Source organism: Panthera tigris, chromosome A3 (genome assembly GCF_018350195.1).
Source record: "Panthera tigris isolate Pti1 chromosome A3, P.tigris_Pti1_mat1.1, whole genome shotgun sequence".
NCBI lineage: Eukaryota > Metazoa > Chordata > Mammalia > Carnivora > Felidae > Panthera > Panthera tigris.
Genome location: NC_056662.1, coordinates 86165645 through 86454002, shown reverse-complemented (window position 1 = coordinate 86454002; position 288358 = coordinate 86165645). Strand labels below are relative to the sequence as shown.

General features: G+C 42.2%; 5 protein-coding genes and 3 long non-coding RNA genes across 29 annotated transcripts in view; 3 read left to right on the top strand and 5 right to left on the bottom strand.

Moving 5' to 3' along the window:
* Positions 1–77481, top strand: part of LOC102971500 — a 103998-nt gene extending 26517 nt beyond the window's left edge. For 6 of the 17 annotated variants that reach the window (XR_006215798.1, XR_006215804.1, XR_006215800.1 and 3 more), the window contains 6 exons: positions 3445–3583; positions 7156–7351; positions 60477–60575; positions 70899–72324; positions 74635–74698; positions 76988–77481. This is a non-coding gene — a long non-coding RNA (uncharacterized LOC102971500). Of the gene's footprint in view, positions 1–3444; positions 3584–7155; positions 7352–8906; positions 10593–16008; positions 16120–16341; positions 16577–19651; positions 19708–22736; positions 22911–31809; positions 31848–60476; positions 60576–70898; positions 72325–74634; positions 74699–76987 lie in introns of those variants that run through there. The other 11 variants (XR_006215795.1, XR_006215796.1, XR_006215794.1 and 8 more) reach the window with 11 other exon arrangements.
* Positions 27863–54762, bottom strand: LOC122237348. Of its 2 annotated transcripts, none has more exons than XR_006215806.1 (3): positions 54336–54762; positions 47695–47803; positions 27863–28111 (listed from the first exon to the last, which is right to left on the bottom strand). It is a non-coding gene; the product is annotated as an uncharacterized LOC122237348 (long non-coding RNA). The 2 variants fall into 2 exon arrangements; XR_006215807.1 differs by having other exon boundaries at positions 47728–47803; positions 54336–54747.
* A 3286-nt stretch (positions 77482–80767) lies between the features above and the next one.
* On the top strand, positions 80768–83524 carry ASPRV1 (aspartic peptidase retroviral like 1). The gene is made up of 2 exons (XM_007083509.3): positions 80768–80794; positions 81442–83524. Exons 1-2 carry the CDS (start codon positions 80768–80770, stop codon positions 82708–82710), a joined length of 1296 nt encoding a protein of 431 aa, XP_007083571.2. The 3' UTR covers positions 82711–83524.
* Positions 83525–101344: 17820 nt separating this feature from the next.
* On the bottom strand, positions 101345–125351 carry MXD1 (MAX dimerization protein 1). 2 transcript variants are annotated; one of them, XR_006215791.1, is made up of 7 exons: positions 125022–125351; positions 124178–124277; positions 119260–119289; positions 104493–104607; positions 102730–102889; positions 102254–102496; positions 101345–101912 (listed from the first exon to the last, which is right to left on the bottom strand). XR_006215791.1 is itself a non-coding variant. In XM_042981645.1 (6 exons), the coding sequence occupies exons 1-6, from the start codon at positions 125092–125094 to the stop codon at positions 102309–102311; spliced, it is 666 nt and encodes a 221-aa protein (XP_042837579.1). In that variant the 5' UTR covers positions 125095–125350; the 3' UTR covers positions 101345–102308. The 2 variants fall into 2 exon arrangements, 1 of the variants encoding a protein (XP_042837579.1); XM_042981645.1 differs by having other exon boundaries at positions 101345–102496; positions 125022–125350.
* Positions 125352–135858: 10507 nt separating this feature from the next.
* SNRNP27 (small nuclear ribonucleoprotein U4/U6.U5 subunit 27) lies at positions 135859–146567 on the bottom strand. The gene is made up of 6 exons (XM_007083400.3): positions 145834–146567; positions 144711–144831; positions 143119–143231; positions 142241–142320; positions 137272–137336; positions 135859–136260 (listed from the first exon to the last, which is right to left on the bottom strand). Exons 1-6 carry the CDS (start codon positions 145865–145867, stop codon positions 136206–136208), a joined length of 468 nt encoding a protein of 155 aa, XP_007083462.1. The 5' UTR covers positions 145868–146567; the 3' UTR covers positions 135859–136205.
* Positions 146568–152427: 5860 nt separating this feature from the next.
* GMCL1 (germ cell-less 1, spermatogenesis associated) lies at positions 152428–189633 on the bottom strand. 2 transcript variants are annotated; one of them, XM_015538042.2, is made up of 14 exons: positions 189162–189632; positions 182387–182510; positions 180462–180558; positions 179009–179106; positions 176569–176681; positions 175855–175920; positions 173957–174041; positions 171709–171799; positions 170469–170606; positions 168060–168129; positions 164621–164696; positions 159898–160043; positions 157845–157932; positions 152428–153565 (listed from the first exon to the last, which is right to left on the bottom strand). In XM_015538042.2, the coding sequence occupies exons 1-14, from the start codon at positions 189419–189421 to the stop codon at positions 153437–153439; spliced, it is 1581 nt and encodes a 526-aa protein (XP_015393528.2). In that variant the 5' UTR covers positions 189422–189632; the 3' UTR covers positions 152428–153436. The 2 variants fall into 2 exon arrangements, with proteins under 2 accessions (XP_015393528.2, XP_042837578.1); XM_042981644.1 differs by lacking the exon at positions 170469–170606 and having other exon boundaries at positions 189162–189633.
* Positions 189634–191043: 1410 nt separating this feature from the next.
* LOC122237347 lies at positions 191044–213482 on the top strand. Of its 2 annotated transcripts, XR_006215789.1 has the most exons (5): positions 191044–191334; positions 202661–202806; positions 210710–210818; positions 211589–211755; positions 213399–213476. It is a non-coding gene; the product is annotated as an uncharacterized LOC122237347 (long non-coding RNA). The 2 variants fall into 2 exon arrangements; XR_006215790.1 differs by lacking the exon at positions 211589–211755 and having other exon boundaries at positions 213399–213482.
* On the bottom strand, positions 193620–287978 carry ANXA4 (annexin A4). Of its 2 annotated transcripts, none has more exons than XM_042981642.1 (13): positions 287933–287978; positions 229305–229359; positions 220414–220501; positions 215722–215816; positions 213459–213572; positions 212119–212209; positions 210040–210119; positions 207868–207924; positions 202580–202673; positions 198728–198823; positions 198134–198192; positions 196795–196917; positions 193620–194680 (listed from the first exon to the last, which is right to left on the bottom strand). In XM_042981642.1, exons 2-13 carry the CDS (start codon positions 229305–229307, stop codon positions 194621–194623), a joined length of 960 nt encoding a protein of 319 aa, XP_042837576.1. In that variant the 5' UTR covers positions 229308–229359; positions 287933–287978; the 3' UTR covers positions 193620–194620. The 2 variants fall into 2 exon arrangements, with proteins under 2 accessions (XP_042837576.1, XP_042837575.1); XM_042981641.1 differs by lacking the exon at positions 287933–287978 and adding an exon at positions 255482–255711.
* Positions 287979–288358: the final 380 nt, after the last annotated feature.

Below are 288358 nucleotides of genomic sequence, written 5' to 3'. Positions count from 1 at the left end.
GGCCCCATGGTGTGTAATGAGGCTTCTGTGTTGCAGGCCTGAGGAGAATCTCAGATTTCTGACCTCTTCCTAATTTCAAGCCTGGGTATTCAACTGTCAGCAGGGCCTCTTGGACCTGTATGTATCATTGGCTTCCTAAATTTAGTAGCATATGGTAGGAATGTTTGATTACAGTGATTTGTCATTTTTGGTGATAGTATATGAAAGCATTTAACACAGGGCCTTTTGCACACTGTAGGTTTCCAACAGGTGACAGAGTATGTGAGAAATATTTTGAAACTGTTAAGTCTTTCCCCAGGTCCCTTAACTCTACTCCTGTGCCTCCTACCCTCAGGCTAAATAGGAGATAGCAACATGGATTCCACCTTTGGGAACTTGCTGATTCCTTGTTGGTGGCTTTATGCTTAGGCAAGAAGTGTAATTGATTTCCGCATATCGGAGAGCATATATATCTGGACCCTGTCCACCAGATTACTCAAAATCTTACCCCAGACTGAAAATGTTACCTTGGGCAACTTTCTTGGTAGGTACCTAGGCTTGAGAATCTTAGTGGGGAAGACTGCGAATCTCTAGGATGGTCATGCGAGGTGGTGAATGTATGGGGGTCGAACATGAGTTTAACTTAGCCAGGATAGCTTATTGGGTGCAGACATGGAGGAAGGGATAAAATAGGGAGCAAAATGGGCTCAACTCTTTGTAATTTTCTGCTCGTAGGAAGGTGTACGCACTTGTGTGCCAGGGGCAGAGCTCTGGCCTGCTGTGAGAGTCAGGTTTACTCCTGGCTGCCCTGCAAGGCATTTGGGATTTAGTAGGAGATGAAATAGGAAATCTGAATCCCAGATAGCTTTGCTTCAGATCTTATAGATCTGTAGGAAGGAAGTGTGCCTCCCAGGATCTCTCAGTCCTCTGAATCACCTCCTACATGCTGAAGTAAGGAATTCCATCCAGATGTATGGGGGTGTCCCTTCATCCTTCTTAGGCTCCATCAACTTGCCTTGATCTTAAGCTTTTATCCTTTTCCCCCTGTCACTGACCTGGTTTCTGGAAAGGAGAGGGAAAAGGATGAGGAAGGAAGGGGAGAGTTAAATAACTTGTGGGGGGTAGGTGGATTTGTGGTCCTTAAATCTTTTCTGGAACGAAGTGTAGGTGTGAGGAGGAAGTGAGTGAGTGGGGAGAATAAATAAAGGCTACTGGTACCACTTGTCTGGCACTCAGCCTGGACCCCTGCTTAGTATTATCATGTTCTTTCTGTGTTGTTTCTCTTCTCCTTTTTAAAGCATAAGTGTGTATGCACATGTAATTTCATGTCAGTGGAATCATACCTTAATACTGTTTTTCTTACTTACACTGTTTTGTAATTTTCTTTAATTTTTTCTCCAGCTTTATTGAGATATAATTGACAAATGATTATTACAATATGGTTGTCGCCTGACATAGTTACCTATTTTTGTGTGTGTGTGGTAAGAGTCATTTTATAATTTTTTATAGACACTTTATCATGTAAATAAATACAGAATAAATGGCTAAATTATATTTCTATTTTTTAAATTAAGTTTATTTTTGTGAGAGAGAGAGAGAGAGAGAGAGAGGGAGGGAGGGAGGGCCTGCCAGGCAGGCCCATGTGTGGGAGGGGCATGGCAGGGGGAACAGAGGATCCAAAGTGGGCTCTGTGCTGACAGCGGAGAGCCTGATATGGGGCACGAATTCATGAATCTTGAGATGATGGCCTGAGCGAAGTTGGACGCTTAACCAACTGAGTCACCCAGGTGCCCCGCTAAATTATATTTTGTTGTATGGATGTACCATAATGCATTTTATTCTTCAGTATTGAATATGTTTATCTCATTTGTTATCAATGGGCCCTTCCCTGACCCCCTTACTTAAAATTGTAGCAAACCCCCTTTCTTTCCTTTCTCCCTTCTCTCCTTTATTTTTGTCTATAGCATTCAGCACCATTTGGTACATACTTTTCTTATTTATTATTGCCCACCACCCTCCATTAGAATGTAAGCTCCATGAAGACAGATTTTTTTTTTTCTTTTTTTATTCACTGCTCTGTAGCTGTTGCTTGAAACAGTTCCTGGTACACAATTGGTACTTGATAAATATTTGTTGAATGAATGAATTTGTTGGACTTTTGGTGTACTTGTTGGGCTTTTTTTTTTTTTTTTTTTAAGTTTATTTTATTTTGAGAGAGAGCACACATGCATGTGCGAGCAAGGAAGGGGCAGAGAGGAGAGAGAAAATCCCAACAGGTTCCATGCTGTCATGCAGAGATCTATGGCGGGCTCAATCTCACAAGTGGTGAGGTGATCTGAGCCAATATCAAGAGTCAGACACTGAGCTGACTGAGCCACCCAAGCTCCCCTTTGTTGGGCTTTTTAAAAATTGTTTTAATGTTTATTTATTTTTGAGAGAGAGAGAGAGAGAGACAGAATGTGAACAGGGGAGGGGCAGAGAGGGGGCAACACAGAATCTGAAGCAGGCTTCAGTCTCTGAGCTATTAGCACAGAGCCCAGTGTGGGGCTCAAACTCACAAACTGCCAGATCAGGACCTGAGCCAAAGTCAGACATTTAACTGACTGAGCCACTTAGGCACCCCTGATGGGCTTTTTATTTGCAGTTTTTTTAGTAATCTCTGCATCAAGCATGGGGCTTCAACTCACGACCTCAAGATCATGCGTCGCTCTCGACTGAGCCAGCCAGGAGCCTTCTTTGCAGCATTTATGTCATTATGTGCATTCTGTGATAAACACCCTGTACATAATCTTTGTACACTTGTCTACTTACCTTCTTAGGATGAATTCTAAGAAATAGAATGGCTGATTTAAAGGATATACACATTTATTAAATTTTTAAAAAATGTTTATTTATTTTTGAGAGAGAGAGAGAGCATAGGGGCAAAGAGAGAGGGAGACACAGAATCCAAAGAAGGTTTCAGGCTCTGAGCTGTTACCACAGAGCTCGACACAGGGCTTGAACCCACCAACCATGAGATCATGACCTGAGCCGAAGTTGGGCACTTAACTAACAGAGCCACCTAAGTGCCCCAAGGATATACACATTTAAAATGTTGGTTCATGGAACCAAACTGCCCTTAAGAATGTTAACTTCTAGGGGCACCTGGGTGGCTTGGTTGGTTATGTGATTGACCCTTGATTTAGGCTCAGGTCATGATCTCACAGTTTGGTTGGTGAGGTCAAGCCCCACTTCGGGCTCTACACTGACAGTGCAGAGCCTGCTTGGGATTCTCTCTCCCTGTCACTCTCTCCCTCTCCTTCTCACACTTGTGCACGTGTGTTCACTCTCTCTCTCTCTCTGTCTCTCTCAAAATAAATATTTTTTTAAAAATGTTAACTTCTTCCAACAGAACATGAGATTGTCTATTTCTCCACATTATTAGTAATACTGGGTTGTATATTTTTCATCTTCCCCATTTGACAGGTGAAAAGTGGTCTTGTCACTGTAAATATGGTGGTTGAGAATGTGACTCTGATATGATGTGATGTGATATGGTATATGATTCTGGAGCCAGCCTGCTGGGGCCTGAATTCGGACATAACCACTTACTGTGTGACCTTGGGTAAGTCATTTAACTTCTCTATCCCTCAGTTTCATCTTTGATAAGGTAGGTATAATAATAGCTCCTATTTCGTGAAGAATAAATCAGTTAATCTAAAATGTTTCAAATAGTCATGGAGATATGTCACTCAAGTATTTAAAAAAAATTTTTTTTTAACATCTATTCATTTTTGAGAGATGGAGAGAGAGCATGAGTGGGTAAGGGGCAGAGAGCGAGGGAGACACATAATCTGAAGCAGGCTCCAGGCTCCAAGCTGTCAGCACAGAGCTCAAACCCATGAACTGCGAGATCATGACCTGAGCTGAAGTCAGATGCCTAACTGACTGAGCCACCCAGGCGCCCCTCACTAAGTATGTTTTAATGTTTCTTTGTATATTAAAGATTGAATATCTTTTCAAATGTATTTTTGACGTTTATATTTTTTGAGTCATTGATCCATGTCCTTTGCACATTTTTCCAGTATTATTTTCTTAATAATTCATAAGAGCTAAAGTGTTGACCATTATATATGGTGCAGAATTGTCCCCAGTTTGTCATTTGTCTTTTGACTGTGTTTATGCAGTTTTTTGTTGTTGTTGGGAAATTCTGCATTTTTAGGTGGTCAAAATAATCTTTTCTTATAGTTTTTCCTACTGCTAGGCCAATATTTAGAAAAGGCATGCTTCCCTACCTGAAAATTATAAAAATAGTTATTCATTCTCTTTGAATACTTGGGGTGTGTGTGTGTGCGCGCGTGTGCATGTGTGTGTGTGTGTGTGTGTGTGTGTGTGTGTGTGTGTGTGTGTTTAAACTTAATCTTTAAGTATTTGATCCATCTGGAATTTATTTTGATATGAAGATAGCAGTAGATATCTGGCTCTATTTCTTTTCAGTTGTGTACTGTCCCAAACCTGTTTATTAAAAAAGAAAGAGCAGCAGCCTTTAATCTTTAATCTTCCTTCCCCTAATTTGAAAGTAAGATATCCTAGAGATAGCAAATCTCCATTTCAGAGAATGAATTTCATGTTTGGACTCAGTAGTCATTCAGTTGCTAAGCTGTGGGATGAATATGCTGTGTAAAGCAGTTTGGGATCAGAACTCACAGCTTGACTCTAAGTGATGAGACTGCTGCATTCACTAGTGTAGGCTTCTCTGCTGGCTCTTCTTTGGAGGCTCCTTCTAAATAGGTCCTACTTTGAGGACTGCTTTGAAGGGGCTATTGATAATTTGGAATGGTAAATTCTGTGTCTTTCAAAAAACAAATGAAGTAATTGTAGTGGATGTTTCCTCACTCCAGCCCAGAGTATTGGTAGTGTATTTATAGGGGGTATTGAATGGTAATGAACCCATTGTCTTCTACCTGTGCCCTCAGGTAGAGCAGCTCTTTTTGGAACTCTTGTTCCATGGGGCGCCTGGGTGGCTCAGTCAGTTAAGCGTCTGACCTCAGGTCAGGTCATGATCTCACACTCCGTGAGTTCGAGCCCCACATCGGGCTCTGTGCTGCCAGCTCAGAGCCCGGAGACTGTTTCAGATTCTGTGTCTCCCTCTCTCTGACCCTCCCCCATTCATGCTCTGTCTCTCTCTGTCTCAAAAATAAATAAAGGTTAAAAAATTAAAAAAAAAAAAAAAAAAAAGAACTCTTGTTCCATCTCGTTTCTTGCCTCTGACTCAAGATGGAGGGAGAGTGGGTCTTATATAACAGAGTGTTCACATATCCCATGGCAGCTGTCATCTGCTAAAGATGATGAAGAAGGGTAGCTAATTCTTACAGGGCATATGTTATGTGCCAGCAGCTGTTCCAAGCACTTTACATATATAAAGTTTTTATGAGATGGGTGTTCTGTACTGGGTAGAATAGTGTCTTCCCAACAATTCATGTCCACCCAGAACCTATAAATGTGATCTTATTTGGAAGTAGGATCCTTGTAGATGTAATCAAGTTAAGATGAAGTCATACTGGATTAGGATGGGCCCTAATCTAGTGACTGGTGTTCTTATATGAAGAGGGAGACACAGAGAGAGAAGATGTCCGTATGAAGATGGAAGCAGAGATTGGAGTTGTGCTGCCACGAACCAAGGGATGGCAAGGATTACTGGCAACCACCAGAAGCTGGAAGAGACAAGGAAAGATTCTCCTCTGGAGCCTTCAGAGGGAGCATGACCCTGCTGAAACCTTGATTTTGGACTTCTAGCCTCCAGAACAATGAGAGAATAAATATCTTTTGTCTGAAGTCACCCAGTTTGTAGTGTTTGTTACAGCAGCCCTGAGAAACCAAACATGCTCTTTTATTATCTTCTTTTTCGAATAAGGAAACAGGCCCAGAGAGGTTAGATACTTTGAGATCTCTGTAGGCCACTGCTCTGCTGGCTGGGCACTTACTCTGAAGCTCCTCATGTTGCTGTTGTCAGCTCTGCACCACGACCGTTACACCTTTTGGTAGTGCTGGGGCTGAGCTGAAGGAATGGCTCCTCCTCTAACACAGCAGGCCACAGCCCTTCCCCATTCTTGCCTTCTTCATACCCTAAAGCAGAAACTCCTCTCAGGAGGCTTCTGACTATAGCCTGATCATTTCCGCAGGTTGCTTCCCAGCCCCACTCCTCCAGGTGATACCAGGCTTTTATTATTTTTTAATAAAAAAAAAAAAATTTAAATGTTTATTTTGAGAGAGCATGAGCAGGGGAGGGGGCAGAGAGAGAAGGAGACAGAGGATCTGAAGCAGACTCTGTGCTGTCAGCATGGAGCCCAACACAGGGCTCAAGCTCATGAACTATGAGATCATGACTTGAGCCGAAGTTGGACACTTAACCAACTGAGCCACGCAGGTGCCCCTGGGTTTCTATTTTTCATTTCCATGCAGTGTTAGAGAAATGTGGGTGACATTTGGGGGGAGTGTCATTCAGTTTCTAACAGTTTTTATGTTTCCCATTTCTGGCCTGCTATACTTCCTAGAACTCCTGTCAGTAGACGACTCAAGTCTTGGTGTGGTTTTTTGTTTTCGTTTTTGAGCTTCAGGATATCACACACAGCTCAGATGGCACATACCACAGTTCATGGCTGTGAGCAGAGAAGGAGCAGCATCATGGCCACATTGGCTCTGAGGGCCCTGGTCATCTGTTTTTGATAAACCAAACACACCACAGTTGCTCTGTCCTTTGCCAAAGTGAGTGGGGGATAAGGATGTTCTCTGACCCAGCCCAGCTACCTAAACAGCTCCTTATTTGCCCATGGTCTCTTTTGCTGGCATCCCAGAAGGGATCTCCTTCCTCAGCATCTCATTGCTGGCTGCAGAATTTTGCCTATTTTCCAATTTGGACCTTTTGCTTTGGGTCCTGCTCTTACTCTTAACAACTCTCACTAGGCTGAGCTCCAGGAACTCAGGAACCATATTTGTTTTGTTTGCTGCTATATCCTAGGAATGAGGAAAAACCTGGTACTTACTAGCCCCTCAAGAAATGTATATTGAATGAAGAAATGAAACAATATTAAACACAAAATAAGTATAAGGAAAATCCAGCAAAATTCTGATTTTTACCATGATGACTAATTAGATCAATATAATTTGAAATATCTGTTTTTGTCTCTGCTTTTCCAGTTCTCTAAGCACATGCTATTGGATAATCCTGCCTGGATCAGTCCTTTCCTCACCTTGGACTTCACCTTCTTTTCCTCTTTATTCTATCTGCTAAAGTTGCCAGCCAGCCTCTTTCACCCCAGAGGGGGATCCGGCTCCTGAAATCCCAGCCTATGCTAGTGCCTCATGCTTCCTGGGGGCTTGCCAAGAAAGTCAAGTAAGTAGAACATGCACGTTGCTAAAGAGTACCTCAGAGAACTCCCATACTGAATTGTGATTTATAGGCAGCATAGTACATTGTGCCAAGTGATTACACTTAGGCCTTTTTTAGTTGTAATAATCTGCTTCTGTGATGCTGTATGTGGAAAGCCCAGAAGTGTCTCTGTGGTCCTCGTTTCTGGATCACTAAGAAGTCAAGACACAGTCCCACTCTGCCATCTGTATTAATCTGACTGTTGAAACCATTCAGAGAAGCAAGGTATGTTTCTGGAAGTAGAGCCCAGGCCTCCTATAGGCTATTCTAAGGCTGTAACCATGATCAAATCTATTGCTGCTTCATTTAAAAGAACTTAGAATAGTGTTGGAAACATCATAGGATTAAAGCACCACTGTAGCTTCTTGGCTAAGGAAGTGGTGTATGGTGGCCAGAGAAGATGTGGTAGCAAAGGCTCCCAAGTTCTTTTCTGGACCTGTTGATTTGAGGTGAGACATTTGACAATCGGAGATGATGTCCTTTAGCTCTCATGGTTTCTCATCTTCAGCACAGAGTGATGTGGGTGGGCCATGCTTGTAGAGAGAGAGGCTGGCATTGTGATCTAGAAAAGCTCATCATTAGGTGTCCTGCCTTTCATTTGAATTTCTAGTTCTATTTTTATTTTATTATTATTTTTTTTAGTTTTTAAAGATTTTTGTTATTTTAAGTAATCTCTGTACCCAATGTGGGGCTTGAACTCACAACCCCGAGATCAAGAGTCGCACTCTCCACCAACTGAGCCTGTCAAGCACCTCTGTAACTCTTTTTTTTTTAATGTAGAAATCCTACACGTACAGAATTAATATAGGAACCCAGCAACATCCACATTTTACTTGAATTCATTTCATCAGAATTGCTTTCCTTTTAATAGTGTGATTAGATCAGTTCTAAGGGATGGAAACTGATAAGGCTTAGGAAAAGAAGGCTAGGTTTGTGTGGGGCACACACCTTGGCCTTGGACAGCTAGAGAATAACATTAGGGCATCAGGTACATGATGAACTAGATGGGAGAGAACAAACTCTTTATCCCTGGAGAGCCAGGCATATGTTAGACGCTTTTCATATGTTTTCTTTTTTTTTTCTTCTTTTTCTTTTTCATATGTTTTCTTACCTAATTATCATAATGGAAACCAATGAAGTATCATCTTCATTTTTTCACATGGGCAAGCTGATAGTCAAAGAAGTTATGTAACTTGCCCAATGTCAGACAGCTAATAAAAGGCTGAGCTAGGATTTACTTCTCCTCAGGTCTGTCCAGTTCCAAAGCCCATGCTGTTTTCACAGAGCTTGTCTGTCTCTGACAAGATTTAAGGAAAGAGGGTAGGGAAGGCAGAGAAGATGGGAGAGATGCCATCTTTCTCTGCCTCACAGTTTTACTTGTTGAGACGTGTTTAGCCAGAGCATCTTGTTTATAGAATGCTAGGTTCTATATATAGAGATGCTGCAACAACATATGTGGGAAAGATACCAATTGGCTCTAGGGGAGGATTTTAAAAAAGTCTTTGTTCTTTACCTCTAGGTCTTCATTGCAGTGTAATCCACAAGTGTCAAAACACCACTGGTAACTCTGGTTTACTGCTTAAGAGGCATTTATCCTATTCTCCAGATAACATTTATTGATGTGACCCAAGGAGTAAGCTATGATGGGGGCAGAGGTGAGGGTGTGGTGTGCCCTTACTGTATGCACTGGAGCTGGTGGCACCTGTTATGTGACTATTACGGTGAATTATTACTGAGTAAACAAGAGGTGTCTCTCTTTTGCCTTTCTAAGGGAGACCAGATGGCAGTGGTTGCTGGCTTAGGTCCAGGGGAGCCTGGCCTCTGGGCTGGCAGAGGAGACAGCTTGAGTGTGTCAGGTGATGGAATAAGAAGAAACAAGGCTGGATTGTCAAGTGGTATAATTTCAGGGGCACCAAGAATGTGTCCTGCCCCTCTGAGACTTACTTCAGCTCTTTGCTAGTGCTTGGAATTCAGCAAGTGAAATTTATTTCCCTTAATTTAAGTCTTCGAGACCCTATTAAAAACGAAGATATGAAGAATTTAGGCATGATGTTGTCTGGAGAATAGCTGACAGGCAGAATGTAACAAGGAGTGTGATGGTCTGTGGTTTGCTGTGATGTCCTCAGACAAGACTGGCATAGATCTTAGGAAGTAGGAGGCAGCTTCCCAGAAGTGATGTAAAATGGTGGCGCAAAAGAGGCTGCTGATGACAACATGGGCAGGGCACTTCCTCAGAGGCTGCTGGTCGCAGACAACTTCTGGTCTTGATTTCCCAATATGTTGTGCTGAGATAGGGCTTTACCAGAAAGCAAAATAAGCCACATAAAAAGGAATGACAAAGCATTTGGGGTGTCCGTGCAAAGGTGCAGTTCCCCCTTGTCCACTAACTTTGGTGGAGCCAGAATAACTAATCCAGAAGCTGCCAGCATAGAGCCTTTGATTCAGATCTACAGCTTTTTTGGCTTGAATTCCTCCAAAGAGAGCTTTTCTAGTTGACTGTTCATCATCTTTCTTCTAGCACTGCTCTCAAACTGCCTTAGTAATCTAATTCTCACATCTTTTCTCCCCCAGGGAGTCTTCGACAGAAGCAACTTAAATCTTCATGCCTTTCCCAGCTCCTCACAGTTGGGTTCAGAGGATGCCCTTCACCCACTTGCTTCAACTTCTACTCTATCCATGTTCCTACCCTAAGTGTAGAGCATTTTGTTTTGGATCAGACTTTTGGCTTCATTCAGGCCTCTGGGGTCCTTCCAACACATTTCCCAGAAGGCTATTCTAGGAATGGTCTCCACCCCTCACCTCCTGAAATTTGACAGGGTCTGGACCTCTCTTCTTTGTGAAATTAGTGCAACTCTGTAGAGGTGTCTGGATATATCACACCCCTTCCTGTCTCCCCAACCACCACACCCATGCAGAAGATCTAGTGATGTAGCTAGGATCTGCTGATCACCAGGACTTTGTAGCCAGTGCCCCCAGCAGGGAGGGACTCCTGGATAGGTTTACTATACTGTGAACGACACCTATGTCCACTACTCTCTGCCTCTCTTCCATCTCACCTTTATTTTGTCTTTTCCCTAAGAAGACAAAGATCTGTCCAGTTGTCCTGCCTTGACCCCCTAGTCTTATCTTGGACTAGAACTCTGCTGTCAACCCCTCAACAGGGGCTGGGGCTTTTGCTTTCCAGCCTCTCTAAGGTCAGGTCACTTCTCTGATACTAGAGACTTTTCTTTTTTTTTTTTTTTTTTTTAATTTTTTTTTAAAAATGTTTATTTATTTTTGAGACAGAGAGAGACAGAGCATGAACGGGGGAGTGTCAGAGAGAGAGGGAGACACAGAATCTGAAGCAGGCTCCAGGCTCTGAGCAGTCAGCACAGAGCCCGACGCGGGGCTCGAACTCACGGACCGCGAGGTCGTGACCTGAGCCGAAGTCGGACGCTTAACCGACTGAGCCACCCAGGCGCCCCGAGACTTTTCTTGTATCTAGGCTTTGGTAGGTAGAGTCTTGCCCATGCACAGATCTCCCATTTGTTGACCACCCTGAACTTTGCCTACTGCTCTTTGGGCTAATTGGATGTCATGCTGGTCTGCTCAGCTGCACTTCTGGAACAAGCTTCTTAGCTTAGTCAGGCCCAGTCCTGAATTTCATGCAAGTTCTCCTACTGCCTCTGCCTCAAAAACAGCTTTTAATATGTATTTATAAAGCTTCAGGGGCGCCTGGGTGGCTCAGTCAGTTAAGCGGCCGACTTCGGCTCAGGTCATGATCTCACGGTCCGTGAGTTCGAGCCCCGCGTCGGGCTCTGTGCTGACCGCTCAGAGCCTGGAGCCTGTGTCGGATTCTGTGTCTCCCTCTCTCTCTCTGCCCCCCCCCCCCCCCCGTTCATGCTCTGTCTCTCTCTGTCTCAAAAATAAATAAACGTTAAAAAAAAAAAAAAAAGGCTTCAAAAGGGAAATAGAGAATATAACATTTTCCGAACTTATTTAACCAGAGAACCATTTTTTTGAAGGAATATTAAAATCTCACAGGATATGGTGTTTGGTGGAACACAGTTTTGGAAAGTATGAGGCTTTATACTAAAGGAATGGACATCAAATGGGAGGAATTCCAGGTGAAGGTAATGTGAACAGTCAGTGAAAAAACATTATTTGGAAGTAGTAAATCTCTCCTGGTGCTTTTCATTCAACAAATGCCCACTGAGCACCTACTATTTACCAGTCTTTCTGATGGAATCACATCATGTATTTGACTACTTAACTGTGTGTCTGCATAAAGACAGCTCTGATCTGGAGCGGAGCTCTAAGGTGGGGAAGAGTAAGGATTCTACATTCTTTCTCCTTGTTCGGAGAACAAGTTCGGATGTTCGGATCTTCTTCCTTTTTCCTTCAGATACAGGAAGTAGTGAATGGGGTGATACCATCATCAGCTTCTAAATCCAAGGAAGGAGGCTTCTCTAAGGCTTTTTTCCGCAGGTTTGAAGTCTTCAAGGATTTTTCTAGCACTCCTGAACACCCCTTCGCTCCCACTCTGGCAATATTCATCTTAGCGTCAGTCTCAAGTCTCACTGCTAGTTTAGGACTTCGACTTCACATATAAGATCAGTGCCAAGTGGGATAGAATGATTATGACATTGTAAATTTTCTGCTTTTCCTGTGAAATCCCTCTATAGCTCATAGGCATTCCAGACTGTGTTTTTTCCCCCAATCCTTATCTCCCCACTGGAGATAAACCCATGCACTGTGGGCAGGGCAGTCTTTCAGGTGGAGAGCATTTAAATCTGGCAGGTAGGTGACCAAGTGCCAGGAGCTCCAGCCTGCAGAGCTGGTAACCAAAGAGGAAGCTAGCCACTTCCTCTGTATGCTATTGTCAATCAGGACAACCAGGAAAAGACCGCTTGAAACAGAAATCTCCAACTAAGACTCCTGATTAAAAAAATTTCTTTGAGACCCTGATGTATGTGTCTTTACTGTCATGAATGAGATCTCTGACCAAACTTAACTCGGTTGGATGAGCTAATCATGAAACAAACTGTACACAAAGGCTTAGCTTTGATCCTGCCCTTAGGTATGATGTTCTTTGAACATCCAACATAGCATCTTCCACCCACAAGCCCCACTCTGGAGGCCTTGGTCCATGGCTCTTGTCCATTCTGCCACTTCCTCTGAAATACTCTGGTTTTAACTGTGAAGATCAGGGAGTGGGCTCACAGCAAGGTTGAAAGAAGGCTTGAAATGGGCCTTTAGAGGTGTTCTGTAGAGCCAGTTATTTGGTCCATCCGTAGGTATTTATAAGTATTGGCACATGACTATTTACAGACATGATAACCATAACTTCCTATAACTGCAAAGGCTTATTTTCTCCTACAGGCTTCCTACATGAAGACATTTCCTAAGAATCTATCCTTAGCCCCCTCCCCTCTCCCTTTATATACTATCCCTGGGTGATGTCACCTGTGCTTATGGTTTTAGCTACCACTGATAGTGTTAAAAACTCTTAAATCTCTCTTCTGAGTTCCTGACTCGTGATGACCAAACACAGTTGCCATCATAACCTGGTTCTTAGGTATTTTATTATCGTTTTGTTTTTTTGTTTTTGTTTTTTGAGAGAGAGAGCATGTGCAGGGGAAGGGGAGAAGGAGAGAGAGAATCTTAAGCAGGCTCCACACCCAGCATGAGCCTGACAAGGGCTCAATCTCACGACCTTTAGATCATGACCTGAGCTGAAATCAAGAGTTGGATGCATAACCAACTGAGCCACTCAGACTTCCCTTAGGTACTTTAAACTTAGCATGTCCCAAGCCAAATTATATTTTCATTATGCCATCCTCTTTCCCCATTCTCCTATTTCTTCCTATACCTATTCCTCCTTTGTTCTTGACTTAGAGCATCACCATCCATGGTCATTAGTAAGCTTACTTCTATATCACTATCTTCCACTATTTGTCCACCAGGAATTAAGGAAGCTCTGAGTATAATGGAAGATGTTTAGAATGTCCATCCTTCCCTCTGTCTTTCCCTCTCATTCTCTCCCTCCCTTTCTCTCCTTCTCTTCCTCTTTCTTTTTCTTTCTTTCTTTCTTCCTTCCTTTCTTTCTTTCTTCCTTCCTTCCTTCCTTCCTTCCTTCCTTCCTTCCTTCCTTCCTTCCTTTCTTTCTTGTTGGAGTTCTTGTCTACAAGGCATCTATAGCTGAATTCAACAGAGAAGTTAACAAATAGAAAAAAAAAACCCACAAAGGTTACACTGAGGTTCAGATTCTAAGTAAATGGACATTTTGGAAAGGAATCATCTGAGAGCTAAAACCTTAGGAGAAACTTTCATGGAAGAGGGGAGAGTTGACCAAGGACACCCTAAGTGGTGTAGGGACCAAAATACCCCTATGGGAACATGTGGAGTGAGGAAGGGATGGGGTATAATCCTTAGTTTACTACTTGTGCAAGCAGAGTAATTGGCTCCTCCCCCACTGATTTCTTCTGCAAATCAGCACTGAACCTCACTCACTTGGTTCTTTTTAAAAGCTTCTAAGGATTGAGTATCCTTATGTAACCCATTAGTTAGCAGGAGCTATCTTTTCCTTTAAAAATTTGGCTGAAAGTGCCATTCTACATCTGGAGTCTAGATGTAGGGTCTGATTCCTTTACCCAGATTCTTCAAATTCCTGGGAGCTCATGTATTGATGGTCATTTTAATTTTGAGCTCTTTCTTCCACCAAATTAGTTCAGATTATAGATGGTCTTACCGTCTCAAGCATGCTGTACCTGTTTCCATCCATATTGACCCAGATGTAGAACTCAAATATCTCCCAGCTAAAGCCTTTATGTGTGTAGCAGACTTTATATTGCAGCAAAGCAAGCAACTTGAATTCTAATATTGGCTGTCCCTGTCCCTTAAAGTCCTTTTTTGTCTACCTCTCCATTAGGGATTCACTACTATTCATATCACCCATGTATATGGTTTTGATCGCTTAAAATCTTCTCTTTTTCTGTTGCCACTAAACATTCCAGATATTTCTTACTCTATTATGCAAAATAAATGAATTCTACTGTTTCTCCCAAACTCACATCTGTATGTCCAAAGCCCACTGAATGGCTCAGCTGGGTAAAAAGTTCATCTACTTCTTTAGCCACAGAAAGTATCTGATGTGTTATTTTACATTATATCTCTCCTTTGAAAGCATTTCTTGTTTTAAACAGCATTTACTACTACTACTTTTTCTCCTCCTCCTCCTCCTCTTCCTCTTCCTTCCTTCCTTCCTTCCTTCCTTCTTCTTCTTCTTCTTCTTCTAGCTCTGTGCCCAATTTGGGGCTTGAACTCAGGACCCTGGGATTAGGAGTCACATGCTCTACTGACTGAGCCACCTAGGCACCCCAGCATTTACTTCTTATCTCAGAAATGGTTTTGTTTTGAAGGAACTGTGTAGGGCAGGTGAGAGGATGTTCCAGGCAAGGGCAACAATGTGTGTATAGGCAGCAGCCTACGTAAAACCTGTTGTGGGCGATGAAAAAAGTATTCCAACTGGAGACAAGAATTTTTCTTGGTGAGCAGAGCTCAAAGTAGATTAGGAAGTCCAGATCTAGGTTTTAGTGGGAAAGGATAGTGTTTAGGATAAATGTCTAACCATTTGGGCGGGGAAAAAAAACCCCTGTCACTTTCTAGCAAAATAAATTCTAGATAGATTAAAGGTGTTTTTTTTTTTTTTTAATGTTTATTTTTGAGAGAGAGAAAGAGTGTGAGTGGGGGGAGGGGCAGAGAGAGGGGGAAACAGAATCTGAAGCAGACTCCAGGCTCTGAGCTGTCAGCACAGACCCTGACATGGGACTCGAACTGTGAGTCCCCGAGATCATGACCTGAGCTGAAAACGGACGCTTAACCGACTGAGCCACCCAGGCACCCCAGTTAAAGGTTCTTAACAAAAACTAAAGTAACAAGTATAGCAGAAAAGAGTTATTTTATTTTATTTTTAATTTATTTTTAATGTTTCTATTTATTTTTGAGACAGAGACAGGGCGTGAGCTGGGGAGGGGCAGAGAGAGAGGGAGACACAGAATCTGAAGCAGGCTCCAGGCTCCAAGCTGTCAGCACAGAGCCCGATGCGGGGCTCGAACTCAACAGACTGTGAGATCATGCCCTGAGCTGAAGTCAGACACTCAACCAACTGAGCCACCCAGGCACCCCTTGAAAAGAGTTATTTTAGTGTGGCACCCAAGGCAGAAATGATAAAGGAAAAAGTGTGGGGTATTAGCTTAAAAAAAAAATTAAAACAAACACCATAAGCAAAATAAAAAGTAGTTGACAAACTGGTTAAAAAGAGTTTTCAACATATCTGTGTGCACAAAGCTCTTATAAATCAATAGGAAAAAAGTAAAAACAAAAAGGAAATGGACCAAAGTCGTAGGTGAATAAATGACTTGTAAAACCTTATAGAAAAAGGCTGTTTCACTTACAATATAGAAAATACAAATAGAAATGAGACCTCACTTTCCAGCTGTTAGGTTGACACATATTAAAAAGAAAAAAAAATACTTATTACTGACTACAGTTTGGAACTCATGTAGTCTCTCTGAAGTTCAGTTTGGCAGTATGTATCGAATTTGAAGTACACACTCTTAAACTAGCAATTTGACTTCTAGGTATTTATCCCCATGGCAAGTGTACAGAGATATGTTTATGAGGATATTTGTCACTACAGAATTTATAAAGCAGTCAAAATGGCCATCAGAAGATTGGCCAAATAAACTGTGGTAAGTCCATACAATGATAAATTAAGTAAATACATACATGTGCATATATATAATATATATATTTTTATGTTATATATAATATGTATTTATAATATATATAAACTATATATTATATAATATATATTTACAATAAATATGTTATATTAATATATAATGTATATATATAATATATATAAGTTGTGTATATATATATATATTTTATTATTATTTTTTTTTTCTGAGAGAGAACATGAGCAGGAGAGACGGGCAGAAGGAGAGAAACAGAATACAGAATCCCAAGCAGGCTCCACGCTCAGTACAACCCAGGGATCATCGCCTGAACCAAAATCACGAGTTGGATGCTCAACCAACTGAGCTACTGAGGCTCCCCAATATATAATTATTGACATAGAAAGGTGCCTACAGTGTATACAGGAAAAAATATGTAGCAAACGAACCTGTTTTGATTGAAATAAATACAGCTGTAGCTATGTGTATATATTTAAAAAATCATACAACACATTGTTAACAGAAATTTTCTGATTCAGAAAAAAAAAGGCACTTAAAAAATAGGGGTGCCTGGCTTTTTCAGTTGGTAGAGCGTGTGACTCTTGATCTCAGGGTTGTAAATTCAAACCCCACATTGAGTGTAGAGATTACTTAAAAAATAAAATCTTAGGGGTGCCTGGGTGGCTCAGTTGGTTGAGTGTCCAACTTCAGCTCAGGTCATGATCTCACACTCTGTGAGTTCGAGCCCCACGTCGGGCTCTGTGCTGACAGCTCAGAGCCTGGAGCCCGCTTCAGATTCTGTGTCTCCCCCTCTCTCTGCCCCTCCCCTGCTTGCACTCTTTCTCTCAAAAATAAACATTTTTAAGAAATTTAAAATAATAAAATAAAATCTTAGAAAAAGGAAACAGATTCTGACTTGAGGTGGTGGGTTGGTTGAAACCAGACAGTTAGTTATATTATATCAAAGTGTGTGTCTACCCTTTGAAGTTGGAAAATTACTCGACATGACAAAAAGGGGGTAGCTGGAAAGGAGAACCACTCTTCTAGAAGGGGGAGACAAATTTGTTTCTTGGAATTGAATTTCAAGGGCCAATAGGAAGTATTCTGTAGGCCAAGAATTCCCATTTAGAGAAAAAGGTACTTCTAAAGCAGAGATAATAAGTATGAGTGGGACTCTAGATTTGACCTTTTGAGATGTTTGGGTGAGGGTGGTATTGTGTTGGTTCTCCCTTTCTTGTTGGTAGTCTTAACAGACTCTGGAGAGGAGTGTGTGGTACTGGTGTCAACTGGAACCTGAGAGTAGAGCTTGGGAGGAGGTAGGAGTGAGCAGTAATCACCATAGTAAAACAGCAGCCACAACATTGTTTAGAGATCACTCTGCAATTTACAAAGGCCATTGTATAGTGACTTGGCTAACACAGTCTTGTATGCTATGCATTATTTTTTTTCTTCCTTTATGTGGACACTGAATCTCAGAGAGTAGAATTAGGACTCAAACCTCAGGTATTGAGGCCTCAGATTCCGTTTCTCATTCTCCACTTTCCATTTTAGAGATGAATTTTCCAAGGAGAAAAAGACTGGAGCAAAAGTGGCAGCCTAGAGCTAGGGATAGCCACAGTGAAGAGTTGGGAGGAAGAAGACAGCCAGGGAAGATACCATGCTACTCATGGTCATTGTCCTATCCTCTTGGCCCTTGTAGGTCCTGACATTCCTCTAAACCAGAGAATGTCGGGTGTTCTATTGAACTTAAGGGGAAAAAAGAAGTCCTGATCTTTTCAAATAGCTGGAGGTGTTTTGGATGTAAGGTTGGCCAATTTGGTTACAGCCAAGTTGGTGTGGTGACTTAGTAGTTTATTGAATTCTGGCTTCATTCTTTTGAAAGAAATATAGTAGAAGCATATTGACTTAGACCTATGAGGGAAGGTCTTGTCTGCTTTAATTATGTGGAAAAAAAATTTTTTTGTGAAGTCATTAAATTTGTTTACTTTTGGAGTCACATGTTAATTCACTTATGTATATATGTACTAACTAGTAGAGATCCTAAGACGACGTGCTTTAATGAGTAGAAAATCAGAATTCTCTTAAGTTACTTCAGTTTTCCAACTGATAATCATATTTATGCAATTAAATATTTTTGCTAACCCCTTCCTGATAGCACAAACACAAAAAGAAGTTATCTCCTGTCAGAAATTCTGAACCAACAGGGTCTACTTTAGAGAGGTTCTTGGGTAATTGCTAGACTGGTATCTGCTAAGAATCCTGTAAGGTGTCTTTGCAGCCCTGTGCTTGGAGCATAGTGGGCAGTCAGACAGCTCTGGCTGAATGAGTGAGTGAGCAAGTCAAGGACTGAAGGAATCTTTATCCCTGAGGCATGTTGAACTGTGTAAAACAATCTTCCGACAGCTTGATACTATAGGTTGGCTTGAGTGGTTTTGGGACTAATCTTATCACATGGATTTTGTATTGGGGAGGGAGGAAACAGAGGTACCATGGGAAGTTTCTGCTCTTGAGCTGTTGACTCCACAGGGGAGGGATGTTTCTAAAATCAGTAGGCTGATCTCTTTCTAAAAAACATGAGGCTGCTGAGAAAGTCTCTGGAGCAAGTGATGAGGCCCATAGAGGTAGGAGATTTCCTATTGGCAACCTGGATCTTACCCAAAGAGGGCAGCTACTTTATAAGTCCTCTGTAGGAGGCTCTCTACTACCTTTCTTTACTGCTTACATTCTAAATCTGGAGTCTCTCTGGCTCATCGCTGACTTTTGCTTACCCAGCCTGGCCCTGCCCTCTGGCTGTATGCCATTGGCGATTTTTAGCCTGCTGGAAATTACACCCTCTGCAAGGGTAAAGCAAACTGGGAGGTTCTGGCTCTGGCTCCATAGGGACTGGAGCCTGTCACCTGGCCCTGGCCTGTGCTTCCTGGCTACCTTTTTTACCCTTAGCACAGTCTTTTAAGCCCATAATTCTGCCTTGGTAAGGATTAAGGACTGGCTTCTACAGAGGGACTGTGTGGGCAGGAATGTCAGTGCTTTGGAAGAAGCTCCTAATACCCATCTCAGTGTCCTGCTTTAGGAGAATTATTGGTCTCATGTAGATAATCTAACAGTTATGTTGGGGGTGGTTGTGGATGTGAAGATTCTTCCGTATCACAAAATAATTTACAACTGGGTTTCTTTAAGCATTGAACTTGCTTTTCAAAGTAAAATTTGATTTTCACACTGTAAGTAATGTGCAGTTATTTACATAAAAAACTTTGTAGATTTTCTAGGCAAACTTCCTTATTTCAGGTAGGAGCAAACTTTGGGAGGTCCAGCAGGGCAAAGCTGTGTCTTTGTTGAGCTGACATTCAGATTATGTGAAAGTAATTGAAGCAGAAGGGAGTAGACATTGTGTGAAAGGAAGTCTCAGTCCCTCCAGGAGGAGCATTTCTTGGGTATTTTTTAGGTAAGGGAGAGGAAAAATGCATTCCTTCCCCCTGAATGCCCCACTCACAGCCTTTGGATTGGGTAATTCCTACCTCACTGACTTTTACCTTTGTCTTCTCAGACTGGACCCAAAGTGATAATGACCTCAGTATTTGAGACTTTGCAAGGCACATTTAAGTAAGTGAAAAATTGCAGGATGTGAGTGATTGAATGCAACTTTATTAAATTCAATGTGTTAAAAAAAAAAAAAAAGCCTTATATTAAGTTAGCAAAATGTCAATAGAGATTCTTCAGGGGGGCTGATTTAATTAGGCAATATTAGATTGATTTGATTAGATTGATTTGAATTTATTTGATTAGAATTATCTGAATAGGTACTTGTAAAGTATATTAATTTATCAAATATATATTAACGGCAGAGAGTTCTATAATAACTGAAGATGAAGTGGTAGGGTATTACAGGTACAGACAATGCTGTGGGAACTCAGAGGAGAGATTGTTTCCAGTTTTTAGATTTAGAGAATCAGGGTGCTTTTGTGAAAACAGGTTATTTTATTTTATTTTATTTTTTTCCATTCTATTCTATTCTATCCTATCCTATCCTATCCTATCCTATCCTATCCTATCCTGTTTTTAAGTAGACTCCATGCCCAACGTGGGGCTTGAACTCAATACACTGAGATCAAGAGTTGCATGCTCTATTGACTGAGTCAGCTAGGCATCCCAGGTTTCTTTGTTTTAAAGAACATTTTAAATAATCTAGCTTATACTCTAGTTGGAGGTAGTATTGATACAAAGGTAAGTCTATTCTCATTTATATTATTAAAATTTATTTTTATTCATATTATTAAAACTTTGAATTAATAGCAACATAATGTATTTTCTTTACTTCTTTGCTAATCTCTAAAGCAGTTTCCCAAAGAGCAGACCTTTGGCAAATAAGAGCAGTCCATTTTCTTTTACTAGACAGTACCTCTGCAGCTAGCAAATGGAGGCAAGGGTATGGACCCAGTCAGGGAGGCCAGTCTTACATGAAGCTTGTTTATGAAATGAGAAAAGTGAAGGGGGAATGCAAGGTCTATGGAGGGTTATTTATTTTTTGAGATCCATGCATGTCCCTGTGCTGTGGGGAAAAGAGCCAGTTGAGAGGGAGAAGTTGAAGGTAGAAAAGAGAAAAAAAAAAATTGAGCAAGGCCCCTGTGGGAAAGGGTCTACTATATCCTGAACACTGGTGGGGAGATTAAACTTGAACTAAAGAAAGGACAAAGGCTACCACTGAATTTAACTCCATCACCACCATCACCACCATTTATAACTTCTTACCTTTTGCTAGCACTCCGTTGAGCATTTTCTAGTCTCATTTAATAGGGACAAAGGATGTGATGGGGCAGAGGGATTTGTTGAGATTTGGGAGAGACAGAAAGTTGGAGTTTCCTTCTGTTTGGCTTTGTTTTCTCTGGACAGAAGAAATTAAAGTCATCTGATAGGAGCAGGTGGTATAGTGGGGACAATGACTTAGTTTTTAAAAGCTGTTGAGCCAATGACAGTGATCTGAAGACATGTAGGTGGATAGCTGAGTAGCACTGAAGGTCTAGGTAATGTTGCAGACAATGACTTCTTAGAGGAAGCAGCCTTCATGACTTAATCGTGGTTTTAGCAGTATTCAGCAGGATTAAAGCAGAGGACATTTGTATTCAACTGGGAGCTGTGTTTTGTGGGGCAAGTGGAAGACTTGGAATAATGGGGTCTAGGATATTGGTAATAAAGTGGTTGTTGTCCAGTTGGTTAGAGAACGGACTGAATTTAGGGAAGGACTGATAGGCAACTAAATGATGGGGTTGGGTGTCAAGGGGCTGGAAATCTCAATGAAGTTGAAGAATGAAGCTGTAGAAGTAAAGACAAGGAGAGGTAGAAATGTAGAAAGATATAGGAGATCATTACCAGGCAAAAGGTCTGACTTGGAGTGTAAAGGCAGACTGTGATCAAGGAGCCAAAGGTCTTGATGACCAAGAGGTCAGGAGCTGACAGCAGTGAGGAAGAGTGTGGTTGTTTGGTACAGACTTTGGCAAAGAAAGGATTTTTTTGGTAAGGTTGTAGGTGTAATGGCTTTGAAGCCACATTGAGACAGACCATCTGTTTCTCCTCTTGGTACTACTGGGTACTGAAAAATGATTTTATGGCAGAACCTTCACTGCCTGGAACCAAGTTCCTCAAGGAATGCCAGGTCCCAGATAGGGGAAGGAGGCCAGAACCATCTATTAGGCCTGCACTGTGTGCCTCAATACTGTGGAATTGTGGGAGGAGAGAGATTCTGGCCAAGTGGGACAATCTCCACAAAGTACTGGGCCTTTAGGCAGAGTTTGCAGGCTAAGAATGCTTGCAGGGAAAATCCTATTTGGCCACGAGGGGTTTTTGAACTGTTCAGGATCAGATTGAGTCAGTGCTATCTATGAGAGGCTGAAAGGAAACTAAGGGTTTCTTGCTTAAAACTCTAGGAGTCAGTAGACTCTTGAGCCTTTTTGTTCCTGTGGGGTCTGGAATTTATTTTTCCCTGCACAGTGACAGCAAACAATGCCCTAAAGCCCACACAGTTTGAAAAGAGTCTGGAAACACTCAGATTATTGTTTATGAAGATGTTTTGGGGTTTTTGATGTTTCAGGATTCTTTTGACATTGTTAGTATATGATTCCAAACATTTAAGAAAGGGCCTCCAAATAGCTGGAAACAAACCAAATCTTAGCAATTCTTTTTGCTCCTTCTTGACTTGATTCATTTACACCACCACCCTGGCCAGAAGTGAACAGCTCAGAAAATGATTGCCCAATCAGCCATTTCAGCACAGGAACCCAAACAAGATTGTGTGGCCCCCAGCAGAAGAGGCTGTGTGGCTCAGAGCTCAGGGTGCACTGTTCCCATGGCAGTACTTTCTAAATTGTTTTTAACTGGTTTTGCCACACAAAAATGAGAAACTTCTGTCTGGCAAAAAAAGTCATTATAAACAAAGTTAGAAGACAACCAACAGAGTGGGAGAAAGTTTTTGCAATATATATAATGATGGATTAATGTCTACAATCTATAAAAGGTTTCTATAAATAAGTAAGGAAAAAAAAAACCAATAGAAAATGGGTGAAGAATACAATAGGTGAGACACAGCAGGGCAAACTGTAATTTCATCTAAAAAAGCTTATCTATTTCATCTATTCCAGATGAAACTGGAATTTCATTTAAGAAATGAGCACAGAATCCTCTGGATAGGAATGTTCACTGTGTTGGTAAATATCCATTAATATGGTGCTATGTAATATTGTGTGGCTGTGAAAACTTTGAAGTAACTTTATCAGCAAAAGGAGCAGGTGCAGAGCAATATGAATACAGTGTTCCCATTTATTTTTAAAAAACATTCCTATTTGATTTGGAATGTATTTATGCTGTTTTAAATTTTATTAAAAGATTCCTTGGAATTAAAAAATATTTAAGGATGTATTTTTAAAAATTTTTTTAAATGTTTATTTATTTATTTTGAGAGAGAGCTCATGAGTGCATGGAGGGGTGGTAGGGGCAGAGACAGAGGGAGAGAAAGAATCCCAAGCAGGCTCCTCGCTGTCAGTGCAGAGCAGATCCCAATGTAGGGCTCCATCTCACGAACCATGAGATCATGACCTGAGCCAAAATCACGAGTTGGGAACTTAACTGACCGAGCCACCCAGGCACTCCAAGGCTGTATTTTGCTAATTACAACATTAACGAATGAAATGTTCACTTTTGTCTTCCTCTTATGTAAAAGATTGATCTAGTATTATAAATCTTAGCCTCTGAGAAGAATTTAGAGACTCCTCGCTACCTTTCCCTTCCCAGAAACTAAAATGAGGCTACTGGGCCATGGTGTCTGCAGTTGTACCTCTTTGTGTGAGGAACAAAGGAATTCAAAGCTCAGAATTCTTTTTTTCCCAGGATTGGCTGCATTTTAGTATTCATGGCCTTGTAGAATCTCTTTTCCTGTTGCCTCTGATGCAGTGGAAAGGGCTGGGGCCTCCTCTGCTTGAGAGGCTTTGCTTGCTCATTACCTTGGAAGAAAACAGAAAATTACCTTTTTTGGCCCAGGTAGGCAAGACTTAGAGCCAGCCGAATTTTGGGAGGAAACCTGCTCTTTGCATTTGTCCTTGCCTCTCCTTTGGGGAAGCCTCTCAGCCAGTTTTAGTCTTCGTCTCAGGCTCCTGCCAACCTAGGTGAAAGGAGACCTTGAAGTGCACACCATAGTTTTGCCTATTTCCCTGGAATTTGAGGCTCTAGAACTCTAGCTTGGAAGCATCAGGAATGCCATCAGAGGGTGGCACAAGGCCAAAAACAAAAACAAAAACCCCTCTTTGTCTTTCAAAGACAGGCAACATTTTGGGACAGAAACACTGCCTTCCATAATAACATTACCAGTGTCAGTAGACCCCAGTATGGGTGTATGAGAATTGTTTCTGACATGTAACATAGGTTTTTCTGTGAGCTGGAGAGTTTACATAGAGTGGTTTAATAGAAACCTATTTAAAACCAAAACTGACTCCAGCCAGTTCTGTTCTGAAGGTGGGCCAATTCATATTCATAGGGGAAAAAAGTCGTTCCATTCTCTTCACCAGTACAGAATGGTGGTGGTGAGAGAGTGAAGTTCAAATTTTCTTTTTGTTCCTCAGTGCTGGTCAGGAGTGGAACCTGGAGTGGATGGTTCCCAGTGGGGCTGACTCCAGGTATGGGTCATTGGATGTCAGAGGAAGGGGGATAGAGAGCTAAGTCTCTGAATAATATAAGGGGAATTTAGTTTCCTGAGGGAAGGGAAGATCCCCCCCCGCCCCCTAAATATAGGCAATGTTTGGAGAGGGTAAAGGAGCCAAGAAGCATGATAACAATAAACTCCTCTGTCTCTTCATAAATTTAGGAAAGTCTGATGAACACACAGTGTTTTAAATCTGTCTGTGTATGCATATTTTTTTCTTTTCGATAAAGCGTGGAAGAAGGGAGCTGAGTCCCACCTCTGGGGGGACAGCTCAGAGCAGAAGAAAGAGATCAGCCTCAGGAAGTGTGATGTGAGTGAGATAAAAAATCCACCAGGAGCTGGAGTCATAGCCAAAAAGGACTCCTGCAACAGGAGCTGGAATCATAGCCAAAAGCATTAGCTGCTGGGAATTCACAGAAATTGTGGGAGGGTCACTGGATGGGGGGGATCCAGGCTGATTTTAAAACATGCCTGGGGATGCTGGTGGCTTAGTTGGTTAAGCATCTGACTCTTGATTTCGGCTCAGGTCACAATCTCACGGTTCATGAGATTAAGACCCACGTTGGGCTCTGTGGTGATGGTGTGGAGCCTGCTTGGGATTCTCTCTCTCCCTTTTTCTGCCCCTCCCACGCTTGTGTGCTCTCTCTCTCAAAATAAGTAAATATTAAAAAAAAAATAAAACATGCTCACAAAGTGGTTGCAGCTGACATCTGATTGCTGCTGTAGTACTTGCTGTACAACTCATAGAATGTTTAGTCTTGATCCTCCCCCAAGATCCTTCTTATGGAGATCTATTTGTTAGATAGTTCAGGAACTACCCTGATATTCCTCTTTCTGCTCAATGGAAGCCATTTTCATTTCAGACTCCAAAAGGGGAGGAGAACTTCCCAACAAAGGGCTTGTTATTCCCTTTCTTCCTCATAATTTACATAGACCCTGTGATGCTGGTCAAAGGGCTAGAGAGCTGCAGCTTCACTGGCCACAGCGGCACTGAGTAGGGCACTTCATTTGGGAGTTGAAGGGAGGCAGAAAAGTCTTCCACAAAGTATTGGGACTTAAAGACTGCTCTGAGTAAGTATGTAAGTATCTATTAAGACTCCAATAAGTGCCCTAGACCAAGAAGCCAAGTTCTCTGAACAGCTGGAGTAGGACCATGGCAAATCCAGCCACTGTCACACTAAATGAGGACTCATGTTCATGTCTTAGGGAGGAAGACCCAGTTGATGGAAGAACTTACAGTATAGTTTTAAAATCCACTCTTATTCCAAACTTTGAGGACAATAGTGCTTAGTGGACTTTGACTGCTCAGCATGATTTCTCTCTTCTTAGGTTAGAACATACTGATTTTCCTTTGGGGGACCATGTCCTTTTCCATTCTCAGACTGGGTTTTGGTGGAGTCGAGTCCATCCCTTGGTTCCAGAGGGAGGACACATGACTATGCCAATCAGAGAACAGCAGGTGGTATGGGCATGATCTCAAATTCAGGCCAGTTACGATTCTGGACTTTTGTTGGAACCATTAAGTGAATTCTCTCTCTCTTTTTTTTTTTTCCAACTGGGTTGCCAAGCCTGTAGAATGTGAATAACTCTGAGGTTCCTAAGTGGTCATCTTGCCACCCCAAGGGGAATGCTGAAGCCAACACAGATGAGAGCTGAGTTACGAGATGGAGTTGGAGCCTGAATGGCTTCTTTTGAGTACCAGGATCTAACCGTACTCTATGTTAGTCTCACTCTGGACATTTCATTTATATGGATCCAGGCTCTCCTTTTTTATTTTTGAAAGTGTGATTTAGATTTTTGTCACCTGCAGCCAGTAGAGTCTTAATTCATATTATGAATTGTATATAGCTGTCATTACAAAGTATGATTTGGCCTTTCTCATCAGACCCTTTTAAAGTGCTAACTTATGGGGCGCCTGGTTGGCTCAGTCGGTTAAGCATCCGACTTCAGCTCAGGTCACGATCTCATGGTTCGTGGGTTCGAGCCCCACATCGGGCTCTGTGCTGACAGCTTGGAGCCTGGACCCTGCTTCTGGTTCTGTCTCTTCCCTCTCTCTCTCTGCCCCTCCCCTGCTCATGCCGTCTCTCTCTGTCTCTCACAAATAAATAAATGTAAAAAAAATTTTTTTAAAAAAAGTGCTAACTTGTAAGTTTGTTGTAGGAATCAAATGAGACCATACATATGAAGAAGAACTTAGCATTAGATCACTTAGCAAAGTGATCATGAGATTGAGCTCCACATTGGGCTCCACACTGAACATGGAGCCTGCTTGGGATTCTCTCTCTCCCTCTCTCTCTGCCCCTCCCCCACTTGTGCGCATGTGCACGCTCTCTCAAAATAATAAACGTTTTGAAAAAGAAATAAATAACTTAGCATTATCTTTTGTACATAGGGGGAAAAAAACCAGTAAATACTGACTACAGGAAGCAAGGAAGGAGGGAGTGGAGGGGGAAGGGAAGGAAGATCAGGTGCTGAATTAAAAGGACCCTGAGGTCCCTAAGGTAATCTTTTAAGAACCCTCAAGCCCTATCAGGCCCCCCTGTTCTAAATGCCCCTAGTACTCTATACTTTACCCTCATAAGCCTTTATCATGGTTTGTAATGATATGTTTATGTAATATTTTGATTAATGCCTATCTCTCTCACTGAACTGGCAGGTTTTTGTTTTTTTTTTTTTTTTAAGTTTATTTTTAGAGAGAGAGAGAAAGAGCACATGTGCGTCCGGGGGTGGGGGGGGGTGGTGTGCAGAGAAAGAAGGAGAGAGAGAATCCCAAGCTGGCTTCATGTCCGTGCAGAGCCCGACACAGGGCTCAAACTCATGACCCTGAGATCATGACCTGAGCTGAAATCAAGGGTCAGACTCTTAACCAACTGAGCCATGCAGGTGCCCCTGAATTGGCAGTTCTATGAGGGCAGTGATTTTGCTCACTGTTATGTCCACAGCAACTAGTTCAAGTGTGTGGCATTCAGCAAACGTTTTTTGAAGGAATTGTCACTTGTAAGTACCTAAATTGGACTGACCTTGATTATTGGGGTTGGGATTGTGGCAGAATTGCCAAAATCAGGGAAAGCTATCCGTGTCCCCTTTGTATCTTTTGCAATAGCCATACCCCTAACACACATAGACAATTTTATTTTTTTTTTAAGTTTATTTATTTTGAGAGAGAGTATGAGAGTGTGAGTGGGGGAGGGGCAGAGAGAGAGGGAGGAGAGAAATCCCAAGCAGGCCCCAAGCTGACAGCACAGAGCCTGATGTGGGGCTCAAACCCACAAACTGTGAGAGATGATCTTAGCAGAAACCAAGAGTCAGACACTTAACCGACTGAGCCACCCAGGTGCCCCTAGACAGTTTTGTCTTAATGAGATAATTTTGGTATGGCTGACAGTGGAGAACCCTATGTGGGGTTCGAACTCAGAACCATGAGATCATAACCTGAACCAAAGTTGGAGGCTTAACTGACCAAGCCACCCAGGTGCCCCACATTTTGATTACTTGTAGCTCAGAAAAATCCTTATGCCAGGGACATATTTTGGGGCGGCAAAATCTTCTTCCCTTCCAACCCTTTACCAAGTCTCTAGTTATTATACTTTTATTGGTTCATTTTATTGAATAATTAAATAGTATAGGGGTTGGCCTAATGTGTGGAAAGCAGAGGAATGGGTCAGGTCTCAGTGGTTAACAAGCAGTCTTCCTTGCTCCTCTGTCTTTAAAAACTCATATATTTAACTGGGATAGTCCACCCTCACTCAGGGGCTGGATGTTTGAGGCTGTAGAAGGCCCAGGAAGTTAATGAGGGATGTCCACTGCTGGAGACTTCACTCTCTAGGAAGAAACAAAAGCAGTTAAATGGAGTCCTGGGGAGGTCAGATAACCTAAAGCTCACTCCGTCAGCCCTGGTGTCTGGGCTGGTAGGAGCTCCAGGATCCACCCCCCCTCCGCCCCCCCCCCCGCCCCCCCAAAAAAGCAGCCTCCCTCTAGCTAAGGTTGTGGCTCATCCCTTCCCCCAGCCTGCTTTTCCTGGGGTGGGAAGAGTGTTTCCCAGGGCCCATGTGACTTCCACTGGCAGTGACGATTACAGACAGTTTACCAGTCAGTAAAACTGCCAGAGGCTTTTGTGCTGTAATAATCCTTTTCCTGTTTTAAAACTCTGGGGATTTTCTACTCTTGCCAGTAGTTTTTCAAGTCAGCAATTACGTTGTGGATTATGTAATGGCTAGGTATTAAAAATAGAAAAGACCAGCGTTTGCATCTATTTTAACCAAATCAAAACAGAGCAGAGGGAGGGGAAAGGAGGAGAGGGAGAGACCAGAGGAGGAGGGAAAAAGAGATTACGTGACAAGAAGCAGTGAGATCTCATCATGTGACTAGCCTACAACTTTGCTCTTTTCCTGCCATTCTTGGCCCAAGGGGCTGCACTCCCTTCCTCAGCCTCCTCCAGGGAGGAGACTTTGCAGAGAATTATAATATTCCTCAGCTCAGCCTTGAGTGTCTGCCTGCCTCTGACAGGCAAAATGACCCAGGGGGGAAGTGACTGGTTTTGATGTAATTAAAAACTGTATTTGTTATGAAAACATGCTTTTATTATAGATACTCCCGACCCTCTGACTTCCCCACCCTCACTCCTCTTCCCACTGGATTGCCACCTCTAAACCCCTCATCTAGGAATTCCAGGGCTATCATTGATTTGTTTTTATGTGACTTCTCACTAATCTTCCACCCCCACTCCAAGTTAAGAGATCTCTGTGTTTCTCTGGAGACTTATTGAGTAACTTTAAGGGCCGTCTAATGGTGAAATATTAGGTGCCAGGTGGGTCTGGAGAAGGAGGGATATTTTTGGAAGGGGGACTTATTCTAAGGGCCTGACAGATCACACCAAAATATACCAGGCTTCCTACTGTGTCACCTCCAAAGTCCCTACCTCATACTGGATAGAGAGGCAGCTGCAGAGGGAGGTCTGGAGTTACTCACTTCTAGCCCTTGGACCCACATAGAGCCCATGCTGAGAGCACCCTACTTAGTAGGTCTCAGGTGGCAGGGAGTGCTGGGTACTTTGAAGAAGCACCTTGATGTTGGTGAATATTGAACTCAGATAGGTTTGGTGGAATTAGGGAGAGAGACCTGAAAGTCTAGATTGGCAATAGAATCAGTTGCAGGCAATGTTAGAAAGTTGTGTCCTGATTGTTACTTCCATCACACTTCTTTCTCAGAATCTTCATCTGATCTGGGGTGGAAGAGTGCCAACAGCTCAGAGTAACACTGGTCCCAGCTTCACCCAGCACTGCCCCAAGTAGTGGAAGTGCAGTGAAAGGAAGAGCACTCTAATTTGGGGATTTTAGGCATCATTTTACTAAATAGGTGGAGGGTTTGGGGACCTTCCTTAGGGCCTTTCAAATCATAATACCAATCTGGACTAGGAAGTGCTCATGTTGTGGCACCTTTTCCTTATTCCTGTAGGTTTTTAGTTCTCTGTTGCTGGGTTCCTATCTACATTCTCACCAGAGGCTGACTTTGGTAAGGACCACTGAACATCTGGTATGGTCCAGATTTTAAATTGTTCCAACTCACTGTGTCTGTTAATGCACTTGAACATGTGCGGTCAAGTGTCCTTCCCTTGGGTGTGGTCAGTGTCACTACAGCATCAGTTTTTTGTTATCTGGACAGGCTGGCTACTCAAGACCCAGGTAGTCAGCAGAAGTTGTAGGTCTCAGTGAGTATCTGTCCTCCACATCCTATCCCACCCCTGAGGCTTTGAGCAATGTTTAAGAGTCCATTGAAGTACCTGCCCTAGGGGCTGCTAGGGGCTAGGGTCAATCCAAGACTAAATCATTGCAAAGTTCACCAAGGAACCTTTTCTAGCTAAACTAAATTCTCTGTTGTGGCCTCCTTCCCACTCCTACTCGCCATGACCTCACAACTTGACCACAGCAATGTTGTATACATTGGTCATCCCCATTCTGAAGGAGGTCATCTTTTCTGTCATTAAAATATTTAATGGATTTCCACTGCCAATGTGAGGGCATGCGTGTGCTCATGCACATGCGCGTGTGCACGCACACTGTGTACACACACACACAGTAGTGGTGGTGCTTCTAGAGTCTGTTGCTTAAGATAGTGCTAGTGGTCACAAGCTGGTATAGACAGAGTAACACATTTTTATTTTATTTTTTTAATGTTCATTTATTTAGAGACAGTGTGTGTGGAGGAGGGGCAAAGAGAGAGGGAGAGGGAGAATCCCAAGCAGGCTCCATGCTGACAGTGCAGAGCCCAACACAGAGCTTGATCCCACAAATTGTGAGATCATGACCTGAACTCAGAGTTGGACGCTTAACCAACTGATCAACCCAGGTGCCCTGACAGAGTAACACATTTAAATAGATTTAACTTTTATTCATCCAACTGACAAATTAGAGACACAGTAGTGCTTATATGTTTCAGACATTCATTTGAGCTACAGACAGTATAAGATATAAATGATAGATCTCTTGCATTAACTTCAATACCAGGACTCAGAGCTAGACAACTACTTCTCTTTACTGCACATACCATCACACTCCTTGGACACCTTCTCTATCCCATTCTGACATCAGACTCAGAAATGAGTTTGGGGAATGGGCAAAGACAGGCTGAGGGTTAGGCTTCAGGCCTCCACATATTTGCTGCAACTCCTGTGGCCAGAAGTACCAGGCGATGGGCATAGGTAGAGGACTGGATATGGGGAGAGGTGGTACAGAACCTGATAGGACTCCAACCACACCTGAAGCTACTCTGTCTTCCAACAGAAGATGGGGGAGAGGAGGTTGGGAGAGGGAAGAAGAAGAGAAGGAGAAAGGAAGGAGTGAGGAGGGGAGGGAAGGAGGAAGCAGGTAAGGAAGAGGGGATTGTAGGCTGACAGGGCAGGCAAAATCTCATGTTTGAGGTGCTGAGTCTTGTGGAAGCAAGCAGGGGATGTCTTGGCAGCGTGGTATAACCTGGTAATCTGACTTCAGGCCAACCAGGGATGTCAAACAAGGGTAAGTGCCAGCACCTTCTCTGTATTCTCAGCACCCTCTTTCCTTCCATCCAGATAGGCCTAGGTTCCAAAGACCCATCTTTTGTGTCACAAAAGGCAACCTAAGAAGGAACTCACTAGCACTTCCCTGAGGGGTTTGCATTTAAGAGGAGACCCCAGGATATTACTGCTACTACTACTACTATATAAATCTTAGTAAAGCTATTACTTCTCCTCCTCTAGTCAAGTAATTTGGTAATTTAAAATTTTTCATAAAAAAAAATTATTAGCATAAAATTTTCCTAGTCTTGTTTTCCTATATTGTACTCTATCTTCCCTTTTTCATTCCTAATATTGCATATTTAATGCTTCATGCTTTTTTCATGATAATTTTGTTAGAGGTCTGTTTTGTAAGAACCGACTTTTGCATTATGTCTATTGTTTCTTTGTCTTCTATTTCATTAATTTTACTTTTAATCATTTTAAAAAATTTATTTAAAAAAATGTTTTAATGTGTATTTATTTTTGATAGAGAGAGACAGAGTGTGAGCAGGGGAGGAGCCAAGAGAGAGGGAGACACAGAATCTGAAGCAGGCTCCAGGCTTTGAGCTGTCAGCACAGGGCCTGACGTGGGGCTCGAATGCACAAACGGTGAGATCATGACCTGAGCTGAAGTCAGATGCTTAACTGACTGAGCCACCTAGGTGCCCCAACTTTTAATCATTTTAAAACTAATTTTGCAATTGAAAAGTAATAGAGTCACTTTTTCTTACAAATTATTATAAAAAGACCAGTTACCCATAAGAATGAACAGAGGATAAAAAAGAAACCTATGTGGCTTATAAACTAAAGAGAAGACCTTAGTTGCAAGTAAAATAATGCATCTTTAATGATTGATGGACCTCTAGGCTTGAGTGGGGAAGAGAGGCATCATGTTCAGATACTGAACATGAAGGAGATGACACCTGAACTCCCATTGAGCCCTCTGCCCCCAGTCTTTCTTCTCCCACAGGTGGCAGTAGGAAGGGTTTTTGGAGGAACCCAGCCTAGCCTGGCAGGGCTATTTAACAGGACCTGGCCCTTAAAGGAACATTATTTTGAAGGGAAGGAAAGGGTCTTATTGTCTGTTTAGTTCACAGTGCCTGCTCTCTCATCTCTTCCTCAGCTAAGTTTCGTTTTTGATTTTTTTTTTTTTTTTTTTTTAGTTTTTATAATTCTGTATTTTGTGAAGAAATGCATGGGAGGGGTGGGTGTACTAGAAATAAGATCCAAGAACTGGGAGGCAGGAAAGGGTGGTCTGTATCAGCATTCTCAAATGTTTTGGTCTTGGGACCCTTTTACACTCTTAAAAATTAATGAAGACTTCAGATGCCTTTATGTGTTCTGTAGCTGTAGATATTTACCATAATACAAATATGGAAACATACATTAGAAACAGGCTTTAGAAGTACTTATTAATTATATAAAAATAACAGTAATAAATCCTTTATATATTAAAATACACATATATATATGTATGTATGTTTTTTAATGTTTATTTATTTTTGAGAGAGAGAGACAAAGCATGAGTGGGGAGGGGTAGATAGAGAGAGGGAGACACAGAATCCAAAGCAGGCTCCAGGCTCTGAGCTGTCAGCACAGAGCCCAACACAGGGCTCAAACCCACAAGTCATGAGATCAGGGCTTGAACCCACAAGCCAGAGATCATGACCTGAGCTGAAGTCAGATGCTTAACCAACTGAGCCACCCAGGTGCCCCAACATACCTTTTATAAAAATATATCATCTAAAATAAAAAAAAATTCAGTGGCACCTGGCTGGCTCAGTCTGAGGAGCATGCAACTCTTGATCTCGAGGTCATGAGTTTGAGCCCCACTTTGGGTGTAGAGATTACTTAAATAAATAAAACTTAAAAAAAAAACAAACTTTAAACTCAGTGAGTCATTATTTTACAGTTTTGGAAATTTCTTTAATGACTAGCTTAAAAGAAGACAGTTGGATTCTCATATCTGCTTCTTTACCAGTCTTTTATGATACATTGCTAAAAACCTGCTTCATACAGATTTGTAGTTGGTATTTTTTTTTTAATCTTTTAATGTTTATTTTTTTTGAGGGAGAGAGAGACAGACCATGAGCAGGGGAGGGGCAGAAAGACACACACACACACACACACACACACACACACACACACACACACGGAACCCAAGGCAGGCTCCAGGCTCCAACACGGGGCTCAAACTCATGAACCATGAGATCATGACCTGAGCCAAAGTCGGACGCCTAACCAACTGAGCCACCCAGGCACCCCTGTATTTGGTATTTTTTATAGACTTTTCAGATAATTGTGGATATCTTCTTTGATATTTCACCAAAATAGGACTAATGGCAGTTTCTGAAAGGTTAATCACCATGTGAGATCTGAAAGTATATCAATGAACTTCTCATCCTCAGCTATATTCAACTCCATTGATCTGTCTTGTAGTTTGAATGGGTCTTTTGTTCATTCTTTGTGACATCATGCATTAGTCATTTGGAAAATAATGGATCAGTGATTTATGCAGATCTTCCAAATGTAGACACATTTCAATCCATAGTATTACATTCATTAATATTACCACTTATTTCCTCAGCAAAGTCTTTAAGTACCAGGAAGCTGTGAAGCTCATGGTGTGGGGACAAGTTTTCTATAATTCTGATTTTCACTTGTCAGCTCAAATTTTATCATTGGCAAAAAAATACTATCAGTTTTCCTTGACGTGATAAGCTCACTTCATTCATTTTTGAGAAAATGGCTGCAGATACCCAAGTCTGAGTAATCACAGTTTGTCAGCGCTCTTTCCTTTTTTCTTTTTGTTGCTTTTCTAATAAAATGATGTTTCATGAAAAAAGCAGGTGGTTCACTTCTCAATGCAAACAATCACATACATGTATGTAGTACTTTGGTATGTCCTGATATGTAACAGAAGTGCTTTATGCATAGACCATTAACAAGATGTACTCAGGAGTCATGGTTTTTTTTCTTTTTTTTTAAGATTTTTTTTAAGTAATCTCTACACCCAACGTGGGGCTTGAACTCACAACCCTGAAATCAAGAGTCACAGTCTCCACTGATTGAGCCAGCCAGGTGTCCCAAGGGTCATGTTTTTAAAAAATCAGTAATTATTATTCTGTCACGGGCATTCTTATGTGAAGCTAGCCTTTTTGTTAAACCAGAGTGCCTGCGGTGAAGAATATAACTTCACTGGTTTGTGTTAGGTCCCCAGCAGTTTTACCCACTTTTGCTTTTGCATTATCAGTTCAAATGTCAACAAACTGAATACTGCAAAAAAAGTATTGGTATTCTTATAAAAATGTTCTTTACCTCTTGGACCACACTGAAAGGGTCTTTGGGACTCCCCCCCACCCCCGCCCCGGACTCCAGGGATCATAGTTGAGAGCCACTGATGTATGTGACTATGGGCAATAATAGCTTGTGGCTTTGAACACCTCAGTGTCCCTGGACCTCAGTTTTCTCAACTGTTAAGGGAGACCAGAGCTGGGGCTGGCTCTAAGTTTCTACACACTGTTGGACCCTGTTTACTAGTCCTTAAAGTCACTTCTCCCCTGTGATACTGCTTTCTTTTCTCCCTCCCTCTCTCATGTCTCCTTTTCCCTCCATAGCTCCCCCTGAGCCTACCTCTTATAGGTGGGGATCCTCCTTGTTGTTTCCCCTTCTCTGTTGCTCCCTGGGGTATCTTGTCCCCTCCTTGATCTTTAATCAGCTGTAGGCTGACAGCTCCCAAATTTCTATCTTTAGTCCTGATGTCTGTCCTGGGCTCCAGTGCTATGATTCCAGCTGCCCCTGGGACCCCTCCACCTGTGTGCCCTACAGGCATGTCAAAGTCAACATGTCTAAACTGTGATTTCATCATCTTCCTCAACACATTGCCTCTTCTTTCAGAATAGCCAGTGTTGGTTAATCTGGCATCTACCCACTGCTTAAATCAGAAGCCCAGGAGCCCTCCTCTCCTTATCTGATCCCCTCACTTCCCTCATCTAGTCACTCAAGCCTACCAGTGCTGCCTCCTAAATATTTTCTCAATCTCTCTCTGCTCTCCAGTTCTACCACCACTGCCTGAGGTCAGGCCCTCATCACTCCTTAACTACTGCAAAAACCTTCTCCCTGGTCCCCTTGTCTCCCCTTTCCAACCTATAATCCGCAGCCCTGGCTGGAAACCACAGGATTATCTTCTCATGGGCTTTTTTTTTTTTTTTTCTTTTTCCCTATTAAGTAAATACATATGGAATACTTATGCCAAGCACTGTGTGGGGTGCTGGGGATACAATGTAGAACTCAATAGACATAGTTCTTGGTTTCCAGCCCTCACAGTGTATGAGGGGAGAGAAAAACGTACGGGGCATAGGTAATCAAGACACAGTGTGATGGAGAGGGAAAGAGGAGGTGCTTGGGAACCTCTAGAAGCCTGAGCTGAGGGCTGCCTGAGTCCAAGAGGTGGTCAGGGAACACTTAACTGGAGGAAGCAGCCCTCTGAGACCAGGGGGAGTTAGCTAGGAGTGGTGGGAGCATAACGGTGAAAAGCTTTCTTGCTAATTTGTTCATCTAATTTCCCTGCATAAAGCCCTCTTCTGAGTTTCACTGTTGCCAGCAGGATAAAGTCCAAATTCCTTACCAAGGAACATAATCTGTGGCCTCATTGACCACTCCCCTGTATTTAGTCTGAGCTGCTTTCAGTTAGTTCCCCCAAACTCTGGCTAGCTCCCTTGTATTCCAGGCCTTTGCACACACAGTTCCTCATGCCCTCCACCCTTTCCACCCACTCTGAATTACCAACGTCAGTTGACTTAGGAGAGCTTCCCTGACCCCTCCTCCCATGTAGACTTTGTGGCTCCCTCTTCTGTGCTCACCGCCTGTGCATGCACCTGAACACCTGTGCACTCATTACATCATTATAGCTCGTCCACGTGTATCTCTCTTACCCCTACCTCCCTGCCAGTGTAGAATTCCAGGTCTTGCCTACTTCCCACACCCTCACCCTGAGAGCATTCTGGGCGTCCCCAGGGTGTATGTCTCCCATGTGCTGGTGGATAAGGTTAGACAGCTACACCCTCCCCACTCCCAGCTATCTTTTCCCCTCCTCCAGCTCTGCAACCTCCCTTTGCCCCTGCCACACCCTATGGAGCTATCAGTTCTGCTGGACATTGCCACACCCATCAGACACTCGACGCCTGCTGGGAGCCACTGACACTCCTCTTGGCATGAGGTCAGCTGGCTCTACTGTAGGAGCAGGGCTGTGAGGCTGCTGGCACCCCCATTGCCTTACAGAGAGAGCCTTGAGGTTTGGTTCCACTGATACGTGCACATCACAACTACCACTTTAGCTCAGAATTATTTCCTTCTTTCCACTGAGCAAAGTTTTGGCTTTGGGTCAGCTTATTGTGCTTGTTGCCTTCTTCCCTTAGAAAGAGTTTTTTCCTAACATTAGTCTCTCAACTCTTCATGCAAATACACCCCCCAAGGTTCTGCCCATCAGTGGGCCAGATAGGTGTGACCTGCATCACCCTCCCAACTTCAGCCTGGAGGCAAAAGATATATGCGTATTTATATATTTAAAATAGTAGATTATATAAGCAATACTCAGTAGAACTTCATCTTTAAAGCATAAAAAGCAGTTTAGAAATACATAAAGTAAAAAGGTAAAGCTCTCCTTCTAGCCCTTCCCCTGTCTTGAAACTTACTCTTGGTAGACACTATTAATTCTTTGATGGGAATATTCAGACTTTTTGCTCTGCATTTACACATATGTGTGGCTGGCATAATATTTGAGAAATAAATCTCTTTCCTCCCTTTGGATTTTCCCTTTTCCCACTGTCACATTCTTGGAGCTCATTTCCTCCTGAGCTAGCTCCCCAGATTAGAAAATGGAATCAAGTTTCAGGTATCTCTGGCACTTGTATGCCAAAAGTTTACGCACTGAGGAAAACTTTAGGGTTTGCTGAATAGCTCAGTGAAGAAACAGGATTCTCTTGGGGCGCCTGGGTGGCTCAGTTGGTTGGGCGTCCGACTTTGGCTCAGGTCCTGATCTCACAGCTTGTGGGTTCAAGCCCCACATCGGGCTCTGTGCTTACAGCTCAGAGCCTGGAGCCTGCTTCAGATTCTGTGTCTCCCTCTCTCTCTGACCCTCCCCACTCATTCTTGGTCTCTCTCTTTCAAGAATAAATATAAAGAAAGAAAGAAAAAGAAAGAAAGAAAGAAGAGAGAGAGAGAGAGAGAGAGAAAGAAAGAAAGAAAGAAAGAAAGAAAGAAAGAAAGAAAGAAAGAAAGAAAGAAAGAAAGAAAGAAAGAAACAGGATTCTCTTTCACAGACTCAATACCTTGGCAAGAGACAAGATGGAAGAAGGATTTCACCTGGAGTGGAAAGACCTCTAACTCTTTGTAGACTTCCCCTCCCTAGACTGGCTGGGGGTGGGGGCAGGAGAGACAGGGGAGAAAGATCTTGTGGTGTCCAGAGTCCCACCTTGCCTTCTAGCAGATCACCTGGGCAGGCAGGAGTAAGAGCTAAGAGAGCCCCATATGGTGGGGCCAAGTGCAAGACTCCTGGCTGCCCATGGGTGGCACAGAGTAGCGGAGGCTATTATATCTGGCCTCAGCCAGCCTCACAGCCACCTCCTCTGTCCCATGACTGGCACTTCTCAGTGTTCTGGAAAACTCAGACACACCTAGAATTAACTTTCCTGTTGGCACGATGGAAACTTACCATAAACATTGAGTTGAGTTATAGAAACTAAAGTTTGGTTTCCCGCATACTTGAATTTATTAATGAGATTCATTCCTGTGGCTTGTGCTATTCATATTCTACTTTTGAAAAAAAATTGCAGTATCTTAAAAATGTTTCCACATCAGTAGATATCTATCTATCTATCTATCTATCTATCTATCTATCTATCTATCAGATCACCTGCAAATAGCAGAGAGGGGCAGAGGGAGAGAGAGAAAGAGTCTTAAGCCTTGACCCCATGACCCTGGGACCATGACCTGAACAAATATCAAGGGTTGGACACTCAACTGACACACCCAGGCACCCCTATCTTGTTCCTTTTAAAAAACATTATTATTTTCGGGTTGCCTGGTGGCTCAGTCAGTTAAGCATCTGACTTTTGTTTTTGGCTCAGGTTTTGATCTCACATTTGTGAGATTGAGCCCTGGGTTAGGCTCTGCACTGACAGCGTGGAGCCTGCTTGGGATTCTCGCTCTCCCTCTCTACCCCTTCCTCATGTACGCACTTGTTCTCTCCCTTTTTCTTTATCTCAAAATAAATAAACATTAAAAAATTAAACAATATTATTTAAACAAAATACAGGCTTGTAGCTGGAAATTTTTTTTAATCTGTTTTTTACATTTATTTATTTTTAAGAGACAGAGTGAGACAGCGTGAGCAGGGGAGGGGCAGAGAAAGAAGGAGACACAGAATCTGAAACAGCCTCCAGGCTCTGAACAAGTGGTCAGCACAGAGCCTGACGTGGGGCTCGAACCCACGAGCCCTGAGATCATGACCTGAGCCGAAGTCAGATGCTCCACCGACTGAGCCATTCAGGTGCCCCATCATAGTTGGAAATTTTAACAGTACCAGAGGAGAAAGCAAAAGTTCTCCAGTCCTCCATTCCCAATCCCGAGATATAATATTGCTAACAGCTTGATGGTGCTTCTAGAAATTTTCTATGTAGATAAAGTGACATACATGTATTTCTGTATAGCTCTTTTTATATACAAATAATTCCAAACTGTATATACTTATCTGTAACATGTTCGATTCTTTATTTAGCAATTTGATCTTATTAAATGAATTCTATTATGTAACTAGATACAGTTCAACTTCATTTCTTTAAAAAAAATTTTTTTTACATTTATTTATTTTTGAGAGACAGAGAGAGACAGGGCACAAGTGGGGGAGGGGCAGAGAGAGAAGGAGACACAGAATCCGAAGCAGGCTCCAGGCCCTGAGCTGACAGCATAGAGCCCGATGTGGGGCTTGAACTCACAAACCATGAGATCATGACCTGAGCCGAAGTTGGATGCTTAACTGAGCCACCCAGGCGCCCTCAACTTCATTTCTTTTGATGGTGCTTAGTATTTCATAGAATAGATGTGCCACATGCATTTAACCAGTTGACTGGCATAAATTTCCAAATTTTTAGCTATTACCAGCTAAGGACACAGTGAACACAATAATAACTATAGCATTTGTTGACCACATTGTTCTTTGCATGTAGTAGCTCATATAACCCTTGTAACAGTCTAGTGACATAGGTCCTGTTATTGCCCCTGCTTCAGAAATGATGGAATTAAGTCACAAAGAGATCAATAACTTTCCCATAGTCACGTATCTGCTAGGTGGTAGATCTGGGATTTGAACCCTGGGATTTGAACCGGGCAGTGAGGTCCCTGCAGAGATGCTGTGCATCTGTGCTAATGTAACCATAGAATATATTTGTAGCAACTCCTATGTCAAAATAAATGCACGTTAAGCTTTAATAGTGCTAAATGGTCAGGAGGTTATTTTATCAAAGGAACAGTGTATTTCTTTTCATAACCAAGTGCAGAGCTCACTTGTTTCCTGAGAAGAGAGGGGCTGCAGAGGCTCCTATGGCCAGAGGCCTCACTAGGTTAGGGGAATTTTTTCTGCCATGGCCAAGGCTTTAGCTCTGAATCCTATCTGGCCTTCTCCCCTCTGGACTCAGCAGGGCTCCCTCTAATTAAGGCTATAGACACAGCCTGCCAAAGAAGTCAGCTCCTCGACTCTTTTTCTCTCTGCACCCTCTTAGTCTCTCATGGGTGAGGTACCTCCCAAATAGAATGCTGCCTAGGCCCCAGTTTCCCATTCCATCTGCAAGGAGAGAAAATGGCAGCCACCTACAGATCCGGAACTGACTGCTCTCTACTTCCCCACCTGCAGCTCCTGCATCAAACCACAAGGGGCTCCATTGTGGGACCTCTAGGTCTGGATCCACACCAGACCTGCTCAGAGTGTGAGACATAGTTTCTCCATGGCAGTGGCTTTTTTTTTTTTTTAAATAAATTCTATGCCTAGTGTGGGGCTTGAACTCATGACCCTGAGATCAAGAGTCGCATTCTCCACTCACTGAGCCAGCTGGGTGCCCACGTGACAGTGGCTTTTATAGGACTAGACCACTGGTTCTGAAATGGGGCAATTTCGCCTCTACCCACTAGTAGGGGACATTTTGCAATGTTTGGTGATATTTTTGGTTGTCACAAATTGGTATTGGAGAGCTGGGAGATACTACTGGAATATTGGGTAGAGAGAGGCTAGAGATATTGCTAAACATCCTACAGTGCACAGGACAGCTGTTCACAACAAAGACTTATCCAGCCCAAAATGTTAATAGCGTTGAGGCTGAGAAACCATCAGGTACAGAAGGGCAGACAGTGCCGAGCATATGGCTGTCACCGTATGACTCCTCCTGCTTCTGTTAACAGTGGCAAACACTTACGTCTTGTTCACTTGTAGCTTGCCACTGTTCTAAGTGCTTTATATCCATTAACTCATTTAATTCTCACAACAAGTCTGTGAGGCAGGTTCCACTATTATCATCCCATTTTGCAGATGAGGAAACTGAGGCATGGAGCTGTAAAATACCTAGCCCATGGTTTCCATGGTGGCAGTCTAGGCTTGGTCTCCATATGCCTCTTACACATGCTCATGGCAAGCACTCCATCCAGGACCTCTCTTTTTGCTCCTTCTAGAGCCTTGGGAGCACCAGAGATTGTTTAGATCTATACAGGGAGAGAAAAAAAAAAAAAGCAGTTGACGGCCTTTTCTCCCAGATCCTGACTCTTCCATGTCCGATGGCTTTTGTATTTTTTTTCTCCAGAGAATTTGATCAAAGTGAGTACTGATCACAGAGATTGTGGACAACTGTGAAGGTTGACTTATTGAATATGCATGAAAAAATCCTGTGTCTTTCCTACAGCGGTCTCCCAGGGCTTTTTTGGTTTCTTGGCCTACAGGCTGGGCTGCTTGGGTAACAGATTTCCTTAGATATGAGAGCAAACTTGGTCACCTAGGAGGACAAGGAGGAGCTGGTGAATCAAGCTTGGGACACCAGGGACACAGGACTGTTCTGACTAGGCCTATAGTTTTGATGAAGGGGGTGCTTCTCCAATGAAGGCCTCCAGCAGCCAAGATGGGAAGTCGTAAATGGGGTGAAGGTGGTGGAAGAAGTGGGAAGGGATCTGTTGGATCAAAGCCAACTTCACACCAGAGGAAATACTTACTGGCTCATTAATTATAGGATGCCCATAGGATTGGCTTTGCCTCTGGATGTGGGGGCAGCAGCCTATGCTTTAAACAAACAGTTCCATCACTCCACAATAATTAGCAGCAACAATAAGCAACCTCAACAGGACCAGATTGACAGGTGTCCCACAACATGCAGCCTCAAGCCTGGCCTGGAGCTGAGCTTGAATGTCACACCTGTGGAGCCAACCAGTCCATGCTCTGGCAGTCCACAGGGGCATGGGCACAGAGGTGTCTTTCTTGGGCCATTTGCCAAGAACTTGATATGTATAGGCACTGTAAGACACCCATGGTGTCTCTTACCCATGGTCTAGAGAGTTGAAGAGACAAGATAAAGTTTGAAAAGTTAAACAGGAACACAAGAAATACCATATATGTCACATGTAAGGGATGTAGATGCTCAGAGTCAAGTGGGAATGCTGGATAGGAATTCCCCATACCAGGTGGATGGTAGAGAAGGAGGTCTATATCATACCACTGGGTTTCTTTTAAAAGTGGGAAATACGGGCACCTGGGTGGCTCAGTCGGTTGAGCGTCCGACTTCGGCTCAGGTTATGATCTTGCAGTCCGTGAGTTCGAGCCTCGCATCGGGCTCTGTGCTGACAGCTCAGAGCCTGGAGCCTGTTTCAGATTCTGTGTCTCCCTCTCTTTCTAACCCTCCCCCATTCATGCTCTGTCTCTCTCTGTCTCAAAAATAAAAAAAGTTAGAAAAAAAATTTAAAAAAAATAAATAAAATTAAAAAAAATAAAAGTGGGAAATACAAAGAACAAAGATGGAAATAAGAAATCGTAGTAAAATACTAGACCAAGGTTTGTATTATTATTACTGTTTTAGTTACATGCCTGTAGATCTCTTTTGTGTGCATATATATGGATGTATACACCCTTACACATTTCATTACATAAATGGGTCCATATTGTACATACTGTTCTATGACGTGCTTTTTATACTTAACAATACGTTGTAAATGGTTTTCCTTGGCAATAAACTTCTTATAGATCTGTAGTATTTCATTGTGTACCTACCAACATTTAACTAATCCCTTATTATTGCCCCTTAAGTTCCTAACAGCTGTGGCTTATACATAATGCTGACTTTGTGTACATCTTTATTTTTATCCTTAGGATATAGTCTTGAAGTAGAATTGCTAGATCAAAGAATATGCACATTTTCAAAGATTTTGATACATATTACCCAGTTGCCTTCCAGATGTATCAGCTTAGGCTCTTACCCCAGTCCTATGAGAGCATCTTTTTGACTACATCCTCTCCAATATTAGGCATTATTATTTTTTTAAATTGCAAATTTGATAAGCAAAAATAGTATTTCATTGTTGCTTCTTTATTTTGCTTTTCTTTTTAAAAAATTATTTTATTACTTGGACTCTTTTTACAGGCCAATTAGTCATTGGTAATTCTCTTTGAAGAATTGATTATGTGCAGTTTTCTACTGGTATATTATTTTCTTGTTTTCATTTCATTTGTGCAGTATTTTATTATTTAGTGTATGTTATTTTTTTGTCTTTTTGATTTATGAGAGAACTTGATACATATTCAGGCTATTAACTCTTCTTCTTTCTTATATAACAAATACTTTATCCTAGATTGTCATTTGTCCTTTAGTTTTGTTCACTATTTAAGAATTCATAAATCTAAAATGTCCATGTAATCAAGGTAGTCTTTATAGGCTTTCCATACCATTGGGCTGGAGGTGGCAGCTGTGACTGGAAGCAGAGAGGCCCATGGGCAATCCTTGAGCTGGTAACAGGGGTGACAGGTGAGGCCCTCAGTGGGGGTCAGTCTGGAGAAGATCAAGCTGGACAGATTCAAGACAGAATGGAGAGGTGGCCAAGAAGTGGTAACCTTGGGAAGGGGGAGAATGAGGAAGGAGCAGGAGGAGTGTAAGGTGATTCACAGGGTGCTGACCTGGATGGCAGAGTGAGCAATTGGAGGATGAGCCAGAATTGGGAATGCATGAAAAAGTAGGGGTGGGGGACAGGGGCAGAGATTATTATAATTCTCCTTGGGATTGTTGATGGAAGCTCCTGGTGGAGAGAACTTGGTATTTGGATCTCTAGGCCTGGCGTGTGTTTCTGTCTTTGTGTTAGGCTTAGAAAGGCTTTATCTGCTACAGAGTTATATGTTCACATAAATTTTCAATACTTAAATGGTTTCTTTTTTTTTTTAATTTACATTTAATTCTTAGTCTAGATGGAGTTTGTCATATTTTGGTGAATTGTGAGAGTTAAGGATTTAACTTCTTTTTCCTGGTCACTAATAATTAAAATACCTATTCTTAGCCTCCTGGTCTGAAATACTGATTGCATCTTACATTTCCATGTATACCTGGGATTCTCTGGTCTGTTCCAATGAATTGTCTGTTCCTACCGTCTGTTTTGATCACATTTTCTTTAAATATATCTTAATAGGTGCTAGTGTGAGGTATACTTCATCACACTTCTTTTCTCAGATTTTTCTTTGTTCTTTTAGGATAGACTTCAAAATCAATGTGCCAAGTGACTGCACAGGGGAGCTAGAAACATGAGTGATCCCAGTGGAGTCCTTATCCAACCATAACAGGAGCTGGATTTGATGGGGCTGGACTTCTTGATGCAGAAATCACATGGTCCTTTAAGGAAGAAGCCCCTCACTGCCATTGACTTCTACTTGGGGGTATTCCCCAGTCTCTGACCCAAAGACAGTCCTGTGGACCTTCAGAGCTCCTGTGTCTCTGCTGCTGTGGCTAGCCACATGCTCCCCACTGTAGCCAAGCCATCCTATACTGGGGTTTTCCTGTCCATCTTGCAGGGGATCCTGCCTCCAGGTAGTGCTGTCTTCAACCCTGGTCTCCTCTAAGGATTTCTTGTGGGTTAGCTCTGAGAATCTTTTCTTAATCTGTTCTTAAATGTGTTGTTCCGGAAAGAATTCTTCATAATCACCAGCACTGTGATGGCTTTTTCCTAGTTTCTTCTGTGCATGCCTGTTTTTACTGATTTCACATTTGCTTGGGTCTTTCTTTTTATTTCTTTTTTTTTTTTTTTTTAATGTTTATTTATTTTGAGAGAGGGAGAGAGAGACTCTCAAGCAGGCTCCGTTTTGAGCATGGAGCCCCATGCAGGGCTCAATCTTACCAACCATGAGATCATGACCTGAGCTGAAATCAAGCATCGGACACTTAACCAACTGAACCACCCAAGTGCCCCTTTATTTTATTTCTTTATTTTTGTAGTCCTTTCTTAAGTGACTTTTCCAGGATTTTTAAAAATATATTTTGAGAGAGAGGGAGGGAGAAAGAGAATCCCAAGCAAGCTCCGTGCTATCAGCATGGAGCCGAACGTAGGGCTCGATCTTACACCTGAACCGAAATCAAGAGTCGGATGCTTAACTGCAAGCGCCCCTCAGGATCTTTTTTACTGAGGAGTAGTGAATGTACTGTAAATTCACAAATCCTAAGCACACATCTCAGTGAATTTTTATAATGTGTACACTCTATAACCACCACCATGATCAAGATATTTCTTTTTTTTAAAATACAATTTATTGTCAAATTGGCTAACATACAGTGTGTAAAGTGTGCTCTTGTTTTTTGGGGTAGATTCCCGTGGTTCATCCCTTACATACAACACCCAGTGCTCCTCCCAACAAGTGCCCTCCTCAATACCCATCACCCATTTTCCCCTCTCCCCGCCACCCCCCAAGATTTTTCTTGTTGCATGAAGGAGCTGTTGTGGGAGGTTGGATGGAGAAGGGTATCATGAGTGTGTCCCCAAGCTAAGGAGAGAGCTACACATCAAGTCATGTCTATACAGTGGTGTAGAGAGCAGAATGGTTAGAAGTGGTGGGTCATGTTTTGGTCCTGCCTCTAACTATGACACTTTTGTGCCTCAGTTTCAACGACTGTAAAATGGGAGTAGATGATAGCTCCTACCTCACAAGGTTGTCATGAAGATTACATGAGGCAGTGCATGTGAGTACACAAAAAATGTTAATTGTTGTTTTTGTTGTTATTAGTAATGAGGAGGAGGCAGTGGTTCTTAATGAAGGGTGCACATCAGAATCACCTGGAGCACTTTCGCAAAATACACATGCTCAACCTGGCCAGATCGACTGAGTCAGAATCTATATTTTAACTGCCTCCAAGTTATTCTGTTGCTTATCTGTGGTTAAGAAACACTAGGCTAGAGGTGGCTGTGACTGGAAGCAGGAAGACCAGCGGGTGGTCCCTGTGATAGTGAGGGCTGGAGAGGATCAGAGCTGGGCAGATTCATAGCAGAGTGGAGAAGTGGCCAAGATGTGACCTTGGGTGGGGAGCAAAGAAAAAGGGGGAGGAGTCTGGGGTGACTCATAGGGTGCTGACCTGGATGATGGAGTGAGCAGGTGGAGGGTGAGCCAGAAGCCAGAATACAGGAAGCGGGGTAGGGAAGGCAGTGGGCCAGAGATTGTTAAAATTCACATTGGGATTGCTAATGGAGGCTCCTGGTAGAAATAACAAGTTAGTATTTGGGTCTCTAGGCCTGGGCCTGTGATATTTTTCAGAGAGTCATTGGTATAAAGGAGATAGAACCATGGACGTGGTCATAGAGCACATACAGAGGGCAGAAGAGGGCCAAGTTCATAGGGAAGGCCTGCATGCACTTTTTCTTACTCCTTCCCTAGAAGTAGAGAAGTGCTTGTTTCCCATACAGTAACCCCCTTGCCAAGGACTATTGGGGCATAAACTCTTACTTGAAGATGAGTAATAACTGCGGGTCACTTCCTCACAGTTTTCTAAGTTTTCCACATCCCCTGATATAGGAGCTTATCCTTACTCTTCAGTATCCTCAGACAGCACATTTGGCTACGGCAGTGTCTTATCTTCTGACATCCCTTCATCCCGTATTCTGTCTGTCACATATACTCAGCCTATGGTGGATGGCTTCTTAGACTCTGGCTTTCCTCAGGCCGTTAATATCAACCAGTTACTCTTTCAAGCCATCCCAGTACCTCTCCCAGAGATATTTGCATTTAGAAGTATGGGTGTAATAGAAATAATGGAAGTTGTTGGATTCCTGAGGGAAGGAAGTCCTGGAATGAATTAATCATTTGCTCACTCTAGAACATCCCTGTCCAGTAGACCTTTCTGCATTGATGGAAATGTTCTGTGTTATAGAATATGGCCACTAGTCATATGTGGCTATTGAGTGTTTGAAATGTGGCTATTGTGACTGAGGAACTGAAGGTTTTTCATTTTAATTGATTAAAAGTTAAATTTACAAAGATAAAAGAAAGCAGGCACTATCACTGGATCAATGAGAGATAGGGGCACTAGGCCTGACACGCCACTTCACTCCCCACTATCACATGTCCCCCAAAGGTAACTTTGAAAATGGGTATTTGGAATCAAATCAGCTTTCTTTCTTCCACTCCTCTAGCTTCAGCCCCTCAGTTTGCCTCCCTCAGAAGGCAGGTATCTATAGCTATCCCCTGTAGGCCTTCCCTGGTCCTTGTTCACCTCATTCCTTCTTACCACAGTACACTGCCCATGCCTTTCCTTCTGCCATGCTGCCCCCTCCCTATTCCTGCTCATGACACAGCAAGCCCCACTTCCTCCAAGAAGGCTTTCCTGACTCCGGTGCCTTCCAGATGAGGCCATTTTTAGGACCCTGAACAGATTCTTTTTGGCTTTTCGTTAGGGGTGCAAGTAGCAGGGGTGGGTGTCAGGAAGATGTAGGTGCAGGATGGATGTGTGTTAGATCACTGCATTTCAAACTTCCTTGACCACCACTCCCTGTGAGAAATATATTTCATGTCCCAGCTACCACACACACCTACATACAGATCTATAAAACCGAAGCATAAGTTTTCTAAAAATAACACCCTCACTGTGTGTGATGCACTTGGATATTTTCTGTTCTATTTATTTTTTAAAGAAAATTGCTGGTTGTGACCCACTAAACTGATTTCATAACCCAGTAATGGGTCACAACCCACAGGGTAAAAAATGCAGAGTGAGATCATCGTTCCAAACACAGGCCAAGTGACCCTGTCTAGACATCACCCACTGGGTTCCTTAAAGAGCCAACTCATGATGGCACTGGCAGTCACGTGCCCGTGGTGGTGGTCTACCTGGTGGTGGACCAGAGTCCCAGTTGGTCATACCATAAAGTGGCCATGGTCACAGATGCTGTCTCAGTGCTGTGGCAGGAGGCTGAAGTCTGTAAAGCGCTCCAGAAACCTGGAAGAAAGATGGCAGCTCAGTGTCAGATATCACAGGGCTGTACATCTCATTCCTCTTGGTGAAGCTCCTCAGGGAGGCAAAGCTTCCAGGCCTCGTGGGGCTCATCAGTGCTGCTCACTTAGTAGGGCTATGAAATAACAACTAGAGTAAGAGCAAAACATGGAGCTCTGTATGCAAGGCCACAACCATAGAAACATGTTACTAGCCAGAGGATGGATGGCAAATACATGGCAGGAACATTCCGGGTGGAATTAAGTCTTGAAGCCTCATTTCCCTTTGGACTCGCACCCTGATCTGGAAGTTATTGAAAATAGGACCTGCAGAAATAACTGCATCAAAATCCTTGCATCTAAACCAGGTGTATTTTAACCTTCTGAGGGCCTCAAGTCTGTTGACAGCACACTATTCTGACAAGAGTGGCTATCTGATTTCCTAACTCCTGCAGAAGAAAAGAAACAGCCTGGAAGGGTGGTGGTGGTAGGTAGTTTTTAGAGGCAGACATGTAGATGACAGGAAAGTGAAAGCCATGGGAAAGGACAGAGGAAGAGTGAGGAAACAAAAATCATGTTGTTGTCTAGTTTCACAGTGACTGCTTGTAATGATGACAACTTCAGTGGGAAAAGGATAGTTTTTAAGGCACCGGGGGACTGTGAGCCATATTTTAGCAACATTTCCCTTCCAAGTGATTAAAATACTGTTTTGGCAATTGAAGCTTCACTTTTTAGGAAAAGTATTTTATTGGAACCTAAGTGATTCTGGATAAATTCAATGCTGTCGAGCTGATCCTGATTAGGGCTAGCCATACTCCTCATGGGTTTGATCTCAGGTTCACAGAGCACATCCTCCCCACCCAGCTCTAAGTCTGCTTCACAGCCTAAAATCTCTCCGTTACTGTTGGATTCCTTTGTTCATCAGAGTGAAATCGTGCATAAATACTTTCCCATCTGAAAGCTTGCTGATAGTGGCTCCCTGATGCCCTGAAGATAGGTATAGAGAGGACACTCTGAGATGGACACTCCCTGGGGATGGCAGGCCTGGGTGGAGTGGCCTAAATGACCAGAGGACAGGACAAAGCCACTGGGATTTGGTCTGGAATGAGTTTTTACAGAGTAGCAGAGATGGACTTGGAAGACCAATTCCACCCTGTTCACTGCTTTGCCTGAAAATGGACTACTTGCTGAGGCAGAGCCAGGTATCTGTTTCTTCTGTAGCCTGTCCACTCAAGGCTCCCTGGCCACCCAGTCCCCAGATCTGCTGCTGTGAGTCACCCCGAATGACTGCAAGGGTGCTCCAATCAGTGAGGGGACCTCAGAGAAAAGCCAAATATTTCTGAGACAAAGATTATTTATTTATTCCACGCCATCTGAGAAAGCGAACATTAAGTAGAAGCCAGTGGGGTTAGAGATGTGTTCCACCACCAGGAGGTTTCTGTCTTAACAATAGATGGTTATATAGTGTGTGTGCATAATACATTACACATTCTCTTGTTGATATTTGCAAATGCTGTTTGATTACAAAATGATGAAACATTTCTCCTAATGGGGGAGAATAATAATAATAATAATAGTAAACTAAAATAACAATATGAAAAGTCTTTGAAAAGATTTCAGAGGTTTGCAGAGCCATTCATTGATGTGTCCCCAAGGCCAGAAGTGGAGTAGGGTTTGGTCAAGTGGTGGTTCTAAGAAACTGCATAATAAAAATTTTTTTTTTTTTTTCAGGAGGAATATAATGTGAGGGGTAGAGAAAAATCACCCAATTCTAACTAGTGGAAATTAGATTCTTATGATGAAATTAAAACGATTTTAACAGGGAGAAGGGTGGGCAGCAGCAGCAAAAGACAGATGAGCTTAGATTTTCCTACTGATTTTTCTCATGTATGTGATTCCTTGTGTGTGATACACCCATGTCAGAATGTCCAGAAGGACCGAAGTCCAGAATTAGCAGTGATTGTAAAGGAAGCCCGTCTAGCACAGAGGTTGCTTGTCTGCTTCCTTATTGAAGTCTGTTATGAGCAAGAGGATGAACAGGCAAAGAGGCAAAAACAGGCCCTCTGTCAGGGAGAGACACAGAGTGTTAATGTAAGAGAGAAAGAAAAATGCCCTATTTCCATTTGTTTCCAACTTTGTTGTCCTTGAAAATAGTCGTTGAATGGTGGGGGGTGGGGTGTGGGGGGGAGGAGTAACAACAGAGATCATATGGAGTGAAATGAAGTACCCAATAGTAGAGGAGATGTTAGTGGAATATTCTTAACCCCTGCCTGGGGCAAAGTTCACCTGTCTTCAAGAAGTCACACCCCAATGTAGAAACTGTCATATGTAGAGATGAGTTCACGGCAGTGCAGGGTGTGGTCCCTCAGGAAAGGGGTGGGTCGGGGCGGCAGGCAGAGGCTTCCTTCCTTGGAAACCAGCTCCTGAAACTGTGACTTGGCTCTGAAGGCATGAGGTCTGCTGTCTTTATCAGTCCAGTGCTCTCCCTGGCTATTTGTTGTGGGGGTGGCTGTGCACAAGGTGCACCCAGAGCAAGTGCTAGGACTGGCCAGGCTGGCCTGGCAGGTCTAAGGGTGTGGGGCCCTGCCCCACAGATGGGGCCTACAACACCATTCCTGAGCTTCAGGGCCCAAACACTAAAGCTTCCTGTGTGTGTCTCTTCTGTGCCTAGCATTGTGCTGGGCGTTCTCCAGTGGTGTCATGACTCCTCATATCCTGGGAGATGGTTGGTATCAGGTCATCCCCATTTTATAACTAAGTAAACAGGCTGGGACGTTAAGTGTCTTATAAAGGGGAGAGCCAGGACTTGGAGCCAAAGTTTTCAAGGCCAAAATCGGGTGCTGTTTCCATACCCCACCCTGGGCAAGACCGGAAGTGACTCAGTTGAGAAACCTGCCTTTGGGAGGAGATGGAGCCAGAGGTCCAATAACTGACCACCTCAGCCCAGGGGAAAGGCTAGAATGGTTCTGTGAGGCCTACGCTTCCAGGTCAGTCTTCTCCTCAGATCACTGTCCATTCATGGGACCCACTCCTCCCCCTGCCCCACAGAGCCAACACCTGCCTGTGAAATGCTTAGGGGACCCCTCCTGCAGAGTGGTCCTTGCCCACTCTTCATGAATACATCTCTCAACCAGTGGTCATTTTAGAAAAGGAAGGTTGTAGTCTAGAAACATGTTTTTAGGCAGCAGTGGTCTTTCCCACCTGTAAAAACTATTTTTGGGGGAACAGTTTTAGGTTTACAGCAAATTATGAGGATGGTACAAAGATTTCCTATATACCCTCTGCCCCTCAAACATGCAGAGCTGTCCCTGTCATCAACACCCCCCACCAGATTGATACATTTGTTAGAATTGATGAATCTGTGTTGTGGCCCTTTTATCCAAACAAAATTTCATCTTAATATGCTTAAAATTGAAAACAGATACAAAGAGAACTATTCTGTGCCAAGAGATTGTGGGGAAACCTGTGCATGCCTCCCATTTCCTGACCCCCTCCTACTACCGTACGCAGACTCTCCAGAACCCAGATGTAGTTTATGGCTCCTGCTCTGAGGTGGGGAGAAATAATGCTACTCTATTAATGAGCTGTTTTCCCAGTCTGTGCCTCTAGAACCTAAGTTCCAAGTGCCAGGTTAAAAAAAAAAGGTAAAATATACATAACATAAAATTTACCATTTTAACCATTTTTGTACAGTTTAGTGGCATTATGTATATTCATATTGTTTTATAACCATTACCACCATTCATCTCCAGACCTTTTTCATCATCCCAAACTGAAACTCTGTACCCCTTTAAACAATAATGCCCTATCTTCTCTCCCTCCAGATCCTAGCAACCACCATTCTACTCTATCTCTATGAATTTGCCTATTTTAGGTACCTCATAAGTGGAATCAAACACTTAGTATAATGTCTTCAAGATTTATCCATGTGGTAGTATGTGTCAGAATTTCCTTCCTTTTTAAGGTTGAATAATATTCCATTATATGTATATACCACATTTATTTATCCATTCATCTGTTGATGGATATTTGAGTTGCTTCCATTTTTTGGCTGTTGTTAATAACGCTGCTCTGAACATCGGTGTACAAATATGTGTTCTGATGTCTGCTTTTAATTCTTTTGTGTATATACCCAGAAGTGGAATTGCTGGATCATATGATAATTCTATGTTTAACTTTTTGAAGAACCATCATACCATTGTCCATGAAGATGCACCATTTTATATACCTATTAGCAATGCACAAGGGTTCCAATTTCTCTACGGCCTTGCCATCATGGCAGGAGTTTTTAATCCCTTTTAAGTTTATTTATTGGGGCACCTAGGTGGCTCAGTCAGTTGAGCGTCTGACTTCAGCTCGGGTCATGATCTCATGTTTCGTGAATTCGAGCCCCGCGTCAGGCTCGCTGCTATCAGGTCAGAGCCTGCTTCGGATCCTCTGTCCCTCCCCACTCTCTCTGCCTGCCCCCTTGCTCATGCTCTCTCTCTCAAAAATGAATAAACATTAAAAAACAAACATTAAAAAAAAGTTTATTTTGAGAGAGAGCGAGAGCACATGAGCAGGGGAAGGGCAGAGAGAGAAGGAGACAGAATCTGAAGCAGACTCTGCACTATTAGCATGGAGCCCAACGTGGGGCTCAAACTCATGAACTGTGAGATCATGACCTGAGCTGAAATCAAGAGTTGGACACTTAACTGACTGATCTACCCAGGTGCCCCAGGAGTTTTTAATATCTTGTTTATGGCTGTATCTGCAGAGACTAGGACAGTGCCTAGCATGTAGTAGGGACTTAAAAATATTTGTTGAGTTGAATGAGTGGGAGGCCTTGGTCTCTGGGCAGCTGTACCAGGGAGCCCTCCTACCTATTAAGCAGTCAACAGAGACTTCCTTCTAGTCCCTTCTCAGCTCTAGGAGGATCACCCTTTTGATGAGGTAAGTTACCTAAATGTGCCCACTGGTGTCAAAGAGGAAATGGTTCACTGGAGATCAGTGAATCTAACATGCTGGCCAGCATGGGAGTCTGTCAGACTGTGGGTCTCAACTTATTTGTGGCTCCTGAAACCCCATTTTTAGTGGTTAAAACCAGCATTTATGAAAAATGAAATAGAAAAAAAAATCAGGGTATACCACATGGAAGAAAAAGTAAATATCGTTTTGTGAAACTTTGTTTTTAATGTGATATTTATGTATGTTTGTAATGGATCACAAAGAATTTGAAAAAGACTGTTGGATAGGGTATGCAGCCTCTGCTTAAAGAATTCCTTGTGGTAGGGAGTTTATTGCCTCACAAGTAAACTTATGCTGCTTGGGGGTTTGCTGAAACATTGGAATATTCCTCCTTTATTGAGTGGAGAAGAGTTAATGGAGAAGACAGGTAGGAGAAGAAGAAAGGGATAGACTGATGTGGGAATGGAGGGATGGGAATGCTGCCCGGGGGAGTCCAGGAAGGAGCCAGAATGAGCCTTGGAGGGTGAATAGGAATTTGCTATTCTCCGCTAAGAGAAAAGCTTATGGGAAAGGATGGAGATGAGAAAGGGCAGATTATGTTCAAAAAATGGCAAGTAACCTGGTCTGGCCGGAGTCCAGGGTCCTAAGGAGGTCAGAGGTGGGGGGGGGGCAACTTGGGGGGCATGGAGCAGAAGAGCAAGCAAAGCTCAGATATGAAAAGGTCTTTGTGTCAAGAGCTTAGGTTTTCACCCTACAGCCAGAGGGGTGTCTTTTGAATATTTAGAAGACAAATACTTGTCAGGATGTGTACTAGGCTCTGGGGAATTAGGGTGAATGAAACCTGAGAAGCCATCACCCCAGTGTGGGGAGCTGGTATGAAGTAAGAGTCACACAGAGACAAATGGTTATAGAGAGTGACATGAACAGTGTGATTGAAAATAACAGAGTCCTATGAGAAAGGTACCCTGGTTTAGACTAGGAGGGAAGGCTTCTGTGAGGGAATAATGGTTAAGTTGCCACCTGCAAGTGAAGAGCCTTCTCCACAGAGGTGGCAGCATGAGGAAAGGCTATGGGCTCCCAGAAGACCCTGGAACAAAAGGCAGCTGAGAAGGGGAGGTGGGTGTGGCTGAGCCAGCTCAGGGAGGGCCCAGGAACAAGGTGGGACAGGCCTAGAGTAAGAATTTGGGATTTTATCCTAAAGGCAGTGAAAAGCCACCGGAGTTTAAGCAGGTGTAGCAGTGTGTGTGTGTGTGTGTGTGTGTGTGTGTGTGTGTGTGTGTGTGTGAGAGAGAGAGAGAGAGAGAGAGAGAGAGAGAGAGAGAGAGACAGGTTGAGAGAAATTATTTATTTTTACATGAAAGGAAAAGTACATCCAGGGCAAAGATCAGAGTCAGGAGGTCTAGAGGAACAGAAGGAAGGGAGGCAGTGACAGACTGTGGAAAACCCACCCTAGTTTTCTATGGATCCTGGAGCTTGGCTGTTTGGACCTGAGGTTGGAGATAGAAGTAACAGGAGATGCCTAGAGGATATGACACTTGGGGAAACGTTGGCGTCTTTTGCCAGAGGGCTGGGAGTGGGGAAGAGAGTCTTACCAGGAATCCTTTTCCTGGTTTCTTCTTCTTACTCAGACTGGCCCACCTCTAGATCTTTGTCCAGGCTGTTCGCCCTCCCTGGAACATCATTCCTGCTCCTTTCTCTTTCTTCCCAACCCAGGGTGGCTCATCCCTCAAAGCCTAAAGGAAGGCCCATATTCACTATGAGGCTTTCCCTACCTTTCTGACTTCCCATCCCTGCCAAGCCCAGCCCTGCACTGTCTGTGACCAGCAGGGATGGGAAGAATGGTGTTCCTGGCATGTATTGTGACACTGCACCTATGGGGAACCCTCTTCAGTTCCAGTTTGGCACAGGACAAAAGTCTTCCCCACTGAGTGACCTCACAATCCCCTCCTACTTTCCTGGCTCCCAGTGAGAGACACACATGGCAGGGGCCCCAATCAGTGTGTTCAAGTCAGCATGAGGCCAGCTGTGAGACCCCCGGAGGGGCTTCTCATGGCCCTCATGTCCCTGATCATCTGGGTCAAGTGGTCCCCAGGCCCTGAGTGAGGAGGAGCTGGGGACTGATGTCAGAACCACCTCCTGAGGTCTGCTTGGTTGAGGTCTGGGAAACTGTCATCCCACTAACAAGTGTGGGTTTTTTGCTGTTCAACAACAGCTGGGCTGGGGATACCACGGCCCAAGTTAAAGAACCTTTTAGAGTCCCCACATGCACTTGTTGATCTGGGTGGCCTCGACCTACTCCCCAGGGGGCAGCCTTTGGTGAACAGACTCTGTCCTGGGCACACTTGTGCCTAACCTGATGGGGGAGGTGGTGGTGGGAGTTCTCAGTGCTGCTTTCTTACCTGCTTGGCAGCTGGGCTGTGTAGGAAGACCATTCACCACTGTTAGCTAATTTGCCCCCACTGCCACCTATCCTGGGCCATGTAAAAAGTTACCCATGTGAGCAGCAGCCCAACCATGACTCCTATCTGCTGTGCCTTTTTTTTTTTTTTAATGTTTATCTTTGAGAGAGACAGAATGAGAGTGGGGGAGGGGCGACCACAGAATCTGAAGCAGGGTCCAGGCTGTGAGCTGTCAGCACAGAGCCTAATACAGGGCTTGAACTCATTAACTGTGAGATCATGACTTGAGCTAAAGTCAGACATTCAACTGACTGAGATACTCAGGTGCCCCTATGCTGTGCCTTTTGATTGGGATTTATATTAGATACCCTGTTTGTTTTCTCCAGTGAAGGTATCTATGTATGGGGACATCTGTGCCCCATTCGATAGGCAGGACTCCCTTATCCCAGTCTTCACAGGTCTAGTCTAGGATGACTGCTTCCTTCTCTGAGGTGTCTCCCTGAACTCCTCACACTTAATTTACTGCATGCCACGTTGTCTTTAGTTTAGTTCTAGCCGTCCCACACTTTCCCTCCAAGTGATGAAAATTCTTTTTAAAAAATTTTTTTAATGTTTATTTATTTTTGAGACAGAGAGAGACAGAGCATGAACAGGGGAGGGGCAGAGAGAGAGGGAGACAAAGAATCTGAAACAGGCTCCAGGCTCTGAGCAGTCAGCACAGAGCCCGACGCGGGGCTCGAACTCACGGACCACGAGATCATGACCTGAGCTGAAGTCAGATGCTTAACCTACCAAGCCACCCAGGCGCCCCAAGTGATGAAAATTCTATCCACCATTGCTGCAAGATGCTGAGGCAAATGAGCAGAAATAAATGTACTTACGGGTTTATATTTCGTAATGATTTCTTGGATTAATGTTACTATCTGAGCCATGCCCAGGTCTGGATTCTGTCTATCCCGCTTTGCTGCATCTCCCCTACCATAGCCTTGTGGCAAAAGTCTAATTAATTGTCTTCTCCCCTAGTAGACTCTTAGCTCTCAGAGGGCAGCGACTGTTGCATTCATCCTTCTATCCTTGGACCTGGCACATGAGGTCAGGTCTCCGTATGTTTTTGTGGAGTGGACCAATGTGTGAATTTTAAATTTCTTGAGGGTAGAGACTGAGTCTTTCCCTTTCTTATCAATCCCACATCTCAGTCTAGCCCAGAGCCGAACCAGTAATAAGGCTAATAGGTTGGCTATTGGGTGGGAGTGCTGGAGAGTCACCTGGAAAAGTTTCTCAGGTCCAACTAGATTTTGATCCTCAAGGAGAAAAAAAATACCAAATTCCAATATCTGGAGTGCCTACTAGGGAGGGGTCAGACCCTGTCACGTGTGAGCTATGATGCTGGGCATTCGGAAGGTAGCGTGGTGAGGTGGGAAAAACTTAGGTAGTGAAACAGGGAGAGGATCATTGGTGCTCAAGGGCCAGGAACTGAGGAATTTGGTTAACTAAGCTCTCCGCCCCCAATATCCAAATTTAAAAGAAGGAGGAAAAGAAGGAAGGAAGGAAGGAAGGAAGGAAGGAAGGAAGGAAGGAAGGAAGGAAGGAAGGAAGGAGAAAGAATGAACCTGGGCTTGGAAGCTAGATCAAAGTGGGCCTGAATCGCCTTTTCATCTCCTTTAAATCTAGAACTACCAGACATGGTATTAATCTCTCTGAGTCCTAGTTTCTGCATCTGTGGAATGAGAGTTAGGTTAATACATGTGATAGGTCCCATGCCATTCTTGGCACATGGTAGACACTCAGTAAATAATGAGAATTATTAGTACCATAGCATCATGTATCTTAGGCTGTGTCAGTGAGGGTCCAGCTAACATAAGCCAAAAAAGATCATTTATTTGAAGAATCCTAGCTCATAGCCTTGAAGAAAGGGTCGACTCTGAGGCTTCAGGAAGGCCAGGAAACTTGGGCCTGGATTTTCAGGAAAAGGAAGGCTGCATTTGGGTAGAGGCAGTGCCAGCCTCTTTGTGTGATTGAGACAGTCTCATTGGCAGGTCTGGATCCTGTGCTAACAGTCTCGTGGGAGATTGAGGGAGATGGAGTTCTCTTTCTGAAAAGTGAGGTGCTGGGGTGCCTGGGTGGCTCAGTCGGTTGAGCATCCGACTTCGGCTCAGGTCATGATTTCATGGTTCGTGGGTTCAAGCCCCACATTGGGCTCTGCTGTCAATGTGGAGCCTGCTTCAGATCCTGTCTCCATCCTTCTGCCCCTCCCCCATTCATGCTCTCTCAAAAATAAACATTAAAAAAAAAAGAAAAAAGTGAGGTGCTGTATCCAGAAGAAAGGAGGGGAGACTGCTAGACAGGCAGAGCTTTTGACTATCACACATGAGACTCCCCTTCCATCCTCAGCGCCCACCCCTACCCTGGTGGTCTATGTATGTAGGCCTGCTAGGTGAGCCCTCATGTGCCAAACTACTGCTTCCCCCACCGACTTTGTTCAAATTCCTCCATCAATTTTTAATTTCAACACACTGTCTGCTGGCCCAGCCCAGCCCCACCCTGAGCAGGAGGGTGGCATCTTTACCCAAAGGGCTGCCCTGCTCCGGAGCCTCCAGCCTCCTCCCCAATCCTTCTCAGGAGTTCCAGACCCAAATCCTCACCTGCTGTTTACAAAGTTCTATACACCCTACAGAAAAGAGCCTCCGGTCAGTTTTGAAATTTTCATTTGTTTTTTCCTACTTTTACTTTTTCAATGTTGATTTTTCTTTTGACTCTATTCTTGTCCCAGACCTGCAAGAAATGTGTTCTTAGGAAGGCTGCTGGGAGATCTGGGGTTTCCAGTAGGATGAGAAGGCTCAACTGAGACAAATAGAGACAAATACTGAGAATTGCCAAGTGTCCTTAAGTACTGAGCCCTCCACAGGGCCCCAGGGAGGGACTGACACCCTAGCTTTGCCAGTATTTTCTGCTTTCCTCCTCTCCCCTTTTCTGCTCCCAGTATTCTTCCACAACAATGCCATCTACTCGGGGTATCTAAAAGGCCTCTAGGTGTGAGGGACACACTTCAGAGGTGTAAGATTTCATGGCAAACAGTCTCAGGCCCAATAAGGGAAAGAAGCAGGCCTATCTTCTCAGGATTGATTAGTTATTTGCCTTTGTGCCCTGTCTTCCCCTCTCTCCTGGAAGATTCCTACCGCCGGTGCCCTCATACCTCACCAAGGCTTGTCCATTCCAAGTATTCCAGTATTGCCTGCTGCAAGACTTCCCCTTCCCCTTTCCCCTGTTAAAGCTTCTCTCTTCTGTATCTCTTGTCTTTTCAGACTGCTGTATGTTAGATCAGTTAATTTCCACAGTTGTGGTAAATTTAAAATCCCAGAAAACTTGTATTTTATAGGGGAGATATAAAAGGACAGAGTGTCGGTTTCAGAGGGTAACTATAAGGATTAGCTCCTCCTTGTGGGGGCCCCCTGGGTAGTATAGCTGTAGTGCTTAAGGGAAGGAGGGAGGGAAGGATGGACAGACAGGTGAATGAACTAGTGAGGAAGGAAGGAACTGATGGGGGGAGATTCACAATTACAATCACTTTCTGAGGATTCTATCCACCACATAAATGGATGGCTGTCTGCTCTGCGTACACAGGCCTGGCCTGGGGGGTGGGCCAGTTGGACTCCACCAGCCTGAGCATTATTTAAAGGTAAGAAAACAGTTTTTTGAAAGAAAATTATGAGAAGCAGTGAAATGTAGCATTTGGATAGGGAAATTTCCTTCCTTCCTTCCTTCCTTCCTTCCTTCCTTCCTTCCTTCCTTCCTTCCTTCCTTTTTTGAGAGATAATCACAAACCACAAAATTCACCCATTAAAGTATACAATTTAATGTTTTTTAGTATATTCTCAAGGTTGTGCAACCATCATCACTAATTGCAGAACATTTTCATGACCCAAAAAAGAAACCTTGGACCCTTTAGTAGTTACAGACTATCCCCTAGCTCCTGGCAACCACTAGTCTACTTTCTGTTTCTGTGGATCTGCTTATTCTGAACATTTCATATAAATGGAATCCTGTAATAAATGGCCTTTTGTGTCTAGTGTCTTTCACTTAACATAATGTTTTCAGGGTTTATCCATGTTGCAGCATGTGTCAGTACTTCATTTCTGGTAGTGCTGAATGGTATTTCATTGTATGGATATACAACTTTTATTTACCCTGATGGATGTGTAGATTGTTTCTACTTTTTGGCTATTATAAATAATATCGCTATGGACATTTATGCACAGGTGTTATTGTGGATGTATGTTCTCAGTTTTCTTGAATATATACTTGTAGTGGAATTGCTGGGTCATATGATAATTCTGTGCTTAAATTTTTGAGGAAGTGCTGTGGGTTGGGGATTTTTGATACCTTTTTTTCCTGGATTATAAACATATGTTCATGGGGCACCTGGGTGGCTCAGTCAGTTGAGTGTCCAACTCTTGATTTCGGCTCAGGTCATGATCCCAGGGTTGTGGAATCAAGCCCTGTGCTGAGCGTGGAGCCTGCTTAAGGCTCTCTCTCTCTCTCTGCCCATCTCCCCCACTTGCACTTTCTCTCTCTCTAAAAATAAAAAGAAACAAAAAATGAAACAAAAACCCCATATATGTTCATTGTAGAACATTTACAAGGTATACAAATGTACTCAGAAGAAAATAAGATTCTCTATATAACCCATTAATAACTACCTTTAATATATTGTGTATTTCTTCATATCTTGCTTATGTACATCATTTAAAAAATTGTATTAAGCTTAAAATAGATACAGTTTTGTGTCTTAATTCTTTCACTTTACTTTCTTTTTTTTTTTTTTTTGATTTTTTTTTTTTTCCAACGTTTTTTATTTATTTTTGGGACAGAGAGAGACAGAGCATGAACGGGGGAGGGGCAGAGAGAGAGGGAGACACAGAATCGGAAACAGGCTCCAGGCTCCGAGCCATCAGCCCAGAGCCTGACGCGGGGCTCGAACTCACGGACCGCGAGATCGTGACCTGGCTGAAGTCGGACGCTTAACCGACTGCGCCACCCAGGCGCCCCTACTTTACTTTCTATTGTAAGCATTTTTCGTGTCAACAAATATTGTAATATTGTTTCTGACCACATTCTGTCATCATTAGATACATCACAATTTATTTAATTAACCTGCTATTCTTGGACATGTGGATAATTTCCACATTTTTGCGATTATCACAGGTGGTGCAGTATCTTTGTATGTAAATGTCCATCTACATCTCTGATAAGTTTTGTGGGGTTTTTTTAATAGGTGTTTTTTTAATGTGCTAGGTGTTGTGGTTTTTTTAAGGGTTTTGTTTGTTTGTTTTTTAGGTAAGCTCTATGCCCCCAACCTAGACTCCAAGATCAAGAGTTGCATGCCTTACTTACTGAGCCAGCCAGGTGCTCCATACATCTGTGATAAGATTTGAGGTAAAATCCTAAAATTGAAATTTCCGGGTAAAAGAATCTATAAACATTTTAGAAATAAACCTTTTGTTTTGAAATAATTTTAGATTTATGGAAAAGTTGCAAAGATAGTACAGAGTTCCTACATACCCTTCACACAGCTTCCTCTAATGTTAATATCTTATCTAACCAGACAGAGTATATTCATCAAAACTAATAAGTTAACATTGGTACATTACTATTAACTAAGCTTCAGTGGGGGGAGGGGGGGGAGGGGCAGAGAGAAGGGAGGGAGAGAATCCCAAGCAGGCTCCTTGCTGTCAGTGCAGAGCCTGACCTCACAAACCATGAGATCATGACATGAGCCGAAACCCAGAATCAGATGCTTAACCGACTGAGCCACCCAGATGCCCCCTGAGTTTGACTTTTATTAGTTTTCTTACTGATGTCCTTTATCCATTCCAGGATCCAGTCTGGGATACCATGTTGTATTTGAGCATGTGAATACTTTCAAGGCTTTTGATGTTTGTGTAGGAAGGTTGTGTCAATTTATATTCCCACCAGTAGTATAGGGGAAGGACTTTGCCAAGCTAATAGGTATTACAGCAGCAATAATAGTGTGAATTTAGTGGGCATTTCTTTTTTCTTTTTTTAAGTATATGAATATTTTATTAGATCATATATGCAGGAAGTTAAAAAACATATATCATTACATGAATGATAAATGTAATGTAAATGCTATGATGCCAGCTATAGAAATAAGCATACAGTTTTAGAAACAATGTTTTGTCACTCTTTTTATTTATTTTTTTTAATTTTTAATGAATTTATTCATTTTTAAAGATTTATTTTCTTGAGTAAGCCCCCAAGTGGGGCTCAAACTCATGACCCCAAGATCAAGAGTCACATGCTCTACCCACTGAGCCAGCCAGGTGCCCCTGTCACTTTTCAAGTACTGTTTTTTTCTGGGACACCTGGGTGGCTCAGTTGGTTAAGCATCTGACTTTAGCTCAGGTCATGATCTCCCCATTTATGGGTTTGAGCCCTGCGTCAGGCTCTGTGCTGCCTGCTTCAGATACTGTGACTCCCTCTCTCTGCCCCTCCCTCTCTCTCTGCCCCCGCCACTTGTGCGCACACTCTCTCTCTCAAAAAATGAATAAACATTTTTAAAAAATTTTAAATATTGTTCTTTCTGGATTTTTTCTTTCTTTTTTTAATTAAAAATTTTTTTCAGGGCGCTTAGGTGGCTCAGTCGGTTAAGTGTGCAACTTCAGCTCGGGTCATGATCTCACAGTTCGTGAGTTCCAGCCCCGCATCAGGCTATGTGCTGACAACTCAGAGCCTGAAGCCTGCTTTGGATTCTGTGTCTCCCTCTCTCTCTGCCCTCCCTTGCTCGTGATCTGTCTCTCTCTCTCAAAAATAAACATTAAAAAAAAAATGAAAAAAAATTTTTTTTAATTTTAATTTCAGTATAGTTAACATAGTGTTATATTAGTTTCAGGTGTACAGTACAGTGATTCAACAATTTCATATGTTAGTGCTCATCAAGATAATTGTACTCTTAATCCCCTTTACCTATTTCACCCATCCCCTCCCACGCCTCTCCTCTGGTAACCATTAGCTTGTTCTCTAGAGTTAAGAGTCTGGTTTTTGGTTTGTCTTTTTTTCTTTGGTCATTTGTTTCTTTGTTTGTTGAGAGAGAGAGAGAGAGAGAGAGAGAAAGAGAGCACACATGTGGGGGAGGAACAGAGGGAAGAGCAGAGGGAAAGATAGAGAATCTCAAGCAGGCTTCATGCCCAGCACAGATGGACGCAGGTTTGCTCTCTGTGAGATCATGACCTGAGCTGAAATAAAGAGTTGACACTCAAGCAGCTGAGCCACGCAGGTGCCCCTGTTCATTTGTTTCTTAAATTCCACGTATGAGTGAAATCTTGTGGTATTTATTTTTCTCTGACTGATTTATTTCACTTAGAATTATACCCTCTAGATTTATCCACATTATGGAAAATGGCAAGATATCATTCTTTTTTATGGATGAATAATATTACACTTCTTTATCCATTCTTTATCTATTCATCTTCTTTATCCATTCATCTATCCATGGACACTTGGGCCGCTTCCATAATTTGGCTGTTGTAAATAATGCTGCTTATAAACAGCATGTATCCCTTTGAATTAGTGTTTTTCAGGTAAATACCCAGTAGTGTAATTAGTGGATCATAGGGCAGTTCTGTTTTTAACTTTTTGAGGAACCTCCATGCTGTTCTCCACAGTGGCTGTACCAGTTTGCATTCTACCAACAGTGCATGAGAGTTCCTTTTTCTTTACATCCTCACCAACACTTGTTATTTTTTGTGTTTTTCATTTTAGCCGTCCTGACAAGTGTGAGGTGATATCTCACTGTGGTTTTGATTTGTATTTCCCTGATGCTGAGTGATACCGAGCATCTTTTCATGTGTCTGTTGGCCATCTGGATGTCTTATTTGGGAAAGTGTCTTTTCATGTCTTCTGGCCATTTTTTAAGGTAGCATTTTTTAAATGTTTATTTTTGAGAGAGAGAGGGAGTGAGCATGTGTGACCAGGGTAGGGGCAGAGGGAGAGGGAGACAGAGGATCCGAAGCAGGCTCTGTGCTCTTTGCACAGAGCTTGATGTGAGGCTCGATCTCACAAACCATGAGATCATGACCTGAGCCAAAGTTGGACGCATAACCAAATGAGCCACCCAGGCATCCAGTGAGCATTGTTTTTAATAATTAAAAAAAAAAATTTTTTTTTTGGGAGTGTGAGCCAGAGAGAGGGGCCAAGGTGGGGGGAGAGAGAGAGAGGGAGAGAGAGAGAGAGAGAGGGAGAGAGAGAGAATGAATCCCAAGTAGGCTCCATGCTCATCACAGAGACTGACATAGGGATCAATCCCACAACCCTGGGATCATGACCTGAGCCAAAATCAAGAGTTGGATGCTTAACTGACTGAGCCACCCAGGCATCCAAGTTGAGCATTTTTTAATGGCTAGTGGGTTTATAGACTCTTTTCATCTGTCTGGTAATCACTTATACTTTTTGTTTTTGATTTCCCAATCATTGATAGGGGGTTTTGTCAATGTCTAAGCTTTTAGCTTCAATTCAACCTGACATACAGCCAATGTCAGGTAAGCATCTAGAAAGTCATCACTGCATCCTGCAAAGTCACCAAGGCAGTGTCACCCAGGAAGGGTTGGACTGCCGGATGTTCCCTGCAGGCCTTGTTTCTCCTGAAGAGGCCTGCCCTGAGCTATGGAACCTGGGTGACAGTGAGGTGTGTTCTCTGAGAGAGCAAGCTCTGCTAGTAACCCGAGGCCAGCTGTGTACAAAGAGCAGTACTGGTAGGCAGTGACATAAAGAGCTCTGTCCAGTAGTCAGGAGAATGAGGATTTTGTCCTGGTTCTTTTACCACCTATGTGAACTTGAGCAAATCTGGTCCATTTTCTGGGCTCTCTCTTTTTCATCTGGTTAATGGTGAGGATCTCAGGGACTGAATGGACTGTTGTGAAGCACTTTGTAAAGCACTGTATGGGTGGGTGATACGGTTATAGGGAATGATGTCATGAAGGGGACTGAGCAGTGCCTTATGTGGATAGTATGAATCTCAGTTCACCATCCCAGAAGGACAAGAAATGCTCTTGGGATTGACTCAGTTCTAACCCTGAGCTCCAACTGTATTGACGGGGAGGAAATTCTATTGCTATCATTATAGGCCCCTTCCTGATAAGGGTCACCCCAGAATCCAGGAGGCTCATGGTGCCCAGGAAAGAGGTACTGCTGTAGGCTGTGCTCTGTCTCGCGGGCCCAGGTAGCCTGGGAGGCTCAGACTCTGCCCTCAGGCCATGCCTGAGGCTTTGTGCCCTGGACCCTACCTCCCCACCTCTGAGGCCCACTGCTTCTTGAAGGTGCAGGGCACTGGTCTGGATTCTCTTCCTACTCCTCAGGGTCCCACTTCCCTCTCTACTTTCATTTTCTCCCTCCAGGGTGGCCTTCAAGACACTCCTCTGAGTCTGCAAGAAACTCAGGCTCAGGAAAATAGATGCAAAGGAGAAAAGGGCCCAGGGTGACTTCTGTCTAGTTCTGAAACTCAAAAGAGGACAGATTTAAGACTTTCTTGCAATGAGAAGGAAAAGAAAAAAATGCAGTCATCTAAACACAAATTAATGTCTGAGAAAATAATCTGGCCACGCTGAGAAGAAATTGGAAGATATGTCCTCTTGTCCAAATACTGTCACAAACCTGTGGTGGGTCCTCAGGCATGCCATACATTGTCTCTGAGGCTATTTCCTCAGCTGTGCAGTGAGGGGATGGGTTCCATAAGCTCTAAAGCAGCCCTGGACACTCACCATCCCAGAGTCTTCTTGGGAGGGGGCAAGGTTTTCTTTTATTTTGACATTCTTGACCTTTCCCAGTCCCTATCGTGTGACCTGACCAGGACCCCTTTAGCAGCATTTCTGATGGATTTTCCCTGAGGCCTGTTGTTGGTCTAATCTATGAGGGTTTCTCTTGTAGGTCTGTGTAATCATCACAGTAAATATGAGCTAGCTCTGGGCTTGGCCTGAGTGCTCATTCAGTCCAGATAACTTTCATTTCATGAAAGAGGAAATAGAGGTCAAGTAGCTTTCCCACAGCCACATGGTAGGTGAGGGGCAGAGCTGTCCTTCTGAAGCCAAGCTTTCTAGCCCACTGGCTTATGTCCCCTCAGGGATGCAGAGGGGACCAGAAGGCAAATGTCCTGGGAACACTGTGTGACCATCCTCAGAACTAACCTAGGAAAACCCACCCTGAAACAAACAACTTCCAGGTGCTTGTGTCTCCCTGGATGCTGAAGAGATGGAGAGAGTGTTGGGAGGAACACAAGGACTCTCTCCCTAGGGTTCTCTGGAGATGAGAGCAAGCATTCTGAGGAAATATTCTGAGTTCGGGGTCGCTACCTGGACTCAGGCCCAGGACCCTGGCTGCATGCCAACCCTGCAAAGGGCTGTCTTCCTTTCTCCAGTGGCTGGGGACAGGCACTAGTTGTGTTCATGCAAAAGTGGTCTGAGAGTACCCTAGCCTGGGCTGGGGTGGGGTTGATGAGGTTTGGGTTTACATCCACTCCCTGGGCAGACACATGACACTGTCATTGCCACTCAACGGCAGGGACCCACATTTAGGGCTCATTACCTAGAGACAGGTCCAAGAGGGCCTGGAGTGGTGCAGCTCAGACTGACACAAGCAAGCCTCTGCCTTAGTGGTTCTGTAAAGTTAATCCCTTCACTGTCCCCACAGAGTTACTCCTACTTCTCTCTTTTTCATGCCATGGGCTAAAAATTGGCTATGGAAAAGGAGAAAATCCCAAGACATTGTGACCTTCCAAAGATGCCTTCTGTGCAACTTCCCTGATGAACTTGTTGGGAAATGGTATCTTAATTCATATTGAGGTTATATTGATGCAAAAATCGTGTTGGACCATTTCTCCTCATTTGTACTTGTTAATCGCTTCCTGGGTGGCGCTGGGCCAGGAACTGTGAATATAGTTGAAATCCAAGACAGAAGATTTAAAGGACATCCGTAATTTTATAGATGGAAATAGGACAACCCAGAGATGCTAAGGAGCTCATTTAAGGTCACACAGCTACTTGGGGCAGTTGTGGGTTTGGAACTTGAGGTTCCTGCCTTTCAGCCCTGTGCTCTTTCGACAGCGTCTTACACAACTTACAGTATGGTTGGTTGCAGGAGCAGGAACAATGGCTTTGGAACAATTATAGAACTCTAAGGGGAACAGAGATCCCCTTGCTGGTGATTTCCCACCCACTGGCTTGCTGCCAGTGTCTTTATGTTTTTTACTTATATATGTTTGTCTGGGGGTGTACTTTTCTTTTGAGAGACTGGGAAATCCCATAACTTAAAAAAATGATTTGTTGAAATTGAATTCCCAGATTTTTGCCCAGTTTGTGCTTTCTCAGAGAGAGAGAGAGAGAGAGAGTGTGTGTGTGTGTGTGTGTGTGTGTGTGTGTGTGTGTTTTATGGGAGGTATTCTAGACTTCCTGTCCTCAGACAGTTTCACATAGGTTGATCTGGGTTAGGGCTCTCCATGTATGCTTTGCACAGGGCACAGTGACAAAGAGGAAAGTGGGAATGAAGTATGGGGAAGAGGTAACTTGCGCCCATGCGGGAAGGAGATATCATGCCATCTTACTGACTGTGACATTCTGAACCTGGAGGGAGAAGGGGGTCTGCATGACTGCCCCTTTCTTAACCCAGAAGTATACAGGTTTTGATTGCTTCCTGACTCAGTGTTAATATCAGTCATTCATTCACTCAAATAATTCTGGAGAACGTTTAATACATAATGGTCTAAAATCACCTCTGGGCAAAGGTCCTGTATCAGGTTCCAGGAAGGATGTGTTCTATATCCAGGGATAGGTCTTGGTTGGTCTCTGCTCTGTGGGAGAGAATCAGTCTCCTTCAGGTCCCATGGCCTGCATGAGGGCTCCCAACTCCACCTCATTGGCTCTGGGGTTGAGTCCTGGCTGGTTCCGCCTTCTGGGTTTGGGATGAGGGTGAAGACTGCTCATCTACACTGCTACATCACCAAGATCAGATTGGAGAGAGGGAGGTACTGTGGAGCTGAGTCTGGCTTTTAAGGACAGTTGCTACTGTAGCTCCTCTGAGAAGCTAGTGGGTGGAGAAGCAGGGGTGGGAGGATCATAGGTTTCCATCCTTCCCTGACTTACACCTGACTTTTTGTCAGAGAAGATGAAAACCGGGCCCACTACCCAAAAGTGAACACAGATTTGGATCTCATGAGAGATCAGAATAGAGTCTCAAAACAGAAATCTGGGGAACTTGGTGCAGGAATGGGGCAGGCCTGAGGTGGCCAGTCCTGGGTCAGAGCCTCCCTGGGCCGCAAGTGGGGAGAAACAGGGCTGGGTGGGACAGAACCTCGGTTGGGTCACATTTCTAACTCCTGTTATTTTGGAGCTGTGAGTTGGACAGGTTTTATCTGGCCTGTTTTGACCCTCCATGAGGCAACAGCTGGGGACCAGAGGAGAGATGGAGAGCAGCAAGCATGCTGTTCTTCTTTTGGTCCATTTAGCAACTTCCTCTACTTTCTGAGCAAAAACAGGTATAACCCTTTGTGTCCTGAGGTGTGCAGTCTCCAACATATATGCCTGTGGCCCTAAGGACATCTGGAAATTCTAATCGAAAACAAGTTCGCTGACCATGGGGAAAAGGTTAGGGGTACATTATATACGCAGCCTTGGCCAGGCTCTTACATTCATCTGACTGTTCTTTCAGCAAATAATTTTTGGGCATTTGCTTTGTGTGATGCACAGTGAAGGACACGGCCCAAGTTTTATTTATGAAGACATGGGCCACAGGGAGAAAACCGTGACTTGGCTTCTGTCTCTAAGTGAGTGAAACTGGTAGTAAAGTCTCTTGGCAAATTCAAATGTATCTGCTGCAAACAGATCCTTTTCCTCAAGTAATTCTGGGTGCTTTCCAAACTTACCAATTTCCTAAAGAATGGGGGAGGAGGCTGGGAAGCTCTTCAGGGAGAGGAACAGCATGGTCAAAGGCCCTCTGCTAAAGGGAGCAAGGCCCCTTTAAAAACCTAAAGGAAGGGGCTACTGGGTGGTTCAGTCAGTTAAGTGTCAGACTCTTGATCTAGGCTCAGGTCAAGATCTCACAGTTTGTGAGATTGAGCTACACTTCAGGGCTGTGCTCTGACAACATGGAGACTGCTTGGAATCTATCTCTCTCTATCTATCTCTTCCCTGCTCATGCATGTGCACTTTCTCTCTCTCTCTCTCTCTCTCTCTCTCTCTCTCTCTCTCAAAATAAATAAACATTTAAAAAAAAAACTGAAGGAAGGTAGTGTGACAAGAAAGGAAAGGCAAGTTTGCAGGTTGGGCTCTTGATGGGTAAGTGGGATCTCTTTGTGTGCCTCACTCATGATCCCACTTCACCATCCCCCCTGTTCACCTAGAACACCCCTTTCCTTCCTCACATCTCAGTCCAGTCATCTTGGCTTCCAAGGAAAACTGCCACCACAGCTGCTCTGAGAACCCAGTGGCCAATTCTATCACCCAGTGTCTTGATTCTTACCCTGTATCTCTCCCTTCTATTTCTCAAATCGATCCTTCTGAAAGGCCTGTAATTCTAGACTGGGAAGACTTCCATTGCTCCCCATTGCCTTTATCACTGTCAGAATCACTATTTATCAAGCTTTCTCCATATGCCAGTTAAAACTCTTCTAGATCTGGTCTTGCCTTCCTTCATGGTCTTCTCTTGACCCTTGAAGGCTAGCCAAACTGAATCACATATAGTGGCCTGCATTCTTATGCCTCAGGGCCTTTGCACCATCTTCCTGGAGCACTCTCTCACATTCCTCCCCTAGCTAACTCCTGCCTACAAAGCTCAGATCAAGGGCTACAGCTCCCAGGAGCCTTTGTAAAGGTGTCCCCCTTCTGCTCTTCCCCAGAACCCTCCACAGAGCTCTATCAGGGGGCTGATTGCCTTAGTTGTATTTCTCCTATTAGAGTTTTCCAAGAGCCTGGCTCATTTTTGCATCCTTAGTACCTAGCGTAGAATCTGGCGCATAGTTAGTGATAAATAAAAATTAGTAATGAAGGAATGCATTAGTGAACAAATGAATGAATTCTGCTTGGAGTAGGGGGTGCTCACTAGGGAGATAATATTTGAGGTGAGTCCAAAAGAATGACTTAAGAATTTGTGAAGCAGGAATTTTAATTTCAGGGACAGGGAATGGTATGTGCCAGGCATGGAGGTTTGGGAGAGTGATATGCATTAAGGGAACTGCAGCTAGTTCTGCAGCTAGGGCAGAGGTTGAGTATGCAGGATATGCCAGAGGTGGATCTGGAGAGATGGGACAAGGGGCAATGACTGTTGGGCTCTGGGAAGCCTGACTTTGCTGAGTACAGAACAGAGCAGGACATAGTGCTTTTGATGCCATGAGGAAGATGGACAGGAGCGGGCAGTGCCACGCTGTGGGGGACTGGGAAGAAGGTGATGGGGGTGTGAGCAGAGCAGCAGGCCAGGGGACAAAGATCAGGGGCAGACTCCAGTGGGGCTTGGATGGCCATGACCTGCAGTCAGAGGAGGTTTGAGGGTTGTGGGATGGTGATTCCATGGTTTCTGGCTTGAGTTCCTGTGTGGGTGGTGAAGCCCCTCACCAAAATGGCAGCCTGGAGAGGAGCAGATTCGAGAGCAGGAGAATGAGTTCAGTTTTGCTTATAAGACATGAAAAATGTGACACTTAAAAACTGAGAACAAACTGAGGGTTGATGGGGGGTGGGAGGGAGGGGGGGTGGGTGATGGGTATTGAGGAGGGCACCTTGTGGTATGGAAACCAATTTGACAATAAATTTCATATATTGAAAAAAAAAAAAAAGACATGAAAAATGTACGTTGGAAGGGACCATCAGGTTTGGAGAGCTTTGTGAGTTCAAGGCAGAGCTAGAGGGATGGGGTCAGATCCAAGTGTGCTCAGATGATCCTAAGAGCTGAAGTTAAATATTCAGGAATTTTGTGAGACAATTGTTAAATTTGGCTATTTTTAAAAAATTAAATTATATAAAATTACAATTAAGTAAATTATATTAAAAACAGAAACTCATCACTTCTAAGGATTTCAGAGTATTTTGTTTATGCTTTTAAGATGATTTACATCTGTTATATCTATGAATATACTATATGATGTTGTGTTACTGTGTTTTTCTTCCTAACTCTGCATTCAGAGGCATCACATTGGTAGTTTGAAATCAGCCATGGTAGGAATATTTGCACCATGGAAATTGATAAACACCAAACATCAGGGCTTGATTTATTGTTTTGTTGACTGTCTAGACTTAAAATTATGGAGAAAATGTTAATATGCACATTGAACTTATATACATATTGTGCCTGTAGCTATTACATTGTGAATGGAACAGAGAAATTGAGCAGATGTTCTTCCAGTATTCAAAAAATATTACCTGATTCAGTAAAGAAATTGCTTATACCATTGACAAAGGAGTGAAGTTGCAACATGTATCTTCATTGTTTCACTTACATTGTTTCAACCAGTAAGTTGGCACAAGCAAAAATATCAACCAATATTCATGTTAGAACTATATTCATTTGTCAATTACAATTATAGGTTAGTTATGGACTTAGCAGGTTGGTAAAAATCAATGAAAGTATTCTGTAAGATTCAATTTACTATATGCGATTTACAGTATAGACTACTGTATATTTTACTACTACTTGTAAATTGCTAAACATATTTTATGTCAGTAAAATTTACAATAAACTCATATGTGCCTGCATTTTTTCCTCCAGAGGGCCTGTTGTTATATATTTACCAGCACACCACTGGGCAAATTGCCTTAGGCTGAGGAGAGACCAGAGACCAGATTGGACTCTTTGGAAAGATTCCCAGAAGAGGGAGGGACTCATCGATGGAAAGACGCTTCCATCAATGGAGAGAGGAGGGATGGATAAGTGAGGCTTAGGTACAGGGATTAGGCTGGAGGGGTAGAGAGTTCTGAGAAAGGATGCAGGGGTGAGGAGAATCTGGGGTGGGAGGCAGCTGGGCTTCACTATTTCCTCTGCCAAGTAGGATGCAAGCTGTGTCCTGAGAGTGAGAGGCAGACAAGTGAGGAACGGAGGCGGGGTGAAGGTTTGGCCCAAGTGATCAGTGAGGGACACAGAGAAGGGACCTGGGAGGATGAGGCTGACTCAGGAAGCCAGGGGATGACCATAGTGGCAGAACTGTAACCATGTGGGTTACAAGGTGGGGGAGTGACCTAGATTTTGGCCATAGGCCAAGCCCTGCAGTGAGGATTGCTATTTTATCTCCCGGGACAATCCTGGAGGAAATCAACGCTGGGAGAGGTTAAGTCCTTTATCCAAGGCCCAGAGCCAATTAGCGGCTGAGTCAGGATGCAAACTGAGGCAGCTAGGCTCTGTTGACAAGGCAGGAGCTTGCACAGTGGCACATCTCTCCTTGGCAAAGCCCCTTAGACTATGCAAATAGGAATCTCTTCAGGACAGAGATCGGCAGGGTAGGTGTGGCCAGCCACTTGGCAAGGGTTTCAGGGCATCAAAAGTACTGGCAAAGCCTCCTCAGCCTGTGGCCCGTCTGGTGTTTGCCAGCCAGCACATTCTTGCCACCACTCCACAGTGTCTACTGAAAGCGAATAATAATGAATTGGCTTGCATTTTGTAAGTTTCTTCGTTACTTTGTTTCCTAATAACTCATTCTTATTGTACTTTTAAAACATAAAGTACATGCAGACTGGGAACTTAGAAAATCAGTCCTTCCCCTTAGAACACTTGAGAAGCACTGTTCTAACCCATCCTTCTAATCACATTGCTCCTCTGCTAGAAACCCTGAGTGATCCGTGCTGGCTGTAGCAGAGGTTTCAGATGGTAGGTGGGGACTGGTTTGTGGAACTTAATTACATGTGTCATTACCAGCGTTAAAAAAAAAGAAAAAGAAGTCAAGTGAAATAGAAGATATCAGATTATATTACATGTAGTAAATACATTTTTGTTTCATTTAGTTATATATTTCATATATTATAATGCATGTTTGTACTAGCGTATGATGGAAAATGTCTTTCTATGATCACGGTAAATAAAAATGTTTGAGTGCCACTGGTCTGCAGATAAAGATGACATTGCCAGGCCTGGTGTTCCAAGTGTAAGGGGGAGAGTGATTGCTGAGGAAGAGCAGGCAATGCTTCCTGGGAAACGAGCAAAGGTGAGCTGGGTTTGGAGGATGTCCAGGTTATGGATGAGCAGAGGGAACAGTATTAGCAAAGTCAGAAAGACCATGACTTTCATGCCTAGATTGTGTGTCCAACTCCAAGAGGGCCTGGGTCATGCCACTGGGGACTTGCAGATAGCATAAGAGTTGTAGTACCTGTGATAGGAGCTTAGGGGACAGAGCCCATAAGTCTGCCAGGGAAATCAGGGAGACTTCCCAGAGGTGGCAGTTCCTTAGATGAGGAGAGTTGGGGTTTGCCAGAACAACAGGCATGTGGAAAAAGCCTGGTCAAGTGAGGATCTTATAAAGAGGCACAAGAAAGCCTATCATGTTTGGGGAACCATGAGCCACTTGGTATAGGTGGAGCATGAAAGGGAGGAGGACTTCATGTGCTGTGTTGTAAGTTGAGATTTTATTTTGGGATGAGGAGCCATGGGGGAATTTTGAGCAGAAGGATGACATGAATGTTCCTACATCTCAGGACTCTGGCAACCTGAGGAGAGTAGATTAATGGAGAGGATACCTGCAGGACCATTACTGCAATAGTTGGGCCTGAAGGAAGGCAGTGGGGGTGCAGGGGGGAGACTCAGGAGGAGCCAGCAGAACTTGGCCACCCGTCCGTGATTGGATTGGGCACTAAGAGAAGGGAGCAGGCAAGGGTGACCCCCACTGTGGCTGACTCAGGAAACTGGCTGGGTGATGGTACCTTTTTCCCAGAAAAAGAACACAGGGGGCCGAGAGGGTCCGAGGGACAAGATAACATGTTCACTGTTGAAAGGGGCACCTGACTGGCTCAGTCAGTAGAGTGTGCGGCTCTTGATCTCAGGGTCATGAGTTCAAGCCCCATGTTGGGTGTAGAGATTACTAAAAAAAAGAAAAGAAAAGAAAAGAAAAAAGAAAAGAAAATGGCACCTATAGGTGGGCATGACAATGGAATCTCTCTGCTGGAATAGAGGAGAGAGATTAGGCCAGGGATACAGCCTGGCCTGGCCTGTGCAGAGTGAGGAGAAAGCACTATCAAGGGGGCCTCAGGGAGAAAGGAGCTCATGAGAGACTGAGGGGAGTGGTCTTTGAGGCATAAGATCCAGAAATTTGGGTCCCAGGAGCCAATGGGGCAGAAAAGACTTAGGGGGAAAACCAGTCATGCAAATGCTTCAGAAAACCAAATTCCCTGAAGGAGCCATGGGATGTGGCCATTTGGGAGGCCAGTGATGCACCATCAAGGGTGCAGAGGTGGGTGGTGGGGCAGGAGCCAGAGGCTTTGGGAGAGAGTGGGGTAACACAGTGAGGCAGGGAGGAAGCAGGGCTGCACCTTTGTGCAAATCAGAAAGGGGTCCCCTGCCTCCAGGCAGATTAACCCCCTCATCCCAGCATGCTGGCCTGGCCAGAGGATGTGGGCTGGGCTTTGGCCCTGTGTGCCCCACCATCAACATGCCAATGCCCTGAGTGTAGGCCAGCCTTTCCAGAAATAGGAAAGAAGGAGAGAAGGAGTCATTGACCAAGGAGAGTGCTTGGTCATAGACCAAGACCACGTGAGGGGTTTATTTTTTTAGGATGTGAGACACGGGAGCACGTTGACTTGGATGAGAGAGGGGAACCTGTGACAAGACAGAGAGATCTGCAATAGGCTGGGTGGGCAGGTGGGCAGACAGGCAGGAAGGGGCATGCCTCTGGTGTGCTAGGGGCAAGGCTGGTGTTGTTGCCATGGAGAAAGGGAAGGGACTGAGGAGGAGCAGGGCTGTGTGCTGAGCCCACAGCCTGGGGCCCAGTGTGCAGGCCACTCCTGCTGGCAAGAGTCAGCTGAGAATCTCTGCAGCTGAGCAGGGATCCTGAGACACAGCTGAGACTGCCAGTCCCGGGGGACCAGTGGTTCCGGTGCCCAGGACCGGGTGACATCTAGAATGCAGGCTCTGGGTCGAGAACTGGGCAGACCAGGCTGGAGAGGGTCTTGGCACAGAGCTTTAGTTTACTTAATTTACCTTTTACTGTGGAAAATTTTCAAACACGCCCAAAGGTTGTGGGAAACTCAAACGAACCCTCTTATCATTAGACTTCAGTGATTATAATGATTGTCAGTATTATTGTATGACCCCCCCCCCCCGTAAGTACTTTTTTAAAAACTTTAAAAAAAATTGTTTAATAGATTTTTTTAGAGAAGTTTTAGGTTCACAGCAAAATTGAGCAGAAGGTACAGAGAGATTTCCCATATATCCCTGGTTGAAAACTTTATTTGGAAATAATTTTAAGCTTACAGAAATTGCAAGGACAAGTTTCTTTATTTTTAAATCATGTTTTTCTTATTAGAGAATATGTTCTCAGAATGTATATAGAGGAAAATTAAGATCATTCATGACCCTACCACCCCAAAGTAAGTACTATCACTCTTCTGGTGTATTTCCTTCCGGTCTTTTTTTTCTGTGATTTTATGTACATATATTTTTAAAAGATAACTGTTTCTTTTTTTTTTTACATTTATTTATTTTTGAAAGAGAGTGTGTGTGTGAATTGGTGAGGGGCAGAGGGAGAGGGAGACACAGAATCTGAAGCAGACTCCCTGCTCCGAGCTGTCAGCACAGAGCCCAATGTGGGGTTCGAACTCACAAGCCACGAAATCATGACCTCAGCTGAAGTCAGATGCCTAACTGACTGAGCCACCCAGGTGCCCCTTATGTACATATTTTTAATTGGACTTCTTTTACCCAGAAAATAACCCCATTCCTCAAAACCTTCCTGATTGGTGTGTCCATATGAACTGGCTCAGTCCCAGGGCCCTCACCCCCAAAGCCCTCCACAGAGACTGCAGAGAGCAACAATTGATCCAAGTTTGTGGTTTGTGGGTGCCCTCATTCCTTGGTTTCAGTGCTAATTCAGGTTTCCTCTTAACATTCCTCTCATTTTTGTTTTTCTTGGGTAATATTGGTTGATTTCTGTGGGATGAGTTGTCCAGTGCTCCTTGAACCACCATCTTGCCTGCCTCCCACACTCATCTCTGGATTTGGGACATCTGTGTCTGAGCCTCTCTCCCCAACTCACTTGAGCACTCTCTGAGGGTAGGGCTCCGCTGATTCATCTCAACGTAAGGCACAGCTGGCCTCAAGAAATATGTATGGAACTGAATCAGCCCATTTATTTGGCATTGCCCAGTCCCATCTATGCTGCAGTCTCTTGCCTTATATTAATTTACACCCACCAGCATGGTGTCTAGAATACAATAGGTGCCCAATAAATGTATGTTACTGCCGCTACCAATAACATGGGGATTTCTATACATGTTAGGTCTCTGCCGTTTTTTCCTTCTTCCCTTTCCTGCCTCCCCCTACTTCCAGATGGTAAAGAAAAGATACCATTTCAACATGCCAGAGGGAAGGTGCCCCCTGTTTGTCCCCCTGTCTTCTGTAAGTTGGGAGTAGATCTAAGTTGGCAGTGGACTCACAAGAAGCAGTTCCTTGCTCTGAGGCTTTGCATTGTTCACAATACCAATTATCATTAGCAGTAATTAAAACTATTTCAGGATCAGTTCAAAGCTGTCTTTGAGGTATTTTAAGTTGGACCAAAGTCCTCTATGTATCTAGCTCTAAACCAAGTTTCCTGGTGTCATTAGAAGCCCACTTGTATTTGGAGAATACCCAATCTGTATATTTTGATTGCCTGAACATTTCATAAATTTCAGGGGTGATTGTCACAAGTGGGCCAATGCCCCCAGGGCTGTTTAGACTGTCTTAACACATCCTACTCTCCCACTCAATTAAGTGAAGGGGACCATGGAGATGGGAGAAGAGGTAGGGGTCTGCAGAGGGTCTTTCCTTAGAGCCAGGCCCTCTGGCCAGGTGGAACCCCTAGGCCCAGAGTGAGGGTGGCAGAAATCAGAACAGGAAGAGATGAGGGCTTGGTTTAGGGTGGGGGCATCAGGACTTGGGAAGAAGGTGGGAACCCAACTGGGAGGGCCAGGCTGTGAGGAGGAGAGCAGGAAGGCCTTGAGAACATCTTAAGTGATACTCATATTTGATTGAAAGATAAAAACAGGGAAAGAACCACTTTTGGCATGTTGGACTTCTAGGGAGTTAGCCAGCAATCTGTTCTAACTCTTGGTTGGCCCTGGCCCTAACCCTGGGCCTGGAGGACTGGCAGTAGCATTGGGGCCTGAGATGGCTGTTCCCTAAACACCTCCACAACTCTTCAGGACCCTCCACGATTGGCACCAGACATCTTGCTGCCTGTTGACAGAGTGGGTTCAACTGGTGGGCTAAGCTGGGTGACTTCCTCTTAGAGGGCTTCTGAACTGGATGGCAAAGGAGGGTGGAGGGCAATTCAAATGGGAAAAAAAGAAGTTCTGGAACAGTGGAGAACTGGGGAAGGGCCCTACAGGCAGAAGTACCGTTTAGTCAGGGCAGTGGGACCAAGAAGGGGGACCAGTCAAGGAAAAACTATCTTTCCTAAGTACCTTTGGCCATGACTGGTGTGAGTGCTGGGTAGTTCCTGCTCCGAACAGTGGTGTTTGTAGTCTGAGGGTTTGTGGTTTGGAAATAGGAACCTGCTGGTGTCTTGGGTTTCCCCATACGCCCTGCTTTGCTCAGAGCCCACCAGACCCTCTTGGTCTCTGATCTGAATCCCTAATTAGATTTTTGTGCAGCATTCACATCTTTGCCCTTCTTTTCAGCTTGAAGACCTGATGCCATGCCCCACTGAAGCAGAATGCCAGCAGCAGCTGTGGCCCCTGCTCCTAGGAGCTGTGCCACCCACCCTACACATGCACACACCCACACCAACCCCAGGGCCCAGGCCTCAGCCTAGGCTGGGGGGGTTGTGCAGGAGTGGGGCAGGCAGTCGGGGCCCAGCTCATGGTGGTGAGTACCCAGAGAGAGGAAGAAGGGAGGACATCATGTCCTTGGCCTCACACAGTCAGGGGGAGGCAGAGGGCAGGATGACCCACTTTCAGAGTGGCGTGGCTGTGACTGGGACTGCTTCACATGGTCAGTCTGCATATACATGTCAGTCTTAAACTCTTCAAAAGGGGCTGTTAAACATCTGTATCCTGTTTTCATTAGCTTGTAAGCCATGGTGATGGGGACCTGTCTAGTTCTCTGAGCTAACAAGTGTGCCCAGAGGCTAATAAACAGCAGATGCCTCTAATAAATATGATTTTAATACTCAGTGTAAATGTGTGTGTAAATACATCTGTGAAATGAAAGGCGGGAGCTGAATTCTATATGCAAGTTGCACAATTTCTTAGCTGTTTTGAAATAAGAACTGTAGTGTGACTGTGTATGGATGGTATAGGTTTTGGACTACAGAATGTGTGTACAGGGTGAAGGGAGTGTTTTTTTGTGGATAGCCTATATATGTGTGGTGTGAGGTGAGGGGTATGTGTGTGTACGTATATGTTTGTGTCGTGTGTGTGTGAGTGTATGTGTATGTAAAAGAAGTCTCCGTCAGATCGGTTGGAGAAAAAACCAGCTACATAGTTTACAAGATCTGGTGCAGAATGAAAGTGTAGGGCCGGCCCCTTGTTCAAAATTACTGGGAATTTCAAGACAGCTGCAACAGCACGTCAAACCGAGCTTGGCCTTTCTGAGCGTGGAGCCCCATATGACTTTATAGGTTGAACGCCCACGATCCCTGGCTGGAGAGTGTGCACCTCCTTTCTCCCCTCAGCCTTCCTTTACTACCTTGGTAAGTCCTTGAATCCCTTTGCTCTTTCCCCATCTAGTTCCCGGGGTGATTTGGGGAGTGTATGGTGCTAGCCAGAGGCAGCCCAGAGAGGAGCTATAGCAGGTGGCCTGCGCATCTCCTGGTCCTCCTTACATTTCAGTCTGGACCTCATCACGGGTACCATCAGGTGTCTCTCTGCTTCTTGCTAAAAATAGTCTCCTGGGGATGTGCACGCCCCCTCCAAGACCCCCCACTGCCCATCAAGGGCTTCAGTTCCTGGGAGCCCTGATGGGCCCTCTACTGATCTTGTGCCACATACCACAACTACCTGTGGGGAAGAGATGGCAAAGGGGATCAGCTGCTGCTGGGGCAGCACTGGGGCAGCAGAGCTCACAGCCCCGAATTCTCAGTGAGGGGGTGTGGAGGGTGGGGACTCCTTAAGTCCTTCCTGTTTATTGCCCTGATTTACCTCCTCTCCAGTTAAGTATGGTGTGCCTGCTTCAGAGCACACTCAGGAGATGCTAATGGATAATAAAGAGGGTGTTCCCGCCCCAATACCTATACTTGTCAATAATTAGCAATGATTTCCTAGGTTCTGGGAGGAGGCAATGGCACCCGGCCTGCCCCAGCTGGTTTAACTCATCATTGTAGCATTAGCATAGCAATTCCAAGGTCCCTGAGTGGGGTATTCCACTCATACCTGGGGGTATTCCAGGTATGGCTTCTCCCAAGGGTTAAGGGAATTTGAGAAGTTACTTCACCATGTTCCTGATCCTAGCCAGAGACCGGTCCCTAAACTCAAGCCCTTCCAGCTCCCCTAGTAACCATGGGACTCCTGTGGTCTTCTGTCCTGGGGATTCCAGATGGGACTGTGTGAACAGAATGCCTGGAGGGCCTCCCTGAGGAAAGCCAATGGCCTTAAGCCAAAGGACCCAGGAGTGTAAAGGTTGTTTGGGCAAGTGTACAGGGCAAGGTAGGCAAGAAAGGGGATTCCGGCCCAAGTGATTGAGCAGGAGTAGAGATTTCAATAAACTTGTTAATCACTGGCCATGGGGTTTGACCTGCCCCAGAGAGAGGGAGTGACAAAGGCCCCCATGCAGGGGTGTGATGACCAGCTGGCTTTCCAGGAAAAAAAAAAAAAAAAAGCCCTTGTTAAGAATCTTCCAATGTCTGTGGTGTAAATACTCCCACCAAGTCCAATTTCAAGCTGCCACTGGTTTAACAACTGGCTTACAGAATTCTTGAATATTTAACAGCCAGCTCTCACTCACTTCCCATTAGCTCACTGTCCCCACCAGAGGCCGTCAACAGCACAAGCCCCCAGGACCCATCCGCATGCCTCTCTGAGCCCAGGCTCCCACTTCCCTGGCTGTATTGCAAAATGTTATGCACGCATTGGACAGTGCATGAGCCCAGGCTTGAGACAGGCCATTTAGCCCTTCATGCTCCTTGTGCTTCAGTCCTGGGGGAAGGCTGGCTGGTCAGCCTTGCGGCTTACCATGATGCTGCTGAGGTGATGGATGTGAAATGACTTTGCCAAAGTGAACAGCAAACCTAGTCAAGTGAAGTGCCACAGCCCAAGGCCCAGGGACTACCTATTTCTAATCTGGAGCAGTGGGGAAGTCTGACTCCATGCCAACCACAATGGTTTGACAAGCCCTAGTTTGGAGCATCTAGCAGTTTGCCATCTGACAAGCCACCCTGCCTCTCCCCTCCCTCAGTCACATGCAGCTGCCTCACACACTCCCACTTCCAGGAGACCAGGTGTGCAGGGTGATGAACACCAGGTAGCCAGGAAGCCACTAGGTCAGTTCCCTGAACCACAGAACAACACAACACCCATCCCAGGGGTTGGGAATCTATCCACAAAAGTCCACTTGTAGAAGGGGCTTCCTGGTATTGTGGCCAGGCCATTTCTCTGGGTGCAGGGTTTTCATTGTGCAATCTTCTCAGAGACCCACCTGTACTTGACTCCTTCCCAGTGACTCCATCTCTCCCTCCTCTGGGCTTCTGGAATGGTACAAGGGCCCCACCTTACTTAGCCAGGCAGCTGTGATGAGAGGTGTTGACCCAGCTGCCTCTCTGCTAGCTCACTGTGTCAGGTGGAAGGGGCTGAGAGAGCAGCAGGGCCATATCTTTCTGTATGGCCAGGGACCCTGGGACTGTCCGGAGGCAGGACTGGGGCCAGGGTCCTCTGGGAGTCAGCCAGACACTGGGTGATGAATGGTACAGGGAGCCGATGAGAAACAGGCTCTGGGCCAGGAAAAACAGCCCAGAGCTACAGGTGTTCTGCTGTTCCTGCTCCTTTCCTGTCTTAATCCCTCCTGTTTGGTGACAGCACTCAGCCAGGCCTGGAGACCAGCAGGGAACACCTGGTGACCTGAGAGTAAATTTCTATGGGGGATGGAGATGGTCACATGTGTCTGGTTTCTGTGAACGTCACACTCCACGTCATTGCAGGAGACAGAGTTACAAATGACCCAGCACACCGCATGGCAACACATGCTTGGCTGGGAGTGGGCACACATGTGAGAGACAGAGTAGAAGACTCCATGGAGGGGTCATTTGACCCCTTGACCATTTGAATGGGGTCATGAAAGTGGGCCCCCCCCCCACCTCCATAGCCCCAGTCTCTCTGCACAGACTGGCCCCAACCCTAGGACTCACAGATCTGCCTTCTGGGAATCCCTGGGGTGGCCCAAGGCAGCCTGCCCTCCTCAGCAAGAGATCACACAGCCAACTTCCTCCATCCAAAGCCTTCCAGAACCTCACCACTGGCTTTGCCAACATGGTGGACATTTCCCCTTCTCAGAACGTAAGGGAGTGAGATTCTCTGGCTGCTCTTTCCATGAATGAGCAGGTGAGGGGGGAGAAGGAGGGCTGTAGCACTTGGGGAAGGGGCTCTCTTAGAAAGTTCCTGGAAGGTGAGAGGGAACAGGAGGGGAGGAGACAATACTGTGGCCTAGAGGATGGGGTCTGCCCAGAGCTGGAGCCCATCTGGATCCCGGTGTACCCTCCCAGAAGTTCAGGGTTGGCACCAACCCACTTTAGGGCCTTAAAAAGGTTGCTCCGGCTGAGGTCTGGTCCCCCACAAAGTGCTGACTCTGGATCGGATGTGATGAAAGAGGGAAAATGACTGTAGCAATTGAGTTCATGGCAAATGCTTGTGTGTGTGTCCCCTCATTTAAAAAACAATCTCTGTGCATTGTTGATTCTGGGACTGTCCTCTCTCTGCCTCTCTGGAGAATTTTATGGGATTCCAAGCTTGGTTTAGAATGTAGGAAAAACACCTACCCACCCCGTGCTGTGCACAAAGTAGGAGCCTAGTGAATGCATGTGCCTTTTCTTTAGCCGTTCAAAGTGGTCACTTGGGGTTGAGGGAAAAGGGGCTTCCCCAGCCTAGAAGCTGATGGGCCTTTGGTCCCTGCCTCTCCTCCTTCTTCCCTCTCCAGCTGAGGACAGATACCTGGATGTCATAACATACTCCGTGTCCTCACCTGTATATTCTGGGACACAGGCTGGGGAGGGTACCTGAGTAGGTCCCCTCTGACTGAGGATGAACTTTCTTGCACCGTGGGCTGCCCTGTACCAGTCCCAGGATGGATGCAGAAGGGTGAGGCACTAATCCTGCTTGTTGGGCAGGATGCTGGCAGGAGGGCGGGGATGAGCAGGGGCGGGGCTTCCAGAACAAAGGAGAATGGGGAGCCCTGGGGGCCCAGGCTAGGCATCAAAAAGGCTCTGCAGAGTGAGCAGGCTATCGCAGCTGCCTGCCTCTGTGTCCAGCAGTCAGTCAGCCAGCTTGCGCCGGTCCCTTCTGCCTGCCCCAGACGGGCACCAAACAACACTCTGCTTAGAGAGGCCTTGTTCTCCAGCGTGATTGCGCCCACACTGCTCTGTGGTTTTCTCTACTTGGTGTGGGTTGCTGCTGCAGTTCCAGAGGAGGGCAGAGGGATGGCTGAGAGTGGAGCCAGGAGCCGGGAGGGCCGTCGGGAGCATGCCTTCATCCCGGAGCCCTTTGATGGAGCCAACGTAGCCCCACACCTCTGGCTGCACCGCTTCGAGGCCATCAGTGACCTCAACCATTGGGACCATGTCACCAAACTAAGGTTCCTGAAAGAGTCCCTCAGGGGAGATGCCCTGGAGGTCTACAGTGGACTCAGCCCCAAGGACCAGGAAGACTATGGGGCTGTGAAAGAGACCCTCCTGAAGGCCTTCGGGGGGCCCGAGGCCACCCACAGCCACCTGCCCAAGGAGATCGTCTTTGCCAACAGCATGGGTAAGGGCTACTACCTCAAGGGGAAAATTGGCAAAGTGCCCGTGAGGTTCCTGGTGGACTCGGGGGCCCAGGTCTCTGTGGTCCACCCCAACTTGTGGGAGGAGGTCACAGATGGTGACTTGGACACTCTGCGGCCCTTTGAGAATGTGGTAAAAGTGGCCAATGGGGCTGAAATGAAGATCCTGGGCATTTGGGATACAGTGGTGTCCCTGGGCAAGCTGAAGCTGAAGGCAGAGTTCCTAGTGGCCAATGCAAGTGCTGAAGAAGCCATCATTGGTACCGATGTGCTCCAGGACCACAATGCCGTCCTGGACTTCGAGCATCGCACGTGCACCCTGAAGGGGAAGAAGTTCCGGCTCCTGCCTGTTGGAGGGTCCCTGGAAGATGAGTTCGACCTGGAGCTCATAGAGGAGGAGCCCTCCTCAGGGGAGGGGGGACAGCAGCTCTCCTACTGAGAAGCCCCCTTTTCTTTACCCCCCAAACATTGGTTGGAAGACCCACCACAATGGAGGGGAAGGGCAGATATCCCCACTGGGGTCACTGGGTTTTGCCAGCCCTCTGGGTTTTGCCTCCTCCTCTTTCTGCAGGGGCCTTAAGCTGCCGCTGGTGGGGGAGGCTTCTATCTGAAAAGGCACAGGTGAGGGAGAACAGGCTGGCCATCTCAGTGGGAGGGAGAGTCCTCTTGGTGGTCAAGCGGTTATTGCTGCCAAAGATTTAAGGCTGGAAGAAGGTTCCAAGAAGGCTAGAAGTGACTGTCTTGGAGAGAGAACTGGGGCACCCCGTCAGATCGATCCCCTGAGTTATGGCTCAGTCACTTTGAGGTGCATGCAGTTTATTTCAGCTGGGCTGGGTCCTGGCTGCAAGATCCTCACAGGCAAGACCCAGCATTTGCGGATGAGGGTCACAGCTGCTCTGGGATTCTTTCCTGTTGGGTCTTCCCACCTACCTGTATGATGTAGTTTCCTTCTGTCATTGCTTTGAAACCCATCGAGCCTTATGCCAATAATTCATTACTTCAAAAACCAATAAAAATTGACTCATGGAAAAACCACATAATGTGTTGACTGGGGATGAATGGAATGGATGTGAGAGGCTGGGTACAACAGGGAGAAAATGTCAAAGAGAAGGAAGATCTAGTCAGTGAGTGACTAGCCTGGAGATGTAAGAGAATATATACACAGTGACTGTATATATGTTTTGGATTTTCTAAGATAGCCTCAGTTTCAAATATTTTTACTTATTTCTTCCATAATTCCTCTAATTATTTCAAACTCCAATATGTTTGCATCCAAATTGCCTCTTATCCCCAAGAGTGACCCTAAAGTTATTTGTGAGGTGCTGATTGGAGATAGGAAGATTATGGTTATTGTAAACAAGTGGGCAAGTACCTTCCTGACAAATAGTTCTTACAGCCACCGGGGAAACAGAGGTGACCTTGGAGGCAGAAAGGTGAGGGGACAAGTGTTGACCTGCACGGGGCAGCCCAAGGGAGTCTGGAGGACAGAGGAGCAGGTAGCAGTGGGCGCTCTGGCATCAGGAGGACAGCTCCTTCCTGGAGGGACTTGGGGCCTGAAAGAGAGAGATGGGATGAAGTGGGGAGGACATTCCTAGATCTGGGAATGGGGTGTTCACCTCTTTTAGGGCTCTACCTCATATCTGCTCCCAGGTTTCTGCCTCTCTCTTTGGAACTCAGTAGGGTTGGAAATTTGGAAACACCCAGGCGAAAAGATCTGCAGGGAGACCAAGGGTGCAAAGCCTCAAGAGCTGTTGAAGATGAAGGCCATCTTCCCTTCATGAGGGTGGGATGAGCCTCTCCTGGAAGTTTCCACCCAGACATCCGTCCCCAGGGGAGAGACAAATAGCTAAGCAGGAGCCAGAGGCAGGGATGAGTCTTTTTTCTCAGAAGCCCCTGGGGACTTGACCCTGGCCCTCCTGAAGCTGCTCTGAGCCAGGGGTGCTTGCTTCCTTCTCAGAGTCCAGCTGTGATTCTCCTGGAAACTGAGGCCCAGGTGCAGCCCTAATCCTCATGATTACTGCAGCCCATCCCTGCGCAGCCAAGCGTATTAAAAGGAATTGGCTCCAGGCTCAGGGCACGTGAGGCGGTGGGCAGTGCTGGATCAGAAGGAAGTCTTTTTCCGGTGAAGTGAGGCCTGGAGAGGGGGTGCCCTGTGAGAGGCCTGGCTGTGGAGGTGGGAGAACTCCAGAAGGAGGTAGGAGGACTGGGGAAGGGGATGGTCTCCTTGTGCCTCCCAGGTCCCTTTCTCAAGTTTGGTTTTCAGCTCCTAACAAATGTGGCTTCTCTCCTAGGCCAAGCCCTCCCCTCAGGGGACAACCCAGGTGGCACCTCCCTGTGACCTATTTTCCTTCAGGTCCTTCAGATCCGAAGCACATGCGGGGCTGAAGGAGGGAGGGTGAGCCTGAAGGAGGGAGGGTGAGCCGTGGGAGGGTAGGGAGGTGGACAGGGGATGGGGAGTTGGGTGCCAGGTTGGAACTCCTGGCCAACACCCAGGTTGTCCCTGCTCTGCCCTTCCCCAGGTACAGCAGCTGCTGAGCCCCGTCCTATGTGAACAGGAACAGGGTAACCTGTATCTCTGCTGCGGAGATGCTTGCTCCCCTGTTCTGAGTGAGGGGAGCCGGTCTGAGCCACCAGCTCTCTCCCATGGAGAAAAATGAGCCCCAAGGTGGGTCCAGCCAGAGGGGAAATCGGTGACTTCTGAAGCACAGGCTCCCATGGAGGAAGGAACTAAGCGGTGGCTCTTAACCTGGGCGGGGATTGGGGGCCAGAGACCTGAGACAAATGCTGTGCGTGTGGTTACAAATGCAAATACGTGAAGGTGGAGCCTGGGCTGCAAGACCGGTGACATGAGCCTCTGGGAGAAGAGCATCAAGGGGGGAGCCCTGGAGAGCAGCTAGGAAAAGTAGGTTGTGGGCACATCGCAGAGGGCTTTGTGCCTGTGAGGAGTTTGTGCGTAACGTGCACACAAACATTTAAACCGTGGAGGATCAGAAAGACCCTTCCAGCTTCTGAGTGTGTGATGGGAGTACAGCAGCAGCGGCGAGTGTAGCTCTGGAAGCTAGGGTACTATTCAGACTTAGGGTCTGAATTTGAGATGATAGGAAGGAGACAGGGAAGGTTGTAAAGGTTTAATACTGGCTGCACATTAGGATCACCTAGGAGCATCAATTAAAGCTGGTTCTTCAGGGTCCTACCGGGCAGCCAGGCTGCAGAATTTGTGGTCTACATCCCACCTGTCTATGTCCCCTTGTGACCCAAAGGGTGACACCCAGGCCAGCAGAAAAGCAGCATCAGTGGCCCCCAGACCATGTTAGAAATGCAGAATCTCTACCCATCCCCCCAGACCTGCACCTGAGCCTCCACTGAACAAGCTTGCCAGGTGATTCTCATGCACGGGAATGTTTGAAAAGCTCTGGCCGAGAACAATCTAGTTAAGGGGCAACTCATGGCTCCTGCAAGGTACCCACTTCTCAAATGAGACCATCACACCCTAAATGGCTACTAATTCCCCACACTATGCTACATAATTCCTCATGCCTTATCCAGCAAACATTTATTCTACTTTTAAACTTTGGTTTTGAAATAATTTCAGACTTCCAGAAAAGCTGCAAAAGCAGTACAAAAAATTTCCATCCATTTCACCTAGTTTCCCCAAATAGTAACATTTTACCAATTAATCTTATCTTCTCATTCTCTCCTTGTCTGTATCGATGTGTATAAACTGTTTGAAGATTGCAAATAAATATGCATTTACTTCTAAAGATTTTAGTGTCTATTTCCTAAAAAACAAGGGATTCTCTTACATAACTACAATACAGTGATCAAAATCAGGACACTAACGTTGGTATACCACTGTTTTTACCTGATCTGCAGACCTTATTACATTTTTCCAATTATCCCAATAGTGACCTTTATAGCAAAAGAAAACCACTGTTTTCTGGTCCAGGACTCAGTCCAGCCACACACTGCATTTGTTGCCATGCCTCTTTGGCCTCCTTAACCTGAATGAGTCCTCAGTCTGTCTTTCATGCCCTTGACATTTATGAAGAGGCCAGGTCAGTTATTTTGTAGAACATGAGTCTACCTTTGGCGGACTGATGCTTTCTTGGGCTTAGATTCGGGTCATGCATTTTTGGTGGGAATGCCCAGAAAAGTGATGATGTGTCCTTGCCAGTGCACATCAGGAGCCTCGAGGTGCCTGTTGGTTCATTACTGGTGATGACTTAAATCCATTGGTCAAAGTGTCTGCCCAGGTTTATCCACTGTGGACTATTTTGTTGTGTATAATTAATGTTTTCTGGGTTGATCCTGTGAGACTATACAAATAGCTTGTTTCTTGTCTTGTCAGACTTAACCACTAGATCCATGGATGATCTTCATCTGCCGATGATGTTTCCAATTCTGCTCCCTACATTTATATGCAGTCCTTCAACTCTGAGTTTTCCCTTACTGTCTATTATTCATGTCATCATAGACTCAGACTCTTATTTTATTCCATGAGTTATGGTCGGTTACTACCATTATTTTGGCCCTCAAATTATTTCAGATTTGGCCTTGGGAACCTCTTCAAATTGGCTTCTGTCTTCTTGGGCCATATCCCCATCATGATCTGGGCCCTTACTTCTTTTCTGTAAGGAGATATTCCAGGTTCATCTTCTATCTTCACTGTACCAGCCTTGGAATAGGCCATTTCTCCAAGGAGCCCTTGTTCCTTTTGGTGGAGTCAGATATTCAGAAACCAGGATCTGGATGTTAGGTGTGTTCCTTGTTACTGGGATACCCTTCTATTACATTGCTACTGGGGTGGTCAGATCTAAGGGAAAAAAAAAAAAAACAACAGTATATCTCTATGTGTTTCTATCTCTGTATTAAAAATGAGTTCATACTGATACCTCCAATTTCAACCCAGAACCATAGGGTTTATTCTAACCTTCTCCCTTTCCACATTTGCAACTTCTTTCTCCAATGAGAAATCTGACTCCAAGTGACCTACTTTCTTAGTGTTAGAATACCCAGAAAGTAGTTTCAGAATTGTTAGCCCATATGACTGTGAAAAACAAACCTACAAGCAACCACTTATTAATCACCTACTCAGGTGTGGGTGGTCCTTGGCAGCAAATAAGAAAAATAAATTATGAAATCAGACTGCAGTCATCTTAAGGAGACCTAAGGCTCCCAGGTGTGTGAGGCCCTACGTGTCAGCCTGAAGGTATTAGTTTGTCTTGAGGACACAAGGTGTTTGTTAGGGCAGCTGGAGTTAGAGACTGGAGGCCATACGTCTTGTGGCAGTGCTGAGGGAGTAGCTGGCCTCCATGCCCCAGAGGAGTCACCTGGCCTGCCCACCTGGTCCCCAGCCACTGAAGAGCTACTGAGGCAGCTGTCAGCTGATGCCACCACACGCTCTAGTTCCATCAGTCACTGTCCTATCCAGAGTCCACTGTTGCCAAGCAATCCAGGTAATGAATGTGGCTTCCCTGGCTGGGCTGTAAGGAGGGCAAACTCTGGTCAGGCCACGCTTACCACCTCTTCCAACTAGCTGCTGTGTTCTTCCGTGTGAGTTCACACATTGGCTCTCAAGTTCTGCCTGCTCACATACTGTGGGCCAGCCTCCCCTCAGCCTGGAGTGGGGCAGTTCTCCAAAGCACATGCCGTCTGTGAGGCTTGTCCTCAGCCAGCCTTGCCTCCCCTCGCCCTGCTTCTCTGGGCCCCTATTAGAGCATCTTCCTACCCTAGAAAGTGTGTGAAGTGAGCCCTGAGCTCCGGGGATTTATAGTCTGAGGAAGGAGGCAGCTCTGTAAAGGAACCCCAGGCCTCAGAGTGGCTCCGTGCTGTGTCCCCTCCCCACTCCCATCTGTGCAGGGCTGGGAGCACAAGGTCACATGGTGGGGATCAGGAAGGGCTTCACAGAGGAGATCTATAAGCTGAAGACAAGTGGCTGTTCCCAAGAAGATGTGGGGTGGAGGGAGGAGGGTGAGGAAAGGGAGCAAGGACCAGTGGGGCTGGGCTGGCTAACCGAGTGATTGGGGATGGGGAGACACACAGAACCAGGCGTGGAGGGTCTTGTATGACTTTTGAGGTGGCTCCAGAAGGCCAGGGATAATTGATGATGGATTCCTTCAGCTTTAAGATGCACTCAGTTAAAAAGTACATTATAAATATAATAATTATTTTTGAAAAAAAAACATAAGTGTATGTGCCAATGGTATATCCCAATTCAAGAAGCAGTAAAGTGTGTGTATGTGTGAAAGAGGGAGAGAGAGAGGTGGTGGTGGATGTAGGTCTAAAGTAGAGAAAATACTTGATTTCATCTCTAGTATCAACCAGATCCGTGCAGCTGTCTGGTGGGTGGTGCTGCAAAGCATCCTGGTCCTGCCTGTGTTCAGACACAGCCAGAAAGATGCTGTGATGGATTAGTGATGTCTGTTCTGGGACAGAACACGCTGGGAGCCAGCGTGGAGAGTGAGCACCTGATTCCTCTACTGTGTGCAATCAGGGCGTTCATCCTTAGGTAGTGGGGAGCTGTGGAAGTGTTATAGGGAGGCAGTTAACATGACATCTCCATGAGTGATGCATCTGAGCCCCAGTTCACAAACACAGAGATGTGTGGGAAATGACAGTTTAAAATGTTTTTCCAAAATTAAAGCTGACTACATCTGGACTATTGAGAAGTCTCAGTCATTTTGGGGGCCTTCTCAGAACCTTATGCAGCATTGAAGCCTTGTGGGGAGAGGGGAGGCTAGTCATGGACACATGGTATGCTGTTATCATGGAGATGCCCATGTCCTGTTCACGTGATCCCTTTAGGCCACGTGGCTGTGCTGTTTTCTGTGCTAGGCACAGGGGTACTAGGAGCCTGGGTCTCAGGTCTTGCATTCCTAGGGACACCAGGCAGCCCCTCCCTGTGATGTCCTGCCACTTCTTTAGGGTGAGGCCACTGAGTGACATATGGGTGCCTGTTCACTCCAAGACTGACCGCCATCCATCCCTTGTGGCACATCTGTCTTCCTCATCTCATATGCACCTGAGCCCATCCCACACCTCCTTGTCCAGGGAGCTCAGACAGATTCTCATCCATGGGTTTAGGCAGATACAAAAGTTGGGGAGGAAAAATACCATATCTTACAGGTAACACTGGCTTTTAGCCCAGGAACATAAGCAAACCCTAAAAGGCCAGGCTACTTGCCTGAGATGGAAGAGTCAGGAGAAGAATCTGGAGCAAAAGCACACACTGTTGTTTTCATGTCCTGCTCTGATGCACATTCCAGCATCCTGTGGAAGGGGCACAGGCATAAGACCGGATGGAAGGGGTTGTCTGTTGGGGAGACAGCAATGGCCCAGGTACAGGGTGAAGAGGCTAATAAGCAGGGTCAGTGGGGAAGGGGGACCAATTTCTGAGGTAATAGGGGTGGTTTTGCCCCTCAGGGAACATTTGACAATGTCTGAAGACCTCTTGGGCTGTCACAGACTTCAGAGAGGTGTGGGGGGCAGTGCCACTGGCATCTTGTGGATAGAGGCCAGGGCTGCTGCTAAGCCTCCCACAATGCACAGAGTGGTCCCCCAATGTGGAATCCTCTAGGCCTGGATGTCAACAGCAGTGCCAAGGCTGAGAAACTGGCCTGAGGTAACTCACAGTTTGCTGATTTGGCAGTTTCTTTCTAAGTCTTACAAAACCCCCGGAATGTAGGTTTTATCTCCATTTGACAGATGGGAAAATTGACATTGGGGGAGGTTAGTTGGCTCAACATTGCTCAAATGGTAAATAGCTGAGCTGAGTTAGAGTTTAAGGCCCTCTTACTCCAGAATGTTCAATTCATTCTGCTGGGGCAGTCCACGCAAAGACTTGGTAAAAACGAATTTGTTTTCATCTATTATAAATAGAGCAAGGAAAGACAAAGTGGGAGGAAACGAATGTGAAAAGCTGAAATGTTCAATAAATAGGTCTTGGTTAACTAAACAGTATGTAAGGTATTTGTGAAACTTCCAAACATGTTCACTGTGGTTAGAAAACTTTTTTTTTTTTGTTTTGCCAATTTGTAAAAATTTATAAAAATTACCAAACAAATAGAAGAGACATAATTGGCTGAGAATAAACTGGGTGGAAGAACTCCCCTAAACTGCTCCCCCAAATTTCGGATCCTTTTGTTACTTGTTTGGTTAATTTTTTTCATTGTTTAAATTCCTTTTAGTAATTTGTTTTTGGTGTTTTTACAAAAGCAGTGAGTGTTCATTATGGGAAAACCAGAAAATTAGGTCAATCCAGAAATCTATAAAGAAACTCCATGAGAGACCTTATACCCACTTGCCACCCCCCTCCCAAGGTCAGACATGACCTATTCTTCCAGACCTTTCTCTATTATGGACATTTACAGGGATGCGTTTTCCTTCATTCTTCTACTGTTATTTTTTCTTTCTTCCTTTTTAGCAAAAATAGGATGACGTAGTATTTTCTCCATACTTTATGTAACTAATCCCCTATCTTGGACATTCAGATTGTTTTCAACATTTTGCCATTACAAACCTCACAACACAGTGAGGAAATGGAATGCAAAGCAGCCACACAGAACACACAAACCTCACGGCCATAACGGTAAGTAGAAGAAGCCAGACACCAACATGTGCAGTGTGATTCCATTTAGATAATAATCCAAAACAAATAGGCCGAATGAAGCCATGGTGTGTAGAGATACCCACTGAGGCAGACTTATAAAGGCAAGAGAAAGTATATGCTTTTACGACAGAAGCAGGGTGGCTGTGATGATGTGTCGGGAAGGGCATCTGGGGACATCTGGGGGCCAGCCGTGTCTTGATTCTTGAGTGGATGGGGTTTATGTGGGCATTTACTTTACAATACTTCACTAATCAGAACATTTATGTTCTCTGCACCTTTATGTGCATGGCATTTCACAATACATTAAAAAAAAAATGTTTATTTATTTGAGAGAGAGTGGGGAGGGGCAGAGAGAGAGGAAGAGACAGAGAATCAATCCCAAGCAGGCTCTGTGCTGTCAGCACAGAGCCCTATGTGGGGCTCGAACTCCCAAACCTTGAGAACATGACCTGAGCTGAAGAGTCAATGCTTAACTGACTGAGCCACTCAGGAGTGCCTCACAATACATTTTTAAAAATGAACAGTATTAAGACAGGTTGCTAGAATATTAACTAGAAATGTAAGGCAAAATACTTGAGATGGTACAAAATGATGCATGCCACCTCCATTCTACATCAAAATCCCATTTTAAAAAAGTTGATCTTAAGCTTTTTATTTAATTAATTAGTGTATTTACTTAGAGCAGGTGCAAGTGAGCAAGGGGCAGAGAGAGAGATAAGCGGGGCTCACCCAAAGTGGGGCTCATGGTCACCCAATGATGGGTTCAGGCTCATGAACTGTGAGATCATGATCTGAACCAAGTCAAATGCTTAACTGACTGAGCCACCCAGGCACCCCCAAATCCCAATTTTTGAAAAATAATGTGGACTATATTTTTCTACCGAATTGTCCTTTGGGCTGAATTGTTCCCCGCACTCCTACCAACTTGTTCTCAAACCAGATTGTTTTCTATCAAATTGCTTTTGTTTTTGACGAAGTCGTGCGGATTATTCTAAAGCACAGGTACTTTCCGTGGCACTCTGCCCTCCTTCGTCTGACCCCGCCCGTGATAAAGTCCTTCATTTGTAGTGAACCCCTCACTCACCGTGTTTTACCATCTGCCCTCTGGGCCACATGGCCCCAGAGACTCTCATCCTGCCTCAGCTGGGAGCTTGAAGTCTGTCTCTTGCTCCTATTCACTTCCTTGTCCATCTGTGTGCAAATGTGGACAGCTGAACATGCCGTGTGCCAGGCACGGGTGTAGGTACCGGGGCGCCACTGGTGTGGAGAGCTGTGTCTTTGCTCTTATAGAATCCCATTTTAATATCAGACAGACAAAACAATGTCCTGTGGTAAGAAAAGATGAATCTGGATGACAGGGATAGTGATTAGAAAGTGAGGAGGGATATGTAGTTTTATACAGAGGGGGTCAGGGGCCTCGTGGATAAGGTGACCTCTGTGCAAAGACAGGAGTGAAGGAAGGGGAAAGCCACGGAGGTGTCGGGGGAAGGAATTCTGGGCAGAAGGAGTAGCAAGTGCAAACGCCAGGGGTGTTTAGGGAACAGCCCATGGGGCAGGGCGGCAGGACCTGAGGTCAAGGAGGGTGGCCAAGGCCAGGTCAGGTGGGTACTTGCCACTGAGGAGGCTCTAATATTCCACTGAGAGAGTTCCACAGCTGCCTTTTGCACTGAGGAAGGCTGGGATCTGAGGTTTGTTTTAAAAGGATAATGGTGTTTGTTGGAGATCCTGGGGGCAGACAGGGGGAGACCAGTTTCCCAGTGACCTCCCCATGGCTTCACTCTGTGGTGGCCCCTTCACTTTTAGACACTGGCCACTGAGACCCCTTTCCTCTCTGACCCGCGGCAGTAGGTAGCACTCCCCTCTGGGACTGGCGTGTCCACAGCCAAGGATGCGGTGGGGGACTGCACTTAATCTCTTCAGATGCACTTATCTGAGATGCCACCTCACGTTAGTGCTCAAGAAGTTTTGGATCCTGCTTCTGTTAGGCAATCTGAGTGCCATCTTGCCACCTTGGGGTCATCCTCCGATGTGGAGAATGTGCCATCCATACCTGAGTCCAAATTATTGTGTTCATGTTGAATGGGACAGGGTTGGGGAACATGTTCCATTCATGCCACTGGATGCCTTCTTGTAGATAGACCTGCATCCACTAATTTAATCTCCGTGGGACCACAGGGAGTTTTTTAATACTGAAATTTACTGAATACTGATTTTCTCTTTGGAAATACACAACAGAGCAGATTCCAGGCTAGTGGGGTGAAAACAATTTTCTCATTTACTTGCAATTCAATGAACTTTCTTGAGTTGGGGAGAAAGGGTGGTGTTCCTTCTGCTTCTGACAGGTGACTCAGACCCAGGCCAACTCTGCCGCTGCCTCCAGCCTCTGTGGAAACCCCCAGAGGAGCCCCAGTTCCTATAGACAAGTAAGGATTGCTTTCAGCCTTGATGCAGCTCCCTACTAGCCTTTGGCAAGTTTATTTCCATTGCTTAAAAACAAAAACAAAAACCCATACTAACCTTCCCTCTCCGCACTCTGGACCCCAATAACCTTACCCTTTGCTTAGTCAACCTCCCTTCTCTCTGCTTGCTGAAGAGAGGAACAGAACATTTTTAAAAAATTATTATCATACATAGGTAGCACTCTTATACAACTGTATCTTCCCTATTCTCTGCAAAGGTGAACTTAAATGACTTCCAAAATTACATATATTAAAATAAAAGAAATTTTAAATAAAAATCAAGGTCAGGGAAAAGACTAGGGGGAATTTAGATACACAAATCTCAAGGTCTCACATAATTACTAAAGGCAAGGTGTGAATTTGGCTCTGAGCTTCCTGGCAGCCTAAGCAATAAGAGAAAGGTGATCCATTTAATGATTCACCTTTTCCCTGAGGAAACACACACCCATTCTTCAGGAAAAGCAATTAGATTCCTGCTCTGAGTTCTGAAAAGTGGTTTCACCCATCATTGAGGGATCTAAGTGTGGGAAAGAGAAAGCAGTGCCTCACCCAAGTCCTCTCTTGGCCATCTGTTTCCACTAATGCCTCTTCTAGGCTCCATGCTGTTCCGTGTCCTGTGTGGTCTGTGCTTGCCCTGCAGCTGCTTTGACCAAAGCTTTTAATTGCCAAGTTGTGGAGAACTGTCACAGCCCTGGCAGTTGCAGAGTTCACAGTTGAAATGTGGAGTCTTTGTTGACTGGCTAGCACTCTAACTACTATTGTTCTAAATTTGCTTTTGGAAAGACACCTGCAGACCTAGTCTCTAAGGCGCCTCCCACTCTTCTGATTAGGTGCCTGCAAAATGTAGGCATTTTAGCAAGGGTGTCTCTGGTTTAACCAGTCCTGTACTTCCTGGTCTCTCCTTGAGAGTCTCTGAGCCGCCTTGCAGAGCTAGAGGGGTTTTAGGATTTGTTTTGACTTTTTGAACAGCATCTAGGTGAGGTACAACCTGAAAAAAAAGCCCCTTTCCCCACCTTTGGCCATATTCTATCCCTGAGTCACTCTCCTCTCTCTCCTGTCAGTTTAGCCACTTCCTGCCTGCTGTTTGTTGTCTAAATAGCACAGTCAGAACAACATATTTGAACACTTCCCTGCCATCTCATGTAATTTTCCCTTCCAGGCTGATTTCTTTTCTGAATGTTAGAATTTTGTCTTCTGAAAGCCTTAGTTATGTCTCTGACAGTGCGGGGTTTCTCTCCTTGCTGGTAAAATAATCCTGATTGCTCCCATGTGCTGAATGCTCCTGAAAGTCAGGCATGGGGCTAGGTTCTTTCCATACCCTGTCTCACATAATCCCCCCAACAGCCACAGGAAATAAATACTATTATTATCCTTACTTTACGGAACAGGGAAAATAGGAGTCCAGGACAGTTGCCCCAGGCATTGGCCCTTGGATCCATCTGACCAGAGTCTGTGTGCTTGACCCCCCCCACCCCCATCCAGGGTATCTAAAGGACATTGTATTCCCCCAGACGATCTCTCATTCCACTGCTGATCAGAATTCACTCCAGTGCTCCATGATAACAGCATCCTATCCCTTCTGGGCGATGGGAATATCAGTAAGGCAAGGCAAGAATTTCTCAGACATTTTTAAGTGACCTTTCCAGGAGACGGTTTGGGTCTCCCAGACCTTCTGGGGCAGGGCTGGGGACTGCTACTGGGTGTTATCCAGCCTGGCCAGAAAGTTTGGTTGGGCTACTGTTTCTCCCTTTCCTCTGTCCACCAGGCCCTCCCACGTGTCTTCTCTCCCAGGCCCATGGTTTCCTTAAAGGTAGACCTATTTCTGACACAGAGCTCCCTACCGTGATTGTCATCGCTCACCTCTGCCCCAGGTCAGGCCGAGAGCATCTGATAAAACACTCCTCTCTCTTCCCTCAGCACCTCAGTGAACCTCTCCAGCCCTTGAGTCCCCAGTCCACCAGCCCCGTCCTGGCCTTGGGGCTATACCCTTTGCTCTGTACCGGCTCTTGCCTCAGTTGTCCCACTAAATCCTGAGCCTGTCTTCACCAGAGATGCTGCCTTTGTGCACATTGAGGGAGGGTCCCGGAAGCTGTGGCCTGGCACAGCCTGCCCCCCTGTCTGCTGAAAGGGTGTCAGTGACTCTCCTCCAGCATGCAGCTTCCTGTTCCTCTGGGCAAGCGTTCACCCCTAGTCAGTGAGCATCCCCATCTGCTTTGTGTGGTCCCCACAAGGATGTCCCCTGAATTCCACATGGGACAGTGTGGGCAGAGGGCCGACATGCCGCCTAGTCCATGTCAAGCCCTGAACAGTGCTTTCCTACAGGGTTCCTGCCTCTGGAGCCCTCAGCCATGGGAAGCCCGATGCCCTTAATTAATGGGAAGGCCCAGTGGGCGATGGGAACAAGAGGCTGCTACTCCAGAGTCTCTTTACAGAGAGGGTTGCCGTGTTCCTCCTCATCTAGGTCATGGTGACATCTAAGAGGTGGACCAAAGTGGCACTTGATTAAGGGGAACTCCAAGGCCTACATGGAAGTGTGTTAAGTAAATAACAGTTGAATGAAATGATGTCACAGGGTCTACAACCAAGAAGACTTGGTGTAGAAAGAATGCCTTCGAGTCCTATACAGAATGTCCTCCTCTAGGAGCATGCTGGGTTATTGTCACAAGACCCCCATGAGTTTCAAGGGTCAGGGGTTATTCCTCACAAGAGGCAGAGAGGGATGTTAAGATGAAGGTGAGGATGATGACTTAGCAGTGGCGATCCACACTTGTCCTGTGCCTTCCCAGTTTCTGCCTCATTAACTGGGGCCTAAGGCCCCTTCTCGGAAAACGGCCGCATCCAAAGGCTTAAAAAAGAAAATGCTATGTATGGAAAACTGATTAGAGTTTGACACCGCTCTTGCAACAATTGAGGCAAAGGAAGGTGGGCTCTGGTGTTCGAGCCCCCCAGCTCTGTGGACTCGGGGCCAAATGCCTCCCCTCCCTCTGCCTGCATCCTCTTCTGAGTGACGGGGACAGTGGCCGCAGTCACCAGCAGAGCTGATGTCGGAGCTCCCCGAGGCGTGGAGGCAGAGCCCTCAGGACCCGTGAGTTGACCATTTTGGTGATGCGGACCCATACGGCAGAAAGAAGGACACCTCACCAGGCTGCCGTGAGCGAGCAAAGTCAGGAAACCTTGGGAATAAGATTTGTCATCTTGTGGGGGCTGCTCTTTATGTGAGAGCTGCCTCCGTGATTATCTGCGGCCCAGAGCTTCCTCTCCCTCAGCCACAGTGAGCAGGGGCCTGGTGCTGTGGGTCAGCGCAGCTTTTGTCCATTTGCTGACAGTTCACTGCCTGGTGGGTTCAGTTTGGAGTCTGTCCACAGAGGTGGGTTCTAGAATCTCACATCCTAGACCGGCCCAGTGCTCGGCCCATGCTTTTTGGAGAAAGCGGAAGAGAAAGGCTACTTCTCCCAAGTAGAAACACCAGGAAGATCCTTTTTTTTATAAGCCCTGCAGAGTGTACACCATCATGGATAACTTCCAGGGCCCCACAGAAACCTTCTGGAATTTTTAGGTGGTTTGAAGAAGAGGAGGTCCCTAGTAAAGAAGGAGAAAGCCACCTTTTTCTTTCCACTCGACTCTGAACAAGTGCTTTCTTGAGGGAACAAGAAGAATCAGGCTAGCTGGGCGGGACTTGAGGTCCAGAGCCAGTGACACTAGAAAGTGTTACCAGAGGTCAGGGTTTTGTGTTTTGTCCACAGATGTGTCCTCAGCTCTACGACAGAGCCCAGCTCAGGGAGGGTGCTCAACCCCTGTATGTTGAATGAATGAATGAAGGTAAATTAATGCCCTAAAGCAGGTGCCTTCTCTCCTCTCAGTAAATCTCATGTGTCCTTCACAGTCTGTCCTCCCTGCACGTGTCCCATTGCTCACCACGTGCTCTGGCCTCCAGGCCACACCCCAGCCCTGCGGGGCTGCCCCCTTTTCCTAACGCCTGCCTTTGCTCTAGGCTCCTGTCCTCGCTGACACCTACTTTCTCCAGGGCCCAACTTGAATGGCACCACCTCTGTGACTTCTCATGGCACTGTCCCTGCCCAACTTTATTCCACAACTATGTGGTATTAAATTGTGACTCCATCTCCGTCTTTCCCAGCAGAGCGTGGGCTGGAGAGACCGGGAGCCATCTTGGTCGCCCACATCAGCAGAGGTGACTGCGTGGTAACCAGTGACCCAAGGGCGAGTGTGGAACAGGAAACAGGTAAGAGGGGCAGCTACACCAGCATCGGTTCCGATCAACACATGAGCTCAGCCCGAGCCACACAATCTGAAGTCTTCTCACAGAGCCTAAGCGCTCAAAACTTTTGGCCAGTGAATTTTCCATGAAATTAAAAAGTCTGATTAACTCAGTTCTGGAAGTAGAAAGAAACCCCGAGAGGGCACAAAATAACAGGAAGACCCAAATTTCTTTAATAATGAAATAATTTATTTGTGAACGGTGGAACGATACAGAAGTTTACATATACACAGCAAAGATTCTCTAAAACATGTAGTAGTTCTAAAAATGCATGTGCTAACTGTAGTAAAAAGCACCATTCTCTAGATCTTGACACAGGATTTACATTGGCGTCATATTTACATAAAGAAATAAACATCTGGAAACAGAATTCCATACTCTCTCATCTGCTGCTCCCCTCTGTAGGCTGTGTTTACCATTAGGAAGATGGCCCCCAACACTGATGGTTAACAGCAATATTCCCAGAGCACCAATTCTAGGGACGGGGCGGGGGGGGGGGGGGGGGTAAAGGCAAGTTTGGTTCTCAGGTAAAAGCTAAACTGAAGAATGCCCCATTAAGTCACCACCCCCCATAGAGTAAGAAATCAAACTTAAAAATGTGGATAAATCTTGGAATTGGGTGCCTTACTAATTCTCATTTTATGATTTTGAGAGAAGACCAAGATACTCAATTTCTTCAGCCATTTAATAGCTGACTCGGGCAGTGCCAGGCAGTGTCGTCTTCTTTCAGAAGAATGTAGTATAAGAAAATCATCCATGTAATAAATATTAATGAAGAAATCATGATAAGTCACATATAGTACACACACCCCTCCCCACCCCCGGATATCTTTGCAAACAAAATATCCCATAGTCACAGAGATCTGAATGAGAAAAGCCACCCCCCTCTAAAAGGGTCTTTGGGTCATCTTCTCCCAGAAAGGATTTTAAAACTCAGTAGCCAGCTACCTAAGCATACTGCATCCAAGAGTTAGACATACACACACAAAAAACAGATTGACCTGCAGGAAATCACCTTGCAGCCATTGACTTCCTGGGGTTCAACACTCAGGGCAGGTAAAGGAGGAAGCTTGAGGAGCAAGTGGAGGAGGAAGAGAAGACAGATTCAGGAATAGGTTATAAAGCATAATGAAAGTGGTATTCTTGCCAATATGGCATGGTATAAAAGCCTAAATAATGTGTATATGCTGTCTAAAAATAGGTTTTTTCTTTAAAGGATGGGGCAGAGGCAAGAAGAAAAAAAGCCCATAATACCCATAGTGAGCCCCAGGACTCCACTTGACCATTACTTTGAGCATCACCATCCTAGGTTGACATTTTTTTCCCCCTGCACCCCAGCATTTGCTCTTGGCCACTTAAGGGACGGATCAGAGAGGCCCATAGGAAACCCAGGTAAGGACTCTTTTTTTCTTTTTCTTTTTTTTTTTTTTTTTTAAGAGGATAAAAGAAAATGCTTCCTTTAAAAACTAAAACCACTCAAGTGGCCAACTGCAGGGTCAGGGGCCTATTACAGTGCTCAATTTTGAATCGTCCTGGGCATTATTGGAGTCTTGGGTTTATTGGGAGGAGAATTTAGGTCCTGCTCAAACAAGTGATTCAGAGAGCATCACAAACTAACATTAGGTCTGTGACTAGAGAAAGGAGTCAGCAGTCACTATCAGCACCTTGGAGAATTCAAGATCTTTGCTTAGCAGAAGAAACCCAAACAAAATACCCTGGGTGCTTCACCTGCCATTCTAAGCCAACAGGCGTGGAAAACTGTGTTCTGGGATGTTAACAGCACGCACCGGTATTTTCTCACTGCATGAAATTGGACTACATACTCTTACCTTCCCATCTGCATTGCGATGGGATCAGTAAGAGTATAGATTTCTTTTCAGTTTTTAAAAATCAATTTTACATAAAAATATGCATGTGCCTATATTTACACACATCTCTATTTACGTACAATTGTCAAAGTTTTAAAGGCTGGGGTTTATATCTTTGCCCATTCCCCTCCCCCCAACAACCCTAATAGAAAGGTTTTTCATTTTGCTTAAAAAAACCAAAACAACCAAAAAGACTTTATAGCTCTTAACAGTCACGCTGGTGGATCAGTGAATGAGAGGGTAGGTTGGCAAATGAGGGCTGCCGATCACCCTCAGAGGGAAGAGGATTAGCTGCCTTGGGCTGAGTTTGCTGGTCCTGAATTTACAGTTTTGGTTAGAGGCCTATCTGGCACGCCGACTCGGTCTACCTCAAGCTTTGAAAAGTAATGTCTAACCCTGGTGTCAGTTTATCACAAGTGCATTAAAAATAGATCAAATTCCACATTTCTATATGCAATCAAATTGAAAAGGACCAGACAAACAGTGCAAAGGTCAAATAATTACTGTTTTATATTGGGACAGTACATTTCAACCAAAAGACAAAAATGCAGTTTAACTTAAACACAGAAAATAATGGCATCTCTCAGATGCCTTATTTTGAAATCAAACAAATACACAAATTCTGTTCCCCTCCCTCCCCCGATGCAAGCCCACAAGCTTTGCCCAAAGTCTTGAGTTTTCGATGCCTTAAGGCATCTGGCATCTTGGACTTGTGAGGCGCTTGAATGTAGCAATTAAAATGCTTGAGAGGTCTCGTGAATGGCATTCGAAAGGGACCTCAAAGTGCAGATACATCTTTTCAAACATGTTACAGGCTGAGCTGGCTCTTTCAACACTATCACTCTGCTTAAATTCAGGAAGCAGGCTTTAAAAATGCAAAAGGCATACAAGTTGTATTTCAGTGCAAATCTTCAGCTGGTCATTGGAAAAGATTCCAATTAAAAAAAAAATCCTTTGTGTCACCTGCCCCTCCCCCCCCACCCAAAGCTGAAATGAAGAAAAAAAAAAAAAAAGAAAACAAAAACAGAAGAATGACAGATGAGTTTGGAAGCATTTAGGAATCGACTACTTCCGATTAAAATTTTTTTAATAGAGAATCATTAAAATGAAAAAACAAAAGTAATCTTTGTTTGGCCCGCTCTTCACGTGCAGAATGAGCTTCCTTGTGGAGCACGTTTGAACTCTGAGTTGTGTGGAAGGCGGAGGCGCTGGAGGCATGGTGAGGCTGGGAGGGGGCCAGAGACCGCAGGCGGCGGGGAGCGCTGGGCAGCTGCCCGCCCCCCCCACCCCTCCGCCGGCTGGTGCAGCCTTGGAGCCCTTAGGTTGCAGTGCGTCTGTGGATTTTAGGAATGTTCTCGTCACTTTGTGACACACACTCTGTTTCAGCGTCACAGGGTTTACAAATGGTTCAAATTCAATGAAAAAGACTTGTCAGAGGTGGAAAACCTCGATGTCAAAAATATGAATGCAAAAATATTAAGGGGAACGAACCAATTTTGTAGATACCTACATACAAAGTTTCTAGAACATCTATAAAAGCACAAAGTCATAAGAATTTGTTTTCCATTACATTAGTTTATATAAAATGAATAAATAGTATTTATAGATTTAATGTGTCTTATGTACATATACATGTGCTCTGTTTTAGCTTAAATAAAAATGCTACAAAGTGGGAGACCACTTAAGGGGGAAATCATAACCAAAAAGAAAGATCAGCCTTTTAAACTAGCAACCCAAAAGCCTCCATTAAGAAGATTCTGGGCGTATCCAAAAATAAGGAGAGGAATTCTAATAACACTGTACCCTCCCCTCCTGTTCACCTGCAACAGAGTAGAAATGTGGACTTTTCCTTTCACTGATGATGGACACTAGCTCAGCTAGTGCCAAAGCTCAGTTATTGCTGAAAGTTAGATAGGAAAATAGATTAGAATTGGACCAAGTGTCACTTATTTGGGGGGTGAAAAAAAGGCATAATCGCTTTGTGTTAAGTGGGAAATGGAGATCTCATTTATCTCTGAGGTAGGAAAAAAAAATGTTCCAGAGACAAGTAGCATAACAAACTTGGAGGGGAAAACGGGTCTTGGGACAGCGGTGGACGGCGCGGCCCAGAGCACATCGCAGAGATTGTACCGTCTGGTGGGTGGGAACGAGCGCCGCTGGAGCTCTGATAAAGCTGTGCAGCCCCAGAGACCTGCCATCAAGATGTCCATTCTAAAGTGAGAAGTACTGCTCCCATCCACACGCGGGTCACGGGTCGCGGGTCGGGGAAGCAGCGCAGGGTGTGTGTGAGGGGGTGTTTTCTGGAGGTATTCCTGACTCCTCACGGGGGGTGAGGTCCACAGTTAAGTGCTCTTAAACGCCGCTTTCAAAGCTTGCTTTGGAGTTCTGAGATCAGGATCTCGACTTTAAAAGTTTGTTTCCTTCAGGTTCCTAAGCACAAGACACATTCGGACATTTCTGCTAGGTGAGTAACATAGCCAGAAAACTCTAAGAAAGGTTTGCTAGACTACACGGGGATGGTAAGGAAGAGGGGGAAACTGCTGAGATGTGAAAGTTGCTTATTCGGTCTAAGAATTCTTGGGTGCTTCAAATTGATTGGAATGTACAGTCTCTCGGATGAATTTTTAGGGACAGAGAGAGAAGCTAGTGGATGCAATCAGAAACCCACAATCCTAAGCACTTCCGCGAGAACGTTTACAAAGCTGAGTTTGGTAGAGGTGGTACACGGAAGCTTACGTGCAGGGGGGCTGTGGGCGGGTCCAATACACTACCTAAGCCCGTCCGCCGAGAGAACCATCGGGAGGCAGCCGAGGAGACCACGCTCTCTTAGAGGCCCAGACACGTCTTGTGATTGTCCTGGAGCTTTATCCTCTTCGTGCTGGAGCTGGAGTAGCCCTCGTCACTGCCGAGGCTCTGCATGCTTCCCCGCTCGTCCGAATCGCTCACGCTGCTGCTGCTCCAGTCCAGGTCCCCCGTGAGATAGTCTGTGCTTTCAACGTCCACGTCGATTTCTTCTGTGGGGAGGACAAGAGACACTGGTGAAGCCATGCTTCTGAAAGCTCAGGCCGGAAATCCGAGCCAGCCCCGCCAGGCCCTTCTCTGGACCTGGTGCCTAAGTGCAAAAAGGAAAAAGGGACTTGTTACCGGATGTCACGTTACTCAACGAGTCTAAGTCACCCGTGGGCTCCGAGTTCCTCCCCTGCGCTGCCTGGGCCGGGTCGGGGGACACGCAGGGTGGGGGGCTCACCCCTGTCGGAGTCTGAGCGCTCAGAGGAGACAGTGGAGCCGATGCTGTCCATCCGTATCCTCTCGATGCCCAGCTTCTCCAGCTGCCGCTTCAGGTGTCGCTGTTCTCGCTGAAGCTGGTCTATTTGGTGAATGGCTTTTCTGTCACAATCTTCAAGTTTCTGCAAGCCAAAGGGGTAGCTGTTGGAGCTCATGGGCAGATTTCAAAATTGGCAATGACTCTGCATCTTCCCCTCTCGCAGTGAGCTGTGTGTCAGCCTTTCCCCAAAGCCAGTTGGGGTCACTTATCTAGCTTCTCACAGGGCAGGAAACTGGCGAGTGACTCCTGCCTTCATCTAACCTCTTCCGTATTGACTCAGCCGCGGGTACCTGCGCTGTCGGGGCCCTGGGGATGGGCACGGCCGGCAGCCCCCCCCTTGGCTGGGGGGATGCCCTGACCGCCTCTCTGAGCTGGGGCGCTGCGTGCAACGGCAGCCATGAGGCGCTGCCATTTACAAGTACGGGTGTTCAGCTACACATTCCGATTAGAGAAACACTTTGAGTCGTGCCAAATCCCAATTAACTTGTTTCCTGCTACCAAACGGTCCCTTTTGAAGTCCTGATTCCAAACGGTCCAACATAAGAGCTTAAACACGTTTCTGTAGACCACTTGTTTTTACAAGTCTGTTTAACTGTAGTTATTTTGCTCTGAATAGAGGTTCTTCCCCCACCCCACCCCCCAGAATTGTCCTGTATACAGGCCTCTAACCACAACTAAAGTGACGTTTGTCCAATAGTGACTAAAGGATTACAAAAACATGCTAAACAGTGAGTTTGGCTGTGGCTCTCAGGAGTTTGAAGACCCCTCCCCTCCCCTTTGCTATTCAAGCTACTACCAAGCAAGGACTCTCTTTCAGACCCTCTGGCACGTGAGCATAAAGACCTGGTCCCCTCCAAGAACAGAGACCACCACCAAAGTGTCATACAAATCATGGTCAGATGTCAGCTGTGACCAGCGCTGAGAGAGTACACTCTCCAACGATAGGTCCATCTGGGGCAGGAAGCCTGTAAGCAGGGCAGTAGAGGTTTCCCTGAGCTAGTGATACCTATGTTAAGGTCTGAAGGATAACAAGAAGTGAACTGGCTGAAGAAGGGAGGGGAAAGCCTAGCAAGCAGAGGGAACAGCACATACAAAGGCCCTGTGTAGGACAGCACAAGTGCAAAGGGCTGAAAAGGCCTAGGGCACAAGATGCTGTACAGGCAGGTAAGGACCAGGTCGGACAGCCTGGGGCAGGCCTGCTGCAGAGTATGTCCTGAGCCACTGAGGAATCTGAAAAAGGGGGACATGTTGATTTGATCTTTCGAAGGATTCTTCTTGGGAAACATGGAGCTTAGCTCAGCAGTGGCCAGAGGGATACAGGGAAGCTTCTCTGGAGTTTACCACAGTAGATGATGGCAGGGTGAAATGGAAGTAAACGAGCCCATGAAATGTTTAGGTCTTAGAGGTGACTTAGACATCGTGGCTACACAGCAAGAGCTAGCAAGGGTGACCCTGGCTTAATCAAATGGACAACTGGATGGGCCATTTAATTTCTGCTACATAGGAGTGAGAAACAGTTGGGGTCTTGGACATGTTGGGTTTGGGATGCTTGGGATTCATCTAAGAGGCAAGGTGGAGGAGTTCAGGGGAAAGGACTGTCCTAGAGATACACGTTTGCTATCCTGCATCAACAGGCAAACCTTTACTGAAGGTTAAGCTGAAAGGAATCCCAAGGATATACCTACCTTTATGTGCAATTTGGCTTTTGTCAATAAACTCAACGTAGTGTGTCGGTTCGATTCAGGTCCAAGCGGCACTAGCCCCTTCAACTTCTCCAGGCACAAGCGAAGATGGGCCCGCCTATGAAAACAAGGTCACGGTAGCACTAAGATTGAGTGTCCAACTTTGGCTCAGGTCATGATCGTGTGGCTTGTGAGTTCAAGCCCCGCATCAGGCTCTGTGCTAACAGCTCAGAGCCTGGAACCGGCTTCAGATTCTGTGTCCCCCTTTCCTGCTCTGCCTGCCTCCCTCTCCCCCTCCTCTCTCTCTCTCGCAACATAAACAAAAAAAAAATTTTTTTTAAAGAGTATGAGGTTGCCCAGACCCAGTAATGGCAAATGCCACCAAAAATCTCTGGCCAAACATGTTTGGAAATTGGATAACTCTGGTGAAAGCCACAAAGAAGCAAAAACTCGGGTTTTGTAAAGTGTCTCTATAGTACAAGTGTTAGGGCAGGGACTCCTGTCTACTCTTATGAGGCACATTTACCAGGTTAGTTCCAGTTTTTTGGGTTATGATGTGACCTGACAGAACACGCCAAGGTGAGAATCCTTTCAGCCCATATTTCCTCTTTTCCCACTCAGGATCACTAGAACTCTAGCACTGCTATATGGAGTATTTACACATGTGAATGACACATATGGTTATTCATCACAGCTTGCTTTATGCAAAGAACAAAACAACCCAACTCGCCATCAATAGGGAGCTGGTTAAATTATGGTAGGTCTAGACAGTGGGATATGATGTAGCTATGAAAAGCAGCAGAAGGTTTTCTATTTACTATGAGGAAAGAACTCTCAGATATATTGGGAAAAGAACGATATCAAACCATGCATCCAATATGCCGTCTGTATATTGGTAAAATGGAAGAAAAATATATTTTTGTTCTCTTATGTGAACATAAAGTCTGGAGTGATCAATAAGAAACTTAGTGGCAGGGAGAGAGAAGTCAGGGAATAGGCAGGGACAAGGGAGTGGATTTTTCCTGAATATATTTTCTGGTTTTTCAACTATGTAAACTGCTATTCAAAAAGTTACTTTTTTTTTTTTTTTTTTTTTTTTTTTTTTAGATAAGGAAAATGCACATCACTGGCATTGCTACACTAACAGGCACACACAACGGCTAGAGACAACCACACACAGGTCTTGAAGTGGGCGGAATGGTGCGGCGGGACAGAGAGGAGAAAGCAAGGCCACATGAAGCAGGAGCCGCAGTAAGCCACCAGAGAGAACCTTTACTGCAAGCTGGCCAGGAGCACAAGAGTCCCTCCAGTTTTAGAAATTAACACTTCATTGAAACCGTTCTTTGTGCTTTTAGAACCTAGCAGATCCCAAGAATGGGAGAAACGGCCAAAATTCAGAGCTTTTGCTTCAGCCTACTGGGTCCTTAAAGCCTTCACAGGCCATTCCAACCCCCAGTTGATTCCTCTGCTTTCTGAGCACTTGTTCATACTACTCATCAGGAAGTTCACTGTTCTGCCTGAATTGTTTGGTATTTGGTACTTAACCATTCATTAGAAGCTCCTTAGAAAGTTGGACTTCCACTTAATCATTGCTGAGTTACCACAGGGCCTCTCCCTCCCACCTGCTTAATAAATGTTTGCTGAATGGCTCATGTCACCTATTCAACTAGGCTGTAAGCTCCTCGAGGACAGGGTCTGTCTCTACACCTGCACCACCAACAGTGCTTAGGCTCCTGGGGTTTTAAATACATGCCCACTGCCCATACACGACCACTTGGACCAGGGCTCTTGGGAGCCTGCGAGGCTACCCTCCAGTGGAACTGGGAGACAATCTTAAAGCTTAATTTGCCCTCCCCCGCCTTAACATTTTTGAACCTATTAGTGAAAGTTGGGAATGCAGACTAAAAGAAGAAAACTGCTTCAGAAAGCTCTAAGAGCTCAATACGCATGAAAATGACCAAGGAAGGCAATTCTCACCCTTCTCATCAAGACTTCAGGATGTTCCCCCCAGGTAGATCTAACGAGTGATGCATCAGACATCCTTTTCTGCCCCCAGCCTCATCTGCTTCCAAGCCTCCTTCCTTGTCTAGCTCTCGAAGGAGCTGTCCTAGACGCTCCAAGGGCCCGCTCAGCCTAAACAAACTGGAGTACAGCCTTCACTCCTGAGCTAGAAGATTTAATGGGACAAAAATGCCTGACTATTTTAGAAGACTTCCACTTGCCCTAAAAACCTGTCCATGTGGAATGGCCACAAGCGAAGACTCACATGAGAGGTTTGCTCCTCCCTCTACTACATGAGGGGAAAAAAGCAGAACCTGTGTGCAAAATGTCCGTGTTCACCTTGGATGAGATCTTCTTCAAAAAGAACCATGAAAACAGATCATATTAGAAACACCATGAGAAAGTAAAACTAGTCACACAATTACCCAACTTATTTTTCCCAAAGTTTATAGACTAATTGTCAAGTTAGGAAAAAAGTTTAAAAATTAAAATTAGATTTAGACATTTTTCAGCTTGCTTGTTATCTGCAAAGACTTCATGATTCAGAACAGGGTCCTATTAGTCATTTTATGATGTGGGTTTATCTACAAATATGAGTATGTAAATTTTTTAGGAAGTTTGTCTACTGATAAAAATAAAATAATAAAGTCATCTTTCCATGCATCGTCATTTCTAGTTACACAAGGAGTCTGGCCCAGGAAGTGTAATTTTCACTACCCAAATGTGGGTTTTCCAAAGAACGCTTCCAGTTGTGAAACTAGAAATAAGCCATCTGATAATTCAAGCTAAGGATAATACATGTTCATTCAGTGTTCTCTGGCCTGGTTCTATGAAAATAAGACCAGAGCCTTTTCTGGATTTTTGTCCCGATCCAGAGCCAACTTCTGTCTTTGGCAGTGCCTGCCTTGGCCTCCTCCGGCGCCGCCTCGCTGCTCCAGCCCGATGGCTGCCCTGCCCACCTGCCACCTGCCTGCAGACATCCACAGGCTGGAACTTAGGCCAATGCAGGGAAGGGGTGAGGTCTACGGGGGCAGTCTCAATTCTATCACATAGTCGTGAAAGTCAATTCCTGAACCAGATAAGCAAGCAAATAGCCCCTCTGCAGCTCCTTGACCCTGAGACACACGCACGCACCCTGGGATCTGGAATCCCTCAGCCAAGTCTGACAGTACCCGTGAAGCACAAGATCCAAAGCAAGTAACACAAACACCGGTCTCAGTTCTCCTCCCCAATACTGACTGTTCCCCTGCCCGGGACTCTGGTCCTCCAGGAGGGGCTTCATGTCCTGCTCTGGACCTGGTCTAACTCCCCTTTGGGGCACCGGTAGAGGTTCTGCCACATGGACTTAACAGGAAGCCACTTGATACTCCTGTCTGATCCCTACTTAGACCTTCTCTCATCCCATCTTCTTCAGCCAGTCCTCCTCCTGTTGCCAAGAGCTGCCTACCAGCCTCCCACCCCCAGCACAGGAGGGCTGTGCCAGGTCCTGGCTCCCTCCTGCTCCCAGCTGCCTCTTCTGTTTACGTTGACCCAACTGCTTTGTACCTAGGTCACGAACTTTGACAAACTTCATGTGCTGACTCTTCAGAAATATCGCTTTAATTACTCTGAATGGACTGATATACCTTTGGTCTATGGTAGCATAAAGAGGCCAATCTTTGATCTGAGCTATAATCACTAAAGCTCAGAATCAAGTGTGCCCTATAACTAGGGATAACTAAGTTAGATCAAATTATAGCTTTTCTTCAGTAAGGTTTTGAAAAGGATCTCAATTTCCGTTTTTGTTTTTAGTTATTTTAGTATTCTGAATAGGTCAGTCACTATACAACCGAGCGTTAGTGTCATATGTAAGAGTAAGGGTTTAGGATCCTGGCTTTGCCACTCACTCCCTGTGTGACCTTCAGCAGATAACAACTTTCCTCAGCAGCAGATAGAGGATGGCCACACCTGAGAGGGCCAGTGTATTAATGGAGACAAGGTATGGAAGCCCCTGGCCAGGGTCTGACAGGAGTGCTCTCTAGCTGGTAGCAGTTATTCTTTCAATCCTAGCTTCCTCTGTAGACTGATAATTACCAGGAACAAACAGATACTTATAGCACTATAATTCCTTTTAAAATCAATAGTTAACTCAAAGTGTCTCACTAGGTAGATAGAGGCTATCTGGTAAAATCCAATTCTTCCTTAAAGAAAAGCTATCTTCTGTCATTAAAGAAATTTAATGGAAAATGTTAACCTATTTTCTATGGAAATACAGAGCTTGCTTATGCTAAAGGTACTATTTTTTACATTTAAAAAATCAGCAAGGACAGAGAAGGAAACCATCAACAAATCTTAAAGGCAACCTACAGAATGGAAGATATTTGCAAATACCATATCTGATAAAGGCTTAGTATCCCAAATATATAAAGAACTGATACAACACGCCAAAAATAATCCAATTAACAGTGGGCAGAAGACATGGACATTTCTCCAAAGAAGACATACAGATGGCTGACAGACATATGAAAAGATGCTCTACATCACTCATCATCAGGGAAATACCAATCAAAACCACAAGGAGGTCACCTCACACCTGTCAGAATAGCTAAAACAAACAGAAACAAGTGCTGACAAGGGTGTGGAGAAAAAGAAACCCTATTACACTGTTGGTGGAATGCAATCTGGTGCAGCCACTGTGGAAAACAGTATGGAGCTGCCTCAAAAAGTTAAAAATAGAACTACCCTATGGTCCAGTAGTCGCACTACTGGATATTTACCCCCAAAATAAACACGAATTCAAAGGGATGGACACATCCCTATGTTTACAGGAGCATTATTTACAATAGCCAAATGATAGAAGCAGCCCAAGTGGCCATCAACAGATGAATGGATAAAGAAAACGTGGTGTGTGTGTGTGTGTGTATATATATATATATACACACACACACACATACACACACAGTATTATTCAGCCATAGAAAAGAATGAAATCTTGTCATTTTCAATGACACAGATGGGGCTAGAGAGTATTATGCTAAGTGAAATAAGTCAGAGAAAGACAAATACCATATGATCTCATTCACATGTGGAATTTGAAACAAAACAAACGCGTGAAGAAAAAAAAAAAAAAAAGAAGAGACAAACCAAGAACCAGGCTCTGAACTCTAGAAACAAAGCTGTGGTTACCAGAGGCGAGGTGGATTGGGGGATGGGTGAAACAGGTGAAGGGGGTTAAAGAGGGCACTTATGATGAGCACTGAGTAAAGAATTGTTGAATCACTATATTACACACCTGAAACTAATATAACACTGTATGTTAACTATGCTGGAATAAAAATAAAAATAAGCAAGGATCTTATACAGCTAATTCATGTGAAAGGAAAGACTCTTTCATGGCCACACATCATGTAGAGGCCTGGATAGAAGGGACCCAAAGGTTGGGAGGGAAGTGTCTGAAGCGTACCCACTCCTTTCCCAGCTACAGCAGCACCACAACAGCCAAAGGAAAATACAGGGGCAAATACTGACCTTGGAAATGCAAGCACATCTCTGAATGTGCTATCTACATTCAAAGAACCTAAAATATCTCCCATACAATAGCAAGAAGAAAGGATAGCATATTTAGGAATAAACTTAAAACAGCTTCGGAAGGAGGTCTAGGAAGGAAAGCATGAAACTTTGCTGAGAGATCTAAGAAAATCTAAATGGAAAAAAGCACATTTCTAGATATGAAACCTAAAAGTAAAAATGTCAATGTTACCCAGTTTGTCCACAAATTTAACATAATTCCAAGAAAAAAAAATCCCAACAGTGTTCTTAATGCTGGGAAATTAAACTTTATCTAGAAGAATAAATGTGTGAGGGATTACCAACTTTTTGAAAAAGAAGAAGAATGAGGAGGAATGTGCTGTACCAGATCTTAAACTGTATTATAAAGCTTCAATAATTAAAAAACAAAACAAAACAGTATACACTAAAACAGGAATAGATATACAAATCAAGTGCACAGAGTAAAAAATTCCCAGAAATAAACCTAAGAATAGGTATGAATTGAACCTATAACAGAGAGAACACTGCAGGTCCTTGGGAAAAGAATGGATTATTCAGAAAATAGGAGAGTGGGGAGATTAACATCAAAATCCATTCCAAATATATATTAAAGATTTAAATATAAAATATATTTGGTCAGGGAGCCTGGGTGGCTCAGTCGGTTAAACGTCCGACTTCAGCTCAGGTCATGATCTCACAGTCCGTGAGTTCGAGCCCCGCATCGGGCTCTGTGCTGTCAGTTCAGAGCCTGGAGCCTGCTTCAGATTCTGTGTCTCCCTCTCCCTCTGCCCCTCCCCCACTCACGCTCTGCCTCTATCAAAAAAATGATTAAAGGTTAAAAAAATTTTTTTTAAATAAATAAAATATATTTGGATACCACAATTTCTGTTGTCAGTTTTCCTTAACTCTGTTCGACCATGCCTTATGGGAAACTAAATATCCAAGTGAAAGGAAGTCATTAACGAAGAGGCACTACCTCCTACTGGAGCTCTGGCACAGACAGAGGGCATCTGGGCTAGGTGGCATGCCCTTAGCTCTGAATGCGGCTCTTTTTATTTCTGCCTCCAGACTTCAGCTTCCTCAATTCTATCTGGGTCTCTCTCCCTCTCAGGCCAGCAGATTTGTAAACTGGGGAATAAATGAGAAAAGACTAAGACTATAGGTGGACTGTGCTATCTGCAGACAGTGCTCCTGAATTTGCTGTTATCCCAAAAGTCCTTCCTGACTTGAATGTGATCACGATTGGGAATGGTATCAAATCAGGCACATGTCTGTGTTGTGAGGGAGGCACGGTTATCAGAGATTACTTTTTTTTTTAACCGAAGGTATAACTGAACACTCTCCTTTCACAGTAAAGCACAGAAAACAAAGATGACTTAGGTCAGAGCAGGGTGTACGGCTAGGCAGCCAGTGAAAAGGGTAGATAAGTAAAGAAGTTCATAGGTGGAAATCTAGAGACACACACCTGGCTCTCTCATTCATTTACTCCACTAGCGTTTCCAAAGGATTACTATGCACTGCTACTTGGTGCTGGGATATGATGTCGAGTTAGACCAAGTCCTGGCCTTTGAAGCTTAAAATTTAGTTGGGGATCAAACATGTAAACATATTATTGCAGAATTATTGATCTGAGCTACCTTCAGACCATGACAAATAGCAGCTCCCACTGAAAGTTCTAGAACAGGGTCCTCTTGGCCCTCTACCAAACCTATTCTTTGCCCTCACCCATATCTCGTTTGACTTAACTTCTTCGCAAAGGTTGTCAAGCTTTCATAGACTATCATCACCTGTTTTCCCCTTTCCAAATTGATCACCTTCATTTCTTCACTCATTCATACACTGCAGCCCTCCTATGTATCTGACTATTCTTTCATTATCAAATAATGGAAAAGACCAAGACTTTACCTCCTGTTAACCCACTGGAGCCTAGAAATAACAATGCATCTGCAGGTGCTGATCCAAGAGTAGAAACTGGTATCTTAGGCAATTCATGCCCCTTCTCTTTGAGAAAAACCCCACTTAAACACAATACACTGGACCTCACTGAGGACTACTTTTCATTAAAATTGGACTGGATTTTTTTTTTTTAAGGTGTATTTATTTTGAGAGAGCGTGCAGGCGTGCAAGCAGGGGAGGGGCAGAGAGCAAGGGAGACAGAATCTTAAGCAGGCTCCTCACCACCAGCATGGAGCCCGACGTGGGGCTCGAACTCATGAACTGTGAGATCATGACCTGCGCTGAAATCAAGAGTTGGATGCTTAACTGTGACTGAGCCACCCAAGCGCCCCTGGGCTTCAGATTCTTAACCGAAGAAGAAAAAATACACCAAACGATAAACAATAGCCTATTTAACGCTGAAATTTCACCCTCTTATTTCCTATCTTTGTGTAGGTACAGATCCAGCCAATTAAATAGCTTCATAAATCCTACAGGATAATTGGGGGTTGAATAAAAATTTCAGAGATGGTACATATAAGCTATATAGTGAGAAAAACAGGTTTAGTATAGAGTAAGAAGAAACAAATAATCTTAAGGGGTCAAAAATTAGACCCTAAAAGTGATTCTATGTCACAAGAGATACTAACTTTCGCCAGGTTTGGGGTTGAGAAAGAGCCTCGCCAGGTTAAACAAAAAGTCCACGTGAAGACCACAGGTCATGCTTTAAGGTAAAAAAGTATTCGCCTTCTTTCTCTAAACTGATCCCTTTATAAATAATTGCCCAAAGCATCATTATTACCAACTTAACTGGAACCTTGGAAGGTTTTGAAGTTTTCTCATAATTGTGAAAGTAATCCTTGTTAAAAACACAAAGGTAGTTATATGTGCTATAGCTATATGGGAGCATGGCGATTACATTTTAAAGCTATAAAATCATTTCTCTACTAAAAGTATGAAATACATAAGTATATCCATTAATATTTCCTTTCTGGAGCCCAATTTTAAAAACATCCAAGTACATATTATAGTCAGTACTTGCTATAGCTCTCTCACCCTTTGACTATTAATGACTATGACAAAAAGGTCAGTGAATACTCCCAGTGCTCCAGTAGGCACTGGATAATCAGCATACGTCTCTTCTCCCAAGTTCTTCCAAGGGCAGATGCCATCTATTCAAGAGGTATAGTCCAAGAAAGAAAGATTCTAGTGGTACAAATCTGGGGGCTCCTCCACACCATCAACACAGACCAGATTTGTACACTGATAACTACATCCCTTCTTTGTAATAACCGGGCCATGCCCTTAGCCTCATGTGGCAACAAAGCAATGTGGACTTGTTACAACACCCTAGAGTGCAATCTGAACGTGGTCAAGAAAGTTCAGAAGCAGTAAGAATGGTGCAATGCCTACCACAACTTTGGACCCGATGCAAAAGCTACGCCCCTACCCTCTTCTGATATAAGGAGCTTGGCCATTTGCAAAGCCAAAACCCAAAAGAAATAACTATAGGGATCTGCAATCAATTACAATATCCTGCCAGAAGAGACCTGATTGCAATGGTTTCTCATGCCAGACCAGATGCCACTGAAATACTGTTAGACCAAATGAAAATAATAGCTTAGATCAGGCTGCTGAGTCCTCCCCACAGAGCACACACAAAAATCTTTTGTCATAGGCTCAGAAGACTCTAGCAGAGGTAATCTCTCTAGACCAGCTGCCTAATTCCAGCAAGGCCTGCATACGTACCATTCCAGAAAAATGAGTGTCTATTATTAAAGAAGATACCAGAGCCTTCTTTGGGTGGGGGAAGGGGGGAGTCCATTCTAGCACCTGACTCCTGACCCACTGGCTGCAGCTTATATACATTCCCTCAGTTTCCATTTGCTGAAATGCTACTGAAAGGCATTCAGACCAGAGGAATTCCCAGCTAAGAGAAGGAAATACAATTATCATCAACAAAGCCATATAATAACAACAACAGATTCAAAGATTTCCTATATTCCAACAAGAATTAATTAGCAATTACATTGGGAATCCAGTAGTGATCTAAAAATATGTAGGGGCTTCAGGGTGGCTCAGTCTGTTAAGCATCTGACTCTGGATTTTGGCTCACATGATGATCTCGTGGTTCGTGAGATCGAGCCCCATATCGGGTTCTTTGCTGAGAGTGTGGAGCCTGCTTGGGATTCTCTCCCCTCTCTCTCTCTGCCCCTCCCCCACTCACACACAGGCTCACTCTCTCAAAATAAATAAATAAAAGTTAAAAAACATAAATGCAATAATACCTTTTACAAGAAATATGCAAGGGGCGCCTGGGTGGCTCAGTCAGTTAAGTGTCCGACTTGGGCTCAGGTCACGATCTCAGTTTGTGGGTTCGAGCCCCATGTTGAGCTCTGTGCGGATAAGCTCAGAGCCTGAGCCTGCTTCAGATTCTGTGTCTCCCTCACTCTCTCTGCCCCTCCCCTGCTCATGCTGTCTCTCTTCCTCAAAAATAAACATACATTAAAAAAATTAAAGAAAAAAAAAGAAGTATGCAAGATCTATGGGGAAACACCATAAAACATTAGAGACAGAAAACAGATCTAACTGAAGACACATCACATCCTGGATGGAAAGAGCTAATATGTGGACGTGAACTTTTAAAGTTAATTTATATTGAAATTATTAAATTTTTTATTTATTTTGAAAATCCCCAAAGAATTTGAGGGATGGGGAGATGGATGGACTATAAAATTCATCAGGGAAAAAAAAAAAAAAAACTAGTGAAAATAGCTAAGATCATGGTAAAATTAAAAAAGGAGGAGGGAAGAGCAGGGATTTGCTTTACCAGATCTTGAAGTGCATGGCAAAACCTCAGTGGCTAAAACAATGGACACTGGCACAGGAAGAGCAGATGGCCAGTGGAACAGAAGTAGTCGTCTAGAAACAGACTCAGCAGTAAACAAGAATTTAATATACAATAGAGGCAGCAACTTCAAACAGTGAGAGAAAACAGTGAGAAAATATTCTGTTAAAGGAAATGATAAATTAGAAAATTATGTGATATGCAAAGGGGCAATCTCTTTCATATATATCCTTTATATTATATAATCTCTTCATAAGAAGGAAAAAGAAACGTCAGAGTAGAAAATTGGGCAAATGTTATTTAACAGGTGATATACACACACGAAAATTATTTGACTATGCTAATAATGTAAGAAATGCAAACTAAAACAAATTGTCTGTTTTTGTTTTTTATTTACCAAATTCATAAAGGTCTTAGAGTATCACCTTGTGAAAGTATACAGAAAATACAGCCTATAACTTGCCTGGTGGACAATCCAGCTGTCAACACTAAAAATTAGAACAATGTATATTATTGTTAATTTCACAACTATAAATTTACCCTAAGGAAATAATTATGATATTGGACAGAGATTTATCTACAAGGTGGTTTAAGGAAGTGCTTTTCATATTAGCAAAATACTGGGAAGAACATAAACAGGGATTGGTTATACGAGTTATGGCACATCCGTCTGAGGTAAATACTGGCCTCTGCTAAAAGTAATGTTAGAAAAGGAGACTTAAGGACACTGGAAAATATTCATAATGTAGCTTGAAAAGAAGATACAAAATATTTACTATATGATCCCATGTTGATGAAAAAAAGTATACACAAAAGTCTAGATGGATATGGAACTTAGCAGGAGTGTCAGCAGCTGTCAACTGTCCCAAGATCTATTACAGGTGATTTTTATATCTTCCAAAACAACTGTTGAGATACACTTCAAAATTCACTGGTTTCCTCTGGCTGATAGAATTATGGATGATATAAATTGTTTTTAGAAAGACTTTCTATATCTCTCAAAATTTTCTAGAAGATTAGTTTTACAAAGAAAAACACCACACACTCACTTAAGGGTGTTTCCTTAGGAGGCTAGAGCCACAAAATTCGTTACAGTTAAGAGAAACACAGGCTAAGGGACAGGCACTCCTATCTATAGTGATATTACTGAACCCTCCACCCCAGGGGTTTCGTCTTCATCCGGTTCTGTGTTCCCAGCACCTAGTACACAGCTTCTTCTAACATCTTCTAATCTAGTGAATGGAAAATACCCCCACCTCCACCATTCTAGAAGGCTTTTATCTTCTCACCAATGCAAAGGTTATCAATATGGTGGTGCTGAGTCTAATATTCTCATAGTAGAGTCCAAAGGAACACCAAATATAATTATTCAGAATCTCTGAAGTGTCACAGAAAAGGTTTCTGTTTAAAAATCTAACCCAAGTATAATCAACTTTGCAATATCAAAGAGAAAAATAATTCCCATCATTAGAAGTTCTTTTCCTAAGGTTTTGAGAGACAGGTCAATTTTTTTATGTGATGTTTTAAGGTAAAGAATGGCTAAAGTGTATACGCATGAAGCTAGGTAGGATTCTTTTACAGGAATCAACCACTAAAACCAGGGAGACTACAAGAGCAACTATTCAACTGACTTCAAAACCGGAAGATTCTTAAGCATCTACACTAATAAGGGGAGAAGAGCCTGATAACTTTGTTCTTCACTTGGACTGCAGCAACCAATGCTTGGTTAAAGAAATTTGAGTCTTTACTTCCTTCTTTTCTGTTCATGTGCTCTAGACTAGAGAAGGAATTATCAAGACTTTAAAAGACCAAATTCCAGAACAGAAAGGACAATATGGAAACCAGATATCTAACCCTTCAACAAGCAAAAGTTGACTGGTCATACAGAAGCAGTCTGAATTAAAAGCAGCTTGCCCAGTGGTGACTTCCACTCCAGTTTTCTAGATTCTTTGCCTCCAGAGCCTCTTGTGCATACCTCCATCTTAGCACATAGTATACTCACTGAAACGGTCTCTGTGTCTTTCTCGTTAGACAAACTACATTTCTCTAGGATGGGGACCATGCTGATTTAATACCCCAGCGTGAACTCATTTAGTACCTAGTATGGAGCACAAGTTCTTGAGACACTGTAGGCAAAAAAGAAATATCCCTGAACTGCTAAAATAAAAGGTCCAAGTGACCTTTATTTATGACTGACATCGTGTGACATTCTTGCAGAGGTAAAAGGCATGGAGTTGTAGTAAGTGTAAGAGCCCTGAAGGGTTAAAATCTTGGTAATAATAAAAATAAGTGCCTAATGGAAATATAAAAAAATAAATGCCTAAGAGGTTGGGAATGGGGGAGGAGAACTGGAAGACTTTTCAGCACAAAGAGTCCCAGTGTCCCCAGTTCACCCAAAGGCATAAAGTTGAGAGAAAATCTAAAGAGGAGAAAGGGAAGCCACATTTGACTACTTTTCCACCTTAAAAGATACTTTTGAGTTCCCAATTCAGGATATGTAAATCCCTAAAGCATAAAGGAAGCTCTGACTTACAACAGTCAGTCATAATCACAGAGAAATTAAAAGGGAAGAAGAGGGCTGGGGAGAGGCAAATGTGCGGCGAGGCACATGCAACCCCTCAACCCCGCGCATGTGCACACACAAAATTCCTCAGTGGAAGAATGCTAAATGTTCACTCTGTTCCAAGATTCTCTTTCCTAGTAAGTCTGGTCTGTCCTTTCACTGACGAAACAGGTCATTCAGATCCTGACTTTCAGAGTCAGACCCCCTCTTCATAGAAGGTTTGCATGAAATAACCATACGTATTTACAGAGCCATTATTACACATCATCATGTTGTTCATGCAGAGCATTGAGAAAGCCACTCAGTCTGAACGGGTAGCCTGTATTTCAAATTGATGGGCGCTCAGAGACCAGAATGAGGCTTGCTCAATGGTTCTCAGCCCTGGCAGCATATGAGAATCACCTGGGGAGCTTTTAAAAATACTAGAGCAGAGTCTCAACACAAACCAATTAAATCAGAATTGCTAGGGGTGAGGTCTGGGCATTGGTTTCTCTCTTTCTTTTAAAAGCTCTACAAAGAATTACCATTAATTCCTCCACCCCCAGCATGGTAAAAGCAAGTGGTTACTTTTTTTTTTTTTTTAAAGTCTTTATTAGAGATAAAAGATTTGCTTTAAAATACTCCATGGAGAAGGGTGGTTTTGATTATATAAGATTTACAAAATGTTGGTAATTGTTCAAGTTGAGTGATGGACACATAGGACTTGATTACATTATTCATTCTCATGTGTCTGAAAATTTCTCTAAGTTATTTTATAAAATCAGCAGAAATAAAATTTTTCTCCCCAAATATATAAATGCATATATAATGTATTTAACATATTTTTAAGTTATTTTTTAATTAAAAAATTTTTTAAAATATTATTGACAGAGACAGAGCATGCCACGGGAGGGGCAGAGAAAGAGGGAGACACAGAATCCAAAGCAGGCTCCAGGCTCTGAGCTGTTAGCACAGAGCCTGATGTGGGGCTTGAACCCATGGACTGTGTGATCATGACCTGAGCTGACGTCGGACATTTAAATGACTGAGCCACCCAGGCGTCCCTAAGTTATTTATTTATTTATTTATTCGAGAGAAAGAGAGAAAGAGAATGAATCTGAAGCGGGCTCTGCATGGACAGCAAAGAGCATGCTGTGGGGCTTGAACTCACAAATTGCGAGATCATGATCCGAAACAAAGGCAGACGCTTAACCAACTGAGCCACCCAGGCGCCCCAAAAATATTTTTAGAAAAACATTAAAATAAAAACTTTGCAAACGACTCTAATGTACGACCAGAGTCAAGAACCAGTAGGCTACATTATTGAAGGTGGGGCAAAGCTGATTTAGAAAATAAAGATTTAAACAAATAGCAAAGAGGCAATCCAGGTGAGAGAGATCAACTCAGGCTCAGCCAGATGGATCCCAGTGAGGGTGGCAGGCCTCCTCTAGTGAATCACCATTTTGTGCTATGCATAGATTTGCCTGAATTTTGGAATCTTTATTCACAACTGTAAATACACACACACATATGTATGTGTATTTATATATATCTGGGTGTGTACATGATTAAAGACAGAACTACCAATTATATTCAGTAGCATGTAATTTTTTTAAAAACACTATTTGTGAAACACTGCTCATGACCTAAAATGCTTTGGCCTGTGAAACAGTCACCAGGAAAGGCACTCCTCAGGAGAAGCAGGTTGCAGGAGTGAGGGGTGGGGTGTGGTCTATTGGAACCTGCAAGCCCTTCATCTACCTAAGTGATTTATGGGCAGTGTTGCTTAGACAGCCTGAGTAAACTCTCGTGTCAGGTGCTATTTGTGGGGAAAAGACAAGAAAAGCAACCAAGTCTCAACGAACAGAGTATACATCAAAATGGCCCCTATCCCACCCGCAAAATCCCCAACTCACCTATTCTTCTCCATTTCATTGTGAGTTGATCTGAAAGAGGGAACAAGAAGAAAAGAGTAAGATTCTTCCTGTCTTAAAGGACTACTTCAACACCAGAACAATTCTTTAATTTCTTTCTCTCCAAAGTTGGTAGTAGAGAAAACTGACAAAGGGAGAAAAACTCGGTGGGCTCTGCTAAAGAAATTAGTCCCTCTGAGGGGTTAGATAAATGTAAATATCTAAAATAGAGTTCAAGGAGAAGGTACAAACTTAAGAGGTGTGCAATCCCTGGTGGAACTATCAAGGGTCTCTACGTACAAAGAAGAAAGCAGTTGCCCAATGGGATACGAATTCGGGTTATAGAACACCGAAGCTTTCAGGCTGCAGTTACAACAGTGGAGGTGGAGCCCCCTCCTAGTCCTGCAGTTTTTTCTAGGTGGGGTATATACACCAAAACTTTATGTTAAGTTGTTTGACAAGAGGACACAATTTTAAATGGATAAAAATAATACCTCTTCCCTCAACCTTTCTACTCCCTGACGTAATTATTTGATCACGTACAACCTGACAAATGCTACTGATGACTAGCTACCAAATGATTTCAGGAAGGGGCTTCTAAAACTCAGCTCAACCTAAAGATGGCATAGACTGGTTAAAGCAACAGTTAGGGTGAAATCTGAAGTCCAGTTTTGTCACTGACCAGTACTGTAGAAGAAATAACATTCTTTACTGTCTTGTCCTTGGTTAACCCTTCTGTAAAATGGGAGTAAAAATTACTGTCAATTATCTACTGAACATGCATGGATCAATGAGGTAGCAACTGTAAAAGTGATTAGAGAGCTTTGGACGAAAGCTGTGGTGAATGTGAAATACCATTATTAATGTGTTTATAGCTGACCTTGAATATAAGGTCTGGTCAAAGAATTTGTGGACAGGTTTACACAGAAATCCCGAGAAGCCAGTCAACATGGCCACTTCAGTGTTATCCTTACACAACTCCTCCCTAACTAATCATAAGCTTGAGGAACCTCCCAGCATTATAAAGGAGCTGAATCTTGACCTTTCTTAATGGAAACTCTGTGGAATCTAACCAGTTCAGGAGATAACACCCTGGCTCAGGACATGAATTCTATGTGGCCACAATCAGAACCTTACTGGGCCTACAGAGAACTTCTCACAGTAATCACGGAGAAACAGGACCTCCACAAATACTCAGCCACTCATTTGTATCAGGTGGACAACCACCACCAAGTTCATTCACACCAGAGAAGGGGAGCAGGGTGTACATGTGGGTTTGCAGTCTTGGGAAGAGAAATTTTCAATCTAGCACTAAAACTTCTCTTCCACAAGGATCTGGGACACCAATTTTTATTCACGAAGAAAACCAAGAAAATAACAACAACATTTTAAGTTTTAGAATGTTTGTTTTCTAGATAAAGGACCTCACAATTAGTTGCCTTAAAAGATTTACACTGATTCACCTGGTTTTCCCTCAGCCTTCTTCAGTTACATTTTTCTGAGGGTTTACTTCCTGCAACGGCCAGCAGGATATCATAGTTAACAAGAGTCAGGCCTGCACCGCAAACCTTTGGCTTTAAAGCACGTGGCATTTTAGTTTTAACAGGGAATAGCAAGTTCAAAGTCTGACAGATTTTTTAAAGTATATAACAGCAGCTGGTCAGGATTTCCCTGTTTAACTATAGACAAGGACCATCCCAGGACAGTGGTAGAGAAGGGTGAATATTTGAAAATAGAATCTCTGATTACAGAAAATAGCACACAGGGCACTCTTACCAAAAATTTCTGGATTCTTTGAAGATACAAATAAGAAAAATTCTGAATCCCCAAGAGAAACTTGTTAACAAATTCCACAGGAAGTACAACTCCTTCCAAACTTTGAACAGTTTTTGAAACTACAGATCTTATTCGATTACTTAAGAGTATTGAACACATCATGGTTTTTACAAGGGGACTTCTATTTAATGGCTACAGCAATACTGAAGTGCATTTGGGTGACTGGAACGGAGTGTGTCTTTAATAAAAGTAAGCCTTTCAAAAATCCTCAGTCCAGAGATTGCTTGCCAACTCTGTTAATGGGTAAACATTTTTAATTAAAGCATTATAAGAACACATAGATACCTTGTGTCAAGATTATTTTTCATGTGATTATTGAAGATGTTTGATAACTCTGAAATCACTGGTAAAGGTCGAATGTCACCATTAAAAATATATTCTAACAAAAAGATAACTAAGCCAGACTACAGAGTGTATGAGAATAGGAAAAAGTCCTTGGGTTCAAAAAGACTCCACATCAGCTCAGCTATATGGCCATGGTTGCGTAAAAGAGCTAGGTGGCAGGTGTGAACTTCCTCTTTCACATGAATGCCAAAGCCTGCTTGACCAATTTAACAAAATATACCTTTAAAAACTCTGGATTTCAATTCTAAATAATTAGTAACTCATTTCAAAAATCAGTAGGAAAGAAAAAAAAAAAAAAAAAAAAAGAAAAAGATTCCACCTCCCTATATTCCAGTAGTTCTCTGGATGATTCTGAAACAATCAATATTCAAAATTTCAAAATTTCATTTGGTTTTGTTTATTAAAGTTTTTTTTAACCTTTATTTTTGAGAGAGAGAGAGAGAGAGAGAGAGAGAGAAAGAAAGTGGGGGAGGAACAGAGAGAGGGAGACACAGAATCCAAAGCAGGCTTCAGGCTCTGAGCTGTCGGCACAGAGCCCGATGCGAGGCTTGAACTCACAAACTGTGAGATCATGACCTGAGCTGAAGTCGGACACTTAACCAACTGAGCCACCCAGGCGCCCCATTTGGTTGTTTTTTAAACAAGCAACTAGAGAAACTGGATTAAGATCTGCATTTTCAGTTCCCAAGAAGCTGGATATGTGGCTAAATCTTTTTTTTTTTTTTTAATTGTCCTAGAAAAAAGTAGCCCCCTGACTCTACAAGCAATGAGCACAGCATTTCAACCTGAATTAACAAGAATACACTGTTATCCAGTGGTTATGTAAACCAGAAGTAATCTCTCCATAGCCCTCACCTCAGTTCAAAATCCTGACCATACATGGCCTTGGATAGAAGTCGAATTCAAATCAAGGGGGTCAAACTGCATTCTCTGGGGAGATGTCTCACTGCTCAGTAAGGGTCATTCTAAACAGGGCATGAAGGAAGTGATCACATTTAAAACAACCTGCTCTTGCTTCACATCTGCTTGGTGCCATCTCCAGGTTTAATCATGGTTTCTCAGAGATCCCTGCACCACTGAGGGTATTACACTAATTCATGATTAGTCAAGAATATGGGAAACATGTGATAACCATGGAAAGCAAACCAAGCTCATTAAAAGAAAAGAGCTTTTCCAAAACAGAAGTTACAGCTATTTCTTCAATAATAACGCTGGATATTAAAGAGAACGAATCTGTTTCTTGGCTTGCAATTCTTAACTATCATTATTTTTGTTTCTTAATCACCTTTTGGGACCGGCCTCCTTCTCTTTCAACAACATCATATTCCTCTCCCCACCACTGAACCTCCTCCAACTTTCCTGTGAAACTTAGGGAAAAAGAAAGTGCTAAGGATTAAACCTTGACTATTAGTGTGGACAATTCCTCCCAAATTACCTGTGGATAAGCATAAAAGCAACAAATGGACTACATTTTTGAAGAAAAATAAACCAAAAGCCTTCAAAGTTCTTCCAAAAGCTTAAAAATAATGTAACAAAATGCAAGACAGCTGAATTGTTTTATACCGCTGCACAATACAAATCAGTATTAACATTCTTCTTAAAAGCCCTTAGGACCCACACATAGATCTACTGGGCACCACCTTCAGGTAATGTGAAAGATGGGAGGGAAAGGAAAAACCACAGGGGTAGTTAATTACCAGGTTCATCCTTCACGTGCCTTCCTATTCAAGAGCTCAGCACATGTGTGCTGCTCGCATCCTGTGTTTTTACCAACAATGGGGTGAATCAAGGACAGAAGCAACAGCAAGAACAAGTTTTAGGTTTAAGTGGTCTGTATTATGCCACAGAGGCTAATCAAATACAGTTACTTGCAGGGAGTTATTCATGACAACGGGAGAGGAATAAGGATTCTAAATCAGTGATGAAGATGTGAATGACTTAATTTACTGGAATGAAAAGTGTAATTAAACAGATCTAGAAGATTTCCTAGCTAACATATTTTAAGGGGAAAGAGAGGAAAAAAGGGGGCAGTATCATTAATAAGAAAAACTATATTCAGGGCTTTAATGTGACTTCACTGGACATTAACCACATACTCCCCAGAGAGATTCACAGATTTTTAAGAACTATAAGGCTAACCTAAAAGGACTGTGGCATATTAATATTTTAATATTATTCATTCTTCCATCACCAAAAAGGCAGGCTTCAACGTCAACCATTCCTCTTTGCCATTATAAATAGATGTTGACAGATTATCAGACAAATAACTGCATTTAATTTACATGTTGAATATGAAATCCTACCACCTATGATAAATCAGATACTTTAACATGTTTATAAAATCTTCACTATGAAAAGTAAAAGAAATGGATCATATCCAGCATTTTCAATTACAGAAAACTTGCCCTGAATCTGCAACTTCTGAAGGCAAAATACAGTTACCGTTAACTAATCCCACTGGAAGTTTCCAAAAATTTTTGTTCCAAAAGGGAAGAAAAGCAAAATTAATTTTAAAAGTTCATAAAGAAATGTAAAACATTCCCATTACTCTTTTCAGTCCGCTCAACCCAAACAGAAGGGCTGCTTCCTCCAATGGCTTAAGACCATGTGTGCCTCACTGAATCATGATTGCTACTTAATGTATTTACAGAGTTATAATCACAACAGGCAACTTCCATTCTGCAGTTTGTGTCATCTGCAGTATAATCTAAAAGAGAAAAAGAAATATTTACCAAATTACCTGCTACTGCTGTTATTCTTCTTGGATTTGTTCCTCCGTTTTAAGGCATCTCTGTCCTTGTTATTGTATGGTAACATGGAGGCATAACCATGTTCAGCTTCTAGAAAACCGAAGGATCCAGTTAATGAATGAGCCTAGAACGTTCAATACTCTCTCCCCTCCACAGCATTTCCTTTTTAAATTTTATTTTTCAATACAAGAATATCGTGGAAAGAAATAAACGAAGCAAGGTGGAATTCTTAGAACAATGATTGTTTTTTAAAATTGTGTGAATACCCTCAGTTCGGAGCAGGTGTAAGGAGCATTCCAGCTGCTCATTGTTGAGAAAGACACCGCAAGTCGCTAAGCTCGTGGTGCCTGGGTTTCCCACTGGCAAAGTCCAGCAGGTTGGTGTGCTTTAAGTGGGACCAGCCTCAGGCAAAGGTGCAGGGCAAACACCCGGAGCCCAGAGGGCGGGGAAGGGGGCGCGTAAGGCAGGCGCTGCTCCTCCGGCTGGGGGACGGGACGCCAGGCCCACTCGGGAGCCGGTCGGGACGAGCCCCGGTGAGGTAAACCAAGGGCCTGGCCGAGGGGACCCCGGGCACCCCATTCGCTTCAGGGTGGGGACGGAGCTCGGGACCCCGGGGGGCAGTGGCCCCTTTTCCACCTCCATTCATCGCCTTTGGGGCAGCAGTGGCCTCCCTTCGGACCGCGCGTGGGGAGAGCTAGAGGGGTTGGGAGCGCTCGCGGTCGCGCTCTCCGTGCTTCCAACCACCCCCAGAGCGGCTGGGAGCCCCTACCCGCGGCGGGGCCCCTCAAAGCCCCCGGCCCCGGCTCGGGACGGACCCCTCCCATCCCCGTGCACCTCTCTCCCGCCGCTCCAGGTAGTCGGCCGCCTCTAGCAGCATCTGGATGTTCATCCGAACCGCCGCCGCCATTCTGCACCGGGGCCGGAGCCGCGGGACCAACCCCCACTGCCCACGGGCTCGCCGCCGCCGCCGGACACCCGCACCCTGCTGTGGACCCCGCAGAGCAGGGTTGAGAAAGCCTCTTTGGCGACCGCGCTCGCCGGAAGGGGGAGGGGGGCCGGTGAGCTGGGCACCGCCAACACCGTGACAGAACCCGAAGAAGAGCAGCAGCCGCCACCGCCGCGGAGTGTTTATCTCCGACTCACCATCCCCCCGCCCCCAGCCCCTTCTCTTGACAGGCCCGCTTCGGCTGCGTTCCTCATTGGGCACCCTAGAGAATGCCCCGCCCCTGGCCTTGTCCGATTGGGGAAAAACATTACGGCCCCGCCCCCTAGAGTCCGCTCCTCTCTCTGGTTGGCTGCGCTTGACAAGGCCCGGGCTCCACCCCCTCTTTCCAATTGGTGACAGGATTCGCAACTCCGCCTCGTGCTCCTTCCCTGTTTTCCATTGGTTCTATACCGACAACCCCTTTTTGCTTTGTTAGTATTGGCTCAGAGCTACAGAAAGCAAGCCACTTTGCTTGTTTCCCATTGGTGGAGCCAGCTGAACACCACCCCCCCCCCCCCCCCCACCCAGCTACGGTGACGTCACCTTTCTCCAGTCCCGGCGAGCCCTAAGTGGCCCGTGATCCGCGGCGCCGCTACTCCTCCCCAGATCTGGCACTGGCTGGGGAGGGCTGACCTGGGCGCCGGCGCTGATTCACCGGCCGCCGCGGAGCTATGGTCTATCCGGCCCATCCCGGCCCCGCCTCGGACCTGTTGTCGGGACCTGTCCCCGGGGAAAAGTTCCGAGGGCTTGCCGTGTATCCCTAGAGTTGAAGGCTGGTACCGCGCGTCGCCGGACGCTCTCTCCCAGTCGGGTTCCGGGCTGTAGCCCGTGGTGTGGCGGCCACGGTCCCAGAGGTTCCAGGCTTCCCCGGACCTAGGCAGTGGTGGGCCCCGCGTCGAATCCCCCTGAAGGGAGAGCGACGCCTGCAAGCTGATGGGCCCGGAGATCCCTCGGGTGCCACGTGGCTGTTGGGATTGAGGAGGGAAAAGCTTGGCTTTCGTTGAATGCTCGCCGCGCAGCGTTTTTTCTCTCCCTATAAAGTGGAATCGCGGGCGGCTGTATACAGTCTTGTGCGTCTCTTCAATGGCACCCCCCTCCCCTACCCCCAAGTGCAGGCATAATCACTCCCTTACACGAGGGGGTTTTAAAGCTCAAAAACTTACTGTACCTGCGGAGTGGCGTCGAATCCCGAGGTTCTTTGACCTAAATCTCGTTCAGGGTCTTTTCTTACCTTCTAATTCTGGATGAAAAGATTAACAAAACAACAACAACAAAAAACTTCCTCTGTTCAAGTCTATAAATTATGGTACCAATATAAAAATACAGAACTGGGGCTCCTGGCTGGCTCAGTCAGTAAAGCATGCGCCTCTTGACCTCAGGGTGGTGAGTTCAAGCCCACATTGGGCATGGAGCCTACCCTCCCCCCCCCCCCCCCCCCCCCCCCCCCCCCCCCCCGCTAACTAAGAAATTTAAGTAGTATTCCCTAAGCCTATCAAGATTTTTGAGATGAAAACTATCTTGAGACCCAAGTTACATTAATATATGGACATCACCATTTTTAAAAGAAATGTATTGGTAAGCTTGAACATATTTCATAAAGCTTTTTAAAAAAGTTTGTTGCTAATACATGAAAATAATAGCTTACTATGTGTCACCTACATTATCGCTAATCCTCCAAATAACCCCATTAGGTTAATTATCTACATTTTGCAAACAAGGAAACTGAGGCCCAGAGACGCTAAATGGCTTTCCTTGTCATCCATTCTGCCAAAGATGGAGACTGAACCTAGGTCTGTTTCGCCTAGAGGCCATGCTACCAATGCTTCGGTTGGTAGTTGTTCTAAAAACAAGAGTTAAGAAATAGGTTTCCAGACCGAGTTACAGAACACTGACACTCAAACGCTGGGGCGGGGCGGGGCGAAAAACATGCGCATGTAGGCATGATGGGAATTTTTTAAACGTGTTTTTTTTAATGTTTGACAAATCCATTAAAATTAAATGAACTCAATAGAATTAACAAGTAGAATAAATGTAGTAAATCATGCCTGACACATAGGAAACATTTTCTGGTTTTAATGGTTAATTGAATCTAAAAGGTTATTCTTTATGAAAGCTAATGAACACAGTGAAGATAAAGGTTTTCACGAAAGCACAAAGAACTAGAAATGAGAATGGAGATATAACATTTTTTACAAGTATTTTTGTTGTTATGTGAAATTGAAGTTTAACTGGCCATTTTATATATTTTTTAAATGTTTACTTAAACGAGCATGAGTGGGGAAGGGACAGAGAGAGAGAGAGAGAGAGAGAGGATTCCAAGCAGGCTGAGAGAGAGAGAGAGAGGATTCCAAGCAGGCTGCATGCTGACAGCACAGAGCCCTATGTGGGGTTCGATTTCAGGACCAGAAGATCATGGCCTGTGCCAAAATCAAGAGTCAGACGCTTAACCAACTGAGTCACCCAGGCGGCCCTTAATGAGTATTTTTTAACTGCAAATTATTTGTAAAACAAATTTGAAAATCATAATGAAATGAATACAATTTTACTAAAGTACCAAAACTGACAATAGGAAAACACTTTGATTTCATTATCTTAAATTTGGATTGTGTATACTTTTATATTTTCTCTGTGATTTTATCATGAATATTCAGCATATTTCTTTATCCTCTCTCTTATCCTCAACTCCTTTAGCCCAGTCTTATTTCAATACCATGATCCTTCCCCTTGAATCAACTTGATTGAAAACCACACATAAAAAGGAAAAAAGGTTGAAATCTGAGTCAGAAATAGTAAATTAATAACTTAAATACCAACACGTTTGTTGTGTTTTTGTTTTTTTTTTAAGATTTTATTCTTAAGTAATTTCTACCCCCAACGTGGGGCTTGAATTTATACCCCTGAGATCCAGACATGCATGTTGTACCGACTGAGCCCAACAGGTGCCCATCACCAGGTTTATCTTAAACCGTGAACAAAAATACTAAGTTATATAACAATCACAGAATTAGATGAAAGAATGGACCCTTTCTGTTCCCTGGCTGTGGTGGAACGAATTATCCATTAGCCAGTAACACCTACTAGGAATTAGTGTCATAAATTTCAAAGGGATTTAGTGCCATCTACTGGACGTCAAGTAGTAAGTTATAAAACAAAGACTTTTTCTAGAAATTATCTTACACAGATGTATACAATGCAGTTAAGATCATCTAAAAGTACAAGTTTGTTTTTTTTTTTATGTTTATTTTTGAGAGAGACAGAGAGAGCATGAGCAGGGGAGGGGCAGAGAGAATGGGAAACACAGAATCCAAAGCAGGCTCCACTCTCTGAGCTGTCAGCACAGAGCCTGATGTGGGGATCAAACTCACGAACCGCAAGATCATGACCTGAGCCGAAGGTGGATGCTGAACCAACTGAGCCACCCAGGCGCTCCAAAAGTACAAATTTTGAAGAAAGAAGTGAAAATCCTAAGACAAAGTATAAGTGGTAACCCCCAGTACACAGAGCCTCAAAGGTATTACAAAAGCATTGACCAAGAGACACAAACCCAAAAATAAAAAATGGGAATTCCAGAATGTTTGAACCTACATTTTGTGACCAGAATTTTAAATAAAAAGTTATGGGGGCGCCTGGGTGGCGCAGTCGGTTAAGCGTCCGACTTCAGCCAGGTCACGATCTCGCGGTCCGTGAGTTCGAGCCCCGCGTCAGGCTCTGGGCTGATGGCTCGGAGCCTGGAGCCTGTTTCCGATTCTGTGTCTCCCTCTCTCTCTGACCCTCCCCCGTTCATGCTCTGTCTCTCACTGTCCCAAAAATAAATAAAAAACGTTGAAAAAAAAAAATTAAAAAAAAAAAATAATAAATAAATAAAAAGTTATGCACAGGGGTACCTGGGTGGCTCAGTTAGTTGAGTGTCTGACTTCGGCTCAGGTCACAATCTGGAGGTTTGTGAGTTCAAGCCCCACATCGGGCTCACTGCTGTCAGTGCAGAGCCCACAGAGCCAGCTTCAGATCCTCTGTCCCTCTCTCTCTCTGTCCCTCTTTTGCCTGCACTCTCTCAAAAATAAATAAAAAATATTTTTAAAAAGTTATGCATAAACATGGGCTGTCCAACAATAGTTCACATTTTCAAGCAGCCGTCAAGATAAACTAATAGAATTGGGAAGGAAAAAGAAAATGTTGAAAATGGGGAAGCATGAACACAGAAGATATACTTGTTAGATAACCTTTACTGCATCTTCTAGGAGGCTAAGACCCAGCCTCCTTCTTTTGAGGGGCTTATGTTCCAGGTAAGCATAGGATAGTATGTAAATGCCAGTGCCAGTGGCAGGTCCATTAAAAATGCTACGGGGATTGTGACGCTGAGCTGGCTCTTCAGTGAGTACCTCAGGGTGACAGGGAAGACAACTGTTGTATTATAATCCCAAAATGTCTAAAAAGTTCCCAAACTGTGGGAATTTAAAAAAACTCTATTTATAACTGAGTTTGACACCTAACCACTATGACATTAAAAAGAATTGTGTTTTAGGGGCGCCTGGGTGGCTCAGTGGGTTAAGTGTCCGACTTAGGCTCAGGTCATGATCTCGCTGTCTGTGGGCCCAATGTCGGGCTCTGTGCCGACAGCTCAGAACCTGGAGCTTGCTTCTGATTCTGTCTCCCTCTCTCTCTGTCCCTCCACGGCTTGCGCTCTGTCTTGCTCTCTCTTAAAAATAAAATAAAATAAAATAAAATAAAATAAAATAAAATAAAATAAAATAAACATTAAATAGCGAATTTTGTTATATACGTTTCTGAGGAATTGATTTTATTCTTTGACGTGTAAAAATCAGGACCAAAATTTGCAACTTTCATAATAGTAATTCCCTTTTTGTGGCTACTTCGGATGCTCCCATATTATATTATTGGATGATCTTGTATCATGATGTTAAGCTTTAAAAACCTATAAAATTCTGGGGCACCTCGGGCTTTGTGATGACAGCTCAGGGCCCGGAGCCTGCTTCAGATTCTGTGTCTCCCTCTCTGTCTGCCCCTCCCCTGTTTGTACTCTGTCTTTCAAAAATTGAATAAATATAAAAGAAAAAAAGCTAAAATTCTGCTTTCCAAAAATTGGTTACTCCACATATATTTGTGATTTTAAAAACAGAGCAATAGCTAAACAGTGCTGGTATATTACACAAAACACTATTGTAGCAGTTTAAAACAGTAGAGATATATATTGGCATGGGAAGACCTCCAAGACGGTGTTGAGTAAATAAGCTGCAAAACAAGACGGTGTTGAGTAAATAAGCTGCAAAACGTTCCTACAGTATATTATTTATGTAAAAAAAAAAAAAAAAAACAAGTCCAAACTATGCATTTTCCTTATCTGCAACTTTGTTACATACATAGCTGCATAGACAAAGGTCTGGATTCACCGCAAAGGATTCATAGTGAAGATGGGGCAAAAGGACCGGGACTTATGGGTACTGTTAAAAGGCATTCGGCGTTGTCATCATGTTTTAAACTTTTTCTAGGAAAAATGTGTCCATTTATTACTTGGGTTAACATAAAAATCAAAGGAAGTGGTTAAGAGAAAAAAAGATTACTGAACTATTTTCATGGATTGAGCAAATATTTATCGGGTGCTTTACCTGGTGCCAGGCACTGTGTGGTGCTGGGACTACAGCAGCAAACAAGATAAAAGTCCCAATCCTCAGAGCTGGATGTTTAGTGTAAGAACCAGACTGTAATAAATGAATACAGTGTGTCGGGCAGTGAATGATAAGTACTCTAAGGAGCATGTGAAGAAACTGGAACCTTCACACATGCTGGTGGGAATGGAAAATCAGTGCAGCTGCTTTGGAAAACGGTTTATGCCTCAAAAAGCCAAACCATACCTGACCCAGAAATTCCACTGTTCTATACCCCAGAGAACTGAAAACATGTTCATACAAAAACATACTAATGTTCATAGCATCATTATTTATTTTACTATAAATTTTTTTTGAATGTTTTTCTATTTTTGAGAGACAGAGACAGAATGCAAGTGGGCTAGGGGCAGAGAGAGAGGGAGACACAGAATCTGAAGCAGACTCCAGGCTCTGAGCTGGAGCCTGACGCGGGGCTCGAATTCACGAGCTGTGAGATCATGACCTGAGCCGAAGCTGGATGCTCAACTGACTGAGCCACCCAGGCACCCCAACAGCATTATTATTTATAAAAACCAGAAAGTGAAATACAAATGCTCATCAACTGATGAATTATAAAAATATGGTATATTCCCAGAATATTTGACCATAAACAGGTATGAAGTAGTGACACAATATGAGCAAAGCTAGAAAATATTGTTAAGTAAAAGAAACCAGATATAAAAGGCCATGCACTGTATGATTCCATTCATACGAAATGTCCAGAAAAGGCACATCTTATAGACAAAAAGTACATTAGCAATTTCTGGGGTGGGGGATGAAGGTGTCCAAGTTAACATTTATAGTGCAGCCACTTACAGAGAGAGGATGTGTTCCACTCAGTTCCAGTGTCAAAATTCCTGAGGAAGGAATCAATAGACCTGTTTAAGGCCAGGTGCTGAAGAGTGACTGTTAATTGAGTGTTGGGTCTCTTTTTGGGGTGATGAAATATTTTGGAATGAGACAGTGGTGATACAGAACTCTGAATATACTAAAAACCACTGAAATGGGACTATTGTAAAAGGATGAATTCTGTGGTATGTGTATATCTCAATTTTTTTAATGTAATTTTTAAATGTAATTTTTAAAAAGTAAAACAGAGTAAAAAAAAGGCAGAGAGGGAAGGGGGTTGCTGTTCTGGATAGGGTGGTCAGGAATGACCTTATTTGGGGCAGAGACCTAAAGAAGCTACAAACACAAATTGGGGTGGAGGTGGGGGAGCAGAAAGGAACATTCCAGGAGGAAGAGCAAGTGGGAAGACTCTTGAGGTAGACTTACACTTGTTCTCAAGGAACAGCAAGGTCAGCAGGATGGCCAAGGGCAATAGCAAGGGCATGAGGCTGTGGGAAGCCAGGGTCCAGACTGTAGAGGCTTATACACTACAGTAAGGACTGGCTTTAAATGACAGAAAACCACTGGAGCCAGGAGCAACGTGACCTGGTGCACATTTTAAAAGGTTCGCTTCTGCTGCTAGGTGAAGAATACAAATAAACTAAGGCGGTAAAAGAAGGAAGGCTGTTAGAAGGCTATTGCAGTAGTCCGAGCAAGAGAGATGGCTTACGTTAGTATAGATAGTAAATGGTTGGATTCAATGCCTACCAAATCACTGTGATGGGATACTTACATTTCTTAAAATTTTATACGTCAATTATACCTCAATAAATTGGGGGGGGGAAAAGTGGTTGGATTCAAAATATATACTCTGAGGTTGGAGCGGAAAAGTTTGTTAATGAACCAAATGTAGGGCACGGGAAAAAGAGAAGTCAAAGATGACCCTAAGGATTTTGGTCTGAGCCAAGGAGTGAACGGATGGGCCATTTACTGAGTTGGGGAAGCATCAGAGAAGGCTGTGCAGGGAAATGAGAATTCAGTTAACCTTAACTTTGAGGTGCCTAATAATCTAGGTGCACATACAAGCCTGTAATTCAGTAAAATGGCCAGGCTGGAAGTATAAATTTGAGAGCCGTGACAGAAGACATCTGAAGGCACACTGAAGACTCACTAAGGGAGAGAATGGAGAGTCCAGGAATTGAGTCCCAGAGAATTTCAATATTTAGACACTCGGAAACAGAAGATATGGCACAATTTATGTCTCGGAGAGGTAGCAACTTGTTACAGGAAGACAAAGATGCTCCTTATTTGTTATTCTTACAGAATCAGATGATCTGATAGATAAAAGTTCCTTCAAACCAGGACTTCCCTTAGGATCATAGGTGTCTTATCTCTGGATGTTCAAAGATGTCCTCCTCTTCCATTTCTTGGTGTTAGCTATGGACAGCAAACCTACTCACCTACCAGGTATTCTCACATTCTTTCTTTTTTCAATTAAAAAAAAAAAAAAAGGTTTGTTTATTTTTGAGAGAGAGTGTACATGCGAGTAGGGTAGGGGCAGAGAGAGAGGGAAACTGAGGATCTGAAGCAGGCTCTGTGCTGACAGCAGACAACCCAGTGAGGGGCTTGAACTCACAAACTGTAAGATCATGACCTGAGCCAAGTCCTATGCTTAACTGACTGAGTCACCCAGCCAACCTTCACATACTTCACAAAGTATGCTGCTTTGAGGATCTCAGGTCAAATCCCTATGAACACCACACTAAGATGACAATCCAAAAACTTGTAATTTGGTTTTGGGTATATTATTTTATCTCAGAAGTTTTAGCTTCCTTATTAAAACCACAGTTGGATTTGCCTTCCTTAAGTGTACACAAATGTGGTCAGAAATGGTCTTTATCATGGATAATTTAGAGATAGACAGCTTTTTTGGTAAGTAGGGGTAGGGTAGTAATTATTTAGCTCAGTTGGCAAAAATTCCAAGCAAAATAATCTAACCACCTGGGACAGTGACACTTGTGCAATGGGCACTAAAAGTTGTGCAACTAATGTAACACATTCAAATATTTAAGCACTGAAGGCATTACGTAGCATAAGTGCCAATATTTTGGGCTTTATAGTCTGAATATCTGGTCTGAAAGCCTCAGCCTTCTCATCTGGGAAATGGAGATCATGGTACCTGCTCTATCTTATAAGGATTATATAAACCAAGGTGCTCTGTACACTATATTATATAATGTAGTCATACTATTCTTTTTTTTTTTTAATTTTTAAATGCTTATTTTTTGAGAGAGAGCACAAATAGGAGAGGGAGACACAGAATCTGAAGCAGGCTCCAGGCTCTGAGCTGTCAGCATAGAACCTGATGTGGGGCTTGAACCCACAAACCATTCGATCATGACCTAAGCCAGTCAGATGCTTAACCAACTGAGCCACCCAGGAGCCCCTGTACTACTATTTTCTTTATAGGAAATGAACTTGTCAGGAAAGTTTTTGAAGAACTACAGTAGGCGGTCAAATTTCAGATGCAATAAGGATTTAAAAATCCAGCTAAAAAGTCTTGTAAAATAATTTACATATAATAGTGATTATAGAATTAAAAAAAAAGGTTTATTTAGAATTTTTAAAAATAGTAAAAGGAGGCACCTGGGTGGCTCAGCTGTTTAAGTATCTGACTTAATCTCAGCTTAAGTCATGATCTCACGGTTTTGTGGGTTCAAGCCCCATCAGGCTCTGTGCTGACAGTGCGGAGCCTGCTGGGGATTCTCTCTCCCTCTCTGCCCTCTCCTGCTTGTGCTCTTTCTCTCTCTCAAAATAAATAAACTTAAAAAAAATAGTAAAAGATTAAAAAAAAATGAATGCTCATCAGTGGGGACTATTATAGTCCATCCTATAATGAACTAGAACTCCTGCCCTTAATAAAGAGGTGGTATTATATGTACTGATAAGAAACTATCTTAAGATGTACTAGTAAGTAAAAAAAGGTGAGATGCAAAAGGGTGTAGAGTCTGCTTACATCTGAATAAGATATATACATGTTTGTATATATATGGAATATCTCTGAAAGGATACACAATTAGCTCATCACTATATACCGTTTCTTCTACCTGAATTGTGTTCCATGTGTTTGTATTATTTACTCAAAATAAAATAAAATCCAACCACAGAGCCTCAAATATCAGCAAGATATGAAACAGAATGAGTAGTGGCTATTATCTTCAATATAAAAAGGGCTTCCTTCAAATGAGAAAAAGAAAGTCTTGACACAAGACAAGTGGATCCAAGATTCGGAATTAGCATTCCACAAAAATATATATATGGCTAACGCATTTTTTAAATGTTCATCCTCCTTAGAAACTGAGCAAATTAAACCAAGTATTATTTTACCCACCAGGTGGGAAATTAAAAAAAAAAATTTATTACACCCAATATTGGTGTACATATATGAAATGGGAATGCTCATATTTTACTGGTGAGAGTTGGTTGTTACCTTTCTAACTATATATATATATATATATATATATATATATATACACACTCCTAAAACATGCACATATACCCCTGTTCTCACCCAGCAATGCCACTTCTAAGAAATGAACCTAAGGAAATAATGCAACAAGCACAAAAAGATATATGTAACAGGGATACTACTCAGTTTTAATTAAAACAGCAAGTCATGGGAGGGAAGCCAATGTTTACTAATAAAAGATTAGTTAATAAATTATTATACAACCAAGTAGCTACTAAAAGTTTCTAAAGAATATCTAAGAATATTAAAAAATGTTCACAGTACATGGGAGAAAAAAGATTAGCAAGAGAACAGCATATAAATTCCAGTATCATGGGTGGTGTCAATAAATATACACCATAGAGGCTGGAAAGACATATACCAAAATATTGATTTTTCTGGGGGTAGATTATAGGCGATTTTTGCCTTTCTGTTTAGTTTTTGGTTTCTTCTAAGTTTTTATATAATAAGCATGTACTGCTTTTGAAAAGGGGAAAAAATAAATGAGGGAAATAATAACTGGGGAAAAGGTAATAAATGGGGTAACTAGTTGGGGAAAGAACCACAGAAGATACAAAAATCTAGTTATTTTTAAATTACTAATGAAATATAAATCTATGTAGGAAAAAAGAAAATGTGTAGGGGGATAATTTTATTTAGTAATAAAAATATTTATCAAATACAAAAGGGTAGAAATATTGCTTTATTTGAGAAACTTACATCCAAATTACTTTTATGTGTTTTCAAAAGTCCTAACGAGCATCCAAGAAGAAAACATACACAGCTTCCACAACAATAAAAACAAAAAACTGGGGTTGATGATTGCCCCAAATGACATTTCCTAAAAGGAAAAAATATTAACCTTTTTTTGAGTCAGGGTAAGTGAAATGCACACATCATAAATAACATTTTCTTACTTTTACAGGGAGTAAAGACTGTGATCATGTTTTTTTATGAATATTAAATACGAAATACAAAATCCACTCTTCTGAGCAAGATGAGGGAAAAAAAACCATTCTTTAACATTTTAGTTCTCATGCAATGAAATCCAAAGGTCTGTTGAATCCGCCTTTTCGATTCATATACTGCCTATGATGAGAAGAGAAAACTCATTGTTTATTTAAAAAAAATTCTGAACTCCTCTTATAAAAAAATAGTAACATAAATCATCTTTAAAATAGCAAAGCCTAGGGTAAAAAGTATTCATGGTTATTTAATTCAAATTAAGGATATTATTTCACTTTCAAAATAATCTAAAGCCTTTCAGATTTCTTTAAAATCCAAATAGAAGTATGGAAACATACTTTCAAAATTATTTGGAAAGATTTTACAGACTGAAAAAAATCCGTATGTATAGGTTGTTACCCATATTTATAGGTTGTTACCTATAAACACCTAGTTTTAAGAAATGAAGAAGTGCTCCAAAATAGGTATCCATCAAGTAAATTCAACTGCATATTGTACTAGTTCTCCTCATAAGACTCTATTTGAAGATAATTTTACAAGGAACAGTTAATGATGATTCTGGTCATCACTTTAACTCACAGCATCCTCAGATTACATTATTCATATTCTAAATTAATCAGAATATTAGTCTTTTATCCATGGTAAAGGTAGAAGAGAAAGGCAATGTTTGATAATGTCTTAACTTTTCAATTCATTAGGAATTCTGTGAGATTTCACATATGGACTCGTTTGTTCTGTGGCATTAATAAAATATGCCTATACTTAACAGAAAAATATATTTACAGTTGAAATCCTTAAACAATCAATCTAGGTAAATAACTCAGGATGGATCTATTTTAAACCTATAATTATAATGAAATTAAAGCTTAAAGAATTGAGATTATGCTGTTTTGAAGAACTATGTAGAGCTTTAAAACATTTAAGCTAACTATCCTTCCCCATAATAGTTAATTAGTTCACATATAAATTGGAAATTATTTTAACACACCAGAATAGAAGCAAAGAATATTAAAACAAAGGACTATATGGAAACTGGTACATTTCCTACAAACATGATTATCCCATAAATAAATTCTTTTTCAAGCACATAATTTGTATCATTAGTTCAAATGTAATAATGGGGGCTAAGCCTACCTGTACTTCCTCTTCTGAGACACATTTATGGCATAGGCATTTACAGAGCCGTCCACCTTTTTCCCCTGGAGAAAAGCAATAAACAAATATAAAAAATGGAAAGGATATATTAAGTGCTTCAAAGAGCTAGATCCTATAGACATGCTTACATGGCAAAATCCATTTATGAATAAGGTAGTGAGAATTTTCAAATCCTGATGATATTCCATGAATTCTCAAGTGTTACAACTCTGTTCACAATTTTAGTCACATAATGCAACATATTCAAATATTCAAGCCAACAAACATTCATGATGTATAGATTATGTGCAAGGCATGCAGAGAAATAGGGTAACAGATCCTAACCTTTTTTTTTTTAATGTTTATTTTTGAGAGATAGTGAGCAAACAGGAGAGGGGCAGAGGAAGGGGGGAGGGAAGACAGAGGGAGAGGGGGAGGGAGAGAGAGAGAAAAAGAGAGGGAGAGAAAGAATATCCCAAGAAGGCTCCACACTGTCAACCAGAGCCCTACAAGGGGCTCAAACTCATGAACCATGAGATCATGACCTGAGCGGAAATCAAGAGTCAGAAGCTTAACTGACTGAGCCACCCAGGTGCCCCTGATCCTAACCTTTTTTGGTCAAAGAATTCTTTGAAACCAAATACCAGTTATAGATTTTCTCTAGGAAAATTCATATTCACGTAAAATTTAACTTACGACTTTAGCTCATAGCATTCTCAAATCACAGCTGGAATAGTCACCATTCATTGATATCCCATTTCTTGAATAGCCTTGGAATTTTGATTTTTAAGTTTTTTATGTATTATTTATTTTTGAGATAGAGAAAGTGCGAGCAGGGGAGGGGCAGAGAGGGGGAGGGAGAGAGGGAGAGAGAGAGAGAGAGACGGGGAGGGAGAGAGGGAGAGAGAGAGAGAGACAGAGAGGGAGAGAGACAGAGAGAGAGAGACAGAGAGAGAGAGAGAGAGAGAGAGAGAGACAGACAGAGAGAGAGAGAGAGAGAGAGAGAGACAGACAGAGAGAGAGAGAGAGAGAGAGAGAGAGAGAGACTATCAAGCAGGCTCCATGCTGTCAGCACAGAGCCCAATGTGGGACTCGAACTCGTGAACAGTGAGATCATGATCTGAGCCAAAATCAAGAGTCAAACGCTCAACCAACTGAACCACCCAGGTGCCCCCAAATTTTGATTTTTGAAAAGAATTAGAGGGGCGCCTGGGTGGCTCAGTTGGTTAACCGTGCGACTTTGGCTTAGGTCATGATCTCACCGTTCCCGAGTTCGAGCCCCACGTTCCCGAGTTCGAGCCCCATGTTGGACTCTGTGCTGACAACTCAGAGACTGGAGTCTGCTTCAGATTCTGTGTCTCCCTCTCTCTCTCTCTGCCTCTCCCCTGCTCATGCTCCCTCTCAAAAAATAAACATTAGGGGCTTCTGTGTGGCTCAGTCGGTTAACTGTCCAACTTTGATTCAGTTCATGATCTCACAGTTCGTGAGTTCGGGCCTTGCATCGGGCTCTGTGGGGACAGCTTGGAGCCTGGAGCCTGCTTTGGATTCTGTGTCTCCCTCTCTCTCCGCCCCTCCCCAACTCATGCTCTGTCTCTCAACAATAAATAAACATTAAAAAAATTTTTAAATATTAATAAATAAAATAAAAAATAAAAAGAATCAGAATACAGAGTAATAGAGGCTACTGTTAAGTGTCACTTTACATCTTGGCCTTTCTTAGGTGGCATCTACCCTCTTTTTCACTAATTCCTTTATGGGTCTTCTGATTTAGCCAAGTTAACTTATTATTTGCTGTTCTTCATGCCTGAATTGCCTTCTCAACCCCCATCCAAGAACCCCAACCATCTGGTTCTTATCCATCATTCAAGGCCCAGTTCAAATGATTCAGCTGCCAGAAAGCACACTCTACCCTTCCGCAGAATGTTAACTGTGCTTCCCTCACAATACCCTCCATTTCTACCTTGCATTATCATGATGCATATATACATGATGTTACTTCCCCTATGAGACTGAAAGCTCCTTGATGGAGGGATATGGATGTGGGTCACCTTTGCATTCTCACATCCTAGGCCACTGTACTTGCAGGTGCTCAGACAATGACTATTAAATATATGACCATCACTGGGTAATGCCATCTCACACACACACATACATGCACACATAAACACATGCGACCTCCAACTCCCTCCCTCCCCCATTACTGCTCATGAGAGTATACCCTTTCTGTGTAGCACACTTACCAGGTATCTGTGTTAGGTTAAACAGGATTTTTATCCACTAGCCTAAAGGCACGCACAGGTAAGCTACATATTTGAGGTGGAGCTAAAAATGAATATATTTGGTCTTACTTTTAATTTTTTTAATGTTTATTTATTTTTGAGAGAGAGATAGAGAGTGAGCAGGGGAGGGGTAGAGAGAGTGGGAGACAGAATCCCAAGCAGACTCCATACGGTCAGCACGGAGCCCAATGTGGGGCTTGAACCCATGAACCATGAGATCATGACCTGAGTTGAAACCAAGAATTGGATGCTTAACCAACTGAACCACCCAGGCACCCCTTGGTCTTATTTTTCTATTCCTGTTTTCACTATATTGTGTGTGGAGGCAGGGGGGAGGCGGGGAGAGGGAGAAATTACGTGAGGTATATAATTTTGCCTTCCCACGATGCTAACCTTTTTACTAAGTTCATTTCCTAAAGGCTTACTGACTTTTGAAAACTATTTGCAGAGTTGTATATTATTAGCCTGTTTTGATTTACATGCTGAAATAGAAAATTATCATTTAATAAACATAACCAAACTTTGAAGCTTTCCAGAATGTGAAAATAAAAGGGAAAATAAGAGAATACATTGGCATATGAAAAGGTATCACCATAGATCAATGATGAAATGTCACAAAAAACATTACTGAAAAACACAAAGGAGCAGACTTTATAGATGACAGCCATAAAGGCAACTGCATACAAACTAAACTAACATCCTTGTAGATGTCCTTACAAAAATAACTGATATCATTTGTCTTCATGGTATTCCTTAATTTTTATGGGATCTATGAATTCTCACCTATTTTATTTAAAAAAAAATTTTTTTTTATGTTTATTTTTGAGAGAAAGAGAGAGACCGAGTGTAAGCGGAGGAGGGGCAGAGAGGGAGGGAGACACAGAATCCAGAGCAGGTTCCAGGTTCCAAGCTGTCAGCACAGAGCCCAGCGCAGGGCTCGGACCCACAAACAGTGAGATCATGACCTGAGCCAAAGTCAGATGCTTAAATAACTGAGCCACCCAGGCAGCCCTCTCCCTGTTTATTCTTACTAGCTCCCTCTCTCTATCCCTTCTCTCCTTTCACATCCTCTCTCCATTTCCCCTCTCCCTCCCTATTATCCCTCTTCATCTCCTTCTCCACAAACCTTCTTTCTTTTTCCTCCCCCACTTCCTTATTCTCTCCAGTGTTATGATCAAGGCTAGACAGCATTCACTCTCTAATCTTCCTCTCTTCTGAGATAGGAGATATGCATGCAGCTACCCAATGGCATCTTTCTCTACAGCTAAATTTAATTCTTAACAACACTTCCCCTTCCTAGGACCTTTCTTGGTTAAGCCTATCCCCCAGTCTCTCAGCCTGTCACTTGAGAGTCATCAATGACTACTCACTCTCATACCCACTCCACTCCCACCACCCCCACCCCCACCCCCACCCCCACCCCCACCACCACCAACTCTGCTTCCTGACTGGGACTCAATATTCTGGTCTCTGTTCACACCTTCATCATCTTTCACTTGCATGACCCAGCAGTTCTCCCTGCCTCCAATCTAAACCGTCTGTCTCCCATCTGTCCTCCATGTTGTCCTAGCTCATCTTTCTTTCTTCTTTTTTCTCCCAAAGTAGGCTTCACACGCAGCTCGGAGCCCAACACAAGGCTTAAACTCATGACCCTGAGATTAAGAGTTGGATGCTTAACTGACTCAGCCACCCAGGTGCCCCTCCTGGCTCATCTTTCTAAACACACATATAGGGGCACCTGGGTGGCTCAGTTGGTTAAGTGTCCAACTTAGGCTCAGGTCACCTCACCGCTCATGGGTTTGAGCCCCACGTTGGTCTTGGGCTGACAGCTCAGAGCCTGGAGCCTGCTTCAGATTGTGTGTCCCTTTCTCTCTGGCCCTTCCCCACTCATGCTCTGTCTCTCTCAAAAATAAATAAACATTAAAGAAAATAACTTTGAAAAAAAAAATAAACACACATGTAATCCTGCTTAAAAATCATTGCTTCCTTTCCTCAACACCTAAAGAATCAACTCTAAATTCCTTAGCATGGCTAAGAGTATCAAAAGCCTTCCACGATTTGCTTCCTATCCTTTTCTTTTTTTTAAAGATATTTTTTAACGTTTATTTTTGAGACTGAGAGAGCAAGCGAGCGAGCAGGGGAGGGGCAGAGAGAGAGAGGGAGACAGAGGATTCGAAATGGGCTCCACGGGGACAGCAGAGAGCTCTATATGGGGTATGAACCCACAAACTGTGAGATCATGACCTAAACAGAAGTCAGATGCTGAATTGACTGAACCACCCAGGCACCCCCATCCCTCTTTCTAGCTTCATTCATAGCCACTATCCCATCAGCACCCTTTTACCAGTCACTGAATTTGAAATTCCTGCAATATACTATGCTTCTTCATGCCTACATGGCATTTTTAGGAGCTCTTCCCTCTACTTGAAATGATCTTCCTCCTCTTCATCTGATCACCTTTAAGATCAAAATCAAATATCAGGCAAACAGTCCCTGAATTCTAATGGCAGTTCATTGCTTCCTTCTTTGTGTTCTCAATGCCCTTCACATAGATACTTAATGTCTTCTAAAGACAAGACTCATATCAATGGAAGACATTACAAGCAACAGCAAAAGAATATAGGAAAATGTGATAATCATAATAGATTAATTCAAATCAGAATGTTTAACTGGCTGCATGTTTTACTTACTTTTGTGGAGTCAAAAGAGGCAAATCCCATTAACTTCATCATTTCGATTTCTTCCTCTGTTTTGCCCTCTAAGTCCTCCTCTGCAAAAATAACGGAAAAATAAAATATTTTTGAAAACTCTATCATCGTTATATATAGGTATCCCGCCTTCCCAATGTTTGTGGTACAACACTTTACTTTTATGAAAGACCTACATTAGTACTTATTTTCGCTAACCAAAAGACACCCAAAGAGGATTTTTAATTTTAAGAAAAAAGCAATTACTGTGCTAATGTAGGTCTTTTGTAAAAGCAAACTGGCATATCACAAATTTTCAGAAGGTAAGGGATACTCTTTGCTTTATGCCATTTCAGCTTAAGTAAGGTTTCATAGGAATGCTTGACTTTTGTATGGGGGGAGGGGGACATCTGTATAAAAAGGTAGCAATAGGTTAATAGTCATTCCACTTCAGCAGCAGAGAATACACAAAATAATTAGCTAAAGACTTGGGTCTAATGGAAAAAATTCTTCTTCAGTCTGGACACAATATAACTTAAGATGCTAAGAAGGAATGTGCTCTCTATCCTCCACCAGAGAGGTCTGCTTTAAAAGGACATATTTGGAGACTTTAATATCAGATTTGACACTAGTTTTAAAGGTACTTCCAAAATGGAATATTCTCATGTTTTTAACTGTCCTTCCTATCTCAGGAGCACCACAGCTAAATACGAATTCACTAAGGTACAAATGATAACAAAATCTCAAAACCATATGCAATGAACTGTATAAAAAATTTAATATTAAAATGTGCCCAAATTATACTTATATAATTTTATCATGACTAAAGTTATCTAAACAAGGCTGTACTCTTCCTACAGTTATTTATCTAATAACATTACCAGTAATCTGACGTTCTTTGCTCTTTGTTTCTTTTGTTTCTTTCTTTTCCTCATCTCTTCTTTCTTTTAGTCGAGAAGGGGAAGGAGATGTGGATCTATGCCGTCTTGGGGATCTAATATTGAAGAAGTGAAGATGTCAGAAGCAGAGATATACCTGGTCACTTGTGTTGACTGGCAATGATATACATGAGTTCCTAAAAGGTAAAGGCTGAACAAAAGCCAGGCTCCAGAGAATGAGGAGTCCATTCCCCATAGCAGAATAAGGAAGAAGGTTCTGCCTAGGCCCTTTGATTGTCAACCAAAACCCAAAAATATAGTTTACTGCTTTAATCATCAGCTAGGGCTAAAAAAAAATTTTAAGGCAGAAAATGTAACTAAGTTTCTAATAATTACAAACACACAAAAAGTTGACTAAAACAGCAACTGACACTTATTAAGAATCAAGAGTCAATTTCTAAGGTTCTTTCAAGATCTCACATTCTTGGCTATATACTTGAATAAACTCTTAATACCCAAAAGTCAGTAAAAACAAAACAGGGGCCCCTGGCTGGCCCAGTCAGTGGAGCATGTGACTCTTGATCTTGGGGTTATGAGTTCAAACCTCACATTGGGTGTAGAGATTACTTTAAAAAAAAAAATTAAAAAAGAAAACCCCCAATATACAATACACTTATTTCTTACTCCCGCCAAGCCCAATGCTAATGTTTTTCATGTACTATTTCTTATTTACTCCTCAAGGCAACTCTAGGTCAGGGTGTTATTAACCCAATTTTACCAATGGAAATGTTGGGTTTAAAATAAGGTGGGCTTCAAATGTCCATCGATGGATGAACGGATAAAGAAGATGTGATATATATATATATATATAATGGAGTATTACTTTGCCATCAAAAAGAATGAAATCTTGACATTTGCAACTAGCGGATGGAACTGGAGGGTATTATGCTAAGTGAAATTAGTCAGAGAAAGACAAATATCATATGAATTCATTCATATGAGGACTTTAAGATACAGAACAGATGAACATAAGGGAAGGGAAGTAAAAATAATATAAAAACAAGGAGTTGGACAAAAACATAAGAGATTCTTAAATATGGAGAATAAACAGAGGGTTACTGGAGGGGTTGTGGGAGGGGGGATGGGCTAAATGGGTAAGGGGCATTAGGGAATCTACTCCTGAAATCATAGCTGCACTATATGCTAACTTGGATGTAAATTAAACAATAAATAAATTATTAAAAAAAAATAAAATAAGGGGCGCCTGGGTGGCTCAGTCGGTTAAGCGTTGGACTTCGGCTCAGGTCATGGTGGCTCATGGGTTCCAGCCCCACGTCCACTCTGTGCTGACAGCTCAGAGCCTGGAGCCTGCTTCCCATTCTGTCTCCCTCTCTCTCTGCCCCTCCCCTGTTCACTCTCTCTCAGTAATAAATAAACGTTAAAAAAATTAAAAATAAATAAAATAAGGTGGGCTTAAGTTCCCCTCATTTCATGAAACTGTAAATGCCTTATTAGTGATAAAAAAACAAAATTAAGGGCAGCGACTAGTTTCTTTGGGACTTGTGGTAAAACTTCTGGTTATTTTCTGCATTCACCTGGAGCGTCTTCTGTGCGGAGATCGAGAGCGGCTCCTTCGACGATCTCTCTCCCGGGACCTGGACCTTTCTCGGCGCCTGCGTTCTCTCTCACGAGACGTGGACCTGGACCGCCTGCGTTCTTAATACAAACACACAAAATCTTTTTGCAGAGTCGAAATATTACCTCAAATATCTAGAGCTGTGCCATCAATATTAATATAATGCCAGCCATTTCTAATAGTCAAATTAAAAAAACACAGGTAAAATTAATTTTAACACTATGTCATTTACCCAAATATATCCCAACTATGATTTCGACATGTACTCAATATTAAAAATTGAGATATTACATTTATTTCCGTATTAAAAAGGAAATCTGGAGTGTATTCTACACTTAAAAAGCACTTCTTAATTCGGATTGAGCACATTTTAAGTGCTCAATCGTCGTATGTGCATCGTGGCCTCATTAACTTTTTAAAAAATCAAGTCTTGACTAGTTGAAGGTGATAAAAACTAACCAGAAAGGGGGAGAATCAAGGGTTTAAGTCAGATCTCCTGATCGAAGTCCTGGGTTCCTTACATCCCACTGCTTCATTTATGGGGGTGGGAGCCAGAAGATATTACGAGGTGAGCTCCTTGAACGCAAAATTCTAAATGTCGATTTTCCTATTATATAAACTGGGAAGGAAACTAACATTGAACATTCAAGAACCAGGCATTATCACGTGCTGAGTGTTATGGCATGTGACATTAATTCTCAAGTCAGTTTTCAAAGATGGGTAGTATTACCCCCCACCCCCAATGTCCAATTACGGGAATTCGGACACAGAAAGGATGGATGACTTGCACAATGCCACCAGAAATTGAGCGAATCGTGGTCTGACTCAAATCCCTCAGTCACAAATATAACAAATTACTGTATGAGGATGACAAGGTGTCCATGAACTCTAACTTAGGGACTGGGGAGGAACTGCCTTCAAACCGCTGGAGTATAAGGCTCAGGTCCTCGTTCCCCTGTCCACTCTCACTCTTCTCGGGAGAAAAGGGCCCTTGTCTCCGTTACGTTCGTACTTGCAGAAGGAAAGAGGGAGGACACGTCTCCGACCAAGCCCCAGACTAGCCCAAGTCCTTCTGGACTCACCCCTCCGTGGAGAACGGCTGCGGCTACGACCCATTGGGAATCTTCCTCCACCTCACCCTGCCCCGGAAACGATTGCGCAACAACTTCCGGGAGCGCCGGGCGCTGAGCTTTCACCGCCGACTGGAAAACGTAAAAAGGTCTCTCTGGAAGGTTCCGGCGTCTGAAGAAGGCAGGCTGCGCTGAGCCTGCCCAGAAATCAAGCGGCCTGCCCGGATTCCACGGCTCCCGAGCCCAGAGGTTGTCACTAGGGACTCGCTAACAAGTTCCAAACAAGCCCAGTTTTTGAGCCCCGCTTACAGGTGCTGCTTGCCACCAGAAACTAAGGCCAAATGCCGGAAGCCACACACTCCACAAACAAGCCTCCTGCACCCGCCCCGTGACCCACCCACCGATTTGATTCAGGGCAGCCTACCTGGGAACCTTCCAGATGGCCTCGGGATCATTACCATCTAATCGTAATAACAAAAAGCACAGCTAGCAGTGCCTTGATAGATTCGAGGGCACCATTCTGGGGAAGAAAAGAGTTGGCACTCTGGTTCTGAGAGGACTCCTCTCCCTTCCCCTCAAAACCTCCAGGTCAGCTGTTTACCAGCCCCGTAATTACCCCAACCCCATAAAACCCTGACCATCAGACCAAATGGGGAAAAAGTGACTTTGGAGCATGAGCTCCCCTTCTCTATTCTCTGGCCACTGAATAAATTAACTTGCTTCCCATCAAATATGTTTGGTTATTTGGCAAACGGTATTGAGTAGTAAAGAAAAGAAAAAAAAAAAAAAAAAAGCCCTGCCACTTTGGTAACAAGATTTTGGTGAGAAGAGAATTGTCCTCTCCGCTCCTCCAGCCACACTTTCCCAGTGGCTTCCCCATCTTCTGTGTCCACGATGGGTGTTAAAATGTGCTAGATATCATGGAAAGGCCTGGTAAAGCGGAATACTACACCCGATACTGTTCTTATTCCTCCCACCCCCATTTTTCTTCCCAGTTCTTGTCCACATGCATAAAACATTTTTTTTTTTAAGTTTATTTATTTTGAGAGAGAGAAGAGTGCCATGAGCAGGGGAGGGGTAGAGAGAGAATGGCAAGTAAGCTCGGCACTGTGGAGCCAGATTCCGGGCTCCATCTAACAAACCGTGAGATCATGTACTGAGTGGAAATGAAGAGTCTAAGGCTTAACCGACTGAGCCACGCAGGCGCCCCGACATGCATAAAACATTTTATATCAAACCAGTTCTAAACATAACATATGCAAAGTTTGAGTCCACACAAGCAAGCGCTAGGGTGGGGCAGGAACCAGAAGGGGCAAGGGCTAGGCATGGATGAGAGACTTTATTGTGGTTTTTGCAGGCAGGAATAGCAGAGACACGGTAAGTTGACTAAGAGGTTTGAGATTGGTTAGAAAAATTTCAGCCAGCTTTGAGATGTTGGGGCTATCCGGAGTTGTTTGGTACCTGGCTCTGAGGTCATTGGGGCAGAGCCATATTGCCTTCACTTGTGAAAGTTTGATAAAGAAGGTGGTCAGAGTGTTTGGGCTTTTATTGGCTAGAAGGAGAGACATTTGTTATCTCCAGGAACAGTTAGCCCTGAGAAGGGCAGTCTCAGCAGGGCCCCAGATAGCAAAACATCAAAAAAGAAATAAAAAGGCAAATACAGTTTTCACCCAACCATTTATTGCACACCTATATAGCAGAGGATTGATCAGTGAAAAGACAAAAGTCTGCTCTTGAGCTGCTTGCAGTCCAGTGAGGGATACAAACAAGTAAACAGTGTGAAAAGTGCATTGATAGGGGAAAAACAAGATTGTGAGGACACACGAGACAGATCCCTAACTGGTTTTGAGGGGGAGGGTTGTCAAGAAGTTTCCAAGAGGAAATAATGTCCAAACAAGACCTTAAAAATGAGTAGAAATTAGCCAGGGGAAATGGGGTGACATTTGTGTGGAGAAATGGAAGAGATTGTTCAGGCAGAGGACACTGAATGTGTAAGGATAAGGGGCAAGGGAGAGGCAAGTGAGGCTAGAATAGGCTCATAATCTATGGTAAAGTGTTATCCTGAGGCAAAGGAAACAGGGAATCTTCGAAGGGTTGTAAAGATGGGAGAGAATCAGATTTGAGTATTCAGAGAACACTTGATAATGGATACTTGACTACAGGCAGAATATATTAGGAGGCTGGCAAAATAATCTAGATCGGAAATTACAGTGGCATGTACTTGAATGGTATCAGTAGGTAAGGTGGAAAGTGGCCGAATTTGAGAAATAGTTGCTACAACTGGACAAATTTGATGATTTTGGCTACAGTGGATGAGCCAATTAGAAGATTCAACAATGACATCCAGGTTTCTGGCTTGTGAAACTGGGTAGATAGCTGGTAGCATCACTTGCTAAGATAAGGCATATATGATAAATTCTGGAGAAAGAGGATGTTCAGATACAGACAAGCTAATTTAAGGTGCCATTTTGAACACACAAGAGGAGATGCCAACTAGATGTATATCTGAAGCTCGGAAGAGAAATCCAGCCTGGAATTACAGAAAAATAAATCATCAGAATATAGAGGTTCATTTGAAGCCATAAGAGTGCATGAAATCACCTGGTGCAGGCTCAGGACAGAAAAGGGCCTAGAGACAGCCAGAGGTGACTAAGACAAGTCATCAAAAGGAGACTAAGGGGGCGCCTGGGTGGCGCAGTCGGTTAAGCGTCCGACTTCAGCCAGGTCACGATCTCGCGGTCCGTGAGTTCGAGCCCCGCGTCAGGCTCTGGGCTGATGGCTCGGAGCCTGGAGCCTGTTTCCGATTCTGTGTCTCCCTCTCTCTCTGCCCCTCCCCCGTTCATGCTCTGTCTCTCTCTGTCCCAAAAATAAATTAAAAAAAAAAAAAAAAAAAAAAGGAGACTAAGGAGTGGCCAGAGAAACAGAATGAAAACTGGGTGAGTGTGATGTCAGAGAAGTTTAAAAAAAGGCTCCTTTTTAAGGACAAAATGGTAAATTAAAAAAAAAAAATAATGTTTATTTTTGAGACAGAGATAGAGCATAAGCAGGGAAGGGGGAGAGAGAGAGAGGGAGACACAGAATCCGAAGCAGGCTCCAGGTTCTGAGCTGTCAGCACAGAGCCGGACACAGGGTTTAAACCCACGAACTGCAAGATCATGACTGAAGTTGGACACTTAACTGACTGGGCCACCCAGGCGCCCAAAAAGTGGTAAATTTTAACTGTTAAAAAAAACCAATAAAACCGCATCTAACATAAAATTTAGCAACAAAGTTGTTGACTCAGTGTTTGTGAATGGCTTTTGAAGTGGAGATGGAAATTTGAAGAACCCTTTGAGAAGTTTAGCTGATGCAAGTAAAATAATGGCAGTGGGTGGAAGTAAATGAAGTTTTTTTCAAAGATGGGAGAAATTTAAGCGCATTTAAGTATTCATGTGAGTGAGTTAGTATAGAGAAAAAAAAAAGTAAAGATACAGAAGAGAAAAGGAAAAAACCAAAGGAATAAATTCCCTAAAGGGACAGTCCTGAGACTAAACCTTATGTGGGAAAAGAGATGGTGTCTCCAAAAGGCTCCTTCCCCTTTAATATGTGGGACAGAAATTGGGTTCAGCAGGGCTTCCTTACTGATCAAGTTGCCTTCTCTCAGGATGTAGATTATTGAGCACTGTGTCTCTTTCAGCACAGCATCTGGAAGAAAATCCTCTATATTTTTGATAGTTTGAGGTTCCCCCATTCCATTTTAATGGAATTTCAGTAGGGTCAGGTCAACACCTGTGATCACACTTTTAAGTTCCCTCCCCAACCAGACAGTTTTCAACAAACTGTATTTAAAGTACACATGTCCCTTACATTAGAACCAACATTAACAATCTGTGATTGTCTCAAATGTACTATTTTCTAGCCTTGGTTGAATTTTGTTTTGCATTGCTAATCTTATTTAACAAGGAATCACCAGCTTTTACAAAAATATCCTACTTTATCATTACATGTGGATGCATGCTGTTGATTAAGTCATCTAACTCTTCCCTAATTAGATGCAGTCTGGCCACTAGTTAACAGTGACTGATGATGTTTGAGGCTTTTTGCTTTTATACTCTTATGCCTGGACCTTGGGAAAAATGTCAAACTCTCTGGCTGGGGAGGAAATGTACTATGCCTTTTGTTTTTTAGGTCCACATTGCTTGAAATCATGACTCAACATATCATTTCAGGTGACTGATAAGTTATCTATCATTTGCACCCCTGGCTCTGTTATCTTTTCTATTATTTACATGGGTCATCTTTAAGGGACTATACTGATACAGTTTCAACATAAATAGTCCAATATTAACTTATAATTAACTTACGTTAAATACAAATATTGTAATAGACCAATATTCTGGGCCAATAGAACTTTCTGCAACTAGATGGGAGATATTCTGTATTTCCACTAGCAGCCACTAGTGGAAATATTGTAGCCACTAGTTACCTGTGCTTACTAGTCACAGTGTGCCTAGTGTGACTAAGGAAGTAAATTTTAACTTTCATTTAATTTTAATTAACTTAAATTTAAATAGCCACAGTGACTCTTGGTAACCTTTTGCACTTGATATTGAAAATTATCTTTATATAATGGCAATCCCATTGAAAGACTTAAAATGTGATAGAGCGTTAGCCACTGAACACTCAATAAATAAAGCTACTGACTACCACTGTTATTTTAATTTTGCCTATATCTTGCTAAGTTTCAAGTCAAATCCATTTTCTTAAAAAAATTTATTACATTTATTTATTTTTGAGAGTGAGACAGAGCATGAGCAGGGGAGGGGCAGAGAGAGGAGACACACAATCCAAAGCAGGCTCCAGGCTCCAAGCTGTCCCCACAGAGCCCGACGCAGGGCTTGAACCCATGAACTGTGAGATCACAACCTGAGCCAAAGTCAGACACTTAACCCACTGAGCCACCCAGGCGCCCCAAGGCAAATCCATTTTTTTTTAAAAAGGGTACGTTTATAGTCCTCTAATAATGTAGCATGAGAGGAGCACCTGGGTGGCTCGGTTGGTTAAGCGGCAGACTCTTGATTTTGACTCAGGTCATGGATCTCACTGTTCGTGGATTTGAGCCTGCTGTCTTGCTCTGCAATGACAGTGAGAAGCCTGCTTGGGATTCTCTTTCCCCCTGTCTCTACCCCTTCCCTGCTCGTGCTTTCTCTCTCTCAAAATAAATAAACTTAAAAAAATAATTTAGCATGAGACTCTAGAATATTTTCTTAGAGACCTCTTCTTTACTGATAATCCAGTTAATCGATTCTAATAACCAAGTTAGATAATAATTATTAATGGGTAAATTATGTTTTATGGCCTTGACAGCTTAAAAAAAAGGCTTGGCAAAGGCTATAAGGCAAAGGCAGACAAACACAAAAGCTTTTGTATATAATGGTTTATATGATACCTTCAGCTGACACTATTAATAGTTCAGTGAAAATATTCCTATTGGAAAGAATGAAAAGTTGCTAAGAAAACAAAAACAAAAGCAGATCTTTACTACCACTAGTTGACAATTACCAGTTTTTCAGATTAGAACACAACCTACTTGTGATTGAAGAAGTAGTTATTGTTTGCGGATGATGTAAGCAATTTGGCTAGGAAAGAACCAATGGACAAGAACCATACAGAATTCTAATTTGGTTAATTTATAAAATGAAATAGTTAATTTTACTAATATATTCAAACTTTCTCTTTCTCCCAATATCTCTAAAAATTCAATTAATCACATAATTCAAATTAAGATTATTACTTATATTTTTTAGCAAGGAACCTCTGATGCTAGAATAAGAGAAAAAAAAGCATCTCATGAAAGATATAATTATAGTCAAATATAAAACTGAGAAATGTAGCCCCTTGGGGTGCCAGATGGCTCACCTGGTTAAGCATCTGACTATTGATTTGGCTCAGGTCATGATCTCACGGACGATGAGTTCAAGCCCTGTGTCTGGCTCTGCGCTGAGAGTGCAGAGCCTGCTTGAGATTCTCTCTCTCTCTCTCTCTCTCTCTCTCTCTCTCTCTCTCTCTCTCTCTCTCCTCTTTGCCCCTCCCCCAGCTCGCGCAAGCGCACGCACATGTGATCTCAAAATACATAAAAAAAAATTAGCCTCTTGATATAGCTACATTATTGTATTTGAAACATTTAAACTACAGCTTAGGGAGTGGGGGAGGGGGGCATTTAAAAGGTTCCTTTAAGTCAAAGGGGATGAATTTTGAAAGGACAAAAGCAATTTATGAACCTGTGGACATATTACTGGGGAAGAAAACTATCAAATTCCAAAAGTTAAATCTAATTGGAAAAAAATCTAACTAGAAAGAAAAAAAAATTCTGTTTTCAACTAAATTTTTTTGTCCATTTTATATAAGAACTTATTTATTCTTTTTCCAAATGGGTATTTATTTATACAGATACATAAAAATGATTCCCATTCTTTAAAACATACTAAAAATATACATTAATCACAAATAGCACTTACTCTGACTGGAAAGAAGATGTGCATGGCTATTTGCAAAATAGCAGTAAACACAAGGAGCAAACATATATAAATCATGACAACCATACATCTCATTTTTGACAAAAATAAGTTCAATTTTTACATTAATGCTTTATTATAAGCTTCTATATGAGATCCTCCGACTTTATTTACATTTACCATGAAATTTCTATTAGCATGTATAACTCAAAGGCACTCAATTCAGAGGTTATAAGGTCCTGAGCTTAAGTAGGAAATAGGATTCCCAACCAAAATTTGAACATAAATAACTCCGAAGACCAGAGAAAATGAAAATGTTTAAAGTGTAATATTTGGTACATAAATAATCCATGACCTAAGAATAAAGTTGTATAGAATGTCAAAGAAATGACCATGTAAGGCAAAGGAATATCCTCAGATTCAAATGGATTTTCTCTCCCATTCAAGTTCATTTGAAAGTCTGAAGCTGATTTTGTCAAAAATCCTAACAAAGCTAAATTAAAAGCAAAATAAAATAGCATGAAAATGCTCACATTAAATAAAAAGTTCCCCAGCTTAGTCTCCAAAACCACAAAAAAAGTATTTAATGATTAAAAACAAGCATAGCTTGGAGGCATTATCAGAATATGAGGAGAAATCATAAAGAGCAGGTGAAAACATTAAAGGACAGCTTTAAATGCACCAATTGAAAGAGCATTTATAACTGGCCAAGTTGTTCCTTCAGCATTGTCTTAGCCAAATAAAAATAAGTTTACAGATAGATAACTGAGGTTCATTAACATCAGGTAAGATCAAAGTTTAAACTAAAAATTAAATCTATATTGGGTTGCAGAGAAATGTGAAATTTACCTACAGCAATTTTCTACTGATGCTAAATTAAAAGCATGAGTCAAAATCTTTATCACAGAAATGGTTTGACAGATATTTTCTTGGCTTCAAAATGGTTTTTCATATATGCATAGAAATGTAATGAGCATAAGAAAAGTCTTCTGTATCATCTGTACAGTTCATAAGGCCTTTGTCATTGTTAGTCACCTTAGATGTGAATATCAGTAGGGCCATTAAATTAAAGCTGGCCGATAAAGTTTTCAAAGTGCTACTGTTTCCAACTGATAAGATCCTCAGTTTTCAGGATTTTCTGGATGACGATTATTTTCAGTTCTTTTTTCTGGTGATATATACAGGAAGTTACAGCAGATGTATAAAGGGAAGATCAGAAGCCTGCTGTCCAAGTTCATCACTACTTGTTCCTATAAAACAAATTTGTAGCTTTAATGACAAGACAAAAAAACAGAAAACCAAACTATTGAATTGAGTGAACTGAAGGAGATCACATGGTGGTTAAGAGAGCTTGTATCTGAAGTCTCAAAGTCACCGCTCAAATCTCAAAACTCCAATCCACTAGCTGTGACCTTGGGCAAGTCAATGACTTGTCAACTGCAGCTTCCTTACTGTAAAATGAGTAAAAATACCCGCCTCATATGATTATAGTGAGGATTAAATGAGAAAAGGCACACAGAGGGCTCAGCAAAGCCAGCCATGTACGAAGTACTCAATAATGGTAGTTATTTTCATTACTGAAAAATTTCTATCAAGTACCTACATATCTTATGAACAGATATGGTCCAGAAATATAGACTTCTCATTTGGCTTCATTTCCTGATGGCCCTTAGATATAGCAAATGGTTGAGAAGAAGGTGGAAGTCACTATTAGCACCTACAAGCATGGTTCTTACTCTTGTCTAGATCTTCCACTGTCTCTAATGTAAATATATTATTTATTTGTCTCTTGGAATATAAAATACATTATCATGTAAAATCAATTCCAGGTTCAGTTACATCAGTACACATGAGAATGCCTTGAAATCTCAGAGATAGGAGTTGATCCTATACTTGACAGACACAGATGTAGCCATCTCTGATTCTACAGATCTCTATTTGGAACCATGTATGAACAGCATTAGGTGAACAGAGTAAGTCTTCAGACTACAACGGACAGCACTGGAACTTCTACTTTTTTTCCCCTAAGTTTACTCATTTTTGAGAGAGAGAGAGAGAGAGAGAGAAAGCATGAGCAGGGGAGGGGCAGAGAGAGGGGGAGTGAGAGAGAATCCCAAGCAAGCTCCATGATGTCAGTGCAGAGGCTGATGTGGGGCTCGAACCCACACACTGTGACATCATGACCTGAGCTGAAATCAAAGTCGGAAACTTAATTAACTGAGCCACCCAGGCGCCCCTGGAACTTCTACTTTTTAAATACTGGGATACATTCTCTGCAGTAATATATATCAGCTTTGCCTTATTTTATACATTTTGAAGAACATACTATTAAACACTGTTTAAACCTAGAGTTTTTGTTTTTTTCACGAGGAAAATGCTCCTGCGATGAAGAGCAACTAACATACTGGAACATTTAAATGACTGATGTAGGCTTAACTAGACACAGCTTGTGTGTTGGGGGAGAAGCAGATAAGCTGGATAAAGAAGGTACGGAATACAAATGTGACCCCTCCACACACACATTATCTCTATATACCCCCAAACAGGGAAAATAGTGTTTTTTAAAAAAAATGTTAGTGAACAAGATGGATGAGATGAGTCAAGTGAGGTGATCATCTGGGCTGATGGCACTAACAGGGTTAGTAGAGAGGAATGATATCAAACATAGTTGGTCTTAAGACGTTGAGTCACCCTGGCATAGACGAAGTTTGTAGCAATAACCCAGGTGAAGGCACACTTACTAAATTTGTTGAGGACATATGCTTTGACAATAGGTATATTTGATGATAAAAACCAAGATTCAATGCCACAACAAAACAAAGACTCCAAGGAAGATTCTAGTATTTGAATATAGTTAAGGCTGGGGTGGGGGTAGTTCTTTTCCCAACTTGGGGGAAAGAGGGACGCCAGGTGGACATCACTTGAGAGCTGAAAGGACACACAGATTTCTGAATATTAGACTGTATTAATTCCCAATCTCAGTCCCCAAACTAGACAGATCTAATCCTAGCTTTACTAAACTTTTAACTCCACCTGAGGGCTCACTTTACCTCCATGTTTGCATTGAAGCACCATGAAGTTCCATTTTCTTTCTTCCACTACAGAGTGGAAGCTGAGGAGCCCACATATCACAGCACCAGACAGCGGTGGCATCTTTCTACGTCCATTTCTACTTCCAGACCATTATTTCTCCATCTTCATTTACCAATCCCTGCTTCTCTGAGGCTCACACCACTAGTCTGTACTATAATTCTCTTATTCCCCCCATTCTACCATACAGGTCTAAATTCCAGGATCTATAAATCTAACTGTCTACTGGAAATCCTCACTTGGATATAAAGCAACTCAAATTCAAACCATCAGCTACTGGCTTCTACCTCTTCTTTCCTTTTTTATAGGCTATCTATACATTCACTCTTGCAATTTGGCTTTGACTTCCCATCCCAGCTCTTGAAAGTCTCACCAGGTTACCTTTTTTGGCCCACCCCTAGGTTTCTGTCCTGTCAGATTCTCTACACATCTAATTTTGGTGTCGTCTGTAAGAGGGATACATATGATTTTCCTTTCTGCTTATTTATATTTTCTATTTTTTCTATAACAAATATCTATAACCTATGTAAAAAATACATATACAACTCCCCACTGCAATTTTTCTCTACAGATCACTAGAATCTCGGGAAAAGGTCCAAACTCCATCCACAGCCCATCATGCCCTTGCTCTAGTGCTACTGAACTCTTACAAATCTCTTTCAGTTCTTTGAATGACTCTTGTGCTCCCTTGCTTCTATCTTACTCATCATCTGAAGCTTGATTCAGGTATCCATTTACTTTTCAACTTTTCCAGGAGAGGGAATTTTCCATGAGCTGTTGCCCCTTCTCTTCCTCTCCCAACAACCACACCTGCCCCCAATCCCACAGTAAGGGTTAGAGACTTCTTCAACTTTACACACTACTCTGAGCTCATCTCCACCATGCAACTTATCCTAAGCTATATAACATAAGCTCCTCTTTATTTCCCCAACTGCTAGTACAGAACCTAGCATGCAGTAGGGACTCAAATGTTAGCTGAATAAACAACTCAAGGAACACCTGGAATACAACTATTATCTTGGCCTGGTGCTTTTTAAAAAAATCTCTGGCTTTGAGCCATAACAGTATTTTTTTATGATGTTCCAGGTAGAAGGTGAAGATAGCCATTGTTCATGCAGTTCCAGAGGGCACCAGAGGGACCAACAGAGGGACCTACTGAAGGCAGATTTGAACTTTCTTATTATATATCTACCTTCTCAAATATTACCTACTATGTGAGAGAGCTCTCTGTGGCCTGAATTGCAACAACTAGTGGAGGATCCCATTAAGAATGCTGTTAAAGGAGTTCTCATACAGGGTATGTGAGGCCAGAATGATCACTCCAAGGTTCCTTGCAATGCTAAATTCTAATGTTCTATAAGTCTCTTCTGTGTGAGGAAAACTGCTAACTTCTAATAATTTATGTGAACTATAGGCTCTGAACCCTTTATTAAAACAGTATGTCCCTTGGAATGGTGGTTAATTTTTATTACTTGAGAGAGAGAGAGAGTGCACACATGCAAGAGTGGGGGAGTGGGGCAGAGAGAGAAAGGGGAGGTGGGGGGGGAAGAAAGAGAGAGAGAGAGAGAGAAAGAGAGAGAGAGAGAGAGAAAGAGAGAGAGAGAGAGAAAGAAAGAGAGAGAGAGAGAGAGAGAGAAAGAGAGAGAGAGAAAGAGAGAGAGAGAGAGAGAGAGAGAGAGAGAGAGAGAGAGAATATGAATATGAATATGAATCTCAAGTAGGCTCAGTGCAGAGCCCGAAGCATGGCTCGATCCCACAACCCTGGGATCATGACCTGAGCCAAAATCAAGTCGGATGCTCAACCGACTAAGTCACCCAGGCGCCCCCCAGTGGTTAGTTTTAATAGAAGTAAACTTCCTTAATATTTTAACAGCTCTCATGTAACTTTTCGAAAATGGCTTACTTTCTCATCATGACATTTTGAAACTTCTATATGCATGTGATATATAAAGGAACAAATGGCTTCAGAGAGAATTTTGGAATGCTACTTAGAATTACAGATGCTACTTTAGAAACCTACTGCGCTAGAGGATAATGTTCTCTTAACATACAGGAGCTATGGAGACACACTGGGTTATCTTCATGGTGTTTGCTATTAATGTATAAATAAATGCATTTATGCACAAATGGATAAAGCAATTAAAATTCATAACTTTTGGGGGAAGATATTCAGGGTAAACAATTATTTCTCTATTATCAGCTTTCCCCTGCCCCTCAAATCAAACTGAGTTTTCTTTTTTACACTTAGTTACAAGTCTTAGTTACACTTCTAATAATATGGGAGTAAATTATGCATAAGTGAACATGGTGCTTCCATCTCTACCTTCAAAAAAACTGTAAACTGATTTTTAAATCAAATGTTAATTCTTTAAGAATTTTCAAAAGAGGATTCAAAAGACAAATACTATAACCAAACAACAGAAAAGTAATCAGACATACCTGATCTTTCTCAAGTGTAAGTATTTGATAGCCAGTTGTTCTACTACAGATTAGTTTTCCACTACTATCAAAAGAGGCTAAGCGTAATCTAGGATTTAAAAAAAACAACACAAATAAAAAAATAAACATATGATTTTTTTAGGATTTTATTTTTAAGTAATCTCTACACCCAGTGTAGGGCTCAAACCCACAAGCTCGAGATCAAGAGTTGCATGCCCCACCAACTGAGCCAGCCAGGTGCCCTTAAACATGATTTTTAAAACCACAGATTAATTTTAACAAGCCCTCCCCCTCACTTTAATATTTACTTTTATCTTCCATATTCTTTTATATGATAAAAGATTTTTAAGTCTTTTCACATTCTAAACTGATCCTCTTTAGATTTATAAGCTTGTGCTATTATACATACCTAAGATAGAAAATAATTTATGTCTTTTTTATTGTAGAATATACATAAAATTTACCATTTTAACCATTTTTAAGTGGATAGTTCTCAGCATTAAATACATCCCCAGTGTTTTGCAATCATCACTGCCATCCATCTCCAGAACCTTTTCATCTTCCCACCTGAAACTTTGTACCCAGTAAACACGAATTCCCCATTTTCCCTTACCTCAGCCCCTAACAACCACCACTGTACTTGCTCTGTGAACCTGTCTATTCTAGGTACCATGAATGGAATCATATAACATTTGTTCTTTTGTGACTGGTTTATTTCACTTAACACAAGGTCACCAAGGCTCATGTTGTAGCATGTTTAAGAATTTCCTTCCATTTCAAGGCTGAATAATATTCCATTGTAGGTATGGACAGTATCTACACAGGTATCTGTTGATTGGCACTTTGGTTGCTTCCAACTTTTGGCCATTGTGAATAATGCTGCTATGAAGATGAATGTACCAGGTTCATGATGAATGTATGAAGATGATCTGTCCCAGTCCCTGCTTTTGGGTAAATACCCAGAAGAGAAATTGCTGGATCATATGGTAATTCTGTTTAATTTTTTGAGGAAATGTCATTTCATTTTCCATAAAGCATACACCATTTTACATTTCCACTAACAAGGCACAAAGGTTCAATTTCTTCACATCCTCATCAACACTTGTTTTGCTTTGTTTTTGATAACAGCCATCCTAATGGGTCTGGAAGTATCTAATTGTGGCTTTGATTTGTATTTCTCTGATTAGTGATCTTTCAAAGATGAAACAATGCGCATTGGCCATCTGTATATATTCTTTGGAGAAATGTTTATGTAAGTCCTGTCGATGTTTGAATGGGGTTGTTTATTTGTTGTGGAGTTTTAGGAGTTCTCTAGATATTCTGAATATTAACTCCTTATCAGACACATGGTTAACAAATATTTTCTCCCATTTCATGGGTTGCCTTTTTACTCTGGCGACAGAGTCTTTTGATATACAAGAGCTTTTAATTTTGATGAAGTCCAATTTATTTTTTTCTTTTGTGGCCTGTGCTTCAGTGTCATGTTGAAGAAATCAATGCCAAATTCAATGTCAACAAGCTTTCCCCCTATGTTTTCTTCCAAGAGTTTTAGTTTATCTCTTATGTTTAGGTCTTTGATCCATTTTGAGTTAAGGTAGGCATAAATATATGACTTTAAAAAATCTGTTCATTAAGCTATTTTCCAATTTGTCAGCATCCTCTCCAGAAAGACAGCCAGCTCAACTAGCAAAGTTGGACATTTGAAATCCCATAGGGTGAAGGACAATACCAGACATGTTTTCCTGGAAAAACACCGTGCTGTCTTTCCAGTTTGGACGTTTTATTTGCAAGAACAGCAGCAAGGTAACAGCTTTAAGTCTAGTTATCAATCCCATATCATTCATATTCCAGCCTACTCTTTCTGACATACTAGATCCAGACTTTTTGATTTTGATTATTACTAACACCTCACAGGAATGGAGCTTTATTATTTCCTTGCACATTCATATATATTGTATTACCAAAACTCTACTATTGTTGGTGTAAATTATCAGGTTTTATTTCATTTTTTTCCCCCCTAGAGGAGGAGTGTGGCAGGGAAATTTCATCCTACCGAAATGCTATGCTCCTTCGAGGTTGTAAACTGACAGATCCACTACACGGCTGATTCAGTGTATTACGTTTGAAAATGATGTATCGATTGGTGTAGGTTACAAGCAGGTCAAAGCCGAAGTTAAAACCTGTCCACCGCCAGCAGTACTAAGAAATATAAAAGAGAAAGATTTACTTCAGTTCATCATACTAGTAAGTCACAAATTAGAAGTTCAAAATGTCTTTTCTTTCTCTGCCTTATTCCAAATATTTCTCTCATGGGTCCCTTTCCCTTAAAGCTTACCACACAGAATATATCTGTGAAGATATATAAAGGCTTATCACACAGGCATAGTATATTTCAAAGCCAGAAAAGCAGGCTCTATGGTCATCATTCTTTAAGGGACTTTCCTAATATCACCTCTTCATGATCTGTTTCGTTCTCTCTCCACACTGTAATTCTATCATAAGAAATATAGCTTTTTGGGGTGCTTGGGTGGCTCAGTTGGTTAAGTGTTTGACTTTTGATTTCAGCTCAGGTCATGATCTCACAGTTCATGAGTTCGAGCCCCACATCGGGCTCTGTGCTGACAGTGCGGAGCCTGCTTGGGATTCTCTCTCTCTCTCTCTCTCTCTCTCTCTCTCTCTCTCTCTGCCCCTACCCTGCTTGCTATCTCTCTCAAAAATAAATAAACAAAAAATTAAAAAAAGAAAGAAATATGACTTTTCACTGCAACTCTAAGTAGGTATAGTTTAGGGGGCTGGGAGGTTAATGGAGGTAATAAGAACCCATTAAAATCTACCTTTAAAAACACCCTAAATTTCTTAAATATCTAACCAACAGAGTCACGACTGAGTTATTTATTTTTTTAAGTTTATTTAGGAATTTCTGCACCCAACGTGGGGCTTGAACTCATGACCCAGAGATCAAGAGTTGCATGCTCTTCCGACTGAGCCAGCCAGGCACCCCACAACTGAGTTATTTTAAATACCATCATGAGGTTCACAAGTTTGTTTGTTTAATCTATCACCTAATAGTTAATGAGAGATTATGAAGTGATGTGGTATGGTATAGCAAAGGAAAGTTAGGGCTTCAAGTATTTGGTTGACACTCTGAATTACAACATTAATTCAACAGTTCACAGATATTTACTGAGCACATATCCTGTGCCAAGTACTGCTCTAGGCTGAATAGCAGTAAGTTTCTGTCCTGGGAAATGTGTATTTTAGTATGTGTATATGTTTGTGTGGAAGGAACTGAGGGAATGGAATGGAAGAGAACAAAACAGAATAGACTGTCAGGAGAGAGTGACACAGTAGAGAAGGGGAGCTTGTAGCTGGGGAGCCTACTGGTTCAGACAGGTGGTCAGAGAAAGTCTAAGGTGATACTATGTGAGCAAGGCCCTGAGTCAACTAAGGAGCAGATCAGTAACTATCTGGGGAAAGAGTGACTCAGGCAAAGAGAACCGCAAGTACAAAGCTCTGGAGATAAAAACATGCTTGACATATCTGAAGAACAGCAAAAAGGGCTATGTGACTAGGGCAATCACTTAGGTAGACAGAAGATGGGGATGAGTTCAGAGAGTCAGCTGGGGGCCAGAAAACTTAGGTCCACAGTAAGGACATGGATTTCTTCTAAGTGCAGTAAGAGGCTCATGGAAAGTTTTGGGGAAGGACGTAACACCATCTAACTTACATTTACAAAAGATGACTTTGGCTGTTGTAAGGATAATAGAACGTAGAAGAGCAAGAGAAAAAACAGGGAGAGCAGTTGTGAGGCTACTACAATAGTTCGGGCAAGAGATAATAGCGGCTTGGACTTGGGTGGTAGTGGCAGACGTGCTTAGAATGTATTTCAAAAGTAGAGTCTGGAGGAACTTTTTATGAACACCAGGTGTGGTATTTAAGAGAGAAGAATCCAAAGTTTGGAGCTTGCTTATTCAATGGATTAACAGAGGGGCCATTTGTGGGTTAGAGAATTACTTGGGAAGGAGAAAGTTTGGGGGTGAAAATCAAAGAGTTCAGCTTGGGACTATTATACTCAAGATGCTATTAGGATTCTGAGAAAGTTGTCAAGTGGGTAGCTGCTATATGAAGTCATCAGTGTAAAGTCATAGGAAGTAGATGAGATCACTTCAGAGTGAGCACAGACAGAGAAGTCCAAGTACCCAGCCTCAAGTCATGCCAACATCTGTTGAGAAAGAGAAGGATGCAGGCGAAGGCTTGAAAGACTTAGAAGGAGCAACCAATGAATTGGGAAGAAAACCAGCAGAACACACTGTCCTGAAAGTCAAATAAGAGAAAAACCCCAAGAGTGAGTGCAGATATGTCACGTTGCCCAGAGCTTTTGGAAAAAGCTTTTAAAACTGCTTATTTGGCAATGTGGAAATAACTGACAACAAACAGCATGGCAGTTTCACTGGAATTTACTGGGATAAATGAATTGGAGTGAATTCAAGAGAGCATCAAAAAACAGGAAGTATAGACAAATATGGGCCACATTTTTAAATGAGTTTTTTGCTTAAAAGAGATGCAGAGATATGGAGCGCTGGGGTGGGGATGGGGGGGAAAGAATGTGGGGTCAGGGTGTGGTCCCAGATGCGTGGTGGTAGAGTATGTTATATGCTAAGTGAGAATGACGCAGTAGAAGAGAAAAACTGAAAGGTTCTGAATAGGTGAAAAGGGATGGAGTTTGTAATGAGGGGAGGGGATGGATGGTTCATCCATTCTGATAGGAGGAAAAGCATAGCACACAGGTACAGCTGCAGGTAGACTGGCAGAACTGTTTGGTAGGTGGATGGATAGGTTCTCTTCCTATTGCTATTATTTTCTGAGTGATGAAAGAAACAAGGTCATCAGATTAAGAATAAGGCAGGTAGCACTGCCCCTTCTGAGAAGGTCTAAGAGGTACTCAAAGAATGGCAGGATAAATTCACTAGGGAAATGAAGATCACCATGCAGCACTAAAGACCTGTTTCAAGTTTACAGTTACAACCATTCAAGTGAAACCTGTGGGGTAGGCTGTTTTTCTTTAATGATATTTATCTGTCTGGAAGCAAGAAAGTTAGGATTTAACAAGAATTGGGGTTTAGCCAGCTAAGTTTGACAGAGTAAAAAGGGAAGTTAAGACTATTAGCCAGGGACCAATTTTAAGATGGAACATAAAATGTAAGTAAAGAAAGTAGGGATGGGGTGAGAGGATAATGGGAAAAAAAGAATAAGAACAATGTTTTGTACATCCCTGTGGAGTTCAACAATTGTTGGGAGTCCAGGTACTAGAGAGTGTTAGAAAGATAAAAGGAGGTGGAGTCTAAAAATGGTATACTTGAAAAGGTGATTTTGAAGGGGGTGTATTATTTAGTAATGCAAAAACTGAGGATATGCTTCCAGGAAATGGGTGCCTGAGGTAGGGTAGAGCATAAGACCACAGTGGGGAAGATGGTCAAAAATCACCAAGACTGACAACAAGAACAGGGATAAACGCAGATAGCCCAGTGCATGATGGCTATAGTAAGTAGTGAGTAGTGTAGTAGAAAGCGCATGCTTCAAAGGAGCTGTGGTTCAATTAGGCATGAGGGAGGCACAAGGTCTGGAAGAGGCAACAAGGAAGACTAAGGAATAAAGAAGCCACCTACCTATTCCCCTTTCATATGCTGTTCACACATCACAATTATGAATGCAAACATAAAATAATTAACTTCTAAAAACAAAAAAGTTAAAATGAGGGAAAATCTGGGAGAAAAATAACTGAATGGTTAACTAAATTAGGCTGAATGATTTTTTTAAACATGTTTTTAATGTTTATTTTTTGAGAGAGAGAGAGATAGCAGATGAGAGAGCAGAAAGAGAGGGAGACACAGAGACCGAAGCAGGCTCCAGGCTCTGAACTGTCAGCACAGAGCCCAATGCGGGGCTCGAACTCATGGACTGTGAGATCATGACCTGAGCTGCAGTCGGACATTTAACCGACTGAGCCACCCAGGTGCCCCAGGCTGAATGATTTCTTAAGATGACAATTATAATTAGAGTGGGATTTTTAAAAAATGTAGTTCATGTCCTATTGAAATCAATTTAATGAGTCACAGTTAGCTTTTAAAAAAGTTAAATACAAAATAGGATCTTTGGACACAGCAGCAGTAGATACTGTTTCATAATACTTTTGTTTCATTTATACACACATATGGTAATGAAAAATATGAAAAAAATGAAAAAAAATGAAAAAATGAAAAAAAATGAAAAAGTCTAAATGTGGGTAGCAATCAAAGGGTTTGAGTGTCTTTTTTTGTTTGTTTTTATTTTTGTTTAATACAATTTATTGTCAAGTTGCCTAACATACAGTGTATACAGTGTGCTCTTGGTTTTGGGGGTAGATTCCCATGATTGATTCATCGCTTACATACAACACCCAGTGCTCATTGAATGTCATTGATTTAGGGTACTTATACAAAGAATGGATTTTTAAGATTACATAAAAGCTTCCATATAATTTCTTATTTATCGTAATTTCTGGATTGCTGAGGGATTCTCTAGGCCTCTTAGCTGGACACAGAAAGCTCAACATTCTCATGCAGGGCTGAATAATCAATTACCACTGAGCACCTAACTCCTTGCCTAGGAGATCATGGTATAGAAACTGCACCAAAAAGCTCTGCGGTATGGCAGATGTCATGATTGTTACTGAAAGTGTATTTTGCACTAATAGTACAATTTTCATGAAAATATTAAGAGTCTTAGCCCATGCTTACCTCACCATCTTTGGCAAGCTTTCTACCACACCTCATGCTATTTCCCTCTAGTTCTTCTTTATTGATTTCTTGAGGCCTAGAAATACACATAAGATGTGAAATCTCACAAAGATAGGCAATAGTTTAAAGAATAAGATTAAAAGAAGAGAAAAACTTGCTAACAGATATAAAAATGCCTTTTTGTGGTATAAAATTAGAATATACTGATTAAATTTAGTCCATTGCCTTTGCTAAATAAAAAAAAAAAATAATTAAACTTTAATGTTTCATTTATTGCCCTGACTTCTAGAATACTTTTATTAGGGCTCAGCTAAACCAGAGAAGGGGGGGGGGGGAATCTATAAGAAATTGTGCTCATCAAGAAAATAAAACACTTAAAAGTCTAACTATTAAGCAAAATAAGTTAAAATCTATTATTTAAGATGTGACTTGGTATTAACTACCATTGGACATTACTGTTTCACATCCAAGCCATCTTTTATGCAGTATAACCATGCAAATTCAGTATTTAATATTAACAGCTGTAGAATTTTATCAATTGATCTTTACTTGGTTCCCTACTTTAAAAACCTTAATCAACTAAGAGAAACTTGGTATTTCAAGTTATGATAAGAAAAGGCCATTATTATTAGCTTGGAGTTCCAAATGATAAAAGTAATACAATATATTCATCATAGGCAACATTTATTAAGTGCTTAGAAACTTCATCAAATTAAAATACTGAAACAAATACATAAAAAATAAATGTAAAAAAAAAAACTAATAAAACACATCCTCAACACCCAAGAGTTCAGTCTAGTAGAGAACTAAAGACATAAGTAATAATGACAATAATGCGGAGAGAGTTGTGATGTTAGGAGCATGAAGAAAGCACAGATTTACTGTCTGGGATTAGAGGGGAGATCTTCACAGAGAAGAGAGTTTGTTGGCATAGAGATCAGAAGTGGATTCTATGCAGGGGAAGGGCATCCCAGGTAGAAGGAATAGTAGGTAAAAAGAATGTGGAGCATAAAAGAATACCAAATGTATGAACCAGAGCCTAAGATGAGCATGAGAGGAAACGAAGTAAAAGATATTTGGGTTATTTTTATATTTTATGAGGAAAAATTTCAAACAAAAAGATAAATAAAATAGTATAATGAGCCACATTTTCTCACCATCTAGCTTCAGTACTCGTTTCAATTTTACTCCAAGCCCACTATTCCCCACATCCCTCCTGACTGATCATTTTGAGGCTAATCCTCCAGACATCACATCCTTTAATCTGTAAATAGTTCAGAATGTATTTTTTTTTTCAAATGTTTATTTTTGAGAGAGAGAGAGAGAGAGAGAGAGAGACAGACAGAGAGAGAGAGAATGAATGAATGAGACAACGAAGGCGCCGGGGAAGGGCAGAGAGAGAGGGAGACATAGAATCCGAAGCAGGCTCCAAGCTCAGCTGTCAGCACACAGCCCTATGTAAGGCTTGAACCCACAAACTGTAAGAGCATGACCTGAGCTGAAGCTGTGGGCTTAACCCACTGAGCCACCGAGGCGCCCCTCAGAATGTATTTCTTAAAGATGGGGACTTTTAAAATACGTTAACATAATATATATCACACACAAAGAATAACAATTGTCCCTGTCATCAAATCTCTGGACATATTTAAGCAGGGAAGTGACACAACTGTATTTCTGCTTCAGAAAGATAACCTGTTGGAAATGTGGAAGAGTATGGAAGAGGAGAACCCTGGAGATAGACTTTATTAGATTAGAACCTAACATCCAGAAAATACACTGTCTTCCTCACGTTAGTAGCCCTGCAGCAGTGAGCAGATGCTCTGTATCTGTGAAACAGAGCAAATCATTGGGTTACTACAATCATACATACACTTCTGAGGGAGGAAACCCACTTTTTTCAGCTCAGTCTCTTAGGTCAGACTCTATGTTGAACTCAGTAAAGATACACATGAGGAAAATCTTGAAAAATAAGAACACTCAACATTTCAAAACTGGATATAAAAGAAGTAGGATGATTTTGAAAATATTTCATACATTATAAAATGCTTTGAATCTGAATTCCATTAAATAGTTAACTTCCTTTTTTTGTTATTTCTATTTCAACAATCTGACTTTATTTGTGCAGGATAAGTATGCTGTGACTATATATGGAGAAAGATGGAATATAAATTATAAATAAAATAGAAACTAAGAGTCCTGGATAACAACCTCATAATCATTACCATGAGTTTGTATAACACTTTCATATACTCACTGTTTGAATATAAACATAACTAGGTCATATATTTTAGAAATTTTTTTGGTGTATAAAAATTAGCTAAAACAGGGGCACCTGGGTGGCTCAGTTGGTTGAGCATCAGACTCTTGATTTTGGCTCAGGTCATGATCTCATGGTTTGTGGGTTCGAGCCCTGCACAGGGCTATGCACTGACAGTGACGGGCCTGCTTGGGATTCTCTCTCTCTCCCTCTCTCTGCCCCTCCCCTCCTCTAGTTATCCCTCTCTCTCAAAAATAAATAAATAAATAAACAAACATTAAAAAAAAATGTTTTAAAAGAGGTCAGGAGCAAAAAAGGTCAAACCTTTTTTTTTTTTTTTAACGTTTATTTATTTTTGGGAAAGAGAGAGAGAGAAAGCACGAGTGGGAGAGGGCCAGAGAGCAGACAGAGGATCTGAAGCAGGCTCCGTGCAATGAGCGCACAGCAGTGGAGCTTGAATGATTTGAGCCAAAATTCAGAGTTGGTCGCTTAACCAACTGAGCCACTCAGCCACCCCAAAAGGCCTAACTTAAGGCCTCTTCCATATACACTCATGGATGGATTGTCTCCTCACACAGCCTACACCAGAGAGCTAGTATAAAGATCAAATAATAAATGTGGAAGTACTTCTATGAACTGCAAAGCACATTCAAAGAACAGATAATCTGCTTTCCCTTAAAATGAAGAAAACAGAAATATTTTGTGTGTCATATGCTTTTGGGGTTACAGTTACAGAGGCCTTGTAACTGGATTATGTTAATTCATTTCAGACTCAAAGGTCTTCAAAAACACCTATTAGTTAATAAAAATTAATCAGAATTTCCCACTACCACAAAATAAGGAAATTAGCTTTACCTATTATATAAATATGAAAATCATGCTTTGTGAAAGCATTTTTCTAAGCAATATTTAAGTATGTTGAAAGAAAATCATAACACTAGGTGAAACAAAGTATATGAATTATTCAATTTTTACAAATATAGCAAATGACTATTCAAACATTCCATTAATTGATCAGAAAGATATTAATAATATGGATGTTATAGAAATGTAAGAATAAAAGTTGATTAATAATCTTTTCTCTAACACCTCGTGATTTTTCAATACAATAAATGCATTTAAAAATTCATAGCAGAAGTTTTTTTTTTTTTAATGAACAATGATATCATCTAATATACTTACCCCACCTCACTGTCTTGTTCTGCCCGAAGCATAGCAAGCCACTGCTGTTTGTACACAGAAGATAGCCATTCTAAGATACAAAAATAAACAAAGATAAAAGAAGAATAGTAAATGTGGAAGAACATAAAGCATTTAAAAATTTTAAGAAGTTGATAAAATTGTTACCACTTCTAAAGTCAAGTTTAAAATAGAAAGCAATAAAGCTGGTAGTTTATATTCTACAAATATGCTACAACAATATGGCTTAATGATTTTTAGAGTGGTAAATGTTATTTTGCTTTGCTTTAAGATGGACTTTGCTTAGATTACATGCATTTAAATTAGAATTTAAATCTTTAGTTGAAAGTAGATTCTTGCATTTAATAGTTTCTTTTTCATAGCTCATATTAATTTTTATGAGAAACATATCTAAAGTAGTATTTTGTTTTTATATAACTTTTAATAGAAGAAAGCTGGATATTAAATTGTATCTTTATTAAATTACCTAAAAATAATTGCTAATTAATGGGAGATAAACAATTTCTGAATTATCAGATCAATCATGCATAGTCAAAAATAATTTTGGCATATCAGATTTAGGTAACTCATTAAAAAGACATTTTAAGTTATTATAAATGGAATAAAAGTTATATTTTTCCTTTAACGAGCATACAATTTTTTCCCGTAAGTCTTGGTAAACTGAAATTTTATTTTAAAAAATTTATTAAAGGGGCGCCTGGGTGACTCAGTCAGTTAAGCCCCTGACTCCTGATGGCAGCTCAGATCATGATATCACAGCTCGTGGGTTTAAGCTCCGCATCAGGCTCCATGCTGAATGTGGAGCCTGCTTGGGATTCTCTCTTTCTCTGCCTCTCTCAAAAGAAATAAATAACAACAAAAAAAACTTTAAAAAATTTGTTAAAAATATAGGTAGAATTGGCTTAGTACCATATTTGGTTTTCTGTTCTTATTTAATCCCAACCAAATGAACGGTTTTTCTACTTTTTTAAGTTAAATGATTTCTCAATCTCTACATGAAGGAAGAAGGCAAACCCTAGCATGATTAAAATCTGGATTTTCACTTCCTAAATCTCTACTCAAAAAAGGTATCCAGACGATTTGCACTGAATTATTGGTATCTCTCTTTAAACCTCTCTAGAAACCACACTTTGAATGTTTCTCTCAAAATATCCTTGCTATTATGCAGAAAACTGCTAAATATCTAGGCCACAGATCATTTGTCTTCAGTAGGTAAAGACTAGAAGTAAAGTTTATGTGAGTCAGTATACACATATATATACTCTGTATCTTACTGGAATGCATTCTGATTTTTAAATTCTTTTCTAATGTATTTTATAAAAAAAAGAAGAGTTGATCCTTTCTCATTAAAATAGATTTCTCAACTCACTAATGGTTATGCCTGTAGTTTAAAATGCATTGATCTAGAGAAACAATATGTTTTTCATGATCCATTTATAAAATTGGAATGAAAGGTTTATACATATATATTCTCAAATATCATGTAAGATATAGCCCATGAAAATGTCTTAAAATTTAATTTTAGGGGTGGTTGCTCAGTCGGTTAAGCATCCAACTTTGGCTTAGGTCATGATCTCATGATTCATGAGTTCAAGCCCCACATTGGGCTCTGTGCTGACAGCTCAGAGCCTGGAGCCTGCTTCAGATTCTGTGTCTCCCTCTCTCTCTGCCCCTCCCCCTGGCCCGCACTGTGTGTGTGTGTGTGTGTGTGTGTGTGTGTGTGTGTGTGTGTGTGTGTGTCTCAAAAATAAACATTACAAAAATTTTTTAATTTAATTTTAAAATTTAAGATTCTCACAACCTTTGAATAATCTCCTTTAGAACTAAAAGCACTTCAACAAGTTAAAAAAATGGGTACGTAGTTTTGTCTCCCTTTTCTTGCCTTAATCTAAATGAGTAAAAAGCTGAACTGGAAATCTTTCTAGTCACTGGTAGTTCATCCAGCAGCCCAAAAGGAAGTCCACAGAACACGGTTCAAATGCAATGTTGAGAAAAAAGAATCCCTGCTAAAGTGAGTTTGAGAAATATGGGATGAAATTAAATAAAACAGGTTCATCATTATATTGTTATTTTTTTAAAGTTTATTTATTTTGAGAGAGAGAGATGAGAGACAGAGAGAGAGACAGCAGGAGTGGGGAAAGGGGCAGAGAAAGAGGAAGAGAGAGAGAATCCCAAGCAGGCTCTGCCCTGCCAGCATGGAGCCCAATGAGGGGCTAGAACTCAGGAACCGTGAGACCATGACCTGAACCAAAATCGAGAGTTGGACACTTAACCTACTGAACCACCCAGGCACCTTGATAATTTCTATTTATTATTCTTTTCAATGACGTAGAGTACGATTACAATCAGAAAGATGTCACTTAAAATCATAATTCCATCATGTTCTCTTACCTGAAGGTACTAGAGAATCTTGTTCAATAATTCTTGCAGAGGCCAAATCACTGATAATATACTGTAACCTTAAATGCCTGAATACTGACACAAATGGTTTTCCCTGCTCAGTTTCCAGGAAGGCCATACCTTCAAAATCTACAAAAAACAATTTAAATAGGCATTCTTTTCAAATCTATTTATTTTATCCTTAAATGTTTTTAATACACACACACACACACACATTTATTAGAAAATAAATAAGCTAGTTTTCAAAGATTATATAAACTTGAGGTGTATGGATAAAAACGTAGGGAGATTTAGGAAGTAGCTCCAGGAAATTAACTTTGGTCCCAAGTGACCCTTGGACTGAGATTTCAGTTGTGCACCTTATTTCTGGGGTTTGGAGCTTACAGTGCAGCAAGGTGGGAAAGAAGGCTGGAGAATAGTAGTTTGGGTTATGGTATCTCTCCAGAATCCCCTCTCCTAGGGACTGAGCACTCCACTGGAACTCCAGAGCTCAAATGCCAACCTGAAGGGTCTTCATAAGATACACAGGACATGGATTTGTCTCTTGGGATTCATCTAATTTATACTTTAGCTACATGAGATGAACACCATTAGTTAACACATTCACCCTCTTCAAACTAGAAAATAATATACAAAGACACTGCAGCCACTGATTTGCAACACATGGGTAGTGTTTATTATTAAAGGAATTCACATTTATGAAGTACATGAATTTTTTTCTTTTAGGGAGAATTTAAGGATATTTCTAGAAAAATAGTTACTCTCAGTTGCATTCCAATGTGCTTTCATGAGTGCAAAGGAAAGGTCTAGAGTTACTACTATCAAACAGGAACTTGTGCATAAGCTCTAGCCTGTTTTCTACTAAACAAGGTATATGCATGGGAGCATACTCAGTCCTGCTGCTATTTAGGATAGGAGAAAAAAGTTGAGAATTGCTACTGTAAACTAATCACAAGACATGTTGGTGATAAAATGGGAAAAATAATAGTTTGTGGGATCAAACTATGGTGGTAGTTCAAGGAGTAATAATTCAGTTAATATTTGGCAAAGCATTTTTCTTATCCAGCTTTAATTCTCTCAGTGTAAATTAGGGGCTGAATTAGATAACTGCTTAAAGTCCTCTCCAGACCTAAAATTCTCTAGGTCTACAAATAAGTTAGGACATGATTTTAATAAATTTCAATTTAAAAAGGCCCCTAAAACAAGTTCCAAATAAAGTTTTCAGGCATACCTTTTCTCCTCTTAGAAAACCAGACATCTGTTTCAGTCAAAAGCTGTTTTAAAGATCCATTCCATGAAGGCACAAGTTGAAGGAACATCCACTAGGTTGAAAAAAGTAAATTTAAGAAAAAAATTACAAGATTTCACCAGGTTATGATTTTTTATTCAAACTGCTTCCACCTTAAAAAATAATATCTAAAAAGTTTAATTTCCAGTACATGCAATTGACAGAAGTAGAACTATCATATGACACACTTACAAGCTTTAAATTCATCATGGCATTAATCATGGCCCAATGATTAATGATTGAACTAAAAGTGTGTGAGAAGGAATAAACTAATTCCTAAAAAGTATTTAAGGCATCAAACAGTACACTCATACAGTCAAAAGGTTTAATATACATATTACATTAGTAATTTTACACTTATTCTACTAATTAACTAAATTTTGCTAAATATTGTATAAGTTTATAAAAATAAATTAAACAAGGGAAAAAAGAGTTTCTTATTGTCTCATTATTGTCTTCTTACTCTTGAGACAGTATGCAGAGTAGTTAGGAGCATGGACTTTTAAATCCTGGACCTGCCAATCAACAGCTGGGCCAATTACCCAATTTCTCTGGGTCTTAATTTCTTCATTTGTAAAATGAGCATGAAACTTCATAGGGCACTAAAAGAATTTGTTACACAAAACAAGTGTAACATGTTTTGAATAGTGCCTGGCACATAGTAAGCACTTATCATTACTGGCACAAAAGCAATTACAACAGGAAACAATGAATCCTACCAGTGGCTCAGAGATAGATATGGGCTGTCTACTCTTTCTTTAATGATTGCGTAACTTAGTTACTACACTTCCTTGAAAAAACAAAACAAAACAGTAACAGAATCTTATTCCTACCACAAAACCAAACAATTGCCATGATACAACTTAGACAGTGTCTCATTCCCAGATTTCAAAGCTGTGTTAAATGCAGACTTTGCTGCTGGGGACAAAGGGTTAAAGGCAAAATTATTAAGTGGGAAAAGCAGTAAGAGTAGGACTCACAAGACTTGGGTTCTGCCTCAAGTCTGCCACTTAAAAGCTATAAGAATTCTAAGTCTTATCATCTATAGAACAAGAATGATAGCCAATTTGTCTCTTCAGAGTTGTGAAAATAAAACTACATTAAAAATGTTAAAACTTTTCAAAAGTATGAAGTGAAACATATACCTGAAGTGCAAATAAGGTCTTCAAGGAATGTCGACATTTTTTTCCTTTAAGTTTATTTATTTATTTTGAGAGAGAGAGAGACAGCGTGAAGCAGGAGAGGGGCAGGGAGCGAGGGTGAGAGAGGATTCCAAGCAGGCCCCGCACTGTCCGCACAGAGCCTGATGCAGGGCTGGAACCCATGAACCATGAGATCATGACCTGAGCAGAAATCAAGAGTCGGATGCTTAACCGACTGAGCTACCCAGGTGTCCCAGAATGTTAACATTTTCTAGAAAAAGTGTGAAAATTTCCTCATAAAGTCATTAATTCAACTAAAGCTCAACTTTGAAAACATTTCTGAAAACCATATAAAATATTTAACATTTGTATGTAAATAATAATATGTTTGTTGTTGAAAAGAATCTGGGAAAAAAAAAAACCAACCACATTTCTAGGATAGAAAAGTATGTGAAACCAAATAAAGGAAGAGGATGGGAGCTCTCATGGCCCACCACTTGTTCTCAAGTGCAGACCCCAACAGGAAGAGAGGTATCTTGCATTCCCAACCAGAAGAGGCCTACTTTACTAGTCTAGCAAGAGAAAGAATTTTTCCCAGTTTAGCTGTAAGATCAGCCAACAAGAAAATACCATAACTCAGACAACAAGGAACTCACTTTCCTCCAACCAACTTTCATTCAAAGCAGCCCCTCCCAACTTCCTCCTTTTCTCTACAAAGTAATGTTCCTCTCCTTTGAGATCTGGACTTGCTTATGGTTTGCCATAGCTTACATGTCCCAAATTGCAATTCCTCTGCTATTCACAAATAAATCCATTTTGTTGGTAAGATAACTGGCTCTACTTTTAAAGTTGACAAGTATAAAGAATGCAATTAAAATCACTCAGGATAACAAATCTCTAAACAAAGACTTTTTAATATTTTGGCATATTTCCTTTTACTTTTCTTACTTTTACACTATTCCTTTATCAATGGACACTAGCTGCTTCCAGCTTTTCACTATTATAAGTAATGCTGAGGTGATACCCTTACATACATATTATGCCAATACCTTTTTAAGAGCTGTGTAAACATCCATCTCCACTTGCATCACAAATAAGTTAGATGAACCAATGAGCTGTTTCATGACATTTATACTAGAAAAGATAAAATAGAAGTAGTGAGTTTTCCTCATGCACAGGCTAAACCACCCTGGTAGAATTAAAAAATTTAAGTCTTTCTTATGAAAAACAAATGTGGAATTTAAAATTACCTCAGTCTTTTTGCTCAAGACAAAGAATCTTAGAAATAACCTATCTGAACACTTTTAAATCAGATAGTATACTATGAAAGGTCTTTCTTTGAATTCATAGGAAAACAAAGAGCACTGATCTGCTAGTAATCAAAGTTAAAACAAGGACTCAATAAGATAACTTTTATCTATTTATAAATATTTATTTTGATAAAGAGTGAGCATGAGCGGGGGAGGGGCAAGAGAGAGAGAGGGAGAGAGAATCCCAAACAGGTTCCACTGTCAGCGCAGAGCCCACACAGGGCTCGATCTTACAAACTGTGAGATGATGGCCTGAACTGAAATCAAGAGTCAGATGCTTAACCGACTGAGCCACCCAGGTGGCCCTCAAGAAGGTAACTTTTAGTATGCTCTGATAAAGTGGCAGTGTTCCTCTTTTGCCTTTCCTACTCATTCATTGGTTAAAAAAAAAAAAAAATGTCAAATTTCAGTGAATCATCTATATCTTCAAAATAACCTTTAACATTGAGGCTTAAGAGAACTGCTTAATCATAAATTATGTTTTCATTACTATTAAAGACAGTAAGATCAAGAAGTATATATTAGTTTAAACTTAGATTGAGTGGGATGATATCACCAGTAGCTTTTTTCCCCCCTTCCTTTAAGCCATAAAAAGCCAGAAAAACATCTAGGATTTTAAGAAGACCACTATAATTTATCTTCTTTTTGAAAAAGCTCACTGAGAAATTATAAAAGAGAAAAATGATTTCTAATGATTTCCAAACCAAATATAATGTAGAACTTCATTTATACCTTGATAGCACTAGGAAATGATTTTTTTTTCTGTGTAGAATAATGCTTCTCAAACTTTTCTGCCAAAGGACCTCTTAAAGGCAGAGGAAAGGAATGGATCCAAGAATCCAGGAGATGGTCTAGCCATAAAAATAACATTTCTACTACTTCTTGTATTTCACCTTTAAGGTTCAAAGAAACTTGAATTCTCTATATTCCAGAATTCTCTATATTCCATACTGTATTTAAACATAAAAATGTTTATCTTTTTCCCCACCCACGCCTGACAAAAAATAAATAAATAAAAAATTAATAAAATTGACATCACAGGAATGATCCCTTTAAGGGCAGAGACCATGACATAATCATCTCTGCATCCTTCACAGCCCCTGACAGAGTACCGTTATATACAGTGGACATTCAGGAAGTGTTTATGGAAGGAAGGAAGGAAGGAAGGAAGGAAGGAAGGAAGGAAGGAAGGGAGGGAGGGAGGGAGGGACAAGCAAAGGTAATTCAAAAGGCCAACCTGATTATTAATTTAATTTCATTAGGCTTCGCAAAAAGTTTAAAACAACTTCCTCAAACTTACTTTTACAATGAATGGTAAAGATAGTTTTTAAAATAAAACTTGTACATTCTCTAAGAGCCCAGCAAAAATGAAGTAACACTTGAGATTTCTTCTATGGTTTTATAGCAGCAATTAATTTTTCTATAGAAATTAGCTCAAATACTAGACATAATATACATTATTTATGACAAAGAAATTTTGAAGCATTTCTTTAGTTCATAGATACAGTCAAGATACCTTTCATTAAATTGTTGACTTTTTCATAAGGAATATGTTTTTGTATGAAACAAATAAACACTTTAACAAATAAATATTACTTTAGGATAATTAATTGCAAAGTTATTTAAAATTAAAATACCTGAGTTCCTTAAAAAGTTCAACATTCTGGTGAGTCATCAAATTGTTCAGGAGCCATTCAAGGCACCTGAAATTAAAAACATGGAATTATTTATCACATGATACATAAATATGCATTTATGACTTACTTAGTAGGACTTACAGTTAAAATAAAAACAGAATATTAGTCTTGCTAGAACATGCTCAAAGTTTTAAATTTAACAACTGAAAATTTAGTATTATTTTTGTCAGCAGTTATTAAGGAAATATTCCTTTTATATTAATAAGAGCATTTCTAATTAAGAAAACCTCATTTCAAGTTCGTGTTAAATCATTTAGGAAGGGGCTTACAAACTTCTATTACCTTCTTTATAATTTGAAAACAGGTCCCACAATTCTCAAGAGTTAAAAACATTGCCAGTAACTGTACTGATAGAATGTCTATGATGCCTACTACTTAAAAAAAATTAATAGAAACTTCCCTGTAAAGAATGGCCATAGTTTTTATAAGCCACATATAAACATGTATAACCCACTCATGGTCACTTACAAAGACAACACTTTCAAGGAATTTACTAATTCACCCAAATGTAAAAAGGGACTTTTTAGAACAAAATTCTAGTCCCCTATCTTTTTTTCCCCCCTTTCTTTCTTATAGCTATACATTCTCTTAACAAACCAAAGCAGCCAAATTCCAAAAAGTGGGATGGGAGGAAAAATAAAAAAGGTAACTCACTTTTTCTTTACAGAATCTAATCCATAGGTCCCTGCTGATGTGTAATAGCCACATACAGTTTTCACATTAATTGTTTCCTTCATTGTCTCACCACACTGCTGTATTAAACCATCCTGTAAATATAAATAAGCACTGGAAAGGCCCATCTCACATGGGAAAAATTAGTTCTAAATATGTGCTTTTACATATTAAAAAGTAAAAAAAAAAAAAAAAAAGGAAGAAAGAAGGAAAGAAAGAAAACTCATTAAGTGCAGCAAGCCTAAATTTTTAAGTCCAGTAAAAATACTGAAGAAAAAAAAAAAAAATCCAGCAAGTATTCAACTGAATACTTGGAATTAAAAATGGAAGGGGGCGAGGGGTAAAAGCAGTAAGGTAGTAATGTAGAGATGAATATTGCTTTTCTCTTTCTTTTCTATTCTTCCACACTCTGGGACCTTTGCAAATTTAAGCGGCATTCTGTCTGTTTTGCCTGTTCTTTTTAAATTAAGATCTCTTAACATACTCAGTTGACTATGTGATGGAGCTAGGCAAGTAAACAGTATGAATCATCATAAAGTGTTTATTAAAGTATAAAACACTCATCAATTTCTAAGAGATGCACCTAAAACACATTATTTTAAACTTACACTGCAATATTAATCTAAAATGTTTATATGTAAGATTTCAAATGAACTTTATTCAATATATGGGAAGAATGTCACTTTTTACTTAAATTTCTGAAATATATTCATCATGCAAGTATATTATTAAATTAGTTAGTTAAGTCATAAAGGTAATGCAGAAAATGGGATTTAGGACAAAACCAAAAGGACTAAAGTTAGAAAACAAAGTGTACTTGTTGGAAGTAAGTATTGAAAGGATCACAACATTTAAAAAACCAAATGATCTCAGCCAAGTATACTGAGCAAGCTATTAACTAATACTCCAAATAAATCAGTATACAAATGTCACATAAAAAGAAACTTTATTAACATTTTTTAAAGATCAAAATACAACACTGACTCCATTAGGATTTTAAACTTACCTGGAAGTCACTGGAGGCTACCCATCTCCTGCCCCCTCTACCTTCCTCTTAACATCTTATCTGTCCAGTGGATTATCCCTGCTTAATCTTTCTGTGATCCAGTTTCTCCTCTCCATTCTTACTGCTACTGCCCTACTTCAGACTCTGATTTGGGACTACTGCAGTAAGCTTTTGTCTCTAATGTACTCCTCTTTCCTTCAATACATCCTTTACATTATTTCCAAAGTATTCTTTCTAAAACATAACTGTCTTTCTTCTAATTAAAATCTTTCAAAAGTACCTACATTTGAATCTAAACTTCTTAAAAGGTACAGAGGGATTTTCAAGATCTGGACTCTGCCTCCTTCTCTCCAACCCTTTTTCTTTTCTGTGCTAGCATCATGTTCCACTCAGATTCTCTAGGCCTCCATGTCACACATCTCCAGGTCTTAATTTGCTCTGTATAAAAAGCTTCCTTCCTTCTTCTTTCTTTGCAACATAAATACATTTCCAGTTTTTAAGACTCAACTTCCTTCTTTGCACCACCAGGTTGAACTGACCACTCCCTCCTTCGTTCATCTGCTAAATCCTACGGGATGTTTATTATCATACTCATGATACACTGGACAGTTCTTACTTTATCTCTGGGTCTGTGTATCAACCCTCCCTTCCCCCATTCCACACACACATTATATTATGAGTTCCTTGAAGCAGACTATATATTCGTTTACCTTTGGATCTCTATGCAAGTTTAACATGTTGCTCAATATACTTCTGTTGAATGAACAAATCTGTCAATCTACCAACAGATTATATATATTCATGTGGTTTACCACAACTATTTCATAATTAAGAAAAAGTTGACAAAGTAAGCACTCAATGTTTTTCAAACCCATGAACTAAATGAATTAGTAATCAAAGCAATCTGCTTATTAACAGTCAAGATAAACCATTAATGAACTGAAATCTGTAAATGGACCTAGACAAATAAATTCTTACCACACTATAGTAATTCTACAGTATCTACATCCAAATACCTTGCATTCATGCTACACAGACATGATGATCCCCTCAGCTATAATAAATTGCTTTTAAATTTTATTTTACTGAGGGCTGATGGGGGGTGGGAGGGAGGGGAGGGTGGGTAATGGGTATTGAAGAGGGCATCTTTTGGGATGAGCACTGGGTGTTGTATGGAAACCAATTTGACAATAAATTTCATATATTTAAAAAAATAAAAAATGAAAAAAATAAATTTTATTTTATTAGTATTTTTTTGGTTAAGCTTTTTAAATGACTTATCACAAGTGACATGTTTATATATTTCATTTTTATTTTAAAAGCTGTAAAGAGCTAAGCTTTTTCTTGTTTTTGGAATAGATACTTTGAACCAAAGGTCCAACTGTGATCCTTTCTTTGAATAAGGTACATACTCACCAACTGCAACATACAAGCTGCTGCTAAAATGGCAATAACTCGACTGGGCTTGATTAAGACATCATCTCGATACAGTGACCCAAATGCAACCTGCAGTGCTGAAAGCAAAAGCACAGGCATGGAATGAAATACAATGTTATCTACAAATTATTACAAAAATGACAATGACCATCTTCCCACTCTTCAGATGTATGCCTAAATTCAGGCATGCATCTGAATTTAGGATGTACATAACAGGAGAAGGGAAGTACACTAATTAAAATGTTAGTAATGGTTACTGATTAATGGAGCTAGTTTAATAACAATGTTATAAATTTCCATTTATTCTAGCTAAATAAAAGAGCCGGATTCTTCTACATCTAATCTTGATATTAGTTGGTGGTCAGAGTTAAGACACTCTTGGAAAAAGTTTTATAAAGATACCTCTGAGTTGACTAATCAGTAAGTACACAGACCCCATGATATCTTAACCCTGTGCTTCCAGTGCTTCACTGCTGGGGAGTGGGGAATAGCTCTTGGCTCCTATCTACGCCACATGCTCCCCCAGTCACCCCAGCTATCTAGGCCTGCCCTTCCTTCTCTCCACTGCCACACTTGTGTTTTAAATATTCTTAACTTTTCTCTTTGCCTATGTGGTGAGTACTGGTTATTTCCACTTGGGTTATCAAAGAGGGAAACAGAAAATGAGCACTGGAACAGAAATTAGGAGTACAGGCTGACTGATGAATGTAAGCCCCTTAAATCCTCTGGGCCTCAGCTTCCTCATCTAAGAACTCATAGCTCTAAAACAACATTGATTACATGATTCATGCCCTATTGTTCCCAGAGAAAGTCTTCATACATGGGGAATAATCAATAAACACTATTTACCCGCTTTTCTTTTTCTTTTTTTAAACCATTACATTTAACTATGTAATTTTAAAAAACAGTCACACTCTTCCTTCCTTCACCCTACATCCTCAATACCCCAGGCGGATATATTTACAACAATAAATAAACAGACCGATAAGGCCCATATGACTAAGTAGATTAAGGATAGGTAGAACAAAATTGATAAGGGGCGCCTGGGTGGCTCAGTCAGTTAAACGTCCAACTTCAGCTCAGGTCATGATCTCATGGGTCGTGGGTTCAAGCCCCGCATTGAGCTCTGTGCTGACAGCTCAGAGCTCAGAGCCTGGAGCCTGCTTCAGATTCTGTGTCTCCCTGTCTCTCTGCCCCTCCCCTGCCTGTGCTCTGTCTCTCTCTCAAAAATAAATAAACTTAAAAAAAAAAAAAAAAAAAAGAACAGAATTGATAGAACTATGGAGCAAATCAGTACAAAGCTGTCACGCTGGGGTGTTAAATGGAGCTTTTATCTAGCCTGCAAAGTTAGAAGAAAATATTTATTTTCTACCAAAAGAATAAAAAAGATATGTTATAATTTTTGCATAGTAGTAATTATAGTGGTGGTTACCTTCTATATCAATATTCTGGTCAGGAATCTCCAGTTCAATTATGTTCATGCTGGATTCTTTCCAAGAACCACTGAACATACTAGAAAAGTAGCCAGACTTAAAAAAACAAAACAAAACAAAATGATTATCCAGTACTTTCTGGGTCTTCTGAATTATTTTCCCATTTCTAATTCCAAACAACTGTTCTATCAAAATGAACCCATATTATTTTGGGAGAAAAAGAATTGCTAAATATGTCTACAGGAAAAATGAAATTAAGATAAGGACACTTTTAAGTATGTCAAAATACTTTCAGTTTAGTATTAGTTTAATGAAAACAAAATCAAATTCTCGTATTACTATCTGAATTCCTATATTACTATTTGAGCCTCCAATTAGCTTTCTACTTAGTTAAAACAATTTCTGAGTCTATTACAGGTATGTTTTCCTTCTCAATGGCATTCTAAATTCAAGCTTAGAAAATATATATTTAAGTCTCTCATGAACATATGACAACACACAAAGTGAATACACAATCATGTACTGGGGAAGACAGAAGGCTAAGAACCTTCATACTGTTTAATCCTTACTGTATTACGGGCTGTAAAGGGTCCAAGCCAGTCCGAAGTCAGCATTAATGGGATGATCCCCAGATATTAGGATAAATCTAAAGTCTAGTTTTATCTAATCAGAAAATTCCAGAATGAACCTGATTCTTGGAAAGGTACCAGAATGGATGAAGTCTTCAGTTACCTTCTAGATAGCACCTCTCATAACTAGAATTACTTTGGAATAGATCAAATATTAACAATTTTACTGAATACTTAGTATGTATAAGGCACTGTGAATATAGCAGTTAACAAAACAGACACTGTTTCTGTCCTCAGGGGGCTTATTAGACTGTAGCATGTAGTTTGTCCTATAATCAGTACAGTTTCTCTTGAGAGTGAAAGCCTACACAGAGGCATTCTCATCCTTAAATTCACAAAAGTGCTCTCTGAGATTAAAAACAGATAGGACCCTATTCTCAAGTTGAGAGCAATATTCTGATATATTCCCTGGGCTATATACCTCTGGCCAAATTAAACTTGACTATTACGATAATGATTATGATCAAATGATTAAAATGATTATAGATTATGATTAAAATGTTATAGAAAAAGTTCCCTTAAAATACTTCTACTGGAAAATCTTATACTATACTGTCTTACCAGTAATTATTGCCAAATAGTGAAGAAGACAGAAAATATAAACTCCATAGGATAAAAACTGAATTGTTCCCTGTTCTATTCCCAATGCCTAGAACAATGATTTGAAGAAAGAATAGATAGATTTGATGAAAGAATGAGTAAGATATTTGAGCCATTAGAGCAACATTTTTTTTTTCCTTTTGAGAGTTTTGAATCTTTAAAATAGGATGGCAGATAGTAATATTTTCAGCACACAAACCAAATAGGTATATCAGCTAAATAAGTTGGTCTATATTTGTTGGGTCTTGTCTTTAAGTTAACTGCATTTTCCATTCAACCATAACTACAAAGGAACATTTCAGCTAAATTTATTCAATTTAAATAACTATATACAAAATAAACAAATTCAACAATCTTAATTTTAGGCATCCCCCCCCCCCCCCCGCCTTCCCCTCTTGTCAGCAGAGGGCACTAAACTAAGAACCTTATTGAAGTAATGACAAAAAGGTATTTGCTAGGCTGGTATGACAATGAAAATTCAAAATCTGTTTTCTACACTAAACTAAGTTTTCACTAACAGAGTGTGCCATATTTTGATAAAACAAGACTCTGTGTGAGATGATAGGATTTAGACAACCACTATCCACACAAAACAATTACTGTGAAATGCAATAAGAAAGAACAGGACTTGAAAGAGTTTGAGCTATTTTTAAGTGACTACCTTGCTTACTCAAATAGAAAAATAAAATACTTACTTGACATAAATATATTTTGTGTAAGTTCCACTCTTCTCCTAGAGCACATATCTTAATGTCACTATTTTCTCCATTCAAAAATAAGGTTTGATAAATATATTTGGATGTACTCTTTAATTTTTTCCTGTTAAAAGAAATGCAAATGTTACATATGTGTAAAACTGAGTGTTTTACTGATTTTGCATAAAACTCAAAATATTCCTTTTGTTCAATTTCTATTAAATAGAGCCAAGTTATTCATTGTGTAAAAGGAAAGAGGGATATTATATATTCAAATTTGCATTAGTACATAAGAAACTAATAATAGTAGTAATCTCTAGGGTACTCTATTGCCAAGAGGGTTAATAGTGGCCAGCTAGATGGGATAGCATGTACAGGTGACCTTTCACTGTACACTCTTACAATATGTGTTTGTTGAACTAAGTGAATTACCTGTAGGTCAGCATGTGATTTTTGCTTATTTCCTCATTTAGAAAAGAGTACTATGGAGGATCTCAGTACAACTTCAATGCTACTGCTATGCAACTACAAAGTGCAGAACAAGAATAAAAATTTTACCTATCCAAGTAATTTTGAGAATAATTTATATCTAATCTTATTTTGGTATCAAACTATTCCTAAACTTGTTAAAAGCATTTTCACCCTCATTGGTCAAATGGTTTGCAGCCTTAGATCAAAGGTTTTCAAAACTTTGCTCAATGGAAAAACGTCTTAGGAGCCACCAGGGATAGCTGAGGAGTGAACTCTGAACATCCTCACTAACTTCAACTAGGGCAGCATCACATTTTGAGGATTTCTGCATAAAATTTCATTTAAAAGATAACTATATATATATATATATGTGTGTATATATATATGTGTGTGTATTATATATATTTTATATCTAATCTTATTATATACATTAATATATATATAATATATATATTATATATATATTATATTATATATTATATTATATATATATATAATACACACACACACATATATACATATATATAATTTTAATTTGATAATCATTGTTCAAGATGGTCCAATGAATAAGAAAAGCCCTAGGCAGAGGCCGATAAATACCTTTTTGTGTTCCTGGCCAATCTTGACAAGCTTTCTTAGTAGTTAAAAATTCTTAGTCTTTTTTTTTTTAATTAAAAATATTTTTAATGTTTAGTTTTGAGAGAAAGAGAGAGAGAAAGAGAGACAGAGCACGAGCAGGGAAGGGGCACAGAGAGAGGGAGACACAGAATCCAAAGCAGGCTCCAGGCTCTGAGCTGTCAGCACAGAGCCCGATGTGGGGCTTAAACTGCGAGACCATGACCTGAGCGGAAGTTGGACACTTAACCAGTTGAGCCACCCAGGCACCCCAAAATTTTTAGTCTTTTTAAAAATGAAGTAACTGTTTCAGATGATGTCTTGAACCAATGTGTTTGACATGTCTTCCCAACAGACAGTAAAAACAGCACATGCTTTGGTAGTAGAGGCTTGGGTTTGAGTCCCAGCTCTACCACAGCTCAGTTACTCCAGATGCAAAGAGAATATTAATAGTAAGCACTTTATTGGGTTACTATGAGAAACAAATGAGACAATATAGTTTCTAGTTCCTGATAGCACCATCCCCAGATTGCATTAAAAGATTAAAAGTACAGAAAGGAATAAGCCCACAATAGCAAAAAGGAAGGGTGGGTTTATCATCTGATAAGAGACCAGAATATATTCTGAAGGTCTAGGATGAAGGCTGAAGGCCATCTGCCCTTCAGAAGTGTGTGTGGGTTAGAAGAGATCTCAGGGGTAATAAAAGGCAGAAGTAAGGCACAAAGTGGGGAAATGTGTTCCTTTAATGGCCTCCTCTACAATGTATGAACACAGAGTACAGATAACCAGAGCACAGACAACTCAGGCATAAAGATTCCAGTGCTCTTCTAGAAAGGAGAGAGAGGACAAATCTATCAGGAGAAGCTGAGACTTTAGTATAGGTGGTGGCACCCCACACAAAGCAATCCTTATTCTGACATTTGGGGAATCTGTAGCCTGTTAGCTCTTAACCCATTCACCCTGAATCATGGTCCCCAAACTATGTGTTAAAAGCACCTAGAGCACCGCACCAAACTCAGGGAAGTGTGTGGAATATTTTATATTTGAAGGAAACACAGCAAGATCTTTGAGATACCATGTTACCTACTACTATCATAGTCATACTAACTATGAGATATTTCTTTAGGACCAGAGGTACCATTTAAAAAACTACTGAGACTCTAAGGGTGCTGTGAACAAAAAAAATTTGGAAATTTCTGCTCTAAGATGAAGCATGCCCCACCCATATCCAATTTAGTAATCAGTCTTTCTACTTAAAGGGAAGGCTTAGTTTAATTTACTCAATTAAAACACACGCACGCACATGTTACTCATTCTAAATACCAAGGATCACCCAACCAAGGATCACCCAACACGAGGAGAATCTGGAGTATTCAAGACCATTAAAAAGACAAACCGGCCCCAGAGGAAATACATTAATTCAGGGAAAAGAGAACTTAAAACACTCTAAAATTAGCACATCTAGGGGCGCCTAGGTGGCGCAGTCGGTTAAGCGTCCGACTTCAGCCAGGTCACGATCTCGCGGTCCGTGAGTTCGAGCCCCGCGTCAGGCTCTGGGCTGATGGCTCGGAGCCTGGAGCCTGTTTCCGATTCTGTGTCTCCCTCTCTCTCTGACCCTCCCCCGTTCATGCTCTGTCTCTCTCTGTCCCCAAAAAAAAAAAAAAAAAAAGTTGAAAAAAAAATAAAATTAGCACATCTAGATATAGATATCTGAGATTATTACAATTATAAAACAACAGGATACTATGATAAAGGAAACAAAGAAAAGAGCTCTTCGAGATTAAAAACATGGTTGCTAAAATTAATAAGCCAAAAGAGAGGATACTGAGAAAGTTAAGGAAATTTCCTAGAACATAAAGCAAAAAAGACCTAGAAAGGACAAAAAGAAAAGAGAAAGAGGTACAATCCAAGAAATCCAAAATCTGGTTTAAGAGGAGTCCAAGAAAGAGAAAACAAAGATAACAGGAAAAAGGAAATTATGGAGAAAATAATGGAAGGAAATTTTTCCAAACTAGTCTCCAGATTGTAAGAATCAACCAAGTACTGAGGCCATTAAAAAACCCATACTTAAGCACATTCTAGTTAAATTCCAAAACACCGATGAAAAAATTCCAAAATTTCCAGAGGAAAAAAAAAGGTCACCTAAAAAGAGAGTTAGACCAGCATCATACTTCTCATCAACACTGTAGGCTAGAAAACAACGAAGTAATATCATAAAGGATATGAAGTTATTTTAGATTAGATTTCCATACTCAAAGGATGAATAAAGTTAGAGACTAAATTTACATTCAGATAAGCACAAATTACCTCCTTTTGCATCCCTTCTGAGTAAAATACATGAGGATACAGTTCTCCAAAATGGGTGAGAAAGAAAAAGATACAAGCTACAGAAAACAGTAGATCCAATCCTAGAGATGGGATGAAAGTAAGCCCCAGGATAAGCACAGACCCAGAAAGCAATGGTTCCAGAATGGAACAGGAGGATGAAGGGACCCAAGAGGGGGGTCTTGGGTTTAGAGGGGGACACCATGCAAGCGTGTTTAGAAAGATAGGAAAATGTGAATATATAACGAAGGGGTATTATTCTTTTGTCAATGGTGGTGGGGGGCAGTTAGAAATTCTAGGAAAATTAAAAAGCAATACAAAAACAACAACAAACCAACTATCATAAAAAGATACAAATGAAAACAGGGTCTGACTTTGAAAACTTGATGGAATGTAGAAAAAAGATTCCATTTAACTACAAGGTTAGAAAATTTCTCCCATGGAAAAACAAAGTGTTGTGACACTGGATCCAGGAAGTATGGTTTATAATCCTAGCACACTACTTGACTTTGTAGTGAACAATATTTACATGGTTATAATAACAAATACTGTTTACTAGGTTTCAAATTTTACAATCAAGGCACAGCAAACAACCAAGATCTGGTTGCAGAATAGGTGAGTTTCAACAGTCATGTTAATGTAAAAGTAAAATATGCAATTGTCAAAAGGTATGAATGAAATGGAAGGTGGGCTTGGTAGCCAAAACTTTTCACGGAGTAGCTGGTTGAGGTGGGAGAGTGCTCAGAACAACCTCAGGGAGCATAATTAGCGTCAACACACAAATTTCCAGGTCTTAGTATCTTTTTACACACTTCAAGCACACTGGGCTGAATAGCCAGGCCTCTTCCACTGATATAAAACATACTAAATTCTGGATGTATTTTCTTTTCTTTTTAATTAATTAATTTTTAAAAATTTATTTATTTTGGGAGAGAGAGAGGGAGAGACACCATGTGACCATGTTGACACAAGGGCCAGAGAGAGAGAGAGGGGAGAGAGAATCTCAAGCAGGTTCCACATTGTCAGCTCAGAGCCCAACTCAAAGCTCGAACCCTCAAACCGTGAGATCATGACCTGAGCTGAAATGAAGAGTTGGATGCTCAACCATCTAAGCACCCCTAAATTCTGCATGTATTTTCTTTTTTTTTTTTTTTATTTATTTTTGGGACAGAGAGAGACAGAGCATGAACGGGGGAGGGGCAGAGAGAGAAGGAGACACAGAATCGGAAACAGGCTCCAGGCTCCGAGCCATCAGCCCAGAGCCTGACGCGGGGCTCGAACTCACGGACCGCGAGATCGTGACCTGGCTGAAGTCAGACGCTTAACCGACTGCGCCACCCAGGCGCCCCTCTGCATGTATTTTCTAATAAAGGTTTGCTTTAAAGACTTTCCATTCTAGTCCACTCATGTAGTTCAGGGGTTGGCAAACCTTTTATGTAAAGGTCTGGACAGTAAATATTTTCAGCTTTGTGGGCCAGACAGACTCTAAGCAAATTTGTTGGCATCCCAGTGGGCAGCTGCCTGCTTACCAGCTTTAGCCTACCACATCTCAGCTTCTCTACCATCTAGTGGGCTACAGCCTTACCTCCTCCAATATCTGAATCTCACTCTGGGAAAGATGGCTCTATTCAAAATTTGTTCCTTCCTTGGATGTTCTCAGTCTGAGAAGTGCTGAATTGCTCCCTCTATCTTCTATTCCTATACATTTTTAGAAATCTCTTTACCTTAGTAGTTTACCTTCAGTAATTAATTCCCCTTTCCTTGTTAATGGTTATATTACATTTTCCTTTTTCAAACTGCTGCATGATTTCTCTTTTGAATGGATCCTGACATATATATTTCAACGACATTAAATATAAGTGGTCTAAATACTAAAAGACAGAGATTATCCTAATGGATTAAAAAAGATGCTAGACCCAACTATATGCTTTCTACAAGATACCTATTTTAAATATAAAGATACAGGTAAAAAAGAAAACAATGGAAAAGATATACATTTTAAACACCCAGTAGTAGTGGAAATATTACCAGGGATAAAGAGAGACATTTTGTAATGTTAAAGGAGGTCAATTTACCAAGGAGACATAATATTTACAGAGCACTTCAATACCAGGCACTGTGCATTATATGGACCCTAAAAGGCAAGTATTGGGGTGCCTGGGTGGCTCAGCTGGTTAAGCATCTGACTCTTGGTTTGGGCTCAGGTCATGATCTCATGGTTTGTGAGTTCAAGCTCCACCTCAGACTCTGTGCTGACAGCACTGAGCCTGCTTGGGATTCTCTCTCCCCCTCTCTCTGCCCCCCATCCCCCTCTTGCTCACGCTCTGTAAATATGTAAACAAATAAACAAAAAATAAACAAACTTAAAAAAAGGCAAGTATTAATTTCTCCATTTTACTTAAGAGGAAAAAAGGCTATTAAGCTCAGAATCTGAGCTCTTTATACTATACTGACTCTCCAAAAAGGTAACTGAAGAATTTGACAGGGGTGGGGGTGGGTGGTGTTCATTTCTGTAAATAAACAACAAGCATTCATACATAAAACTCTATGAAAGATTTTTAGATAACAAACTATTAACAGAGGCTATCCATGATACTTTCATTTCACAATAAATATGTTACATTTGTGTAGCAAAGTTTTTCAATCTTTTTTTTTGAAGTTTCATTTAAAATACTGCATTTATCCCACTGATGTTAAAAAAAAAAGGCAATCAGATTGCTTTATGTGGAAACGTATTCTATGCATAAACTATGTTCTAATTTTCTAATTCACAAGTAAACATCCTGTGTTTCAACTCTTTGAAAAAAGGTTAAGCAAGCTGCAGCACTGACTTACACATATCCACGGTCAACGTTCAAGTACTAGAGGCTCTAACTTTGTTCCCAATAAGGAACAAATGCACACTACTGATAAATTTCACCTTTACAGTTAAAGAGAACTCTCGTGTGTGTAATAACTTCCCTTTACACTGATGGACGTGCCCCTTAAGGTAACCGGATGCAAAACAACTTCTCCTGCCACCCACTCAGAGAGGAGGACAAAGGTGTATTACGGAAGGCCAGCCAGCCTTTGGAGCCTAAGGTTTAATGAGGCGCGAGCTCTGGCTTGGCGTTTGCCAGTCTCATCTTGGGGCTGTAACACCACTCGGGCAGCGTCTGTGGTTTATAATCTAGAACACCAGGCGCCTCCCAAGGCGCTCCCCATCCGCCCTGCATCAGGCTGGCTCCCACGTTTCCCGGTCAAGGGCACGTCCGCTCCTCACCCGCTGGGGAGCGCCGCACCCCCAAGCGCACCCGGCGCCGGGCTTGTCCCCAGGCGGGGCCCTGGAGCTGCCCAACAGGTGCGGGCGCGTCCCTCCACGTACCTGCGCGGGGTGTTGAAGAGTCGCTGCTGCTCGTCCCCTTCCTCCTCATCCTCGTCTGTCTCGGAGTCGGGGTGACAGTAGCAGAAGGCCCCACTGCTCCTCTTGCGCTTGCGGCTGCCTGGGCAGTAACAGAAGCCGTGGCCCGCAGCGTCGCCGCCAGACTCCGGCCTGCGGGTCGAGCCCCCCGCCCCAGAACCCGGCTCCTGCTGGGCTCGGGCTCGCCCCGGGTGGCGTAGCACTCGGCTGCTCAGGGAGCCCATGGACCACGGCTCCCCAGGACTTCAGGGAGCGCACCTCAGGGAGCCCAGCGGAGGCGGTCTCCCGCCATGGCCCGGCCGCCGCCCGCCTCCACCCAGCCCAGGTGCCTACACCGCCACCTTCTCACGCGCAGCCCCAACCGTCGCAGCGGACGCTACCGCCTCCATCCTCCGCCCCGCCCGCCGCGTCCAGCCGCGCGGCGCGCCGGGACCGCAGAACCTCGCCCCCTCGCTATCGCAACAAAGCGCGGACCGGAAGGCGCGTGCGCGCGGCGAGCCTCCGGAAGGGGCGGGGGAAGGCGAGTGTGCGTGGTGGGTGGGGCCTGCACTGAAAGGTAAAGGGGGTTGGAGCCGGGAAGCTTGTCGGCGCGTAGGCGGCTAGCGGCCTGCTCTCCGCTTGGGTCTCGCGCTGCCATGAGATTTGGGGCCAATCTGGATTTTAGTGTTACTTCACACACCCCTTTGTATTAGCCCGACCGGGAGTTCCAGCTCATTGATTGTTTCTGCAAAAGTTCCTTGAGTTCCGGATACCTAGTAGGCTCTGTGCTAAGTAGGGGCAAAAAAGATGGTGCTGTTTGGGCTCTTCCTTAGCGGAGCTCACCACTAGCTGGGATCACGCCTTGCGGGCATTTGGCAAGGCTTCCTCGGGGAGGAGGACCTACTATGTGGAGTTTCGTTAGGCCTTTGTGTCTCTTAAATATCGGCCTTCTGCCGCCCTAGACGGGTTATGGCAAAGGTTCCCTGCACTTCCCAGCTTCCCTTCTAGCTGCAGTGAAACATCTGAGTAGGGTCTGTGCCAGTACTGGCAGGGCTTACAGTGCCTTCTGGAGGCCGAAGCAAAATTTACAGCTGTCTGCCTTGGACAGCCAGCTTTCACTCCCTGACACCATTCTGCTACTTTTTAAATAAAGTGTTTACAATGAATTACTCAGAGTAATACGGTAAACACCTATGGTCCCACCACACGTATGATAATTTAAAATTAAAATAGCTTTGATTCATTCTCTTCAATAGGACACTATAGATAGAAGTTCCCTCTCCATCTCTGTCTCTCCCTCCACTGTGGTGACCACTATCCTGAGAATAGTGTTTATCGTTTTCCCATGCATGTTCTTAAACATATACCCATAAGCACTATATGTTCTTTAGCACATTTAGGCATGTAATTAAATGGAATCATATTGTACCTATCATTCTGCACCTTTCTTCTTTCTCAAAATTTTACTTTTAAGACTTATCCAGTTAATCTCCAGTTAATTTTCATTGCTCATTGTGTCACTAATCCACAATTTGTTTATCTTTTGAGGGAGTTAGGTTGTTTCTACTTTAATGTTCTTATAGAGTAGCAATGAACACCATGTACAAAGATTCACCAAATAGATTCCTAGAAGTAGATTTCCTGTGAACTTTCCAACTCTATTAGCTATTTCCAAGTTCTCTGGAATGATTAAACCAATTTATACTCTCATCAGCACCACATGTAGTTTGGGGGCCTGAGTGGACTGGTGTCCGACTCATGCCTGAGAAATTTGAATCAGGAGAAGCTGGCTGAGGCAATTTGGTGGGGGGTGGTGGGGGCAGGAGGGGGGGGGGAGCAGACAATGGTGGCAGCAAGGGGATCAGTCTTCATGCCTAGAATTTGTCAGCACAAGGGATGTGTGCGCACGTGTTTCCCATGGAGCAAGTGTGGGCCACCATAAGAGAGCCAGCATGGGATCATCTTAGATTCTGTCCCAGAGGCCTGGGTGGAAGGTCAAACTGACTTCAGCAAAGAACCTGAAAGTATTATCAGATTCCTAGGGGCTGAGAAAGGAATTGATAAAGGCACCCCAGGAGAATGTCCCTAAGATTCAGCTTTAAATATCTGCCGCTGTTTCACAGTACTGATCCTCTATCACCACAGCAAGAACAGTCGGGTAAGAACTTTCCTGCTCCCCTTTACTCTTTTGGCTAAGTTTGGGCTGTGGTGGAGGGATGGGTGTGGGGAAGGAAACCAAAGTGGAGAAAGAAGAGAAACCCACCATATTCCTTACTCCTGCTGGCAATAGTCCAGAGCTGAACAATAGGCCAGAACTGAAGAAGCCTCAATTATAAATCAAGTTTGGAATTTTGACTGGACATATTAATTACTAAATATTAATTAATGACCATAAGGGACTGCACAGTAGGACTTTTTAAAACCTAAGGGTGACCAGAAAAGTCCCAGCACTATCAGAATTTTCATCTAATGACAGGAGAAGTAGACTCATGAATAAATGTAAATAAACAGTGGGACAGAAGAACAAAGTTGCCTCATAATTATATTCCAAAGTCATGCTTGTTCTTCACAATAAACAAACATTCCTCCAAGGTGGCTTTATCCTGCTTCCGGTCAACAAATGTTAATATCCAGTCACCATATGCAATTTGTTTTAAAAAATTTGGTTAAATCATATATAATTTAAAGCTAAAACTACTAAAATTTTGTAATGCTTCCAAAGCCAAATAAAGTTGAAGATTCCATACTCTTCTAGGTACATATCAAAGCAGCAGTACTATTTCCTGTAATTAATTGGAATGACTAAGTATTTGTACAAATAGCCTTCACCATTAGCTCAAGCACTAATAATGGGCAAGTAAAAACAAATTGAAAAAAAAAATCTTTGTATTTCATCTATCAAAATACAATAGATATTATAGAAGGAAAAAAGAAGGCAGCTATTCTTTTTCTTAATTTTTTTAATGTTTATTTTTGAGGGAGAGACAGAGAGTGCAAGCTGGGGTGGGACAGGGAGAGAGGAAGACACAGAATCCAAAGCAGACTCCAGGCTCTGAGCTGTCAGCACAGAGCCTGATGTGGGGCTCGAACTCACAAACCATGAAATCATGACCTGAGCTAAAGTCAGATGCTTAACTGACTGAGCCACCCAGGTACCCCAGAAGGCAAGTAGTCTTATTTAATACAAATGTTCCACTTATAAGAGAGTATCACTTATTTCCAGAGAATAAATTAAATACATTATTTTATATTATTAAGTAGTGTTTGGTATATGTAAACATTAGTTTTATAGCAGTGACTGCACATAAGATTAAATATGTTATTTTTTCTTAATGTTGTAGTTTCTTTTTAAAAAATGTTTATTTGGGGGGGGGATGGGCAGAGAGGGAGGGAGAGAATTTCAAGCAGGCCCCACACTCAGCTCAGAGCCCCATGCAGGGCTTGAATACATGAACCATTAAATCATGACTGAGCAGAAATCAAGTGTTGTAGTTTCTTTTTTTTTTTCAATATATGAAATTTATTGTCAAACTGGTTTCCATACAACACCCAGTGCTCATCCCAAGAGGTGCCCTCCTCAATACTCATCACCTACCCTCCCCTCCCTCCCACCCCCCATCAACCCTCAGTTTGTTCTCAGTTTTTAAGAGTATCTTATGCTTTGGCTCTCTTCCACTCTAACCTCTTTTTTTTTTTTCCTTCCCCTCCCCCATGGGTTTCTGTTAAGTTTCTCAGGATCCACATAAGAGTGAAACCATATGGTATCTGTCTTTCTCTGTATGGCTTATTTCACTTAGCATCACACTCTCCAGTTCCATCCACGTTGCTACAAAGGGCCATATTTCATTCTTTCTCATTGCCACGTAGTACTCCATTGTGTATATAAACCACAATTTATCCATTCATCAGTTGATGGACATTTAGGCTCTTTCCATAATTTGGCTATTGTTGAGAGTGCTGCTATAAACACTAGGGTACAAGTGCCCCTATGCATCAGTACTCCTGTATCCCTTGGGTAAATTCCTAGCAGTGCTACTGCTGGGTCATAGGGTAGGTCTATTTTTAATTTTTTGAGGAACCTCCACACTGTTTTCCAGAGTGGCTGCACCAATTTGCATTCCCACCAACAGTGCAAGAGGGTTCCCGTTTCTCCACATCCTCTCCAGCATCTATAGTCTCCTGATTTGTTCATTTTGGCCACTCTGACTGGCGTGAGGTGATATCTGAGTGTGGTTTTGATTTGTATTTCCCTGATGAGGAGTGACGTTGAGCATCTTTTCATGTGCCTGTTGGCCATCTGGATGTCTTCTTTAGGTTGTAGTTTCTAACAGAAACTGACTAACACAAGTTTTTTAAAGATATCTTCTTTCAGGGCCAGGGTGAAAAATCTCCAAAGTGGAAAAGTCAATTAGAGAAAGAATATTTTAAAGACATTTTAAAGACACCATGTTTTATTAAAATTATTTTTCCACGTCGTATATAAACTGAACCTTTGAATAAAATCAAGTACAACTTCAGAATAATTTTAGAGTTGAAAGGCACAGTGCAAATGTAAATTACTACAAATCAACAAAATTGAAAAATATTTAAAAAATTACTTTTAGCACAAAAAAATTCCTGTAAATAAAAGTAAATTCAGAACATTACACCATCACCAGTATAATACCTGGTTGGATACTTAGTTTTTTTCCATTCATCTTCCAGCTGGATTAAGACATTAACCATAATATTGTGGAATGTTCAGCATTTATGTTTGCTAACCAGACATATATGACCTGTATAACCACACTTAGAATTTAATTTGCTCAGACGAGTTGGTGATTTTGGTATACTTCAACCTGGAGAGAGTAAGTAATCTTAATATAAGATGTGAGAAAGGAAGTCTCCCATGCAAACTTTTGTAGAGATCAACTAACAGTATAGACAAAATCTAAACAAAGGAGATTAGTGGATGTTTTCAGAGTATGACCATGTAAAACAGCTAATCGGACTGATATTCTTAAGAACTACATGCTCACAATTTCAAATAAAGAAATTACTAGCCACTTTGAAAACAGAATTAGGGAAGCAAAGTGATTTTACAGCAGTCTTTGAGTCTTCTGCTTTAATAGTTTTTCACCAAAACCATGAAATAAATTTAATACATTCCAATTTCTGTGAAACACAAACAAGGAAGAAATCTGTTAAAACCATGGAGTACATTTTTATTTCTAATTTAAAATCTCCTTTTAAGTTGTATAAGCTTTGAAATGCAAGTACAGCTTTAAAGCATCATAATGAGTAATTGTAGATGAATAATAATACAGTCTATACCCTAAGAAGCATCTGTAGGCGTTTTAATTGGAAATAAGCATTCTGCGATAATACTAATAGCAGTGTGGAAAAATGAAGTGAAAAAAAAATTCAAAGTGTTGGGAATCCTCCTATCCTTCCTGGATTTTATTTTAATCGTCTCCTCCACAGAGAATGAGCAGTACTTTCCTGTAGTCTCCAGATGTGTCACCCTGGGGGCAAGGGAAGCAAAGGAACAATCTGATAAGCGGGTTTTCAAAACGAATACACAGCTCGGAGTCAACCATGTTAACTTTTTCAGTCTTCTCTGGCTTTTTCTCAGAGAGGTATTTTTTAATTTTTTTTTTAATAACACTTGTTATTTTTTTTATTGCAAAAGTAATACCTGTTCAATATAGGAAATAAAGACATAAAAGAACATAAAAACCCTAATTCCACCATCTAGAGATATTCTTAGTATTTTGGTGTGTGCAATATCCTTCCAGACCTTTTTCTATATGTATGGATTCCTATGTGAGGGGGTATAGTATTCTGTATTCTGCTTTTTTACATAATAGAGATTATTTCCCTATTTTAATTTATTAAATGTTCTTCTACAACATCATTCTTTAATGGTTAAATAGTATTCCGTTTTATATAGGTAAAATAATTTGCTTACCCTCCCCCACTGTTAGATATTTCTATCTTTTCTAATTTTTCACTATTATAAATACTGTTATAATAAGCAATTGTAGTTAAATTTTTGTGCATTTTCTTGATGATTTACTCAGGATAGATTTTCATAAAATGAGAATTACCAGATTAATGATGGTGCCTTTTCTTAAAGAACATTTTTTTTAATGTTTATTTTTGAGAGACAGACAGAGAGAGAGAGAGAGAGAGAGAGAGAGAGAGAGATGGAGACAGAATGCAAACGGGGAAGGGGCAGAGAGAGGGAGACACAGAATCCGAAGCAGGCTCCAGGCTCTGTCATGTCAGCACAGAGCCCGATGTGGAGCTCAAACCCAGGAACCACAAGATCATGACCTGAGCCAAAGCCGCTGGGTGCTCAACTGACTGAGCCACCCAGGTGCCCCAATGATTGTGCATTTTCTTAAGCCTTTTAGTACATGTTGCAAAATAGCCTTCCAGAAAGGTGCTATAATTTCTACATATAATGTTTTATGGTCTAATTATTAGATCAATTTTTGTTTGTGCTTCATGGGCACTAGAAAAGAGGGAATCTCTGTCTATTGGATTCAAAGTTTAATATATATCTCTTAAATTAAATCTTAATATATCTTTCTTTATGCTTTGTCTCATCAATCTGCCAAAGAATAAGGATGTGTTAAATTCTATCTGGCATATATTTCCATCAATGTCTTCTTTTGGAGCTTCAAATTTCTTATTTATAGATTTGAATGCAACACTTATTTGGCACTTAAAAGTTTCTTGACTTAATCTTTGTTGTGAATAGTTGCCTTTATTAATATAAAGTGATCACTTTTTTCCTATTTAATGTGTTTTCTCCTTAAATTCTTTTTCCTTATAGCATAATCCCTTTTTCCTTATAGCATAATGTTCTTTTCCCTGGCCTCTTTTTTACAGCTGCTTACATGTCACTGTATTCTAGTTGTTCCTTATAAGTATACCTTACATTTTTCTTACTTTTGTCATTTTTTCTTTTTTAAAAAAAATGTTTATTTACTTTTGAAAGAGAGAGAGCACGCGAGCAGGGGAGGGGCACAGAGAGAGGGAGACAGAGAATCCCAAGCAGACTCCCCACGGTCAGCCTGAAGCCCCCAATATGGGGTTCGAACTGTTGAGATCATGATCTGAGCTGAAGTGAGACGCTTAACCGACTGAGACACCCAGGCACCCCTGGATGTGAATCATTTCTTGTCATTCTCATGCCCAGTTAGGACTCCGGGAAGTCTGCTGCCAGGTAAATAAAGGCAGAAATCCAGGGTAACTAACAGGCTTTCCCACTGTAGATCTTAGCTGGCCCTGGGTTTCTGGATGACTGACTTGGTTGCTTATCTTCCACTGTAAGCAGGCAGGCAAGGAAGTGACACTTTTAAAAGTATTCATTACAATATACTCTTTCTCTGTCCGGGGTCAACATAATTACTATATTTAGAAGGCAAACATTTCCAGCTTCTAACCTGGCAGAGATTTAAACATCTGTGAAAGGAAAGAAACTGGAAATACCTGAATTAGAGTAAGATCTTTAAAAGTGGTGCTATCTGCCAGGGAACGGATAAGAAGTGTCTGAATACCTAGGTCAGAACCCCATTTCTTTTCTCAGAGCTTTCCCCTGGGCCAAGGCCGGGCTCTCATGACCTACCTTGATGAAGGAATACAGAGACTTTCCATAAAGCCTCTTGAAGTTTTCCCGGATGTCCATCATATCAATCTCCGCTCGAGAAACCATAACTCTGATAAGGGTGTCATCATCGGTGCCCAAGCCCTAAGGAAGAAAACAAGATCCATGCTGGTTCTCAGTGCTCTTCTTTAGCCTATCAAGGCAAGCCTATGCATGGCTCTCCTGATGACGTCTTTTGCACCACAAAGCCTGTAGAAGCCTGTGGAATACTGTTCCTCACCATGGTGTTCAGGGCTTTCCACAACCTACCTTTCCAACACTCTGTGTTCGAACCAGAGGAGACTGCTCTCTGCCATTCGAGACACATACCTGGTGTTCTCAGACTGCCTGCCTCACCTGCAATGATTCTTCCCCACTGAATGTCATCCTTCCTTCCCCAGCCTTACCATCCTTCCTACCAGATGAAATCCTCCAACGTAAAACTCCCTTTATCTATTTTTTTTTTGACGTTTACTTGCTTACTTTTGAGAGAGCGAGGGCCCGCACAAGTGGGGAAGAGGCCGAGAGATACACACAGAATGTGACACAGGCTCCAGGCTCTGAAGTGTCAGCGTAGAGCCCAACGCAGCACTTGAACTCACAAAACTGTGAGATCATACCTGAGCCGAAGTCGGACACTCAACTGACTGAGACACCCAGGTGCCCCTGTAAAATTTCCTTTAAGGTCCTGCTGAAATATACCAACTTCTTTAAATATTCTTCTCTGATCTTCACCCCCTAAACAAATACTGGAAGATACTCTTCTTTCTGTGTTCCTATGTATTTGGATCCTCAACTACTGTCTTATATTCTATTTTGTTCTTACTGGTATTTTGCACACATGTGTCTTCCCCTTCCTACCTTCCAATCTCTCCTGTACCTCTCACGGTTCCCAGCAGCAGTCTCTGCACAGAGTATGATGCATGGTTAGGGGCCTGGGCTCTGAAGCCAAATTGCCAATATTTGCATCCTTGCTCCATTACTTCCTCACTGAGGACCTTGGACAAACTGCACATCCTCCCTATGTCTCAGTTTTCTCATCTGTAAAATGGGGGTTAATAATAGGACCTTCCCCTTAGAGCTGTTATAGGGATAAAATTAATCCATATGTATACAGCATTAGGAATGGTGATCACATGTTGTAAGTACTCAATAAATATTACCTAGTATTATCATTAGCAGGCACTCGGTGAAGTATTTGATGAGTTGAACTGAGTATCTCAAGCTGATTTTGGTTAATTTGTATGGGAAACAGAAGTAAACATGAAGGTGGACATAAGACATGTTGGAGTCATTCAGATGCTAAAAATGAGCCATTTACCTTCATAGATTTATAAAGCCTTTCAGCAAAATATGCAGATTTGTTCCTCATGCACTTTACTGTTAAGAGATAAAAAAAAAAAAAGAAATAAAAAAAGTATAAAAGCTATGAGAAAAAAGTGACAATTGTTCTCTCTGTTTCTACAAGGTATGAAGTAGTATTCTCTTGATTGCCTTGTCAGAAGAATTTTAGCCAAGGTCTATGTTTTATGAACATAGACCATGGAGAAATAATTAATAAAGGCAATTAAAGCAAAAGGCAGCATATAGTTTCAAAATGATTACTATGCCTACCATATGAAACAGTTATTAGTTCTAACCATCCATAGACTTACAAGATGCAGCTAGTATAGGATTATCTCTCCGGTATATTAAGATATAAAGGCACAGAGAATATAAAATATATAAAGCTACATAATATAATAATAATCAGATCATATATAATACTTCTTGTTTAAAATTCTGCATCTCATTATGAGTGACTGAAACTTTTTTTTAAATCCCTGAAAACACCTATATCCCCATGACAACAAACTAGTAAGGGGAAAAGTCGGTAAACATTTGTTTCTCTACTTCCCACCCTCTACCAGCTTACCTATGGCCAGCAGAGCATCTTCAAAGCTACCAGATGTTTCAGATTTAATACTCTGCTCAATATCCTTCTGTGATATCCTTTTGTATTCATCAAACACTACAAACAATAACAAAATGGAATTATAAATAATAAAAAGAATAGAGGAAACTGAAATTTATGGAGAGAATGAGCATTCCAGAGATCACTGTTTATTTAAAAAAAATTTTTTTAACATTTATTCATTTTTGAGAGACAGAGACAGAGTGTGAGTGGGGGAGAGGCAGAGGGAAAGGGAGACACAGAATCCAAAGCAGGCCCCAGGCTCTGAGCTGTCATGACAGAGCCTGATGTGGGGCTGGCACTCATGGACCGGGAGATCATGACCTGAGCTGAAGTTGGATGTTCAACCGACTGAGCCACCCAGGTGCCCCCATTTTTTTTTTTACAAGTAGTTTTTAAAAATTTAATTTAATTTAATTTTTTAATTTATATCCAAGTTAGTTAGCATATAGTGCAACGATTTCAGGAGTAGATTCCTTAATGCCCCTTACCATTTTAGCCCATCCCCCTTCCCATAACCCCTCCAGTAACCCTCTGTTTGTTCTCCATATTTAAGAGTCTCTTATGTTTTTGCCCCCCTCCCTGTTTGCTTCCCTTCCCTTATGTTCATCTGTTTTGTATCTTAAAGTGTTCATATGAGTGAAGTCATATGACATTTGTCTTTCTCTGACTGACTAATTTCACTTAGCATAATACCCTCCAGTTCCATCTACGTAGTTGCAAATGGCCAGATTTCATTCTTTTTGATTGCCGAGTAATACTTCATTGTATATGTATACCACATCTTCTTTATCCATTCATCCATCAATGGACGTTTGAGACACCCCCATTTTTTATTTTAATTAAAAAAATTTTTTTAATGTTTGTTTTTGAGAGAGACAGAACACAAGTGGGGGATGGGCAGAAAGAGAGGGAGACACAGAATCTGAAGCAGGCTGCAGGTTCTGAGCTGTCAGCACAGAGCCTGACGTGGGGCTCAAACCCACAAACCGTGGGATCATGACCTGAGCCAAAGCCAGATGCTTAAGCGACTGAACCACACAGGTGCCCCGAAAAAAAAATTTTTCTTAACGTTTATTCACTTTTGAGAGACAGAGACAGAGTGTGAGTGAGACAGAGTGAGACACAGAATCCAAAGCAGTCACTATTTATTCTTTGGCATACCTCAGGAAGAAAGTAATTAGCAGTGTCAGTGAGAACCCAGGAGGCACAGGCAAGTGGAATGGGTGCGAGGGGAGGATGAAGGAATGTTGTGACTCTCGGAGGAGATCAGGTGAGTCCTTTCCCTTATTTGGGACCCTGTTTTCTCACACATAAAATGAACCTAACATCTAGAGAGATGTGCTTTCTTTTCTCATTGTTCTCTTAATGAGCAGAACATGTCTTTTTGCAATTCTGGCCTTGGCAATCACCTGTGTGTTCCTTTTGGCTTAAAACTAGAGTAAGTCAACCCCTTGAATACTGAGTCACATTTGACACAAATGGTTGCCTCTTTTAATAGACTGTAACATAATTAGTTTTTCTTTCACTTTTTGCCAAGTATTTTCGAATGCGATGAACCTATTTTCCTCTCGCTGTCTCCTTCTGGAGCCTTCTTAGAGTGGATATCTGTTTTTTCTTCTTAACATTGCTCTCTTTGGGGTATTGCCCCAGGCCCCATCAGTGTGATTTTCACATGGCTGTCAACCCACAGACATCCCTGCCCCCCAACATACACCATAAGCTCTACCAAATCAGTGGGCAGTTCATCGGACCACAGCCAGTCTTACCCTCCTGGGGATTTTTTAAATTTAATTAATTAATTAATTAATTTTTAAAGAGAGAGAAAAAGATAGAGTCTTAAGTAGGTTCCACATCCAGCATGGAGTGGGATGTGGGGCTCGATTTCACAACCATGAGATCATGGCCTAAGCTGAAATCAAGAGTCTGATGCCTGACTGAGCCACCCAGGCTTTCCCCCTCCTGGGGGTTTTATAAATGAGCAGATAATGGGAATGGCCAAAAGCACTGAGTCAGCTTTAACCTCAGAGAACAGAAGAATTAACTGGGGAACCTGGGGAACGTCCTGAATGTCACTTTCAGGGATTCTAAATCAGCCAGTCTGAAATAGGGGTTCAAGAACCAGCATTTTCAACGAAGACCAGACTGAGAAACTCTGCCTTACAAGTAAAATATGTGACTCCCTTCCACTGTGATCCCCAGAACTGCCTCGATTTCTGTTCTTCCTGGAATTGTTCAGCTCTTCCTTCAATTCTATGAGCCACCAGTTTTTTCCATTTTCCCTCTTGTCCCATTCTGTATTATTTCTCCTTCTTACTTAAGTTGGAGTCAGTGTCTATTGCTTGGAATCAAAAGATCTCATTGACACAAGTCACTGTAAAATGGGGGAAATAATGGCTGCTCCAATGGGATATTGCAACAAACAATGCTTATCATATGCTTAGCATTGCACTGGGAAGATAATTAATAAAACCCTAGTTATTTGAATCCTCACTATTATCGTTTGTTGGTAAGAAAATTATGAAGTTTTCTTTATCCAAATAGTGCTTAGATTTTCTTCCAGTCGTTTACAAGCAGATATTTTATAACTTCCCGACAATTGTGCTGAGAAGTGAAAATTGTTACAAAGGTATTTGCATGGTCTTTAGCAGACCTGCAGTTCTTGGGAAATACCACCAGGTGGAGATTTATGTAATTAGTAATCTGGCAAGGGGAAGAAATAAGGAGCTGAGTCAGAAGTTGGTGCATCTGATGGTAGCCCGTGATATTTATTAACAGGTGTAATTACCTATTTTTAGGCACTGTGGAATATCTGAAATCACTGCAACTTCCAAATGTGTTGTAATTTTCAATTACTTTATGTTTTCAATTTAGCAAACTCATCCTCAAATTTCCCATAGGTTTTGTAAATTGTGTGTGATTATACAGCACGGTGGGTTTATAAAATTGTACTGCAACATAAAGACCTAAAGAGCTTATATAAAAGATGAAATATCCTATTTAATCCTTATTGCTGTTTACAAGAAAATAAACCTGACGACAAATGTTCCACAATTTTTTTCCCAAAGAAGTTTAAAAGCACATTACAAAGACTAGCATTACCAGAAGCAAATTAAAAACATTACACATAGGAAATAAAATGTGAAACTATCCACTATTTATCTTATGCCACATACTCCCTAAAGAAATAATTTCTATTAGCTTTACAACTTGGATATTAAATAGGAATAAATATCAACCAACAATTCTACTTCATTACTCACTGATGTACTGAAGATTTTTTCTTATGTAAGTAAAATTAAATGGGGCAGGTGCCTGGGTGGCTCAGTCGGTTTAGTGTCCGACTCGTGATCTCGGCTCAGATCATGATCTTGCAGTTCGTGAGTTCGAGTACTCATAGTGCAGAGCCTGCTTGGAGTTCTCTCTCCCTCTCTCTCTACTCCTACCCCAGTCATTTTCTCTCTCTCTCTCTCTGAAAATAAATAAGTAAACTTAAAAAAAAATTTTTTTTTAATTAAATGGGGCTGCTTTAGAAAAAGGACTGAGCGCGAACGTTGGTTTCCTACAAACAGGAATGCCAAACCCCTATGAATACATTGTATATCCACTAATTATTCATCATTAATATTTCAGAAATTGGCTCTCATGCACACTGTTGCACTCCTACATTTCCAAGGTAAGATATCTAAGACAGTTCAGTGCAATCAGTTCTTTGTACCAAGTAAAGGGGAAAAGGTTCTAAATTAATTATGGACAATATAGTTTTCACTGTCTTTCAAACAGCTTCTTTGGAAGATGAGGCAAGTGCCTTACCATGCAACAGATGATTGCGGTTCCGGGAACAGAGAACAGTTAGAAATTTCACCTCATCTGTCCCCCATTTCTTCTCTCCAGCCTCATACAGGTCCTGAAGCCAAACAAAGCACAAGTTTAAAACATCACAGAGAAGGTGCCAGGAAATATATAAATATTTCCAGAACTTCAAAGAGCTGAGCTGGCTGCGTTTTATTTTGTTGGTGATGAGGGTGGAAGTGGTGTTGGTGAGTGGCAAACAATGACTCAAGACTTTTCCTTAGGTATATGACTAATGGGACCTTTTACTATCTCCTTGAGAGGGCAAGCACCAGCAGCAGCTCCTTATATACAGACTCCTTATATACAGACTATATACAGACTATATACTACAGTATATATCATCAGAGCTGAAAGGAATGCCCTAGACTAGGCTTACCATACAGAAGTCACTAACCATATGTGACTACTTACATTTTCATTCATGAAAATTTACAAGTCAACTCCTCAGTCAGACTAGCCACATTTCAGGTGCTCTGTGGCCATTTGTGGCTACTCTGGCTGAGGAGTTGACTTTTAAATTTCATTTAATTTTAGTTAATTAAAATTAGCCAGTGGACACCCATATGAGAGTGCCAATGTAGAACATTTTCAGCATCGCAGAAAATTCTACTGGACAGCACTACTGTAGAATGATCTGTGATTTGCCAAAGGCTACACAAGGTGTCACAGTAGAACCAGGACCCCATTAGTAATTGTTTATATTCCAAACAGGTAGGACTATAAGAATTTGACTCTGGCCACTTTAACTATATTACTGATAAATCAAAACTACTATTCATATTACCTCACTGCTATTTTAAAAAAACAACAGGAAAATAGCAACTGTTGGCGAGGATGTCGAGAAACTGGAACCCCGTGCATTCTTGATGAGAATGTAGAATAACACAGCCTCTATAGAAAACAGTATGGCTATGCTTCAAGAAATTAAAAATGGAATTACCATATGATCCAACAATACTACTTCTGAGTATATAGCCAAAAGAATGGAAAGCAGATCTTACAGAAATATCTGTATATCCATATTCACAGAGCATTATTCATAACAGCCAAAAGTTAGAAGCAACTCAACTGTCCATCGACAGACAGATGAATGGATAAACAAAATGTGGGCTATACAAACATTGGAATATGATCCAGCCTTAAAAAGGAAGGAAATTCTGGCACATGCTACAACCTGGATGAACCCTGAGGACATTATGCTAACACAAGGTACACAAACACAAGACAGTTACACAAACACAAGTACTGTGCGATTACCTTGTATGAGGTGTCTAGTCAAACTCATAGAAACAGAAAGCCAGAGAGTGGTTGTCACTGGCTGGGAGGAGGGGGAAATGAGGAGTTGTTTAATGGTATAGAGTTTCGGTTTTGCAAGGTGAGAAAGCTCTGGAGATTGTTTGCACAGGAATATGCACATAGTTAACATTACTGAACTGTACACTTAAAAATGGGTAAGATGGCAAATTTTATGTTATGTGTGTTTTATCTATCTATTTATTTATTTATTTTTTCAATATATGAAATTTATTGTCAAATTGGTTTCCATACAACACCCAGTGCTCATCCCAAAAGGTGCCCTCCTCAATACCCATCACCCACCTTCCCCTCCCTCCCACACCCCATCAACCCTCAGTTTGTTCTTAGTTTTTAACAGTCTCTTATGCTTTGGCTCTCTCCCACTCTAACCTCTTTTTTTTTTTTTTTTTTCCTTCCCCTCCCCTATGTGTGTTTTATTTTAAAAATGTTTTTGCAGCACCTGGGTGGCTCAGTCCGTTAAGTGTCTGACTTCGGCTCAGGTCGTGATCTCACAGCTCGTGGGTTCAAGCCCTCCGTCGGACTCTGTGCTGACAGCTCAGAGCCTGGAGCCTGCTTCGGATTCTGTGTCTCCCTCTCTCTCTGCCTCTCCCCGCTCACACTCTTGTCTCTCTCTCAAAAATAAACATTTATTAAAAAATTTTTTTAATTTTTTAAATTTAAAACCCTACTGTTTATTTATAATCAGCAGCTGGCTTGTTAAGTTTCTCAAAATGCCCTTAACTGACACATTTTTGTCACTCATTGGGCTTCCCTCCATCTACTCATCTATTCTTTCATTTCTTTGTCTAATTTCCTCACTGCTTTAGAGTCAATTCACAGAACCATGGAATTTTAAAGCTCAGAGGGCACGAAGAGTTCATCTAAGTAATAAAGTAATAAGCTTTAAAATTCAGATTTTCCTGTTTTGTCTAAGATCACTTCTTGTCGGCTCATCTAGCTCCTTTATCTTTTCTTGCCCTTCATCTGGCTCCGTTTTCATCTCTGTTCTTTTCTCACTGCCTTTTTATTTAGCTCTTGTTTCACTGAAACCTGTTTTTCTCTTGTGTATTTTAGGGTCCAAAGCCATGTGAAATCTGCCTCTTCCTGACAGTGTGGCCCTGTTTGCCTCCCTTGCTGCTTCTGTTTGTTCACAGGCCACATAGCGTCTGAGCTGAGGGTTTGCTGACTGCCACGCTTTTTCATTTTTAAGTGATGAGCAGTCTATCCAGATCTGTTCTTTTCCTCCAGAACAAGGTGAGGGGATTCTTCTCGGAGCTCCTCACTTTTTATATGGATGGAGTTCCAGCAGGAGCACCAGTTGCTAGTCCACGGAGGGCTGCTGAGACACAGGAGTTCCCTGAGGAATTTCTTCCTGTTCGCACAAAGCCACTGTGCTTTGAGGTTGGGGGCATTGGCCTCTTTTCTGTGGCAGAAATGTCCTTCCTGCATCCTTGGCCCAGGTTTGCTGCCCATCTGGCATTTTAACGGCCCTCCTCCATGGTTTCCAGTGTTGATGCAGATTTTCCCTTTTTTAGATTCGCTGGTTTATTTGTTTTTCAGGAGAAGAGAACCAAAATGTGTCATCCAGCCAAAGCTCTGAAGGGCATTTTTACTGTAGTTTAAAAACTTTTTTTATGTTTATTTTTGAGAGAGAAAGAGAGACCGAGCCCAAGCAGGGGAGGGTCAGAGAGAGAGGGAGACACAGAATCTGAAGCATGCTCCAGGCTCTGAGCTGTCAGCACAGATCCTGATGTGGGGCTCAAACTCACGAATCTTGAGATCACCATCTGAGCTGAAGCTGGACACTTGACCGACTGAGCCACCCAGGTGCCCCTAGGGTAGTTTTAATATATCATGAGTTTCTTTTTATTTTTAAAAAAAAATTTTTTTTAACGTTTATTTATTTTTGAGACAGAGAGAGACAGAGCATGAACGGGGGAGGGTCAGAGAGGGAGACACAGAATCTGAAACAGGCTCCGGGCTCCGAGCTGTCAGCACAGAGCCCGATGTGGGGCTCGAACTCACGGACCGTGAGATCGTGACCTGAGCCAAAGTGGGCTGCCCAACCGACTGAGCCACCCAGGCGCCCCATGAGTTTCTTTTTAAAGTAGGAATTTTGAGCACTCCCTATGATGTCCTTCAGTGCCAGTTTCATCCCAAGAACAGATGAAATTGGACTCGTTGGATAACAGCCTTTTTAAATTTTAAGATTTCTACCTTTTGTAAGTTACCATGACCTGATTCCACCTGCCCTGATCATTCTTCTCATCTCAAACTCATTTACTTTCCTCAAAATCCAGCTATAATACCTAGTGGTTGCAACCACTCCCCCTGCTGCTGATACAAGCCACAGCAAAGGCTGACAAGGTTTTCCTACTGTCTTATCCTACAAGAGCTGAAATATCAGTGGGCGTTGGTCTTAAATTCCTCACCTCTTGGTGAAGGATCCAGAAAAACCTACTCTGAGTTCTACTTCCTCCGTCCAACTTTCCCAGCCCAAACTTGGTAGGAAACCCCTTTCAGCTGATCACTTCCAAGAGGCTCCTTGAAGAGCCCTCAAAACAGTTGATTGAACTGCATTTGTTTAAAAAAATCAGACAGACCTGGATTCAAGGAGCCCAATTCTACCAGCTACGAGATCTTGGACAAGTTATTTATTTATTTACTTATCATTTACCGTAGTTAGGAATGATTTTTTTGGATAAGTTATTTAAATCTTCACATCAGTTTCTTAATCTCTAAAGCAGAAGTAAAAATATCTACTTCACAGATGTGTTGTGAGGAAAAAGCACAAAGCAGTTAAATGCAATGCCTGGCATCTAAGAAACGCACCAACAATTGACAGTGGCTATAATGTCTCAGGAATAAATTGCTTGCTAACTCTTCATTTAGTTTGAGATACACCTGTGCTACGGAGGCTCCTTCCAACATACCCAAAAATGTTGTCTTTGAGGTAGCTGAAATTCATGTAAGCAACCAGGAGTTCAGCATTTTCAATACCTTCTCCCTCCTCAAAGCTTTTGTTTTAGAGGCAATTTCCTATTTCTCTAGTATGGGATGGGCCTCCCTGCATCCTCAGAACTCTTATGACACACATACCCCTCTCCCTCTTGGTGAAAGCAACGGGTTCTTTCCTGCAGAATCCATAGTGGTTCATACCTTGCATAATGAATGGGAACAGTTCTTCCCCATAGTTGTATATTGGTTGAGAGTACAGGATCTAGATCCAAATTGCCTAGGTTCAAATCCCAGTTCTGCCATGTATTATCTGTGAACTTGAGCAAGGAACTGGACTTCTGTAAGCCTCAATTTTCTTGTCCATAGAACGGGGATAGCAATACTTGGTTCACAGGGTTATTGCAAGGATTCAATGACATACTTTGTATCAAGAGCTCAACAGTGTTTGGCACTTGGTAAGGACCCACTTTTTATTAGTTCTTATTGTCAGTGTTACCTGGCTGCAGTAAATAGATCAGGCATCAGTGCCAGGGCAGCATCAGTGGGCTGGGCACCAGGGAAACAACTGCCTCTTGGGGTTTGATATTAATTTTACCCCAATGGGGTACACACTGCGCCAAGCTGTTTAACACAGGTGCTGTCAAATGTTCTCTCTGGGGAAGTAAAAATGCAAGGTAAATAAAGCAAAGGCAGGTCCCTTCACCTTCAAGTGATTCCAAAGATGGTCCATGGTTCTCTGGGGTGGCCACACCATGGTCCCAATGTCAAGAACACAGGGAGGCTTATATAATGATGCCCTGTATCACCCTCAAGCCCCAAGTATCTCTGCAAGAAATTTCTGCATTAAAGGTTATCTATGGGAATCTTTTCTTTCTTTTTTTTTTTATAATATATCCCAGCCAGGAAATATACACTGAAATATAAGACGGGATCCACCAACTAAGGCATGTCTTACTGGCAAAAGAAAAGAAAGAAATTTCAGTTCTACTAACCTGAGCATCCTGTCTCATGAGAGCATCATCCAGATAATTTCCTTCATCCCTGCCACCCTGAGAAAAGCAAAACAGAGAATGAGAGAGTATCCATGAAGATGGTGGTGGGGCACACTGTTAGGACAGAATGTCTGGGAACCCAAGGACATGGTAATTAGAATGCCCACAGAGGTCACACTTCCAGCCTAGGGAGAGAGGGCAGATGTCCTCTGAATGTGTTTGCATTATTCCTGTGGCTCTGGTCTGTGCCTAGAGAACATGACCAACCAGAGCCAGCGGCTCCTTCATGCTGCCTGGGCAGTCTCTGCCAGCAGAAGGGGAAGCAGAGAAACACTGCCTGCTGACTGCTCCCTCCACTGCTGTCTCCTCTCTTTACCAGCTCACCCCACTCCTATGTCTTCCCAGCTGACTCAAGGCCTTCTTAGCCGGCAAATCTACATTGATCAATTCTGCCAAATAAGGGCTTGGAACAAAGGAGAATCAAGAGTCTAGGACCAGCAGTGGGGCTTAAGGAGCATGTGAAAATGCCTCACCCCTCACCAACATCAGCTCATGGGAAGGGCAGGGTTGAAGTCTGGGAGGAATGGTAAGGAGTAACAGGCTACTTTCCTCTGGACTGTTAGACTATTTTTTTAAATGCTTATTTATTTATTTTTGAGAGAGAGAGAGAGAGAGAGAGAGAGAGAGAGAGAGAGAGAGAGAGAGAAAAGAGAGAGAGCACGGGGAATGGCAGAGAGAGAGGGAGACAAAATCCCTAGCAGGCTCTGAGCTGTCAGTGCAGAGGCCAATGTAGGGCTCAAACTCATAAACTGTGAGATCATGATCTGAGCTGAAATCAAGAGTTGGATGCTTAACCAACTGAGCCACCCAGGCACCCTTGTTAGACTACCTCTATTGCTATGCTGTCTCAATATTCTATGGTCTAGGCATGGCTTGGCAGAGTACTAAATCTGAAAGGCAAAGAACAAAATGAGTTAAGAAATGCTAAGAAATAAGAAGTGAGGAAAAAATAAGGAAACAAGTAAAGCAGGTCAGCATTATTAAGTAAATATCACAGGCGGAGTGTGGTGGGGTTGGAGATGATTTCTGGGGTCCTGCCTTGTTAATATTAACAGAAACAATATTATTGTTTTACAATATTAACAGAAACAGGAAGTCAGGAAGATGAGCTGGTTTGGGGGGGAAATGAGTTCAGGTTTAGTTTAGGAGGACTGATTTGAGGTGATTGTAGACTATAAGGAAACACCTTAAAAAGCAGTGAGAAATGAGAGTCCTACACTCAGGAAGGACGTCAGGATAAAGACAAAATTGGGGAGTCATGTGAAATGTCACATGTATGCATCTTCTATTTTCTGGTACCCCTCCTCCCACACTAGCCCAGTCCTGCTTTACTTCTCATCTGGAATATTGAGGTAACTTCCTACCAGGCCTCCCAGCCTTCAGTTCAACTGATCTTACACATCACTGTTACATTACTCTTCTAAAAATTCAGTTCACTCCAGCGATCCCAAACCTTTAGCAGCTCCCTACTGCTCTCCCAACAAGGGATCTCAGTTCATCTTTCCACCTTGTTCCTAGAATCACCAACCAACTGCTCAGCCAACAATTCCTTGAACACACCCCACACCCCATGTCCCCTGCCTCCTTGCCTCTTTCTGGCTGTTCTTCCTGCCTGTAACGCACTCACCTATATCTGTGCCTCTTGAAATCCTAGAGACCCTCCGAGTCCTCTCTGAACCAGCACCTCTGTCATGAAGGCTGCTCTTTGTTTCTGCAACCAGACTCTGTCCTTGAAACTTCCTTTTACTCTGTGCTCCTCCTTTGGCACTTTTCATGCCTTTATTATAGCAATCTGTGTACCTGACATATTCCTTTATGACAACATAAACTCTTAAAGCCTAGAAGTTGTCTCAATGCACTGAGTAGCAAGGGTACCTGGCATGTATTAGGTATTTATATATATATAAATTTGAATAAATGGGCATGCGTGAGTAGCCAGAGTCTCTAAAAGAGAGAGGATTAAAATAGCAGAGAGGCCCAAGAACAACACTTGGGGAATATTCACATCTGGCAGGATGAAAGGGTGAGCAAGGCTGGAAAAGGGGATTTGGAGCAAGCATCCCGATAGAACTCAACCCCCATCAGGAGCAGCCCACTGAGGGCGCGACTCACAGCGGACAGAGACACCAGCACCCTCTGGAACATGAATGAAGTGTCAGAGCGAATGTCATCTTCAAGGCTCTTCCCATATTCTGGCAAGAGAGCAAAGTTAGCTGCATCAGAGTAGAGTCCTGTCCAGTGCTGCGTCATGCTCCAGAACCATCTGTCCTCCCCAGGATCAGCCAGTTTACCGAAGCAGTTTGTTATGAGGGTTTTCAACCCCACACACAGTTTTTCCAAAACTGAACTCCTGTAAAATGGTCAAGGCAAGTTTAGCTTGTCATTATAGTAGAAACAAGATGTTCCTGGTCCTTAAAATGAAAGGTCAAGAGGGCTGGGGCTGTACTCCTCCTCCTGCAGTTACTACTATCCAGGAGTCTGCCCCCACCGTGGTTCTCAGTGATGGAAGGAACGGTGACTGTTGACTGGCACATGGAAAGGCAAACAGAGCAGAGTTTCTGAGCCTGTGTTTGGGGACATGCAGGGGGCATGTCAGACCCAAATTCTAGCAGCTTCCCACCAAGAGCTTCCCCAGAGAAGTTGCAGCCCTTCACAGCCCTTGGGTAGAAGATCCATTCGGCAGACATGGGGATTGGAGTGTTCGAACGAAGCTCCCAAGGTTTAGTATCTCCTGCCCTGAACACTTACCAAAACTCTTACTGTTTTGTTTCCTTTCTACCAGAGTAGTACATGGAAAACTCAGGGAAAAACAAAGTAAAATGGAGGGAAAAAGACTCCACAAAACTCCACCATAATCTAATCACCCAGAAATAATCATCGATACCACCTTGGTGAGTCTCCTTCCTCATTTTTCCTTATATACGTATGTTATTTTTCTTTTATTCTTTTTTTTTTTAAGTTTATTTATTGGGGTGAGGGAAGACAGCATGAGCGGGGGAGTGGCAGAGAGTGAGGAAGAGAAAGAGAGTCCCAAGTAGGCTCCACGCTGTCAGTGCAGAGCCTGATGCAGGGTTTGAACTCGTGAACCACAAGATCGTGACCTGAGCTGAAATCAAGAATAGGATGCTTAACCGACTAAGCCACCCAGGTGCCCCTGTTATCTTTTTCTTTTTTAAAAAAATGGCATCATAGCATGCTATTTTATGATTTGTCTTTTTCACTTATCCATATACCATACCATTTAACAGAATTTAATAATATCCTTCAATATACATTTTGATGACTACATAATACTCCATTGTGTGGGTGCACCATATTTTGTTTAGTCAACCTGCTACTGATGGACATATTTAGCTAATATAAACAATACCAAACAAGCACTATAGGATCTAAACCTTTGAGCAGTTTTTTTTTTTTTTAATTACATTCTTAGGGCAAAAAGGCATATTATCTTTTAAAGACTCTTCAGAAACATCATCCTCTGGAGATTTTTAAGAGAGGAATAAATGGCTATCTTTCTTAGGTGGCTGGAGGGTATAGAGTCCAGTGTGGAGGTAAGAAGTTGGGCAAGAGAGCCCCTCCAGGGCATTCCCTGAAATGCTAAGATTCATTGGTGCCACCACTTTTGAACAAACATGTTTGATTCTCTGCTTGATAATAGGGAACAACTTTCAGGGTAATAAAACACTGCACTGGGAGTGGCATCTTCACCTAAGAAGTCTTGAGAAAAAAAAAAAAAAAAAAGAAGTCTTGAGAAGCAAACAGATTGTCATTTGCCTAGACAGGAAACTGCCTAAAAGTGGAGCTTGGAACTAAGGATCCCTCATGGTCAGTGTTTGTAAGAATAAAGTATTTTTAAAAAAAATTTTTTAATGTTTATGTATCATTTTGAGAGAGAGTGCAGAGAGAGAGAGAGAGAGAGAGGCAGAGTGTAGTGGGGAAGGGGAAGAGAGAAAGACACAGAATCTGAGGCAGGCTCCAGGCTGTCAGCACAGAGCCTGACATGGGGCTTGAACCCATGGACTACAGACCACGAGATCAGGACCTGAGCTGAAGTCAGATGCTTAACTGACTTGAGCCACCCAGGTGCCCCTCTAAGAAGAAAGTTTAATCAGTAGGTAACTACCCACTGCTAGTTTACTTTTCAGATCACAGTGAAACCTCAGTGGGGCCCCTGAGAATGCTACATACGAAGCTGGTAGGTCTGGTTTATACGTCGGATCTCCTCAGGTGTTCGGGAGGCCAGGATCTCAATCAGGCAGCCCTCATCCGTGCCAGCTCCCTAAACACGAAACCCAGAGAAGAGGGAATTATGAGTCAGTTTATAATGTTGAATCCCAGACACAGAGGCATATAACCAGGAATCTGCAGAGAAAAAAGCAACCTATTGGGTTCTAGGAACAGGATTTGCTAATTTTTAAGTTGTCCTGCCCAAATTCCAATGTTTACCATAATTGTTTTTAATAATAACAAACATTTATGGGGTGTTTCTATCAGCTGATTATCTTGCCAGGTTATGGACAGTGTCTGCCCTCTAGAGGCTTAATCTTTCCTTGACTTCCCCTGTACTTTTTTTTTTTTTTTTTAATTTATTTGTTTTGAGAGAGAGACCGTGCAGATGTGCATGCAGGGGAGGGGCAGAGAGAGAGGGAGAGAGAGAATCCCAAGCAGGCTCCATGTCTGACACAGGGCTCAATCTCACAACCTGAGATGATATCAAGAGTCCAATGCTTGGGCACATGGGTGGCTCAGTCTGTTATGCGTCTGACTCTTGATTTTTGCTCAGGTCATCATCTTATGGTTAGTGAGATCAAGCCCCACATGCGGCTCTGTGCTGACAGCGTGGAGCCTGCTTGGGATTCTCTCTCTCTCTCCACCCCTCCCCAGCTCATACTCTCTCTCTCTCGCTCAAAAATAAACATTAAAAAATTTAAAAAGAGTCTAAGCCCCCCAGTTGCCTGCCTCCCCCATCCCCATACTTTTCCTTTGAAAGGCAGAATCTTCTGGCAAAGACTGTTACCTCTTTGCTTTCCCAGAGCCTAGCTGAGAACCTTCCACAAGGCTATTTACTGGCATGTTCGGGGAGGAGGGTAACTGTATTTGAATTTTGTAGTTGGTCATTAAAAACAGTCAGCCTAGGGCTAGGGCACAGTGGATCTAGCACTGAGGGAGGCTGAGAACCCTTTCTGCCAGTAGTGAGCCTCCGGCAGCCCCAGAGGCTCCACTGTGTCAGCCATGAAGTTTCGCGTCTCAAAAGCAGCTAACATGACAAGAACGGTCCTGAAGCTGCACCACAAGCACAACTCTAACTAACCACTCCCCGTGGAGCCACAGGAAAGAGCAAATGATTGCATAACTTTATGGAGAACAGCTTTGAAGTTTACAATTGCTATAATGTAATGTCATGTTTTCGAGTTGTCATCAGTGAAGGAAAATCTTTCTCCTGAACTTCTCCCTCCCCACTCCCACAGGGTTTTTGTCACTTTCTTGAGGAAGCTGGTCCGTGGCTGCAGAAGAAGAGGGACACACACCTTCATGGCCCGTCGCAGCTCCTGCACATCATACAGCACGGTGGGCGTCATCATTCCCACGATCACCCGCTCAAAGTTGCCACTCAGTTCCGACTTCAAGTCGTCTATCAGGTCCTGCAAGGCAAGCAAGTGGCTCTGTTTAACTGCCATGCTAACTTAAGCCAGCCCGGCCGCTCTCAGAGTGTGGTCTGGGATGCCTGGGGTCTCCAGACTCCTTCAGGAGGCCTGCAAGGTCAGAGCTCTCCTCATGATAACACTAAGACATTATTTGCCTTTTCACTGTCATTCTCTCCCATTTGTACAGTGGAGTTTTGCAAAGGCTACTTGACATATCTACATTTCTACAATTCTGTTAAAAGGCTATTAAAATGCCCTTTTCCAAGTACATATCTGTACAAGACCAGATTTTCTTCCTATACTTCAACCAAAACCATGTATCACAACAAATGATGCAGAAGCATATATGAGAATCCAGCTGTCTTCCATTAAAGCAGGCGTTAAAGAACTTTGCAAAATGTAAAAGAATGCCAATTTGCTCACTAAATGTTAATGCTTTGGAATATATAGCTATTTTTCATTAAAATGTTGTTTATATTAATATGTAATATATGTATTGTTTTTTAAATAAATTAACAAATACATATTTTTAATGCCTCAGTTTTAATTTTTAGTATGGTAAATATCAATAGATATATTCCACAAAAACAAAAAAAGTCCTCAATAAGAGTGTAAAAGGGTCTTGAGATCAAAAAGTCTGTAGACACTGACTTAAATGTATTCACTCAGCAATATACTTTGAATATATTTCCAAGTCAATAATCACGTATGACATTTTTAACAGCCGCTGAAATTTCTATATGTAGATGCAATATAATTTATTTAATCAGTCCCTTGTTTCTATTTTTGTGCCATTATGTACACACGCATTTAGCTATATCTTTGGGATCATTCATGATTATTTCTTAAGATTCAATTCCTAAAAAGAAATGTGATTCTTTGGACAAAGGACCAAATTCTAAAGATGTTCATTTACATTTCCTCCTAGAACAGGTCAGAGAGTTTAAGACCCTGCTCAAGATCAACCAAAATAAGGAGCTGAGATACCATTTAAGTCAGATCTCTGATTCTCACAAACCTGACTGCACAGCCCTCCCTATATTTCAATCTCTTGTGCATATTTTTAGGTCACATCCACACATAGTGAATGAATAAATGAACAAATAAATTAGGGCTCAACTCATTAATGCTGGTCATCTTAACAAATTGTCATCAGATTAGCTTAGTTCTGAGGCTAACTATTCCAGTTCACGCATTACATGCATGTTCACACTCGTTTATGGTCATTAAAGGACTCTGGGATGGAGAAGAGTTTCAAATGGTCAAAAGATAGTCTGAGCTATGAATAATCCCACTCCCTACTGGGGTCCCAGCCAAAGTTTGCTTGCAGATGTGCTGGGGAATGCTGAGCCAGCTCTGTCCCAGCCAGGAGCTTAGGGCCAGTCTTCGAGAAACAGCTGCAGTCTGACTGGCTGTAAGGTTCTCCAGGATAGAAATTTTTATCAGAGTTACTGTACTCTGAGACCTAGAACACTCATTGATAACATTTCCTCACTCAGTAAAAAGACTCACCACACAGACAGGTTTTCAGTGATGAGGAAAGATTGGGTGGAATGGCTCTGGTGAGTGAGTTATTGAAAACAAGAGTTTGAAATAGGGTCCCCCGGGGGTGCCGGATTCAAACCAGAAGGGGTGAGTGAACACCCCGTGAATCCATAAGCTAACAAATTATATACATAGTCACAACCCCATTCTAGAATTTGAGGGGGTGTCCCCCAACTGAGAATCATCAAAGGAATGATGGGTTTATGTGGAAGAGTCAAAATAGACTAAATCCTAGGAGAGCGTATTCAAAACAAACTAGATTTAAATACTGCTTTATCCACCGTGGCCTAAAAGAAGGCTGACCAGGATCAGGAAAGCAACGCTGGAGGCTCAGCCCTGCCTGGCTCACAAGGGCGGTGGTGGAATCCACCGAGCAACCAAGTCCCTACAAGAGGCTGGGTGGGAAGACACCAAGGTTGGCTTGAGCTCTGGGAACCAAGGGCTCCCAGAAATCACTCCTGGCTAAGGACAGTGGAGGTAACATGCTGAAACTGTTTTTTCTTAAGAACATCTTTAAATGAGGCAAGGGTCCACCTTTTGAAAACACAAGGCCACTTCAAGAATCTAGATCGGGAAGAGACCCAGAGAGGCTGCGGCCTACCCTGCCGATGGTGGTCTTATAGGCCGTCCTGATTTCCTGGCGCTGGGCCGTGCTGCGGTAGGCAAGGACGCTGATGATGGCATCTTCGTCGGTGCCTGGCAGAGAGCGGGGACAGTGAGTGAGGTGCTTTGAGAGAGGAATGAGAAAACAGGTTCCTGCGAGGACACTGGCGTTACCCAAACTTACACCTTTTTAAGAAAAGAGGTCCTGGGGCGCCTGGGTGGCTCAGTCGGTTAAGCGTCCGACTTCAGCTCAGGTCACGATCTCGCGCTCCGTGAGTTCGAGCCCCGCGTCGGGCTCTGGGCTGATGGCTCAGAGCCTGGAGCCTGCTTCCGATTCTGTGTCTCCCTCTCTCTCTGCCCCTCCCCCCGTTCATGCTGTCTCTCTCTGTCTCAAAAATAAATAAATGTTAAAAAAAAAATTAAAAAAAAAAAAAAGAAAAGAGGTCCTTGTTCAGTAGGTTTGTCTATTTTTTGGGGGAACCAGACACTAGATGTGAGTCTTAGCCCTCCTTTAATCAACTTTTTACCACTGAACAAAGAAGCTAACTTGTCTGAGCATTAGTTTCCTTACCCGTAAATGTAAGTGACCATAGCACTTTCCCTTACAGAGCTGCTGCAAGCGGGCAATAAAACAAGCACGTGACTTCCTTAGCACAATGCCCCACAGTTACTAAATATTCACTAAATGCTGACTGGGATCGGGCTTTTCCCCCTCCTCTGCAATTCTCTTCATGTCTTTGGTTCTCCTGGATCTTCTATGTTCTTGCCTTTTCTCTCCTCATTTTTTAAAAAAGTTTATTTATTTTGAGAGAGCGAGCGCACGCATGTGCAGGTGGGGGAGGGGCAGAGAGAGAGGGAAAGAGAATCCCAAGTAGGCTCCACATTGTCAGTGCACAGCCAGACATGGGGCTTGAACTCACGAACCAAAAGATCATATCCTGAGCTGAGCTTGGAAGCTTAAGTGACTGAGTCACCCAGTTGCCTCTTCTCTCCTTATTTTTAATCTTGTTATCATTTCCTCTGAGTCTGGAAACAATTCAGACTCTCACTCAGCACTTTGCAGTTTTTTTTTTTAATTTCAGTATAATTAACATATAGTATGACATTAGTTTCAGGTGTACAATATAGTGATTCAACACTTCCATACATCAGTGAGTGCTCATCACTAGTGCACTCTTAATCCCCTTCACCTATTTCACCTGGCACGTGCAGGGTTTTATGGGTTGCTCATTGCATGCACTGTACTTAGAGATCCATAAATGTGTTTTTCATTTCAAAGCTCTCTTTCCTGACCTCAGATGGTTCCCTTTTTATAACTGCTGATGAGTTCCCACCACGCAATATCCTACCAAAACTTTATAATGAGAATTACAAGTTTTCAATGGCTTAAATTTTGCCTGCCTGTTTCTTGAAGCAGCTTTTACCAGGGGAGACGGGGGGGGGGGGGGGGGGGGGGGGGGCGGGGCTTTATTCTGATTTTTCAAAACTGGTACCTCGTCTTAGTAACAGCTAGATGTTCATGTATGTTGGGTGAGTTTTCTGCTTCCCCATGGTTCATCCTGTATGGGGAGTTGTGATGGACTAGAGAAGAACTTCTATTGGGATATTTCAGAGAGAAATGAAAAAATATAGATTTACCAGAGTCATTCTTTGCAAGATTAGAGATCCAGAAAAGTGCAAGCTATAGGGAGGAAGCTGTAAAACTTTGTTTACACATCTTAGGGACCTACTTTCTGTTCTCTTAAAAGGAAGAAGAAGAAGGAAGAAGAAGGAAGAAGAAGAAGGTGGTGGCGGCGGAGGAGGAGGGGGAGGAGGAGGAGGAGGAGAAGAAGGAGAAGGAGAACAGGTATAGTACATACAATCATCCTGTTCTCCTTCAGAACTTTCAGCGGGAAAAGGTCCATTTTATGCCCACCCCTGTTTCTGTAAAAAACACCATTTTTCTTCTTTCAGTCAGTCAAGTTTGAACCCTCAAAACAGCTTTGATTTTTTTTTTTAATTTTTTTTTAATTTTGAGAGGGAGAGAAAGGAGCAAGTGCACAAGCAGGAGAGAAGGGCAGAGGCAGAGAGAGAATCTCAAGCAGATTCCATGCTCAGCACCGAGCCTGAGGTGGGACTCAACCCCATAAACTGTGAAATCATGACCTAAGCAGAAATGAAATCAAGAGTCAGCCACCCAGGCACCCCATAGCTTTTTTTTTTTTTTTTTTTTTTTTTTACTGCCCTCTCATCCTCCACATTCAAATTTCTTGCCAAGACATACAAAATCTAACTCTAAAATCTTTTTTGCATCTGCCCCCTCTTTGATTCCTACCACTACCACTCCAATTCAGGATTTTAGGGTCTTAGACAACTGCAAAGTCTGCTAACTGGTATTCTTACCTCCCTCCTAATTGGTCTTTCCAAAGTCTTGTCAGATTCATTTTCCTATAAAGAAAAACTCTGATGGTGTCTCTCCCCTGCTCAGGAGTACACAAGGGCCCCCCACTGTCTGCTGGATTTACTACAGGAATGGCAGTCTGGCATTTGAGACTTTCTGCAATATCCCATTCACTATTGTAACTATCCACACGAAAGGATACCAGGCAGCCAAATTCACAGACTTAGCTCTTCAATTATTATACTTGATCCAACTGTACTACACTCCTTTCTCCTGACCTCCTTCATTCTCAGTCTACTGGTTTGTATGTCTCCCTAACTGTTCCACGTAGTGTCATGATTGTGGCACTGGTTTCCTGGCCAGTGCCTTTGGGCCATCCCCCCATGCCTATGATTCTACAGATGGTCTTCTCAGTAGCAACCCCAGGACCTCCCTTTGGTAGCAGCCACCTCCTGTTTTGCAAATACCTCCTGCCACAAGCCACCTTTCTGTGTATTTACTGTGACTCCCCCTAAGCCTCAGCTAAACTGGAAAATGGGACAGTGCTCACACTCACCCCATGCCCTTTGCTTATGCTATTCCACTCACCCGAAACACATTCTCTCTTATCTCTACTGAAACAACTTATCTCCCAAAGTCCCTCTCAAATTCTGCATCCTCCAAGAAGTTTTGCCTGATGCTCCCAAATTAAATGTGATCTCCTTTCTTAACCTAATGGGATCTTATTTGCACCCCTCCTATCACTATCATATTGTGATAGCTATTATCATATTATTATAGTTGTTTCCATGCATGCCTTACCCATCTAGCATCCATGGACTAGCTGACTAGGTTCTTTTTTTTTTTTTTTTTTTAAGTTATGACTTACTCATTTGAGAGAGAGAGAGCGCGGGAGGGAACGAGTGGGGGAGGGACAGAGTGAGAGGGGGACTGAAGGGGCTCTGTGCTGACAGCAGAGAGTCTGATGCGGGGCTCGAACCCACTAACTGAGATCATGACCTGAGCTAAAGTCAGAGGCTTAACTGACTGAGCCACCCAGGCGCCCCTGGACTAGGTTTTAAAATGCTTGTCTCCTCCAACTGTCTGCCTTGCATTGGCCCACACAGCAGACACTGACAAGAATTGGCTATCAAATGTCTCCTGACTTTTATTTTGAGAATTCTGAATGCCATGTGGTCCACATTCTGAACTACAGTGTTCTTGCTATATACCAAAGAAGCAGGATAACATGGAAAAAGGATGGGCCATGGACATTTTCCATCTTATTTATGAAGAAGGGAAAATGAGAAGGACGTTAGATTCAGAACAACAATCTGTTCAGAGGTGGGCAGCAGGATAGTATAGTGACGTAAACTACAGCTCTGGAGTCAGACTGCCTAGGTCTGACTGCCTGGAATTGCCTAGAATCCTGACTCTAACACTTACTAGCTCTGAGATGTTGGGCACATTAGCTAACCTCTCTAACTCTCAACTTCCCGTCAGTAAAACAAACTGTTGATTGTTATATTCCCCATAATGTGTTTGTAGATAATCTATGTAATGCATTGTGTCTGATGCATAGTAGAATTTAATAAATATTCTCTATTATTGTTGTTGTCACTGTTACTGTTAGTAACACTGGGGCTAACGAAAATGAGCTGTTTGGGAGGAGAAAAATTGGGAAATAAAGTTGTGTGACCAAATGTTTTTATCCAAATATCTCAAGGAGATTATAATAGCAGCTACAAACCATGGGCACTTCTCTGGCCAAATGTCCACCCAGGCAAGAGGCTAACCCAGGGCAGCCTGCGGTATGCCCACATGACTACACCCACCAGAGGCCTCTGCCTGCTGTGGCTTCGTTTCACTTCTTAGGCGACTTAACTTCTCTGGGTCTCAGTTTTACATCTGTGAAATGGGGTGAAAATAACAATAGCAATAGCCGCTTTCACTAAATTACTGGGTTGTTGTGTATACCCATTGAAATAATATTTGTGAAAGTGCTTTGTAAACCTTACGACACTGTACATATACGGCACTAATTGGAAAACAAATACATTTCTGAAGTTTTACATATAGATTCATATGGCTGTAATGCAAAACAGATTTAAATAATTGGGGCAATCCAGAATGAGTGCCTTAAATGTTAAATTCTGTAATATAAGTGAGTAATTAATGTCCTCCTGTCCCATTTGTCTTGAAAAGCCAACTTGTTCCCACTGTATTTTCTTAGAGACCTACTCATTTTTTTTGCCAGTGGTCACAGCACCCTTTCTGTGACTCTGTGATATACAACACACAAGAGAGCGTTTACCCCCATGGGACACTTACCAAGCCCCTTCATGGCCTTCCTCAGGGTTTGGGCATCTTCAGTGGCACTGAATCCTGAAGCAGCTTTGACGGTGCCTCCTTTGGATGCCTGAGCACACAGAGAAAGATGTGACTGAGAGCCATCATCTCATTCAGCACACACCTGCTGAGCACCTACCATGGGTCAGACACTATTCTAGCTGCTGGGGATACGGCAGTGAGCGTGAGAGATGAGGCAAAATTAAACTACTGGGACTGCACCGAAATAAAAAGCTTTTGCACAGTGAAGGAAACCACCAATAAAACAAAGCCACAACCCACTGAATGGGAGAAGATATTTGCAAATGATATGTCTATTAAGGGGTTAATATCCAAAAAATATACATTGTTTATTCAACTCAACACCAAAAAAAAAAAAAAAAAAAACCAACAAAAAACAAAAACAGAACACCAATAAATCCAATTAAAAATGGGCAGAAGACATGAATAGACATTTTCCCAAATAAGACATATGTATGGCCAACAAACACAAGAAAAGATGCTCAACATCACTCATCATTAGGGAAATGCAAATCAAAACCAAAACAAGCTATCACCTCACACCTATCAGAATGGCTAAAATTAAGAACACAAGAAACAACAAGTGTTGGTGAGGATGTAGAGAAAAAGGAACCCTCATTGCTGCTGATGGAAATGCAAACTGGTGCAGCCCCTGTGGAAGATAGTTTGGAGGTTCTTCAAAAAAGTAAAAACATAACTACCATATGATCCAGTAATTCCACTACTGGTATTTATCCAAAGAATGAGAATATTAATTGAAAAAGATATATGCACCCTATGTTTACTGCAGCATTATTTACAATAGCCAAGATATGGAATCAACCGAAGTGTCCATCCATATAGATGAATGGATAAAAAAGATGTGGTATATATAATGCAATGGAATGTTACTCAGCTATAAAAAAGGAATGAAAGCTTGCCATTTGCAGCATGGATCTAGACAGTATTATGTTAAGTAAGTCAGTCAGAGAAAGACAAATACTATAGATGCCACTCACATGTGGAATTTAAGAAACAAAACAAATGAATGAACAAAAAAACAGAATCTTAACTCTAGAGAACAAACTGATGGTTACCAAAGGGGAGGTGGGGGGGCGGGGGATGGGGGAAATAGGTGAAGGGGATTAAGAGTACTCATTATTATGAGTACTGAGTAAAGAATTGTTGAATCACTATATTGTACACCTGAAACAAATGTAACACTGTATGTTAATTATACTGGAATTTTTTTAAATAAATACATAAAAAATAAAAATTAGTTAGCCTGACCCTCTTCAAATAAAAATTAAAAACTAAAAATATCAGCAAACAAAACATAGGCTAATGACCAGTAGGGACCATCTCAGTTGGATTATGATTTAGAGATAATTTACTGATTAAGATCAAGGTGCCCTGGATATTGTGAATGTATTTACTGATGTATTTATATGTGATTTATGTGGTGGAAGGTAGTGTAAAGAAATACATATAACTAAATATAAAAAATAAATAAGTAGTTGTGGAAATTCAGTGACAGGGTATAAAACACAGAAAACTAAGGTAAAACTAGGGAGGTGGGAAGGAAAACAATGCAAACCTTAAGAGCCTGTGTAGTTGTTAGAGGGAAGCCACAGATTTTTCTGCACAGAAGCCAAAGTAAGAGGGAATTGTAATCGGCAATGAGACTCACTGGGTCTATAAAAGGAAAAGAGACCAGTTGTCCAAGAAACGCTCAGCTTCTCTTTGTACTGAGTTTACAGAGAGGACATCTGCATTACTAGAGCTCTCTGGGCTCCCTGATTTAGCAGTAAGGGGTAGAATCAAACTAGCTTTGGTTTTAAATATATCTTTCCCTCTGTGTCGGACACTAAGCATTATAAAGGCCTTTAGCAACCTATATTTTGATATTCTGAATTCTGTTTTCTTTTCTTTAAAAATGACCTAATTAGGGGCGCCTGGGTGGCGCAGTCGGTTAAGCGTCCGACTTCAGCCAGGTCACGATCTCGCGGTCCGTGAGTTCGAGCCCCGCGTCGGACTCTGGGCTGATGGCTCGGAGCCTGGAGCCTGTTTCCGATTCTGTGTCTCCCTCTCTCTCTGCCCCTCCCCCGTTCATGCTCTGTCTCTCTCTGTCCCAAAAATTAAAAAAAAAAAAAAAATGACCTAATTAGGGTGCCTCGGTGGCTCAGCTGCTTAAATGTCTGACTCTTGGTTTCGGCTCAGGTCATGATCTCATAGTTTGTGGGTTCAGGTCCTGCATCAGACTCTGGTGCAGAGCCTGATGGTGTGGAGCCTGCTTCAGATATTCTCTCTTCCAGTCTCTTTGCTACTCTCCCACTTGCTCTCTCTCTCAAAATAAATAAGTGCAATAATTTTTAAATGACCTAATTATTCATAACAGCACTAAAATTGTTCTGCCTCATCTCCTTTCCTTTAGTTAATCTGTCAGGTGTCTGCCATTACGGTGTGCATTTGATTGGCTTAGATTGCAATGGAGAAGGATCTAAGTGATATTCTTTTTTTTTAATTAAAAAATGTATATTTATTTATTTTGAGAGAGAGAGCATGCATGCAAGCAGAGGAGGGGCAGAGAAAGAGGGAAAGAGAAAAAGAATCCCAAGAAGGACGTGGGGCTCTATCTCATGAACCATGAGATCATGACCTGAGCCAAACCCAAGAGTCAGCCTCTCAACAGAATGAGCCACCCAGGCACCCCTAAGTGATATTCTTGGTGCCCAGATGTCAATAGAGTTTACACTGAGATAAATACCTTCCTTTGTCCTTAACTGGTGCTATGTGCTTTTAAGATGCTAAGAGCTCACAAGCTGAGGGTAAGAAGAGATAGCCAAGGCTAAATTTAGGGCTCAGGTCACATAGTAAGTCTAGTTTTCCTGACTTTCCTGATAATGCCCCTTTTGTTAAATGGTGGTAGGATGTTATGGTGATGGGAGGCAACAGAACAGGGAGATGATATGAATTACTGCAAAGGGAGAAGGGTATTACATCTCATATAAACCTTGGTTAAAATGTACCCATAGCCTTGTGCCCATGATCCAGTAAAATCTAATATTCATGGAGACAGTTCTGTCTCTTTTACATCATTCTGGGGGTCACAAACACTATAAAGGGAATTCTAATATTGGGGGAGATTTCATTTGTGGGTACTTTGCAAAGGAGACACCGTGGGCTACAGTGAGAGGTAGTAAAGCTTAGTAGGAGGGGACACAGACATCGGAGTGGGGATAGACCCGGCTTTGAGTCTTGGCTTCAACCCTTTCTAGCTATGTTGTCTATGGGGGAAGTTTTATTTTTCTCACCTGTACATTAAGAATAATGATATCCACTCACACAGTTGTTGTAATAATGAAGCAGAATAATATAACAAAGCACTTAGCACAGAGTCCAGCAAACAGAATACCCTAAAACAAAAACTCAAACTCAATGGCTATCATCATCACCACTATTATTAAATATGACTTCGGGGCACCTGGGTGGCTCAGTTGGTTAAGCGGCCGACTTCGGCTCAGGTCATGATCTCGCGGTCCGTGAGTTCGAGCCCCGCATCGGGCTCTGTGCTGACAGCTCGGAGCCTGGGGCCTGTTTCAGATTCTGTGTCTCCCTCTCTCTGACCCTCCCCTGTTCATGCTCTGTCTCTCTCTGTCTCAAAAATAAATAAACGTTAAAAAAAAATATATGACTTCAACAACATCTCTACACTAAATAGAAGAGTGAGATTCTTATATCTATTTCTGATAATATCTCTTAACGTAAGCTTATGTGGCAATGATGCCAAGGCAAAATCCAGAATAGAGCATTTGTACAGGTAGCAAAAACAGCGTAGAATATATCTAAGGCTCTCTGATGATTTAACTTGATCCAAAGGTATAACATCAACCATCTAAAGGGATAGAGGCGGTGCCTGGGTGGCTCAGTCGGTTAAGCGTTCGACTTCAGCTCAGGTCATGATTTCGCAGTTGTGAGTTCAAGCCCTTCATCCAGCTCTATGCTGACAGCTCAAAGACTAGAGCCTGCTTTGGATTCTGTGTCTCCCTCTCTCTCTGCCTCTCCCCCACTACGCTCTGTCTCTCTCAAAAAAAATGAATAAACATTAAAAAAAAAATAAAGGAATAGAAGATTTTTATGCCCTTAGGGTGGTTCTCTAGTAAGTCAGACTTTGATCACTGTGGCTCACATCAAGTCCATCCAAAGGCCTTAGGTACCAGAGAGTGTGGGCCTTATGTGCTGAAAATCCAAGCTTTCACCTACTATATTTATCTAGATATCTAGGTAAAATACTAGATATATTAGATATCTAACATAATCAGCATCTAATACTTAGTTACCTCCCTCTATACACCTGACAGAGGGAAGTAGAAATCAATGAAATTAACTTCCTTGGGCACTATTACAGGCTGAATTGTAACCTCCCCAAAAGATATGTTGAAGTCCTAACCCCAGGATCTCGGAATGTATCCTTATTTGGAAATAGGGTCATTGCAGATGTAATTAATTAAATTAAGATGAGGTCATTCTGGAGTAGGGTGAGTCCCGAATCCAATATGATTGGTGTCCTTATAAGAAGAAGGAATAAAAAAAAAAAAGAAAGAAAAAAGAAAAAACCATGGGCACCTGGGTGGCTCAGCTGGTTAGGCATCCAACTTCGGCTCAGGTCATAATCTCATGGCTTGTGAGTTTGAGCCCCACATTGGTCTCTGTGCTGACAGCTCAGAGCCTGGAGCCTGCTTCGGATTCTGTGTCTACCTCTCTCTCTGCCCCTTGCCTACTCATGCTCTCTCTCTCTCTCTCTCTCAAAAATAAGTAGACATAAAAAAAATAAAAGATTAAAAAAAAAAGAAGATGGCACATGAAGACACACACAGGAGTTAAGCAGCAGCAAGCCAAAGGATGCCTAAGACTGCCAGCAAACCACCAGAAGCTAGAAAGAGGCAAGGAAGGAGTCCCCTACAGGTTTTAGAGGGATTCTGGCCATGCCAACACCTTGATTTCCGGTTTCTGGCCTCCAGAACTGTGAGACATCCAATTTCTATTATTTTAAGCCACCCAGTTTGTAGGACTTTGTTATGGCAGCCCTAGGAAATGAATACAGGTACTTTAATTCTTGCACTGTGTATCAGTAGCAACAAGCAAACTGGTGATTTGCTGTCAAAATTCCAACATGGCCTAACTTAGCCGCTGGCTCCACTATGAGACAGCTTTCCGAGTGAAATACCCCACAGGGTTCTTTTGGAGCTTCAGTATTGAAAAAATTTTGGATGGTGCCCAAACTCTGCAGTCGACTTTAACACAAACTGCATTGCTGAGGGACGTTACTGTGGGATTAAAACTAATATCTAACAAGATGAATCGATGGAGGGATTTGCAAAGATGTTTCAGCTTATCAATTAACATTCTTAGTGACTCATTCTTCCCGGAAAAAGATAAGCTGAGAAAATTTGTTCTGGTTAGCCCTAAAGTCACTGTATTGATCAAATTCCAAGGCATAATGTACTATTATCCGTTCTGGGAAGCCAAAGGAGTCTCAGGAGGGATTCTTGTGGCAGCAAAGGAAACAGGGGTGATGTAGGAAAGAATAACAAAAATGAGCAGCTAGAAACAGGTGTTAGATCACAATCAATGAAATATTATTCAGTTATTACAATAATCAGGAAGGTAATAATGTCAAAAACTGGAATACAATACAGTGGAATATTGTAGGTTCACAAACTCCTCAGGAGCTTTCTGGGTATAATCTGAAACTTAGCCCCACAGGCAGAGAACAGGCAGAGACTGAAGAAAGAGGCAGGCCACTCCACGTCTGTAGGTGACACTTTTAACATTAGCAAAAGGAACTTACATATGAGGCTCGTCTTGGGCTGCAGCAAGACAAACTGATCCCTGCACTCATCCTCCAAATCTTAAAAGTTTATAAAGAGGTCCTAAATGGGCTCAGTCACATACACTGTGCAGCTGTCTTCAACACATTGCCATCTCAGGGCTATATCCTTGGAGCAGCCTCTGGGAGCATAAGTGGGACCCACATTCCAAAAGCAGGAGAGGGAGTGAGGAGCCTTCGATTGGCCAGGTCCAGCTTATGGGTCAGTCAGTGGTCATGTCTTTTTTGATGATGATCCCCCAACAAATACTAATCAGCAATAAAAAAGGAATCAAGGAGCAAACTGCTGATACTTACAGCAACAAGGATGGATTGCCAAAAATATAACACCCAGCAAAAGAAGCCAGACGTAAAAGAGTACATATTCTATGATGCCATTAATAGAATGCTCTAGAACAGTTGAAGCTAATCCATGGTAATAACAATCAGAAGAGAGGTTACATTTCTGGGGTGGAGTGGAAGTAGCATGGGAACTGACTAGGAAGAGCATAAATGAACTTCCTGGAGTGAGGAAATGTTCTAGCTTCTTTAAAAAAAAAAAAGTTTATTTATTTATTTTGAGGGGAGGGAGGGCATGAGCAGGGGAGGGGCAGAGAGACAGGGAGATAGAGAGAATTCCAAGCAGGCTCTGCACTGACAGCACAGATCTATGCAGAGTTCAGTCCTACAAACTGTGAGATCATGACCCAAGTTGAAATCAAGAGTTGGATGTTTAAGCAACTGAGCCACCCAGGTGCCCCTGTTCTATCTATCTTGATAGAGGAGTAGGTTATATGGTCCATATATTTGTCAAAACTCATCTACCAGTAACCTTAAGAGTGGTGCATTTCACTATATGTAAATTAAACATCTATTTTAAAAATCTTTTAAATATTTGAATACGGTAGCTTTAAAATTTTTTTTTTAATGTTTATTTATTTTTGAGACAGAGACAGAGCATGAACAGGGGAGGGTCAGAGAGAGAGGGAGACACAGAATCTGATACAGGCTCCAGGCTCTGAGCAGTCAGCACAGAGCCCGACACGGGACTCGAACTCATGGACCGCAAGATCATGACCTGAGCCAAAGTCGGACGCTTAACCGACTGAGCCACCTAGGTGCCCCTGGTAGCCTTTAAAATATATTTTCAGAGCACCTGGGTGGCTCAGTCAGTTGAGCATTCAACTTCATCTCAGGTCATGACCTCATGGTTCGTGGGTTCTAGCCCCGCATCAGGCTCTGCACTGACAGCTCAGAGCTTGGAAGCCTGCTTTGGATTCTGTGTCTCGCTCTCTCTCTCTGCCCCTCCCCACCTTATGCTCTCTCTCTCAAAAATAAAATAAACACAAAAACATTTTGTTTTTAGAAATGTATCATATGGTCATTGTAGAGATTTGGGAAATTAAAAAAAAAAGAATTAAGAAGAAAATTAAAACAGCCATAATTCCACCATCTAGAATAAATGATTTTAATATGCCACAAAATATAAACATGTTAGCAAAGTGAAGATTATAATGAATACATAACTGTTATTTATGCTTATTACTACTGTTTGAAAATTATTATACATGTGAGTAGGGTCTAAAATAAAATGATGGACAACAACTGGGAATTACAATATTGTGACTATGTTGTGTTTTTCCTACTCTTTAAAAAATCTTTTATCTGTCCAATAAATAACAGCGATGATGGAAAACAGGCCTAGGAGGAAAGATGAGAGCAACTGAGGTAATTTTCCTCGAGTGGAAAGCACACTAAAAGGTCACTTGGTTACAGGCTTTGCATATCGGAAGCCTGTGAGCTTACTGCAGACAGAAAGACTGTCCCATTAACTTTGAGTCCCCTGAGCCAAGTACCACATCTGGCACAAAGTCAGGACACCGTTAAAACTTTCTTTTTTTAAATTTTTAATGTTTATTTATTTCTGAGAGAGAGATAGAGAGCAAGTGGGGGAGGGGCAGAGAGGTAGGAAGACACAGAATCTGAAGCAGGCTCCAGGCTCTGAGCTGTCAGCAAAGAGCGGGGCTCGAACCCACCAATGGCAAGATCATGACCTGAGCCAAAGTCAGACGCTTAACCGACTGAGCCATCCAGGCACCCCTAAAGGAAATGAATTTTAAAATAATGCATAGGGATTTGGAGTAGATATGGGCAAGGTTTTGACTGTCAGGGATGATGAAGAAAATTGTAGAATGTCTAATGTAAAACAATGTTATGAGTATATTACCATTTGTTCAAGATAGTTTACACGTCTATCTTCCTAAAGGAGGCCATTTAACGCTGGTGGAAACTCTGGGTCTCTCCAGGTGTAAGATTCTATTGCTATTATTTCTGCTGAGAAGACCAGGAACCAGAACCACCTGCCTGTTCAGATAACCTTATTTGGGTGGGAGAAGGAGAGCAGATGGCCAGCCTCAGGTAGAGCCTATTTGCAGCTAGGAGGCTCAGCTTCCACAAGAGCATTGAACTTTGTGGAACTCTCAAAGGGATCCAATTCCCTGCCTGTCCCAAAGATCAGATAATGAAACTCTGAGGAGTCCAGTCACAGCCAAAAACAGGAGGCAGATGACAAGACCATATGGCTAACAAACACCCTTGATAAGCCTGATGAGGTTACACCAAAATGTGAATGGCACTTGTCTCCCAAAGGTAGAACCTGTGGGGTTTTTCTTTTTCTTTTTTATTTGCAGAAAATTCCTAAAATGAACATGTAGTACCCCCACACAGATAAAACTACAACTTATTTCTGTATCTCAGGATGTCACACAGATTAAATGGATTATCTTTTGAATTAATTTTCAGGGTCAAGTTACTCACCACCCCTGAAAGAATTAAAATAGTGCTTAAAAAAAAAAAAAAAGGAAAGAAAGAAACTGCCTTTTCATTTCCTTCTCTCTCCCCTCTGTTAAGCAAACAATCCTCTGTAAAGTCAACAGTCCCTGCATACACATCCTGTACCTGTCTGTGCCTGGCACCAGGTAGGGTGAGGCACTCCCCAACTTACCATGGCCGTGACTCTAGATCAGGATCAGAGTTCAGTCACCCAAGCAGAAGTTCCTCTGTGATAAAAGCAGAGGGGAAATTACTGTGATGAGAGATGTAGCATTAAAATCATTAAACAGGATAACTTGTAGTTACACAAAGTTAAACAATTAGGAAATAGCATCCACTTTCATCAGAAGGTCAGCTGTTGATTAGCCAAAGATAGAAAGGTCAGGGTAATAATTAAAGACAAACTGCTCAAACAGGCAAATGTATCACTCCAACAAAATACTTCCCTACCTGCTCTTCTGTTTGGAGATAACACATTACAGAAGTGATTGCTATTGTTTGTTAGGATGAAGTATATTACTTGTACTCAAGCCATACCTGGATTCTGAACTGTAAGCTCTAGTGGAGAAGAGGTGTCTCCTTGGAGAAAAGATAATCCAACTGCATTAGGGAGAAGTATCGCACTCCAACCCACACTCTGTGTGTGTGTGTGTGTGTGTGTGTGTGTGTGTGTGTGCGCGTGTGTGTGATGGTTAGTGGCCCAGCCAACATTAGACTTGTCATTTCCAGATGACCTCTCCCTGCCGCTCTCTCAGGACATACAGGTGCTTCTTCCCTATACACTCAGCTTTGTGTTTGGTTCTCTTCAGCAAGGTCGCTCAGATCTTCACACATGTACTCAGTCATTCAAAGGCAAGGAGAGCCTTGATTGTAGGCTACGAGTCCTGGCCTCATGATAGATAGGCAGGTCTCTGAGGGATAGGCCAACTGACTTCCTGTTTCCATATCTGAGTCCTATGGGAAAGGTTTCTTTCCTAAGCATTTTGTTAGCTCCCTGATCCTCAAAAGAATCATCCTGGAACCATAAGCATGGGCATCATCTGGGAGCAGTCTCAGGCCCCCACTCCACACCTACTGCCAGAATCTGCATTTTAACAAAATTCCCCCAATACCTGTCTGCACAGTAGTTTGAAAAGCATTGGCCTAGACCGCCCTACCAAGCAGCACTTTTCAATTATTCCCTGAGAATAACTAAATCCTGCTTAACCCATTTTATTACCAATTGAGTCAGGTCTGTTCACCTTCACTTCTTATCTTGCAGCTCTCCTGAGGCTCAGCTCCATTCTTCCTTGTCTCCCATCACTCACTGCACACTTCCCTTATAGCTACATAGGGGCTCAATTCCTTCCTGAGGGGAATGCCAACTTCTTCTGGGGCACAGCCTGAGCAAAGGTGCAGAGGTGGGAATGAGCAGTGGCCTTAGGGACAATGAAGAGATGAGGATGCTGGAGCAGAGGTCTCATTTGAGGGAAGGTTCAGAGATAAGGTTGGAAAAGCAGGTGGGGATTGATTAGGCAAGGCCTCCTATGCCCAACTGAGGAGTCGGACTTGATCTGTAGGTAATGGTAAAATAGTGGGAAGGTTTTGGTTTTTGCAGAGAAATGATATAACAAAAGGCATGCTTCAGCAAGGCTCTATTCTACAGGGTAGACAGGAGTGAGAGATAGGAAGGTCAGGAAATCTTGAGAAAGCGCTAAGGAACAGACACAGGCAGAGGCCTGGGCAGGGTGTGGCATCTGGAACAGGATATATATGGAAAATATTCGAAAGAAATTCTGTACTGGATTTTGTGGCTCACGGGCTATATGAATTTATTCATTCAATCACCAAACTTTCATAAAGTACCTCTATATTCTAGGCACTATTCTAGTTGACAGAGATAATATAGCGAATAAGACAAAGAATGTGACTTCAAGGAGCTTTCAAGGAAAGACAGATGACAAATAAACAAATAAATAGGATAATTTCAGATCAGTAAGATGAAAATACAACGGGACAATGCTATAGAACAGGGATCGGCAAACCACAGCTCATGGGCCAAATCTGTATGGCCTACAGGTTAAGAATGGTTTTTACATTTTCAATGGTGGACAAAAAGTTAAAAGAATAATATTTCATGACACATGAACATAATATAAAATTCAAATCTCAGTGTTCATAAATACTTACTGGAGCGTGGTCACACCCATTTATTTACATATTATCTATGGCTGCTTTCAGGCTACAATGAGAGTTTGTGACAGACTACATGGTTCATAGAACTGAAGATATTTAATACCTGGCCCTTCACAGAAAAAGTTTGCTGAATCCTGGGTTGGAAGATGATGTGATCAGGTTACTGAGAAGGAGCTAGCCTGGACAGGGTGACCAGGGAAGTCATCTTCAAGGAGATGATTCTTGAGCTAAGACCTGAATGAGGAGAAGAGGCTCACTATTCAAAGTGCTCGAGGAGAACTATTGCAGGCAGAAGAAACAGTTAATGCAAAGGCCCTGAGGCAGCAATGAAGTTACTGTGTTAGAGGAATGAGCAAAAGCGTCATGAACAAGGACCAGAGTGGCATGAGATTGGGTTGGAGTAGAGACAAGACTATCTACAGGGGACAGGAAGGGGTATTTCTTGTCTGTCCAGAATGTGCCAGGGGAAGCTATGAGCAGGGCTCTTTGAAGCTTAGCCTCAAATTTGTCTGGAGGTCTTGTTTCATATCCTTTGAATAATCAAAATGTGCCCATATCTCTCATTAAGTATAATTTATATGTGAGTTGGATTGAGCTTCTGCTAATCTGTGGACAACCTAGCAGATCCAGCTTTAAGAAGCAACTGCCCTCCCTTTGTTTCTATGTGGTTTGGGAATTAAGGTAGTCCTCCCTTATCTGTGGTTTTGCTCAATCACAGTCCAGAGGTCATTCTCCTGCCATCACGTCAGTGGTAGCTTAATGCCACTTCACTGCCTACATCATCCACCTCACTTCATCTCATCACGTAGACACTTTATCATCTCACATCATCACAAGAAGAAGGGTAAGTACAGTACAACCAGATATTTTGCAAGGAAGATCACATTCATGTAACTTTTATTACAGTATATCAATATAATTGTCTTAATTTAATATTAGTTCTTGCTGTTAATCTCTTACTGTGCCTAATTTATAAGTTAAACTTTATCATAGGGTCTGTATGTATAGGAAAAACCAGCATATATAGGGATCCACACTACCTGTGGTTTTAGGCATCTACTGGGGTTCTTGGAATGTATCCCCCGTGGATAAGGGGGAACTATTGTAATTGCAGTGAGGAAGGGGGCAGGGAAGGGAAACACCTCCTCAAAAAGCCAGCCTTTAATATAAATACTTCCAGTCCTTCTGACCACAGCAAGAGGTGGAAAAAATGCTTGAGCAAAACCTTATGGAAATACTGAGAGCCATTATTCAAAGAGCTAGAAATAATTTACTAAAGGAAAAAAAAATGTATCATACTTGAAAACAGGGTACTTTTAGCCAGACAATCTATTTTGAAACTTGGACAGCACACAGCATAAGTCCATTTATAGAGACAGCTGTTGTATATTTATTATTCACTAGTACCAAATGAGTTTCTCAGTCGATTATAGAAATGAATGCAGAAAATGGTACCCCTTGATTCTGTCATTAGGTATCAGAAAATACGTGTAAAGTGAACCCACACAAACGCTCACTAGCATGTCTGGCACCTGTGGGGTGTGAGTAACTCTCCGCAAGGATGGGCGGGGAGCAGAAAGGAGGGGAAGGAATCACTTAGGTTCCCCTGGTACAGAAGTGTTGCGGGCCTCTTCCTAACAGCACACAATGATCAGCTCCCAAAGAATGCCAGGCCCTTCTTCCCCGAGCTCAACCTCTAAAAGTCCTCCCACATTTTCCTCCAGCCCACAGAGCCAAGGACTCTTTACAGGAACCCTTTCCTGCCTCAGCTTCCTTGATTCACTCATTCAGTCTCTCTGAAGGCCAGCCTGCAAGTCCATAAACTGAATAATATCACCAGGTTCACAAGGACTCAGACTTAGTGTTGGGGTTTTAAAAGCTTCTTTGCTGCTCATAGGCGGGGCAAAATAATTGGTAACTGTGCTGCAGTTTTAGTAAAAAGGCAAACCCTGAGGTTCGGGGCATGGCTCAAATGACCTTCCACCTTGAGGACTCTTCAAGATGGAAAGATGAAGACTGAAGGGACCATATGTTAGTGATACCTGAAAAAAATCTAAGGGTCATGCACTATCTGGGTGGGAAACTGCAATTTCTTTTTTTTTTTTTTTTTAATTTTTTTAACGTTTATTTATTATTGGGAGACAGAGAGACACAGAGCATAAGCAGGGGAGGGGTAGAGAGAGGTAGAGAGGGGTAGAGAGAGGGGTAGAGAGAGGGGGAGACACAGAAGCTGAAGTAGGCTCCAGGCTCTGAGCTGTCAGCACAGAGCCAGATGCGGGGCTCGAACTCACAAACCATGAGATCATGACCTGAGCCGAAGTCGGATGCCCAACCGACTGAGCCACCCAGGTGCCCCTGCAATTTCTTTATAATTATCTGAACTCTACAACTAGGGCTCATGATAGGGCCCCTGAAATTTTTAAGACATAGTTTTAGAGCAACTGAAAGAAAGCTGGGAACTAAACATAAGAGACCTATCCCCGGAGGGGCGCCTGGATGGGTCAGTCGGTTAAACGTCTGATTCAGCTCAGGCTGGGATCTCAGGGCTCGTGAGTTTGAGCCCTGCATTGAGCTTTCTGCTCTCAGCGCAGAGCCCACCTCAGAGTCTCTTCCCCTCTGTCTCTGCCCCTCCCCCGCACTCTCTCAAACACAAATAAACGTTAAAAGAACAATAAGGAAGAGACCTATCCCAAGAGCAGTTACATAAGGGAACACTAATTTGTAAGTGAGTTCAACTTACTTCAGGAAAGATTACAAAAATTTGCAGAAGTAATTTATGATGGGTTCCTAATGAAAAATTAGATATGTCGAGAACGGATCCATATAGTTTTCTGCTTGGAAGTACGAAAGGAAATTATTACACCATCCCACAAACTGCCCTATTATATCACCTGCCAGATTCTTATGCCCTTACGGCAGATGCAGGTGCATGGAACAAGGATCTCTGATTTCATGTAATATTTCAGTAGGCCGTTCATGGGGACAGCAGTGTGGTGGATTCCTCCCCGCTCACCCACAATTTTGAAAACAGGCAAATTAGATTGTTTCCTGAGCATTAGACTAGCAAAATGAGCAAATAACCATCAAAACAAAGATATGCAAATTTATTTCGATGAGAAAAAATGGCTCCTGAACTAAAGCTGGCTTGCTGAAAGTATTAGCCTTTTTAAAGAAAGATTCTGTCCATAGGCAATGCAAACGCCACACAAAATCCTGAGAGGCTTGGGGCGCTTGGGTGGCTCAGTCGGTTAAACGTCCGACTTCGGCCCAGGTCATGATCCCGCAGTTCGTGAGTTTGAGCCCCGCGTCAGGCTCTGTGCTGACAGCTCGGAGCCTGGAGCCTGCTTCAGATTCTGTGCCTCCCTCCCTCTCTGCCCCTCCCCAGCTCATGCTCGCACTCTGTCTCTGTCAAAAACAAATAAACTTAAAAAAAACAAAACAAAACATAGAGTATTAAAAAAAAAAAAATCCTGAGAGGCTTACTCTGAAATATTCATCAAAGCCCTGTACTGAGGAAAGGGTGGCTTGGCCTTAGGAACCAATGGTCCAGAATCAGGTATCTCCCCTGCTCTGTTACAGATCTAATACCCTTTGCTCTGATTCCGTGATTGCAAAGCAACCCCTGGACTAGAGTTTGGCTTCCCACGTGGACCTGTCTTCAAAGTACAGGGTATTTCTAAGTAACAATTATATTTCTCAATGTAATAAATAAATTATCAGCATGTGTGTGTCTGCATTTGACGGCATGTGTGTGGTGGGCCTGTAAATATGAACCTGCCCCTGAGAGTTGAACCCTTTCTTAGTGTGCTGATGAATGCAATTGCTCTGGTCTTGCTGGATGTGGCACAGTGACGAACTCACCCCAGTACCGGATGCTCCCCTTGAGATCCCACCTTAACTTGGTGGCCTCCATTCAGATTTATGACATTGACCCAGGTCCCAGGACAGGCAACCAGAACGTTCTTTATGAAAGGATTTGCTGCCCTTGTGGCACATTCTTACTGAATCCCTCTCTTCCCTGGAAGATCACATGCGAGTGAGTCACTCATCATTTTTCTATGGTACGTGGTTTCATTTTACATGCCACAGGATGACAAAATTAAACTTCTAGTCTGGGGATTTGTGAAGGGTGTGACTGGGCCCCGCCCGAGCACTAAGGGCTTTCAAAACTGTCCATGAAATAGGAAAATGAATGTAACCCTTTTCCCTTGTAACTTAGATCCTTCTAAAGTTAAAGGAAGTCTTGTTGCCGTGATGGGGTTTGAGTCTGGAGAAATAAGAATTTTCAAACATTTAATCAAAAACAAAGTGTGTTGGGGCGCCTGGGTGGCGCAGTCGGTTAAGCGTCCGACTTCAGCCAGGTCACGATCTCGCGGTCCGTGAGTTCGAGCCCCGCGTCAGGCTCTGGGCTGATGGCTCGGAGCCTGGAGCCTGTTTCCGATTCTGTGTCTCCCTCTCTCTCTGCCCCTCCCCCGTTCATGCTCTGTCTCTCTCTGTCCCAAAAATAAAAATAAAAAACGTTGAAAAAAAAAATTAAAAAAAAAAAAACAAAAAAAACAAAGTGTGTTAAGCTAAATGAAGGCAGGTGAATTTGGAAACCTGTCTGCTAAGCAATCTCGAGGAAGAATCTATTCCAACCCAGGACCTGGCAAATAACTTACTGACATCTTTTGTCCAAATTTTAGCCACTTATTCACAGCACTGTGGGGGACAATAGTAATTTCAATCCGCAAATGATTTTAAAACACATGTTTTACATTGAATTTAAAATATCCCCACTCCTCTACCATTTCCACATCATGCCAAAGTCTATTAAAGTTTTTTCTTTACTCCAACGATTCCTTTGTCCAAAAGGCAGGGGGAAGGAGGGAAGGTACATTTATTAATACTCCTTTACATTATCTTAATTAATCTACCCAGTAACTTTTGCAGTCATGATTTTTTTTTTTAATGTTTGTTTATTTTTGAGAGAGAGACAGAGTGCGAGCAGGAAAGGAGCAAAGAGAGAGGCAGACACAGAATCTGAAGCAGGGTCCAGGCTCTGAGCTGTCAGCACAGTGCCCGATGTGGGGCTCGAACTCTTGAACCGAGAGATCATGACCCGAGCCAAAGTCGGATGCTTAACCGACTGAGCCACCCAGGTGTCCCTGGAGTCATGATTATTATCTCCACTTTACAATCCAGCTGGATGACATAATAATGAAAGCTGCCTATGGTGAGTTCTATATTGTATTAAGAGATAAGATTAGAAAAATAAAAAGGCAGCTGAGATGGCCTAAGCGCTGGCTGGGAGACTGGCTGGGTCCTGTACTCTTAGTTCAATGCTTGCCTTGCTAAATGTCTCTGTACCTCACATAATACCTCAGTTTCCCCAGGCACAAGCTTCGAGTAGGGCACAATCAAAGCAAATTCTGATAAACTTTGTAAATGTGTAGCTCCCCTGCCTTGTTTCTCTGGGTAGTGTATTTAGCCTGCATAGTAAAAGGCTTCGGATTTTCCTAAGTGATTTTCTTCTTGTTATCTGAGCAACTCCCAGTCCCACCTGTGGACTGGACCTTTGGTATTCTCACTGGCTGGTCTTTTGTTGGTGGCAGTGTTTTTTTGTTTTCTCTAACTCTTACGCCTTTTACTTGCAAACAAACTGTTTGAACTCCCCTGGTCTCGGGGCAGTGAACATAGAAACAAGAAGTTGATGTACTGACAATGCTGATTATTGCTCTTAATCATGGGACTTACATGATAGTTTCACTGATGTTTCATGCACATTTGTCCATTCATTCATTCAATAAACATTATTGGAATGCTTGCCCCATTCCAGAGACCATTTTAGGTGCTAAAAGGCATATCTTAATTTCCACCTATAGACCCTGCAGGCAGAAAATATCCCCTATGCTCTGCCTATTCAAGAGTAGTCTATCATTTAAAAAGAAATCCTGGAGGCTGCTAGAGATAATTCCATTGAACTTGCTTCCCATTGCAGGGACTCTCTACAAAAGGTTCCTGAATGGTCACCTCCAGCCTTTAGTCATCCTTCTTCTGGTCATGGGACTCACCTGCCACGGGGTGAGCTCTGCCACTGCGGGTGGCTCAGCACCAGGAAAGCTAGCCTTGTATTCCTTACTTTGTGAATTGGAGCTAAAGAGACTTTATTTGTAGATAAATATTTATTGACCACTTAGTTATATTGAGTCCCTATGTGCTTTTATCCATATGGTATCATTTTGCCCTTTCACTGTCCAGTGAACTGGGCCTGATAACGTGAGTTTAGAAAAGTTAAGCATAGTGCCTAAGATCATTTAAGTAGTAGGTGGTACGAGTTGTTTTTTCACAGATCTGCCTGACTCTAGAGACCTTTATATTATACCATGCCAAACGCACACAGGTGTGCATGTGTATATAGGCAGGTGGCAATGCTAGAAGCTTTTAGAGTAACAATGGAATTAAAAACTTGAAATGTCACATTTTTGCTGGGCTAAGTGCTTTCTTGTTCTTTATATCTTTAACAAGCTGGATGCAAAACAAAATCAAACAAAACAAAGTAACAACAAAAATACTCCTCTCCTAGACTTATCTGATGGAAACTAGCTACCCTTTGGCAGACAACCCCCAGTCCAAAGTGTTGTACAAGACTGTTGGCTATTTGGAGAGAAAGCACATTTCTAACCCACACGCCCCTGCCCAGTTCACCCACCCAGCCTCTCTGGTGTGAGAATAACTCAACACGGCTCTGTGATAACATCTCTCAGAGCAGACACATGGTCAAAGTGGTGCCATCCCTAGGGAGAGACATAAGGATTCCAACCAGGCACCTTCTGTGTCCACCTTCCCCACCCCCCAGAGTCAGAGACGGATGCATCATGCTCTTAGAGTAGTCTGAATTGAGTATCAAAGGAGGTTAGAAATAATGACCCCATTTTGTTATGTGTATCCTAATGCCAGCAATATTTTTAAAATTTTTAATGTTTATTTAATTTTGAAAGAGACAGAGAGACAGAGCACAAGTGGGAGAGGGGAAGAGAGAGAGAGGGAGATACAGAATCTGAAGCAGGCTCCAGACTCCGGGCTGTCAGCACAGAGCCTGACATAGGATGCTCAACCAACTGAGCCACCCAGACCCCCCCTAATGCCAGCAATATTAAGACTATCCAGTACATGGGGCGCCTGGGTGGCGCAGTCGGTTAAGCGTCCGACTTCAGCCAGGTCACGATCTCGCGGTCCGTGAGTTCGAGCCCCGCGTCAGGCTCTGGGCTGATGGCTCGGAGCCTGGAGCCTGTTTCCGATTCTGCATCTCCCTCTCTCTCTGCCCCTCCCCCGTTCATGCTCTGTCTCTCTCTGTCCCAAAAATAAATAAAAAACGTTGAAAAAAAACTAAAAAAAAAAAAAAAAAGACTATCCAGTACATACCAGTAGAGAGAAAAATGGAATGCCAGAAATAGCTCTTCTGGCTTACGCTATGAACCAAAAACATTACAGGCTTTCATTTAAAGCCTAAGATGGGTTTGGCACAGCTATGACATGTTTTCTCAAGCCCTAGATGGCAGTTACTTATGCTATGTGCTATGGCAGTGACCTCTAGACTCAAAACAAGTATTTTTTCGATCTTCCAGAGTTGATTCTCCCCTATTTCAGGTCAAAATGTCCACCAAACCACAGGTGAGAGAGTAATTTCAAGGTTGAGATATAAGTGCCCAAAGAAAGCAGGAGCAGAAATGGGAGGAAACACTTGCCTCCAGAAAGAGCTCATTCCTGACAGTGTAGGACTGTCAGGGTAGAGAAGACTTCGGAGAATGCCCAACCCACCCCTTCAGTTTGCAGATGGGAAACAGCCCTGTCTACACGTAAGTGGTGGGTCTGGCCTCTGGGTAATGTGCACGGTAATAACGGGTTGGGTTCTCTCGCCTGACCTGAGGTGGGCAGCACGGGTTCCCCCGAGGACGGGAGAATCCATGCCATCCTTCTGACGAGAGACAGAACAGGAAGGTCCGCAGTGAGGGTGGTATAGCCAGCCTCGTGTTCTAACTGCTAATTTTACATGATGGCCTTCAGACAGGCAGGAACTCTTCCTTCAAAGACCATGTCATATTTCCTCCATTGCAAAGTGGCTGCAGCCTGGAGCCCAACCGCTTGGGTTTATAACTCTCCTAAACACACTCATAGCTATTTGACCTGGGGCAAGTTATTATTTCTCTGCACTTCAGTTTCCTCATTAGTAACAGGGAATTATTTTTTCATGTTTATTTATTTTTGAGAGAGAGAGAGAGAAAGAGAGACAGACAGAGACACAGAATCTGAAGCAGGCTCCAGGCTCCGAGCTCAAATTCACGAACCATGAGATCATGACCTGAGCTGAAGTCGGAGGCTTAACCGACTGAGCCACCCAGGTGCGCCAACATGGAATTCATAACAATAGTTACTTTATAGGGTTGTTGCAAAGATTATTCAAGTCATTACATCATATGAAATATTTAGAATGGTACACACATTATGTACTCAACAACGTTAGCTATTCTTTTTATTACTCTATTCTCTCCAAGTAACCTTTACTGCCACATCTACATATTCTAGCATTACCTGTATAGTGAGCTGTGTAAGGTATGGGTTACCAACTCTACCCTTATTAAAAACACCTGAGAGGTACAGAGTTCAGCTTTCACGTCTACCGACACGTCAAACCACATTTCCCGCATGTTTCCTTTGGCCACCAAGTCTGTGTGTGTCTGTCCTCTGACAAGATCATGGTCCTCACAGCTGTCTGAATTCTAAGATGGCACCCCCCCTGGACTCTGCTCACCAGATTTCCATCCTGGGCCCTCACTTTCCAGGGGTTGGAGGTGGTGACGAGGCAGAGGACATACTAACTGTAGAGAAGCATGAGAGAGGGAAATTTAGGTGGGGATGGAAATGTTCCTTATCTCGACTGAGGCAATAGTACCCAGCTGTATGCGTTCGTCAAAACTCACTGAATTCACCTCATACCTATTACGATGGCAACTATAAAAAACGCACACAGAGAAAAAAGTGTTGGCGAAGATGTGGAGAAATTGGGACACTTGCATACTATTGTAAGAATGTAAAATGGCACAGGGGTGCTTTGGTGGCTCAGTGAGTTGAGTGTCCGACTTCAGCTCTGGTCATGATCTTGCGGTTCATGGGTTCAAGCCCTGCACTGGGCTCGGTGCTGTCAGTGCGAAGCACACTTTGGATCCTCTGTTCCCCTCTCTCTCTGCCCCTCCCCTGCTCATGCTCTCAAAAACTTAAAAAAAAAAAAAAAGAATGTGAAATGGTACAGCCACTGTGAAAATCAGTATGGCAGTTCCCCCCTCCCAAAATAAAAATAGAATAATTACCATAAGGTCCAGGAATTCCACTTCTGGGTATATATTCTAAATATATATACTTCTGGGTACATAGGTATTCAAAAGAACTGAAAAGCAGAACCTTGAAGAAATATTTGTATACCCATGTTCGCAACAGCATTATTCACAGTAGCCAAAAGGTGGAACCACATGCAACCCATGTCTCAATTGACGGGTGGATGGATAAGCAAAATCTGGTACATATATACACAAAATGGAGTATTATTCAGCCTTAAAGAGTAAGGAAATTTGGCATGTGCTACAACATTGATAAACCTTAAGGACATTGTGTTAAGTGAAATAAGCCAGTAATAAAAGTCATAAATACTATATAATTCCACTCATTTTAGGTGCTTAGAGAAGTCAGATTCATAAGACAGAAAGTAGAATGGCAGTGTCAGGTGGTGAAAGAAGGAAGGAATAAGAAGTTATAGTCTAGCAGGTACAAAGTTTCAGTTTAACAAAATGAAGAGTTCTGTGATTAGACAGTGGTGATGGTTGTAAAACACTGTCAATATGCTTAATGCCACTGAACTATATACACTTAAAATGGTCAGGATGGTAAATTTTATCCTATGTCTATTTTACCAAAATTTTTAAAAATAATTTTTTAAAATGTGAAGTCTTTAAAAAAAAAAAAAAAAAAAAAAAAAACACCTCCTTGGGGGCACCTGGGTGGTTCGGTTGGTTAAGCGTCCAACTTCAGTGCAGGTCATGATCCCACGGTTCATGGGTTTGAGCCCCACATTGGGCTCTGTGCTGACGGCTCGGAGCCTGGAGCCCACTTCAGATTCGGTTTCCCTCTTTCTCTTCTCCTCCCCTGCTCATGCTCTCTCTCTTTCTCAAAAATAAATAAACATTTTAAAAAGTTTAAAAAAAAAAAACTCACTAAACTAACCAGTTAAGACCTGTGCATTTTATTGTATGTAAATTATACCTCAATAAAATAATATACATCTCTACAGCTTAAGAGGCCAAGGTCTCAGCTTTGTATGCTGATAGTACCCTCTCAGGGCAAGCACGTTGCTCTTACCCTTCATTTAGCAATACCCACTTTTAAGGCAAAACCTCACTCTGTGGAACCTAAAATTCCATATAGCTTTTGAACAGCATCATGGGCAAAATCATGTCTCCTCAGGTATAACAATTATTTAAAGAGAAAATCTGTTCCTTGTGGTTAGGTTTTGCCAACAGGTTACATTATGTTTACTGACCCATTTTCAGAGTTATTTTGGAATCAGAGGACTTCAAGGAAAAGTGAATGGTCACTTTATTCCATGTTCCTTCTTCAGAAATACCAGAAATAAACTATTCCAGGCAAGTGAGAATCTGATGCAGAAACCGCAACTGGTCACAAGCTCCTGCACCGATCTCCAGTTCTGGTCTGTTCTAGCATCATGTCTTCATGTGACCTTCTGCACTTGGGTCACCCCGGCCTCTCCTTATGAATCATAGTTCAGGCTGCCATGTCCCAAGGCCCAGATTCCAAGGTCTTGGTATCTTTTCTTGTGTCAGCAAGCATGAGTCTTAGAGATAAGGCAAGAGGAGGACCTCTTCAGAAAAAAGAACCCTGAATCTAGCATCTACTCTTTCTCTTACACTCCTTCCCAGAGAACTAAAATCCACTCCATCTTTCTTTACAAAAAGCCTTGCGATGCAGGAAGGGAACAGACATCTGGATCTGAATGAGAAACTGAAGCACAGGAAAGAAGGAGTCAGTGAGAAACCAGACATGCAGCCAGCCTCCGTGTTGTCTGGCTGGTTTTACTTATTTGTAGGTAGGAAAACAGAGTACAATGCAGTCCAATCCTTTCCTTATCAACACCACCACTTTTTGCCCAGGAGGGAAGAAAAACTCTCTTCCCAGATGCACAGAGAAAGCTTTGAGTTTTCCTTCGTAGATTTACAGTGGCTCAGCCTCCGAGATCTGGAAGTGAGCAGAGAATAAACACTGCTCTCTTAAATGTCACATTTTCTCCTGTCACCTCCCATGCCCTGAAAATATGCAAGTTTGTGGGCAGCTGACAGCCCCTGGAGCAGCCACTCCCTCAGTGGGCCAGGGCGGGGTTCTATTTCCAAATCTTGCCAGAATTCAAGCTGACTCTGGCAGAAGAATACAAAAACAGAACTGTTCAAATTCTTCCACAGTGGATTCTGATTCACGTAGGGAACTTGCTATTTCTGACGTAGCCTCTCCCAATTTTTCATTAAAAACCCGATGAAGGCATGGGGAGGCGCAGGAAGAAACTCCTGGCAAAACTGAAAAGCCTAGGACTGACATGAGATTATGTCAGAAGCCAAGAGGAATAGAAACTAATTTAAGACAGATGGAGAGTGAGTGTGTGTATGTGCATGTGTTTGTATGTGTGTGCATGATAGTGGGGAGATGGGTTATAACTCCCTATCAGCTCTGTCTGATAAGGGGATCCATCCAGAAAACCTCATCCCAGCCCACCAATCCGACTTGAGGAGTTGTGAGATGGGTCTGTTACTGACCCTATTCACCTCCAAATGAGCAAAGAGGTGTTAGGTGGACACAGTCATGGCAAAATGGATGCAGGGAAAGGTGACCAATGAGAAGAACCTTTGCACAAATGCATGCTGGGAAGAGTATATCTATCTATATCTCTCTATATCTATATATGTAGATATAGATAGATATGTTTATTTATTTATTTACTTATTTATTTATTTAGAGCATGTGATAGAAAGGGAGGGGCAGACAGAGAGAGAGAGAGAGGGAGAGAGAGAAAATCCTAAGCAGGTTCTGTGCTCAGTGCAGAGCCTGACTCATGGCTCGATCATGACCTGAGCTGAAACCAAGAGCTGGACGCTTAACTGACCGAACCACCCAGGTGCCTCTGAAGCATATTTTATATATTTATATATTAAAATAGTACACGCACACACACACACACACATATAAACAAGGCTACAATCTTTATAATTATCTTTGTGAGATATTTCATTCTTCTTTTGACCTATTTCTTATGATATCTGATATTTATGAAAATTTCCACTTGTCCTCCAAATTTACAAGGGTATCCAAAGCCCAGCCAGCTATATGCTTGCTTGCTTTATTTATGTGTTTATAACATAATATTTGGGTGTAATATTAAGACTTATTATTGGTTTAACCTGCTTTTTTGTTGTTAAGTAGGCTCCCTGCCCAGCATGGAGCCCAACACAGGGCTTGAACTCACAACCCTGAGATCAAGACCAGAGCTGAGATCAAGAGTCAGACCCTTAACCAACTGAGCCACCCAGGGGCTCCTAACTTGCTTTTTAGATTAGTTATAGGAACACTGAATCTTTCTCCCTTTTTTCAACTCATATCCCTCTTTGTGTATTATCTGTTGGCATTTTTCACCCATTTTTAGCATCTTAGTTCTTTACTAACATTTATAGAAATTATTATGTTATAAAATTTAATATTTTATATCTAAATGTATTATTAAGTATTTTACCAATTTAACATTATCCTTTTAATTCAGTACAGCCAAAATTTGGAAGAAAATTTTCAATCTATCTAGCCATTTTTTTCCTTTGTACTCCTCCCTCTTATTACTTCAGTAGTTGGAAGGTCTCTTTTTTGGTGAAAGATTGGTAACTGTTGAGCTTGGTGATGAATAGATACATTTTACTATTCTCTCACTCTGGTATATGATGGAAAACATCCATAATAAAAACTTTCTTTAAAAGTATCTCTTGGAGTGCCTGGTGGCTCAGTCGGTTGGAGCCTGAGTCAGTTCATGAGGAGTTTAAGCCCCGCATCGGGCTCTGGGTTGACAGCTCAGAACCTGGAGCCTGCTTCAGATTCTGTGTCTCCCCCTCTCTCTCTGTCCCTCCCCCACTCATGCTCTGTCTCTTTCTCTCCCTCAAAAATAAACATAAATAAATAAATAAAATTAAAATATAAATATTTATAGATAAGTTATACCTAAAATCACATCACTTTCTAATTACTTTACTACCTTTTATTATCATATATGTTCTTGTGATTACTTATGTCTATTTTGTCTGGAAACACAATATAATGGTGTACTACTACCTATTTCCAGTTCTAAATTCAGTGACGTAACATTGGTAACTTGAAATCAGTTATGTTGGCATTTATGCCAAAGAAATGGCCATAAATCAGGGTTTTCTTTCTTTGGAGGCCCACCTGTTCAGTTTATCAGCAAACTGCTGGCCTTACCATATCTTTCTGGTGGGGCAGGATTGGAATATGTTTGTAGGAATAACGCACCAGCTACTTGGGATCTTCCAGGGAAACTTTCTTAAACTGAACTCTAGCCCTTTCCAAACAGCCGTGCCTTTGGGTATTTTGGGGTGCATAGAAAAGAAGAGGTTGGGGGCGCCTGGGTGGCTCAGTCGGTTAACTGCCTGACTTCGGCTCAGGTCACGATCTCACAGTTTGTGAGTTCGAGCCCCGCATCGGGCTCTGTGCTGACAGCTCAGAGCCTGGAGCCTGCTTCTGATTCTGTGTCTCATTCTCTCTCTGCTCTTCCCCCACTTGTGCTCTGTCTTTCAAAAATAAAATAAAAATGTAAACAAAAAAAAAAAAGAAAGAAAAGAAGAGGTTGTGGTTAAGTTGAGTGGGTGGTAAACAAAATGAGTCATATAGTAAATGAGTTACTTTAACATCCTGGGCAGGAGTGCCCTCAATTGGAACATGAAAAGGGTGGAAGAAAAACTAGTAGAAATAAAATAAAGTGATTGTTCTAGCAATGGGAAAGAGATACTTTTATTCATTTTTTAAAAATGTTTATTTTTTTATATTGGAGAGAGAGGTGAGAGGGGTGGACAGAGGATCCAAAGCAGGCTCTGTGCTGATGGCAGGAAGCCTGCTGTGGGGCTCAAACTCATGAACCATGAGACCATGACCTGAGCTGAAGTTGGATGCTTAACTGACTGACCCACCCAGGCGCCCCGGGAAAGAGATACTTTAAAAAAATTTTTTTAACATTTATTTATTTATTTTTGGGAGCGAGACAGAACACGAGCAGGGGAGGGGCAGAGAGAGAGGCGGGACACAGATTCTGAAGCAGGCTCCAAGCTGTCAGCACAGAGCCTGACGCAGGGCTCAAACTCACAGACGGCTAGATCATGACCTGAACTGAAGTCAGATGCTTAACGGACTTAGCCACCCAGGCGCCCCTAATGTAATTTATTTGCTCCTAAATTCATATAATTGAATTTTAAATAGTGACTATATTTAACCATCAGGTCACAAACCCCTGACAATTTAACAATCACTTCTAATAGGCTAATACAAGGACCTTCCAGCAGACCACTGGGAGACAGTAACAAAAGCAAGATATTTTTTTAAATTGTGGTAAAATATACATAACAACACTTACCATTTTAGCCAATTTTAAGTGTATAATTCAGTGGTATTAATTACATTCACAATGTCATGCAATCATCACCACTATCCATTTCCAGAACTTCTCCATCATCCCAAACAAAAATCCTGTACCTATTCAATAGTAACTCCCCATTTCTCCTTTACCTCAGCCTCTGTTAGCCATCATTCTACTTCTTGTCTCTGGATTTGGCTACTAGGTATCTCATATGTGGAACCATATCATATTCTACTGCTGTGTCTCGAGTATTTCACAACCATGTCTGGCCTGGAGGGAGGGCATGTGAGTGTCACTCCACCCTCTCACTTCTAAGGAATAACCCTCCCACAGATTCACCAAACCACAGAAAGTCTGGGGAATCCAGTCTGTCCAAATCACAACCTCAGTGGGGAGACCCCAGGGCAGCTATAATAGGGAGCTCAAGAGAACCTGGAAAGAATAGAATGTTCCACGTGCACAATTAAAATCTCATTATGTTATCTTTTCAATAAATACCAGACCAGTATTTCAATCTAAAAGAAGTTCATATAACTCAGCGTTTATGAAAGTGTGGTTTCCAGACCAATGTTACCATAAGCTGGGAACTTGTTAAAAGTGCACGTTCTTGGACTCAATACCACAGAATCTACAACTCTGAGGGCAGGGCCCAGCAATATGGTTTTTAAGAAGCCCGCCAGGTGATTCTGATGCATTCTCAAACTTGAGAACTATTGCCCTACAGTAATGATTCTAGATTCCAACTACTGATGCTCAGAAAGGTCCTCAAAATGCTTCATGGTCATTCCTAAGTATAGATTCCCATTCATGATCATACATCAAGCATAAGGGAGTGGGGGTAAAAACAGGAAAAATTATAGCAATGAGGGAAAAGTCATAAAGTAACATTTTTTTAATGCTTACTTATTTCTGGGAGATAGAAAAAGAGAGAGCACATATGAGCAGGGGGAGGGCCAGAGAGGGAGACAGAGGCTCTGAAGCAGGCTCTGTGCCAACAGCAGAGAGCCCCATGCAGGGACTAGAACTCATAAACCATGGGATCATTACCTGAGCCCAAGTCGGACACTTAACTGACTGAGCCACCCAGGCACCCAACATTAACATTTTTTTCAAATATCTGCATAAATATAACTCAGGAAATGTATTCGACCAAGATTATTTAAATAGTAGGGTTCTCAAAAACATTCACTGCAAACATGTATTACTCCTGGCAGACCCGATCTGTTATTTTATGATATCTGTGAAACTCTGAATTCAATTCTCTTCCCACATGCTGGCAGGGGCTGTAATGGAGCTCATTCTGTGCTGGACATAGCAGGCTGGGAATCCAGAACAAGGGCCAAATTCCAGTCTCTGTTCTCCCCTCCAGATTTAACCTCGCCTAAGACGGCTACTCTATTCTGGCATAAAATTTTGACATAGTAGTGACTGTTGTGCAGGATTTCTGAGAGGATTAGTAATAATGTCAATCCCCATCATACCTTCTTTCCTCATTAGAGAACTTTCATGGGTTTAGTGGTTGGGCTTGGAAAACCAGGAAAGAAATAATGATTGGTCTAAGGCAACCCCATTCCAACGGCAACAAACAGTTTTCAAGTGGCCGCGTGACCCACTCTGACCGATGAGAAATAAGAACAAACCTACCAAGAGGCTTGGAGAAAGATTTCCCCCCCAGGCTAAAAAGACAAAGTTAGCCTGCCACCTTCCTCCTTTCTTCTGGCCTTGGATAATGTTGGGATACCGCATCTGTAGTTATGGCTTCAAAAGGATCCTAATTATAATACACACTGTAAAGCACCAAACATGATCTCCAGGAAAAAATTCTTTAATTTTAGTGAGCACAAAAATCACCTGGGGAGTGTTTAGAAATACAGATTTGGGAGCTGCTGTATTCTAGAGCTTGAGTCAGTAAATCTTGGGTGGGGCCCAAAGCCCTTATTGAATCTAGTTACAATAAGCACCTCTGGTTACTCCCCTCAAATCCTGTTCCAGGCCCTGCTTCTCACAGAGGTGGTCCCTTGTGTGAGACCCCAGTTCCAAAACTGCCGCTCACCATGCATGCAGGCACTCATAGTCCTTACATAAATACTGATTTTGCCCCATCAGGTCCAGGCATTGTGACAGAAACAAAGACAGAGGAGACAGTATCTTGCTGTCAAGGAGCATGTATGAGAAATAAACCGATACATAGCCAATTCAAAGACAAAGCGGCATGTGGTAACTTATCAGAGTTGCATGGTGGGAGAAGACAAAGCTCCCCACCCCAACCCTGCCCTCTCCCCAGTCAAATGCTCTCATGTGACTTACGCTTCCAAGGACAGATAGGATTCCAATGACAAAAGAGTTTTGCAGGCAGAGAGAGAATAGTAAAAATGAAGCTTCAGCTATGCTTTGGAAAATATTTCATTCAGGGTGGGGCTGGTGCTTTAGACCATGGAGAGAGTGGTGGGAGACAAAGGCCGGAGAGAGAATTTTCACAAATGGTTCATTTTGTGAGCTTGGAGGCTGGACTAAATTTTCCAGGCCATGGGAAATCATACACTCACTCAGCACACACAATAATACACACTATATGCTAGGCCAGGAGATGGAGGTTGTACAGTTCTTGCCCTCAGAGGAACTCAGAGCTGAGGGGTCGGCCCAGGCCTAGAATTAGACACAATAAGGTGTGACCGTTCCTGTGATAGGAGAATCACAGAGAGACAGGAGCATGCATACTGGAGAGTCCCCTCACCCAGATTAAGTCTGCTATCAGCACAGAGCCTGCTTCAGATCCTCTGTCCCTATCCTCTCTCTGCCTCTCCCTCTCCCTGTCACGGTGCCCCTCCCCCTCCCCTGCTGGCATACGCTCTCAAAAATAAATAAACATTTAAAACATAAAAAATAAAGAGATAACTGTACTAAGCAATAGAACAGATGTGAAAGAAAATAGGGATCTACAATCCAGGACAGAAGTTCTAACTATGGAATTTTTGGACCTTCTAGGACCTGTCCCCCAACACTGATTGGTCCCGGCTCCCGCAGGCCTACAGAATGACCTTAATTTCTGAGTGCCCTCTCACTCTTCGATCAATATGCCACACCTCCAGTGAATAATGGTCTTGCTTTGTCATCCTCAAGCCTGTACATAAACTTTTCTTCTCCTACCCACCTCCAGGAAGCCTTCTCTGACCACCCACGATGGATGGAGTTAGGTACACCTCCTCTATTGTTCCACGGCAGTCTGTGCATAGTGTATCAAATCATTTATCACGCAGTCCTAGGAGCTTTGAATTATTGATTTGCTTGTTTATCTCCCTAAGGATGGAGTCTGTGTGCTGTATCTTTGAATCGCTAGTGCCTGTCACATTATATAATAAGTGAAACTTTATCCATGTGGCAGGGGCTGCTGACAGCCTGCCTAGCACCTAACGACCCTTCCCCAAAGTGCTGACCTGTCTCTCCTACCTTTAAATGCTGCCCCAAGTGTTGCTACCACATGAATGGGCCTATGGAACCAAGAGCAGCACACTGCCTTGGTCCGTGCCTGTCACACTCCTCACTCATCTATCACATGGGACCCCCTGGATACTTACAAGGTTAGGATCGAGTTCATCATGAACAAGTGGTATGGACACAGGCTCTACCTCTTCCCCTCTGAAAGGGTCCAGCCCCACAGTCATCTTAATGTCCCAGCCCTGCCTATTCAGGCTGATTCCCCATTCTTAATCCATTATACGGTATAAAAGAGTGACAGAGCACAAAATATTGAATCAGACTGCTATATTCAAATCTTGATTCTACCGCTTGCTAGTATGTGGCCTCCAGCAAATTGCTCAACCCCTTTGTGCCTCAGTTTCCTCACTTATAGAATGGGGCAATAATGGTAGCACCCCCATAATATGGATGAAAATTTAATAAATAACATGCCAGTTGTTTGGCACAGGGTCAGGCTCATAGGAAACACTGGTGAACATTACCTATTAATATCTGTGACACGGAGGCTCTGACATGCAGAGGCAGAGCCCTCATTGACTAAGACACATCTGGCTGAAGACGAGGTCCAGGCTCTGGAGCCAAGGCCGGGCCCCTCAGTGCCAAGGTCTGATATCACTGCTAGGACTTCAACCTAGGGCCCTGCAAGCTGGTCTATCTAGTCTACAAGCTGGGACATATTCCATCTACCTCCTCTCTCTGCTTCTGCAGCTAAACACACATGGAACTGATCAGACCATTTAAATCAGAGCTTTCTCCACCATGCAGTTCAAGGCACCTTACATTCCTTTTGGAACTAGCTGGAGTGAAGTCAAATAAATAATTAATCCAACTGAAATGTATGACAAGAATGAGCAATTGCTATTACATCTCATTGGAAAATGAAGCATAATTGCATGTTAGCTCTTTGTATACAAATAAGAAAGTATATGATCATGTATTAATTTTGAGGTTGGAAAAATTTGATAACTTTTTTTTTTTTAGAGAGAGAGCACAGGAGCTGGGGAGAGGGTCAGAGGGAGAGGAGAGAGGGGCAGAGGAGAGAGATAACCTTAAGCAAGTTTCATGCTCAGCACAGAGCTTAACACAGGGCTTGATCCCACGACCCTGGGATCATAACCCGAGCCAAAACCAAGAGTCAGACGCTCAGCTAACTAAGTCACCTGGCCCACCTACTTTTCATTTCTACTTCATTCTCCCTCTTCACAAACAATGTTAAATGGGTAGATGATAGCTGTGACTCTCTATTTTAAAAAAATATGATAAAAATTCAAATAACGTATAAAGGTATAAAGTGGTAAATCTGGATGAACTTTACCCCCTACCTAGTTATAGCAACCACTGTTATAGTGCATACTATTGGAAATATTTAATGCATTAACAAGCCTATAGACTACAAATAGCTTCCATTATTCTTACAAAAGAAACAGCATACACTGCACACCTGTATTTTGCTTTTTAAAAAATGTATCTTCAATACCAATCTGTATCTGTTCCTATCAACCTGCATCACTTTTTTTTTTTTTTTTGAGAGAGAGAGAGCACAAGCAGGGAGAGGGGCAGAGAGAGAGAGAGAAAGAAAAAGAGGGGGGGGAGGGGCAGAGAGAGTGGGAGAGAGAGGGAGAGAGGGAGAGAGGAAGAGAGGGAGAGAGGGAGAGAGGGAGAGAGGGAGAGAGGGAGAGAGGGAGAGAGGGAGAGAGGGAGAGAGGGAGAGAGAGAGAGAACCCCAAGCAGGCTCCACACTGCTAGGGCAGAGGCCAATGTAGGGCTCGAGCTCACAAACTGCGAGATCATGACCTGAGCCAAAATCAAGAGATGGATGCTTAACCAACTGAGCCACCCAGGAGCCCCTCAACCCGCATCACTTTTTAATAGCTGCATGGTATTGCACTGAATGGATGTTCCATAATTTAACCAGCCCCTTGGTGATAGATATTTAGTTCATTTCCACTCTTTTGCTGCTACAAACAAGGCTGCAGTATATATATCCTTATACACATGCCTCTACATACATATCCAAGTATATCTTTATGATAAATTCAGAATTCAAATTGCCAGAACAAAGGCAAAACCATTTTTTAAATTTTGACAAACTGACAACTTTTAGGGCAATTCTGAACAGTATACCTACATAACTGCTATGTATCCATGATTGAGTTTAGACAGATGTCTATAAACCCCTTGAAATTGTATGAGCAATGTCAAATATGTGTTTCTTTTTCTCAAGAGAACTTCATGGCTTTAATCAGATTCTCAAAGTGGTCCTAACTAACAAGGATAAGAATTACTGAGTCAAGAGATTCTTGTATAGCACCAAAAAGCATCAATAGCAGAAGTTAAAGCTAGGCAGGACCCAGAAACTTTCTTTTTTTTTTTTTTTTTTTTTTCAACGTTTATTTATTTTTGGGACAGAGAGAGACAGAGCATGAACAGGGGAGGGACAGAGAGAGAGAGAGGGAGACACAGAATCGGAAACAGGCTCCAGGCTCTGAGCCATCAGCCCAGAGCCCGACGCGGGGCTCGAACTCACGGACCGTGAGATCGTGACCTGGCTGAAGTCGGACGCTTAACCGACTGCGCCACCCAGGCGCCCCGGGACCCAGAAACTTTCTAAGCCCCCTGGAGAGGAGAGGGAAGATGCTGGGGACTGATTATACCAACAGGCTTGTATCTATTAAGGACTTCCTCCAGGGGAGATGACTCAATTACACATAAATTAGGAGAACTTGTTCCCACTCATAAACCAGTCCTTCTATGTTAGCTTCTGGTAATAATTTAATGTTACCTCTTAGGAGGAGTGAGGTGAGTGCCTCAACCCAGGAATGAATCCACAGTGACTGGGTAGGGAGGTCTTTCTATTGACCTGACAAAGGGCACTCTCCGGGCCTCCTGCTCTAAGTCAGCCTGTTTATGCTGTGTTATATCTACATCTTAAAGGGGAAGGGGGAAGTAGGGTGGATGAAGGTGTTTCCAAAGCAATTTACAGTCTGGCCTATAGCTGCAATTCTCCCCTCTTGCTGTTATGGTTCATTCTAGTGCAAACATTCACTTGGGTTCTTATGCCTAGCAAAACAGACCAAGAAGCAGTATGGCAATTTACTGACCTCAAGTATCTTGAACATTTAAAAAGAATTCTTCCAAAGTGGTGCTTCAGGTTCCCATAGCAAAAGCTCTTAGTCCAATTCAAACACTGAACACTAACATGTCACTCCTAATTTCAAAATAAGCAAGGTGGGGGCGCCTGGGTGGCTCAGTCGGTTGAGCGTCCGACTTCGGCTCAGGCCAAGATCTCACGGTCCGTGAGTTCGAGCCCCGCGTCTGGCTCTGTGCTGACAGCTCAGAGCCTGGAGCCTACTTGGGATTCTGTGTCTCCCTCCCTCTCTGCCCTTCCCCCACTTGTGCTCTGTCTCAAAAATAAATAAACATTAAAAAAAAATTTTTTTTAAACAAGCAATGGGCCTTAGAAATCCTAAATTATTAGGGAAAATAATCTTAATATAGTAATCCATCTCAGTTTCAACTAAGCTTAAAAACAAGCAAACAAAACCCCTTTAGTTTAGACCCTTTATTTGGTCTCGGGGTGTCAAGCACTGGAAAACTATGGGGTGAATTTGATGTAATAGGTATAATAAAGAGCTGTCCTTGAGAATGGGGACAATTCCAGCTTTTACCACATTATTAGAGTTTACAGCACAATGACAGGCTAAGTTCCCCGAAGTCCTGTGTTTCTGTTAATGCTTTACTCAATTTATCAGGCATGCACATTCATTTAAGTGTTTCCAAAGCTTAGTTTCTCAAAACAAGGTCCAAGAAACACCTGAATCGCAATCATCCAAGGAACCTATTAAGTATGCATTTTCCTGGACCCAGCCCTGTTATACTGGATCAGAATTGCGGGGAGTAGGGCAAGAATCTGTATGCTATGCAAGCTTCCTGAGGGATTCTGAGGTACCCTGAAGGGAAAAATATGGCTTTATAGGTCATATTAGTTTAACCTACTGCCCTTCACAGCCCCATCCAAAAGGGGCTACCAGGCCCCTGCCTAGACACCTCTGCTGAGAAAGCTCTCCGTTTCCAAGTCCACCCAGCCTACGGGTTTCAAAGGCCACAACTTAAATTCAACAGAACCAACCATCCAACCCAGCTCTGCCCAACGCCACAATGAGTGAGTTTATTCTCTCATCTGCAGGCCAAGCCCCTCAAGAATGTAGGGGCATTATTAATACGTGTCTCCACGCCCCCCTCATCTGTAACACAAGGTTACTTAACCCTACCTCAGGTGGAAATGAAGATTAAATTATTAACCAAGCATGACTGTTATTCAAAGTCCCTCCAGGGAAGACATCACAGTGCCTATCAAATTGCCGCCATTGTAGCCCTAACTGCAGTGAAAATAAACCCTCAAGAAAAAAAAGAAAAAAGAAAAGAAACCCTCAAGGGCTAGCTTTGGGCCAAAGCACAGCCCAAAGCCCAAGCAGAAGAATTTTTTTAAAGTTTCCTGTTTTATATTTAAAAAGTATACAAATTCTGAATTCTACTCCAAAATATATGATTGTTTTAGGATAAAAAGTATTTTAACCTCAAATGTCTGGGTAAAGTTGACACCCAAGGAACCCCCCCTTATTTATTCTGAAGCTCCTAGTATTCCCTGGCAGTGCCTGACACTCACCTCCATCCCCCCTCGTCCCCCTAAGAGGAGCAGGCTTAGTCTACAAGCAGAGGATCAAGATGGGGAAAACAAATGAGTGGCCAGACATCAGCAAAGAAATGGGCCAAAGGATAGGAGTCTATGGATGACCAGAAGGCTCACTCTTCAAGATGCTGAGGACTGGTGTGGTTTGACTTGACTGTGCATGTTACTCTCTAACTTGCTTCCAGAGAAAAAACAATCCCTAACCAAATGTAAAAATATTCGGGAGGGAAAGTCATAGACACCCTAGATCTAATAGTCATGTGCTTGAGTGTGTGTGCGCGCGTGTGTTTCCCCAAAACAAGAGAAATCTGGCCTGAGCTGAATGTAAGGGATCTGGCCTTGGCCAGATAGGGCTGGGCTCTGGCAAGGAAGGAAGGAAGCAGATTTCGGGTGGCTGTTTGTACCCATTTTCTCGTTCCTGTTCTCTTCCTCTCCTGCTTGCTCTTTCGCCTCTCTGTCATCTGACAATTCCCTGGCAACTAAAGAGCGAGGGTTTGGCTATCAGTTGTGTTACTTGCAATTTAAGGAGGAGGTGGGATGGATAATTTGGAGGGGGGGACCCTATCCATTCTTCCCACCGTCAGCGGGAGAGAGCAGATGGCCACTTGTCACAAAAGGTGTGGGTTACTCGTTACACCTCACAGACTTGCATCAACCTGGGAAACACTTCAAGTGGGGCAGACTGTTGAAAAGCAATAGCCTCTTGGGCCCCAAATCTCCCGCTAGTCAAAGCCAAGACAAAAGAGTGGGACCGTGCCACTCTCAGGCTCAAGTCATGTATCTCATAATAACAACTGATTCCCATGTGCCAGCCAGACATTATGCTGGGGGCATTAGATACACGACAAGAAAAGGGTAAGAAACTAGGGAAAGGGAGTAGTTTCTTAAAAAGAGAAAAGAAAGAATTCAAAAGAAAACTTAGGTATGAGATGGAGTCAGCTGCAGGGAGTATTAACTCAATCCTTTCTAGTTAATTCCCAAAGCCAGCACAGTGCTTGGCACAATGAATAACTGTTGTGGTCTCTGGTCTACTTTCTGAGCCGTATAAACTGCTCCTTCTGGAAGGTACCGGTGGATGTGGGACGCGTTTGCCTCCGCTTGGCCCACCACGAGCGAGCCCCGGCCCGGCGGCGCCAGCTCCACCCCGTGGCCGCCGAGCTCCGCCCGCAGGCCGACGGCGGGCATCCCCTCCTGGGCGCGGCGCAGGGCTGTCCCTGCAAGGCTCCCCGAGGCTGCTGCGCCCCCTTCCCCGAGCCCAGGATCCCCCGTCCTGGCGCCCCCTTACCGCTAGTGCCGAGAATGGGCAGCGCTCGTCTTCTGAGGCAGCGCAGAACACACCGTTGCCGGGGCCGGACAGCGGGTCTTATTCCGGGCGGACCCGCCCCACTTCGGGGTGGAGACTGAGCCCGAGTTCCTGGTCGTCCCTCTGCACACGGGACCGGAAAATCCTCCGGGGGGCGTAACGCACCTGGGGCCAGGGGCCAGCACCGCCGCGCCCCGCGGCCCAGCGAGGGGCCAGTGTGGCCCCCAGGCCTGAGGCTGCACCGGGCACGTGCCCGCGTCCCGCCGGTGACAGGTCTCGCTGTCCAGGCTCCCAGGCCTCGGCGCCCGTCCGGATCGCACCTTCTGCCGGGCACCGCTCAGCTCCGCGTATGCCCCCGCAGACTCGGAGCAGTTGGACTCTCCGGGTCTGCGGCGTCCGGGCGCCCCTACACTCTAGGAAGTTTGAGCCCCCGGGCTATTCCGGCGCCCTCCCCGCGCTCGCAGAGGCCGGAGTCCCGCCGCCAATCACAGCTCCCTCCCCAGAAAACTGCACTTTCTCTCGCCCAGCCTGCGGCCGGAAAAGTGGGAAGTGAAATCTCAGCGGCACATTTTGTTTCCCTCTTGCACACTCAAACGAATACCCCAAAAAGTTCCCAGTACTTCCACATCTCCCTTGAGGAAAATCGAGTTCCCTTTCCTCGGGGAAACCTTTGGGAACAGGAGTTCGGAGCACCCCCAAACCCATCTCTTCTCCCCGGTAAATTCCCAGGTTTGGTGCTGGTCGGTAGCCTCTAGGTTGGGCCGGGGAGCCGCGCTCACGCCTTGTAAAAACAGTTTCACGTGCGCTCGTATCTGCCTCCTCGAGTTAACACTGGCTTTTTGAAGGCACCAACTGAGTCTAGGCCATCTTTGCACACACGCCTAGTGTGGCTTCTAGCGCATAGTAGGTATTCAGTGAAAGTTTGCAGAATAAATCTTTTGAGTCTACCGGCAAATACGGATTCTATTTGACAGAGGGTAGGTAGCTTTGGTGAGTGTGTTTGCTCTCCAGTAGACCAAATCCAAGTGACTATTACACCCTTAAAGCCGGAGAGGTAACATTTAAATTATTTCATTAAGATGTACCAAAAGGACGTGGTTTAACATGGTTAAGAAATGAGCTTTAGGATCAGACTGGTTTAGATTCTAGCCCTGGTTTTGATCCTTTTCTCTGCTTGGTAACTTAAAGTTTCTGAGCTTCCGTTTCCGAACTAACCCAGAGGAAGCAAAATCAGGAGGAAAAGAATGAAATGGGATAATTCATTTCCTGAGTGACTAGAGAAGACTATTGCATCCCTGAAAAATTAACAATTAGGCTACTCTAAAAAAAGTAAAAGGTTGGGAATGGAGCTGATGCACTCTGCCAAAATCACCTTTACTGACGGCTGCCCCTTTCTCCCATAACTGCCCTCACATCAGGTTGAGGAGACATAGTCAAAGCTAACTTTGTGGGGTACAAAAGGCCAGGAATACATTTGTGATACCCTTCATATTCAAGAGCTCCTGTGGGCTTAGGCTTGGGCTAAATTTCTGCAGAAACCACACCTGTATTCTGCATCTTCCTTTGCATTACCCTGCTTGTCTCAAGTACAGGTTTTTCCTGAGAGTGCTCCCTTACTGAGTAAGGCACTTACACAAGAATCTTCATCTCCGGTTCTGCTTCTAGGGAGCCTGATCTAAGACAATGTATTTTATTTTATTTTAATTTTTAAAATTGTTCTGCATTAGAGAGAGAGAGAGAGAGAGAGAGAGAGAGAGAGAGAGAGAATATGAATGGGGGAGGGGCAGAGAGCTGGAGGCACAGAATCTGAAGCAGGCTCCAGGCTGTGAGCTGTCAGGACAGGGCTCAAACTCATGAACTGCAAGATCATGATGGGAGCTGAAGTCAGTAGCTTTACCGACTGAGCTACCCAGGTGCCCCAAAGATAGTGTATTTTAAAAATTAATGTAATTGTTGAAATTAAAGACTGGAAGGAAACTTTAGAGATAGCAGAATGAGCACATGCATTTGCCTCATTTCCCTCTTGAAATCCAACTAAAGCAACTGCAGATTAAAAACAAAAATCTCACAAGAACAAGATAACAAGAGAGGAAAAAGAACAAAACTTTGGAAGCTGGAAAGCAGATAGACATGTGGTAATTGACTTAGCAGACCTGAGAAAAAGAATTCTCAAGCCCAGAGTAGGTAAACGTGAGAAGCAACATGAGAGGGGCTCTTAGGTGGCTCAGTCAGTTAAGCCTCTGGCTCTTGATTTTGGCTCAGGTCATGATCTCACAATTTGTGGGTTCGAGCCCCATGTCAGGCTCTTCACTGACCCTGTGGAGCCTGCTTGGGATTCTCTCTCTGTCCCTCCCCCACTCATGCTCTCTCTCTCTCTCTCTCTCTCTCTCTCTCTCTCTCAAAATAAATAAACTTAAAAAACAGAAGCAACATGAAATTTCTCAGGATTTTTCAGGATTTCAGGATTCTCAGAATTTCTCAGGATACGTACTGATGTACCATGTGCTTCTGAAAGTAGATATATACTTAAGAATAAAAACAGTGTATATTTTCTAAGTCTGTAGAATCCCTAGTACTGCACAGCTGCCACTGCCCCTCTCATACTTCGGCAAAAGACTGAAAATATATTCTCTCGAGGGCATAAAGCAGAGGATCTCTTGAATGGGACTTACCAGGTATAGTCAAGTTATTCTGGTTATTTAAGTTTCCCTAGCAAAGTACCTCAAAACTTGGTAACCTAAAACAATGATCATTTTATCGTATCTCATGTTCTTGCAGGTCTGAATCTGGACAAGTCTTGGCTGGGCAACTCTTCTGTTCCACATGACATCAGCAAAGGTCACTTAGCAGTATTCAGCTGGCAGATAGGCCATTCTGGAGGATTCATTCACGTGTCTGGTATCATAGCAAAGTGAGCTGGGAGGCTGATCTCAGCTGGCACTCTCCACCAGAGCATCTAAGCATGCTCTCTCCACATGGCAGTCTCAGGGTAGTCGTGTTTCCTACTGGGAGGCTCGGGGCTCCCAGAAAGGATACTCTAAGAGATCCTTTGTCCAGGAAGACATTATTAGGCTTCTTATTACCTAGGCTTGAAAGCCCCTGAATGTTATTTCCTTTGCATTCTATAATTCGTGCAAGTCACTAAGGCCAGCTCAGATTCAAGGGAAGGCGATTTAGGCTCCATCCCTGAATGGGGGGACTAACAAAAATTTGCCATGTTAAATAACAAAAATTAAACCAAGTAAATTTTAAAGTAAATTTTAAAGATCTAATTGGCTTTATTAATTGATTCACGTATCAGGCAGCATCCTGTCTAGCAAGTAGGGGGGACCTCCAAAGGCCCACAGAAAAGGAAAGGCTTTTAAAGGTAGGGAGGGAGTGGAAAAAAGGAAATTATTAGCAAAGAGTCCATTGTTTTAGACAATGTTGCCCTCCTAAGGGGAACAGAAGGGGTCTATCAGCAAATTTCCTAGTGCTGACCAGGAAATTCCATGACAGGTTAAAGGTTACATTTCTGGGAGGTTGGAAACTGCAGTCCGGTTAGGTATTAAGTCTTGGCTTAATGACTTGGGGCCTTGTCCTACATGATGCCATTTTGGCCCTGTGGTTTTCTATTTAACAGTGGCCATACTTAGCTAGGGAAACGGTACTGATATTGACGATCTATATGAAACTTAATATGATGAATATTGAACTTGTCAGTATTCTTCCTTCAAAGGGCTCCTACAGCATTGGTAGCCAGAGTACAGAATTGGGAATATTCTTCTTTGGGGAGAGTAAAGACCTAAAGAGATTGTCATCAGGTGTTCAATGAAACCGGAACAACCCTTTAGTGAATTTCCCTTAGCGAAGTCCACGTGCATGCATAGAGCCTCCAGGGAGCATTTAAGACCTCACTCCTAGGGTTGCTAGATAAAATAGAGGACACCTAGTTAAATTGGATTCCAAATAAACAATCAAAAACTTTTTACTAAAGTTTAAATACATATCTACTCTAAGTATGTCTTTTATCTAAAATTCAAATTTGGGGCGCCTGGGTGGCGCAGTCGGTTAAGCGTCCGACTTCAGCCAGGTCACGATCTCGCGGTCCGTGAGTTCGAGCCCCGCGTCAGGCTCTGGGCTGAAGGCTCGGAGCCTGGAGCCTGTTTCCGATTCTGTGTCTCCCTCTCTCTCTGCCCCTCCCCCGTTCATGCTCTGTCTCTCTCTGTCCCAAAAATAAATTTAAAAAGTTGGAAAAAAAAAAAAAATAAATAAAATTCAAATTTAACTAGGTGTCCTGTTTTGTTTTATTTTGTTTTGCTCTGACACTCTTAAATAAGAACAGACAGCTGAAGGTCATCAGAATTTAAGGGAAGGATCTGACATAAATCAGAATGGAAAAAAGGAACTTTGAAGAAACAGAGTAGAGAGAGAGAAGAAAACTTTAAAAAACCCATTATCAATTTCCTTTGAGAAATAAAAAGAATGAGAATAAAAATAGAACAGATTCTCTAAAAATGAAACACTCAGAGAACCAAACAGAGCTCTTGTAAATTAAAAATATGATAGCAAAAACAAAAAACTCAATAGAGTGGTGGGAAGATAAAGAAATATTCTAGGATGTATAGAAAAAGGCAAAAAGAAGAGAAAGAAGTAAGAAATGATAAAAAATTTGAAAGCCAGCCCAAGACATCTGGGAAACAGAGAAGAAATCAATTAAATAATTCAATTATATATTTTTAAAACTACAGGGTATTGTTATCCGAAACTGGGTTTGCCTCTTGGTGAGTGTGGAGCCAACAGACACAACCAGGTCAAAGAATAGGAAAAGGAAGTGTTTTACTTGTAACATGTAAAGGAGAACATTGGAATATTTCACCAAGTAGTGTGTCCCTGAACAACACTGGGGAAGTTTTAAGCTAAGAGTTCATAGACATTCAGAAGGGGCTTATGCAGCGATGCATTCAGCAAGGAATTTCGGCAAAAGTCATCTTTGGGTAATAGAGTCCAATTCAAAGTCACAAAAAGGCTGGCAAGGGTCAACATCATCAATTTTCTGGCTCCGGTTGGCCTGGTATCTGAGAACTCAAAGGAGTTTAAGAGCTTACAAAGTTAACTCAAGAATTACATCAGGTCAGTCTTCACTTTTGAATCAGCCCTGGGAGTTTTACCACTGATTTACTGTCCCTGATGTGATTAGCCTATCTCCACTTTCCACACTGAAAGTGCTCATTGAGTCCAACACAATGGGAAAAAACCAGAATCATATCAAGGTACATCATGATAACATTTCAGAAGACCAGGGATATAGAGAAGATCTTACAAGCGCCCAGAGGGAAAAAATGAGATTACGTACTGTAAGGGGGGAAGAATTTCCTCTACCCTTCAGGGTCCTTCTAGGTGGACTAAGAATCAAATCGACATGAGACAGGTTAACAGGAGAAAGTCAAATTTAGTAGCATACATACACAAAATCCACACAGACATGGAAATTCCAAAGACAGTGGTGTTATATGACACTTATATGAGATAAGAAGAGGGGTAGGGGTCTGAGGATACAAAGGGGAGAAAGACCATTAGCAGGAAGGTGAGAGGAGGTGTTTGGAAAACAAAAGTTGCCCTATTATGTGGATAAGTTTCTTGGGTAAAGAGGAATATGTTAATAGCTCTCTTCCTGGTACAGGCAGGCAGTTGAGGGGGAGGTAAAGAGCTTTTCTTAAATCTCCTGGGTTTTGATTGTTTAACTGAAAATAATGTTCATGCCAAAGCAGCCCATCTTGGAGCAACCTGCCACTGACCCCTACAAAACCAAGGATCAAGAACCAGAATGGCATCAGATTTCTCTACTGCAACACATCAAACTGAAAGACAATGGAATAATGCTTTTACAATTCTGAGAGACAATTTCCAACATAGATTCTCATAGCCACTCAAGCCATTGGTCAAATGTGGGGGTTCATAAAGATATTTTCAGACATGTAAGATTTCAAAAAATTGATCTCCCAAGCACCTTTCCTTTATTTTTATTTTTTAAAGTTTATGTATTAATTTTGATAGAGATGGCACAAGTGGGGGAGGGGCAGAGAGAGGGAGAGAGAGAGGATCCCAAGCAGGCTCTGCACTGTCAGCACAGAGCCCAATGTGGGGCTCGATCTCACAAACCATGAGATCATGGCTTGAGCTGAAATCAAGAGTCAGACACTTAACCAACTGAACCACCGAGGGTCCCCTCCCACGTGCCTTTTCTTTTTTTTTTTTTTAATTTTTTTTTTTAACGTTTATTTATTTTTGAGACAGAGAGAGACAGAGCATGAACAGGGGTGGGGCAGAGAGAGAGGGAGACACAGAATCTGAAACAGGCTCCAGGCTCTGAGCTGACAGCACAGAGCCCAACGCGGAGCTCGAACTCACGGACCGCGAGATCGTGACCTGAGCCTAAGTCGGCCACTTAACCGACTGAGCCACCCAGGCGCCCCCCCATGTGCCTTTTCTTAAGAAGCTTTCAGATGGTATGTTCCATCAAAATAAGGAGGTAAACCAAGAAGATTTTTTAAAAAAATTCTTGAATAGTGGATTGGACAACAGAAAATGAATGGCAGGGTTGACACTATAGTCATTGAGCTCTAATTTTCTTTAACTGTAGAGTATAGCTAATATTTATATAAGCACTTACCATGTGACAGTCACTATTCCAAGTACTTCAGATATACAGTTTTAATCAATTAATTCTCACAGCTCTATCAGTTAGATGCTTGCATAGAGTAGGTGCCGATAAGTATTACTATGGATGGTATACCATCATTTTTTTTAAGTTTATTTATTTATTTTTGAGAGAGAGAGAGAGAGAGCGCGCGCGCAAGTGGGGGAGGGGCAGAGAGAGAGAATCCTAAGTACTGACAGTGCAGAGCCTGACACAGGGCTTGACCTCACTAACCACGAGATCATGACCTGAGCCAAAGTCAGGCTCTTAACCTACTGAGCCACCTAGGCGCCCCTACAATCCCTTACTAACTTCAACAAAATTGTATTAAACTTCCTGTAACAGATTGTATTTTTCAAAATTGGTCACAATATATTCGGTCTCACATGCTCTTCTAATACCCTGCCCCCCCACCCCTAGTCAAGAGATGGTCTCTTTGAAATTGAGTGGGCTCCTTGGGTGGGCTTCTGTGAGTACAGAACAAAAGTAATGCTATGTGGCTTTCAAGGCTGGGTCTTAAAAAGTGATACAGCTTCCATCTAGTTCTCTCACTCAGAACAAATGCTTGAGGACCCTTGGGTGGTGGCTGTGTAGCAAGTATAGCCGCCCTGAAGTCACCATGCTGCAGAGAGCACATGGACAGACCACATGAAGAGAGACAGAGAAGCCCCAGCTCTTCCAGCCCCAGTAGTCTGAACTTCTCCAGTCCCAGTGCCAGACATGTGGATGAAAGAGCCTTTGAGATGACTCCAGCATCTTCTCTGTCTCATGGAAGTCAACTGAGAGACCCTACATAAGAACCACCTGGCTGAGCCCAGTCACTCACCAGAATCATGAGGGGTAACAATAGTAAATGATTGCTGGTGTTATTTTATAGAGCAATAGATAACCAAAACACTTCCAGATAAGAGTGGGGTTTAGGCCAGTCTTCTGACTCTCCCTTCCCAATACTTATTGAAGTGGCCCAAGGCAAATAGGGAGAACTTTTACCCTGAGTAGCAAGCTCTTCTCTGATATTCAGTCTGGCTGTTAACCAGGAAAGAGGCAAGGACAAAGGCCAGATAACCTTTGGCCCCTTGGGACAGTGGCTTTGTAGAACACTGGGAAGAAATCCTGCAGGGGTGACCTTCCTTGCCAGCTGGCTCCCTCCACAATCTCTTCAGGCTGCCAGAAGGTAACCAATCCTTCAGCTTAAGATATGAGAAGAAGATTCTAACAGCATCCAAATAGACAGGCTGGGAGCCAAGAAGAATTAGCTCATCCTGTTTGGGAACAAATGCAAAGCATATATACAACTTTTAACATTTGAGGATGAGTAAGCACAAAAAAAGTATTTAGAACTATGACAAAATTCTGGAATGTAGAAAAGAAAACAGCATCTAAGAGGTAGAAGAAGAAACTTAAAGTGTTTTTACAATATGAAGCGGAAATAAATTTTAAACTGTCTCTGCTATGACTTTGATAGAGAAAACACACCAAGAAACATAGCAGTAATCTGAACAATATTTTAATGATGTAGAATTAATAGTTATGGGCTGGACTGGACTACATGTTCTACAGAGAAAGCACCTTCATTCCCATCATCTACTGTATATTTACAAAAACTGACAAAATATTTATTTGCAAAGAAAACCTTATTAAATTCCAAAATAAAATGAGGGTTTCAATCTCAGCTCTACCATTTATTAGCTGGAGGCCTAAAGAAAGTCACTTATTGGGGCACCTAGGTGGCTCAGTTGGTTAAACATCTGACTTCGGCTCAGGTCATGATCTCATGGTTCATGAGTTTGAGCCCCACATCGGGCTCTTCACTCTCAGCACAGACCCTCTTCGGATCCTCAGTCTCCCTCTCTCTTTGCCCCTCCCCAACTGACTCTCTCTCTCTCTCTCTCTGTCAAAAATAAACATTTTTTAAAAAAATATTGAATAATATTCCATTGTATGTATACACCACATTAAAAAAAAGAAAGTCACTTATCTTTTCTGTGCCTCAGTTTTTTCATCTGTAGAATGGGGATAATGATATTACCTAACTCATAGGGGTCATAAGAATTAAATGACTTAATATATGTAAATTTTTAGAGTTCTTAGTCCATTATAAGCTTTATATTGGTGTTGGCTATTTATCTGATCAGAGCTAAATAAAACTTAAATAACAAAACTTTTAATGAATGATTCCCTTCCTCAATCAACAGTATTTGCTACTACCTAATATGTATATAAATGTCATGTTTGGGGACTCCAGAGAAAACAAATTTTGACACCATCCTTCAAAATATTTCTCCATGTCTCCTAGAATCCACTGGGATCAAAGAAAAATCTGATGTTAAACTGATTCTTGTTCCTTTGTAGGTAATCTAGTTTTTCTCACTAGAAAAATTTAAGATTTTTTTTTCCCTTTCCATTGAAGAATGTGTTTAGGAGTGGGATTTGTTTCTCTAGTCCTGGTTGGCACTCGTAGGTCTGTTCACTCCAAAGACTTGAATCTTTTCCAAATTCAGAAAAGGTCTTTTATTATGTTATCTCTCTTCCATTATCTCCATTCTTTTGGTCAGGAATTTCTGTTTGACGCTGTAGGAACTTTTGACTTTATCCTCCATGTCACTTAACCTTTCTTTTATTGGTTGTTATTGTTTCTTTTGTTTTCATTTTTGCTTTAGCCCTTTACCTCTGAGTTTGAGAGACTCTTTAGGATTAACCTTACATGTTCACTCATTCCACTTTCAGTTCTGTCCATTTTATTCAGCCCATCTACCAAATTTTTTTAAAAGATAGCTTTCATTTTTATCAAAGTTGCAAACGTACAGAATTTTAAGAGGCAAATAGTTCTGCAAGGCATGTTCCAACAAGAACAGCAGTGTTCCATCTCCTCTTCTCCATCTTTCTGCCAGGCAACTAGTACTGCTTTAGGCACAAACCCATCCGGGGACCATAATATCCACCAATTCCTGAGGTTATAACAGGGCATCCCAATCACAGGTCACAGCAGTGTATTAGGCTTGCTTAAAAAACAGTATATGAAAGGTTTACAAGAGGGATGCTCATGCAGAAAATCTGTTTCCTAATTTGAAAAGATATATCATATGAACCCCCCCATGTTCACTGCATGATTTTTATAATAGCCAAGATATGGAAACAACCTAAGTGTCCACTGATAGGTGAGTGCAGAGATGTGGCATATGTGCACGTGTGCATACACATATGCATACACACACACACGCGCGCACACACACACACACACACACACACACACACACACACAGAGGAATACTATACAGCCATGAAAAAGAATGAAATCTTGCCGTTTGTGACAACATGGATGGACCTTGAAGGCATTATGCTAAGTGAAATAAATCAGACAGAGGAAGACAAATACCATATGATTTCACTTATATGTGGAATCTAAAAAACAAAACTCACTGCAGGGAACAGCTCAGTGGTTGCTACAGGGGGTGGGGAGTGGACTGGGGACAAAATGCGTGAAGGGTGTCAGAAGGTACATACTTCCAGCTATAAAATAAGTAAGTCATGGAGATGTAATGTACAGCATTATTAGCCATAGTTAATAGTACTCTGCTGCATATTTAAAAGTTGCTCATCACAAGAAAAAAAAAGAGCATAGATCAAAAAGTTCTCATCACAAGAAAAAAAGAAAAAAATTTCTGTAACTATATATGGTGACAGATGTTAATCAGACTTACTGTGGTGATCATGTATATAAATATCAAATCATTGTGCTGTCTACCTGAAACTTCACTGGTGTTTGGAGAGAGGTATTGCCCAATTTATTGCACTGTTAGACGTTAGGATCTCAGAATTTGTGTTTGCTGACAGCATGAGCAAAGGCAGTCAATCTTCTATGAACCCCGTTCTTCATCAAGAAGTAGTCTAATATTCTATAGGAAATACATCTAATAAAAAGTAGCAACATTGACTATTTTCCTTTTTCCATTCTTCCAAAGAAGAAGGCCTTTTTTTCTCCTTCTTCTCCAAAACCTCTTTTGGTTACCATAAGCTGCTACAGCTCAACCAAAATAGAAACCTGATTTGATCACATGGAGGTTAATCATATGCATCGTATGAATAGAAACTTCACAAAGATTTATAATCCAATGACAATGCTTTTGCAGATCACTGCCCCGCCCCCACCCCTCACCCCCCTCAGATGCATGGCAGCTACAGAAGAAGGAAGACTTCAAGAATGTTGACTTCTGGGTTGCCTGGGTGGCTCAGTCAGTTGACCTTCCAACTCCTGATTTTGGTTCAGGTCATGATCTCATGGTACGTGAGTTCGAGCCTCATATCCAGCTTTGCGCTGACAGCACGGAGCCTGCTTGGGATTCTCTCTCTTTCTCCCTCTCTCCCTGCCCCTCTCTGGCTCTTCCCCACTCTTGCCTGCATGAGCTCTCTCTCTCTCTCTCTCTCTCTCTCTCTCTCAAAACAAAGAAATAAACATTTTTTTAATTAAAAAAAAAAGAAAAAAAGAATGTTGACTTTTGACGTCTGTTCTTCTCACTTGGACCTTTCCTGCTGCTGTCCTACAGCTCTGTATATTCCTTGTGAAATCAAACCATCATTAGAAAATTAGCTGTAATCAGCATGGTCTCATTTGTTTTTGCAAATATTGAAGTGAATATGGACAGCCCTGATGTTAACTTCAGTTAAGTTAGCGTTCACAAAAACACAGCAGCTGCAAATAAATAGTACAAGGTGAGGGTTACCATGATAACACACATACTATATATATATATATATACATATATGTATATATATATATAGTATGTTTGTTTTGTGTTGTTTTGTTCTGTTTTGGTAGAGGCTAGGCTTTTAGATTGAATTGAGGTTGTGGCCACTGGTAAGTTCGGGTAAGTCTGGGTGGTCGCAAATTGGTGGGAAAAGTCTACCAAAGATCCGAGAAACCTCGTGCAAGAGGGAAAAAGGGGCCATGGTGAATCTAAGTAAATAACAAAGACCTGGTCATTTCAGGGGAATCAGGACCCCAAGAACAGAACTAGGACCCAGCCTCTAGGAAATAAGTCCAAAATACTGAGTGGGATCAAACCAAGCCTTGTATTGTCACCGTCAGCATCCTTGAAGACACAGGTAGGCCTTTGATGACAACAACTATGTTGTGAATTTGAATAGAGACAGTAATATGGCAGCTGTTTGTTTCTGTGGCTGTCTCAGGACCAGCACCTCAAACCCATCTACCTAAAAGGCAGATCATGGGAACCTTTCATGGAGATGATTTTGCCTTACTTAACTGCCAACTCCCTATCATCATATAAGAGAGAGAAAACACATGTATGGCATTAATGGTGCCTCCTCCTTTTCCTACGTTGGTGGTAAGCCTTGCTAATGGGACTTTATCCAGCAATCCCTATGCAGCCAAGATTACTGCAGCTTCTAGTTAGGCCTGCTAGATTCAGCCAGGAAAGTGACAACCAGCCCAAATAGATTTAGACAGTTTTATTACAGCACAGCAGGCAAGCATGGGCTCCACCTTGCCTCCAAGTCCCATGGGGGCCATGGAGAGGTAGGCTGAGGTGATGCTGGGCAAACTGTGGATCTGTGACATAGCTGAGGAACAGTGAGCCCAGGAAACCCCTTATAATCTAATATGGGGGACTGCTAACAAACCTGCCTATCCTCCCCGGAGGGGGTATTATCTTTTATTACCCTAGAGTGTAAGCAAATAATCTCCAGAGAAGGAAGGACAAGGTCTCTAGCTTTATTACCCTGGAATATCTCCAGGAAGAGTTGTCTCCAACTCTCTAGAGAGCACCCCTGTCTTTATGTTTCTAAGGCTGTCTGTTACGCAAACATCCTTGAACAAAAAACAGCCTATGTCTTTCTCTCAGAAAATGTGTGGAAACCCAGAACCCATGGAGAATTATCTCCCAACAATTATAAAACTCTTTTCATAAAGTTCTGAAACTGTCAAGCTTTATTCACACCCCAGTAGGAAAGAATAACTTTAATATGATGAAACTGTCACTGTAGATCGCTATGTACGTGACATACAAAAATCCATAAACAATGTATAAAAAATAATGACTCAAGTGACATTTTTCTGGAACTTCTTAATTCTATACTGAAGTTTCTTGAAAGTGGCATTATTTGACATTTTGGGCTGTATGACAGGCTCATTGTGGGAGACTGGCCTGGGCTTTGTAGGATGTTTAACAGCATTCCCAGCTTTTACCCACTAGATGTCAGTAGCACTATCCCCAGTGTGACAACCAAAAGTTGTCCTGAGTTGTCCAGAGTTGTCCTGGGAGCAAAGTCACCTCCCACTGAGAACCACTGATCTATGTTATTCTCTTCTCAGGTAGTCATATTTCAAAAATTAATTGTTAAACCTCAAATATATAGAAAAAATCAATGAAAGCTGCGCAAGACCGCTACACCGAAAACAATAAAACATTAAGAGAAATAAAGATCTAATTAAATGGAGGGAAGTACTGTGTTGGAAATTTGAAGATTCAATATTGTAAGTAGGTGATGCTCCCAAAACGACCTAAAGATTTAACACAATCCAAATCATCCTATCAGAGGTTTATGGTGTGCACGTGGAAATTGACAAACAGATTCTGAAATTTAAACTGAAATGAAAAAGGCCAAAAATAGCAAGTCTGTCTTGAAAGAGATCAGAGCCAGAAATGTGAAGATATTAAGAGTTAGTAATATGGTTCTTAAGTCAGTGTGGTAGTCGCACAAAGACAGACAAATGAACAAATGTAACAAGAGAGGGCAGAAAGAGACCTTCACCCATATAGTCACCTGATTTGTAACAAAGGTGGCAGCACCATGGGAAAAGGATGGATTTTCCACCAATGGTGCCAGGTCAATTTGGTATCAGATGAGAAAATAATAAATCTTGATACTTACCTAAAAGAGAATCGATTGCAGATGAACTGTAGATCCAAACATGAAAGGAAAAACAAACTTTTCAGAAGACATGAGTGAATACTATAAATTAAAAACATTGTAGAGCAAAAGAATGACAAGAAACAGGATATGTACTTAATGCATTACTAGATATTTACTAACTACAAAGGGAAAAACAGTAACTTCAAAGTGGAGACACCTGGCAGACATCAGCCTAACCCAGTGGTCAAGTACACATCACCACTGGTAAGATATATTGGCATCATGTTCCTCCTGCTACCATGCACTGAGAATACAGCGTCACTCCTTCAAAGATGCATAACCTGAACTTAATCTTGAGACAACATCAGACAAATGCAAATCGAGGGCATTTTACACAATGGTCAATACTCTTTTAAAGTGTTAAAGTCATTAAAGACAAAGACTAAAGAACTATCCCAGGTTAATGGAGACCAAGACGATGTGACAATGAAAAGCCATGTGTAATTCTGGATTGAATCTTGTTCTGAAAAAAGATATTAGAGAGACAACTGATGACACTTTAAAGAGGTCTACAGATGAGTAATGTTGATTTCTTGATTTTGATAAGCGGATTATAAAGTCATGCAAGATATGGAGATACGAAGTTAGGTAAAGGGAATATAGGATTTTTTGGTACTATTTTTACAAAAGTCTGAAATTATTTCATAATGAAAAGTTAAAATGAAAGAGAAATTAAAAACATATGTAAAGTACCCATTTAAGTGTTTTACAGAAAGTTGGCAAAAGACTTGAACAGGCACTTTACAAAAGAAGATATACAAATAGCCAATCTAGCATGAGAAAAGTGTTCAGCTTTAGTTTCAGAGAAAAGCCCTGATGAGATATCACTCTACATACCAGAATATCTAAAATGAAGAAGATTAGTTATAACAAATGTTGTCAAAATGGAACAACTACTCTTCTCGTGCATTGCTGGTGGGAGTATAATTTGTACAACGATACTGGGAAACACTTTGGCAGCATCAGTTCAAGCTCAACAAATGTAGATCCCGGCCATATGTAGGTAATATGCATCGAGAGGTGTTTACAATTTTTTCATAGCAGCTTTATTTGTAACAGCCAATAACCAGAAACAATATACACGTCCATCAATATGAAATGGATAATTAAATGGTGGGATGGTGATACCATGGAATACTACACAGCAAGAGAAAGAACAAATTACAACGTAACAATATGAATGTCTTTCTCAAATAAAACACTGAGTGATGGAAGCCAGGCATAACACAGCACCTAATATATGATTCTATTATGGAAAGTTCAAAGGCAGGTAAAATGCATCTATGCTTTTAGAAGTCAAGGTAATGGTTACCTCTGGAGTGATTAGAAGGAAGTCTATGGTTCTACTAGTCTGTTACTTGACCTGCGTGCTGATTACATGGGTGTGTTCATTTTATGCAAGTTCATGGAGCTATGCGCTTTTCTGCATGTGTGTTATGCTTCCATCAGAAGTCGACAATAAAGGAAGAATCTCTTAGTAGAAATCGCTGCATTTCTTGAGATATCATCTCACACCAGTCAGATTGGCTAAAATTAACAACTCAGGCAACAACAGATGTTGGCAAGGATGTGGAGAAAGTGGATCTCTTTTGTACTGCTGGTGGGAATGCAAACTGGTACAGCCACTGTGGAAAGCAGCATGGAGGTTCCTCAAAAAATTCAAAATAGACCTATCCTATGACCCACCAATTGTGTTACTAAGGATTTGTCCAAAGGATACAGGAATGCTGTTTCGAAGGGGCACATGTACCCCAATGTTTATAATAGCACTATCAACAATAGCCAAAGTATGGAAAGAACCCAAATGTCCATTGACTGATGAATGGTTAGAGAAGATGTGGTATATGTGTGTGTGTGTGTGTGTGTGTGTGTGTGTGTGTATACACACACATGGAATATTATTCAGCCATCAAAAAGAATGAAATCTTGCCATTTGCAACTACGTGGATGGAACCAGAGTGTATAATGCTAAGCAAAGTCAGAGAAAGACAAATATATGATTTCACTCATACGTGGAATTTAAGAAACAAAACAGATGAACATAGGGGAAGGGAAGTAAAAATAAGATAAAAACAGAGAGGGAGACAACCATAAGAGAGTCTTAAATACAGAGAACAAACTGAGGATTGCTGGAGGGGTGCTGGTTGGGGGGATGGGCTAAATGGATGAGAGGCATTAAGGAGCACTGGGTGTTATATGTAAGTGATGAATCACTAAATTCTATTCCTGAAATCATTATTAGACTATATGTTAAATAACTTAGATTTAAATAAAAAATAAAAGAGATATCAATGCATTTCTGTAGCATAGTAATAAAGCCACAGTCTGGTGCAAGCTGACAAATAAATTTAACTCCTGGACTGAAGAATGCTTTGATTGGTCCTTCAGGAAAAAAGACCTTTAAAACAAATCAATAGTCTCACTGAATGGTTTTGATAAATTTCCCAGCCATAGCCTAACAACTGCAAAGTAAAAAAACTTCATAAGAAACAAATCATGAAGCAAGGACTAAGCATATTTTTGCGAATTTTGTGTATTTACCTATTTGGAAGAAAATTATGTTATAAAATGCTGTGTAAAATAAACTGATTCTTAAAATGTCGTTTCTTGCTTAAAAATAAATGGTTGATTTTACCAGGAAAACACAAAAGCACAAAAGCTGTGAGTAATTACGAGTTGTATTTAGCCTCTTACAGGGCACATTATCCTCAAGGCTACAGACTCCCTGCTCAACAAACTGTTTGTATCCCTCTGGGCCTTGAGCCTGCTTCAGGTCATGGGGATTGACTTGAAGGCAGACAAGAGATTTTACCATCTTGACAGAAACCTTCTGTGTCCTAATTGGGGTGGTGGTTACACTGGTGTACACATTTATTAAATCTCACTTAACTGTATACTTAAAAATTACACCTTCGAGTGTAACATAAATTATGCCCCCATTAAAAAAGAAGAGGGACGCCTGTCTGGCTCAGTCGGTTAAGTGTCCAACTCTTGATTTTGGCTCAGGTCATGGTTCGTGAATTCGAATCCTGCATTGGGCTCTGCCCTGACAGTGCAGAGCCTGCTTGAGATTCTCTCTCCCTCTATCTCTGCCCCTCCCTCGCACTCTCTCTCTTTCTCTCTCTCTCTCAAAGTAAATAAACAAACTTTTAAAAAAGCTTAAAAAGTAAAATAAAAAAGAAGAATGTTAAAAATAATTAATAGCTTTTGTTTTGCCTGGAGTCAGAATTTATTTAACTAATACCCCATTATGTTACTAATAAGGCCTTCGGTATTTCCCAGAAATACTAGTTCTCAGGGAGTTGAGTTCTCTATAATTTGGCCTGTGTCCCCCTAATTTATTTATTTATTTATTTTTAAAGTTTATTCATTTATTTTTGAGAGAGAGTACAAGCAGGGGAGTGGCAAAGAGACAAGGAGACAGAATCTCAAGCAGTCTCTGTACTGTCATGCAGAGCCTGATGCAGGGCTCGAACTCACCAACCTGAGAAATCATGACCTGAGGTGAAACCAAGAGTCAGAGGCTTTACTGACTGAGCCACCCAGGTGCCCCTGTGTCTCCTGCATTTAAACATCTACAGTTTGAAACAGAGTCAGATGAACAAGAAAAGAAGAGGCTCTATATGAGCTTGATGAGTGCTGTAAAACTGGTATTCACTTTAATAAAATTGAATGACAGAATGTATTTCCAAATCACATACTAAGAAAGCTGAGATCAAACTAAAGTACTTTCTATACAGGCAGCCCTGCCTCCCCGCTTCCTGCTTCCCCAGTTTAGTCTTTAGGAAAGTCATCTTCCAGTACCTGGGGGAGGTTGCCATCTAGTGGTGGGACAGGACCAAAAGCAGCGTGGGGGAAGTGAGCTTATCTTTGCTTTTTTACAGAACTTACGAGGTCTCCTGGAAGAAGATAATTCTCCATCTATGGATTGCCAGTGATGGGTTAGTCACCCACCAAAGGGCTTGAAAAGATCTGAAAAGATGCTTGGAAGCTGAAGAGAATCGAGGGAACTCTTTTGAAAGGACAGATGGGAGACTCTCAGGCACCGACCCTTCTTCCAACCAGGGCAGCAATAGTGATGACGACCAAGGGCAACAGGACTGCAATTTTCCCATAATCCCTGACACATCTGTACCAAATTAAAAAAAAAAAAGGATTCTTTCATCTGGATGGACAAAGCCCCAGACTGCATGGCTTGTTAAGTGGAAAATAGGCTACATTTCAGTCCTCCTCCCCACCTCTACCAGGAGCTCTTGTGCAGTGAGCAACCTGCACAACCATGCACTGCATCCCTGATGCAACAACAGTACCTTCTCCTGGCCCCTCAAATGCCCACAGCAATCACCAATACCTAAAAACTGGGGCAGAAGATAGACACATCCCACCATCATGTGCATCCTTAAGATACATACTTGGGCAGCCACTGTTATACTTGAATTTCAGTTTTCTTTTAAACAGTCGCTGTCAATCTTAGCTTTCTATTCTGGCCTATGTGTTAAAGGCCTCACTTCAGGTGAAATAAAGAAAAGTTTGGGAGCCTCTAAGGAGAATAACATCACATAGCTTTGTCATGAAAGAGCATAGCATGGAGTGCCCAAATCCATAATTGATAGATAAAGGGCTTAGGGAATTTTATACTTTAAAACCCATGAACAGATAAAAGGCACACTGTAGAATACGACACTGAGACATTTATACATTTAGCAAACATTTATTAAATACCCTGGTTTGAGACACCAGGTTAGGAAGGGTATACAATGGTGACTCCAACAGGAGTCCCTCTGCCCAGCACACACACACACACACACACACACACACACACCAGCCCAACTCTGTGCTATAGAACACCGCTTCTCTCCCCTCCTGAGTTCACACCTCCACAAGCATATCTTTTGTGGAGCCCTCCCCTACTTTCCCCTCCAATTAGGACTTCTTCACAGTGCATCTCTTTTAGCATTTATCATAATATAGTTACTTCTATTTTATTTGTTTATGTTTATTTATTTTATTAGCTTTCCTCTACCTTTGAATGAGCTTTTGGTCTCTTGACGTTATTGTTTGTTTTCTATTTCATTCGTTTTGCCTTTTACTTTTATTATTTCTTTTCTTTTATTTTTTTTAACTTTTATTTATTTATTTATTTATTTTTTTGAGACAGAGAGAGAGAGAGACAGAACATGAACGGGGGAGGGGCAGAGAGAGAGGGAGACACAGAATCGGAAGCAGGCTCCAGGCTCTGAGCCATCAGCCCAGAGCCCGACGCAGGGCTCGAACTCACGGACCGCGAGATCGTGACCTGAGCTGAAGTCGGACGCCTAACCGACTGAGCCACCCAGGCGCCCCGTTATTTCTTTTATTATACTCTCTTTAGATTTACTCTGTTGTTCTTCTGGTGTCTTTAGTTGAACTTTGACCCATTCATTCATTCATTCATTCAGTCTGTCAGTCTTTCATTCCTTGTTACTGTAGTAAAATATATATAAAATAAAACTTGACATTTTGACCATTTTTAAGGGTACAATTCAGTGACATTAATTAAATATGCAATGTTGTGCCATCGTCACTACTATTTGCCCCAAATTTTCACTACCCCAAATGGAAACTCTGTACCCATTAAGCAGTAAGTCCCCAGTCCCACCTTCACCCCAAGCCCCTGGTAACTTCTTACCTACTTCCTGTATCTACGGATTTGTCTACTCTAGATGCTGCATGTGAGTAAAATCATACACCGTTTGTTCTTTTGTGTTTTACTTAGCATGTTTTCAAGGTTTATCCATGTATCAGAACTTCATTCCTTTTCACAGCAGAATAATATTCCTTTGTATATACATGCCACATTTTGATTATTCGTTCATCTGTTGATGAATACTTTGGTTGTTTCTACCTTTTAGTTATTGCGCATAATGCTGGTATGAACATTAGCATACAAGCATCTCTTTGTTGTTGTTTTTTAAAAGAGCAGGGGAGTCTGAGGTGTCCTGATTTGTCCTCATTCCCTAGTAAAATAGTTCCTGTACTTGGAATTTAAACAATCCAGACTGATCGTCTAACTCTGCAAATTTGTGTCATTGCCTTGTGTAAAAGCTTTCAATGGCTTCACACTGCTCCCAAGGTGAAAAACAACAACAACAACAACAACAACAACAACAACACAAAACCTTAACAAGTTTACCCACTCTGTAGAGTCTAGCTCTTAAATTCTAAACTCCAATCCTGATAGGGACCAGGCAATTCACTTAAATGAGTGGGCTGGCTCGGGGGTGAGGTGGCATAGCCCCTGACACCCAGCAGCAATGGTGGGAACGGACAGCGAGTGGTGGAGACTGGGATGGCTTGGCTCCCTTGGGCTACTTCTAAGGCAGTCAGCCAGTATTTGGTTTGTTGCCCTGGGGGCAATCAGACCCAGTGTGGCCAGATCTTCAAACTTCTTAGAGAAACAGAAATTTGGATATTTTCTGTGAATTTTATATATTTTTAATAGACTTTACTTTTTAGAGCCATTTTAGGTTCACGGCAAAATTGAGAGGAAGGTATAGAGATTTCTCATTTACCTCCTGTCCTCACTCATGCACAGCCTCCCCTATTATCGACATCCTCTACCAGAGTGGTGTATTTGTTATAATTGATGAATCTACATGGACATAGCATCCCCTAAAATCTTCTGTGCAACTAATTTAAATTTAAAAACCCCTTGGGGGCATCTGGGTGCCTCTGTTGGTTAAGTATCCCTCTCTTGATTTCTGCTCAGATCATGATCTCATGGTTCATGAGATCAAGTCCCATATAGGGGTCTGTGCTAACAGCATGGAGCCTGCTTGGGATTCTCTCTCCCTCTCTCTCTCTGCCCCTCCCCCTGCTCTCTCTCTCTCAAAATAAATAAATAAACATTAAAAACAACAACAAAAGAAAACAAAACAAAAACCTAGTTGGGCTTGGGGTGCCTGGCTGGCTCAGTTGGAAAAGCGTGTGACTCTTGATTTCAGGGTTGTGAGATCAAGCCCCACATTGGGCATGGAGCCTACCTTTTTAAAAAAAATTTTTTTTGTTTTAATCATTAACAATCAGGTGAATTATTTCTTTCATTATGAATACAATTCAGATTTTAAGTTTATATAATGAATGAGTACTCTCATCAAACAAAGCTCTCTTCAAAATACTTCTAAGGCACTGAAAGATTTAGGTTTCATTTTAAACCTCATTTTTTTTCTCTGCCATTTCTGTTTCCTCTGAAGCAAAGATGTACCATAGAGAAGACACTCAGTATCCAAGGGATATGGAATAGCCAAAGGGGAGGTCTTCTAGCATTTTCCACTGAGTAAGCAGGTCCAAAGAGCTGTTCACTTTCCTCACTCCTGGGGTAGGACAGAACAAGGTCTTTGTATATTTTCAGATATTATTTACTTTAAAAACAGGTACAAACACTCTTAAAGTAGAAGACTTGACAGATTCATCTTTCTGGGCTCATTTTTCTGTTGGAGAAGTTAAATGCAGGAGAAATCTAACAGGTTAGCCAGCTCTTGTCTCCATCTGCCCCATCATGAGACAGTGTCTATCATAGCGGTGGGGATCTCACAGTGGAAAGTGTCAGGCTGATGCTTTTGGGTGTCTCCATCTCTGCCTCTCAGTGTTTCACCAGGAAAACATGCCAATCCAGCCACCACCTTTCTGAAAGACCCAAGTGATTTGTGTCTGAACTCTGTCCTCTTCCTAAGGCTGATCTGGGACAAGAGTAAGTAACAGTTGCTTTCTTTTGTTGGCATATTTTGTTGCAACCATAACGCCTTGTTTTGAATACACAGAAAGTTGAAGAGGTCCAGTGGCTGCTTTTTTGAGGAGTGAGATTTGAAACGGCTAAGAAGTGATGGTAGTCAGAGCACTTACTAAACTACACTGCAAAGTATTATTAACTGGTATGTTCACTTGATGCTTCCATTTTAAATGTCTAACATTGTTATGTTGCAGAGTGAACGAAGGCTCTGATTTACTGATGGGTGTTCCAAATTTTAAAGAATCACAGGTAAATTTTTTTAAGTTTATTTATTTGAGAGAGAGAAAGAACACAAGTGGGAGAAGGGCAGAGAGAGAGAGAGAGAGAGAAAATCCCAAGGAGACTCTGCACTGTCAGCAGAGAGTCTGATGCTGGGCTGGAACGCATGAGCCATGAGATCATGATCTGAACCTAAGTCAGACACTTAACTGACTAAGTCACCCAGGTGCTCCCGGCATGGAGCCTACTGTACAAAATAACAATTAAAATAAAATAAAAATCAGTTGAGCCAAAATGAATGTGAATCCAAGAAAATGGAACAGGCTAGATGCTACCCACAGGGCACAAGGACCTCAGCTCTCTCCCTGCATGTTTCTCCTGTCTTGGCCTACGTCCCTCTATTCTCTGACCCTGCTGGACATCTTCCAATACTTCTAATGCAGTGGTTCTTGACATTGGCTGCCTGTGAGAATTACTGGGGAGCTGGAAGGAAAAAAAGGTGATGCCTGGGTCGCACTCCTAGATATTTATCATTAAGGCTCCCCAGGTGATTCTCAGGTACGGCAGGATCAACAGTATGTAATTGCCAACCAGACTTCTGCCTCCAGCTTTGCCCTCCTCTGGCTAATTTTCTGCACTGCAGCAAGAGGAATCTTTTTAAAACATAAATCTGATCAAGTCACTTGCCTGCTCAAAACCCTACCCGGGTTGCTCCTTGACATCAGGATCAATTACTTTGCATGATTGGGAGGTCCTTTAAGCTCTGACCCCTGCTGAGCCTTCCAGCCTCACTCTCCCTACCGTCTCTGCTCCTCCCCACTAGGAATGCACTTTATTTCAGCTGCCCTGAACTTCTGACGATCCATGCTGTACTCTTTCACCCATGAGCCTTGGAATATGTACAATTGGAGGAGCCTGCATGAGAGTAGTTGGGGTGAGGAGGGCAGGTGAGAGGATCTGAAATGGTATAGGGAGGAGACCAACACTAGTGTGTCATCCTCAAAAAAATGGAAAGCTGCTTTTTTTTTTTTTTTTATAAATTTTGTTTATTTTTGAGAGAGAGAGAGACAGAGCATGAGCAGGGGAGGGGCAGAGAGAGAGGGAGACACAGAATCCGAAGCAGACTCCAGGCTCTGAGCCATCAGCACAGAGCCCAATGCGGGGCTTGAACTCCCCAAACTGCGAGATCACGACCTGCGCTGAAGTCCGACACTTAACCAACTGAGCCACCCAGGTGCCCCAAAGATGGAAAGCTTCTTAAAGGCGGAGATTATAATTAGTATTGCTATTTTCCCAATCCTCTAGGGCCGAGCCTTGAGTATATGTGGCAAATTCTGAATTGAAGTGAATACAATTGAATTATATTTTCAAAAAATATTCTCTAGGCTGCTGGGTTATTTTGGGAGGAGGCTCATTCTTTTTTTTTTTTTTTTATCATCCAAGGTTTATTAAAGATATTACAGCACAGCAGAAAGATTCATCGGCTCCATGTGGTGTTTTGAGATTCATTCCAGCTGCAGGCTGACTGACCTGCAGATAGACTCTCAGGGTCTGAGAGTTTCAACATTTCCTGAAGTGTCAGGATCTACTTCAATGATCTCCTGATCCAGTGCTGAGACCTCAGATCTGTAATTATCCCTCCTTTCTCTCTCCTCTTCCTACAGCTTGATGGAGATCCCTCTCACCGGGCCTCTCTGAATCTGCTTCATCAGATATGACATACCCTGGTGTCTTGTTGTGAAGCTTCTTGTTGGGAATAATGGCAAACTAGGGAGGAGGTTCATTTTTAACCAGAATGAGAGTCAGAATACAACAGTAGCAGTAACAAACTGTTTATTCATTCAATTATACAAATATTTATTGGTTATTTACTGTGTGCCTGGCATGTTGGGTCTATAAACACAATTAGGGGGCTTACTGCCAATTGGTTAAGACTGGAAAATCCATCAATGATTAGAAAACTGTGCAAAGGGCAAAAACAGACACACAGACCAATGGAATAGAGAACCCAGAATTGGACCCACAAATGTATGGCCAACTAATCTTTGACAAAGCAGGAAAGCGTATGCATTGGAAAAAAGTCTCTTTAACAAACGGTGCTGGGAGAACTGAACAGCAACATGTAGAAGAATGAAACTGGACCGCTTTCTTACACCATACACAAACATAAACTCAAAATGGATAAAGGACCTGAATGTGAGACAGGAAACCATCAAAACCCTAGAGGAGAAAGCAGGAAAAAGCCTCTTTGACATCAGCCGCAGCAATTTCTGACTCGACACATCTCCAAAGCCAAGGGAATTTAAAGCAAAAATGAACTATTGGGACCTCATGAAGACAAAAACCTTCTGCACTGCAAAGGAAAACAATCAACAAAACTAAAAGGCAACCAACAGAATGGGAAAAGATATTTGCAAATGACATATCGGATAAAGGGTTAGTATCCAAAACCTATAAAGAACTCACCAAACTCCACACCCGAAAAATAAATAATCCAGTGAAGAACTGGGCAGAGAACATGAATAGACACTTTTCCAAAGAAGACATCCGGATGGCCAACAGACACATGAAATGATGCTCAACGTCACTCCTCATCAGGGAAATACAAATCAAAACCACACTGAGATACCACCTCATGCCGGTCAGAGTGGCCAAAATGAATAAATCAGGAGACTATAGATCCTGGCGAAGATGTGGAGAAGCAGGAACCCTCTTGCACTGTTGGTGGGAATGCAAACCGGTGCAGCCACTCTGGAAAACAGGGTGGAGGTTCCTTAAAAAATTAAATATAGAACTACCCTATGACCCAGCAATAGCACTGCTAGGAATTTACCCAAGGGACACAGGAGTGCTGATGCATAGGGGTATATGTACCCCAGTGTTTATAGCAGCACTCTCAACAATAGCCAAATTATGGAAAGAGCCTAAATGTCTACTAAGTGATGAATGGATAAAGAAGATGTGGTTTATATATACAATTGAATATTACTTGGCAATGATAAAGAATGAAATCTGGCCACTTGCAGCAACGTGGATGGAACTGGAAGGTATTAAGCTAAGTGAAGTAAGTCAGTCAGAGAAAGACAGATACCATATGTTTTCACTCATAGGTGGATCTTGAGAAACTTAAGAGAAGACCATGGGGAGAAGGGAAGGGAAGGAAAAAAAAAGTTACAGAGAGGGAAGGAGGCAAACCATAAGAGACTCTTGGATACTGAGAACAAACTGAGGGTTGATGGGGAGTGGGGGAGAGGGGAAAGTGGGTGATGGGCATTTAGGAGGGCATTTGTTGGGATGAGCACTGGGTGTTGTATGGAAACCAACCTGTCAATAAATTATATTAAAAAAAAAAAAGAAAACTGTGCAAAGGGTTGGGAGGAAGGGAAGCTAGCTCAGATTTGGGATATCCGAGAAAATTTTACTAAAGAGATAATGCCTAATTGAGTCCTGAGGGACAAGCTGAAGTCTCAGGTCTGTGTGGGGTGTGTGTGTGTGTGTGTGTGTGTGTGTGTGTGTGTGTGTGTTGGATAGGCCTGGTGGAAAGGAGGGAATTTCAGGCAAAGGGGGCAGGTGATCTAAAGCTTTATAGTTAAAGGAAGGGGTGGTGGGTTCTAGAAAGTGAAAGTAATAATTCTACAAGTCTGAACCTGAATGATTCCAGGACCTCTTTTCAGGGATCTCATGTTCTGGCTTACCACCTCAAGTACTGGTTTAACATAGCTGAAATAGCATCTAATTGAAAAAGTTAAATATAATTTAGTTTCTGGCTGGTGAGTTACATCCCCAAGAATGTCTTAAGAGACTGTAGAGAAGAGAAGGAGGAAGGGTGAAATGACAAACAGTCAGAGGATGGAGGTGACTTTTACATTGCAATTTATCTCCCAACAGTCACCTTGTTTGGGAACTCTAACCATCAGGGAGGACCTTTGCCCAACAGTTCAAACTTGCAGAGTCCTTGCTTCTGTTATGTAGATGGGAAGCAAGGTTCTCCTGGGGTCACACAGCAGGAGCCTGACATTTGGGGAATGTGACTGATGAGTTCTGTCCTCCCACAGAGGAGCCCCATGGTGAGAAAGGACTCCAGAAGCCAAATAGCTGGGGGACTTTCCAAACCAAACATCTGCAATGAAATGCAGGACCTGCTGAGCTATGCCTGAGCTAGCCAGCTAGACACACAGCCCTGTGGTTCCCATGAGAGCTTATCCCCAGCCAGATTGCCCACCCTTAAAACAGCTCTTTTAAATTCTAGCTTTCTTCCTAGATGACTCCTACTGAAATATCCTAGAGGAAAGGGATCACATAGATGGTGTGAGTTTCTCAGATTTCCTGTCACCTGGTAGAAAGCCAAGCTCTGAAGGTGTGTGCTGTAGGGTTGCAGGCAGATTCAGAGTTTACGAGTCACCTAAGATGAGCAGGTTGGATGAGGTACCAGTCCAGGGCATTATGACCTTGGCATTAGGAAGGACCCTGGCTTTGGAAGGAGGGGGTCACAGGGGAGAAGATATTCCAAAGAAGAGGAAAGCTTGGGTGGAGAAGGTCCTTAAAGGCACCTAACCTACTTTACAATTTTCTCTAGGACTGACTGATACCTGAGTCATTATTAAAGCCATTGTCTTTGTCCCTCCTCTTTAGCGGAGAAGTCTTGGGCTCACTCACTAGTGAAGCAATAAGTCTTAGATACTAGCTGAGAAAAAACATGACAGATTTCAATTTGTGCTGGGATCTTCACAGTTTCCTTCTTATTTAGATCTCATATAGACTTGCGATATGGGTATTATTTCTGTTTTCAAAATTACCGCCATCGGTAGCCTTTTGGTGTTACTCTTACATGGTAGAGATCAGGTATTCCAAGTCCAAATGCCATGGACCTACTCTGATCTGGATGCTGCACCTTACTTTATTAAAACTTGGTGTAAAAAATAAAATAAAACAAAATAAAACCTAGTATAAAATATCATTAGGTGACAACAGAACTGAGCGCTTATATCCATCAAAAGATACGCACACTTTTATCTGTGAAGCCAAAAACTAGAAAAACCTAATGTCCATCAAAGTAAGCTGTGACATAGTCATACAATAGAATACAACATAGCAATATAAAAGAGTGAACTACTCTTACAATGCAGCAACATGGATGAATCTCACAGACATAAAGCTGAATGAAAGAAGACAGAAGTGAACATGTCTAGATCCTCAAGTGAAGTTCAAAAACAGGCAAAAGTAACCTATGATAACAAAAGTCAGGATGTTATACTTGGTGGGTCTGGGTATTCAGTGGTTACACTTGGTGGGGATGTGCTGACTGAGAGGGACACAAAGGAGTTTCTGGAGTGTTGGAAATACTTTCTATAGAGAGGATGGTTACGCAGGTGTATACATGCATAAAAATTCACCTTGCTGTGCATGTCAGATTTGCTCACTTTATTGTCTACAAGTTATATCTAAAAAACAAAAACCAAAACAAACAAATCTGTGTGAGAAGCATCTGCCTGTCTCCTCTCTTAGAAGATTCAGAACAGGTAAGAGTCAGTACGTATGGAAATAAAGCAAAAAATGTAGTGAGATGACCCCCTGAGAGAAGAGTAAACAGACACCATGGGTAGAAAATGTGTTAATGTTAATTTATGGGTAGAATGGATGATCTTGGCTGTTTATGATAGCACAAATCAGGCCCACTAGGCATCAGCAATACACTAAACTTCATCCTGATTTTTCTTTCATCAATGAATCGCTTAGACTGCCTGAATGGTTAATTTTTTATTTTAAACTTTTTAAAAGAATTACATACATAAAGGGAATAAATCATACATTTGAGAAAAAAATTTATATATAGGCATATGGATTATCATCAAGTGAACGCATCCAAATAGCCACCTACCATCCAAGCCAAGGAAAAGAATATTACCTTTATCCCAAAGCTTCTCTGTGTCCATTTCCTTGTGATTTTTTTTTGTTGTTGTTGTTCTTTTTGGTTAACAGTTCATTGATTTTAAGTAAATTTATACTGTTGTGTAAGCATCACCACCATCCACTTTTATTTTATTATTATTTTTTAAGTAGGCTTCAAGCCCTGTGCAGAGCCCAAGGTGAGGCTTGAACTTGACTTTGAGATCAAGACGTGAGCTGAGATCTAGTGGGATGCCTAACCAACTGAGCCACCCAACTGTTCCCACAATCCACTTTTAGAACACTTCTCTCATTCCAAAAAGTTCCCTCTTGGCATCAGCTCCAGGCAACCACTGATTTGCTTTCTATCTCTATGGTTCTGCTTTTTCTAGAAATTTCATACAAATGGAATCATTGCCTTCTTTCCTTAGCATGATATTTTTGAAGTTCATACATTTGTTGCATGTGTCAGTAATTTGTTTCTTTTTATTGCTAAGATATATATTATTGTATAGATATACCACACAGTTTCTTCATCAATTGATGGACATTTGGATTGTTTCCAGTTTGAGGCTGTTATGAATAATGCTACTATGAATATTTGTGAGCCAGGATTTATTTGGACATGTATTTTCATTTCTCTTAGATACATACATAGAAGTGGAATTGCTAGGTTGTATTTGTATTTAACTTAGGAAAATACCAAACTTTTCCCAAGTTAATTCTCACTTTACATTCCCACCAGGAACGTCTGAGAGTTCCAGTTGCTCCACAATCTCACCAGTGCTTATTTTCAGTCTTTTTGCTTACAGGCATTCTCGTGAGTCTGTAGTTCCCTGTTGTACTAACTTTCATTTCCTTTGGGATTAATGCTGTAGAAGATTTCTGCATATGATTATTAGCCATTTGAATATCTTCTCTGATGTCTACTCAAGTCTTTTGCCTTATTTTTTTATTGGATTGTTTGTCTTTCTGTTATTGTGTTGTAGTTCTTAATGTGTTCTGGATAGTAGTTCTTTATCAGATATATGCTTCATAAATATTTTCTCCCAATCTACTTTGTATTTGCATTTTTTTCTTTTTTTTTTTAAACGTTTTATTTATTTTTGAGACAGGGAGAGACAGAGCATGAACAGGGGAGGGTCAGAGAGAGGGAGACACAGAATCCGAAACAGGCTCCAGGCCCCGAGCTGTCAGCACAGAGCCTGACGGGGGGCTCGAACTCACGGACCAAGAGATAATGACCTGAGCCGAAGTTGGCCGCTTAACCCACTGAGCCACCCAGGCGCCCCTGTATTTGCATTTCTTAATGATTTCTTTTGAAGTGCAAAGTTTTAAACTATTTTTTTATTTAAAAAAATTTTTTTAATGTTTATTTATTTTTTAATTTTTTTTTTCAACGTTTTTTATTTATTTTTGGGACAGAGAGAGACAGAGCATGAACGGGGGAGGGGCAGAGAGAGAGGGAGACACAGAATCGGAAACAGGCTCCAGGCTCCGAGCCATCAGCCCAGAGCCTGACGCGGGGCTCGAACTCACGGACCGCGAGATCGTGACCTGGCTGAAGTCGGACGCTTAACCGACTGCGCCACCCAGGCGCCCCTAATGTTTATTTTTGAGAGAGAGAGAGAGCGTGAGAGGGGGAGGAGCAGAGAGAGAGGGCAACACAGAATCTGAAGCAGGCTTCAGGCTCTGAGCTGTCAGCACAGAGCCGGATGCAAGGCTCCAACGCACGAACTATGACATCATGACCTGAGCTGAAATCAGACGCTTAACCGACTGAGCCACCAGGCGCCCCTAAACTATTTTTTATCAGTATATAATTCACATGCTATAAAATTCACCCTTTTATTTATTTATTTATTTATTTATTTATTTACTTACTTATTTATTTAGAGAGACAGAGCATGAGCCGGGGAAGGGCAGAGAGAGAGGGAGACACAGAATCCAAAGCAGACTCCAGGCTCTGAGCTGTCAGCACAAAGCCTAACACCGGGCTTGAACCCATGAACTGTGAGATCATGACCTGAGCCGAAATCAGACACCCAACCGACTGACCCACCCAGGAGCCCCAAATTTCACCCTTTTCAAGTGTATAGTTAGGGCACTTGGGTGGCTCAACTGGTTAAGTATCCAACTTTTGGTTTCGGCTCAGGTCATGATCTCACATGGGCCCCGAGTCAGGCTCTGTGCGGACAGCACGGAGCCTGCTTGTCATTCTTTCTCTCTCTTTCTCTCTGCCTCCTCCGCTCATATGCACATGCACATGCAGTTTCTTTCTGTCTCTCAAAAATAAGTAAACATTAAAAAAAACAAAGTGTACAATTAAATGCTTTTAAAGTGTACAATTAAATGCTTTTTAGTATAGCCACAAGGTTGTAAAACCACTGCCACTATCCACTTCCAGAACATTTTCATCATCCACAAAAGAAACCGTTTACCCATTAGCAGTCACCCTCCATTCCTTCCTCTTCTCATCCCCTGAACTACTAAGTTATATTCTGTCTCCATGGATTTGTTTATTCTAAATATTTCTTATAAATGGAGTATCAGGCGGCCTTTTGTTTCTGGCTTCTTTTGTTTAGCATATTGTTTTCAAGGCTCATCCAAATTGTAGCATTTATTAATACTTTATTCCTTTTTGTGGATGAATAATACTCCACTCTAAGGATATGTCACATTTTATTTATCCATTCCTTAGATTATGGACATTTGCGTTGTTTCCACTTTTTGGCTATTGTGAATGCTACTGTGAACATTTGTGTGCAAGTTTTTGTATGGACAGGTGTTTTCAATTCTCCTGGGTATATATACCTTGGAGTGGAATTGCTAGGCCATGTTTTAACTCTATGTTTAACTTTTTGAGAAACTGCCATATTGTTTTCCACAGCAGCTGCAACATTTTACAGTCCTAACAGCAACTTGCAAAGCTTCCAATTTCTCCGTATCCTAGCCAACATTTGTTATTGTCCATTTTTTAAAATTCTAATCATGTGTGTGTGTGAAGTACTATCTCAAATGGTTTTGGTTTGCATTTTCCTAAAAAGTAATGATGTTGAGTTTAGTGGCCATTTGTATATGTCCTTGGGAGAAATGTCTATTCAAATCCTTTGCCCATTTAAACATTAAGTTATTTGTCTTTTTACCATTGAGTTGTAGATTCTGGATACTAGACTCTAATCAAATATATGACTGCAAATATTTTCTACGTTCTAAATGAGGTAGTGGTTATATTGGTATACACAAGTACTAAAACACACTGAACATTTAAAAAGATTTAAACTGTACATTAAAAACTGTACATTTAAAAACTAAGGGTAGGGACACCTGGGTGGCTCAGTCAGTTAAGCGTCCAACTCTTAATTTTGGCTCAGGTCATGATCTCATGGTTCCTGAGTTCAAGCCCCTGCATCGGGCTCTGCGCTGACAGCATGGAGCCTGCCTGGGATTCTCTCTCTCCTTCTGTCTCTCTGCCCCTCCCATGCTTGCGCATGCATGCTCTCTCTCTCTCAAAATAAATAAATAAAAAACTTAAAAAAAAATAATAAGTGTAATGTGGGGTGCCTGCGTGGCTCAGTTGGTTGAGCATTTGACTCTTGATTTCAGCTCAGGTCATGATCCCAGGGTCGTGGGATTGAGCCCCATGTTGGGCTTTGTGCCAAGCATAGAGCCTGCTGAAGATTCTCCTCTCTCTCTCTTCTTCTGCTCCTCTCCCCCACTCCTCCTGCGTACTCTCTCTCTCTCAAAAAAAAATACACACACACACACACACACACACACACACGTATACATAAAATAAATTTAAAAATAAAAAAAATAAGTGTAATGTAAATTATGCCATCATACTGAGGGCTCTAAAAAAAGAAATAAGTCATAATGTATAGTTAGAATTTTACATAGCACTTTAATTTAAAGGGTATTCTGGGGAGAAAAGCTGATTGGCTTGAGTAGCAGGCCTGGGGTAGGTGGAATTAAGCAACATGACTTCAGGGTCCTTGAAGAAAAACTAAGGTTTTAGTCAGATGCATGGAGTGAAAGAGAAAACAACTGTAATAGAAAGATGCAGCAGCTGGAAATTTCAGGAAGCTGGAAGGCCTGGACATCAGGTATTACTGGTCCAACCCAAAGGAAGAGTCCTTGACTCATCAAATAATTTTGGCCAGTGCTCTGTAGACTCAGACCTTTGTTGCCCCTATTTATGACACAGGGATAATGATCAAAAGCCACCTGTCTGTGTCAGTGAACCAGGCCCGACAGCATGGATGCCAGGATGGGCTTTGTGAATGTGGGATGAAAGGCGCTGGGTAAGAACAAAGGAGCTCTGGTAGGTGTCTCCCAAGTACCAGCCTCAGCTTTTGGCACTGAAGCCTCTCACCACGTCCTGGCCAGCCCTGAGGGCATGACCAGGCAAAGAAGGCAACTTCACAAAACAGATGGAATTTTTTAATGGACGTGTTTATATTTGTGTGAATTTGAGAATATTCATCTTGTGGCTGCCTCTGTCACCCTCAGGGCCTCCGCATCTGCTACCAGCCGAGCATCCAAACTAATGGAGGCCCCTACTCCACGGCCTCTACCACACGACACTGCTTTATTGTCTATCAGGCACTTACCTTGTTTCTTTATTTTTTACGTGTTTATTATCTGTTTTGTCTTTGCCAGAGTGTAACCCTGGGGGAGCAGAGATCTGACCGTATTTTTCTCAGCACAGTGCCTGGCAAGTAGTAGGCACGCAGTCAATAGCTGAATGAATGATGCAAAAACATTTTCTTTAAATCTCCAACTCAGGCCCCTCTTTTGATATACCAATTGGACAATTCCCCCTAAATGTCTCACAGATGCTTCAACCTCAAAATGACCGAAGTGCAATTCTTTTTGTGCCTGCCCTTCCCTCCAGCCAATGGCTAAGCCAAGACCTTGGGAGCCATTTTCCACCAGGACCTCTCACCTGGATTCCTGTAGCAGACTCCTGCTGAAACTGCCTCCTGTTGTGTTCTCCCTCAGATTCATCTCCCGAGTGACCTGAAACCCAAGTTTGATCATGTCACACCACTGCTTAAAACGCTTCGGCAGATCCTGATCGACCCCATATACAGACCCCAAATTATCTTGGCAGGGCACAAAGATCTTTGCTGATGTGGCTATTGCCCACCTCTCTAGCCATTCCACACGTCTCAGCTTTAGCCATACTGAGCTGCTTGCGGTTCCAAGAGTAGCTGCTATTACATTCCTCAGCCTCTGCCTCTCTTCCGCTTTACCTTTCTGATGAATCCCTTCTTTCTTGGGTCACTTCATCTATGAAAACTTGTTTGACCAGTATTTGTATTTCTCAAGACTCTTGATTTTGAGTGATAGAAACCCAACACAAACTAGC

Bases quoted from the DNA above. Each gene is read 5' to 3' on its own strand.
- ASPRV1 (XM_007083509.3), top strand. From the start codon at position 80,768: ATGGTGGACATTTCCCCTTCTCAGAAC. The intron at 80,795-81,441 runs GTAAGGGAGTGA...AGCTGAGGACAG, and splicing joins ACATTTCCCCTTCTCAGAAC to ATACCTGGATGTCATAACAT.
- MXD1 (XM_042981645.1), bottom strand. From the start codon at position 125,094: ATGGCGGCGGCGGTTCGGATGAACATCCAGATGCTGCTAGAGGCGGCC. The intron at 124,278-125,021 runs GTGCACGGGGAT...TCGGTTTTCTAG, and splicing joins CCTGGAGCGGCGGGAGAGAG to AAGCTGAACATGGTTATGCC. The intron at 119,290-124,177 runs GTAATTTGGTAA...TCCCTCTTTCAG, and splicing joins AAGAATAACAGCAGTAGCAG to ATCAACTCACAATGAAATGG.
- SNRNP27 (XM_007083400.3), bottom strand. From the start codon at position 145,867: ATGGGTCGTAGCCGCAGCCGTTCTCCACGGAGGG. The intron at 143,232-144,710 runs GTGAATGCAGAA...CTTCAATATTAG, and splicing joins CCGCACAGAAGACGCTCCAG to ATCCCCAAGACGGCATAGAT. The intron at 142,321-143,118 runs GTAATGTTATTA...TTATTTTTGCAG, and splicing joins CAAAGAACGTCAGATTACTG to AGGAGGACTTAGAGGGCAAA.
- GMCL1 (XM_015538042.2), bottom strand. From the start codon at position 189,421: ATGGGCTCCCTGAGCAGCCGAGTGCTACGCCACCCGGGGCGAGCCCGA. The intron at 175,921-176,568 runs GTGAGTTACCTT...TTTTAATTTCAG, and splicing joins TTAGATTCTGTAAAGAAAAA to GTGCCTTGAATGGCTCCTGA. The intron at 164,697-168,059 runs GTAAGTATATTA...GTGTATTTCTAG, and splicing joins GAACAAGACAGTGAGGTGGG to GCCTCAAGAAATCAATAAAG.
- ANXA4 (XM_042981642.1), bottom strand. The intron at 215,817-220,413 runs GTAAGTGTCCCA...GCTCTCTGCCAG, and splicing joins GAAGGCCATGAAGGGGCTTG to GCACCGACGAAGATGCCATC. The intron at 202,674-207,867 runs GTTAGTAGAACT...GTTTGGCTTCAG, and splicing joins TCATGAGACAGGATGCTCAG to GACCTGTATGAGGCTGGAGA.